Source organism: Pararge aegeria, chromosome 1 (genome assembly GCF_905163445.1).
Source record: "Pararge aegeria chromosome 1, ilParAegt1.1, whole genome shotgun sequence".
Taxonomy (NCBI): domain Eukaryota; kingdom Metazoa; phylum Arthropoda; class Insecta; order Lepidoptera; family Nymphalidae; genus Pararge; species Pararge aegeria.
This window is the reverse complement of record NC_053180.1, coordinates 165910-454267: the sequence shown is the minus strand read 5'-3', so window position 1 is coordinate 454267 and position 288358 is coordinate 165910. Positions and strand designations below refer to the sequence as shown.

The 288358-nt window shown below is 41.2% G+C and overlaps 9 protein-coding genes across 9 annotated transcripts; 4 read left to right on the top strand and 5 right to left on the bottom strand.

Moving 5' to 3' along the window:
• Positions 1-161: 161 nt before the first annotated feature.
• Positions 162-3267, bottom strand: LOC120626164 (telomerase reverse transcriptase-like). Its single transcript, XM_039893525.1, has 2 exons — positions 2635-3267; positions 162-1802 (listed from the first exon to the last, which is right to left on the bottom strand). The coding sequence occupies exons 1-2, from the start codon at positions 3238-3240 to the stop codon at positions 246-248; spliced, it is 2163 nt and encodes a 720-aa protein (XP_039749459.1). The 5' UTR covers positions 3241-3267; the 3' UTR covers positions 162-245.
• Positions 3268-12777: 9510 nt separating this feature from the next.
• On the bottom strand, positions 12778-27846 carry LOC120636981 (non-canonical poly(A) RNA polymerase protein Trf4-1-like). The gene is made up of 7 exons (XM_039908562.1): positions 27269-27846; positions 19480-19673; positions 16699-16838; positions 15921-15983; positions 13894-14181; positions 13284-13722; positions 12778-13079 (listed from the first exon to the last, which is right to left on the bottom strand). Exons 1-7 carry the CDS (start codon positions 27604-27606, stop codon positions 12877-12879), a joined length of 1665 nt encoding a protein of 554 aa, XP_039764496.1. The 5' UTR covers positions 27607-27846; the 3' UTR covers positions 12778-12876.
• Positions 27847-28167: 321 nt separating this feature from the next.
• LOC120637620 (DNA ligase 1) lies at positions 28168-59203 on the top strand. The gene is made up of 18 exons (XM_039909524.1): positions 28168-28209; positions 28301-28669; positions 29354-29416; positions 30841-30918; positions 31846-32221; positions 32385-32639; positions 34519-34722; positions 38500-38584; positions 39278-39422; positions 42132-42322; positions 44441-44572; positions 44643-44763; positions 44858-45020; positions 45184-45347; positions 56700-56941; positions 57347-57493; positions 57652-57838; positions 58904-59203. Exons 2-17 carry the CDS (start codon positions 28460-28462, stop codon positions 57788-57790), a joined length of 2715 nt encoding a protein of 904 aa, XP_039765458.1. The 5' UTR covers positions 28168-28209; positions 28301-28459; the 3' UTR covers positions 57791-57838; positions 58904-59203.
• A 1686-nt stretch (positions 59204-60889) lies between these two features.
• Positions 60890-146514, bottom strand: LOC120623940 (low-density lipoprotein receptor-related protein 1). The gene is made up of 61 exons (XM_039890266.1): positions 146284-146514; positions 146035-146176; positions 144926-145183; positions 144705-144851; positions 144136-144246; positions 143928-144056; positions 143729-143870; positions 143549-143664; positions 142771-143448; positions 142539-142710; positions 137353-137450; positions 137158-137287; positions 134325-134620; positions 134134-134265; positions 133468-133734; positions 131876-132050; positions 131725-131741; positions 130297-130471; positions 130062-130221; positions 129752-129983; positions 127762-128211; positions 127073-127656; positions 125278-125431; positions 124697-125197; positions 124259-124356; positions 116759-117041; positions 115966-116011; positions 115456-115682; positions 114569-115175; positions 114343-114482; positions 113538-113620; positions 111487-111637; positions 111312-111414; positions 111125-111255; positions 109294-110148; positions 107815-107956; positions 107353-107750; positions 107120-107292; positions 102086-102506; positions 101859-102021; positions 96302-96384; positions 94018-94701; positions 92679-93954; positions 92297-92622; positions 91641-91727; positions 91045-91111; positions 90244-90308; positions 88773-88875; positions 88380-88712; positions 83374-83630; positions 81931-82131; positions 81580-81683; positions 78133-78504; positions 77454-77697; positions 77279-77385; positions 76248-76371; positions 71190-71249; positions 64109-64294; positions 63743-64047; positions 63641-63709; positions 60890-62603 (listed from the first exon to the last, which is right to left on the bottom strand). The coding sequence occupies exons 2-61, from the start codon at positions 146120-146122 to the stop codon at positions 62568-62570; spliced, it is 14322 nt and encodes a 4773-aa protein (XP_039746200.1). The 5' UTR covers positions 146123-146176; positions 146284-146514; the 3' UTR covers positions 60890-62567.
• Positions 146515-147875: 1361 nt separating this feature from the next.
• Positions 147876-149443, top strand: LOC120624162 (NADH dehydrogenase [ubiquinone] 1 beta subcomplex subunit 3). Its single transcript, XM_039890540.1, has 3 exons — positions 147876-148036; positions 148153-148285; positions 149219-149443. Exons 2-3 carry the CDS (start codon positions 148155-148157, stop codon positions 149370-149372), a joined length of 285 nt encoding a protein of 94 aa, XP_039746474.1. The 5' UTR covers positions 147876-148036; positions 148153-148154; the 3' UTR covers positions 149373-149443.
• Positions 149444-151173: 1730 nt separating this feature from the next.
• On the bottom strand, positions 151174-154701 carry LOC120626001 (protein Rae1). Its single transcript, XM_039893284.1, has 6 exons — positions 154323-154701; positions 152556-152648; positions 152186-152263; positions 152003-152098; positions 151379-151933; positions 151174-151308 (listed from the first exon to the last, which is right to left on the bottom strand). Exons 1-6 carry the CDS (start codon positions 154467-154469, stop codon positions 151225-151227), a joined length of 1053 nt encoding a protein of 350 aa, XP_039749218.1. The 5' UTR covers positions 154470-154701; the 3' UTR covers positions 151174-151224.
• Positions 154702-155849: 1148 nt separating this feature from the next.
• LOC120623854 lies at positions 155850-188766 on the top strand. Its single transcript, XM_039890164.1, has 17 exons — positions 155850-156502; positions 164596-164750; positions 167958-168225; positions 168377-168455; positions 168976-169177; positions 170337-170639; positions 173717-174056; positions 174137-174236; positions 174622-174739; positions 175920-176061; positions 176220-176308; positions 177133-177262; positions 177358-177665; positions 177727-177850; positions 177918-178113; positions 188250-188347; positions 188526-188766. Exons 1-17 carry the CDS (start codon positions 156066-156068, stop codon positions 188764-188766), a joined length of 3330 nt encoding a protein of 1109 aa, XP_039746098.1. The 5' UTR covers positions 155850-156065.
• A 2519-nt stretch (positions 188767-191285) lies between these two features.
• On the top strand, positions 191286-207950 carry LOC120623777. Its single transcript, XM_039890043.1, has 17 exons — positions 191286-191346; positions 196813-196902; positions 196991-197041; positions 197106-197183; positions 197407-197571; positions 198811-199159; positions 199378-199477; positions 201361-201478; positions 201540-201669; positions 201727-201842; positions 203875-203986; positions 205935-206242; positions 206313-206439; positions 206503-206608; positions 207212-207295; positions 207407-207504; positions 207752-207950. The coding sequence occupies exons 1-17, from the start codon at positions 191286-191288 to the stop codon at positions 207948-207950; spliced, it is 2292 nt and encodes a 763-aa protein (XP_039745977.1).
• Positions 207951-249219: 41269 nt separating this feature from the next.
• LOC120623698 lies at positions 249220-253529 on the bottom strand. Its single transcript, XM_039889915.1, has 4 exons — positions 253258-253529; positions 252504-252623; positions 250753-252397; positions 249220-249666 (listed from the first exon to the last, which is right to left on the bottom strand). Exons 1-4 carry the CDS (start codon positions 253332-253334, stop codon positions 249220-249222), a joined length of 2289 nt encoding a protein of 762 aa, XP_039745849.1. The 5' UTR covers positions 253335-253529.
• Positions 253530-288358: the final 34829 nt, after the last annotated feature.

The window sequence follows — 288358 nt, the reverse complement described above, 5'->3', positions numbered from 1 at the left end:
GACTGATTGATACCAAATTTCCAAAGGCGGGCACCTTTCCATTTATTTTCTTGGGTCCCACTGCTATCGACAAATACACTAATGCCGCGGCTAAGCCAAATATTATTATTGCAGTCCTTATAGGTCATTCAAAGTATTTTGAATAAGGCAAAAGAAACCCATTTGTTATGGATGATCTGTAATGAGTTGAGCATATAAAAGGTGTGTAAGACAGTAAAATAAACATTTCATTTTGACGCTCGTTTCTACAATGATAGAAAAAACCTTTTATGATCATAGCATTGAAAATCATATGGCAATACATCAAAATTTTTAAAAAGTTGCCTCAAATCAGATTTTCTGCAAACATCTTTTAAAGCTTCAACCAGATTGAGGCCATTTTTTGAAACAGTTCTAGCATGTTCTTTCCATTTACCATATATACAATTCGATTTAGCCAATTCCACATTAACATACGGTACTAATATGCTACATCTGGATGTCTTCCGAGCGCATAACAACAAGGCTTTGAAGGACAGATATCGGAAATGGTTTATGCAATACACAAAAGCAAAATCTATGGGCGCATTTTTCTTCAATACCTCTATTATAGTGTTACAGAGTCTCACAGAAACTCTCCTTTTGTATAAAGATAAATACTTTGGCATCTCACTGTCATCGGAGAGTATGGATAAAATTGTACAGAACTTATTTGCTGACAAACATAATGTGATAAAAACATGATTCCATATTAACTGTTCGCTGTTGTGATAAAAGTTAAATATATGATAATTAATTTGAATACTTGATATACCAATCCTGTTTTCTAAAAACATTCCCAAGTTTACAGTTGCTGCAGAGAAACCAATTTTATAGCACATATCTCCAGCGAAAACTGAGCTTGCGCTACTCACTTGCAAGTTATCAGTATTGTAGCAGAACCCAAGAAAAGTTATGTCCCTGCTGGAACTTACATCAGCATGTGCAAAGTTAACTACGGTTTTTGAGTAATTTACATTTCTATAATTTGATAATGCCTTTAGAAACAAACGAGCATCTTCCAAAGAGTCTGTGACATATAAGTAGTCATCCACTACTCGAATAAATAACTGGAGATCATTATGATTTTTCAAAAGTTTTGAGAAGTATATTTCATCCATAAAGGAATAATATAGCTCAGATAACGCAGGTGAAAATTTGTAGCCTTGCACAAGCCCTTCCCTCCATTCATAAACTGTGGAACCAGCATGAATCAGCAAAGGCTTTCTGAGCTCCTCTACAAAGTCTTTATAATGTTGAGCATGTTTCTTCTTCATATACACAGATGTTTCCATCTTTTGCAACTCTTGATGCCTTTCATAAAGAATTTTCAAAAGCTTTGTTTTATTGATTGAACCAAAAGCATTACTGAGATCAGTTTTGACAAAGAAAAGTTTAGGTTTATTTCTTTCCACCCATTTAGTGAATAGTGTTAAAAATTGAATTTCAATTTTCTCATGTGGTTTTCCAGTGAGCTTTCTCAGAAAAAATAATCTTTCTTTAATTTTATATTTGTCCGCTGCATTGAGTTGTTCACTTTTATACCGTACAATTGGTCTGTAACCATAATTTGGTTTCAAAACTAAAACCAGTTTAGGTATAGCCTTTTTAAGCAACTTCAACTTTAGTTTTTCTTGCAATGTATACCTTTTCCTCACTTTTTTCCCTACACAGTTAATATGAAATTTAATGATTACTTTAGCTGTTATCATCTCTGATATTTTCCTGTTGTAGAAACTCTGCCACTGATTTTTCCAGAAATAATGAAGCAAATTCTCATCATTATAGTCGTAAAAATGTAATAGGCCCGTTTTGACACTTGTCATCGCGACGTAACTAGTTATGGAACCATAAGACTCTGTACTCGATACTCACGATAAATCAATTCAAGTTTGTATCAGTACTTGATAATATCATTATTATGTATTGTAAAGTGTTCGTTCGTTCAAAGTATTCCTTTAACTTCACAACCAATACGCGTGACTGGCTGTTGATTATACGTCCACTTTTCAACATGTTGAAACAGAGTTAGTACTATATAACAAAAAACACAAAAATCGAGTCAAATCACTATGTTTAAATTAATGTCCAAAATAGAAGAGCCATAGTTAACGTAATAGTAAACAATATATATCAAACTTAAACGAGCGCACAGTCAACTTTACAAGATGAGGAACGAAAAACTGCGCAGTGCGCACGGGGACGCTTCAGTCATGTGCCGCTTGGTCAGATACATCATCTCAGACTCATTATTTAGAACCCATTTTGAGAACCAAGCTCATTCTTTGCAGTAAAGATAACTACACAATATTTAATTTCGATATTCAGTAAAAAAATGGTTACAGCTCTATTATAATAAAAAAAAGACTGAGAACGTAACTGTTTTTTGAACGTTTCGCAACAATTATAAATTGCATGATACTATGAAGTAAGCGCAAAAAGAATAATCGCGATATATTCTTTCATATTATTTAACGTCCCAAAAAAATTTACGTATTTTTTAAAACACTGTATGTAATTGTTTTTAATTTTTTTGTTTCTTTCATTTTTGTTCTAAGTTACATTCTATGGTCTTGCACAAATGTCAAAACGGGCCTATTACATTTTTCCGACTATAGTTATTTGGCTTGGTGTAACATAGAAGTTCAATGATATAATTCCTGACAAAATAACTTTAAATATCCACTGAAGAATATTAGTTAAAACATTGATTAACTGTGATGCCGATAGATTATTCCAAAATGAAAAATTAAAATCCCATTTCTTTATAAATTTTCCAAAATATAGATGTTGACGCTTCATACTGTATATTATTATTTTGGTGCATTTCTTAAATATTTTGATGTTATTATTGTTACCAAAAAACTTTTTAGGAACTATTTCACTGAGCGCTTCCCAACATCCTTCATAAATTCTTTCTTTATTCACTGTAAATAAACTATGCTTTTCTTCTTTATACATGACGAAATAATTTTTGTAATCCTGTTTACTGCAATATTTAATGTTTTGTTGCATATCAAGTAATATTCTTCTTAATTCTAGTGAAATTTTTCTAATCAAACGTTCTTCTTTTATCATTGCTTGAAGAAAATCTTCAGCTTTCTCACTTTTTAACAATTTTGAATTAACAACATTATTGAGCGATCTCACATTTTGTTTAAATACGAAGTACTGTGCAAAATATATTGGTTCGATCATATCACAAAAGTTAAACCTGTACATATATTTTGTTTTAAAAACCTAGCTGTAGACACAAAACTGAAAAAATTAAATTCAAATTTTGGTGATTTTTCAACTTATTGATGACACTTGACAGAAACGTTTTGTTTTTGCATTTATAGAATAAAAACAGTCAGTGGTCCCAAAAGTTACAATTCAAAATAAAAACAAGAAAAAGATATTCTTAGTGCTTAATAAAAACCATGTGTACCATATTAAAGAAACTTATCGAAAAATTTGCCGAGTACTCTTGTATATTATCTGTGCCCCCATTAAGGTAATACTATTTAACGGGTAAAAAAGAGGCGCCAAATTTTAAATCGAGTTTTGCAGTATTAAAAGTTCAAAGTGCATTTGGGCGTACCTTAATGTTGGAATTAAAAGACTATTATTGTAAATAGTCATTATTTATTCAAACAAAAGTAAACTCGATTACAAAGACACTCCCAGTTTTTAACTGCTTCATCATCACCCAACCATTACACGGCAAGTCGGGTTCACTCTGACAGTGAGAAGCCTTTGGTCTTTGAGAAAATTAAGGAGAACTCTGTGGCATGCAGGTTTCCTCACGTTTTCCTTCGCACAGATGTTAATATTATTGTCATTCTGAATATTGACAATATTATTGACTGTATATTGGGAGCCTTAAAGCGAGTGATTGTATATTTTATTCGCTTAAATAAAAAAAAAAAACTAATTTTAAATGTATAGATGCCAGCCATGTGGTGTGATTCTTAAATATGGTTTTATTTTCTTTTAGGCCGCATTACTGTTCATTTATCTCCATGGCGCATTGGTGACCACTGTGATCATATAATTGGGAGGCTCCCGGTATGAACATCGTAGGGGCCGATTCATCACTTACCACCAGGTGTCGATTGCAGTTAAGGGCTATCTTGTAGTGTTTTATATAATAAGTCTTAAACCTATAACGTAGTTTCAGTGAAGATTGGCTGGCATAATAAAAATACAAACAACAAAACTATATCTTGTCCAACAATGCTAGAAAAATCCTGTAGGGCCAAAACAGGTACTACCACATTGTTATGGGTCTCGTCCACATTATCAGCCTCTCGTTAGGTATGAAGTGGGGAGTTCTGGCTGCCAGAAGCTACCTGTTCATGTTAGAAATAAAAGACATTGTTTGCTTTCCACTTCATACTCACTGTATGTCTTTATTTATTTATATTTTTTTGTATTTTCAATTTATTTTATTTTAAAACTTCTCTTTAAATCAAACTTTATATTTATATTAAATATATAATATATCTCGAGTGTATTTACATGCTATGTACAGGCGTATGTACATAATAAGGTTCACGTATGTATGTACATCAACGGCATATAATAGCTAACTATATACTAATCCAGCCACAACAATCCGTACATACCTATAGAACCCTATTCACTGAACACTGGCGGCAGCGAAATGATTAACTCTTCCGCATTCAAACATTTTATTTCTACTACACAAATTCCTGACACTCCATTTCATTTTGGAAAGCAGCCCTGATGCTATGAGAGAGAACAGTCAACAAGCGTCACGCAATCGGTACTGCTGGTAGCACAATGGGCCTCCACAATTTACGTGTAAGTTCAAAAACCGCGCAAACTGTGTGTGCGTTATAATATGCATTGCGCGGCGACATAGTCACCTGTCAAATAGCAATATTTATCTGTTATTTATCTGCAATATTCTTGAAACACTGAAATTGTAGAGACTCATAATTCTACATTAATATCATATTACATGTTTGTTTTTATAATTTCATAAAATACCACAAAACACAAGTATATTTTTCCATTTCTAACCTGTCTTATGATGTAAACAATATTTTCAATACTTAGAGTAATGTTAAACGGAAATAAAATAAAGAGAATTTATTTATCTATGTACTAAAAAGTAATAAAAATATTGTTCCATTATAAGACAGGTAAGAATAAATTTATTTTAAGTATAAATTAATCATTTTTGCCGCTCAATGCAGTATACTAACATATTTCTTTCGTACAGTAACTTTAGTTGCACTCGTTAGGTTAACTTTTTTCATGTTTTTATTTTTTCTTTAGCATTACAATACCTAATATTTATCAAAATTTAAGGCGAGTATACACGTTAGTCACGATATTTTTAGTTTGTATAAAGACGTCTTAATAAAGGGCTATATTATTAGACTAGACAAAAGGCAATGAAACCTCTCACAGTGACGTACAATTGTGTTACGGCGTTTTTTCAAAGCTAGATATACCCACATCTACGCGAATGTAATTATTTGAGTAAGAGCAGACACATTTCTATGTGCTATTGGTTAATCTTGCTAACCGCTGGGGCTATAGCCAATTGATTAGGGCTTCAGCCGCCCTTTCGGGGGTACCGAGTTCGACAGGGCTACTATTCCTTCCGCACATGACCTGCGTGGTGGACTTTATATAATCTTCAGCCGTAACATAATGAAGCGTTCAAACATGACACAGTATATACAATATCATAAACGAGTTATATCATTGTACATAATACTGCCGTGATGACGTACAGATCACTCGCCTTTTCATTTTACAGGAAATTATAACTGTCTGGCTTGAAGGTGGACCTTTCCCCTTACTACTGGAATAGTGAAAATGCTTACAATTACATTGTCAAATACGTTTACAATAAATTATGGTTTAATTTTATTCTAGCGCCTATACTTATTATTACATCAGATAAGTTTAGCCGTGGCAGTGTAATCAGTTGCATTTCCATCCAATATCATTGTTGCATATCACAAACCGCATATTAAAACTAAACTGAGGTACGCCATCCCAAAATTCCGCGATATCTAGCGGGTGTTTGAGCAAACAAGTATATAGCAAATTAACTGTCCGCGATCGCAACCTGGGAACATGAAGTGGTATCGGATTTTCCCAAGCTTCCCACTTCTTATAAACCACTCGGGTCCATCCACACATATTAGGTCAGGCATAATCCTTACTCCTAGCCACCCGGGACTATGTTACCTGACAGGGACATCACAAGTTATCTATTCTTTGGAATATCTATGCACAAGTGTACTCTATATTGTTTCTGATATTCAAGTATCCAAAAAGACGACATCTGTCAAAAAAGGTTTGTAAAAACATACCATGGTCAGGGATTGCCGGACTTCAGATCACCTTGAAATCCGTCAGAAACATTTCAACAGTTATGTTACTTTTGATAGCTGTAGCTTACATGTTGATAGGTAAAGTGTATTTTAGAAAGACTTAAATAGAGAAACTAATATTATAAATTTAAGTTTGTTTGTTCGCGTTCTTACTAAGGAACCAAAAGTTTTAATATGCCTGCCTGTATTTATATTTATATATGCGTGAATGTAGATGATAACCTTCATGGTTAATAACTGAAGTTATTAGTTCCATTGTGCTAAAAACTTGAAACCTCAAAAATAATTAAAACTCTGTACTACTTATATCCCAAAATAATAAAACTACTAAGAATATCATAACTTAAACTTCATCAGCGGTGAAAAACTTAACATTTTATATAAATTAAAAACTTGGGCTCTATATCTCATGAAACTGAAATCGTAACCGCGCGCTCACGCATTGTATGTCACACTTCACACTTCTTCATTTAACTATTCCCTAGTTTGACGTCACAATTTCACCTACGAGTCTTAACATTTAAATATATAATGTACACATTTATTTTTATACAAATGTAGAAACTGTATATTTGTGATTTCGAATAAACTGCCTCTTATTAAGCTAATACGATTTTATTTTAAATACCCAATATGCATTTTTAAAATTGCCTCTAGTTAATCCGCACGAATCCTTGGCACGTCTATACCGATTTTAATGGGACTTTTAAGGCCGGCAGAGGCCACTGCAGCTATATTGGCTACATTTTACAGCGCGGGATAGATTTAACTGATTTTGACGAAACTTTTTAGTAAGATAGATAAGAGGGCATTGGAATCAAGAGTGTCCGTATGAAACAGGACAACAGATCTCCTTCGCGGACAAAGACGGCAACTGATAGTAGCAAGCCAGACTTTAACGGCACCTAGCGAATACGAACTCTATTATAGACAGGATAGTAATGTACTAAGACGTACGGCGTATTTACACGCAGCACAGCGGCGCCGCGCACTGGCGACACATTTAAAACGAATTGAGATTAACTTCGTGGGACGCCGCCCAGACCGCACTTACCCTTAGTGACAGTTTTCAAGGGATGGTAAGCGGCAGAGCGCTATACCTGGGTCATGCACTAGGTCTCGGGAGATGCCTAACATCCCCTGGCATCTCCGATCTGGTCGTTACATTAGCCTCAGAGGAGACATGTCATGTCATGGGATGCCGAAGTTAACCTATGAAGCAAATCATTTGCGCCTGACTGCCCAGCGGCACTACGCTTTGCATGAGCAAAAGGGCAAAGAGATATGTCAGTTACATTGAAGCCATGCTCCTAATCGCTTTCGATGAGGCATAGTACCGGTACGCTAAATAGCACGTCTCTGTCGGTGGTAACTAGCCAGGTTATATAGAAAACAAACGTTTTTTGACTTGAAAACTTTCACCAGAGGCAAGACAGGTTACAATAGATTAAGTACTAAATCTAGTGATAGTTAGTAGATTAACGGCCATCAAAGCAGTCTTTAGGACTAAATGCATTTTTTTTACTTTTTCTAATAACAATTGTCGATGATACAGCACAGCTAGCACTGGCAGGAGACAAAGATGATAACCCCTGATGATATCCCTGACAAAGCGCGGCAACTGGGAATACAACTTTAACCCTGTTTATTATTACACGAATATTAGTTGAATATTATTTCGCGCCAATGTACAGGCGGTTGATATAATTATTGTCCTTTCCCCTGCATGCCAGCCATGCTGTGATAACCTCTCACGTTCGAAACCCTGCGCGATGTGATTTTATGTCCAGTTTTGGCTAACATGCTCAGCTCTAGGCCGGGCGCACCTCCATACAAACGTTATCGGCAATCCATTCTATATATTATACTATATCCTAAATCAAGCTCATATTTACTAGTTATATCTCAGCATTATCTAAACCTAAATAGAATGCATCATAATAATTTTGTTCAAAGACAATCACCGGGAGCATTCCGGCTTTTTTAACACTTTGTACTTTTTTTTACACATGCGCATTCCTTTGAGAACCAGACGATCTGTTGCGACCGCAATCAATTTTCTTCTGCAGCCTTAGTGTGTATTAAACTCTGGATCGTCAAAGAAATTTGGACCTAATGTCACTCGTTTTAGAGTTGTAAATCCTGTACTTCTGATTTTTGTTTTAGAAACTTTGTCTAAAGCCCGAGCTAAAGAAATGTAGGCAAATTTGAACTTTAACTCAATACAGATAAGATCCATTTCACTCCTACGTTAAAACCACTCTGAGCAAATTTTGTACTATTAGAGAACGACAACGAATGCTTGCATAAGTAATGTAATTTTCAGAGCGAATGCTCTGGTGAGTGCCGACCAAGGCATTTGTACCAACGTGGAGATAAAGCATTCTTATTAAGCTTATAATTTAGGTCCCAAACATAATTGCAATGAATAGTGCAAGGATCGGCCGGTGAGTTTTGTATAGAGATGCTGTCTAAGTGGCGCAACTGGCTGAGTGCCAGTGGCTTCCGGTGTGAGACGCATCGCATTGCGTTGCATCACAAAGCCCTCCTGCAGTATCGTTAGTATCGTAACGAATATTTTACAATGCTTTGCGATGCAGCATTCTCTGTGATGTTCAGTGCCGTGTTTCCACTGGACTGCAGCTGAGCCGAGACGTGCAGGATATTCCAATTTTCTAAGATGTAATATCCTGAAATTATCTAATTTTTGCACGTCTCTGCATTATCCTTCGATACGAATACTATACCGGACCGAGTTTTAACAGCTCACGAAAATTATCAAATTCTTCTAAAAGGCACATCTTTAGGAATACAAAAAAATATTATTGCTACATTCATTTCATTTTGAAATGTTTAGAAATATAAAATTACTAGAACACCTTCTATAATCAATTTAGTTTACTAAAGCCGTCAATGATCTTAGACATACTTAAGAGTTAGAATTCGATTAATGAAACTTCCAAATTCACTAATTACTACTAATTAATTTAGATATTACGTGGGCCATTACAATACGACACGCATGCGCCGGGCAAGCGGAGCTAAGACAAGCTGAAATACTATTTTAATTGATAGAGCGGCCGTGTGAATCGACGCAGTTGATAGGGAAATATTTATGTAGAACAGTGGATGAAAAATTCTATTTTTCCCATCATCGCGAGAAAAAGGTTATCTCACAATAATCTGCTTCGTGTTTTCACGCACGTCTTTGCTGCGCTCCAGTGGGCAGGCAACTTTAGCCGACTTGAAAAGCAGCAGTAAGTGATTGTATTCACCGTATAGATATTTATTTCTAGGCATTCCGGACTGAAATAAGTAATGCTCAAACGTTTGCATTGACACATACAATTAAAAACTCTTACACAGAAACTGCTAACTATGAGATGTTTTTCCTATCTAGGTAGTGATTTCATGTCAAATCATTTATATAATCATCTGCTCTTTAAGTCGACCTAAAAGTGTCCTCGAACTGCAGTTTAGTACCAGTAGTACAAATTAACACGTTGATGGTTTTCATGAGTAATGTTACGTGTAAAACTAGTTTCACCGAATGGCTATAATTGAATAAATATATAATTATATTATGGCAGCTATAATCCATACACTAGTGTGCCCTACCTTATTTACAACTATTTTGTATGAAACATTACAATTAAAAAACAGCACTGGTGTCATCAACGACTTTACGACTACTTGTAACAACTTGAATACATTTCAGAGTTTGGACCTATATAAGTTGCAGCTTAAAGCACGGGCGATATTACATATACACGACCTATTTCGCTCGATCGGTGATTTGCTCGACGTGGACTGCGGATGGAAATGCAGTGCAGGTCAATGCATCACAGATATTTCAACTCAATCACAATAATTGTTGATTGAGTTGAAAACACAATCCACGACTTTTTGATTCGTTGGAAACAGTTCAAACCGACTGATAGATGCACACAATGGTTTAACGTCACTAGCCAATGTCAATCACTCCACCGATTGTGCAGATGTAATAAAACCCTAATGTCAAGCACTGTGAGCAGATACAGTGTGAGTATCCTCTAACAATACCTGACCGCACCTCCCTGCCATATCACCCACATTTTCGAGGAAGAATTAATAAATAACAGCTTATTCTAGGAGGAACGGCGTGATACTGCTTCGCGTGTAAAAAAACATATGCTTCCACTATTGCGAATTTTGTCAAGATCTCTGTCAATCTAGTGAAATCGAATCAAATATGAATGTACAATAAGCCAGTAAGATATGACAATTGTGTGTTAATTCATAATCTAATTGGTTTACGTTTCACGGGAAACAACAGAGGTCTTCCGTATTGCGAGGGATGAGCAAGAATCCCACCAATCAGATCTTAGCGTCGCTTTGATGGATAGGCGTTCAAAGGAGCCAATCAATAATTATAACCCATAGTTTGAACTTGCATACATTGTGACACTGTTAAATGGGGATACCAACAAATGAAGAATACAAACATGATATATCCAGCTAAAGCTAAAATGAAATGGATCCTATTTAATTAGTATCGATCACAAGATATTGATAAACAATTACAGATCTCCTTCTTATATTTTTTTTTTGTTTGTATTTTTGTAGAAATTGTTGCAACAATAATGTTTTAATAGCTTTTGAATAAGCCCCATTAACAAATATTTCTTGTAATATGTGGTTTACGCAGTTGACGCCGCAGTGAGTAATTATTTGTACTATGTATACCATTGTGTAATGTGATACTGTGTTGTTGTTTGGGAACCCAAATAAATAAATAAATAAATAAACTATTGACTAATATTATTATGCCTGCAATACATATGGGTAAATGCTGATTTAAACAACACATCTCTGTATAAATTTGAGATATTATGTCTGCATATATTTTGTATTATTTCTTAGTTACGCTTATTTATCATTGTCATCTTACAACAACCGAAACATGGACAGTTTTTCCAAGTACCACTAAAGGTAGCCTTTATTAGAACAAAGAGTGATTTTAACTTTATTGATGACTTGAACTTATCCTCGCAAAGCACGCAAGCATGTTCTGTGGAAATGCACACACACACAGTTTACTTAGTTATATGCTCATACCCATTCATGCTGGCTGTCCATGCAACTACACCAGGTTCTTACAGTATGTTGGTAAGATAGAACCATTCATTTAGTACAGCTTTTCATTAAAACAAAGTCAGAAGAGCAATTTTCAAGGTAGCAGATGTGCCAAACACTGTAGTGATATGCCAAAAATTAGCAATGGTCAAATGACGACATACAAATAGACCATGAGATATCACCAACAATGGTGTGTAGTTTAATTTACTAGAAAAAGTGCACTAAAGGCACCCACGATATGACTTTACATTTTATACAAAATAGGTATATACTATCTCACTAATAAGTATTATTGTGGTATCATTATAAATATAAGGCTAAGCGTATGCTGGGAAGCGGCGTGGGGTGATGCAACTGGTGGCACGGTCCTCAACAGATTGACTCGACTCGGCCGCTGATCAAGAGCCGCGGGGCAGTATGACATTTGTTCAAGCGAATTTCAACACCCCTTCGTCAAATTCGGGATTTGAGAATTTCGAGCTACCAGAAGCACTCAATAAACATTTGTTGGACCGAAAATACCATAACTAAAGTGATGCTCGTGAATGGTGCTAGGGTAAGTAAAGATTCGCCCATAGACAATGTCACAATTAGAAACACCAACTCTTTAAACAATATTTGATAAAAGAGGTACAAGTGTGGGACACTTGTACAGTTTTCGACTTAAGATGGTTCGAACAGAATATAAATACGGTTATCTGTATTTGATTGATCAACGACCGTATCGCATATGATCGGAATGCAGAAACATATTACTCAAACACACTCTTTCGAAGCATCATTGTTCTGCCAGTTGTTTTTAAATCTACCCGAACGTGAGTATTTATTAGTTACAATAGTTGTGCGACCTGCCTGCCATTTCCATACCACACGGGACCTCCCAAAATTATAAAAAAAATATACGTTTCAATCAGATTATAGGATATATGCTTAGATCGAAGTTCCTTGCCTAGATTTTGATATACCTACAACCTAAAAACATTACCAAAAGTGTAAATTGTCATTTATACAACCATTATACATATTGCTGATTCGGGCAACAAAATTATACAATTTCACATTATGATAAGAGAGACCCCTGCTGATCTCCCGAACAGGTGCGAAATTCCGCGGGGGGCGTTGAGCGATAATACCAGTGAATATTGATTGGAAAGGTGCAATCGACGATCACTCCGCGCGGGATTTGGCACGTGCGTGGGCACGCGCGCGCAGGCGGCGACCGCGTCCACTGCGTGCACACGGCACTGATCACAGCCTGAAGCACACCGTCCGACCTCGGGCACTGTCCGCGAGCACTGCGCGGTCGGCAGCGGCGATGCCACTTCTGCGCGGGCCGCAGCCGCTAGTCGGGCGGCGGGCGGCGCCGCGGCGCGTCGTATCATCGCGGCTGCGCGAACTGGCGCCGCTTCTTGTGGCGCGCGCTGTCGCCGCGGTAGCGCTGCGGCGGGGAGCCGTTGTAGCGCCGCTGCTTGGACGTGAAGGAGCGCGGCGCGCGGCCCTTGTCGCTGCCGGCGCTGTTGTTGTTGCTGCTGCTGTTGCTGCTGTTGTTGTTCGGGTTGCCGTAGCGCTGCTGCATCACACCTGCAACCGACGTCCCCACTGATAACGATCAGCTAGCTCTATTAGCCTACCCGACAAATATATTTTTTCAGTTCTTCCGAAACTTTTTTAATTAGATTCTTTGGTTTAAAAAATATTTCAATAAACCTTAATGCATTTTTAAACTATGTCTGTTTAGTCCGTGTAGTTATTTTAATGTCGTTTCGCGGCGCGGCGCGGGCTCACCGGAGGGGATGTTGTTGAAGTCGGAGTTGCTGGTGATGTGGTGGATGATGAGGCTCTGGTGCGCCGACACGCGGCGCGGCGTGGGCGAGGAGCACTGCAGCGCCGACAGCGGCGGCGAGGCGCGCGCGTCGGCGTCGGGCTCGGCGTCGGACGGCTCGGGCTCGGGCGCGCGGCGCGGGAAGAAGAAGGGCTCGAAGGTGTCCCGCACCCAGCGCCGGTACTGCAGCACGTGGTCCGTGACGCGCAGCACGCGGCCCAGCACGCTGTGGCGCGCCAGCAGCGCGCACGGCGGCGCCGCGGCCTGCTGCAGGATGACGTAGCCGTAGTCGAAGGCCTGCTTCACCTGGATGGCGCCGTAGCTGCTGCGCCCGATGTCGTTGCCGGCCGTCAGCGGGTCCTCGATGCACAGCAGCGACGGCCGGTGCCCGTCGCTCATCTCCTGCGGGCCGCGGGAGAGCGCAACTTCAAATTATTATATTGAACTATTTCACGTGTACTTTACTTTAAAAATCAATGACCGACCGCGAACGACAATATTTTTTGAGTTAGTTCGATAAAAGTTTTGATAAATTATCTCTCGCTGAACTTTTGCCGATGCATGGAAGCTCACCTTCTGGATCTCGTCCTTGGACAGGTAGGAGCCGCCGTTCTTGACGCGGATGGCGGTCTTGACGTAGTTGAACTTGCGGCCGTACAGCTCGAAGAACTCGATGAGCAGCACGCCCAGGTTGTGCGGCTGGCGCAGGCGCTCGGGGCGCGGGTGCAGCTGCAGGAAGCTGATGCACATGAGGATGAGCGAGTAGGAGGAGATGCCGCCCGTGAACACCTCGTTGAGGTCCCGCTGCAGCAGGAACTGCTTCAGCACCATCACCAGGCGCGACAGCACCGGGTACTTGTCCTGCATCACGAGTTCACGATAACGTTAAGCGCTACACATATGCTATCGCGGACTTTCTTGTAGGCCGTACTATACCTACACCTCAATCGTATATCTCCCATTAAGGCAGCGTTCGTAAGAAACGATTTCTGTCGACCGTTTTTTCTCAGTAAACCCACTCCCACGAAAAGTTCTTTTCAGGTTTCTTTTTTTTTTTTTATTCATCTATTTTATTTGCCGCAACGTCATTCGGGTCTCAGCTGAAAATCAGCGTCATGTATGAACCTATAATGCTGAGCTGTATACACCTTTTAGTCTGGTGTTGCAGACAGAAATTCTGTTACTATTCTTATTATTATAAGATGTTTGTAACACTTAACATGAATAAATGTATTTTCTTTCTTTCTATAAGATTTGCTTAGTGAATATACATTGGTTGGGAAGCCGGGTAAAAATCTGCCACCTGATAACTAACTTTTCTTGCGGCTACATAAACCATTATAGTTGACGAAGACAATGTATGGTGAGCTTTAACAGTTCTAAAAACATTTCTCAATATTACAGATAATTCTTAACAAAGAAGAGTAATACATGGGAATATTTAATAGACATGTCGTGGCAGCTTATGTACATATTATTATTTCCACGAGACATACAACTGCCAATGACTGCCTTTTCTAATGGCAGCTGCTGGCTCCCCGATGCGGGCATAATAAAAACCATTCTACGATATAACAAACCGTGTGCTTTATAAACATTTTCCATTTTAGTCATTTTTGTAAATATCGGCACAAACGGATGTACCAACTTTTTTAAAATCAATCATAAAGACAAGGGTCGATTCACATGATGGTTAATTTTTATTTTTAAAAACTATCGAGTGGCAGCCCTAGGCGGACACTTCCTCGGCCTTGCCGGTTACACTTGAGCAAACACGTCTGTCTGCTCATCCCAGGAGCCCGCCCCGCACCACAGCGCTACCGAAAGATTTCTGCCCCTTTTTAGCCACCTTCACACTAACACTAACCTCTAATGCCTATTTTTTTAAACTTGTACATAAAAAAAAAACAATAAAAAAAAATATATACATATACATATATATATAGGTAAGTGGTCGGGGGCAACTACGATCCCCTAAGTCTAATTTTTAGAGCGTTTTTCCGGCAATTAAATATCCCTAGGAGCAAGTTTTCTTTTAGCTTCTGCTATCAATTATGAGGCTGCGTCGCCACCGGTGTCCCGGGAATTCGCTCACAAGTAATTGAATCCCGTTTTACGGCTTTCATGAATTAAACAAACGGAACACCAACGGAATAGCTATTTAGTTTAAATGCAATGATCGAAAAGTACCGAGACTGCAGACATTGTCCGCGTGCAACGCGTCATGAGTGAATAGCATTCGACTTTGCTGAAAAATTGGGCAATCAAATGCAAAAAGAAAACGATTTACAGTTTCAAAGAGCGTTAGTTCGTTTGTTTGTTCTCAGTGGTTCTCTATGGAATATCGGCCAGCGCAGTTCTTTCAATGGTGTAAGCAGCGTCTCGCAAAATCCCCAGTCGAATTGCCAACAAGACCTTACGGCTAACTAGTTATGAACTAGTGTCCGATGTTTTAGCTCGCTCTATTGTAATATTTTAACTCATTGCCACACCATTTAAGTAGCTATTTTATTTACAGGTTAGGCGAATTCTATAACCTGTGTTTTGAGTGCCATAATTTAACTGTGTTTATGTGTCTTTCAAATATGTGTGCGACTTACCTTGAACTGCTTGATGAGCTCCGCGCTCTTGACCCCGCTGCTCATGTTGAAGGAGATGTCCACCTGCCGACACAACACGCGGTTGAGTATGTGTCCTACGATTCATATTTCATACGAACATACAGAAATCAGAGCCATTCCAACACGAATTGGTAGCACGTTTGTGAAGTGGAGCCGGCGCCTAATCAATCTAATGGGCGTGTTTAGAAACGTGCCATGTCCCGTGCAAGACATTATACTGTCTGTGTGTCTGTGTGGCTAAATTAAACGATTTCGAATAAGACAAGAGATTCTCGATTTTAGCTAAGCTTCTTTTTCAGAACTCTAAACTTATCATTTTAATTCCAATATGGCAGCCAAATAATTTTTTTAAGCATTTCATGATATAGGCATAAAATGAAAATCGACGAGAAGAATTTCGACTCTTTTTATTCTCCTACACTTAAACTACAAGCGTGAAGGGCTTGTAGTTAAAGCATCTGGTGGTCGGAGATGGTGTACCTAAGCTTGTTAGACTACGGGTAAGGGGTTAACCTGTTAAGGGGCGGTTATGTTAATATCGGTTTCCCCGCGACATCATAACGGAACGCTAAATCGCTTGGAGGCTCGTCTTTGTCAGAAGGGTGTAGTGGTAATAGAGCTTTTTGCGCTTCGAAGAGTTGCTAATTTCCATCCAACCGTCCAGGTAGCCCGATGGCTTGATCCGTCAATGATTACTGTAAAGAAAAAAATGACCAAGGCCGAAGCCCAAGAATGATTTTTCCCTTTGACGTCATACCTTAACATCGGAGTACTTGTCGGTCATCTTGACGATGGGCACGGTGGCCTTCTCCAGCACCTTGATGCTCTCCTTCTCCGCGATGTCCTGCACCACCAGCTCGCGCTCCAGCGTCCATAGCGGCAGCTTCTCCCACTGGCCTGCAACGCAGCATTGTAAGACTCATTCAATAGACCTTTGGAGGACAAACGAAACTGCAACGTTTCTAGATAGCGCTTTATCGATTAGGCTGATAACATCTTACTAACCGACTTTCAGCTCCCTACAAAGGACCTATGTCACATGACATGATGATTACGATGATTCCATAAAACTCCTTCCAACCGATTTGGAGCAGCGTTGTTGCTCAGGTGAGCTGACCCCTGAAGTTTACCGAATGAGCTTGAAGGTGAATATTTTACTAATTTCATCGCCGCGTAAATTTTAATCATTTTAAGCCATGCGGTTTGTCAGTCCAGCGGCATAAGTATAATTGGGGTAATCTGATGGGGCATCCCCGCCCGGCTGAGTCACAAGGGCGCTGACGCCGCGCGGGCCGGCATCATTGCGTATTAATAGACGCGCGGACGCGTAAACAACATTCCGCGCCATTGTTGATTCGATGTTTAGCGCGTCGGTTATGTCACCGGCTCTGCAAACAAGGCACTATAGCTTTCGGGCTTCAGCATAGTGACTATTATCTACTCAGTTTAATAGGTATCCTGCTTAAACAGCGGAACATATGAAATTACGTGGAGCGGTACATATCCCATTTCTGAGGAAACAAAGTAGACCACCAGTTGTCAACAGATTTCTAAAATTTTCCATTATATGTGTATACCTAACATTTGTATTGCATTGGATACATGTGTTCGGTTCTGTTCGGGTGAATCTGACAAAATTTGGCACACAGTGACAAAATGAGAGAGGGCACGGCTAGTAATCATCATTATCTTATCTAATTACCGGCGTGCTACAGGGCTAATATAAAATTTAAATTCGACTTTTATTAGTCGTAGTCGGATCCCACTTCTGATATGTAGCATTCGTCATTAGATTCCCCATGGTAATCAATGAAAGACATAACGCCTAAACAAAGAATAAGCAATATATCGTTGCACGAACGTGCCCCGTGGGCGTGGTTCTTCCAAATAATAATTTCGCGCACATTTGAACAACTGTGGCATCTATTCAGCTAGTAACAAAACCACACGGCCGCGTTGACTATTTATTTCAGCGCTCAAAGACCTTCGTGTTACAAGCTTTTATTATGCATGGCAGGTCAATTCTTAAATGAATTTTAAAACAGTTATCCCAAACCGATTGAGCTGTTTGCATACGTTCACATTAGGCTTTAATGATAATGCATGGTAACAAGGTGCCATCTTTCTTCATCTAATATAGCGCCGGAGGTCTCTCAAAAATGATGGATATTACAAAAAACACCCAACATTATAGAGCGTAAGTATTGAATATGTAGTCATTGGCAATGGTAAAAATGTGGATCTCTGAATAGGCTTCCTTCGAATTTCTAAATTCACAACTAGGATTTTTACTTATAGCCATAAGTGAAGATTAAATTATATACGTACTCGGCAAGAGAATTCAAATGATGAAAATTATTTATGTGTATTTATATATATTAATGATATTATGTACGATGTATTTGTGTAAATTAGTTTATGTATTAGTACGTATTTATTCGCATGTATGAATTTTAACATTTTTGTACCACCTGCAGTCTTCTCCCCTCTTTTCTTTCCTAATTCTAAGGTTGCCTGGCAGAGATCGTTATTAAGCGGAAAGGCCGCCTTTTTTTCTACTACTTTATTTCATGTTTCTTGCATATATATTTTTTGATTTGGTGTAATAATAATGTCGCCCGTGACTTTCGTGTCGGGGCCCAGTGGCCAATACCGGCACGTGAATGGAGCCGCGGAGGACTCTGCGCTGGCGTCATTCCGTCTCTGTCCACTGGAGTCATTCGGATGGAATTAAATACATATACCTAACCTCCTACCTGCGGACTGGTAGACTTCATAGAAATACTTAATTCTTAACATTTCTCGATTCGGGACTTGAACCACACTACTACTTGAGCATCGAGGTTGCCATATATTGATATAAATATCTTTAGCGCGAAACGACCTAGTGATGTCGGCGCCTGCACCGAAATAGCGCGCCCAGCAGATAAGCGGCGTCGCCCACGCCGCGGCCCACTTCACTCGCTGCTGATACTAACTATTACTGACAAACGCAGCAGCTTGCCTTGCTTACGCGACAGCCAGAGCGCTCGGCGCACTCCACTGACTGGCCGGGTAATGTACAACGGAAGACTTTTTTATATTCCACTACAGACTTAGACTGCAAACTGACCTGCTGGTAAGTGAGTATGGTAGTCATACACCCTAAATTAAGACTGGCTTAGTCTAACAAAAGTTACACCTGCGATACATAGAGTAAATGAATCGCCTCTTCATCGTCGTCGTCGTCGTCGTCGTCGTCGTCGTCATCGTCGTCGTACGCCTGCCCAGCGTGGTCGTTATGGGCATACCCTCCTGTTGGGAGAGGCCTTTAGTCCAGCAATGGACGGGAGGTTATTGATGAACGCACAATGTCAAAAAGCTTAAAGCGAATTCAACGCATGGTATTTTTGATACATACAATTTTTACCATGGGAAAATTTTCTGAAAACGTATTTGAAATGCAACGCACAATTGCAAAGGCTCATTGTCATTGTGCGTTGCATATCATTAGTTGCTACACCAACAGTTCGGCACTGGGACGCGTCCGCGCACTCACCTATGACGACGAGGTCGATGTCGCTGGTGGGCAGGTAGAGGCCGGTGCGGAAGGAGCCGAACACCTCGACGCGCGCCTGCGGCCACAGCGACAGGATGGCGCCGCGGATGCGGTTCACCACCGTGGAGCGCACCAGGTGCTCCGTCTCCGTCGGCGACATGTACATGTAGAAGTGCTCGATCTCCTCGTGCAGCCTGCGACACACAACGCGTTAGCGACGGCTAGCATGGCCAGGAGGCTGCTCGCATGGGACCTGAACTATATCCCCTGACAACCTACCGAAGCGCGAGGACAGGGTATAGGAGTAGCTTACCCCCGTTTATTACAAGTACAAATGTTTGTTCCACAATGCACTCAGTAGGTAAAACTGTGGAAGAACATCAAATTTTGCCCTCTCAGCGCGGAGTAAAATGTCTCCTGCCCATGCTACTCATAAGCAATATTATAGACGTACAAAATAAGCACTTCAGCAGTTAGTTTGCACACTACTTTAGCATTTCAAACATATGGATGTGAGGGATAGGATATATATGTTTACCGACATCCAGGGAATATCGATACATCTCAAAAATATTGTAATCAGTAGAACATAAAAATAATCCTACCTACGTATCTACGGAGGTTAGACTGTAAACTTATTTCGGTTAAAAGTTTAGTGTATCATAAAGTTGTGAAGGTCGCAAGACGCTCAAATACGAATTTAACAGCAATATCGACGGACGCAATGTGAGAGTGATTTCATTTTGTTTTATAAAAACTTTCTAAAACTTTTTTATTTTAAGGCTAGCCAAAGGAGGCTGTTGTTTACGATGCGATTTTTATTTTACGACACTCGACTTCCATCGTAAATGAGGCAGCCTTTGACGGCAATCTCACCTGGTGGTAAGTGATGATTGAGTCTAAGATAATATCGAGCTATAATGTAAGGGGTAGGTATGTCAGTTATCTTCAACCCAAATACAAATCGGTTAGGTTAGGAAGCTAACCACGATCGAATCCTCACAAGCGTCAACCTAAACCAGGACCTTCCACTTTAGGACTACGCTACGGCAGGTAAATCTTTCAAGTTTAACTAAGCTAAGCCGGTACAAACAAAGTCTAGGTACATATATATAAAGAGCCTACATAGGCTGCCTGTGCGCGAGGCGGATCGCTGACCCCCAGTTGCCCTAGTTTATGTATGTTTTTAATGTATTTTTCATTTATACCAGACACGAACTATATACATCGTGTCACGGCTGGAGGCTCACTGTTGATTGTGGACGCACGACACTGCGGTGCCCGTGCTAACAAGCCCCAAATATCAACGATCATATCGGTTAACAACTCACTCCACCCTGTTAATATTTCATCCTTTCACAATATCTTAATTTGGGGTTTTTTTATTGTTATCGCTTGTTATTGATACCGACGTTAAATTTTCAATCATTTACATTCATAAAATTTTGGGAAATCTGATATTAATGCCTCCAAATTAACGTTTGAAAATAAGCAACAATTGCACACACGAAAGCACTGAACCAGTACAACACTCGCTAAAAGAAGCGTCTTTTTGGGTGGAGACAAGCCGAAAGCGATGCCAAATTTCGTTGGAGTTGAGCTTGGTCGAGCGTTGACTAGGTCGATTGACAGCTAGTGTTCGATCTCACAGAGCGCCGGGCAACCGATCCGTAACAAATTCCGATTGGTTGGGTGAAAGGTTTCCAGCGCCGCGCGCCGCGCTAAGGCCGCCCGCCGCCGCCACATTCCTTTGAAGGTAGTTTGGTTCTAGTCGAATGTGGCTTTGGAGAGCGACAAGAAACCTTCTAGTACTAAAATCTATTGTATAACTTATTGGTTGAGAGTGATTCTTAACAACAATGTCCGACCACAGATCAGGAGCTCCCGATTAGATACAAAATTGGTAGATTGTCAACTATAAAATTAAATTTTACTTATTTTTATCGACATTTTCGTCATCTGTGAATTCTGTCAGAGATCGTAGCAATTACGCGTTGTTGCTTGGTTTGCTATGAACGATCATCTATATGAATCATCGTTCGAGGTATCAGTTTATCCTGATGTTACATATGTTTAGAAAGTATGGCTTGTATTCCAATGGTCATAGTTGTTTCGTTTATATTTAGTGGCTGCTAAACCGTCTTAATCAACAAGGCCTAGTGTAGCTACTCGTCCTATTATTACATATTTAGCTATAATGCATTTAAATAGTCAAAATAATCACGTAGCTTGCGCCGGAGATGCTTCGCTTTTGGAGTGTCGAGGTCGCCAGGTCACGTCTAGGTAACAAATAGGATGACTGTTAAAAGACGGCCAGAAGTACTTCTCAAAGATTATAGCGTCGCACCTGCTTGTGAAGTCAGGTACCATTTTCCTCAGACAAACCCAATCTTAAATAGGTATATGTGTGTGCATGCATTCGTATTTTTTTAGACTACTTGATTTAGTATGTGCTAATACACGCTTTTGGCAAATTTTTCTAGGCGTCAATCCGGATCCAATGAGCTATCGCACATAATTAAAGGCAGTATCTCTATTTTGTACCATTTTCAACTTGTCGACTAGATTACACGTTGTTTTGTCACTCAGATGTTTCCCGCAGTTGTGTATACTTATAGTCCGATTCTTGATATCGTTAAAGAAGTATACAATCTTATACTAATATAAAGCTGAAAGTTGGTTTGCTTGTTTGTTTACTTGACCGCGATTGTCTCAGGAACTACTGGTCCGATTTGATAAATTATTTCAGTGTTGGATAGCCCATTTGCTGAGAACGGCTGTAGGCTATAATATATCATCACGCTCAGACCAATAGGAGCGTAGCACCAATAAAGAATGTTTCAAAATCGGGATTTTACCTGTTGAGAGCTTCCGCTGTGTGCGGTGCTCAAACGGTTAAAGTTTCGATAAAATCATGCATGACAAACTTGTTCCCCTTCAATAGTTCGAAAAAAATTCCGCGAATGCATAATATGTCTATCTTTTAAGGTTGACTTAGAAGCGGACGAAGTCGCGAGGGACCGCTAGTCTTAAGTATAATCAGCCCAGCATCCCAGATTGTTTTTATTAACGTATTTTTCTGTCGAGGTCTTTAATTTGGTGTAGCAATGTCTGCTTGTAAGTATTATAATATGTGCTTCTAGATTTATCCTTGTCATAGGAATTTCACAGCACTTTTTAGCTCGGTAAAAGACTAAAAGCGAACGAAGTCATGGACATCGACTAGTGCTATTTATTTGTGGGTGCTAGTGTGTTCCACAAATCCGGTTACCTACGCGACCTTATGGCCGCATGGCGCGCAATTCAGGCGCGCCTTGGTCCAGTTTATGACACAAATATAACTTGTGACCTTTTACGGTGTAATTTATAAATGATTCATTAAATACATTATTTATTTGGAAAATATTTAGTACCGGCATTTGCATTTGACTCCGACACGTCGATGCATCCACAATGCAACCCCACTTTCGCATGTATTTAATACCAATTGATTATTTGGGATTTTCTTTCTTTATTAATACCAATTGATTATTTGGGATTTTCTTTCTTCCTTTTTTGTTTTTGTTTCAATAAAGAAAAATATAAATATATTCGTGGAAAAATTGTAAATAACCGAATTGACTCCAGCCTGTTATCGACCCTGCTACTCAGCCACAGAACTCACCGCAGCGTCCGTCCGGAATAAGGATGAAAATGAATGATGAAAATAATTTTTTCCCATTTTTCCAACTTTCACGCAAAATTTGAGATACTTTCACTCACGTCGGAAGCGAGCCCGCGCTTGTTTGCCTGACGTAATGTTATGGGCAGCCGCCCGCCGCAGAGGGCACTGACTCGCAAGGCCGTCTGCGCCGCGACGCAACCTAGCTGCCTACTACTGGGTCAAACTCTGGCTATTTTAGAACTTCAAGCGTGTCGCACTTTCGAACGCATTAAGACAATTCTATATTTATAGACCTCGAGTAGTTCACTATCTGAGAGTAGATACGATGAAGTCATCACTTAAAGCATCCTACTCTTTCATAGATATACAGGGATGAAGAGCTTATATGTAACACGTTCGAATGCGAGATGGTGGCGGAAGTACCGGTTCATGCATCATCATTATTCTCACTCGTCAATTTCCGGAACTAAATAGATTAACCATGGTTTATGAAAATTAAGCTTAATTTTCTATACTTCGCGAAAAGCAGGAGAATCTGTATCGTGTAATTTATAATTTCTTCAATCCATATACTCCACACCAAACAGATCTTACAGAATCAGGCTTAATTTTCATAATATATCATGGATTCCCGAAAAGTAACGCCTGTTTCTATCCAATAAATAATCATGTTTTGTGCAAAACCACATGATCAAAAATTTAAAGCATTTAGAAATGAAAACTGATAAAGAAGAAATACGAATAAAGCGAGGATGTTAAGTGGATGCGCAACCCGCCTGTACGACTGCTGCAAAATAAGTCCGGCGGCCCGACCCACCGGGTAAAGCCGCCGGGCTGGCTTGTTTACTGTGAGATTAGAGAGGATGGAAATAGACTTAAAAAAATATTATTTGGCATATTAAAAGGAGAAATGCTCTCAATCAAGGGCAGTGGGCAGCAACCCTGTTTTATGCGTCCAAGGTCGTGGGTTCGATTCCTACAGCTGGAAAATATTTGTGTGGTGAACATGAATGTTTTTCATTGGCTGGGTGTTTATCTGTATATTATAAGTATTTATGTTGTAGTATATTTATTTGATATTAATTATTTTTTGTTTTACTCAACTGCTGACACATCTCAACGAATCCACTCAAGTTAACACTGATTATGGAATACCACAAAATAAAAGTAGTGTAAATATATAGTATGTTATAAATTTCTTTTATACTTATAGTAAAATTTCTCCATAAACAATAAGGCTACTCAGCCTGTGTTGGGAGTCAGGGCTTCTCAGGCTGAGCAACCAGGGCTTGGTTGCTGGTGAAAGTTTCAGATCTGTATCTGCTATTCACCCAGGTTTCAGAATCTTTTATATAGCATTCTAATTTAACTTTCTATCTATGTATCTTTTTAATGTATCACTTATGATCTCTCTTAAACTATATGATAAGATAATATATTTATAACAATTATAACAAAGTTTTGATGGCAATAACTACTGTTTTAATGAGTTAAATGAGCACTCCAATTCTTTCTCAATTACATATGCTCACTTGATCCATCTAGTTCAAATTTCATTAAAAATTATTTACTTAAATAGGCCTATCATAGGTGCATATCAAACATATTACCAAAATACATTTTTTTTATGTTATTGTAAACTTGTCTATAGAATTACCTTTATTATTTGCCCTACTCTAGATCCAGCAGTGATGCAAGCATAAGCTATATGATTCAATTACTGATTACATAGTGTTTGATGTTAAATCCAGTCGGCAAACTATTTTATTTCTTCAGGGAAAAATGAGGATGTCCTATTACTGACCAACTACTGAAAGTAATTGGGATGGAGTTAATGTGATTTGAACTAAATCCAATAATTAATCTATGGATGGAAATGTCTGAAATAAATTATTATTATTATTATTAATGGTTTAGTTACCTTCGACAATTGGTTTATTTTAGTGTTTCTCAAAAATATACATTATAAAAATATAGCTTAATTTGCTATAGTCTGCGAAAAGCAGGAGAATCTGTATGGTGTAATTTATAATTTCTTCATTCCTTATACTCAACACCAAACAGATCTTCGGTAATGTACCCTCTATGCACGTTTTTCTCCAAAACCAGAATCCTCAGGAGATGTTGACTTTGCAATAAGCTATTTTTAATTATAATTGTATTGTTAATAAGCTCAACAATTATTCATTGTAAAGTCAACAGTTCCTGAGAATGCTCTGGTTTCGGAGCGAAACATGCGTAGAGGCTACATTGCCTAAGATAGGTTCGGTGTGAAGTTGATTGAAGAAATTAAAAATTACACCATACAGATTCTACTGCTTTTCACGGACTATAGCAAATTAAGTTTAATTTTCATAATATATCATGGATTTCCACAAAGTAACGCCTGCTTCTATCCAATATTCAAATATGTACAATATTTTAGTATGCAGGATATAAAACTTTTTAAACTAACTTATTAAACATGCTACTGTTAAGTAGGAAAAGATTGAATTAAGTTTAAATTTGTATACATATTGTCTACATATTGGAACTAAAATTACTACTTACATGATTTCTTTTGTTGTTTTTAAAGAAGAAGGAAATAAAACCAAGTGTGAATAAGTAAAAACAAAAAGAAAAGAGGTTTACTTTATGTTTTTATTAATTTCCTTGTTAACTATTTTCATATGATTTATAAGTTTATACTCATCAAATTACAGATCTCTAGTACTGGTCTCTGAACAAAGCTGTGGATGGACATATGGACAGATGACTTCATAGGTTAGTTGTTGACAACGGAACCCTAAAACAGCTGATTAAATACTTCTTAGTGAATTTACCTAGCAGAAAGCACCCAGTTAATGTAAATGAATGATAAACAGATAACCATGTGACACAGTGATATAATATTATTACAACTGATATAATGAGGCTACTATCTCTAGGTATGTGACATTTATTATAACTTCAACAATGATATCCATGTATTGAATTAAAGACTAATTTTGTTAATAAACTTCAAAAAGAAAATCTCCACTCAATGTTTGATCTATTTGTATATTAATAGATTTTATTGGTGATCACCATCAATATAGAATAAATTGTAAATTTGGGCAGTGAGAGGTATAATTGCAAACTCTCTAAAACCTTCTTGACCTTGGATTGCAGTAAGTTACACTAAGTAAATCTCCACTAACAGATTCCTATCAAATTTAGCGAAGCAGGGAGGTGAGAACTAACATACTTCATAAGAGGGCCCTTAAAACCTACACCTGGGTGGCAAGGCAAGGCTCAAATGGACTGGGCATTAGCATGATGAATAGAATACTAGATAGTTCATCTCAAATTTTTTTATTGTTAACACAAGGGTAAGATTAAAAAAAGTTTTATTTCAGAAAATTGGTTGTAATCATTTGAGCCTCTTTTATAAGGAGATTTTAGTTTTCATACTGTTGTTATCACATTACTGAAAGTCAGCTTATTTCACTAACATGTCTTGTGATAACAACTAAGACACTAGGAGGTATCTATGCAACATCTGAGTCTCTCACATGACTGAGGTATCCAAAATGCGTCTGTATTTATATCAAAATACCAACAACTCAATATGACATTGAGTCCATTGGCTATGGTTCAAATGTAATTTTAATTATTTCTTGAAAAGTATTAATTAATTATATTATAATTATTATCACATTTGTTTAAATGCCAATAAATTAAATAACTGGCACTCAAATCACAGATATTAAAAATTTAATTATTTACCCACTTTACAATATTACTAATATTATTTTAAAAACAAGCATACAGCTTTTTGGAATTTGTTATAAATTTGTTTTAAATGATTTTCAAACGCTACTAATAATATAATAATGTATATTTTATTTTCGATGGAAAGTTTAGTTTAGATAAACATTAGGTAACATAACTACATAAATTATAACCAAAAAATCGTGTACGATTAGATAGAGTGCAAGGCTGCAATGGGTTGCAAGTGAACATGAACTTGGACTGTGCAATGGGCCGCGCCGCCAATGTCAGCCGGGCGGCGCCCGCGCTGTCAGCTGCACCAGCAGCGAGGCCCTCGCTGGCCATTGTCATGTCAGCACTGACAGCACATCATCGCACGTAAATCAAACTCACCCAAGTATCCCGGGCTTGTAGTTATAGTTGGGCACCCGCCAAGGGCAGCCCCCGTATTCACCTATGAGCGCATCGTGGTTTTGATTCAGGTTAAACGTAGATGCGCGGTTATCGTTCGCTTTCCTTCGCGTTGGATTGAAATAGTTATTATTCCTACTTTCACCGTTCACTTCGCTTAAGGGTATAAAGTCCGGTGCTTTATTCACGTTAGGGTTAGCGTTCTCTAAGTTTTTGAGGTTCATTTTGTCCGTTTCACTTTGGGTTTCCCAGATACGAAGCCATAAGCGCTTCGCGGGTCCTTCCTGCTCGGGCTGGTACCACCCCACGTAGGGATCCATTCAGCCGAAGCGACTATACACTATATCGTATAACACATCTTGTATTATTTCACATTTATAATTACTATATTGAAAATTAATACAAAACAAAAATAAGTCACACCACATTCGGAACATGGACGACACGCGGTTAGTTGACACTTCATGAACTAGAGGGCGCCATCTTAGCAAAATAAATTCCAGACATATCATATTTTAGACATTTGTACAGTAGACACACTTTTTTCACATAAATATTGGTTTCTCGACTTTCACATTAAAATTAAATAAAATTAACGACTTTTTAATATATTTATAAGCTAATATTTGACAATATCGTCATTTTTACTGCAAATAATTAATATAAATATTGTACATATCAGGAAGTATCAACATCACAGAATTGATTTACTCCGTCAGTGATCTCGGGGCTCAGATCCACCAAAATCACAACTGTTACAGATTGCAAAACCGCAGAACCAGCAGTGTTTGTATCCTCATTGACAGAATCGGCATTCAGTATAGCGTTGTTGAATCGTATAATCGCAGCACTGTCACTGTGAATGATGTGTCAAATGTCAATCAAAGCACGAAATTTTCGCGCCTTGTTTACTTCGTACTTTTGTAGGTTGAATTAGATAAATAGTGATTTTAATTTGTATTTAAAAAGAATAAACAAATTTGTAATTGATATTATCCGTTACTATATTTACAGAAATATTTCTGAAGCCCTATGTAGTTGGTGTCATGAGTATTTGTATTACTTGCATTAACTCATGTTTGACTCCCAATCGCTATCGGTAAAAAGTAAATTATAAGGGCAGTATATGCAGCATTCACTCCCCCTTGTAAAATAGTGTATAATAAATGTCACATGAATACAATCAAACTATTTGTTAATCGTAGAATAGTACTTTATTGCAATCGCTCAGTGGCAACAGTATTCATTCAGCACTTTGAGTCTTTTATTAGAACAAATCCTGCTAATGTGCCAGTGAACACCAGAAGTATGTCACAGAGAAGCATCACATCATTCTTTAACATAACACCTAAGGCTAAAGAAAAAAAGGAAATCAAAGATGAAGTAAGTTCTGTGTTCTGATTACTTTAACTTTATTTTAAATTCCTTGGTGCAGCACTGAGTGCCATGCACTTTAGGTCCTGGGTTCAGCAACAATGCTGTGATCACTTTGAATGGGTGGTGGGTTGTAAAACTGCCAGCTACTGCTCACAGGTCAATTCATCAGGGAAGGTTACTGACTAGCCATTACTTGTCCTAGCATAAAAAGAAAATTAGAGCCAAACTCTGTTATTGTAAAGCTTTATTAAATTTGGTATTACATATGTATGTTATACATTAATATAACACTTAGTTAAACTTAAAACTTTTAAATTTTCTGTAATTAAATTGGCCCTGGCCTTGAATTATGAAACATGTTTGATGTTTTATACAAATTTGTCTACTGCAGTGGGATCATGACCATCAAGTGATTATAACTATATTCATAAACTTAAAGTTACAAGGGTTAATTGTGGCAGTGCAGGTTCCAGTGAGTACTACCTCAATGCTTATTTCAGATTTTGTCAGTAGTTTTAAACTAAACCTTTTTCTGTTGGATTTTATATATGATTGCATGTCTGTCTTGTACATTACTGATCCAAGACAAGAGATAGTTATAAAAAGAAACATTCTGTCAAAACAAATCCACTCAGTCTCAAGAAAGATCTAGTATACATACTAATAATTATTTATTGAATGTAATTGCAGGTCACACCATCACCAGATACTTCTACAAGCAATGAGAGCACACCTGTTAATGGTAATGCTAAGGTATGAAATTAAAACATTTGTATATCAAGTGTTAATGGACTAAATAATACAGATATTAACACATATAGACACACTGCACTGCATTGCATTGCTGAGGATCTGTTTGGTGTGGAGTATACAGATTGAAGTAATTATAAATACAGATTCTCCTGTTGTTCGCGGAGTATAGCAAATTAAGCTTAATTTTCATAACACTGCAGTGTGTCAAACCAAAAGAAATAACTGATACAGAAGCTATGTGTTACCCAAACCATTTGTATTTTTGCTCAAAATCTGTTTAACATAAACACATGTGTTTATTTATTTAAACTCCTTAGGTTAAGAGAACCCCTAAAATCATAGATATAATATTGAAATATCGAATGTTGAAGAAAATTTAGAAAATAGCACAAAAAAGAACTATACAGAATAAATGCAGTAAAGAAAAGATTCATTAAACAATCGGTTTGAATTATAAACACATAGTTTTTTTTCTTTAAAAAAAAACTATGTTATTGCAAATTAGTGCCAAGTCTGTGGATAATCCTGAAATTTAGTTATAATAACACACAAAATTCTAAAATGTTCAAAAATGTTAACAATCTGGAACTTTGATTAAATCTATGTTTTAATTATTTACACACAGCTCATAAGATTGTGTAAATAATTCAACTTTTCAAATTAAAAAAATTATTGGTAAATATAGTTATAATTAGACTACTGACTGGCGCAGTGGGCAGTGACCCTGCTTTCTGAGGCCATGGCTGTGGGTTCGATTCCCACAACTGGAACATGTATGTGTGATGAACATGAATGTTTTTCAGTGTCTTGGTGTTTATCTGTATATTATAAGTATTCATGTATATTATTCATAAAAATATTCATCAGTCATCTTAGTACCCATAACACAAGCTACGCTTACTTTGATGGCAATGTGTGTATTGTCGCAGTGTATTTATTATTTATTTATTTATAGTGTTCTTTGTGTTCATTCTTAAGCAACCAAAATGATTCATAACTTTCCAACAACCTGGGTTAAATGGTTAGTATCGCGATTAAAAATAAATGTGTTACTTTCTGTATTTAACCAGAAAAGAAGATTTTATTTTGTTTTAAGTTTGTTTTTTACCATACCTCCTTTATTATTCCACAACTGGCAAGTGTCCTGCCATGGCAGAGGCCAGGCTAATGGTTGACTAACGCTAGACCGTGTCGGATTCGGCTGTAGCACGGTCAACTAAATATTAGTATTCTAGACATATTATTTTATAAAAGCTATACGGTATACCCGATCGGAATAGTGTGAGGGTCTCAAGTGTAGTATTGATGACTGTTAGCTCAGACTCTACAAAGTCTAATGTAAGCCTTCCGTTTTACACAGCAGTGTGGCCTTGGCCTAAATAATTGTTACTCTGTCTGAGAAATAGGAAATAATTGGTTTTCAGAGAGTTAAAAGATCAAGATCTAGTAGTAGTGAAACTGAGGTGAAGCGTGAGGAACCGTCGCCGCCTACTCCTGAAAAGGTAACATATTGCGAAATCACCAACTAGCTAATAAATCTTATTCTGACAAATATGCTATTCTACTGTTACATATCCTCAGTTTATTTATTAGATGAGTTTTTCACTATTATTAAGTGTGTTACAAATGTAACCCGTTTTAGTATCAATCGGCGATCTAATAAAATTTTAGAGCACTAAAGCTGCTATTGTGACTTAACTATGATAGTTAGATATACTTCTTCCCTAGTAATTAGTCCTTTAATCATGTGGTACATAATTTTTATCTATACCTATGTTTTCTCATAATGTTGTCTTAAGTGAGGGGTTTGCTACAGTCCGCTGACGAGTTTTTCTCCCAACAATAATATTTATTGAAATTTTGGCAAAATTAAACTAATAATATAAACTTTTCGTTGAAAGAAGAATTGGTGAAAATTGGTTAAGGTAAAGAGTTATGAAGTAAAATCTACAAAAACTTTCATCGCATATCCAGAACAAACCCTATTGTTATTCGATATGAAATATTTTTTTTATTTTAATCCCAAGTATCAGGAATTGAATTCAAATTCGTTCTGTAGTTTTTGCGTGCTGCGCGCACAAACCCACAGACACACAGACAAACAGTCAAAAATTAAATTTTTACGTACCATTGCTTTTTTGCAAAAATCACAGAAATTACTTGAACGCAGGTGTTGATTTGGTTTTATATTTTATGTTTTTTCTATTTACTTTGTAACCTTTTTTTTCTAAAATACTAGAATTTCAAGCTAGTGTCACAATAAATATATAGGCTTAAGATATTTATTGGATTATGAGGTCTATTCTGATTTAGAGTTATAGTTATTTAAAACATCAAGAATTTTCAAGATAACGTGATACCTGATAATAATTGTCACTATGTCAATACTGGTTTATAATAACTTCTCTGTAAGTCATATTCTCTTGTAGAAAAAGAAAGTCAAGCGGCAACGTATTGAAAGCTCAGACAGTGAAGCCGAGCAACCGTCTTGTTCTGAAGATAAACCAACTGAAATAAAATTAGAAAAGAGTGAACAGCCTAAAACATATGACTCACCTAAAAACAAAAAGTCCAAAGCTAAGCCTGATAGAAAAATAAAAGTTGACAAGAGCGACGTGGAAAAGAAAGTTAAAGTAGAAAAGAAATCTCCTTCTCCAAAGATAAGCCCTAAAAACGATGTTAAGAAAAGTCCTGCTAGTTACTTTACAGTCAAAGCGGGCAAAACAGACGAAAATAGCAAGAGTAATGGTGCTAAGACAGACAATATTGAAGATGGTGAGAAAGATAATGTTAAAAAAGTTGCGGGTAAGTCGCATAGTCTTATATCGAAATACTATTTCAGTCTAATCATTGCTTGAAATCGCAGCTATTTATTTAAGATTTAAGATATGACTCAGACACGTGCAGTCGCTTAATTCATTAAATTGTTGTGTTAAGAAATTCAAAACCCTAAACCTTACATTTACAGAAGTTGACTACAACCCAGCTAAAGCTAAATACCACCCAATACATGACGCGTGCTGGTCCAAAGGCCAGGAGATCCCGTATCTAGCACTGTCCAAGACTCTGGAAGCCATCGAGGCGACATCGGCCCGTCTGAAGATGATAGAAATTTTGAGTAACTACTTCAGATCAGTGATTGTTCTAACGCCGGAGGATTTGTTGCCCAGCATATATTTGTGTTTGAATCAACTCGCTCCAGCATATCATAGCTTGGAGTTAGGTGAGTGTTTCTTTGTGACTGTGACAATGCGAATATGATTTACAATTTGTTGGTTCGTTGGGAGAATATGACAAAGAGAGTACTAAAAAATAATGGTTCAGCCAAAGCCGTAAAGTTCAATGGTCGAATATTTAATTTTCTGGGATAAAATAAAGCCATTATAACATAACAACATTCAGAGTATAAACTATTTTCATTCAAAATTATAGCCAAATCATCAATTGTAAAGGGTAATAAATACCCAAATATTTTTTCCATTTATAGTACAATATAGTATACATATAGAATTATGTAAACTCGTCCTATTCCGAGAGGTGCCCTGTAGTGGGCAGTTAATAGAGGTACTCAATAGTTACACAATATGTGTATGAGTACCTTTTCGTGCAAAGTTATAACCTAACATATGCGTCCTTTAATTACATCTTTAGATCCAGCCGCACCTCATAGAAACGCAAGGCCTTTTTTTATTGTTTATTTATTCTTAATTAACAGCGTTACAGTAAAAAAATATTTTAAAATGGATTCACTTAAATTTAAGGCCACAAAGAATTCATAAATATTATACAAATATCAACAATACCTTTAAAACCAAAGAATATGTTTGTGCATGTAGGTGGGCGTTATAACACATTATATAACAGTATATTTTTTTAACAGTGTAACACGTTATAAAAAATGCTATGCTATCCCATGCTGCTATAATATAAATTATTTTCTGTGGTTATGTTATAATTATTTCTTTGTCAATTATTTTGGGTAGCGCAGCACATTTAATATTACATATTTGTTATTACAGTTGATAACATATTAACAGTTTCGAGTTCAATGGGTGGCAGTGGGCACGCAGTGTTCGTTGGTGCTGTCTATTGCACAACGTATTTTTTTTTTGGAAATTGCACATATAATAATTAATTATTACAACCTTGTGGTAATAAATAACTATTACCACAAGGTTGTAGTATCTTTTGTTTGGAACTAAATAAATAGTGCGAATAAAAAAATAAGTATAAACAGCCAGTGGAATTTATTCATTTGTCTTTTAAAAATCAGAGTTGGCGACTTAAAGTTTTAATGTAAATAAGCAGTTGCAGCAGGCTATGTAGGTACTGTTTATTGCCATATATTAACAAAGTAATTCAAAAATAGATGGAATAGATTTATTTGGTATAATGCGTTCAAAATATCCTAAAATTGCAATGATAAACTCGTCAACAGCGAGCAGTATCATCTGCATTTTCTAGGATCAGAATCGCATCAATTGCTATTTCGGACAATGGGCCGCTTTAATTAAAACAAGTTCCAAATTTTTTAATTTTTTTTTATCTCATAAAAACCATCCCACCAACCATCACACCTCAGACCATTCCTCAGTAATAATTCATTTTTCCGAGGTTTGCACAGTTAAGAAACAGAGCCAATTGTACAGATAATATAACTTATATCTAGCCAATAGACCAGTAAACTTTAGTCTAGGCAATTGAGTTCTAAATAAAAAATTCGCGGTTTATACATTAAGTATTTTTTTTTAATTGGTTATTAATTATTTCCACTAATTTTGATTTATCGATGGTTTGGAAGTACATAAATGTTGCGAATAATAAAATAGATATACGTCTTGAGATAAAGTCTTTCTGACTTATACATATAACTGCAACAACAACAAAAAACAAGCAATATTATTTTGATTTAAATTCATATCATTTAAGCGTAGCCGTTTACAATAACATTTATATAAAATTAGCATAACAGTATAATTCGTTAAAATAAAGCACCTATATTTGTGCAAGGCACACAGCCTGCGAGCGTGTGCGTTTGTTCGTGAGTGCGCGCCCGTGTGGCAGCACAGTGGTCAGATGATGATGAAAGGAACGCTGCGCAGGAATCGCGGAGACGTACTTGATGAAGGCGGTGGGGCAGTGCACGGGGCGCTCGCTGGCGCAGATGCGCGCAGCGGCGCAGCGCTGCGGTGACCTGGGCGCGGCGGCGCAGCAGGCACGCGCGGCGCAGCGCACCATGTTCGCGCCGCCGCCGCTCACTGTGCGCCGCGTGCTGGCCGCGCTGCGCGACGTGGCCGCCATGACGGGTGAGTGGTGGGGGGGGGCGCCCTAGGCTCCCGGGCGCGGCGCAGCAGGCACGCGCGGCGCAGCGCACCATGTTCGCGCCGCCGCCGCTCACTGTGCGCCGCGTGCTGGCCGCGCTGCGCGACGTGGCCGCCATGACGGGTGAGTGGTGGGGGGGGGCGCCCTAGGCTCCCGGGCGCGGCGCAGCAGGCACGCGCGGCGCAGCGCACCATGTTCGCGCCGCCGCCGCTCACTGTGCGCCGCGTGCTGGCCGCGCTGCGCGACGTGGCCGCCATGACGGGTGAGTGGTGGGGGGGGGCGCCCTAGGCTCCCGGGCGCGGCGCAGCAGGCACGCGCGGCGCAGCGCACCATGTTCGCGCCGCCGCCGCTCACTGTGCGCCGCGTGCTGGCCGCGCTGCGCGACGTGGCCGCCATGACGGGTGAGTGGGGGGGGCGCGGCGGCGCAGCAGGCACGCGCGGCGCAGCGCACCATGTTCGCGCCGCCGCCGCTCACTGTGCGCCGCGTGCTGGCCGCGCTGCGCGACGTGGCCGCCATGACGGGTGAGTGGTGGGGGGGGGCGCCCTAGGCTCCCGGGCGCGGCGCAGCAGGCACGCGCGGCGCAGCGCACCATGTTCGCGCCGCCGCCGCTCACTGTGCGCCGCGTGCTGGCCGCGCTGCGCGACGTGGCCGCCATGACGGGTGAGTGGTGGGGGGGGGCGCCCTAGGCTCCCGGGCGCGGCGCAGCAGGCACGCGCGGCGCAGCGCACCATGTTCGCGCCGCCGCCGCTCACTGTGCGCCGCGTGCTGGCCGCGCTGCGCGACGTGGCCGCCATGACGGGTGAGTGGTGGGGGGGGGCGCCCTAGGCTCCCGGGCGCGGCGCAGCAGGCACGCGCGGCGCAGCGCACCATGTTCGCGCCGCCGCCGCTCACTGTGCGCCGCGTGCTGGCCGCGCTGCGCGACGTGGCCGCCATGACGGGTGAGTGGTGGGGGGGGGCGCCCTAGGCTCCCGGGCGCGGCGCAGCAGGCACGCGCGGCGCAGCGCACCATGTTCGCGCCGCCGCCGCTCACTGTGCGCCGCGTGCTGGCCGCGCTGCGCGACGTGGCCGCCATGACGGGTGAGTGGTGGGGGGGGGCGCCCTAGGCTCCCGGGCGCGGCGCAGCAGGCACGCGCGGCGCAGCGCACCATGTTCGCGCCGCCGCCGCTCACTGTGCGCCGCGTGCTGGCCGCGCTGCGCGACGTGGCCGCCATGACGGGTGAGTGGTGGGGGGGGGCGCCCTAGGCTCCCGGGCGCGGCGCAGCAGGCACGCGCGGCGCAGCGCACCATGTTCGCGCCGCCGCCGCTCACTGTGCGCCGCGTGCTGGCCGCGCTGCGCGACGTGGCCGCCATGACGGGTGAGTGGTGGGGGGGGGCGCCCTAGGCTCCCGGGCGCGGCGCAGCAGGCACGCGCGGCGCAGCGCACCATGTTCGCGCCGCCGCCGCTCACTGTGCGCCGCGTGCTGGCCGCGCTGCGCGACGTGGCCGCCATGACGGGTGAGTGGGGGGGGGCGCGGCGGCGCAGCAGGCACGCGCGGCGCAGCGCACCATGTTCGCGCCGCCGCCGCTCACTGTGCGCCGCGTGCTGGCCGCGCTGCGCGACGTGGCCGCCATGACGGGTGAGTGGTGGGGGGGGGCGCCCTAGGCTCCCGGGCGCGGCGCAGCAGGCACGCGCGGCGCAGCGCACCATGTTCGCGCCGCCGCCGCTCACTGTGCGCCGCGTGCTGGCCGCGCTGCGCGACGTGGCCGCCATGACGGGTGAGTGGGGGGGGGGGGGCGCCCTAGGCTCCCGGGCGCGGCGCAGCAGGCACGCGCGGCGCAGCGCACCATGTTCGCGCCGCCGCCGCTCACTGTGCGCCGCGTGCTGGCCGCGCTGCGCGACGTGGCCGCCATGACGGGTGAGTGGTGGGGGGGGGCGCCCTAGGCTCCCGGGCGCGGCGCAGCAGGCACGCGCGGCGCAGCGCACCATGTTCGCGCCGCCGCCGCTCACTGTGCGCCGCGTGCTGGCCGCGCTGCGCGACGTGGCCGCCATGACGGGTGAGTGGGGGGGGGGGCGGCGGCGCAGCAGGCACGCGCGGCGCAGCGCACCATGTTCGCGCCGCCGCCGCTCACTGTGCGCCGCGTGCTGGCCGCGCTGCGCGACGTGGCCGCCATGACGGGTGAGTGGTGGGGGGGGGGCGCCCTAGGCTCCCGGGCGCGGCGCAGCAGGCACGCGCGGCGCAGCGCACCATGTTCGCGCCGCCGCCGCTCACTGTGCGCCGCGTGCTGGCCGCGCTGCGCGACGTGGCCGCCATGACGGGTGAGTGGGGGGGGGCGCGGCGGCGCAGCAGGCACGCGCGGCGCAGCGCACCATGTTCGCGCCGCCGCCGCTCACTGTGCGCCGCGTGCTGGCCGCGCTGCGCGACGTGGCCGCCATGACGGGGGGGGGGTGGGGGGGGGCGCCCTAGGCTCCCGGGCGCGGCGCAGCAGGCACGCGCGGCGCAGCGCACCATGTTCGCGCCGCCGCCGCTCACTGTGCGCCGCGTGCTGGCCGCGCTGCGCGACGTGGCCGCCATGACGGGTGAGTGGGGGGGGGGGGCGCCCTAGGCTCCCGGGCGCGGCGCAGCAGGCACGCGCGGCGCAGCGCACCATGTTCGCGCCGCCGCCGCTCACTGTGCGCCGCGTGCTGGCCGCGCTGCGCGACGTGGCCGCCATGACGGGTGAGTGGTGGGGGGGGGCGCCCTAGGCTCCCGGGCGCGGCGCAGCAGGCACGCGCGGCGCAGCGCACCATGTTCGCGCCGCCGCCGCTCACTGTGCGCCGCGTGCTGGCCGCGCTGCGCGACGTGGCCGCCATGACGGGTGAGTGGGGGGGGGGGGCGCCCTAGGCTCCCGGGCGCGGCGCAGCAGGCACGCGCGGCGCAGCGCACCATGTTCGCGCCGCCGCCGCTCACTGTGCGCCGCGTGCTGGCCGCGCTGCGCGACGTGGCCGCCATGACGGGTGAGTGGGGGGGGGGGGCGCCCTAGGCTCCCGGGCGCGGCGCAGCAGGCACGCGCGGCGCAGCGCACCATGTTCGCGCCGCCGCCGCTCACTGTGCGCCGCGTGCTGGCCGCACTGCGCGACGTGGCCGCCATGACGGGTGAGTGGGGGGGGGGGGGCGCCCTAGGCTCCCGGGCGCGGCGCAGCAGGCACGCGCGGCGCAGCGCACCATGTTCGCGCCGCCGCCGCTCACTGTGCGCCGCGTGCTGGCCGCGCTGCGCGACGTGGCCGCCATGACGGGTGAGTGGGGGGGGGGGGCGCCCTAGGCTCCCGGGCGCGGCGCAGCAGGCACGCGCGGCGCAGCGCACCATGTTCGCGCCGCCGCCGCTCACTGTGCGCCGCGTGCTGGCCGCGCTGCGCGACGTGGCCGCCATGACGGGTGAGTGGTGGGGGGGGGCGCCCCAGGCTCCCGGGCGCGGCGGCGCAGTAGTTATGGGTATCGTAGGAATGGGCGTCGAAATTTATATTACCGATAGTCAACATCTCCTGAGGATGCTCCGGTTTTTAAGCGAAACGTGCGTTGAGATTACATGGCCGATTATCTGTTTGGCATAACGATTATAAATTACACCATAAAGATTCTCCTGTTTTTCGCGGAGTTTTACAAATTAAGCTTTATTAGTATAATATACACTATTAGTGTTATGAAGACGTACTTTCTCTTTAGTGAAGGATTTTTGCAAGGCATTCTCGAGCGAGTAGTGGAAAATAAGTATAGATAATTATTTCTCTCGCTCTTTTATACAGGCCAAGCATCGGTGAACAAGAAAATTAGCAAAATCCAGTCCCTCTTCGTGGCGTGCACGCACTCTCAAGCGCGGTACTTGATAAGGTAATCCGGCTCTCCATAAGCAGGTGTCTATCGTCACGTCTCATTCATTCAATTATTATAATTTTTGCTGCAAAAGGGAAACGTTAACAGGTCGTACGAATATTCAAGTCACAAGTAATTATCGATGGTGCGATTTTACATAAAATCCGGTGAAAATTTAAATGGTGCGCGACGACTTCGTGTAACCTCTGAATTCAGTGGCAGGTGGATAGGACGCGGTGGTCCTGTGAACTGGCCAGCAAAGTCAATCAATTTAACAACGTGGGTTTTATTTGTGGGCTGAATTAAAGGGTTCAGTGGATACCGAAGAAGCTCGTAGTGTTACTCAGTTAAAGCATAATAGACGCATTAAATGTTGTAAAAAGTGATCGAGAGAAACATTAAGTTTAAAAAACAACAATCAGGAACGTGCCCGATTGCGCATACAGAAACAATTTGAACAATTTAAGATATCATTCGATATTAAGATATATATCGTTCAAACGCAGGTATTTTCACTCGTAAATGCCGCGACGTCGCCGGCGTCGTAGTGTGTCTTACGAATATGTAGTTTTTTATTATGCAGGTCTACACACAAACGATATTAGGAAAATACTACGGTACTCAACCTATATTTAACTTGCCCGTTTCTCCGAGACGATTGCAAAGTGCAGCCAGTGTGTCAGCTGCCGGCCCTCCCGACGGGTGTTGCAGGAGCCTGGAAGGCAAGCTGCGCGTCGGGCTGGCCGAGCAGTCGCTGCTGCAGGCGCTGGCGCTGGCGAGCGCCGCCACGCCGCCGGCGGGCGAGCGCGCGGGCGAGCTGGACGTTGCCGCCGACATCAGTGCCGACGAGTTCAAGGTCAGGGAGGATTACGCTTTTGACACCACTCATGTTTTGATTTTTCTCCAATATCAACTTCTAGCTGTTGCGTAAGTTCCTATTCCGCACTCGTTACGGTTTTCTACAAATCCTGCGTGAACTACTTTTTTTCCCGAGACAAAAAGTAGCCTATGCTATTCTCCGCTCTTTCAAGTAATAAAATAAACTTCTAAGTTCTACTAGTCCGGTACGTTGATACCCATATGGACAGAGTTGTGAAAAATTACGTCCCACCTATATAAGTATAGAAAACACTGTGTTAGAGATGTGAAGATGATAGACCGGTTTACAGCTGCCCAAAAAACTAGCTGCCCAATACAGCTGTTGCTAATTTGCAGTGGGCAGACCAGTGTCATATATATTTTCTATAATTCCATCAAATACTATTTCGGACTATGGGCCCCTTTAATTAAAACGAGTGCCATATTTTCTAAATAATTGGCACATTCAACACTTGGAACCATAAAGAATATCTTTAAAAAAAATCTGATATAGGGACCCTTTATTTCTATAACTAGATAACTTCGTTAAAATATAAAAAACTTAAATTAAAATCATTATTATTCAGCTCAGTTATGCAGATTAAGAATCAAAATACATTTATAGATAGTCAGTTAGAATCTTTGACTATAAAAATAAAATTTAATAATAATTTTTCATTTTAAAAATAATATTTTTTTCAAAAGAACACGTTGATATTCAAAATCAAAAATCATCGCTTTATTACAATCAACACAGAAAAGCCTTCTAGTAAAAGTAAAACAAGGTATAAAGTGCATTTAAAGAAACCGCCACATAATGGTTTGATATCAATTTAAAACTCGGTCCTGCACCACGTTCTTACACAGTTACAACTCCAGACGGTGAATTTCGTAGAAAAAGAGAACACATTATTTCACCCAAGTAAACAAATTCCTTCACAGCCATTCTTCACAGCGTCCATTTTTTGTAAATCATAATTAATTCAAATATCTACATACCTGAAGCGTATGACAGCAATTACAAACTAATGAAATGTATACGCGACGCGTGTTCGAATTGGCGGGCAATTATTATGAAACTAATTTCAATTTCAATATTTCTTTGCGATCGAAATATAAAGCATTGCTTACTTAACTCGGTCATAAAATCAATATTATTGGTTAAGTTTATCTTAATATTATCGTTAATCGAACAGCTCAAAAAAAAAAAGCTATATTTAGCATGGAGTTTGATAAACAGCAGAATTATGAATTCATAATATTTCTATATTTATAAAAACTACAATTCATGGGGGTTAAAATAACATTCAAAGATTTATGTGTTTTCATTTTTGATGTTTATATACTCTCTCGTTTTGTTTTACGAAAAAAAATCATGAGCTACTACTAGTATTAAAATATAAAAACAATCTGCATTTTCATATTAATCAGTTAGATAAAATTATTTTCATTTGGCAAACCACTTCAATTTGAACTTTGAGTAGATGGCATTCTTGCAACTCAGAACATTTTTTTTTTCTTTCCCGTTATGAAAAAGCCAAGGTATATTACCACAGGCTAGTAAATGAATAGTTGGATAAGTCACCGTAGAGCCATCACACCTCAGAGCATTTCCTCAGTAATAATTCATTTTCTATATTTTGCACAGTTCAAAACATGTATCGACACAGATTATATATCTTTAGTCCATAGACCAGTAAACTTTAGTTCAGTCAATTGAGTTCTAAATAAAAAATAGTTTCGCTTCCAGACTTACACAAGCCTTAAGCATTATTTGAAAATTATTTGAAAATAAATTATCTAAATAACAATTTTTTATAAAATTTATACCTACAATAAATGCTATAGCAGTTTACAATAACAGTTATAAAAATTGAGCACAGCAGTATATATAATTCGTTGAGTAAAAATAGCAGTTACGCCACAATTACGTCCATTATAATTGACACACACACACACTCACAATCACACACTAACGGACAATCACGCTCACGTACACACACGTTATACTTATTGCACCCGCCGTTTTTGCGTCGCGGGGGTTAGAAAGGCGTGAAGAAAGGACTAATCGAAGCGTCGAAGAAATGAAACGAAAAATATTAAGTAAGGATTCAGATTTGTAGAGCCCCTAATATATAAATGGTTTACATGTGCCCTAGAATTTTGACAGTGTGCCGCGGGCACCTTTCTACAACTCAAATTTGAGAGTATTTATTTATATACAGTATTATAGGTTCATCTCTGCACAGGAAAATGCAAAAGTTGTTATGGAATAATTTGAAAGAGCAATTCTGTTATTACTGATAAAATAGTTTATAGATTTTAATTTAAAAAAAAATAAGTATTGTACATAGGATACTTTGTATTCCAAATACCTTCTAATATTATGAAAGCGATAGTGAATTCTTTAGTAAGTCCATTCACATGTCCATAAATAATACTTGATATTTTCATAGAGATTTTTTTGCAGGAGAGTGTCCTACGCAAATGTTAAGTTATACATATCAAGTTAGTTCATGGTTTTATCGTTGCATGAACGGACTAACGAATAACCTTTACCACTTTACCTTCATCTTTACCAATGTAAACGCTACTTCTGCCATAACCTCACCAAGCTTGAAACATATTTGTGGCCACTGTATAATTTATTTATTTTAGTCAAACTCATAATTGGAGAAACTCAAAATGGTTCTTTGCTCTCCGCCAGGCGCGAGTGGACGAGTTCGCACTACTCATCAAGACCACCTACTGCGAGTGCCCCAACTACGACTTGATCGTGCCCGTGCTGTTGCGGCTGGGCGTGCGGGCGCTGCCGGAGCACTGCCACCTCACGCCCGGCATCCCGCTCAAGCCCATGCTGGCGCACCCCACGAAGGGCGTGCACGAGGTGTTCAACCGGTGAGTGGCCACACGCGCACGCGGACACGCGGGCACTGCCGCCTCACGCCCGGCATCCCGCTCAAGCCCATGCTGGCGCACCCCACGAAGGGCGTGCACGAGGTGTTCAACCGGTGAGTGGCCACACGCGCACGCGGACACGCGGGCACTGCCGCCTCACGCCCGGCATCCCGCTCAAGCCCATGCTGGCGCACCCCACGAAGGGCGTGCACGAGGTGTTCAACCGGTGAGTGGCCACACGCGCACGCGGACACGCGGGCACTGCCGCCTCACGCCCGGCATCCCGCTCAAGCCCATGCTGGCGCACCCCACGAAGGGCGTGCACGAGGTGTTCAACCGGTGAGTGGCCACACGCGCACGCGGACACGCGGGCACTGCCGCCTCACGCCCGGCATCCCGCTCAAGCCCATGCTGGCGCACCCCACGAAGGGCGTGCACGAGGTGTTCAACCGGTGAGTGGCCACACGCGCACGCGGACACGCGGGCACTGCCGCCTCACGCCCGGCATCCCGCTCAAGCCCATGCTGGCGCACCCCACGAAGGGCGTGCACGAGGTGTTCAACCGGTGAGTGGCCACACGCGCACGCGGACACGCGGGCACTGCCGCCTCACGCCCGGCATCCCGCTCAAGCCCATGCTGGCGCACCCCACGAAGGGCGTGCACGAGGTGTTCAACCGGTGAGTGGCCACACGCGCACGCGGACACGCGGGCACTGCCGCCTCACGCCCGGCATCCCGCTCAAGCCCATGCTGGCGCACCCCACGAAGGGCGTGCACGAGGTGTTCAACCGGTGAGTGGCCACACGCGCACGCGGACACGCGGGCACTGCCGCCTCACGCCCGGCATCCCGCTCAAGCCCATGCTGGCGCACCCCACGAAGGGCGTGCACGAGGTGTTCAACCGGTGAGTGGCCACACGCGCACGCGGACACGCGGGCACTGCCGCCTCACGCCCGGCATCCCGCTCAAGCCCATGCTGGCGCACCCCACGAAGGGCGTGCACGAGGTGTTCAACCGGTGAGTGGCCACACGCGCACGCGGACACGCGGGCACTGCCGCCTCACGCCCGGCATCCCGCTCAAGCCCATGCTGGCGCACCCCACGAAGGGCGTGCACGAGGTGTTCAACCGGTGAGTGGCCACACGCGCACGCGGACACGCGGGCACTGCCGCCTCACGCCCGGCATCCCGCTCAAGCCCATGCTGGCGCACCCCACGAAGGGCGTGCACGAGGTGTTCAACCGGTGAGTGGCCACACGCGCACGCGGACACGCGGGCACTGCCGCCTCACGCCCGGCATCCCGCTCAAGCCCATGCTGGCGCACCCCACGAAGGGCGTGCACGAGGTGTTCAACCGGTGAGTGGCCACACGCGCACGCGGATACGCGGGCACTGCCGCCTCACGCCCGGCATCCCGCTCAAGCCCATGCTGGCGCACCCCACGAAGGGCGTGCACGAGGTGTTCAACCGGTGAGTGGCCACACGCGCACGCGGACACGCGGGCACTGCCGCCTCACGCCCGGCATCCCGCTCAAGCCCATGCTGGCGCACCCCACGAAGGGCGTGCACGAGGTGTTCAACCGGTGAGTGGCCACACGCGCACGCGGACACGCGGGCACTGCCGCCTCACGCCCGGCATCCCGCTCAAGCCCATGCTGGCGCACCCCACGAAGGGCGTGCACGAGGTGTTCAACCGGTGAGTGGCCACACGCGCACGCGGACACGCGGGCACTGCCGCCTCACGCCCGGCATCCCGCTCAAGCCCATGCTGGCGCACCCCACGAAGGGCGTGCACGAGGTGTTCAACAGGTGAGTGGCCACACGCGCACGCGGACACGCGGGCACTGCCGCCTCACGCCCGGCATCCCGCTCAAGCCCATGCTGGCGCACCCCACGAAGGGCGTGCACGAGGTGTTCAACCGGTGAGTGGCCACACGCGCACGCGGACACGCGCGCACTCCCGCCTGCGAGCGACATGCTCGAGTCACAAAAAAAATTAAAATGTATGTATCTAAAATACATTTAAGCTTCCGGTCGACGCTCAGCGAACCGGTGAAGAGAGAAGTACCGAAACGTCCATAAAATAAATGTTTATCTAACTGCAAGTTTGCGTCGACAGATTCGAAAACGAGGAGTTCACTTGCGAGTGGAAGTACGACGGAGAGCGCGCGCAGATACACGTGCCCGGGGACGACGCGCCGCGGCTGGGCGAGGCGGCCATATTCAGCCGCAACCAGGAGAACAACACCAGGTGAGCCGCCCCACCGGGCGCGGCCTCTTCGTGTTCCGTTCGCATAACATGATACGACTGTCGTGTGCAGCAAGTACCCGGACGTGCTGAAACGGCTGCCGGCGCTGCTCAAAGACTCGGTGAAGAGTTGCGTGCTGGACTGCGAGGCCGTGGCCTACGACCCGGCGACCGAGCAGATCCTGCCCTTCCAGGTGCGCCGACGACCGCCCGCCGGCCGGTCCGACGCCCGCCGGCCGGCCGGTCCGACACGCCTCCCGACTCCCGGACCCGTCCGCTCGCCCGCAGGTGCTGGCGACGCGCAAGCGCAAGGACGCGGCGGAGCGGGACATCGCGGTGCAGGTGTGCGTGTTCGTGTTCGACCTGCTGTTCCTCAACGGCCGCGCGCTCGTGCGCCGGCCGCTGGTCGAGCGCCGCGCGCTGCTGCGGGAACACTTCCGGGAAGTTGCGGGTGAGCCGCATGCAAATGAGATGTTTATCGAGTTTCTTGCATTTGTGTGCTCGTTTGGGCGGACGTGTCGAAGTGAATTGACGCGCGCCCGAAACGAGTTCGAATATTGTATCGGGAGCGGGTCTGCCCTCTCCGGATACCGCAGTGCGCGTGCTGTGCGCAGGCGCGTGGCGGCTGGCGGAGGCGCGCGACTGCGGCTCGGAGGAGGAGGTGCAGCAGTTCCTGGAGGAGTCGGTGCGCGGCTCGTGCGAGGGGCTCATGGTCAAGGCGCTGCGCGGCGAGCACTCGCGCTACGACATCGCGCGCCGCTCGCACAACTGGCTCAAGGTACGCGCGGCCCGGCGCGACGCGGGCCCTCCGTGTTAGATATATAGATGTTATAAAAGACAGAGTTATAGGGTTCGACTTTTTTGATGGGTGTCCGACGGGGCTTCATTTTTGGTCTCATTCTATTTTTGGCGTATATAAATGATCTGCCAGACCATCTCGGTGCCACTGTTGACATTTTACCGTTTGAAAATTCTGAGATTAACCGTGCTATGTCACACTGCTATGCTGTATACATAATAACTTACTTTAAAAAAAATATAAGGGAAAGGATTTATTTAATTATTTTAAATTCCGCACAAAGCCAGAGGAATAGTACAGGAGCTTGGTAGTTCAATAAGAGTGACAACTTAAATTGCTGAAGAACTACAGACCCATCTCGCTGCTGAGCCAAGTCCACAAGCTGCTCTCGAGAGTCATTACAAATCGTCTCGCTAATAGGTTCGACGACTTCCAGCCGACTTCTAGCCAGTTTCCGAAAGGGCTCTAGTACCATGGACCATTTAGATTATACAGAACACAGAAGAGTAATCGGCCACTTTGTTTAGTTTTTGTGGTCTATGGGAAAGCCTTTGATTCGGTGAGCTGTGTTAAGGTCACTGCAGAGTTGAATGAATGTTTTTACGAAAACGCCACCATTTTAGCCCTTTTACAGGAACTAGATAATTCGGGGTGTAGCTCTTGACTTGATGAGTTACTATTTGCGCGATAGAATTCAAATAGTAGACCTGACTGGAAAGCGGTCAAAATGGGTCGATTGTGAAAATTGGTGTTTCCAAATATATCAAGACCTATTTATATTAATGACCTTCCTTTTCCTACTAAGGACAATCAAAGTATAGTATTGTTTGCTGATAATTTAGATTTTGACGATGTAAACCACTCTTTAGTCTGAAGTACAGTTACAGTTGTAAAATAAAATGGTAAAAAAAATACGAAGTGCATAAAATTAACATTACCAAGTGTTAAACATGTGAAAACCACTATTCTTATTAATAATGAATAATTTAATCAGTAAAGTAATAAAATCATGTGACAGTATTTCTACGAATAACGCTAAATGCTAATATTCAATGGGGCCCTCAAGTAAATAATTTATCAAATATGCTTAGTTCTGCTGCCTATGCAGTAAAGAAGATACGCCATATGCTACCTGACGGACATAGAAACTGCTAGTCTATTTTAGTTACTTTCACAGCTTTATGTCATATGGAATATTACTATGAGGTAATGCTGCTAATATTGGCACTATAAAATGGAGAGAGTCATTGAGAGATCAATTTAAATATGTTAAGATAATGATAGTGCTTAGCCAATACAAATTTGAAAATATTAAACATCCATTAAATGTTCACAAAAATATATTTACTAAATTTAAGAGAAAATGTGACTGCAATAATTTGATCATTAGAAGCAAAGATAATTTTGCAGTGTAATAAAATAAGTAATTCATTTAAAGAAAATTGTATGCAATTTTATGATAAACTACCAGTTGACATCTTGGAGATGTCTCTTAAAAAGTTTTAAGTAAGGTATTAAGCGTAAGGTTATAGAAAATTCCTATTATCGTTTTAAAGACCACGCCAACCAGGGCCCCAAGTCTGCTATTTTACAAGATTTGTCATTATGACACCATTCCATTGCAATCCAATTATCATTGTGCCCAAAGTCGCTAGTCTACTAAATTCACAATGGTCTTACAATTGGATTGTAATTGGATGATAATTGCATTGTGGTAGAAAGAGAATCAGTGTTGCCATTTGGTCAAACTGTGTTTGAGAAGTAAAATTAAAAAAACTACCATTAATTAATAATGTCCAATTAAGCGAATTTTTGATTAGAAATATTTTTAAATGTTATTGATTTGTGTTCTAAAGACGAACTTTGTATCACATTTGGTAAAACAATCGAAGGAACCCAAAAAACAAATATTTTGTGTGCCAAATTTTGTCAAAAATAATTATTTTTAATCTGTAACTGTCGAATTGACATTAAATTTCATTGACGTTATTTTGTGCTAGTGAAAATATATAAATTATAATCAAAACAAACAAAATGCTCCTCATCGAGCAAACTTCGTCGCTGCTTTTGGAGAGTTAGACAGATCAGCCTGGACACTGCAGCTGTACCAATAACGGACGTTGCCAGGCGAAGCGACATTGGGTTGCGTACCTACGCTCAAATTTTATAAATAAATTCCCACTGAAGAGCGAAAGTAAGTAATGCAATCTTGTACTGTTTAAGCATGATATGAAGTCTAAGTAGGTATCAAATTGGTGTGTTTCCAACAGTATCTCTGGTAATTTAATTAAAAAAAACAAATATGGGGAGTAATCAAAAATTTAATAAAATTCTTATTCTTTATTCATGTACGCTTATCACAGGTGCTAATGAACTTGTACTTATCATGGTGGTGCTAACTACATTTTTTAACTTAAAACTAAAGCTAGGAGGTTTTCATTCCATTCTATTTTCTTTTAAAATTTTTATCTTTTATTAACTTGTGGACCCATTTAAGGTATTGCACAAATTGTGACCAGCATCCCTGTAACAGAGTAAAAAATTGTTGTAGAATATTTAAAAACAATAGATTAATAGGACAAAACACTATGTTTAACCCTTGGAACACATATACTCATAATATATGCCTTTGTCCACAGTCTTTTGACAAGAGCTGGTACAATGCAGAATGCGCCCAAGCTGAAGCTCGTAAGAACATGGCTTTTGCTGCATGGGCTGACGCGCGTGCCCAAAAAGCTCCGGACATCAGTACGAAAAAACGAGCCTTTAATTATGCCGCCAAGTCTTACAAGAAGGTTCTTAAGAAGGCTCGTTTCAACCGCACTAATCGAATTGGGGCCAAATTAGCGTCATATCCGCGTGGAAGTAAAGCCTTTTGGTCTCTTTCGAGGTCGGTGGAAACGAACTTCTGCCGTCCTTCGCTGCCACCTCTGCTAAAACCGGATGGGGCGCTGGCTTTTACTGCAACAGAAAAAGCTAACATCTTAGCGACTCTGTTTGCTGAAAACTCACGTCTCGATTCTGGAAGCGCCTCTCCACCTACCCTTTCACCCTGCGACTCCGTCATGGCAGAGATAAAAATTCGCCAAGGTGAGGTTTTAAAAGTGCTGCGTAATCTAGACGTGAATAAGGCCAGCGGCCCAGACGGGATACCAGCAATAGTGCTCAGAACCTGTGCTGCCGAGCTGTCTCCAGTACTAACACGTTTGTTTCGCCTCTCGTTCAAAAATGCCCGAATCCCGAAAGCTTGGAAGGTTGCCAACGTACAACCGGTACCTAAGAAGGGTAGTCGTGCAGACCCGGCCAACTACAGGCCTATTGCAATCACCTCCGTACTTTGCAAAAGTATGGAGCGTGTATTGAACCACCGGCTCCTGGCATACCTCGAGAAAAATGACCTTCTGTCGGATCAACAGTACGGCTTTCGTCGAAATAGATCGACGGGGGATCTTTTAGTGTATGCCACTCACATCTGGGGCGAGGCCATTGACAAACATGGTGAAGCGCTAGCCGTTTCCCTTGACGTGTCAAAGGCTTTTGACCGGGTCTGGCATGAAGGCCTTTTAAATAGGTTACCTAGCTACGGGATACCCACTAGTCTCATCAACTGGATATCTGATTTCCTGAGTGGTCGATCTTTTCGAGTTGTCTTAGATGGCTCCTCGTCAGATCAAATGGCAATCAATGCCGGTGTCCCTCAGGGGTCTGTTCTCTCCGCTACACTTTTTCTGCTTCACATTAATGATCTGTTGAAACCCGGTATCTTTGGGTACGCAGATGATAGCACTGTAACGGAGAGATATATGCCCGGTCCCCGTGCTAGTGGTGCTGAAATTTTAGGACACAGAGAGGCTTTGGTGGAACGCATTAATCTGACCTTAAATGAGGTGTCTGATTGGGGAGACGCCAATTTGGTCAAATTTAATGCTACCAAAACGCAAGCGTGTTTATTTACTACCAAACGGAGTCCATTTCCCCTGACTCCGACTTTCCGAGGTATATCTTTGCCTATTACCGACAGTCTAGAGCTTCTAGGTGTCAATATTTCATCCAACCTCAACTTTGGACAATACATCGAATCCAGGGCAAAAACAGCTGGCAAGAAACTTGGCATCCTCAATAAGGTCAAGCGGTACTTCACGCCTGAACAGCTTCTTACCTTGTACCAAGCTCAAGTTCGATCGTGCATGGAGTACTGTTCCCATTTATGGGATGGCTCTGCCAAGTATCAGCTTGATGCCCTGGATTCGGTTGATCGCCGTGCTAGAAGGCTCATCGGTGACCTAGCCAATAAAAAACTTAAGAGTTTGGAACATCGTCGCAAGGTTGCCTGCCTTTCGGTATTCTATAGGATATATTTCGGAGAGTGTGCTCAAGAACTATTTGATCTAGTTCCCCCCTCGCCTTTTTACCATCGAACCGCGAGGCACCGGAAGGATCTGCATCCCTACGTGGTCGATATACCGCGGACGCGTACGAAGCGCTTCGCATCTTCGTTTCTAATTCGCACCGCTAGGATCTGGAATGCTCTTCCAGCTTCCATTTTCCCCAGTTCTTTCAACATTAGTACCTTCAAATCAAGAGTGAATAGGCATCTTCTAGGCAAGCGCGCTCCACCTTAGGCTGCATCATCGCTTACCATCAGGTGTGATTGCAGTCAAGCGCTCGTCTATAAATATAAAAAAAAAAAAAAAAAAAAAAAGAGCCTGCTGCAGTGCCCAACCTTCAAGCAGACCCTGGTTTACTAGTTGAAGTCTCTGTGAACCAAGTCCTTATGAGATAGAGCTTTCCAACTCGGCTTTAGTTGCGAACAAAGTGATTTGCTGTTATCTGTTGAAGAATTCTGTCCTCTATCTATAAGGAACTTCATCAGATAAAATAAATAATTCTTGCAATGAATATAAAAAGGGTAACAATAAAGGTTTGGATTTCAAAATGAAATTATATCCTCCTGCTTTTATTGGAAGCCAGCTGAAGAGTCTTCATTTTTTACATGTATTCATTTGTAAACTAAATTACTGTAAATAAAAATCATTGTTCAGTGTCTTATCTTTATTAACTCGTATTATTTGTCTCCTCATAGATTTATAAAAATAATTTTAATAACACACAAAAGTTAAATGCCTCTTGCAGAAGAATTGCTTTAATTGTGTTGTGGCTTTTATATTGTGCCAAACACAACATGCATCTGCAATCTTGCCAGCAGTGCAATTGTTTAGAGCAAGTATGCATTATAATGCATACTTGCTCTAAACAATTACCAGAAAAAGATATTTGGAAATAAAACTCTTGACCATCAAACTATGTACATGATTTACTACAGTTTTCAATCTAGGAGACCCTAACATGCTATCTATAGCATTTTATTTACTTTACCTGAAACATTCTTCCAATATACTTTTACAGCGCTCTACTGTATTGCATACAGTCACAAGTTTCATGCATAGAGTAGTGTGGTGTATCTCCCCTCTATAGTATTTAAGTTGTGGTCATCATAGTTTTCCACAGAGGAAAAACTCACCTGAAAATCCAACCAATATTAACCTTGACGATTAAAAATCTATATTGGAATTAATTAAAAAAACCTAAAATAAGTAATACCTAATAAAAACCTCATGCCCCATTATCATTTAATGGAGTTAAGTGTTGGCTGAGTGGGTGACTCTGCCACACATTGGTGTTAAGAGCAGAGCCTGGGTTGCAGGCACAATATATTTAAATCTGCGTCACAGATTGTTAAATAAATTGAAGATTATTGGCTAGATATATCACATAATATTAAAATATGAGTTCAATATTAAAGTTACTAATATAACAGTTAGGGAATGGAATACCTTAGTGTTATAATATTGCCTTTCATGAACATTTGGCCTTATTATTGCCACATGTGTCCCATCTATGATATCTGAAGTAATTTTTTTTCATAGAAGCTGAAAAAGCATTCTTCTTGGTAAAGTACTCAGCATATAACTAGTAAAATATAATTTCTTCCTTCATCCATCACTCCACTTCAGCATCCTTATCACTCTGGACATTTAACACTTTTTATTAAATTTGGTGTTAAGCACCTCCGTTATTTGTCCCACAGCTCTTGAGGCAGTGATCTGAGAAACATTGTGGGGGGCTCTCTGCCCAATCGTTAATCGTTTTTTAGAGCCAGATGCATAAAATGCTAGTGCTACCAGTAACTGCAACAGAAATATTAGCATTACAGCCATGCCATCATAACTTATTCTGAGATATAGGTACTATACTTAATTAAAAAGCAACGAAAATTAAAGTTGTTTTCTTACAGTGGTTTAGGAATGCCTAAGTGGAGCGAGCTCCCACACTTGACTCATTACAGTCTGCTTCCCAAGCAACTCCTTTTTTTATAAATTCCGCATCGGGAATATCCTAAAGTAGTCTACATTGTTTCTTAGCAAGCTGCGGGCTCGACGGCGCCTGCTACGCTTAATCAAATGGTATTGAAGAACATCAATAGTCTTAGCCAACTTAAAAATATTCCACCTTAATCTGAATATTATGATCTCACACTTCACAATTTAATTGTAATCAACAATAATATTGCTAAAAGGCAATGACTGCAGAATTGCGTCTCAATGGTCTCACAATGATCAATAGAACTGTCAAAATATTAGCAGACTACCAATTCGTGCGATCATTGAATTGTCATTGTGCAGCAGACTAGCAAATGTTCATTGAAGTGTCAGTGGTTTTCCATCGGAAAATCATAATGACACCATAATGACACCATTGTGTTAGCAGACTACCAAATATGCCAAAATTGACAATTATGAAGTAACTGATCGATCACTGACACACAATTGTAATAGCAGACTTGGGGCCCAGGTTGCTTCTTAAATATTTTTAAATGACAATGTGAGATGGTGATAAAAAAACGTGTGGAATCCTCGTAGCTTTAGTTTTACGTCGACGAATAAAGTTATCGCCATCAACTCACTTTTCTGTCATATTTAACATGTACGCATCAAAAGTTCAATCTATGTGTGTGGGGTGTAGTCCTTTGTGGAATGATGATAAATGATAGAGATTGCTAGAGATTGATAAGTGGACTGTATTTCCAATGATATACTTGATAATGATATGTAAATGATATAATGATATTGATAATGAGTACGCGTCGAGTGGCGGCCCGAAGTGCACTGTCCTAGTTATGGCCACGAGGCTCGACGATTGCGTAAACTGCTGACGGTGCAGTGTTCGGTACACGCAGTGGCCCGAACATGCTCCCGACCGCGAGATGAGAGGTGCAATGATAACAAATGATCACAATAAAATTGAAATGACAATGATAATGATTAAGCAATTAACAAAAGGCATGAACTGATGATTAATACATTTTATGATTCTTAACTAAACCTTAGAATGTTCTTCATAGTCAAAAAACCGAACGCACTTTTTTGGCAGTGGCGACGTGGCCATATCTACCATTTCTACACTGACACTGATTTAAATTTTCACTACACTTCACTTTATTTTTAGATTTATTCACGCACACACTCACTTCACTAAAATCACTTTGTTTCGCCTCTGGAGCGGGGGCGGGGGAGGGAGGCACGACCCGTACGTGCCTTCACCTCCTCCACAAGATGAGTCCTCCCAGGGCCGCTGCTGCAGCTATCAATCCGTAACTGAGGATATACTGGTGTATATCATGTCCTGATAGGTCGAGTTCAGCTGACTCGGCATTCTTCTTCATCACCTGAATTTGCTCCTTGATTTTGTTTAAGCTGTTATTGATACTCGTTTCGTCTGATAAATCAGTAGTTATGTAAGGCAATGACAAATTTAGGACATTATTTATTGCTGGAATATCTGGAATAACGCTTTCAGGGTTGATATGTAAGGTATTTCTAGGTGCTAGTTGATGTGAAAATATTGAAAAATCTTCTCCCTTCACCATGCATTGTTCACTCAAGTGTATGATACCTGCTCCGTTAATTTTTATGTTTGATACACCATCTCCACAAATGATTCTCCAAGAGTAGGTATTACAATAAAAATATAAGTAATTATAAATATTTGTCAGCTTAATTAATTGATTCTGACAGTCTCTCTTCTGAAATTTACAGTTCTTAAATGTATCAAATTCACACAACCTTTCATTTGATGATAAAAGTCGGACAGGGTTTCTCAGTTGACATAAATACCTTTCTTCATGGTTTAGGCAATCGCGAAGCTCATTGTAAGTTGTAGTTATAAATGAATCTCTTTGCAAGTTGAGTGCTACGTAGTCAGATATTTGAATGATACTAACCATATTATTTTCTACTTGATGCGGAATAGATATAAGGTTGTAAAGTTGATAGTTGTCTCTGCTAATTAATGGAAATTTAATTTCAAATATAAAATAATCTTTAGTCATTCTTGCCCTCACTTTCAAAAGATGGTAAATTCCTTGAAGTTTACCGTAGATATTTTCGATAGGTATTGTTAAGTCCTTTGATAAGTGACTAGAAATTATCTGTAGTTCTAATCGTAATTGTTCAGGGGTTATCAAATGAATGTTTAATTTTCCATGATAAATATCTGTCAATGTATCCATACCAGTAGTGTGTCTTGCGACCTTTTTAAATTGTTAACAATGTTTGTTGCAGTAATCGCTGACAATGTAAAGTCCTCTACACTAGATAACTTTTGTATTTGTTCTTTCATGTAGATTGTGGATTGATCCAAAATATTCAAATGTTTATTGATAATTTTATATTTCTCCATAATGCTGCCAAATGATTTTGATTGGTTCTTACTTGTTGTATGTCTTTCTTATAATTTTCTGCGAATCGCTCGTCCAATACGCCGAACAAAGTATTCGCGACGTATCCTATTCCATTGATAAGGCCGCGACGCTGTCTAGCGTGCGCGTTGAATTCCTGATTCAGCAAAAGCTCACTATAATACTCGAGTTTATTGTAATCGTATTGTAATTGTTGTAGAATCATATGACATTGTGTTTGCTCCTGGAATGTCTCGCAGGTTTTTTCTAAATAACTATTAAATTTTTTGACTGTTATCATCCCTTCCCAATATGGTGACATATTATAATAGACGATCACAGTCCATTCATCCCGAATTATTTGTAAATCAGAGATGTAATCTAAGTATACCGACTGATTGTTTTTAAAGTGAGTTATGTTATATGATGCGTTCGTCGGTGATATGAAAGTTATGAACAAAATAAATGATATGGCCATTGATATAAAATTGATGACTTTTGATGAGCTGCGATATTTTTTGTTAGACTGATATTTGTCTTCTTTTCTTTCTTTTTCTTGTTGATATACCGATCCTTCTTTTTGGGGTTGTAAAGGTAGTATTGATAATTTAGCTACTGGTCTTTTCATAAGCCCATTTTTCGTCTTCAAGGTCACTACTCTAATAAGTCCGTCATGTCCTGGATGTACTTCCGTAACGCGACCCATTGCCCATTTCCCTGCTGGTAAATTATCGTCTTTTATTACTACGACGTCTCCTATTTTAATATTTTCCTGCTGTTTGAGCCATTTACTCCGAGCTGACAATTGACTCTAGAGCTGTAAATTTGCTTTCTAGATAACTCATGAAGTCCTCCAAAATCGGCAGCTCTCGTGAGTTCTTTAAAGAATCGAGATATTCTGAGTATGATTCGGCATCTAGTTTTTGAGATAAAATATGAACTATGATCGGATCCCACGTGCTGATGTCTACTTCTAAGTTTTTGATGGCATTTAAAGTTTCTAAAGTCACATCATGCATCTTTCTGATATGTACAAGCGACTGGTAGTTGGATGTTGGAATATTTAATAAAATATTAATATGCGATGTAAAAATAAGTTTTTTGTTCTCATACCGGTGATTTAAAATCTCCCAGCATGTATCATAATTAATGGAGCTTATTGGCAAATGTTGGATAAGTCTTTCAGCCTCACCTTTTACTTTACTCTTTAGAAATTGCATTTTTTGCGCTTTTGATAACGCTGGATTTGAATGTATTGCTTCCTTGAATAAATCCTTAAAGGATACCCATTGGTGATAATTGCCCGTGAATATGGGTATATCTACTTTTGGCGTTGATTTTTCCCTATGGCTTACTGACCAGAGCTTTGAGTTGATATTTTTCTTGATGCGGTTATACATGTTTTCGTGATATGTAAATTTATTTTCATATTCAATGTTTTCCTCACCTTGTTCTGCCTGAATCTTCCAATGTTGAGTGTCTATAACTTTCCACCTTTCTTGCAACTGAGATAAAACATCTTCAAACTCCCATTTTTCCGATATCTCCTCTAAATTAATGCCCTTGATAGTGCGCATGAAAGCTTTGAAATTGATATTTTGCATGTGCAGCATGTCATCTGACTTGCTTGTTGATCCGCGTGATTGAAATGATGTTACTGTTGGTACTTTTCCCTTTTCCCTAACGAGTTTTTGGTTTTCACCTGATATATCCACCGCTTTTTGTAAGGGTTCGTGAGGCTGCTCATCTTTTGAGCTTGGTGGTCGGTACTCCTTACTTGTACCGGGAGTTGATCTTGATCGAATTTATTGATTGATTGAATGATATAGTCTTTGATTTTTTGATAAAGTGTGCCTGCGTTTTCCCAGAGTTTTTCTTGGAAATATGGTAAACTTTGATCCTCCAATGCTATTAATTGTTCATGATTACCCTGATATTCCGACCAATAGCTTTCAAGAATTTCTAGTTTGCGTGTAAAATAATTAATGATGGCTTTTCGTTCTTTTCCGTCCTTCTTCATATTCGTATACAGTGTCTCCATCGCTGCATACAGTTCAACTTGTGATTCATATAAGTATGCCATTGTTGATAGTATTTATTGATATAGGTATGATATAAAAAAATATAAGAAACGCCTTACTTGATATAACTGCTTACTGATACTCCAATGATATAAATCCAATGTTCTGGTTGATAAAATGGCAATCCAAATGTTGCTGATATGCTCCACAAATAAACTACCACTTCACAAGAGTTCCGTCACTGATTCAATCACTTATAAGTTCGAGGTCCTGCCAAAAACCGTAGGCTCGAAGGACCAAAAGGATGTGGGGTGTGATGATAAATGATAGAGATTGCTAGAGATTGATAAGTGGACTGTATTTCCAATGATATACTTGATAATGATATTTAAATGATATAATGATATTGATAATGAGTACGCGTCGAGTGGCGGCCCGAAGTGCACTGTCCTAGTTATGACCACGAGGCTCGACGATTGCGTAAACTGCTGACGGTGCAGTGTTCGGTACACGCAGTGGCCCGAACAATGTGTCTATTCGAATAAAGAAATATTTGACTCGGAGTTTGCTCAGCTCAAGAAGGACTACCTGGCCGGCGTGGGCGACACCATCGACGCGGTGATCATCGGCGCGTACCACGGCCGCGGCAAGCGCGCCGGCGTGTTCGGCGGCTTCCTGCTGGCGTGCTACGACCCCGACACCGAGCAGTTCCAGAGCCTGTGCAAGGTCGGCACCGGCTTCTCCGCCGAGGACCTGCGCCTCCTCAGCGACCGCCTGCGGGAGCACGTGCTCGACGCGCCCAGGAACTACTACATGTGAGTCGCCGCTCGCGGCGGTCGGCCCGCGCTATTCTAGATCGTTCGTCAGTTTCGACAGAAGGCCCGGGAGACGAGAGTTTTCACGGTCAAAGAAGACTTATTAGAATAGAATTATAATCATTGCGTAACTTTTTGGCGAGGTGTATCAATAAAGCATATTCGGTGCATGTAAATATTTATACTGTCTGTCTCAACTATTTGTTCATTTTAATCTTCTGATCAATTAATATTGGCCACTCCGCTGGACGCATTTAGGAGTATCGTGATAAAGGTATGGTAACTGTTAACCGACAGCGTGGGAAACTGATATAGTTTAGTATTTACAACCTTGTGAAAATACCATACCGTTATGATAATATAATTAGAATAACTAATAGTATCGCTAAGCCCCCGCCGCGGCAGGTGCTGTGCGGCGCTGGCGCCCGACGTGTGGCTGCGCGCGGCGCTGGTGTGCGAGCTGCGCTGCGCCGACCTGTCGCTGTCGCCCGCGCACCGCGCCGCGCTCGGCCTGCTGCACCCCGACAAGGGCGTGTCGCTGCGCTTCCCCAGGTGCGTACTCGCGCCTGCGCGCCGGCGCCGTGCGGCCCCGCCTCACCGCGGCCCCGCCTCACCGCGGCCCCGCCTCACCGCGGCCCCGCCTCACCGCGGCCCCGCCTCACCGCGGCCCCGCCTCACCGCGGCCCCGCCTCACCGAGCCGTGTGCGCAGGTTCGTGCGCGTGCGCGACGACAAGGCGCCCGAGCAGGCCACGTCGGCGCAGCAGGTGGCGCGCCTGTACGCGGCGCAGGACCAGGTCAAGAACAGCGGCGCCGCGGCCAAGCCTCGCGACGCGGACGACTTCTACTAGCCGCGGGCACTTCTCATATCTTCCTGTAGAACGACGACCTCTGACGAAGTTCGTATTTTTTCTCCTCCTTTTGTTTAATTTCAATGTTTAAATGGTTCCATTGTTCTATTCCAATTATATCATATCAGCTTCTTTCGCATGATTGTTAGTCTTAATTTGATACAAAAATATGAATCCCAAGACGAGACTAAAAAAGCGTATCACTCTGCCGACTGCAAACATACAGAAGTTTTTTGCACGCCTCATAAGCGAAGCGTTGAGGTTGTGCTCTACTCTCGACATTTCAAAAAAAGCAGTTTTCTCGAAACTGAAATTGATTTTTTGTTATTTATATTGCACTTACAGGTTAATTTGAGTACACTAATATCAAGTCAAATAATTTGTGAGGCTCATAAAATACATTTCAATAACAATTTTTTTGTTTAACATAGTAAATAATAACATTAAACATAATCTTTTCTGGACGTCCGTGTATGGACGGGTGTATGTGGCATCAAAATTGGTCGAAAAAATGATCGTATCGGAATAATTTTTTTTTAATTATCTAAAGTAACACACGACATAATTTCTTAGTTAATATGAGCGTTCAATTCACTGTCGTTAAATTTCCATGTAATTATTCTAGCTAATATTAATTGTAACTTTCAATGTGCAATCATTATGACATTCCCGTGTCTTGTTTACAAAAAATGAATAATAATTAATATGAAAAAAATAATTTGTAATGAGCATTGAAAGTTTCAGTTAAAAAAAAAAACAATTTTATTGTGAAAAAAATGAGATTATGAGGCGTGCACTTTTGGATTTTCCAAATTTTTTATTTTTATTAAAATCATAAAATATCGGTCAGCTCAAACTCGACAAGTCGGTTTGTGCATCAATATGAAATTTTGTTTCTCGAAATTTTTAATAAAGTAACGATCAATAGTTATTTATTATGCGCAAGCATCGAGGTAACAAACCAACAGACATTTTCGGATTTATGGTATGGGTTCCAATTCTAAAAAATTACCACCGTGCAGTCCTCGCGACCGTGCCTGCGTATTCAATTTGTCAAACGGGCTAAAGTTGGGCCGAAGTGATGTTTGAAACTTAATGTTTTGCTACTTTCAGACTGCGGTCCGATGATAGTGCGCAAGTTTATGGAATTATGTTAGTTGAATGTGGTTGGACATTCGAGGCAGAGTCACTTAACAGATATTCTCGGATATAAGTTGCTATTTTTATCAAAGGTGTTGTAAATTGTAATTACGAGAGAACAGTGTATAGTTGAACAGCTGCGGATACTGCAACTTCTGTGACACAACACCAACTCAGCAGATGTTACAAAAGCTGCGGCCGTTGCCAGTGCTGTGCCGGTCACACCGGCGGTCGTAAAGGTGGAAGGTGTACAAATAAACATGTTTTCAAGATTGTATTTGTTTTATTAAATTTGAATTGTACCTCAAATTTCACAATTTATTCACTTTAACTTAAATCTATTATTACATTTTAGTTAACATAAATTGATAATCAAATTCGTAGGATCTTTTTGATTTAGACACAGACAGATTCACTTGAGAGTAGTATATTTCTTCTTAAAATAAAAATGACTCTTATCGAAAAAAAATTAATATAAAGGCGAAACAACCTCGCTTAGTAGATAGTTTTATAATCAAACTATCTTTACATTTATAATTTTGTCATAGATGTCATATCAAAAATATCAAAACTGGAACCATAATGAAGCTATTGCCTATTCCCCCTAAGTATTTTATTCTTGGGATGCGACAGGCACCTGCCTCCCGTGGCCTCGTGGAGTAACACAATAATAAGCTCAAGCCTCATTAGGATAAGCGCATACCGACACACTGCTCGCATGCTTCTCACGGATGTTACGTATTATTGAAGGATCTTCGTTCTCAAATACACTATAATTTGAAAGAAATTCCCGTTTTGGCTTCAATGAATGTTTAATTGAATCATTTTATAAAATGTCCATTAAAGAATCCTCGGACACGCGAACGAAAAGTGTCTCGGCCTACACTGACCCTGTTTTATTCAATTTTAATAAAGGCTTAAGACATTATAGAAACCCATACGTTTGATTCACAGGATTTTAAATATTAAAAAGCTACTAATTTACTAAAGGTAATATTATAATAAAGGGAACTAAGTCACGAATTGTACTGTATATAATAGTCTAAACTGGCCGTGAGGAAAATCACTACTGATATTCACATCAAGGTATCTAAAGACATCACTCAAACCAGATTCTTTTTCGGTTTACAAAAAATCTATATTATAAATTGTATTTTTATTATTAAATCATAGTTCTATTCCAACATGTTCTCGCTATTCTCTGATATGATATTCAACCTCGTATGCTAATTTATGCTAACATCATCGTCGTTTCAGGTTTTTAAAGTTGTTTGTTTTCGTTTATACATGGTATGCATGTATAAAGTATAAACTAGCTCGAAACGTGTTTTTTACAGTATATCGATTTTTTTTATACAAGAAAATTGCCGGTTACTTGGTGAGATCGACAGATATTACTAGAATACAATGATCTATGGTCTAAGATAGTCTTCTACTCTGTGAGATGTGGAGAAACGTTACCATAGTTATTGAATCTCATTTTACATATTTTCTCTAACCGGCAATTATAGCGCTATTTTACAATTTTTTTTCGACGTTAGAACGCAACTCTCAATATCGTATCATCGTTCTACTTAAAGTACACAGTGTAATAGTTATAATAGAAAAATTGTACTAAGTCATAGTTGCAATTACAAAATCTAGAACTAATTACTTAGCTACCTATTTAGGACATCACATTTTATTCATTAATATTCGATTTATATCTTAGAAATAGAATGAATAAACACACAAACATGCACCGAGCATTACACAAAAAAATGTCATTATCAGATAAAAGTTTCAAATTAAAACCCACGTTGGATGCCGTATAGATTTTAAATGGACATAAAAGGGGGAAAAAGGTGTTAGAAACCTACGAACACACATTCATTACCACAACGCCATGATGGGATGTTAATATGCCAAGAGAAGTCTGGCACAAAATATATTAAACAAATGCGTTTTTGTTACCCACAAGTTACCCTCGAAACAAATTATATGTTCATCAAAATTAAACAACTTTTTCTGTGTTGTGTTAATAAAAGTAAGTGTAACGTGGGCGCTACCCATAAGACAGTAGTTTGAGTTCACAAGTAAGCTAACATGGCATTTGCCAGCAGTGGGACGTTAATAACTGTAGGCTCCACTGGCCTTATCAGCGCAAGCCATGGGGAGTTTTTCAGTTGTTTTTGTGAATTGTCGACCTAAGGGCATGTCCCAATGCAATGTGCCCGAACTTCTGCTTTTGCAACGATGGAATAACTGGTAAGTTTGCTTTTCTCTGAGATTTTGGGGTAACGTAAAAACCATAGTTGTAGTAGTATAAATTTATATATATGTATATATTGAGTGAAGTTGGCCTTCAAATATAAATTAGATCGATATTGGGAGAAAACTACATATATACTTGCTGCATAGGTACATACTTAGCGAGGGAGGGTGGTTGTGTTTCTGTGGCTTGGCTTGGGAAATCACTTACAGTATAATGTCTGGTCTCACAAGATAGCTACATTGGATACCTATGTTAACTATGTGCTAAGTTAACGAAACGTTTAATGCTGCGCGACCAACGCTGACCTTTTCGGGCCGAAACCAGTTTCGTGGGGAACCCGACAAGCGGAGAGTTTAGACTTGGTCATGCATTTCTTAGATTGATTGTAGTAATCGTTTCAAAGGCGCAGCGATTACTAGCCGAGCAACTATTTGTCTAAAGAAAGCGTCCACCGCTCGCTCGGTTCCATATACTGTTCCATATACCGAACGAGATACTATTATATAGTTTTCGGAAGTTCATTAAAAGTTACGATATAACATTATTACTTAGCGCGGAAACATCTCTGCTGCTACACTTATTACTACATCTGCAGAACATATTTTAATATCTATTTGGCACTCGAACCATTCTTAATGGATGAGAAGTAATGATTGTTACAAATGAATGAGAAATGACAGTTAGTCTTTAGTGTTAATGTGAAAATGTTTTCTACGAAAATACACTGATTTGTGCGACTAACTGGAGCTATATGCGCTATAAAACTGAACGGAAAAGTGGAATGGATTATTGGCACAACTAGAGTTACAAAATTGAGCAGAATATAGGGTAATTAAATTATTACACTGAATCTGAAGTGGCCCTGACTCTCTGTGGCATTGTTATTAAACACGCTGCTATCTGCATTTTGTAATAACAATGGACAGCTCTTGTGGGAAAGAAAATGTAAGTCACGTGAAATTTCAAGGTCCCAAAGAAACAGGCCCGGTGTTTAGAAGATTTCCCAAGAATTATAGGTATCGTTACATTTATTGTACTCGTACCAGCCCCGAGCCAACTAGGCGGCTGGCTGACGTGACGTCACTCTCACTAGTGCCGGAAGTAAGTGGCAAGAAGATAACACTAATGGTGAATGCCCACTCGCCTCTACATACATTTTAGAATTTTAACTGGATGGTAATTATTTTTATTCCCTGGTTTATGTAATTACATACTTATCACGCGCACAAAACGCTGACCGGGGCGATTCCCTCACTCAGTTGGCCCAGTCCAGGTGGCTCGGTGCAGTGACACATAAATAACAAATATAGCGTATGGCACATGTCAGTTTGAGCACACAATGTCGTGGCCGCGTCGCAGCCGTGTCGCGCCCGCGTCGGCGGCTCACGGCGCGGCGCGGTGCAGCAGCGCCGCCTGCTCCTGCAAGCACGCTCGCTACACCTCGCGCCGCGACACGCATACTGCGCCGCGCGCAAGCTCGCTGACAACCGCAGAGCCTTCGGCTGTGCGCCGTCAGCTCCAGATTACCATCGGCAGACCTACTGCTTACGAGTATTGCAATTTTTGCTCACACTTTAATCTAAAGTTCCGCATTGTAGTAGTACTATTTGTTTTACTGATATTCATTTAACAAACGGTTCGCGCGGCTCGGGTCGTTTAAGCTAAGTAGAACGATCTAAACTTTAAAACAGACTCTAAAGTTCAACGTCTCGTCTCTGTTAAATATGTGATTGCATTTCGCTCCTAACTTCGACTGCAACGCTTTGTTGCAATTATTAAAGCGGGCGATCCGTCAGCCGTCGTCCAACCCGGAATGTACACTATGCCTGCTGTACGGGGCTTCGGAACCAGTATACTATTTGTAGAATATTTAAACAAAGTTATAACAGCTGCGCTTTGACCAGTTTATATTCGAAATCGGTATTAGGGGATGAAGGAAACCGGTTAAAGAGTTGTTTGATGTAGCTTTTCCTCAATGGCGCAACTGATTTCACGACTCATTAGTACGCGAGCGATACATGTTAAGGTCAACAAATCCGCATAACTACTTACTCGTATCGTGGCTTGTAATTAAATCAAGTGCCGTAACGAATGAATGAACTACTGCGCGAATGATACCAATGGAATGAATGACGCTGGTTGCGGGCGCCCCGTGGCCGCACACTGCGACTATCGCGGTGCCTTATGGAGCCCTGGAGGGCCCCCAAATGTAAACTGTATTAATTCTCTTCGTTACCTATCCGAGTACCTGTACCGGGAACTCTGTGTGCGTACTTGCGCACACAGAGTTCCCAGTCAATGCAAAATCACGGAAAATCGTCAGTTCGCATTGTAGGTTACAGTAATAAGGAACGAGGCTGTAACGGCAACTGCTATGATCGCAGTGTGGTGATCACGGTGGCGGTGGGGCCCGCGGGTGGCGGCTACATGTCGGTGCTGAGCTTGTGATAGATTACCTCGGTGGGGTTCTCCTGCGGCGCGTACATGCTGTCGTAGATGGGGTTCGCGAAGTGGCTCCCGCCGTTCTGGAAAATATAACTCATTAGCGGTGCAACCGCGCGCACGCCGCGGGCGGCCCCCGCGGGAGGCGGACTCACCGTGCGGCGCTCGGGCCCGTCGTCGCCGGCCAGGTACATGGGGTTGCTGATCTCCAGCGCCTCGGCCGCGCCCTCGGCCAGCCGCGCGTGCGCGAAGCCGCGCCGGCGCCGCCGCACGCCCAGCAGCGCGCCCAGCAGCGCCGCCAGCAGCACCAGCAGCGCCAGCAGCCCCGCGCCCCACGCCGCGCCCGCGCCGCCCGGCGCCGGCGCCGCGCACGCGCCCGCGCCGCACGCGCAGTACGGCGTGCCCGGCGCGCTGGGCTCGGCTGCAAGCACACACGTCAGCAGCGCCCCGGCGGCCCGAGCGGCCCGCGCGGCGGCACTCACCGGCGGGGCGCCACACGCAGACGGCGGGCGCGCGGCAGTCGAGCGCGCGGCACGCGTGGTCGTGGCCCAGGTAGTGCGCGCAGCGCGGCCCGCCCCAGCCGCCCGCGCACGCGCACGCGCCGCCCGCGCCCGCGCGCGCCACGCAGCGCCCGCCGTGCGCGCACGACTCGGCGCACGAGCCCCACTCTGCGGACACACGGCTGCTGCTCACACGACGCTGAAACTCTCTTATGTATATATGTTTTATGTAGACTCGGGTCGAGAGTTGCTCCCTCGAGGAGTCGATTTCAGGTATGAAACTCTGTATCGTCGAAATATACTGGACCAATTTTAGAGTCGCAAATCCTGTACTTCCGATTATTGTTTTAAAACGTTCTGTCAAAAGCCCGAGCTGAATAATTGAAGGCAATTGAACGCAAAATTTGAGCAAAACACTGCAAATAAATCCATTTTACTCCGATGTTCAACTATTTCCGTACTCGAAATAGACTCCTCAAATCTTGTGCAAAGGCTACTGGAAAAGGTTCTGATCGCGCAAGAAGCGACAACTAGCACGACGGGGTATGACATACGTAAGATTTCGCAATTGCGATAGATGGATCTGTGTCTTTTTATATCGCACTAGCGTTAGATTAATGGTGATACATAATACAACCCTCAAAGTCTTGTTACACTTGTCAACTCATATCAGTTCAGTGTATTAAAGAATAAAGGTGCGAGTGCCAGAAGTTGTTTTATTCCGAGTCCCTTTGTAAGACTAAGTATTGTAAGTGAAATTTAAAACCCATTAACCATTAACTTAGTTAAAGTCATGATTTTTCTATAAGCTGTTATTTATTCATGAGATATTTACATTAATTTATTTTAAAACTTTATAAGAAAAGGGTATAGGCCAGTAGTCCGCCACGCTGGTCGAGGGCCGACTACGAGTCCTTAACGCAACTTCACACGTCTTTGAGAACAATATAAAGGCATCCAGGTTTCCTCATTAACACGGGGATTGTAGGTAAAGTGTGGCAGCAATAAGAGACCATCGACATAACTATAAGCGTTCGATCGGCGCCGCTTTCGACTACAATCCTACAGCCCGCCTCGCCGTTGAGTTGCGGGCTGCCGAAGAAGCCTTCATTCATACATGCAATGCGATAGTAAAACGTAGCCGCCGGGCGCCGCCGCGCGAGCCGGTAACCGTTACACGACTCTAGCTTCGGCTTTGCCCTTCCCTCGTGCCTTGGAGAGCGCGCTGTGACACTCGATAATGATAATCGTTATCCAACCCGCGGCGTTGTGAGAGACAACCGGTCGGCATTAGGCCAGCGTTCAGTTGGTTTTTATTAAGTATACAAAGTTGCTTGGACACTACTAGGTAAGGAGATACGTTAGGACACCAGCCACAAAAAGGATCGCTAATGCTCAATGCAGAGAGTCAGATAATCTATTCCGATAACCCAAAATTTAAAATATATTATATGTTCTGAAAGTATTGATATCATTAAAAATTTTACTATGATGATATATCATTCCATGGACATAGCTTAGGTACTTACAGCTAGCCTTGCATAGACTCGCTCTCGGCTACTGACACCGTATAGTAAAGTGTGAGGCAGTCAAAGGTGGTGCGCTCTTAATAAAGTGTTAATTTTCTGTTATTAAATAAAAAATAATTGATAACAATTTTTACATACAGACTACAACACTTTGGTTCAAATAACAGCGGACGTCAGTTGGAATGGGAATAGTTCACAGTGGAACTTTTTTTATAAATTAGTATGGATTCGCTATTGTCTAGGTTACGGAAAACTAATAAAATATTTCTAAAGACGCAAGGACGAAAGCAAGCTAGCTTAACGCTTACTCGTGACCGCGGCTCCGTGCAAGTTATCTAAACATAGTTTGCGGAGCCCAATACCCAATACCCTGAAAACAGCTAACCCGGTGGAGCAGATACCCGATGCCTAATCATGAATCGCAGCTTCGAGCCCGAACCATCACGAGTAAGCACCGTCGAATAAAAAACCGCATCCAACCCGTTCCGTCCGCGGCGCTATCGACAAAGCGATTACACTTATCACAGCCCTCTGGGCCGCGGTGATCGCGGGGAAAATGCAGGTCAGAGCCGACGGGGCCGCGTCGCCGCCGCAGACACTTCATGTGCACTGAACTGGGCCGCGCCGCAGAGCGCCATCCAAACAAATGCCTTATAATTTAGTTTCCAACATTCCTTTGTGCCAAGTTGTGACCCTGCTGGCACAACAGTGCGGTGCAATGCCATCCTAATCCTAACTTCCTAATGTTATAGATGCGACAGTGAGTTTGTTTGCGAGTCACGCACTAAATAAGTAACCAATCAACTTGATTTTAGGGATAGCCATGGGCTCCTTTTTATTCCAGGAAAACAGACGGTTTCCACGGGAGTCTAATAAACGCGGAAGAAGAAAGCGGGTAACAGTTAGTAGGTATATGCCTGTACTAATATTACAAAGAGAAAAAAACACTACTCTCAGAAGTTAACCATTCCTGTGCCAAAAGAAATTTAAACTATCACGATCTGCAATCTGCAATTTATTTTCAGACAAATTGGAGATCCTTAAGAAAATTTGCGTATAAAATTCATAACTAACAAATAATATTATCATCAAGGGTATTTATATAGAAGAAATTTATAAGTAAAATACATAAAATTAACTTTAGGTGTACCTAGTCCTAAAACCTAAAAAAACTGTTATTTTTAAATATACATATACTTAAGGGTAAAAGTTCTTCTCACAAACTACAACCAATTTAATAATAAGAACTTGGAAATATCTCTAGAACTACACCTGAATTGAATGCCATACATCTGCCAAATAAACTGTTCCTACGGTATGCTTTAAAAACAAAAACAAACGCGGACAACAGCAAGGTGTTATAAACAAACAAACTGCCCACTCTTCCCGGCAGTCGCGCGCTGACCGCTGAAATCATCGTAACGTAATTGAGCAGGCGCTTATGCTCGGTGATCAGTTGCACCGGTATGGCTTCTTATCACGAACGCTTATTGGTAACCCTTTCAAGTGTTCCTGCAGGCGCGGAGTTACGTTGTGTGATTGCGTATTTACGCGATAGAAGCAATCACGATTCATTTCATTTTCCGAAACTCAATATCAGATTTAAATGATATATAGGAATAAACCCCTCGAAACTAAAAGAATCACCTTTACGCGCGATTGAATACTTTTATTATTATTTATTGATGAGAGTAAAATGTTCCTGGGACTCCGCCATTTCATTTTATATTCTATTTAAAATTCATTAAATCACTTTCACATTTTATAAATATTTTCATTTCTTAAATAGAATAATTATTGTGAGTAGAAAATTGAAGGTTAGATCAGCACATGTATTTAAAGTGTGTGATAGCCGAATTGGTAAGACGCAGCACATGTACCTTGTCATTGAATATTATAGAATGTCGCAATCGTCAGAAAATTTATTAATAATTAATTTATCACAAAAGTAATAAATAAACCAGTATATTTAGAGATTTTCAAAAAACTTCAATTTTAACTATATTCTTTTAAAAAGTTGAATTTTTATTCACTTTGGTGAATAACCATTGATCCGTTTGAAAATATTGGAAATAAATAATCCTAATTGATTATGATACTTGCCACCAGCTGGCGATTAAGTCAAGCAACTTGGAGTATATGACATAGGTATACTTACGACAAATCCAAATTATTATTTTTAATTAGCGGAAACTACACATACGTCTGACGTAAGCGTTACTTCCCCCAAAAAAACAGATCTGAGTTACTCCTTAGTCGCGCCTAAAGAAGTTTTCCTTTATGAAGTCGGTTAATAACGTACACAACTCAGGGTTTAATGTTAAGGATATACCAGTAGTACTTAAGCCTTAGCAGCTAAGGCTATTGTTTACGGACTATCTTATGCATTTTCCTCGTAGCGGCTTTTCCGCCAAGTCTTTTTTCTCGAGGGAGCTCTGAAGTTTTGTAATGCAGTGCGATGCACGGGTTTTTCTATTATACGTTGTGGCCTACGGTAGAACACATATTTCGTTCAGTTCAGTTTTTATCGCTTTATAGAAATGTTTTGTACCTCTTACACAATACAGTTTTGTAATTTGTACTTGTGTACCCAGTTTCAGCCGACTTAAAAAATAAGGATGTTAACAATTCTTTTGTTTTTTTTTGTATGGCATAACTCCGCCAGCCATAGACCGATTAGCAAATTTCTTTACTTTTTTTAAAGGTTTTGTGTACAAAAATGGTCCTATTTTCATATACAGATCTGATGATAAATTTTAATAGACAAACAGCGGAACTTGACAAAAAATTACAGCAAATCAACCGTGACCGCATAAATATGCATTGTTTACGCAATCACACAACATAACATGGCGCCTAGCCTGCACACTCGATAGGGTTACGCAGATGCAATTCGTATATCGGGAACACATTTATAATTCATGTTAGCAGTTGTTGCATAAATATTCGCGACTGGAAGCTGGTTGTAGCACATATTGTTCAAGCTACATTTATTAGTAGTTTTGTCAATTGTTTTTCATTTGAACAGATTTTGATCGCATTCGCCGGCATAGAAAGCGTGGGAGCGGAAGAAGCGGGAGCAGCGAGCGGAAACTCCGCAGCGACACTAGCTAGACAGAGCGACACCGCGCCGCGCCGAGCTTTCACCGTAGTCACCGCTACACGAGTGTCTGTCGTATGCTTGCTTGACAGCAAAACTCAACGCACGCATTTAATTTGTTCTCTGCTCCGCCCGCTTGTCCTGACTACTCTTCGGAACGGCCAATTTTAATGAGACTTTCACAAGATAACAAGATTAATTAGTGAGTAATCTAGGTTCGTTTGTTACCGCAATCACCAAACTGATAAGTGAAAAGAGTTAGGAACGTTTTGAAACGTTCGCTGCAGCGGCAGAGTCCGTCCGTCGCAAGGCCAAAATACAGTCTATAATCTTTAAAGTAAAAAAACTTTAGTTTCAACAGGTATTTCGAGAACGAATGATGGATGAATGATCGTCTAGACTATAACTGTAAGGTCTGTTTGTTTTTGTTTTGCAGGAACTGGCCTCCTATACGCAAATTGAACACTGCTCGGCCTTTGTGGCAGCTCTTACCAACCGATTGCTGCTGATAAGCAACACAACCGCATTGGTCTCAATCCCGTTCGTTCTGATTATCATCCATAGCATGTAATAGAGCTAATCGGAAACTGCATTAGAGTAGCATGGCGGGGCACGCTCGAATGCCTTGGTTCCTATTGGGGAAGGGGCCTGTACGCAGTACTGTCAGTGTCAAAGCCTCACGCCGTACTCTGGCCGCACCGACGCGCGCTGCCCGCAGACCTTGACATATACGAGACCGCCGGCAACACTCACGAAACTCCGCGTGGCGTCACTTCACTACATGAATTAATTAATTGAACTGTCTGTCATTTCGTCATCACTGCCTCTTACAATTACTTATTTGATATGCCATGACCCAGCTGCGATAACCTACGCTTTACACTTTACCTCAGCCCGCAGCTTAGTATACCTAGTTCCATGTTGCAAAAAGATGTGACATTGTTTATAGTTACTTATTATATATATAGGTACACCTTTCCAAATAAAGAAGCTTGAATCTCGGAGGCAGACAAGATACTTTTAGTCCAAGGTAATAAACGGTTCCCACAGGATTTAAAAACACAAAAAAGTTGCGAACGAAATTGCAGGCATCAGCAAGTTTAAGTAAAATATCTCTAAAAGAGTTTTTTCTAAGACAACCCTCAAGGGTATAAAATAGGAGATAAAGCTTGTATGGGAAAAATTTAAGTATAACTACGGACTAAGACGCGGGTCGATACTAATTGAAATGCATTCAAGGGTAATGACTATCTTTGGCAATAACAAGGGACTTAAATATTTAAAGGGTCGCGACACGCGCTTTAAAGCTAATTTGGAAATTATATAAAAAAACTGCATTTTTCATTTTATTTGATTCCGCTACAAGTTAGCCCAGAGTGCAAAATCACCTGCTGGTACAAAATTATTCAGGAATATGGTAACGGGCATGTTAGGGACACGGCAGTTGTATTAAACCATCTTACTAATGAAAAAAAAATTATAAAGTTTCAAATCTCTCTTGCTGGGGATCGAATCCGGGTCTTAAAAGATCACAGCGCTCACCAATACGCCGCCGAGATAGAAGTTTCGACTTTTAATACCCGAAAAAGGGGGTAGGTATTACAATTGGCCTCTGCCTCTGTCTGTCAGTGTGTGTAATCGGCCTACCCGCAGCGCTGATGGATGAACCGATTTAGAGGCGATTATTTTGCTCTAAGCTACATTTAATAATATCTACTCAACCGTACGAGGATCAAACAGGATAGCTCTTTTGTTCTCTCAGCTGGGCCGCGGCGTCCAGAGGTTACAATGACTGGGTTATCCTCAGTATATTGCGCCAGTGTGGCGACCTTGACCTGATGCTGCGGCCGGGAAGCTTTGGATCTCCGCAGGTAATGTCGGTACATTATAAGCATCTGCAGTTTTGTTTTAAAATGTTGCAAACGGAAACCGGAGCGTGCACCGCTCAGTGTATGCAGCGGCGACAGGGCATTATGTAAGATTTTAGTTCATCACAAAAGCCTCTCCACCGAAAAGCTCGCCGGAAATAGCGCTCGCTAGCCACGAGATGCTGCCTAAGTTATCTGCGCCACCCCTCAACCTCGCTGCGGTTTACTTTTGTTAAGCCCGATAATAAGCTTCTGATATTTTTAGGCTCGCTCCGAAAACTGAGCGATAAGACCGCCTTTGTGCATATGTATAGTTTTTATTTTTTATTTTTTTGTTAACCTGATTTTATATTTGTATGTGCAATAAAGACTTTTTCTTTTTCTTCTTCTTCTGAGAAAAGCTCGCTACCCGCCGCGCGCATAGGAAGGAACCCGCTAAATTCGAACTAATTCTGTGCCCTACGGAACCCTCTGAACGTTGAATCGTATTCAAAAAGGACGGAATAATCTTTGAATTTAGGTAGTCACTCGACAAATGAATGTTACGAGGAGGCAGTTAAACTCACGGTGATCTCTTCGCCTTCGTCGGCCCATTTCTATGTCACAAAGCACTGAACACTTCACCGCTAATTATTCCGCTCGGCACGGTCGGAGCGCCACGAGTTTCAACCCGAGTGTGGAATATTCATTTCGAGCGCGATGTCCGCGCTACGCGCCGCTCTGCTCGGCGGCCACGCGCGAGTGCGGGCCGGCCGCGCGGCGCACTGCCGTGACGTAACGTGCGGCCGTGACGCCGTCGCCACGGCCCGCGTCACAGCGTTGCTAGGCCGCGTAAACACAAAAGTCGAACAGCGAGCGAGTACCCGGCGGCGGCTAGGTTTCAGGAGGAGCTAACTTTTATTGATACGAACTCCCCTAAAACTTACACTAATCATTTACTAATAAATTAAATTGAGTCTGTCTGTAATTTCCAATTCCTGCCTCTGCCTTCAGATCAGATGATTATATGAACGATACCACAGCCTGTTTGTTGTTCTTGAAATGAAAACTTCTTTAGGAACATTGAGCCATTATTGGGAGGAGGATATCCACCACGACATGCTCACTTATTGCGCTAGGCTAGCGACGCGTTTTATAGCGGCCTTTGTGCCTACATTCCCATGTTTTGACTATAAAACAAAACTCAACTGTAGATTTTGGGGTGAAAGTTTGCTATTAATTGCCGCTATTATTCAACACGGTCATCGTATATTAATATCGTAAGGTTATTTATCACTTACGCGATTTAGAGAAATGAGGTCAACGTATTTTCATTTTTGATATAAAACGATTTGTAACTATAAGTACAAACTCTTAATACTAATTTCATACTTCTGCAAGTGGGTACGTTTGTTCGCGTATGTGAATTTATTTTTTATTTTGTCAAGACTGTCGTCTTATTTCTGTTGCCATGTTTATGCGTGACCACACATGACCTTATAAAATAAACCGGGCCTCATGGTTGTCACCGCGTATTGAAAAAATAAGTGCAGTTCTTTCTAGAAGTATTTGATCCCGGGAAAAAGATACAGGTAATATGATTTATTTTTAGTTAAGTAGTTAAACATAGTTTTAAAATAAATAAAATTCCAAATCGAATTAAACATTCTATCGGGTAGATAAAATCCCGTTTAACAACATCAGTTACGCGTTGTTTCACAAACGTGTGACTAAAGTACGCGATACAACTGCAAACGTCGATTTATGATTAATGGCGAGTTAACGATTAAAAGAAGAATGTAGTCTGCAGATTGTATGTAGGATACAATGCACATAAATCGAGATATTTAAAGGCACGTTATGTTGTGAAATAAGACAATACATGCTTGGTAGTACACACTTTTAAATAAAAAAATAATAATTAAAATCTCTGAGAACTTTGAGAACTTAGAACCGCAAAACTTTGTATTTACTATGGCTAAGTTAAGCATTGGCTTAGTATTAGGTCGACTTTCAACAAAAGTAGATGCTAGAGCACCGAATATTTTCTACGAATAACGTTAGATGCTAAGCTTCAATGGGCCCTCATGTAAATAATTTATCGAGCAGGCTTAGTTCTGCCGCCTATGCAGAGAAGAAGATACGCCACATGACGGACATAGAAACGGTTAGGCTAGTCTATTTTAGTTACTTTCATAGCATTATGTCATATGGATGAGATGCTAAGCACTACCTCGGTTTAAGACATCGCTTAGCAACGACTATTTATCTGGGCCCAGGAGTCGTAGCACACTGACATCACTCTCGCGGCAAACATTACATCATACACCTTCAAATCAAGATATATGTTTCACGAAGACAGGGAAAAACTTAACAAAACTTCAAACAAGGTCGTATTGTTTAGGAGTTCCTATAGATAGACGGACAAATCAATGTTTTCTATCTCCAAATCGGACAGTACAACATACATTTTTATAAAAAATATAAAACTCTATTTTTATAAAAATAAAGTGCTCTTTGAAACTAGGTGTTCAACTGTGATCGGTTGTGAACGCCGCGATCTACTGTGTGTGCGCATGTTGTGTGTGCGCATGTGTTTGTGAGCATGTGTGTGTGTCCGGCTTAGCTCAGAAACCAGGAAAGTAGAACGCTGTCATTTGGAACGCCGACGAAGTAGTAAAAATTTAATGGAAAAGGGAGGTATTCCCTACACATAAATTGGTTACGAACATAAATTGTATATGATGACCTGTTCTTTGATTCAGTGATCCGCTTGCTTAATGTGGTATAAGTTTCAATCAGAAATCAAATTAATTAATTTGTTAGTTCTTTAAGTAGCTAGTAAAGTCTATGACCCATGTAGGAAGATGGGAAAATAAAATCATGACATAATCACAATAAGCCCAAAGTTCACGTTCGAAACGTTTTAAATAACCTTGGGAATAGGTTGGAGAGGGCATGTGGCATGGTGGCAAAGTCTCATTCTAAGTCTGCATACAGTTAGAGGCAACTACAGAACCCTACACTGCGCGTCGTCGTTTGAGCGCTGACCTCTGGAACGACCAGTCGAATTTGAATATCTTCTTCCCGCTACAACAGATCGGCGCGGGGGCAAGTTCCTAAGCTGGCTGAAATACAAGGCTTTAGTGCCATATATCCATAATTCTAAATTTTTCTACAGTAATAACTGACAGACCAAGCCGATGGGCCACCAGATAATAAGTGAAAACCATCCCCTTTAAACAGCCCCACACTTCACTTCGCCCTGTGTCCGTCACTTTGACTAATTCTTCTTCTTCTTACAACTATCGACGATTCGAGAAGGTCTATTTCGTTTCGCGCCGATAATTGTTATCGGTTTTCCTTCCAAGAAATTATAATTGGTCCGTTAAATTATTTTTATTTTTTTATTCGCAATTCGCAATCAGTCAGTCCGCTATACAATACAATATATTCGTGGTTATAATATAATATTTAGATTGTGATTTTTATTGACCTTGTACGGATGCTATTAAATATTTAATAACGCATTAAGCTAGAGTCTGATCCTTACGTGAGGTTCCGCAGGCTGTGACGAGCGAACATTGCAAACTATGTAATTAATACATCACGATACAAAGTGCTAAAAGTGGAAAAGAGTGCCAACTTATACCTACTATATACACTTTAGCTCAAACGAACTTCCTCCATAAGAATATAGCACAAAAACTCGTCAATATTAAAATGGAATATGTACGAGAGTGGTTCAATACAAAAAAATTGTGTGTACATAATATAATTACGAACCTGTAAGAAAGAAAGAAAGAAATAATGTATTTTCTTCATTCATGCTACAAACAGTACATCTTATATTAATATAGTACTGTTCTCACTGTACAGCTCAGCGTTTGCCATGGTACATGCATGACGCTGATTTTCAACTGAAACCCGGTTAACGTTAGAGCCAGTGAAATAGAAAAATAAAACGTAACGTAAGTACATTTCATGTGGACATTTCGCTTAGCACCGCTGAGATGAAGTACCTACCTCTTAATTGGAAGCCTGTCCGGCTGCATCTTACGATAAGGCATTATGCTCGGACACAGGCCATACAAGGAAAATATTTCCCACACGCTTCCGAGAACAGAGCGGTGACGTCGCGCGAAGGTTTTGGGTTTTTTTTATGGCGGATATTCGCTTATGATTAGTTTGCATAGTAATAATAGGATAAAAATAGACAACCGTCTGCCATGCTACACGACACCAGTCGCTGGCACGCGTCGGATGGGGGCGAGTTTGCATGGACCGCTATTGCATGCTGTACAATGGCCGCGCAACAAACAGGCGACTACTCTTAGGTTACAAATCGGCTAAACTAAACGTCAGTTAGTCAACATAAAACATAAACTTCTATCTGTACTAATATGGCTCTTTCGCTTTACAAGCAATCGAGGTAAAGTGGAAAAAGAGTTGTGTATTTCTTTATTAATAGAACAACAATCTAGCTAGATGGGATTTAAAAACTTCAAATCGAGTTTCATATCCCATTATATTTCACTTGGCCTAGTGCTTACACTTTAAAAAAAAATATGTAGTGTACCGTCATTACCAGATACTGTCATTTCATTTATTTATATATAGATTAAAGATGTAGGTATAGATAAATATTATGCTACTTGCGCTCTGTCCAGAGTGAAACAGGAAAAATATATTATTAAGTAGGTACATGTAAAAATTGACCTTCACACTGACACCTGTTGATATTAATCAATTTGTTGCGAAAATCCTCTCGCGAAAACGAGTTTTGTGTGCATTATCTTTGAAGTCGCGGAGCTCGGAAAACAATGCGAGGTGACCTTCGTCGGCAGTGCTCCAGAACCAAGGCGGAATATTAGTCATAGCTGGGCATTCTACCTGTATTTTTGACTTTTGTTTGTAAGGAGTTGCAGTTCCTAAATTTAGTACGAAATGAAATGAAATGAAATTTGTAAGAATATGTGATAAAATATTCTTAAAAAAATAAAAAGCCGCAACAAGTTAAAGTTATGTTTGCGCTCGTATTAGAAGAGAGGAAGCAAACTGCTTCGTGCGTGTGAGTGCGCCATCAGTGACGGTGCAGGGCTCATCCCGGACCAGTGCGGGCAGAGAGACCCGCAGCATATTTCTATTACAAGTATCTGATTAAAAAACAATTGACATAAAACCTTGTTGAAGCTATCACTCTTCGTAATGCATGGCTACATCTATCGGTAAAAACTATTTATTTTGAGTTTATCGCGTTTAGACAGACATCATTATAATATCACATTCAAGTTTGTGGCTTCAATTATGTTTAAAGTACTAACACATACCGGCAATGTTTATTATTCTACAATCACACAATGTAAGTGGGTAGGTTAATCGATAATAATATACGAACGACGATAAAGTTAGGTTCCTAAATCACAGTGAAAAAAGAGAAGAGAAATCAGCTCAGCAGGCTGGGGTTGCTTCTGTCCTCCTATTCAACGGGGGTAAGTGGATGGCCAATATGGATGAGTTCCCCGCTTCAGAGCACGTCAAGTAGTCGGGCCCGGCCACTCGCATTAGCCTTTGCGTGCTCCCCAGCCGGGCTGCAGGTAGCGGGGCAAGCTGCAAAGAGGGCGCAACAGTCCTCGGGCACTCACCGCTAGGCCGCTGCTCGTCCGGCGGCGCGACGGGCGCCTCGGGCGCGGCGTGCTCGCAGCGCGGCCCGCGCCAGGCCGCCGGGCACGCGCACTGCGGCTCGCCGTTCTCCTCGGAGCACGTGCCCTGCAGCAGCGCACGTTACTGCTTGCATGCCCACCGCTAACTTATCTACTGCTATTAAAAAACTGCTCCTGACTGTCCACCTGATACACCTGATACACCTTTATCCGAAATGATCCACGGTTTTGTTTGAAAGACATACTTGGACATCGCTGATGGAACTTATCGAATCGGTCACGTAGATACACACCGGGAAGCCAATTAATGATGGGCACGACATAATAACACTCAACTACATAAGAGGCATCTGTGGAGATGATTCTCAGCACATCCTAAGTGTAAAATAGATCAAAGTAGCAATAATTAGAGATTATACTTCATGCGGTCGTCGTATTCCCTCAGATCTGCCTGGAGTCAAACAAAGTAATTTAAATTTTCATTCAGGATACATTTTCATGCAGTGGCTCCTGTTTTCAAAATATCTACTTTTATCGTATATGCAAAATTTTAAGTCCACATACTAAATTCTACATTCATTTATTTCAAGTAGGTAGGCCTAATATGAGCACTTTTGAAACGTCAAGTGTAACTGTTTGTAATCACTACACTCCCACCGGTTCGGTACAAAATTTTTAAACCAAGATTTTAACCACGTATCCAATATGTATGATCTAGAATTTTTTATTGCCAATGAACTTCTTAAATGTCATGTCATTTACTAGCGCATGGCTTGAAATGCTTCCAATATCTACTATACTGATCTATTAGAAAAAAAAATAAATTATTGAATTAAAAAACTTAGATGCAATGCAGCCATAATATATCACCGGTGGCAACGCCAATTATTTGAATTAGTTGAAAGTAGATATAACTTTATAATGTGAATATTCCTACAATTCTACTTGAAACTACAGGGTTTCGCACGCAAATGTTATCATTCTTTCTATGTAAAGTGTATTTTGTAATTCACGCAGTGCGCAGTGTAGCCGCCGCGCGCACTCACGTCGTTGAGACAGCGGCCCCGGCAGCGGCACGCCGCGCCCTCCGGCCCCGCCGCGCACTCCGCGCACGCCGCGCCTGCGCACAGCGACCCGTCAGCGCCGCCGGGCTGCGCGAGACCGGCGCAGCCCGGCGGCCGCACTCACCCGCGTAGCCCGGCGCGCACGCGCACGAAGCCGGCGAGCCGCGGAGCCCGGCTCTGCACGTGGCGCCGTTGGCGCAATGCGCGCAGCCGCCGAGCGCCTCGCTCGCCGTTTCGCTCGTTGTTTCGCTTTTCGTCCCGCTCGTCGTCTCGCTCGTCGTCTCGCTCGCCGGGTCGGTCGTCGTCTCGCTCTCCTGGCGTAGTTTCAGCTGGCAGCGCTGGCCGGCGTAGCCCGCGTAGCACTCGCACTACGACACTGACTAGTGAGCCGGCGCGACTATTCGCGTATGCCGCGCCGGCAGATCATACATTATCAATGGCCTAACTGTACTGTTATTGTGTGAATTAACAGTCTGATGGCGACCTGATTACGGCGGAGCGACTTGCGAATCATATATAAACGTGAAGCGAAAATTATTATTTTACAATAGAAGCAATATTCTTTGGACAATTAATCAGAAGCAATGCGTTTTTTTCTCATGGGCTATATCGTACGGGGCGACGGGTGGTATGAACCGCAAATTTATTATTAATAAAAATACATTTCTGCAGTCTCTTGAGACATTTAAATGAGGTCTTAACTCCTATAGCTCCATACAAATTGAGTGTTCGATATTAAATCCTGACCGACTATACCCTCGAGTATCTGCCAATAATTTGAAAGCAACGCAGTGAGCGGTCACCTCGAGCGGCGGCAGCGCGCCGGCCGCGACGTCAGCCGCGAGGGTGGCGTTTTCAAAGGCGGGAGTTGTGGTTTCGGCGGCCGAGGTGGTGGTTTCGGCGGCCGGGGTGGTGGTGCCGGCGGCGGGAGTGGTGGTGGTGCCGGCGACGCGGGTGGTGGTGCCGGCGGCGGGGGTGGTGGTGGCGAAGCAGCGGCCGCGGCGGTGGCAGTGCGCGGCGCAGCGGTAGTGCTGGCAGCGCGCGCCCGCGAACTCCGCGGGGCACGCGCACGCGGCGGCGCCCGCGCGGCGCACGCACGTGCCCGGCCCGCAGTCCGGCGCGCACGCCGCGCCAGTGCTGCCGCTCGCGGTTGCAATTTCACACTCGCTGTTTTCCTGATTACAGACATGAAATCGATTTTTTCTAAAGCCATTTGCTTCGAAAAATAATCATAAACTTACTATAATATTGCTTGTCATGAAGTGCTGTGTTTCAAAACTTATACCAACTACTCACATTATTAATCGTTACCAATTCCTAAATTCTAATAACACATAATAGTTACAAACACATAATAATTCTTAATTTTTCATTTACTTTTTATAGTACAAAAATTACATTCTATCCTGGAAACAACTCGGGTAGCTCTCCCAGAGAATTTAGCCCTAGTTATCCGAAAGACCCGGAGAAAGATGCCCGCTGCTTTTCACTGTTTTGTCGTTGTGTTTAATATATTCAATTCATACCTCATAATTGTATTTGTCAATTAAATTGTTATTATTGTCAGTAATAATCAACGATCATCACTACGCTAATTACAAAAAAAGCATTGAAGATCATATTTGTAAAAATAACATGAAGATACTGTGGTCATTTTTAAAATCAAAAAGGAAATGCCAGGGAACGATTCCAAATGTTATGACATTTAACGGCAAAAAAATATCATCTCCTTCAACGATTTGTGGCGCTTTCGCTGAACATTTTTCGGCCGTTTACACACAGCCTGTCTATACTGATGATAGAGCAAGAACAAGTGCTGCCCTCACAACAATCTCATGCCCAGTCACAAATAAAAATTCCTTACTTACAATATCTTTGGGTCTCAAGGCAGTAGAAAAAGCCTTGAAGAAATTGGATAAGAATAAAGGAGCAGGTCCTGATGAATTACCATTTTCATTAAAAATTGCGCCGCAACTCTGGCTTATCCACTTTACCTTATTTTTAATCGCTCTCTTGTCACTGGGATATTTCCAGACAAATGGAAATTTGCTAATGTTGTACCAATTCCTAAAAGTGGGCAAGCGGATGATATACTTAATTATAGACCAATTTCCCTGTTGTCTCATGTAAGCAAAGTCTTCGAATCTTTAATATGTCCGTATCTTTCGTTTCAATTGCAGTCCATCCTAATTGCTCAACAACATGGTTTTCGAAATAAAATGTCAACAGTATCAAATTTGACTGAATACACGACTCAAATAATAGATAACATTGATAAGGGATATCAAGTCGATGCTATTTATATGGACGTAAGTAAGGCATTCGATCGGGTCGACCATATGATTTTAATATCCAAATTGTATGATGCTGGTATTCAGGGAACTTTGCTCTCTTGGCTCTCATCTTATTTGTCGTGCAGGCAGCAGAAGGTTGTAGTTTGTGGCTACGAATCAGATCCGTTCAGGGTTCCATCTGGCGTCCCACAAGGGTCCCACCTTGGCCCTATTTTGTTTTTAGTGTATATTAACGATGTGTGCGATAACATTAAATCTTCCAATTTCACCTTATTTGCTGATGATTTGAAAATTTTTAAAGCTATAAAAACTCCTTTAGACTCTGATTATCTTCAAAATGACTTAAATAGCATATCAAACTGGTCTGTTAAAAATAAATTGCCTCTTAATATTAAAAAATGCCAACATATTAAATTTACAAAAAAACGCATGCCTCTTCAAACTTCTTATTATCTTAATAATCTGTTGCTTGACGAGGTGTATACTGTTAGAGACCTAGGTGTTATTTTGGATAAAAAATTGTCATTCAATACACACATAAATCAATTAATCAGTAAATGCTACAAATTACTGGGGTTTCTTTGGCGAAATTGTAAAACATTCAATTCTTGTCTGGCTCTCAAAACCGTCTACTTTGCATTAATTCGGGGTCTCTTAGAGTATTGCTCCAGCATTTGGAATCCACTATATAAGGATCCTATTCTAAGGATTGAAAGAATCCAAAAACGTTTTCTGTTCTTGTTGTCAGTTCATCAAAAAAAACAATTCGTTTTAACCTCATATAGCGAAAGATTAAACTTCTTTAAATTAACTTCATTAGAAAGTCGTCGTTGGGTATCCGATCAAGTATTTCTCTACAAAATTTTAAATAATAAAATCAACTGTCCAAATATTTTGACCAAAATTAAATTTACTGTTCCGCGTCAAAATGCGCGCCTCGGTAACTTCAAACCGTTCGTTGGCAAGTTGTATAGAACTAATTTGGGCGCTCACAGTATCCTGGCTAGGATTTGCCGAGAGCACAACAAGCTATTCCAAGCTACTCGTGCCGACATCCACTCATGTTCTCTTCAGCAATACAAAACAATTCTGCAACAACTTATTAGTACAGCTAGTAGATAATTGCCTCGTACATTTCTGTTTTGTTTTAATTTAAGTTATGTTCTTGTTTCCTGTTTTTTTTAACTTCATCTTACAGTGTTTCCTTCGTTACAACAATAATATTATTGTAAACTTGCGAACCCGCACTTGTCTGTTTGTTTTTTCAGATACGCATGCCGGTTTGCCAGTAATTGGGTTTACACTACAACTTTATGTTTCTCAATTTTGTAGTCCCTAAGCTTGTTTCAGTGTATAATCTGTTGGTGAACCTAATAAATAAATAAATAATAATTATTTTGACAATTATTAGGATATCATTGTAAGGTTAGTGTGTGTAGTTTTTGTGCTAATATCGTAAGTTAAAAAACATTTTAAACATTAATAATTATGTTCTGCCGTGCACACAATAATATTTATTTTTCTTTTATTGAGAATCATTAAAGTTAAAAATGTTTTGTTATCATTGCACAATATCTTCATAAATTATAGCGTGTTGTTTGTGTTATTCCGATGTCCCCATATTATTGTCAAATTTTATCGAAATCCGTTCAGGAGTTTAGTAATCTGTCCTAACTTAAAACTTAAACTTGTGTTTTTTTTCCAGATACGCGTGCCGATTTGCCAGTAATTGGGTTTACACAACAATTTTATGTTTCTCAATTTTGTAGAAGGAAGCCATGTACGCTAGGATGACTGAATTTGCATCTAAAGGAGTCCCTGTTAGATGTGAACGGAAATTGACGGTTTAGTTGACAAGGAACTTAAGTGTGGTGGGTGTGACTTGTGTGATAGGTGCGGTAGGTGATGTAGGTGCGGTAGGTGATGTAGGTGGCAGGTGCGGTATGTGCCACTCACGTGCGCCGCCAGCCCGTCGGGGCACACGCAGCTGTGCGCCGCGCCCGCGCCGCGGACGCACAGCGCACCGCGCGGGCACGTGGCGCCCGGCGCCGCGCACGGGTCTGCGGGCACACGGGGCGTCACGTCAGAGTACTCGGGCCGCTGCCGTTGCGGTCAACGAGCACTCTGCAGAACTAATTTATCGTCGGAAACTAATTACATTTGCGATGCAACGTGAACTACAATTTACGTTCCTTTATAATAAACACGGTGTAAATAAGAGGCGAATCGATTTGTCGCACTCCAAACTGCACTTCAAAGTACTCATGTTGCCTACAGACAAGGAAATACTCATTCTTGGCCACTCACCGGGCGGCAGGTCCAGGAACAGCGCGGGGTGCAGCACGGCCACGGCGGACGCGGGCGCGCGGAAGGGCGGCGGCGCGGGCGCGGGCGCGGCGCGCCAGGCCACGGCCTGCAGCCCGCGCGCGCTGGCGCACCACACCCAGTCGCCCCACACGGCCATGCGCACGCACGCGCGCCCGCGCACGCGCTGCCACGCCTCGCCCTCTGCGCACGCGACACACTCAGCGACTGCCCAGCGGGTAACAGCTCTGGCCATTGACCCGCGTGAACAGCCACTGCGGTGTATTATCTTACTCTTTCTCTCGCACACCACTTCGAGTAAAGGATATATATATATATACATCTTTATATATATATTTCTTGTGTGCGTGTGTATGTCACTGAACTCCTCCTAAACGGCTGGACTGATTTGAATAAATCTTTTGGAATGCCTTTGGGGGACACCCTGGATGGTTTAGATTCACAAATCAGCCCGACAGATGGCGCTGGGGTCCGCTAGTATATATATAATAAATAGTAGTGTAAAAAAACTAAAAAACACGCTTTCTATAGAAAACCGGACTAAAAATTAGAAAAGAAAATTTTAATAAATTTAAATTAAGAATAGTGTTAAAAATTTCAATAAATATAAATTTATAATAGTGTGAATAAAAAAAAATATTTTATTGTAAAAGAAGCGTGGGGTGCATGGTGTCAACAGTTATAAATATTTTATTAACAGATATGAGTAGAGTGATTATCATTTTGATAATATCTTAAAAAGCACCCCACTTTTTTATCTTATTTAATCTTATTTAATTTAATGAGTGTATTGTCATCGGTCCTCGATATGTCTACAAAGTTTGAACGAAATCTGATCGTTCAAAGTAGGACGAAATCGAGCTCAAACGGGTCGGTTACATACATACATACAGGTGAAGCTAATACAAAGCGTGTAAAAAGGGAACAGACTACAGGTGGGTGTACACACAATCGTATAACTAAATACTAACACATAAATTGAGTTACACAAATAAATCTTACGTATAGAACCATTGAAAAAAAATGTATATATACACGGCTATAACGAAGATACAGGAATCCAGCCAAGAAGTATTAAAAAACTTGAAAAGTCAACATAGGATGTTATACTGATGAATTCTATTGTGTTGATGCAGCAGAAGCTTGGACTTTCGCGGAAGCTTCGAGCTTAAAGCTGAATGCGTTTGAGAAAACAAAATAATTTTAAGGATTTCCCTCAGGATATGAAACAGTATTGCAGCGCGTTGGGAAAAAACGGGACTCTTTCAACTGTAAAACAGAGTTGGAGTATCTGGGTTATATTCTCCGCGGCACGAAGTATGACCTTCCGCAACCGATTTTCCAAGGTAAGATAAATTTGCTGAAGAATCTGAAAGTGGTTTAATAAAAGCACTCGGTCAGTTTCCAAAGCCATTCCAAGCCTACCTCGGTCCGCGCGGAGGTGCGGCGGGAGCGGCGCGGCGCCGAACAGCGCGTGCGTGGCGCGGCGCGAGCCGTCCAGCGCCGCGCTGTGCAGCTCGGCGTAGTACGCGTCCAGCACGAACACGCGCCGCGCCGCGCCCCACAGCGCCAGCGCCCCGCTGCGCCGCGCGCGCCGCCGCACGGCCCAGCGCACGCCGCCGCCGTCCAGCCGCGCCGCCAGCACGCCGCCCAGCGCGCCGCGCTCCGACCAGAACACCTCGCTGCGCACGCGCACACAACACCGATGCTCCATATTCAAATTACTATTTAATAGTCTGCATTTTTTATTTATGTATGGGATACTGTCTATCCTCCATACGACACACATGGAGGATAGGCAGTATCCCAAGTTTTTGAAAACAGGGTTTGAATGAATTTAGAAGAAGTCGGCCGGCAATCAAAAGCTCAAATCAAAAAATTAACGCTGCTTCGATTTTTTGACTTGATTATCAACAATTAGTTTTGCCCAAATGCAAGAACAAGACGAGACTTAGCCAGTCTTGGTCTTGGTCTTGCGCCAATACACCTGGTCTTGGTCTTGGTTTTGGTCTTGCGCTCCCAGTCTTGGTTTTGGTCTTGGTCTTGCAGCAAGAGTCTTGCAAGTCTTGCAATTACCTATTAGTCTATTACTATTTATTAAAGTTTACTTTAAATCTTAGAAAAACGTATTAGAATTGGAATATTGTGAGCTTGAATTAACATAGCCATAGTAAAGATCAAGCAGATTAATAAATAACTGAAGATTTGATAAGAAATTCGAAAAATCAACTGACCTATATGTCGTTTTCCATGGAAGTAACTGTTTCTTAATAAACATTTATGATTTATAAGCTTACATTTGCTAAAACATGTAAAAAAACAAATTAATTACAATAACTTGACTGTATTTTAAAGAACAATACTTATCTGTCTAGAAAGAGATTGAACCCTCAACTTATAAGAAATTTAATAAAAGAGTTTTACGATTTATCATTTATTTGAATAAAAAATAAAATACAACACAAATCAACAGCTTTATCATTAGGTTATGATACTTTATATCAATTCTTTTGACCAAGAATTAATACAAAGTAACCATCTGGCTGACTCATCACTTAACCTATTTCTATGTTTTCTAATTACTAATGATGCTTTAGAAAATAACCTCTCAGCAGGTACTGAAGTTGCAGGTATTGAGAGAAAATCACGGGCCATTTTCGATAAAATCGGATACTCTGTCTCATGCGTCCTCCACCAATCTAAAATGTCTTCCGAGCTGGCAGTTCTTGGTTTTCTCAGGTACTCCTCCAACTCGTCTATCACTAAGCCTTGAAGACAAGATCCAGATGACGTCGAGGGACATTCATAGAGTTTATCAAAGTCTATTACGTCTTCATCTTCATCACATACTTTATTGTCTTTTTCTGGTAATTCCAGAGATTTGTTCAGTGAGTGTAGACTTTTATATTCTTCATAAAGTTCATTGAACTTGCGCAGACTTTCTGTTTTAAGTTGCTTCCCCCACATTGTCAAGTCAAAAGTCTGAGCCTTATGCCTTGGGTCTAAAATTAAAGAAGTACAATAAATCCAGTTGCTCTTCTTGTAATGTTTAAGCATTTTGTCTCGAGCTGCTTGGAAAGCTAGAATGAGCCTTTCATCCACTTCAGATCGATTAGGTTTCTCATCTAACTGTTTTACCATGGATTCAATTTTATCTAGCAAGAGATTAAATGATACAATGACTAGCGGTAACGTAACATATTTGTCTCCACCAAGTTTTGTACTTAAAAGTTTAAAGTTTATTAGAAATTTATGTAATTTTTCGAGTACCTGCCATTCATTAGCTGTGATTTGAAAATCATTCAATTCGGTGACAGAACTGCACAATATGTCAATGCCCGCTCTCACTTTTAAACCAAATCCAATCATATCATGTGTGGAATTCCATCTCGTTGGACAGTCAAGAATGGCATTTAGATTTGATGGCACGCCAGCTGCTTCACAAGCAGACTGAAACTTCTTCTTCACTATCTCACTTGTTTTTATTTTACTGGAAATACTGCGTAACTTTGTTACAGATGTACGCGAGTCAGCAATATTTGGTGCAGATTCTTCATCTTCCTCATCCTCAGTTTCGTCTGCATAGTCTTCGTACTGCTGATCTTGCGCGTTAGTGTCAGACTCACAGTGTAATGCTAAGGTCTTTAATAAATCTTGTACACCAAGGTTTAAAATGTGAGCAAAGCACCGGAAATGTTGATTGTCTGAATCAAAGTGTGGCGGCAGCTGTTTGCCCAGTTCATACATAAATTTGGTATTTGCAGTTGCGTTGTCGACCGTGATACCTTGTATTTTATCAATTATGCCATATTCCAATAAACATTCATGGAAAATCGTTGCAATATCTTCCCCAGTATGTCGACCGCGTGATGGTATAAAATCAAGAACTACATATCGATACTTCCATTCGTTGTCTATATAATGAATAGTAACCCCGTAGTAACTCCTACCAGCAATTGACGTCCACCCATCAATGGTAAACGACATTTTAGATGATAATGGTTGAAGTCGTTCCTTGAGATTCAATTGGAGCTCTTCAAATCGCTCTTTGACTTTCCTTCTAAGTGTAGACCTTTTAGGAAACACCATATTAGGGCAAATACGTCGAAAATATACTTGTGTAGCTTCGTCATCGAAAAATGAGAAGGGAAGATATTTTTTCACCACCCAATCAACTGTAGCTGTCGTGATGTTGTCACTGCTGTTTTCCGACTGAAACAAAACAATAAATCTTGTGTTATTATTTAAAACATACTAGGTTTGAGCGTATAAGAGGAGGAGGTTTGTTGTTGTTAAATCGAGAAAATCGTTAAATTGATATTTGTTATATTAAGGTTGCACTGTACTGTAATTTACCAAAATAAAGTACTTAGTTGTTACTGGCCGATTAAATGAAAATATGGGTGTTTATAAAAAATATTTAAGACGATAATTACATACTTAATATGTCGCACCCCTAGATGAAAACACCACTAACTCAAAAATACTTACGTAAGTTAATGGCGTTTTTGAAAGTATCGCATGAATAGCTACGCGGAGTTAAAATTCTTTTAACTGTTAAAAAAATATTCTTACCTGTCCACTTCTTCCAGCGGTTACTAAAAAGCTTGTGATATCTCCACTTAATTTTGGTTTAACAGGAAGAAATATTTCTGATTCCTTTTTGTGGAAAGACATTAGATGTTTCCTTAAGCCTGAAGTGTTTCTGTTTTTCATTTTTATTTCAATCTTTTTATGTTGGCACAATTTACACAAGGCAGTTTGGGATGCATGAATTATTTCGAAAAACTCCTCAAATTTGCTTTTGGGTCTTTTAGATCTGTGACTCAAACTCTCGTTACTCGGACTAGAATAATTTGAATCTTCGTCACTCATATTAAATTGTACACGTGATACGTTTTTAGAAAACAACGAGAATTAGTAAAAACAATTATTAAGTTAGAATCGAAGCACAGCTCAATTGGAAATGACTGGAATTAAAATAATTCCTTCATTTATAGTACGTTTCCTTGCTTTTTACCGCGCCGCCTCGCCACGTGCCGGCTCTATGAAAAGGATGCCGCCGCAAATCGAACGATGCCGCGTGCGGCGTACAAACACACACTAAATATTACCTACTTGTACAGACGCGACCCGTGAATAAAATATATGTAAAGAATTAGTGCCAATCACTATTCTTTACATATAAGTGAATGTTTTGGCGTGCATCTATACTAATATTATAAAGCTGAAGAGTTCGTTTGTATGTTTGATGACAGAAGTTTTAAAATAAATAAATAAATCCTGAACGTCACTATACCTCCAAAGTTACTATTCCTCGTGGACGAAGTCGCGGGCACAGCTAGTAAATACTTACTCTCATCATCTCTCTCAGAGATATTCGAACACTTTTTTGCTATTTTTTCTTGTAAAAACTTAAGAAATATAATGACTAAATGTACAATAATAGTACCTAAGTAATTAGTTTAAAACCATATAAGTAATCAATATTATAATTACTTACTAGAATGAATTATTATGACATCTACTACCTATCCTCACCATTTTATCCTAATCATAATACTACTTGCGTGATCAGTATAATGTATTCATTTTCATTCTAAGCACTCTGAAACTTATTTATTCTTTGGAACACCTGTAGGTACTCTTAAAATTCGAAATTATTTTGCATGAATAGTGTCAAATGTTATGATTTCGGCGCGGCGGCAACGATTGTTTTAGATTTCAAAAGAAGCCGCCGGCGCGTGTATCATAACCATGTACTTCCGAAAAGCGGCAAATTTCTTTGAGAAGTAAGTACAAAACCTTTGATGCCGCATTATCAAAGTGCCGATGGTTAAAACATAACTATGCATGCACTCAGTTTGATTTTAATAGATATTTTTTTATTCGCTATGTTTATGGTATTAGTCGTAATGCGCATAGGTCCAGTTTTTCATATTCTTTGATATAGTTTTTTGCGTCTCAAAGAATTCCTAAGCGTACCTACCTACCTATACACCGAACTGTTACACCTAACTACTCCGTGAAATAGCGCTAAGTCCTAGCTGCAAGACGCAAGAGTCTTGCAGGCTATGTCTTGTTCTTGCTCAAGTCTTGCACGGTCAGTCTTGGTCTTGGTCTTGCTAAAAATACGCGGTCTTGTTCTTGGTCTTGGTCTTGCAAAAACGCAAGAACAAGACCAAGACTGCAAGACCAAGACTGAATTTGGGCAACACTATCAACAATACGTTTTACTAAATCAAAACTGCCACAATTGTTGATTTGTCTCTTTGAAAACTGTATCGTTCATCTGTGATTATTTTATTTTTGTTTCAGTCGTCAGTTTAATCCCCCGCGCATTACAGTTACGAAAACTTTTACTTTACGTTTATTTTTAAAGTCAAATCAAGTCGTTACAGTAGTCGATAGTGGCTAGGCCGCATACGCACCCGGTGGCGACGGACACGACCACGTCGTCGGGCTCGGCGCCCGCCTGCGCCCACAGCGTGGCGCGGCGCCGGCCGTCCAGCGCGGCCACGTGCAGCGCGCCGAGCACGCCGCCCGCGCGCGCGCTCCGCACGCTGCTCCAGTACAGGCGGCGCGCCACCGGGTCCACGCCCACGCCGCGCACCTCCTGCGCCGTGGCCACGCCCTGCGCGCGCGCCATGCGCGGCGCCACGCCCCAAGCCAGTCGCAGGCGCCGCACGCGCCCCCACGCGTCGCCCCACCACGCCCACCACGCGCCGTCCACCGGCGCCGCGGCCAGGCACACGATCTCGGGCCTGCACACACAAGGCCGTCACGCGCCGCCCGCGCCCGCGCCCCCGCGCCCGCGCACTCACCCCTGCTCGTGCGGCGCGGCGGGCTCGTGCTCGCGCTCGCGCTTGTGCAGGTCGAGCAGGCGCAGCTCGCCGCGCGACGCCACCAGCAGCCGCGCCTCCTCCCCTGCGGCGCCCGCACGAGCACACCGACAGCATACAACGGGAGAACAGAGAAAAACAAATTTTTTTGGATTATGTTGCTTCATTGCGGTCACCGGGTCACCTACTCAGCTCTGCGCCAACTGCGCAACTTCAACAGTTTTCGGACGAATATCTTTAACTTTAAATCGGTAGAAATGTTCGCAACGTTCGTCCATCCGTTCGATATGATGGCTTATTATCATTACATAATCTAACAATAGTTTATGTATGCAATACTCAATACAGTTGTGGCTAAGATCTAAATCAGGTCATGTGTAGTTACGTGTTCTTTCTCAGAAGTACCTATTTATTTAATAAAATAGCCACATAAATGGAGAAAACGGGATTAGGAATATAGAATAACTAAAAAATTGTGGTTTTATAATAGTATGAGATTCGAATAGTAACGAAACTGGATAAATAATAAAGAACATTTTTATTAAGCTGCTCCACAGTTGTTTTATATGAAACTAAGAATAAATAAATCACATTAATGTAAAGAAAAATGTAAAAAGTTAATATTGTCTGCGGCTTTTAATTACAATTTTACACAAGTCTATGTCACGACTTCACAGATGTTTGACATTTGGCAAGAGAAATAAAGTTTTCAGAAAAATTCTTCTAAGAAAACTTTATACAGCTCTCTTAAATCCAGATCACTGATTGCGACGTCAGAAATTCTTTTAAGGTGCGTGCAGTATGTCCAAATGAGCGGTAACACGTTGTGGGGTGTAAACCTTTGTGGAGTGATGATAGATAATAGAGATTTGCTAGTGCCTTCGAATAGTGCGTCAACTTGAAGTAGTTTGATAAGTGGCAAAAATAAGTAGAAACCATAGTTTTTGGGCATATCAGATGCAAGGTTTTATTATAACTTCCCTTCTAGACCTATCTCAACCTTTTTTCCCCCGTGGTTTTCATATAAACCCTATTGTGACCTCTACAGCACTAACGTGCGCCGCGTACGATTCATAGATTGTTCTTTATTTAAATGTAAACTACGTGTCAATCATACGTATCAACGAATATACCGCTAGTAGCGAAAAGTTTTGCGATACCGAGAGAAATACAAAAAGAATAGATGCAATTAGTTATACTTGTTAGTTTGGAAAAATGTTCCGTTCTCAATTATATGACCTCCACTGTACCTATATGGTACAATTTTATGAAGGCTTAATTTTAATCATCGAAATAAAACAATTGGGGTAGGTATAATACACCAAGTTAATTTCTGTTTAGATTAGACATCCAGTTTTTTTTCTTTTTAATAAATTTGGATATCTTCCGACCAACAGTCATTACAACATTTGGCCGCTGAACTGGAAGCTAACGGCGTCGGCTCCGCACTCACCGGCCGGCTCGCAGGCCAGCGTGCGCCCCGGCGGCCGCACGCGCCGCCGGAAGCCCGCGCCGCACCTGCAACACGCGCCACTGCGTCTCCGACATCGATTTCTTTGAACGTAACCCAAGCATTTCTGTGTTTGGTTGCAAATAAACCAAAAAGTATACTATTCAAATAGAAACGAATCAATCAATCAATCAATCAATTTTTATTTTTGCTTGAATATGGTACACGCAACATGTTAACATAGGTGTTAATTAATTTTTATAAGTGTCAAATATCCTGCCAAGATTGGCGTGCAAAAATTTTTCGTTAATCATTATATTAATTTTCCACATTAAATAAGTTACATTTAAATAAATTAATTAAAAGTAAAAACACAAAAAAAAACAGGAAATGAAAATAACAGATTAAATAAAAAATAATACTTAATAAATAAAATGAATTCATGAATGTATATAATTATAATAATTTTCCATTTAGGTAGTCATTGATATGATAATAAAGTCTATCCAAAAGTTTGTCAAATAACACTGATTTGAAACATGCAACAGGTAAAAGTTTCAGCGCATCTGGCAAGTGTTTGTAAATAAGTACAGCCATACAGTGTGCACTTTTACTGGTCACGGTAAGCTTTTGCATCGGTACACATAACTTAAGTTTATTCCTGTTATTCGGATTTCTTATGTTACTAAAGCTTTTAAATAGATGTGGGTTTTTCTTTACAAAAATACACATTTCATATATATATAGGCTAGGTAAAGGCAACACTTTCAGTGATTTTTGAACGAATTGTAAACTCGCGCTCACTTGCAGGTGTGGTTGTGGTGCTTGGGCAGGCACAGGTGCGGGCACGAGCGCCAGTCGCAGTCGCCGTCTGCAACACGCGCGCGGTGCACACATTCAGAATCATTTCCAAAAACCTGTGACTTTTAAAATCCGACAAAAACATTACAGAATAGTCAATTGAAGTATGTCTGTTTGATTATTTTTGATTGCATTTCAGTTCTTAAATATCAGCATATTCATCTGCTGAATAAAAGAATTTAATTTTAATCATGTTTTACCATAATTTTAAAATATTATAAAATTGGTCAAGCCAAAGGTTCTGTTTGTCAAGGTGTTTTAATTAATTATTTGATGCAGCCAATTCATTTTCCATTGCATTAAGAATGTCTTTTTCAAAAGTAATTTTCCTTTCACTCGTGAAAATTACTGTGCCAGCAGCCCCAAACAGAACGAAGCTGCAATACTATGATTACTATACGTTATAAATAGTAAAGGTCCCGATGCCCTTCCCTGGGGCACACCGGCATTTATTTATTACCATCATAGGAATACGTATGTTTAAGCTTTGTCATGTAAAAAATATAAAATACGGTATGCGTCGTTTCCGTGAGTCGTACCCGGCTCGCAGTCCGCGCCGCGCGGCTCGCAGCGCCCGGAGCCGCACAGCTGCTCGTCGTCCGCGCACGGCGCCGCGCCGCGCCCGCCTGCAACACGCGCGGTCAGCGACGCCTCGCTACTGCCACCCTACTCCGCGCCTGTAGGAGGCCACCTATGCCCGTATGCACTGACTACGGACAGGGCGATGGCTAAGTAACGCCTTATCGAAGATAAGTTCCAGGCAAATACTTACCTTTAACCAATCGATTTCACTAGGCAACTCATATAACCTAACTTGTCTACGATTCGTGCCACGAGGTGTGGTGCTTCGTGTCTCTAATTTTATATTTTTAATTATTTCTATGGATTTAAGGTTATTTTTTTTAAATTTATTTACATAAAATTATAGTTTCTTATCTGTGTTTGCAATTTATTTATTTATTAAATAATAAATAGAAATATTATTTATTAAATAAATAAATAGAAATCAGGCATCCGATTCGGGCGATTCCTAGGTTTGGTGAAAACGGGCATTAGTATACTTCATTGCAGTTTATTTTGTTTCTGATGCTTATAAATAAATAAATAAAAAAAATGCATAAATTATTTACTGCTATAATTTATTTATATATAGCTATAACTCTTATGAAATAATATTATACTGATAGATGCTCACACAGCAGCGGGTTCTCGTCGCTGCCGTCGGCGCAGTCGGCGTAGCCGTCGCACAGCGCCTGCTGCGGCGCGCACGTGTTGTCGCCGCAGCGCAGCATGGGCGGCGGGCAGGCCGCGCGCGCGCACTGCGCCGCCCCCTCGTCCGCGCCGTCCGCGCAGTCGCGCCGCGCGTCGCAGCGCCACGCGCCCGGCACGCACGCGCCGTCGCAGCGCAGCCGCGCGCCGCACTCCGCGCCCGCCGCGCCCGCCGCGCCCGGCGCGACCGTCGCGCACTGCGACTCGTCAGAGCCGTCGTCGCAGTCGGGCTCGCCGTCGCACCACCACTCGCTGCAAGACACGGGCGTCACCAACCGCGCGCGCGGCGCCGCGCGGCGCGGGCCTACCTGCGCACGCACTGCTCGGCCGAGGCGCAGGCGCGCGCCGCGGGCCCGCACGCGCCGCAGCCGCGCTCGTCCTCCCCGCCCGCGCAGTCGGCCGCGCCCGAGCAGCGCAGCGCGCCGCGGATGCACTCGCCGCTGAGGCAGCGGAACTCGGACTCGGAGCAGTTGCGCGGCTGGCAGCCGCGCTCGTCGCCGCCGTCGGCGCAGTCCTCCTCGTAGTCGCAGCGCCAGCGGCCCGGCACGCAGCGCGCGTCGCCGCAGCGGAAGTACGTGGGGTCGCAGGGCGCGCGCGCGCCGCAGTCCGCCTCGTCCTCGCGCGCCGGGCAGTCGGCGTCGCCGTCGCACAGCCAGTCGCGCGGCACGCAGCGGCCCGACGCGCAGCGGAACTCGCCGCGCCGGCACTCGCGCGCCGCGCACCACGCGCCCTCGTCCGAGCCGTCGGCGCAGTCGGCGTCCGCGTCGCACGCCCACACGCCCGGCACGCAGCCGCCCGAGGCGCACCGGAAGTGCCCCGGCGGGCAGACGGGCGCGCAGTCGCGCTCGTCCTCCCCGCCCGGGCAGTCGGGCTCGCCGTCGCAGCGCAGCGAGGCCGCCACGCAGCGCGCGGGCACGCTGGCGTTGCCGGCGCACTTCCACCGTTCGGCCGGGCACGCGAAGCGCTCGCAGTCGCGCTCGTCGTCGCCGCCCGGGCAGTCGGGCTCGCCGTCGCACAGCCGCGCGGGCGGCAGGCAGCGCCCGCCGCCGCACTGGAACTGGCCGGGCGCGCAGCGGAAGGGCGGGCACGAGGCGGGCTCGTCGCTGGCGTCGCCGCAGTCGTCCCGCGCGTCGCAGCGCCGCCAGAAGGGGATGCACTTGAGCTCGTCGCGGCACTGGAAGTGCGCGGCCGAGCAGTTGGCGCGGCACGCGGCGCCGTCGGGCAGCCAGTGCTCGGGGCAGGCGCACCGCGCGCCCGCGCCGGCGCCCGGGCGCGCCTCGGCCGTGAGCAGGCACAGCCCGCGGCACGCCAGGCGCGCGCACAGCGCCGCCAGCGCGGGCTCGGCCGGCTGCGCGGCGGGGTGCAGCACGCGCAGCGCCATGGGGCGGTGCACGGTGCGCGCCTCGGTGCGGCAGCGCAGCGCGCCGCCCGCCGCCGGCTCGCCCGGCGCCGCCGCGTCGAAGCGCGCGTCGGGCACCCGGCGGCACGACTCCAGCGAGCGCGTCTCCCAGTCCGTCCAGTACACGCGGCCCGCCCACACGCCCAGCCCGAACGCGTGGTGCAGGCGCAGCCACGGCATGCGATCTGCGGGCGAGCGAGCCGTCAGCGCCGCACGCCCGCGCCGCGGCGGCCGCGGCCGAGACGCACCTCTCGACAGCAGCACGCGCACGTCGGAGCCGTCCAGCGCGGCCACGGCGATGTAGTCCTCGCGCGCGTCGGCGAAGAACAGCTCGCGCGTGGCGGGCACCAGCGTGAGCGCGTTGGGCCAGCCCAGGCCGGCCGTGAGCACGGGCGCGGCGCCGGCGCCGTCCATGCCGGCGCGGCCGATGAGCGGGCGCGCGCCCCAGTCGCTCCAGAACAGCAGGCCGGCGGCGGGCAGCAGCGCCAGCGCGCGCGGCTCGGGCAGCGCGCGCAGCAGCACGCGGCGGTGGCGGCCGTCCAGGCGCGCCACCTCCAGCGAGTGCGCGCCGCGGTCGCACCAGTACACGTTGCCCGCCACCCAGTCGGCGGCCAGCCCGTCGGGGCTGCGCAGCGACTCGTCGGCCAGCAGCGTGGCGGGCGGCGGCGCCAGCGGCGCGGGCGGGCGGGCCGGCGGGCTCGCGGGCGGCGCCGTGCGCAGGCTCGGGCCGCACGCGCTGCGGATGGCGGAGCCGGCGCGCGCCACGTCGCTCCACAGCAGGCAGCCGCGCGCCCACAGCGCGTCCAGCGCCACCGCGTTGGTCAGGTTGTGCACGAGCAGCGCGGCGGGCGCCGGGCCGCGCTCGCGCTCGCCGCGCACGGCCGTGCGGCGGATGTAGTAGCGGTTCGTGAAGATGAGCGACGCTCGCACGGCTGTCGGACAAGCGCTCACTGAACACCTTCCTTCATTCCAGGATTCGATAAAACAAATTGAGACTTTGTAAAAAGATTTGAAAACTTACTCCGACGGCTTACGGCCGATTGTTTATCTATATTTATTTAAGTCGGAAGGAAGTGTCAAACTATAGACCGATATCTCTGCTGAGTGTGCTTAGCAAGATTTTAGAAAAAGTTGAGGTCGTTGCTAGTTTCAAATCAATTCGGATTCAAAACTAATAGCTCTACTAAAGACGCAGAAATGACTAATTATATCACAAAAAGTCTTGACAGTGGAAAGAAATGTATTGGTATAATATTTTTGGACCAACAAAAAGCCTTTGATACAGTCTCAATTCCAATATTACTTATCCGACCCTTTAGTCTATAAGTTCGATGAATTGATTTGGGCTGGTTTGTAAATTTCCGTAATGGAAGGAAACAGGCTGTTAGAATAGGCAATACAACCTGTGATTTTGCAGATACCACCTATGGCGTTCCCCAAGGAAGTGTTTTTGCCCTACACTTTTTCTAGCTTACATAAACCCTCTCTGTAATATTTTACTAGTCTTTTGTTTTGCAGATGACATTGTAGTTCTGTTTGAAGGCTGTGATTGGGGAGTAGGAAAAGAGTCTGCCGAAATGAAGCCCTGATACAGATTTTACTCTTCCTATATAAGATTTGATGGATTTTGATTTTTCCATCCACTTTCCCTTGTAATCGGAATAATAGCCACCTTAGTTATAACTGTAACATTTTAGGCATAGATAAAAGGAAGAAATATATTGGTATCACACTAGACAAGCATCTCAACTGGTCAACCCATATATACAATACCTATGCTATGATATTTATGCTTACGGGAGCTATTTATGGCTCGAGTATTTGGAATCCACACATCCACTTCGAGTGCGTCTGACCGGGTGTCCGACGGCAACCTGTTTCGGGAATGTATTTGCTGGTGGAATAACCATCACACTCGGTTCATTCTAGTATAAATACTTGCTCTCTCTGCTGCTCTCTCTTGCTTGCTCGTAATATTTATTAAAATACGTGGTAAGCTTGGTACGATAACAAATCACACCTTGATTGCCCACTAGTTACCTATATTTAGTGGGTTTTCGTACTTAAAAAATCAAAGTCTGATGTGACCATTGCTTCGAAGTGAGCTGCTAATATCTGGCTAAGCGCAACCAAGTTTTAAAAGGGTTGTGACCATTGCTTCGAAGTGAGCTGCTAATATCTGGCTAAGCGCAACCAAGTGTTAAAAGGGTTATGTGAAAAGTTGTAACTACAAACTTTTTTCTTGATTTTTATAATGCAATTACACCAAATAACAATGACACAGTAATAACAATGTGTCGTAGGGCAAAATAAACTTAAATGTCTTACACATATTTGATCGAATTAACTTACGGATAAAAAACTAAGTGTTTCTGTACATTGGCGCAACACAATAAAAGGTTAAAATTTTAACCATTTAACCCCAAGTAAAAAACTTAGATACGCTCCGATATTTATATGCTGGGTGTAGTGTATACTGCAGTGCTCTCGTCTGCATTGTCAGTGCTGTGTTGTTGTGTAAGTGTTGCTCACATGAAATCGGCTCGCAGCTAGAGCTATCTTCCATCAGCCGATACCCCTCCGCGCAGGAGCACACGTAGCTGCCTACAGTGTTTCTGGAAGCAGACGTTTTACTGGTCAAACATAAGCTCGTTAGAAAATACAGCACTTTATCTATAACTAGCTTTTGCATGCGACTTCTTCCGCGTTTATTTTTGTTTTCAAAACATCCCACAGGAACAGTTCATTTAAGAGATGTGAGGCAGTAGTAGCAGCAAAAAAAAGTCTATTGCGTAAGCAATGCAATTCAAATAATATGTTAATTGAATGAACTTGCATTATACAATATATTTATTTATGCAACTGTTGTATGCTATGAGGTATTAAGACATTAATGGTTTAATACATGTTAGCAAATCTGCCTTTGTAAAAAAGGTATCTTCGTTCAGACTGGTCAAAATTGTGCATAATCTGTGGTCGGTAAAAGTTGGAATTTCAAATGGCAGGAACCCAGATCAAAAAGGAAGGTTATATAAAATGGCGGAAAAAATTAGAGGCACGAAGAGTAACAGTGTACAGACAGAAGTGTCAAGGGAACGATGTAAGATATCTATATGTATATGGGTTTTGTTTATATGTAATTATCAACACTTGCATTCAAGACTAATATGGAATATATATGGAAAACTAGGTACTGTTTTTACTAGTTTATCTGTATTTCCGAGAGTTTCCGTATTGCAAGTCAAAATATGAAATGTGTATTATCTTGTAAAGGTCTACGCACCTACCAAAAGCTGCAACGACGAAATAATCAACTATTATGGCGACCTTGAAAAAGCTATGCGGAATTAACTATTTTCATGGAAGACATGAATCCATAAATTGGGAAACCTGAACCAAATGAACATCTGGTTATGGGTTATAGGCCAAATGTTCCTAAACGTTTGCATGCAATTTAAACGAAATATAGCAAACACAATATTTACAAAATCGGTTAATCAGAATCATTTTAAAAATTATTCTACACTTGACCATATCCATATGATAAAGAAGCTTCTACTTCCTTAAATCATAATAGCATTTGGCAATCGAAAAACGAACATGGAACATAAATTCGAAATTATTAATTATAATTATAAAAAATGTTATATCCGAATCGACGATGATGGATCGAGGATACCCATTATCTCCAAAATTATTCATTACTGTTCTAGAGAGCATCTTTAGGAAACTAAACTGTGAAGACAAAGACATTAAGGTTTGCTGATGATTTGGTATTACTTTCGGTGGATCCAAAAGAAAGTGAGACTGTGGAACTAGTAATGAATAAAGGCAAAATTAAAGTTGACTTAAAAATTACTTTTTTTTAAAGTTATATTTCTTTTGACGCGTTATGGAAAAATTATAACAGCTATTTTTTAAGATGCGCGCAATCTTCACAAAAAACCCTTTCAATTGTCAAAATCTGCTGGCTCATTCCGGTGATTTAATTGATTCAATTGTACATATTTCTCAAATTTTAATGTTGAATCAAATTTGGTTATCCGATAATGAGTCTATTAGTATCCCCAATCTAATGATGTTTATTATATCCATTTCTTTAATTATGTAGTAATATTGGAGTTTACTCCTTAAGAATCGATTTTCATATATAAGGCGCCCGGTATGAGAAAAATGTGAGAAGTAAAATCTACTGATGAATGACCTCGTTACGTTTTCGCTTTGCGACGTTGCATGCCCGGCAACTGTGATGCAACATGCAACGTCGCTTTCTTTTAATTAACTTATTTTTCCTATTTAAGTTACCAAGTAAACCGAATAATATCTTGATAAAAAAACAAACACATAAATGTATAGGACATAGTGGGATAGAAAACATTTTACATTTTTTTACCTATTCTAGTTACTATAACTAAATAATAAACCTTACATTTATCCCAATAGTTCTGATACTCTACATCTACCTGAATATGAATTATCAAGCGCATCCACGTAAAATAGACAATTTCTAACCTAACCAAAAATTATTTTTTGTTTTCGATGTCTATAAAGTCCTCCAGGTTATTATCATTTATTTTATGAATAATTTTTAAATATTAATAATTCAAGTCAATAATTCGTTAATATTATCTGAAAAATCAACAATAATTATTTTATTATTATTTTTTTTTTATTTTTTATTATTGGATCATTAAACTGGTAACAACCAATGACGTTATCATGAGAATAACATAAATACAAGAGAAAGACAGAGATTGAAACCTTCTAGAAATGACCACAGCATGCTTAATTTAGATAATCTAAAAGCTAATCAAATATAGCAAAATTTAAAACTGAATACCTGCAATACTATACAATGAATAGTGATGATATAAAATTAAAACGGAAAATAAATTAATTTAAGTTATGTAAGTAAATGTTTGACATGTTTTTTGAATGAGGTCAAAGAAGTACTAAAAATGTCACAGTTATTTCTGTAAGCATTTAAAATTGAGCAAATTCGAAAGACAGGCGCATGTTGTCCTGCCTTGGTCCGACAAAAAGGTTAATGAAACGGTCTCCGATTTTGCAGGCGACTACCCGAACGCGGTACACAAAACTTCAACCTCTCCAATATTTCCGTTGACTCAATGTCTCCATTGATGACTTTGAAAAAAAAAATCATGTCTAGCATTTTACGTCTGTTCTTTAGTGACATTATATTGTACGAACGTAAGCGTGATTCGTACGAGTCCAACTCACGAGATTTGTTATCGTTATACGCTAGGTGGTAGATAAACCGTTTTTGAACGCGTTTCAATCGGACACTATGTACGTTATATGTGGGGCACCAAACTGGACTGCAGTATTCTAGTATACTACGTACCAAAGAATAATAGATAGTAATTGATAAAAAATGGTCTCGGAACAATTTCATCTGACGGGATATAAAACCTGACAATTTTGAAGCTTTTTTCACGATTGAGTCAAAATGGTATCGAAAAGATAGTGAAAAGTACGCCCAAATCACGGACAACTTCTACTTCCCGTAACGGAATGTCGTTATACGCATAATATACTGTATTATTTGTTATTTTTTTTCTAGTGAATTTAATGTGTAGGCATTTATCGGAGTTTAATGCCATTAAATTATTATTACACCAGTTAACAATATTATTAATATCTCGTTGAAGTAATTCAGAATCATTTTTATTTCTAACGGCGCGATAAATTTTTAGATCATCTGCGTAGAAACGAAAATTTGATGTGAGTGTAAGACTAAGGTCATTAATAAATATCAAGAAGAGAAGTGGACCCAAATGAGACCCTTGTGGAACTCCGGATGGAATTGATTTAATGTCAGACTTGTGACCGAAAAGAGACACCAGTTGAGATCGGTTTTTTAAATATGATTCGCACCACCTTAATAGGGAGCCATGTATACCCATATGATTAAGTTTAAGTAATAATAAATCATGATTAACCAAATCAAAGGCTTTTTTAAAATCAGTATAAACTGCATGAACTTCCATTTTATTATCCAATGCTTCAGCGATATCAGCTACATACCCAATGAGGTTAGTAGTCGTAGATCTACGCGGCAGGAAGCCGTGTTGATTGGTATTAATATATTTTCTCAGAAGAAAAATAAGTTTTTTTTGTATAAGCGCTTCGAAAACTTTGGCACAGGATGACAATATTGAAATCGGCCTATAATTACCAACGTTATCAATCGCGCCAGATTTGAGTATTGGAGTGACATGAGCAGTTTTCCATTTAGTTGGAAATACACCAGATCTTAATGACAGGTTAAATATGAAAGTTAAGGGATACACAAGATATTTAGCACATTTCTTAATTAAAATCGGAGGAACCATATCGGGACCACTGCCCTTATTAACTTCAATAGTAAGCAAATATTTATAAACCTCATCTATGTTCACTCTAACATGAGACGTTGTAATTGTTTCTCTGTAGTATAGGTTGCAATCGTACATAAGAGAGTTTTGAGAAGTAAGAGTGCGTTCATCATAAACTGATTGAAAATATTTAGAAAATAAATCACATATTTCCTGACCGCCTTTAGCAGATTCATTTTAAAAAACATTTTATTTGGAATTGGAGTAGAATTGGTCTTATGATGATTACAAAATCGCCAGAAATATTTAGGATTACTACGTAAATGATTTGCAGCAGATTTTTTAAACTTTGTATAACATTGGTTGATTAATAAATCACAACGGTCTCTAATTATTTCAAATGAAAGTTTATCTCTATTGTTTTTATATTTTTTGTATCTAGAGTGATACTTCGCTTTCTCTTTAAGACATCTAATCAAGCTGCGCGAAAACCAAAAAGGATAGTTATTAGTTTTACTTTTCGACATCAGTGTATGCAAATAGATAATTGGCATCAGTAAACCATAGAATGTATCTACTGCAGCATCTACGGACTCAACCGAATTGAGTATCACTTTCCAATTAATCTGAGCCAAGTCATAATTAATGGCCTCAAAATCACACAAATTGAAGTTAAGGGAAGAAGCAGAATTACTTTTAAGCAATCTTTCAGTGATATTTTTAAAATCGATAACTAAGGCAGGGTGATGCGAATCTATGGGGAGCAATGGTGAAAGAGACTGGGTTACAGTGAACGATGAATAATTAGATATAACTAAGTCAAGCATTCGACTATTGTATTATTATAATAATGTTTTTATAAAATTTTCTTTGGAAAAGTTTTATTTTGTGACATAATTATTAAAAGATTTTGTGACATAATTATCTTTTTACAACCATATTTTGTTAGTTATTTTCATTAATTTGTTAATTTACTCTTTCATATGGTATTCATCTTTTTTCATTCTCTTTTTGCGTATGTTTAGACAATCGTTATTAAGGAGTAAACTCCAGTCGTGCGTCGGAGCTGATACACATTTTTTTTTTTGTAATATTTAAATATAATTTATTTAACTAGACAATTCAGTATAATAAAACTTTCAATGTTTATCCCTTTTTTATATTGTTAGTGTTATCAAAATTAAGCTTAATTTGCTATACTCCGCGAAAAGTAGGAGAATCTTTGTGGTGTAACTTATAATTTCTTCAATTCTTATACTCCACACCAAACAGATCTTCGGCAATATACCCTCTACACACGTTTCGCTCCGAAACCGTAGCATCCTCAGGAGATGTTGACTTTACAATGAAAAATGACTTTACAATTATGAGTTTTGAACAGATAAGGAAATAGATAAAAAATATCTTAAAACTTTTTTTTTACTTCTTGCGGCTTTTACTCTCTGAACGTTAATATTGTTTTTGATATAAATGAGTATTATTTTTTTGATATCCATACAGGTACCACGCATCGAGCATTAAGAACGTGGTTGTCTGTTGAGAAACCCTTTGCGCAGAAGGGTTCGAAGACCGAAAGCAAAGGAGTTTTAATAGGAAATTGAGTACATCATTTTATCATACGTTTGGATGATATAATGGTTATGAGCATACTTCGTTTTTTAATATCGGCAATAAGCTAACTGTTTCAGAATCTTCATTGGAGGATATATAGCATGGGAGTAGATAAATAAAAATAAACTAGACATTAGCACCTGCAGTGGTGCTCGCACGGCGCGTCCTCGGCGCACTCGTCGGCGTCGCGGCACGCGCGGCCGTCGCGCCGCCAGCCCGCGCGGCACCAGCACGCGTGGCCCACGGGCAGGTCGCTGCAGTTGTGCGCGCAGCCGCCGTTCGCGCTCCGGCACTCGTCCACATCTGCGGCAGGGGGCGTAGGGCAGAGCGCGCGCGCGGGGCGCGGGGCGCGGGCCGCGATACGCACTGCAGTGCTGCTCGTCCGAGAAGTCCCCGCAGTCGTCCTGGCCGTCGCACAGCGCGCCCGGCGGCACGCACGCGCCGTTGCCGCAGCGCCACTGGCCGCGACCGCACGCCGCGCCCGCTGTAACAGCACTCACTCGACAGCGCCCTCGCGCGCCGCCGCGGCCGGCGCGCCACTCACCGCACGCGAGCGGGTCCTCGTCCGAGCCCGCGCCGCCGCCGCCGCCGTCGGCGCAGTGGTCGCGGCCGTCGCACGCCAGCGCGGCGGGCACGCAGCGACCCGCGCAGTACACGGCGCCGGGCGCGCCGGCGCACAGCTGCGAGGCGAAGTCGGGCTCGGCCGGCGCGGCGGCGGCGCGCGCGGTGCAGCCCGGCGGCTCGTCGGAGCCGTCGTCGCAGTCGGCGTCGCCGTCGCAGTACAGAGTCTGCGCGAGGAAGAAGTGCCGCTGACGAGGTTGCTACTTTGTTTAGTGTTACCCTTGGATACATAGTTACCTGATTGCTTATAGTGTTCTACTTCCTATTAATGTTCTTCTTCTATATATCTATACTAATATTATAAAGAGCTAAGAGTTTGAGAAATGCAACCAGTGTTTTACTTATCATTGTGTAGTACCGGTGGCCATCCGTGGTTTTCATCATCTTCTGAAGTATATATACTAATATGGGGAGATTCCCCGAATAAAAATAGAGTATTCATTGCTCCAAAAAAGTGCATACGCGCAATGGTGGGAGAGGTCCCATTCGATTCGTGTAGACCAATATTTAAAATTTTGGAATCCTCACACTTCATACCATATATATTTTAGAATTAGCAACATTTGTTAAAGCTTACCAAATCTGAGCAATGCATATACAATATTCAATTGATGAATTTTTGCAATTTAAGCCTCTATTAGGTCTAATGTTTTTTTTAAACTAAAATAGTGAAGTTCAGTGGTTGATTACATTAAAATACATAATATACAATAAATTTCACAAATATTAAAACCGGCAATTAAAAATGTATATAGATCGCGTCGTACTCACTTATTATCCATCAGACACTGATGGATAATAAGTGAGTACTTCACTCTTCATCATCTATCGCGATTCTAGAACAAGATACTTTGATACTTGGGGACTTAAATATACCCGCTGTAAATTGGCAACTGTTGCAAAATATTCTTGTGCCGCAAAACTACTGAAAACAATTATTTACAATTTAATATAACTTGGAATATCTATAACAATACATTAGATTTAGTCCTTGGTAACATTTCTAATATAAATGTAAATCAAAGTTATTTTTGTCTAGGTGAATTAGACAATTATCATCCTCGATGTCGTGATCAAAGAACTTGCGGAAATCCCTTGGTGCCAAGTTTTGATGATTTCTCTTTTTTAGACTGCTATTAAAGACGTCATTAACAAACGTATACCGGTAGGTATCGACATTTGGTACTATAAATTTAATACGGATAGTATTAATGAAAAACGTAAACAAGAAAGGTGTGAGATTCTTATTGCTTTCTGCTATATGATTGGGTAGAAAATAGTATTTTGAAGAATTCCAAGTATTTTTTGGTCTTTCTTGAAGCAGCGTCGCAACAATAAGTGTGATATTCCTTCCTCAATGGTTTATAAAGATCAGATATATTCAGATGGTATTATTATCTGTGATCAATTGAAAGAAGGTCAGTATCTATTGTATCTTATAATTCAACATTGCTGAATACTGAAATAAATGGTTTCTGTGATTCAGGAGTCTTTCTAGATATTTATATTTTTCCATCGAAGATGTTAAACAAAAGCTTATGTCTACTAATGTTAATAAAGGTACAAGTAATGACGAGGTTCCGTTTATTTTTATTAAGAATTGTGCAAGGAGTTTAGCGGTCCCAAAAACCAATATTTTTAATTGATCTATACAGGATGGTATTTTCCCCCATATAATTGGAAAAATGCTCTTATTGTTCCTCTCTACAAAGATGGAGAGAGAAGGGATATGACAAAGTACCGGCCAATTTCAAAGTTATCAGTGTTGTCAAAGATTTTTGAGTCTTTAGTGTGTACTTACATAAAAATATACATATCAAATCAACTTCTGATCAACTTGGCTTCTATAAACACAGATCTAGTCTATCTAGTCTAGTAACCTTTGTGGCCTTTTTGGCATCACATGTTGAAGAAACTTACAAATGGATGAGATCTATACTGATTTTTCTAAAGCTTTCTATTTTGGGGCCCGTGCTTTTCAGTATCTTTATCAACGACGTCATAAACTGCTTCAATAATTCTGAAGTGCTTCTCTATGCTGACGACCTAAAGGCTTCTAGCCTTCTAGGGTAATTAACAATTCTTCTGACTCCAGGTTATTGCAGGAGGTCCTAGACAGGCTAACTAGGTGGTGTAGTTCGATCAATATTATACTGAATGATAAAAAATGTTATAATATTTCATTTCATTGGAAAGTAAATCTTGTTTCATTTGTTTATAGCATAAACAGAAAAAACTGCGACAGGTTAGATTCAATTAAATACTCTAGTTACCATGTTAGGTTGCTTCAATATAAGATGTTAACCCTATGGGATCGTAGAAAGTTGTTGGAATTATGTTTCTTACATAATTCCAATGACTCTTTCGATGCGTCTCACTTGCTTTTTAGCACGTTCTGGTTTAAGATATTTATTGTTCCATAAAGGAATTTCCGCTTAAATTGAACTTACAGGCTAATTTACAATAAGAGGGTAATTATATAAAGAGCATCTTCGAGCGCACAATAAATAAATTGTAATTTGTAAGTGGGTAGTTTTGAAGCACCATCGCATCAAAATGATTATTGTTAAAGTCAAAGTCAAAAATATCTGTATTCAAGTAGGCCTTTTATATTATAGGTGGCACTTTTGATGCGAACATTACATGAGTATTACACGGTAGTGAGATGATGGCGATAATCATATTCGTAAACTTAAAACTAAAGCTACGAGGATTCAAAACGAGTCCTAGTCCTAGAATTGTATGCAATTTCTTTTAAACGAATTATGAATTTTATGTAAAATAGTATATTGCACTGTAAGTTTATTCTCACTGTTTGTTGTAAGTTTAAATTATTGCAGTCACATTTTTTCTTAATTTTAAAAATGTTTTAATGTTTAATGTAATTTGACTATGGGGTATTGCTGCTGATATTAGCGTATAGTCAGTACATATTTGAAAATTGGATGTAACTTAAAATTTTTGTGCTGTGAAAGTAACTAAAATAGACTAGCCTAGCAGTTTCTACGTCGGTCATGTGGCGTATCTTCCTTACTGCATAGGCAGCAGAACTAAACTTGTTCGCTAAATTATTTACATGAAGTATAGAAACTAATGTTATTCCTAGAAAAACTGTCGTATCCTCCAGTTTTAGTTCCTCATTATTAAGTAGTACAGTGGTATTCATGTGTTTAACATTTGGTAAAGTGAATTTTATACACTTGGTTTTTTTTCCGTTAAGAACCAAATTATTAGCTTCAAACGAATGTACCACCTTATCGAGACAGTGGTTTACGGCGTCAAAAGCTAACTCACGTCGATTTATTTTAAAAGTTAGTGATGTATCATCGGCAAACAGAACTATCCCGTGTTTGTCCTTGGCAAGGTAAGGAAGGTCATTAATTTAAATAAGGAACAGAAATGGTCCTAATATAGTACCCTGTAGGACACCTATTTTCATATCTGATCCATTAGACAGTTTTCCATTCACGTCCACTTTCTGAATTCTATCGCGCAAATAGTAACTCAATATGTCCAGAGCTACACCCTGAATTCCATAGTGGTGTAGTTTCCTAACTAACGTTTCGTGTTGAACACCATCAAACGCCTTGGACAAATCACAGAACACGCCTAGTGCGTCACGTGACTTCTCCTAGGCCTCATATATTATTACTTTTGTATTAGCTCAACACCTGCGTTGATTGTTGAGCGTGAAATCAAATAGCTTAATATGAAGTAAATTATACTTGGTAAAGTAATTGATTTAAAATGAGTTTTTCAAAGATTTTACTGAAAGCGGGTAGTACGGATATTGGTCTAAAGTAAGTGGGGTCAGATGTACTACCCGATTAAAAAAATGGATCTATTTTATTCTATACAATTAATAAATATTAATGCTAAATCGGATGCAACAATATCAGTTAATAATTTGACAACGTTTACTCCAACGAAATGCCCCACAGATTATTTGTTTTTTATTAATTAATAATTTAAAGGCTTTAATAATATGACTGAATTCAAAATAATGGTTTATCTCAGGCACGTTTTCCTTTAGTAGAGAGAGCAATATCTGATGAAGAGTTCAATGATTCTGTTGTGGAGACCGGAATGTTGGTAAAGAAGGTTTCAAAAGCAGAGGCCATCTCGAAATCTGTTGTAAAGGCTTTATTATCTACATTAAGTTTAAAGTTATTATTTCGTGGTGTTACTCTTTCCGCCTCCTCATTAATTATGTGCCAAGTAGTTTTGATTGCATTGCTGCTAGTTTTAATTTTATTTTGGATGTATCGCGTCTTTTCTAAGTGGCAAGCGCGTTAAAAAATCACGGAACAATATGTCTATCATTTATAATTTGTAATTTTGATTAAATTTTTGAACAGATTTGATTTTTGACTTTATTAAGTTTGGGCCTTGTGTTTACTTTTAATTTGTTATCAACAGTAGTTTTTCGACGGTGCTCTTTTCTGCCCAACACAGCATTCCGAACTGGTAGTGGAGTCGTTTCATGGTAACTAGGAAAAGCTTTTTTAGCTTTAGTTTTAAGTATAAGAATATTGTTATCGCCATCTCTACTCACTACATTTTGTATGTAATCAACGAATCAAAAGTGACCTTGACTTGAATTTGACTTCGACGTGTCGTTTTTCATCACATGAACTTGACACGGAAAATAAATTTTATTTTATGATTTATAGAACAATTGATAAATGCTAGAACATGTTACCGTCCAAATAAATAAGAGAAAAGCCAGGATAGAAATTCAGTTGAGTAAAGTGTAACGGTACGGCGGCAAAATGCTCACGTCTTGCAGGCACAGCGCGTCGGAGGCGCAGCGGAAGGCGCCCGGCGCGCACGCGCAGTTCGCCTCGTCCTCGCCGCGCGGGCAGTCGGCCGAGCCGTTGCAGCGCGCCGCCGCCGGCACGCACGCGCCCGCGCCGCACGCGAACGCGCCCGCCGCGCATGCGTCGCGGTGCCCTGCAACAGCGGCGCTCAGTGCGGGCTCGCGCGCGCGCCTCGCGCTCGAAGGCCGCTCACCGCAGGGCTCCGCCTCGTCGCTGCCGTCGGCGCAGTCGGCGCGGCCGTCGCAGCGCCACGCAAGCGGGATGCACTCCGTGCCGCCGGCGCCGCCACATCGGAACTGCTCCGGCGCGCAACCCAGCGCCGGCAGCGCCTCGAAAGCGTCGGGCGCGGACGAGGCGGGTGGCGCAGTGGACGGCGCGCAGTCAGCCTCGTCGCTGGCGTCGGCGCAGTCGGCGTGGCCGTCGCATCGCGCCTCGGCAGCGTAGCACTGGTCGCCGGCGGCGCAGCGGCGCGCCGCGTCTCCCAAAGCCGAGCACGTGTCGCGCGGGCAGTTGCGCTCGTCGGACGCGTCGGGACAGTGCGCGGCGCCGTCGCAGCGCGCAGCCACGCCAACGCACGTGCCGTCGTCGCACCTGCGGGGTGAGGCGGGGTGAGGCGGGGCGAGGCGGTGAGCGGCGTGCGCGCGCGCGTACTCACTTGTAGTGCGCGGGCGGGCAGTCGCAGTCGGCCTCGTCGTCGCCGTCGTCGCAGTCCACGACGCCGTCGCAGCGCGCGGCCTGGCGCACGCAGCGGCCGCCCGTGCCGCACGCCAGCGTGTCGGCGGGGCACTCGCGCGACGCTGCAACGGGGACATCATTAGTGCCTTTTGTGAGGAAAACTTACAGTTACTCCAAATAATCCAGCTGTCATTTTAGCATTCTAGTGAAAGAAAAAAATGGATAAGCACCTTACCTGGTTGACTCATATTCATAATACAACAACAAATAAAAAGGCCATATTCCTCTGTTCAGAGACCTGAGAGAAGTTGCTCCAAATGAGACCACATTGTTGTACAAATCCGTGTCTTCCTATCATGACCTACTGCATCAGTGCATGGGTTAGTGCAGGTAAAACCGTGCTGTAACTTAATCCCGCGCACAGAACACCGTACAGATACCCTATGCGGTCGTTATATATTGACAATAATCCAACGCCACCACCCTCATGCGACTGGTACCGATACTAAATCAATCAATCAATCAATTTTTTATTTTACTTGAATATGGTACATGCAACATGTTTACTTGGTGTTAATTAAATTTTATAAGTATCACATATCATGCCAAGATTGGCGTGCAAAAATTATTCGTTAATTATTATATACATTTTCTACATTACACAACACACACTACAAGTCACATTTAAATAATTAATTAAAAGTAAAAACATAAAAACAGGAAATGAAAATAACAGATTAAATAAAAAATAATACTTAATAAATAAAATGAATTCATGAATGTATATAATTATAATAATTTTCCATTTAGGTAGTCATTGATATGATAATAAAGTCTATCCAAAAGTTTGTCAAATAAAACTGATTTGAAACGTGCATAAGGTACAGCCACACAGTGTGAGTGGTCACGGTTAGCTTTTGCATCGGTACACATAACTGAAGTTTATTCCTGTTATTCGGATTTCTTATGTTACTAAAGCTTTTAAATAGATTTTGTTTTTTTTTTACAAAAATACACATTTCATATATATACATAGGCTAGGCTAGGTAAAGTTAGTAGTTATGAAATTTAGTAGCACAGTTTGAATTGAGATCGGCACATTTATAATCGTTAAAGAGGTTTTCTTTACATGTATATTATAGATTTATAAAAGTAAACAAGAACCTAATCAATGCTAGTAAATATAACCTTGCAAAAAAGGTGAAAGCCTAACAACACCGAAGATATCTTAAAGATTATCATATAAACACAAGGTTTTATGTTCAATGCAATCCAATGCTTGGGGTAGATCACAAAAGTCATCAATAACATTCTCTGTGAATGTTACCAGGCATCGTAAGCGTGTTTGGCAACTTCATCGGTTGTGCTACGTACGACTTTTAGTTCCGCTATTCTAATCTGGGTGAAGAAAGTCTTGGTGTCGTAGAGTCTTGTCTTAAATGTTAAAGCGTATACTGACTGCAGTAGTACAGATCCTCGTCGCTGGCGCCCGCGTCCGCGCTGCAGTGCGGCACGCCATCGCACACCAGCGCCTGCGGCACGCACGGGCCCTCCGCGCACGCGAACCAGCCCGCAGCGCACGTCTCACCGGCGGGCTCGCACGCGCGCCCGTCGCGCGCCAGCACGCGCCCGGCGACGCACGCGCACGCCGCGTGGCCCGCCACCGCGGCGCAGCGCTCGGCGCAGCCGCCGTTGCTCAGCGCGCACGGGTCGGCGGAGCACGCCTGCAGGCCGCGCGCCACGCGCACGAGGCCACTCGCGCGCACCACGTCGCGCCGCAGCGCGCGCACGGGCCCGCCGCGCTCGGCGCCGAACACGCCGCGCGCCACCCAGTCCGTCCACGCCACCCAGCCGCCGCCCACGGCCAGCGCGAACGGGTGCTCGGCGTTCGCGCGCGCCACCAGGCGGCGGTGCGAGCCGTCGTAGCGCATGCACTCGATCTTGTCGAGGCGCGCGTCGGCCCAGTACAGCAGGCGCGCGGCGTGATCCAGCGCGAGGCCGTTGGGCATGAGCACGTCGCGCGTGACCAGCGCCTGGCGCCGGCGCCCGTCCGCCAGCGCGCGCTCGATGCGCGGGCGCGCGGCGCTCCAGTCGCTCCAGTACACGCGGCGCTCGCACGGCTCGAAGTCGAGCCCGCGCGGCCGCGCGCCCGCGTGCAGGCGCAGCACGGTGCGCACGCGCGGCGCGCGCGAGCCCGGCGCCGCGCGCTCAGGCGCCGGCACGTGCGCGGCGCGCAGCGCGGGCTCGGACGCGCACGTCCAGTACAGCGTGCGCTCGGCCGCCGCGAACACCATGCCCTCCACCGAGCCCGCCTCTGCGACACCGCCGAGCGCGTTAGCGTGTGCTTCCAAAGCGCAAGTGTGAAAGTGGGGCAAAGTTAAATATTTACATTATATGTTATTGGTGACTTCGCCAACAAAAAAATGAGGTCTAAATGAGTACCAACTGCGATACAAAGGAACCAATGATGAACATCACTCCACCATACGGAAGTAACGACTTCCTTGGGACTTCACATAAGTTTGCATCTATATGCAAACTTAACTTGGAATCGTCACATTGAATATGTATGCAAACGAGTAAATTAGGAATTGCCTGCAGATGTTATCCAAAAAAGTTAATTGTGACGTCTTAATGACTGTTTACCACGGTCACATTGCACCTATCATCAGATACGGCATAATATTTTGGGGCAACGGTACCAACAATAAAAATATATTTTAGCCCAAAAAAGATGTGTGACAGTTATTTGTAATTTGTGCAAGCGAGATAGTTGTAAGCCATATTTTAAAAAGCTTAACATATTAACATTTCCATCATTATATATTTATGAGGTAGTTTTATTACGGAATTTGAAAATAAACTTCATACAAATAGATTAAGATTCCCCGCACATAAAACCGCTATCTATAGCAATAGTTTTTATATTATGGCGATAAAAATATTCAATAAATTACCTGACGAAATGAAGCCACTAATAAATAACATGAAATGTTTAAAAGATAAGTTATTTCAATATTTAAAGAGACATTATTTTTATATTATTGATGAATATTTAAAATGACATTCGTTAGAAATTATTAATTTATTTGTATCATTTGACATGTGCCCATATAAACTTAATTGTAATGTATTATTTTTTTATTTGTATTGTATTATCATAAACATTGTTTTTTCCTGTAATATCTATTTACCTGTATCAGCAAATAAATAAAATTGAATTGAATTGAATTGAATCAGGAAGGCATGGAGGTGGATATGTCAGTATGAGTGTTCTTCCCCGCACTCACGCTCGAGCAGCACGCGGTGCGCGGAGCCGTTGAAGTGCACGGCGAGCAGCGCGCCGCGCTGGATGTCGGAGTAGAACAGCGTGCGGCTCTCGTACTCGTAGGCCAGCGCCACGGCGTTGCGCAGCAGGGTCCTGCGCAGGCGGACGGTCAGCGCGGGCGGTCGGGCGGGGGGCGCGCGGCGGCTTACTTGTTGCGGATGGGCGGGTAGGGCGCGTTGAGGTCATCGCCGCCGTCGAGGCGCACGCTCTCGATCGCCGTGCCGCTCGAGTACATCAGGAAGTCCGTGTGCGCTGCGGAGCAGAGCGGCGGTTACAATTCCGACGATGAGTCGCCGCCGCCGAGTCGGGCGCCGCCGCACTCACGCGCACAGTTCTTGCCGCCGGGCGCCAGCGCGCCGTGCGGGCAGGCGCACCTAGCGGCGCTGCCGTCCCACAGGCACAGCGCCTCGCAGCCGCCGTTGGCGCGCGCACACGGGCTGAGCGCGCGCTGGCCGCGCTGCGCCGACGACCAGACCTGCGGACCGACGCCGAGTCAGTCGGTGCCACGTCTTGCAAGCGATGCCGCGATTGACACCGACGCATTGGCGCGCATATTTGATTGCATAGCTATTGCAAACGCCTTTAAAAAGATTGACTAAACCTCAACTAAGCTTAAAAAATGTAAAATGCCTTATAAAGATGTAGAGGTGAAACGTGCCCACGTTATACTTTATCAAATTAAAACGGTTATTCATTTAGCCAAATAAAATATTAATTAATTTTCCATGAAATAAGAAAAAAAAATAGCGAAAAAATATCTGCAACATCTGCAAACATTAATCAGCCCTATCGTACGGTAGGCATAATTCTTATACAACTTATGAATAACTACTTCTATAAAGATCATATGAATATCATTTTGGCTTCCGCAGAAGTTGCGAAAGACAAGGTGGTATGAAACACCTACATTGCAGGCACATTGGATCAACAAATAGTGTACTTCTGCCATCAGCCCACATACTTTACAATTTTGTATGAAAAATGTATTGGAAGAACGTGCCCGGAACGCAACCTAAGCGCTATCTTGATCATAGACCTATTAAATTTAACTACTTCGAGGATGACTCTGTATGGTTCGATACCTTCCCCTTAATCCCCTTTCCACGTACCATAGGTTTAACTTTTATATTTCACGATTATCTCTGAATAATTGGTCATTACAAAAACTTAACTTCCTTCCAAAAATGCAGTTTTTGGTCAGCCTACTGCAAGGCACTATATATTACAATATTTTTATCACCATGCTTCCGCGTATGACATGCCTCTGAGATTGCAAATAATTAAAATATTATTATAATATCACCATATTTGCTATTCAATTCCTGTACAAAACCATTTCTTAACGAATTTACTTCATGAAACCTTTTAGTCTATTGAATACTATCAGAGTCTGTACTTATGACATTTACAGAGCACTGGTCTACTCTCAGTAAGGTGGCTTTGGGCTGTTGCCCACCACGCTCTACTGTAGGACAGGCGCAATAAGTATTTTCTAAAGAATTACAGATATGCGCCCTCACTATGCATTTATCAATAGGAGGTTGAGTGGTTGTGGACGAAGAAAAGGGAAGGCATTCAGTTTTAATAACGTTTAGGCTAAGTAAGTTTGCAGTTAACAAATCGGAAACCACTTTGAGTGCATTCTCGGCATTTTTATAAGTATTTTCCCACGTATCTCCTGTAATAAGCAGAACGATGTCATCTGCGTAAGCTATTATTTTGCAATGAGGAATTGGAAGGCAGCAAAGATTATTTATATATATAAGGAATAGCGTGGAGCCTAAAATGCTGCCCTGCGGGACACCATACGAAAGAGGCATATCATCGCTTCGATGTTCAATTACCTTAACTTGCTGGGTACTATTATTTAAGTAATCGCTGAAAATATTCAGTGCTATAGCTCTTACTCCTATTTTATAAAGCATGGTCATTATTATGGGTACAGAAACATTATCGAAGGTCTTAGATAAATATAATAAATATGATATAATACATTTTCCTTTTCTAAAGCCGTACTGGTTTGGTAACAACAGTTTATGTGTTTCTAAATAATTAACAAGTCTATTATTCAAGACCTTTTCTAAGATTTTAGGCAGAGAGGTTAGCATAGTCTATAACTGTTTACACCAGTGTATAGACTAACTAACCTTCTAACACCATTTTTAGAGATTTAAATAACTAAAGCCTTCTTATAGCAGTCCGGAAAAATACCCGTGACGAGAGAAAGATTACAAATTTTAGTGATAATAGGAGCCAACGAAACAGCCTTTAAGACTTTTGATGGAATCCCGTCCCATCATACCGCACTATTTAATTTAAGGTTCATAATAATGGTTTCTATTTCTGTTAAATTTACTTGTGGTTAAAGAATTTACAGGAGAGAGGGTCACATCTATGCAGTTTTCTGGGGAGTAGTTAGGTTGTAAGAGAATTTGAGTTGCTAATCTGCTTCCTATTTCTGCAAAAAAACTATTTACATGGTTAAGAGAAGTTTTATAATCAGTTTTTAAATGTCATAATTCTAAAGCAGGAGAGGATGAAGGATTAATATTTCTAACCTTCTTAATAACATGCCAGGTTCCTTTCGTGTTCTTCATTTTTTTCGTATTCAATTTTTCGTAATTTCGTTTAAGTCGCTTTAAAAGATTATTACAAATTTTTTTGTCTCGGTGGTATGTGATTTTAACTGTTTCATTCTCAGATGGAGCCCACAGGTAAGTATAGTTTTTTTTCCGTGATGTACGCTTTTTTTTTTGTATTTGTCTCAATAATGCCGCCGAGGATGTTAACTACCTGATTTACAGCGATGTTTGACTTTAGCGAAATCAATAAAAATACGGTCGATTGTACCATGAATTTTTGGAAATTAAAAGTCCAGGTCACTGTTGGATTTAATACCAGTGTGGTACTTTTATATCGTCTTTTGAGTAGAACGTGGTCGATACAGGTTTTGTCATGCGTTAAAAAGAATACGAAGGCAAAAGGCCATGGCTACAAATTAGTTTTAAATACTCGTCCGATCGATTTTCATTGCTCGATTGAGAAATGTGTATATTTACACAACCCATCACAACCGGCGAGTTACAATGATTTACATTAGCAAGAACCGCATTGGGAGCGTTTAGAAAATCATCTAATCCATAGATGTTATAGAAATTTCTAAACGGTTACCGAGTTAACGGAAAATAAATTGGAGATTTGAAATAATGTGTGAACTCGCCTTCAAGTCCTTGAGACTAGTGCCCAAGTTGTCCGCCAGCACGCGGTAGTCGCTCAGGTTGGCCAGCGGCGCCGTCGCCACGCTGCCGCGCCGCAGCGACCTGCGGGCACAGGGCGTCAGCGCGCGCCGGGCGGCACGGGTCCGGCCAGGAGAGCCGCTCCCCGAGCACTGGCGCCGCGCGCTTACGTGTCCAGCCAGTAGAGCCGCTCCCCGTGCACGGCCAGCGCCACCGGGTGCCGCAGCGCCGCGCCGCCCACGCGCTGCGCCGCGCCCGGCGCCGCGTAGCGCGCGCGCCACACGCCCGCGCCGTCCGCCCAGTACGCCCAGCGCGCGCGCGCGTCCAGCGCCAGCGCCCGCAGCGCGCCGCCCGAGCGCAGCGCCGCGCCGCCCGACCCGTCCAGCCGCGCGCTGCGCACGCTGCCGCCGCCCGCCAGCACCAGGTAGCCCGCCCAGCCGTCCACCGCCAGCGCTGCAACGGGCGCGCTGTAGGCCGCCGGTGCGCGCGGGCGCCCGGGGCGCTCGCCGGCGCACTCACCCGAGACGGCCAGCGGCGCCGTGTCGCGCAGCACGTAGCGCTGCGAGCCGTCCAGGCGCGCCACCAGCAGCAGCGCGCGCGCCGCGTCGGCCCAGTACAGGTTGCGCGCCACCGGGTCCAGCGCCAGCGCCGCCAGCGCGTCGCGCGCCGCGCCCTCCAGCGGCGCCTGCGCCAGCACGCGCTCGCGCGCCTCGCCGCTGCGCCGCACGCGCCACGCCTCGCCCGCCTCGGGGTCGGCCCAGTACAGCCACTCCTCCTCTGCGGGGAGCGACCGCCGCTCTTTATTCGAACGAGTAGGAATGGACGAGTGGCACGCTCGCGTGGGGACAGCAGTTACGGGTTATATAAATGGTAAACGTTGACCTTTAAATTTCCTGAAATTTAAAATTCGTTCGGTTCAAGTTTTCACATAGGCCTACCTTATAAGCACTTTTTCGGAAAGGGTCGCGAAGGTTTTTTCCGCTCCACGACAAGCCCGCATACATGTATTACAACTAGAATGACAGTTGAAAGAAGCAAGGAATGCGGTGTTGGTTACCCGCGTCGTAGTCGATGGTCGCCGCGCAAGACACCTGCGGGATCGGCGGCAGCGCGTCCGGCGGGCGCGGGTCGTGCGGGCGCGCGGGCGCCAGCCGCAAGCCGCGCAGCTCCCAGCCCCGCGAGTACACCAGCACGTCGTCCTCCGCTGCGACGGCCACGGGAGCGGCGCGCAGTGAAAAATGGTAGAAAAACGGCAAATTATAAATCGATTTATGAGTGTCACAACTGGCACATTTCTTTTATTTCATTTATTCAAACTGAACTATCATCTGGAAATTTTTCACTACTTATGTATTTTTTTGCAAGGCCACAATATTTTATTTATTTTTTGAACGTCTTGGTTAGTCTGTTCACTTCGTCACTTTTAAAGTGATTTTCAAGTTAAACTTTGTTGTCTAGGTATATGAAGCAGTTTACACTTCCAAAAGTAGTTATTTCTAAGAAACATAAAATAAAAATTATTAAATTAATCTTTGAAATGGTTAAATGTGTAACGGAAAACCGCTACCTATTGCGGCTTAGGTGTTGCGGTTGCGCTAAAGTGACTGCTAGGCCTGACAATGAAGATTCTTATCAATATAGTTCATATTGTGTACATGCCTGGATTCGTTGTATGGAATATATATTGTATATTTTTTACAACCTTACTTTCAAAACAAGGTCAGTCGCAAGCCAAGTAAAGAAACGACTAAAGCATGAGAAGAAACACCCTGGTACAAAAACGTTTTTGTAATGAGCTAGGATTACAAATAATGGCAACACTGACAGAAGATTCTTTTACAATGCAATGTGCTCTGCTGTAATTACAGGAGTTGATCGAAATTGAATTACGCAAGTTCCTTCATCTGTTGTAAAGACAAATGCTGAAAAATTTGGCAGCTATGCCATGGAAACTGCCAGGATCTATGTGAGCAATTATGAATGGTACTTTATACCATCTTTGGTTTACAAAGACTTGCACTACTACACTTTCCATCGGTTAACTTTTGGAAGATGCACAAGAATCCCGTAACAAGGATAAGGTATAAAAATGTCACCCACATCATGCTCTTTTTACTCCTCATTTCATACTCTTCTTTATACTTCAGATTCGTAAATAACTATCATAAGAAAACCGAATCCAAAAAACGCAAACGAATTAATATCAGATCCCGAAGATCACCAAATATAGTATAGCATTTTACAATTATTTCTTTCAGGTAGTTGTTGAAACATGGGTTTGTATTTTGGCGTTAAAAGTAATTCAAAAAGACTTACAGAATATTGTTTCAAAATTCAATCGGAAAAGGTATCGGGCGTACCTCGGCAGGCGGCGCCGTGCGGCTCGTAGCCGTGCGCGCAGCGGCAGGCCTGGCGCACGCACAGGTGCTGGCAGGCGGGGCGGCAGGCGGCGCGCGCGGCGGGCTGGCGCGCGGCGTCGTACTGCAGCAGCGCCAGCGCGCCGGGCGCGTGCGCGCGCGCGGCGGGCGCGGCGCAGTGCGGCGGCGCGCACGCCAGCACGGCGCCGCGCGCGCGGTCGGCCCACAGCAGCTCGCCCGCGGACACGTCCAGCGCCGCGGGCCGCGCGCCCGCCGGCAGCGACACCTGCGCCGCGAATTCCAATACTTTCATTTAAAATTTTAAAAGAAATCTGGCCTTATGTTAAATCTAAATATATCTGGGTAGAGATCTATGAGGGTGAAACTTTAACGCGGGGCGATGATATCTGTTAAGCATTTATTTACAAGTATTTTTATACACAAAAATATCAACTCCACCGCTTTCAGTAAAGTTTCGATGTATTGTGAGTCGTGACTGTGGTCCCGTTGTAGACATTAATTCTATTACGAAATTATATTAAAAGTTAAGATGCAGGCCATGATAATATTCACCCTATTTTAATCTCTAGGCGTGCTACTGAACTATTAACACCTATAGCTATAGGTGTAATATTTTTCGTTTATCTATCGAATCGGATATATTTCCTAGTCATGTATCATGTATTAAAAATCGTGGTCGAGCCGTTTGCCTCGGAGATTGTCGTTCTAAATATTTATCTGTCCCTCCTGGCGTTCCACAAGGCAAAGTACTTTTTTGATTATATCTAAATTATATACTGTATCGTTAATAGTAATTATTTTTAATTATAACATGAAACTATACAGAGTCGTCAAGTCTTTTGATTATTGTCTAAAATTACAACTGGACCTCGAAAATCTATCAGGTTTCTCGCGCTATGAGACTATATCACGATTAATTTTTGGCTAGGACCTGTTTTTTAGCTCGTTGAAGAAAACTAAAACTGCATCTTTTAAAAAATACCTATGATGTACCTCCATACTTATCTTCTTTTTTTTTTTTAATCTATTTTTTTTAAGGGACTTTTATAGGTTACCTATATGTCAGCCCCATCGTTACACACAATATGAATCCTAAATAAACATAAATCTTAAACTACAACAATTTGAGAGAATCACCAACGAATCTATAAAGTTTCATTGCCGAAGTGCTCAACGGTTCGCTAATAATAGAATTAAAAATGCCAATGTTCATAAAATTAATATTCAGTTCGTAGGTTAGTGTTTCTCTCAAGCTGTGATTCCGAACACACGCCATTAGTAGGTGTAAAACATCATCTACCTCACCACATAAATCACAATTGGGAGAATCAACTTTCCTCATTAGGTATTGGAACTTGCCTAAAGGCATGTGCCCAGATCTAAGTCTAAATGCTAGAATTAAATTATTCCTACTAATATTACTTTTCATAAACCAGGGTATATGAGGAGGCTCAGATTGAATGGTCCTGTACCATATACCTTTATCGAGCGATCTCTCATTAAAATATTCATTCCAATGTTCGAAACAAATACTCTTGTATTTGGGCAACATTTCGGTATAGTGAGGTTTAATCTTAAAATCTTTTCCGTTTGTGTGCGCCAAGTTTGCCAGTCTATCCGCCTCCTCATTACCTTTCAGACCGATATGGGATGGAATCCACTGAAACTTTAAAGAAATTCCTTTTTCTTGATAATCTTTGATTATTCTCAAAATAGAATATGCTACAGATACCCCATTACAACCCGTAGTGCATCTTATAATATGTTGAAGAGCACTCTTACTGTCTGTTAATATAACTACTTTTCTGACGGAAATACCTAAAATATATTTTAAGGCTTCTAAAATTGCTATTAATTCAGCTGTCAATATTGAGATATGCTCATTACTAACTTTAAATATTTTATGATTATTAAGATTTGGATCGTATATAGCGGCACCCACACCAGATTTACACTTTGATCCATCGGTATAAATCTTGTAAAAATCATAATAGTTGTTGAGAATTTCCAATATAATTTCATTTTTTAAATTATTTACCTCGTACAATTTTTTTGATTTATTCATACACTTTAAGTTAGTCATAATGATATCATCATATTTAATGTGACTTATCCACGAACTTAAAGTAAACATTTCCAACACTTCCGAAGAATTAATAGTTTCTACTCTAGTCTCACTATATGTAATAGCAAGTAAAGGTTTTTTTTTATTGATCCAATATCTTGACCCCCCTGTATTACTTAGACTATTTATACTACTAACGGTGGCATTATTACTCCATGACTGTGCCTTAATACAATATTTATATGCGAGATATTTTCTTCTAATACACAATGGCAGAATATTCATTTCACTTTCCATAACATGTATTGGCGTGCTACGAATAAATCCTCCAATAATTCTAAGAGCTTGATTTTGAATTCTATCTATTTTTACGAGGTGGGTTTTAGCAGCATTGTCATATAAATAACAACCAAAATCAATCCTGCTTCTTATCAACGAAATATATAGTCTGCGCAAATGTTTAGGATGAATACCCCAGCCGGATCCAGCCAACATTTTAAGAATATTGAGATATTTGGTTGTTCTTTCTCTTATTTCATAAATGTGTTTCGTCCACCTTAAAGATTTGTCTAACCATACGCCTAAATATTTAATGGTATCCACAACTTGTACAGCTCGATCATCAATACTAATATTAATTTGTTCGGTTTTTCGCTTTCTAGTAAACAAACATATTTTAGTCTTGTTAGGAGATGGTTCCAATCCAATTAGTCTAAATTTTGTAACTACTACATTAATAGCACTTTGCATCATCAACATACAGTCCTGCAAATTAATTCCATTAACGTAAATAACAAAGTCGTCTGCATACTGCGTCATCATGACACCCGGGATACTTAAAGTAATTTTCCGCGTTACAATATTAAATATTAATGGTGAAATTGGGTCCCCTTGGGCTAAGCCTATATTTGCCCATCTTATCATATCTGAATCTCCCTGGCGATCAGCTACAATCTTTAAATGTCTTTCACTTAAATAGCACCACAAATATCTACATATTAGAGCACCAATACCAATCTGGTCAAGAGATTTAATAGCCTCGTCAACAACGACATTATTATACGCCCCATCTACATCTAGAAAGCATGCCAAAGTAGATACGGTTCTCGAAAATCCTTCCTGAATATACGAAGTCACGCGAGTTAGACAATCTAAACAAGACTGACCTCTTCTAAAACCGGAAGTATTTTGAGGTAACAATTGATTTTTCTCAACAAACCACTCAATGCGCTTAGTTAACATGGTATGAAATATTTTGCAAACGCACGAAATAAGCGAAATAGGTCTTAAATTTCCAGCTACAGAGCCATTTATACCTAGCTTTGGGATAAGAACAATTTTAATATCTAGCCATTGTTCTGGTATTTGACCCGAGACCAGAATGGAATTATATAGATTAAGTAACTCTCTTTTAGCATTTAATGGTAGATTGTAAATCATCGAATATGTGATTGCATCATCACCATGTGCGGTGTCTTTTTTTTTTAAACAAACTAGTAATTCTTGTAACACAAAAGCTGATTCTAGAAAAGTATTACTAGATTTTAGATCAGGCATGGAGGTTAATGCATAGTCTGGTGTGAGCTTACATAAAATATCTTGCTTTTGTAAGTTAGATGCATAAAATTCACGTCTTTTGTACCCCTTTACCCAACGCATTTTGTCCCACATAACAGATGCTGACGTTTGTTCACAGATACTGTCACACATATTTTGCCAGTCAAGTGATTTATAGCGTGAAATTATATTCTTGCTTTCTTGAATCTTTTCTTCTAATTTATTTAAGTTATCCGGTGTTGGATTCCGATGAAATTTACCTAAGGCTAACCTACGCTTAGCTACAGACTCGGATATGGATGTACACCAATATGATTGTGGTTTAAATTTAGAACTTGGACTGGAACATATTTTAATCATCGGTATATGTTTATTAGCACTATCATTTATTTTGTTGGTAAATGAATTATACCTTTCTTGTACATTCTGAAAACTTAGAGAAGAAGAGAACAAATCTTTAAGTGTTTCGTGATAAGAACTCCAATCAGCTTTTTTAAAATTACGCTTATTAACTAACTGTAACTTTTCTGTGTAATTAATTGTGTATTTAATTATTAAATGATCACTACCTAAATTTTCTTTCGTAACTTCCCATTTAAAATTAATCCCTATGTCCGACGAGACAAATGTGACATCTGGTGAGGTTTCCTGCAAATAATTTTGATTTAATTTGATCCTTGTAGATTCACCATTATTTATTGAAATTAAACCAAATTCAAGACAAGCGTCTTGTAGCTGGTTTCCTCTAACATCAGACTTATTAGTCCAATTTGTGTGGTGACCATTGAAATCTCCAGCAACTATACTATTTTTACCAAAATTTGAGAAAATACCATCCCAATCAGTCTGAGTAGTACGAACAGATGTTGGACAATAAATAGAAACAATATTCTCTAAATTATTACAGTTGAGCACCTTAATATAAACTATTTCTATGCCTAAATTACTAACAGCAATATTACAGATTCGTGCTTTTACACTTTTATGGGCAATAATAGCGACACCTCCATAACCATCCATTCTGTCTTTCCTAAATATATTATAGCCGCTTACATTAAAATCTCTCTCCTCACTAAGCCATGTTTCACTTAAAATTGCAATATGTATATTTTCTTGGCCCAGAAATGCTTTAAATAAAGCTAACTTTGATTTTAAACTCTGACAGTTCCATTGAATTATATTTAACGTGTGCTTTTTACTTTGACTATCCATTATAGAATATATTAAATAGGTTTTTGAAAATATCACCGTCCTTAATTAGTTCAACTACTAACATTTTAATTTCCTCTAAAATAACTCTCAAAATTAATATAATTTTATTCTCTATACCTGTTTGCGAAAAGCACACTGCTTTGATTTTTAATAAGAGTCCTACAAAGTCAAACTTGTTACGTTTTTCCTTCTTTTCCTTGTTACTACCTTGCCATTCTCCTCTTCCTATATTTTCGGTAATATACTCCATATCAACAGTACTTTCTACTTTATTGCCTTTTTTCTTCCTTTTTTTTACTTTTTGTGACCCAGTTGGTATAGTCTCAATGATTTCTTCTTCTTTTTCACTATTTGAAGATGTTTCCATGTGCTCATTGTGAATCTCAGTCTCAGATACTAAAACATCTCTATATGTTCGATTGCCATTGCCCTTAATATGTTCGTTTTCACGGTGTTCAACTGTCACCCCGGTCATTTTACGCTGAAGTCTATCACTTACTTTTCTTTTATTGTGATACACAAACAAAGCCTTTCGATATTTACAATTCTCCTCGCACATAATCTTCCGAATTTCTTTCTCTTTATAAAACACAGGGCAGGTCTTGTCAAGGGCCATGTGACTTCCTTTACAATTAATGCAAGTATATAATTTTGTTTCACAATTAGGGTGTTGCTTTCCGCATTTTGGGCAAATAATTCTTTTAGTTGGGCAAAATTTCCTAGAGTGTCCATAATTCCAGCACCCAGAACACTGCGTGACAGGAAATGTGAATGTTTCCACCTTAAATCTGCACCCGTATATAAGTATATACGAGGGTAAGGTAGAACTTTTGAAACACACTCTAACTGATTCACTCTCAATCCATTCACGCTTTTCATTAAATCTCCTTAATCTTTTAATAGACAATATTTCGTACTCGCTTTCAAAGATTCCTATCATTTCACTTTCTTGAACTTCCATATCGATATTTCTCACTACACCGAATGACAATTGAATTTCTTGTGTTAACTGACATCTATAATCTGAATCTGCAAACTTTTTATTAGTAAGCAATTTTTCTGCATTTCTTGTATCACTAAACTCAACTAAAATCTTATAAGGACTTTTATATTTGACACTCAAGATATTTCCTATATTTTCTGCACGTAATAGTTTAGCTAACGCCATTTGTTTAGGTAAAATTTCCTTTGACGTAATAATAACCTCTATCTTTTCATTTTCTTGATTTTCTTTATAAATTTCGTCTTCATCCATGTTATCACTACTACTAGACTTACGAACAGCTATACGTTTCGGACGGTTCCGCATTACGGTCGTAAATCCATCTTCATCAATACTTGCGCCACTGCTATCACGCAATCTCTTCTCCCGCTGTATATTCTCACACACTACACTTTCGTCAAATTCATTTACAATCAAAATATTAGACTGACACTCGATACTTTTGCTTATTTCGCTCATGTTTACATTTTTGTTTTTGTGGGTAGGCAAAAAACTTTTAACAATTATTGATGTGCTTGCGCACGAATGATACTTATCTTTATCATTCTCTTTTTCTTGCTTGCTGTTTATAATAATTAGTTAGCCATTTTTTTCCTTCCCACTTACCACTCACTGCCTCACTGCTCAACTCAATGCTTTTGAAATTTCTTCTATTGTAAATTCATTTTTACTTTTTAGACAATGTACTCGTTTATAGTAAAATTGTCATTAGGTTAATGACAGTTTGTGCCAAAAAAACTACGGGGCCGACTTGAGAACTAAACATTGTTATGTACCGATTATAGAATTTCCAGTGCTTCATCGGTGGTCGGACGACAATATCAGCGCTTGCGCAATAACCTAATATTCTAAGGGTTATTATATAGTACACATAACTATTTTACAAAGATATGACTTTCCTGCCTTTAACTTCGAATCTTTCACTGAATGTGATGTTAAGAAGAGTCCATCGCCTCGAATGCTGTCGGTAGGTACTGATTGCATAAGCCGTAATATGATCATTCCTATCCTTGATGTTATTTGTTAGAATGGGTTCTAACCCATATCTTTAATTATTCAATCCGCTGTAGTAAATTTCCTGATGCATGGTAAAATGCAGAGATTATTCCTCTTCCTCGATTTGTGGAATGCGCTCCCACTAAATATACGTGAGGCAAAATCGCTTGTAACATTTAAAAACGCGGTGATATTATATTGCTCATTAATGACGTTTTTTTACCTTGTTTATGTTTATTTTTATTATCTATATGTTCCTAAGTTTTTATGTATGATTGAGTATATACAACATAGTTTATTATTTTATATGTATATATTATATTTTTCTTATTTGTACAATTTTCATTATGTATTTGTATTTAGCTATTAGAATTTAGGTTTATAATAATTTTACACCACCTGTTCGCTCTCGCTCATCTTGTCCTAATCCACAGGTAATCTGGCAGAGATCGCTACTAAGCGATAAGGCCGCCTTTTTTATTCTACTTCTGTTTTATTCTACTTGTATTTCTATTGTTATTTTATTTTTCTAACTTCATAGTGGTGTACAAATAAAGAGTTAAATAAATAAATAAATATGAAGATTGCGAAACAGAAAGTGCATTTAGGTGTATAGTTTCTTTACAGCTGAAGGCGTGCGTTTACTCACGGTGGCGGCCTTCTCGGTGCGCAGGTCGAGATACTGGATGGTGGCGGAGCCCAGGTTGACCCAGAACAGCCGCTCACCCTCCGCGTCCACGCACATGCCTGCAACGCGCGGCGAAATTAATTAAATTTGTACAAGAATAAACTTATTCACTAAGAAGTATCTGTACAACTACACCCAATTTAATGGTTTTTAGAGAATACGTATTTTCTCTCGTAATCTATCAGTTGGATTCTATTCGCATTTGATCACAAATTTATCAAAGAAATTGCCCCTACCGGATGCTTTAATAAACAAAAACAAACGAAGTCGCGGGCAATAGCAAGTAAACAATATAACGTTTTCGATTTCCGACAATCGTTCGTGTTTTACGTGTGTTTGTGTTGACGAGTACACAACGGGCGAGTAGGGGGCGAGTAGGGGGCGAGTAGGTGGGCGTACTGGTGGGCTGGGCCAGCGCGGGCGCGTCGGCTCGGCGCAGCAGCACGCGGCGCTCGGAGCCGTCGGCCGCCGCCGTCTCCACGCAGTCGTCGCCGCGCGCCGCCAGCGCCCAGTACAGGCGGCCGCGCGCCGGGTGCACGGCCAGCGCCGACAGCCCCTCGAAGCCGGCCAGCAGCGGCGCCACCGGCCCGCCGCGCAGCGCGCTGGCCACCAGCCAGCCGCGCCACACGAAGAACAGCAGGCGCGCCGCGGGGTCCAGCGCCAGCGCGCGCGGGTCGCCGCCGCCGTCCGCCAGCACCTGCACGGCGCCGCCGCGCACGTCGGCGCGCAGCACCTCGCCGGCCGCGCCGTCGGCCCAGAACAGCGCGCGCTCGGCCGCCAGGAAGGCCAGCGCGCCCGGCGCCGCCACGTGCGCGCCCCCCAGCGCGGGGCCCGCCGCGCCCTCCGCGCCCAGGCCGCGCACGGCGCCGGGCAGGCCCGCCAGCAGCACGCGCTCGTGCGCTGCAACACGCGGACGTGAGCGGCGCGGGGTGGCGGGTGGCGGGTGGCGGGTGGCGGGTGGCGGGTGGCGCGGGCCGTACCCTCGCAGGTGCGCTCGTCGGCGGCCAGGCGCATGAGCAGCGGGCAGGCGCACACACGCTCCGAGGCCGAGTCGATGAGGCACAGATGCGAGCAGTTGCCGTTGGCGGCGCACGGGTTGGTGGCGCTGGGCGGCTGCAGGCTCGAGTGGATTATCTGCGTTCGACACCAGACGGATGAATTTTCCGATCGAGCGTAGCAGGCAGCAGTTATTGCGCGTATAACATACAGGAAAAAAAACACAGTAAGGCGTATACGGTACACAAAGTAGGCATGCAAAGGCGGCCTTATTGCTGCAAGTAATCTTTTACAGGCAGCCTTCGTAGATAGGACTTATAGCAAGAGAACGGGATGGTGGCAAGAGTGTTGATAGATATACATAAATACCAAAATGTAAAGTTAAAATACACAGATAATTTAAATAAATATACATAATATATTTAAATAGATAAAAACATAATATATATATTAGTAGATTAGAAGAGAGGAATTACACAACACAAATTACATAAACATAGTTTGCATTCTGGAGTTGCATAGCTTGCACCATTCACGTACATACTATTATGATTCTTTTGATCCTCAAAATACTAGGAGGAAGTCGTAGGACCCAGCTTGAGGCTTATATATTACCTGAGTAAGAAGTGGTTGTAACATGTGTGCAGCAAAATAAATCGCTCGTCGGCGCCATATCCAGCCAGACTCGTGTCCGACAAACTCACAACACATTTTGTTGTTATGATATTTAAGACTTGGAAGAACTTGAAACCACTGGTTTTAGTTTCAAATGAATTTAGTAATAAGGTTTAAGTTTTACAGCCGACTCTTAAATTTCGGAAGGGAACTACTTCCACGGATTTCGGCATAGATTGTTCCAGAGCATAATTGCCTTAAAGGTGAAAGAATTACCAAAGAACTTCGTTTTATAAACGGGAGTACCAGACGATTACTAAGGCGGGATCGAAGGTTGGAATGAGAAGATTCAGAAATAAAGAGAAATGATTTCAAGATAGCAAGAAGGATATCAAAATCTACAGTGTTGAAAGCGTTACTGGGACAAGTTGATTGTCCATCAAAAATCTCAAGGTTGATATCAAAAGAAAACGTCAAAGGAATAAAATGTAGTCTTAGTAATGTTGTCAAAGAGGAAATCTTGGTGACTGTAGCAATTGACGCGGTATTGCCTATATCTTCCCATACTCTATTTCAGATTATACTTGATCGCGTGTCAAAGGCGTTAGAACGCATGTTTCAAGTTTCGGAAAATCTTTTGATACGCTACATTGGTCATCTTTTTGGAATCGCTTGGAAAGTGTAAGTCGCTAAGCTCATTAATTTGATGAAGTTTTTATACCAAAACTATTCAAGACATCTCCTATCTGACGAAATAGTGGTGCTCACACGTTTTGGAAAACTCCAAAACGATGCGACCAAAGTAGGTTTTAAAATAAATGCACAGAAGTTTGTCTTCTGTGTTAAAACCTACATGAGACGGGCATGAGAACTGGGGTTCTTGATAAAATCCCACTGTACACTGATGACAAAGCAGGAGAGAAGACATCTCATTTATCTCATCTAGAAAGCATCGCGGCAATGAATTCCCGGGTAGCAAAAGCCAATGCCGCTTTTTTTCGTCCTCATAAAATTTGGCAGTCAGAAATTACTTATTTTAATTATCGGGCGTACAATCCGTACCGCTTTGTTAACCTAGCGGCGCACTACCAAACATCGTAAGGCTAAACGCGTGGCCACAGACGGGCCCGAGAATGAGTCGTGACGTGTGCGAGGGGAGCAGACCTGCACGTCGAGCGGCTGAGCCAGCGCGCGTTGCACGGGCGCCGCGTGGTCGCCGTGCCACTTGTTGGCGCGCTGCACGCTGCTGCTGCGCCAGTCGCTCCAGTACACGTGCGCCTCGAACACGGCCGCCGCGAACGGGTGCGCCAGGCGCGCGTGGCCCGCCAGCACGTCGCGCCGGTCGCCGCCCGCGTAGTCCGCCGTGCGCACGGCGCGCGCGCGCGCGTCCACCCAGTACACGCGGCGCGCCGGCGCGTCCAGCGCCAGCCCGTTGGGCACCGCGCCCGGCTCCAGCGCCACGGCCACGGCGCGGCGCCGGCCGGCCAGCGACGCGCGCTCGATGCGCGGCGCCGCGGCGTCCCAGTCGCTCCAGAACAGCAGGCCGGCGGCCGGGTCCAGCGCCAGCGCGCGCGGGCTGCCCATGCCGCCGGCCAGCAGCACGCGCCGGTGCCGCCCGTCCAGGCGCGCCACCTCCAGCAGCCGCAGGCCGCCCTGCGCCCAGTACAGGTTGCCGCCCAGCCAGTCGGCCGCCAGCCCCTCGGCGCCCGCCAGCCCCCGCCGCGCCACGGCCCGCACGTCGCCCACGCCTGCGCCGAAGGGTGATATGTGTAATCCGATTCATAGCAATGCTTTATGCTACATGCAATAATCATTCACTGAATTGTTTTACAAGCAAAGTTGGGCGCACTCACCGTCGTCGCGCAGCGTGCCGCGGTAGATGGCGTCGTCGGCCACGTCGGCCCAGTACAGGCGGCGCGCGGCCGGCCCGCCCGCCCACGCCAGCGCGCGCGCGCCGCGCAGCCCGCCCAGCAGCAGGCGCGAGCCGCGCGCCGGCAGCCGCACGCCGCGCAGCTCGTGGCGGCTGCTGAACACCAGCAGCGCGCGCTCGGCGCTCTCGCTCTTGCACGACACGCCGTCCGCCGCCAGCCGGTAGCCCGCGCGGCACGAGCAGCGCGCGCGCCCGCGCACGGAGCGGCACAGCTGGGCGCACGCGCCCCAGCGCGCGCACGGCGCCTCGGCGGGCGGCGCGCACGAGAGCGCGTCGGCGCGCAGGCGCAGCGGCGCGGGGCACGCGCACACGGGCCCGCGCGGCGACGCGTGGCACGCGTGCGAGCACGGCGACACCGCGCACATGGGCTCGCCTGCGAGAGAATCTCGTGACATCGGACCGCGAGTTCCCGACCGCGCTCGACAACGCTAATACCTACGAGCCTACGACGCGATAAAGTATGCGATGACACTCATAAACATGAAATAAATGGTAAGAAAGCTGGTAACTTCGCGGTCGTCTGGTCTGAGAGCGAAACGAAGCAATTTCCAAGTGAAATAAGATAACTCGATGCGGTAAAAGTTATTGTTGTTCGTAGTCTTTGATTTTGGCAAGTTATTGTATTTGACAAAGTGAGTTCAGTGACGACATGTTTGAAAAAAGTACCAAGTCTTGGCCACGACTAGACATTATTGAACTCTCGTAACTGTCGAGGGTTACAAAAAACCTTTGGAACCCACGATATGTCTGTCACGTAGATATGATAGAGGGCGTCCAGCGCAAATTTCTAAAGTGCGTCAATAAAAATTATTATTATTTTAGTTTATTAATATAGTAAATAAGATAATTTTTATTCTTGTAGCTATGAATTTTTATCTGAATTTATTATTATTATTATAATTAATCAAGGATTTTGTTCCTCGAATTACAGCTTAACTTCTTTATAACTAAGACGCGAACATAAAGATTCACAAATCTTTTGTATAAGTGGGTTGATGGTATGATCGATAGTCCTTATTTATTAAATACAATCAAATATATACCAAATCAAAACCGTTAATCGTAACAACTGTAGAAATAGATTTCTCAAAATAATACAAACATATTGATAAATTCTATTATAAGTACGACGACGAGTACGGTTTGCATCTGTCATCAGGAAATGTGTGCAAGTCGTGTCCTGCTTGCGGCCGCAAACCTTACCTAGCTGTTGAACGCGAGCCAAAATAAGCGGTCTATTTTGTTCGCGGTTCGGGTCCTTTTTAACCGGTCCGATACGGTTTACAATATTCGTAGTGTTCTCGTCTCAAAGGAGTGATAACGAATAATGAATTTAAACATGTTTAAAACCTTGAGTGTGGTGAGACAGACAATATTATATTGCGCGGAATCGGAGTGTAGTAAGCGGCAAATACATTTTATTTTAATGGCTCGCCACATATAATTTATTTTTTGAAAGCTCACGTGGGCACTGTATAATATTCGTCTCTGAACTATGCAACAGATTGAAAACAAATTGACAATACCTACAAATTTGAGTGAGATTATACGTAATTTTTTCTATCGATAAAATTTAATATTTTTATGTTTTCGCTCAATCACGGCCCTTGGAAATATGATGTAGTTTTGATATGATTTTTTTGGGTAAATAAAAGTTAATTGAAGATGAACTACTTTTTGCTTTATACCCCCTCTTTTTCGCTAAACTGACAATCTAGTTTTTATTCGCGAGTTGTGGCAGTCTCTGAGTTGGTCTACTAATATATTTTTCATTTTTTGATCAGTTTTATAAGAGTTATTGGAACCTGTCGATTGACCATTAAATAAATAAACTATGTAAAATGTATAGCTGTTATATATAAGAAATAACTCGGCCTCGGGCCACAGGAGCCGGGCCCGCCGCGAGTACGCACCGCAGCGGTCGGCCTCGTCGGCGCCGTCGGCACAATCCTGCCGCTCGTCGCACTGCTGCTGCAGCGGCACGCAGCGCGTGCCGTTGTCGCAGCGCAGCGCGGGCGCGGGGCAGGCCGCGCCGGCCAGCGCGCCGCCGGCGGTGCTGGTGCCGGTGCTGTCGGTGGTGCTGCTGGCGCAGGAGTCTTCGTCGGAGCCGTCGAGGCAGTCCACGCGCGCGTCGCAGCGGAGCTCCTGAGGACACGCGGTGTCATCATCGCGCCCGGCACCGACCCGCCGGCGGGACCGACCGAGGCGCGCGGCGCGGCGTACCTGGCGGATGCACTCGCCGTCGCCGCACCGGAAGTCGCGCGGCTCGCAGGCGGCGCAGGCGCGCTCGTCGCTGGCGTCGGCGCAGTCGGCGCGGCCGTCGCAGCGCGCCTCGGGCGGCACGCAGGCGCCGCCGCCGCAGCGGAAGGCGCCGCGCTCGCAGGCGGCGGGCGCGCATTCAGCGTCGTCGGACGCGTCGGCGGTCGCGCAGTCCGCCTCGTCGGACGCGTCGGACGCGTCGGCGGGCGGGCAGTCGGCCTCGTCGGACGCGTCGGCGGGCCCGCAGTCGCGCGCGCCGTCGCAGCGCCAGGCGCCGGGCAGACAGCGGCGCGAGCGCGCGCAGCGGAAGTGCGGCGCGCCGCACGCCGTGCGCTCGCACTCGTGCGGCTCCTCGTCCGCGCCGTCCGCGCAGTCTGCGGGCCGGCCGGGCGCTTAGCGCAGGCTTTAGACTCTAAAGCTCTCTCTTGAAAATGACGGAATGCGGCGTGAATTGCCGTTTAACGTCTATTCGAGATTCAGCATAGCTTGAATTAACATGCGTTTGTTAGGAAATAGGGAATTACAGCACTTTATCTATGATAAACCCGATGATTATATTAAATATATCAGCAAATCATAGTTTGTATACTCATTGATAATGTATTGAAAATAGAATAATGGACTTTAGTAGACTGTCAAATAAAAGTATAGGATCTATGGCGGGAGACGCGAGTTTGACAAGTTAGATTGGCGGCAAAGAAAAGTGAGGACGGATTTAAATTAATGAATTGAGAATAGAAGATTAAGTAAAGTATTGTGGATAGAACGTTACAAATTGGGAATAGATGATTTATAATGGAAACGACATACTTAACGAAATATTGTTGTGGCAAAACAAGAGTCGTATATACTGGTGATGGAGTTGAGATAAGTTGTTAAAAGTTGTTGGTACTATGGTTGTACCTGATGTAGCATCAGATAAGTATATCTCTTATATCCTTTGGGTTATTCAGGTATCATATATGGAGCCCTAGCATTATTTCATACAGATAGCTTATGTAGCATACGTTGCTCTATACAAACAATTTGTTTCAAAAGTCCTGATGTTATTAGTGATAATAGTAGTTATGTTTGACCTGTCTTATATGTCTTGTATCAAAGGGCCTAGCGTTATAATATATGATAATGTTGTAATTGTGTTTATAAGTCTTGTTTTAATTGATTGAATAAAAGAGCAACGGTAGAGTTTCTTGCCAGTGGTCTTCTCTGCCGAAGACAGCATTCCGAACTGGTAGTAGAGTCATTTGAAGGTAACAAGTAATATGAATTATAGAGAAGCTTAATATACAGTATTAGAGTCAGTCCAGTTGTTTTATTTCACTCCTTGGGAAGTCAGGTTTATAGAGTACAGACCCACAACACTGCTCTAAAGCAGGTTGGTGGGCTTTAAAGATTTCTTTTATAAAATGAATACTTTAATAGGAAGGAAGAATAATAGTTATGAGAATAAATGATTACTGATAAGAAACTAGGTATTTAGCTTCAATAATACTGTTAATTAATGAAAGATCTAAGTGCCATCCTGAACATTGTGGGTATTGCAGTGAATATCTGAATACCTGGGCCTTCCATTTTTTATATTTTTTTAGCACGTTCAGCAAGCTTGACCTATCTTTGAGAACTGCACCTGCATGCATGTGAAGTCTGTCAATCCGCAATTGCCCAGCATGGAACACTGCGGCCTGACCCTTCTCATTGTGAGAAGAACCCGTGCCCTGTAGTGGGCCGGTAATGGGTTGATGATGTTGACGATTGGAACTGATGAAATGACTATTCACTCGGTGAGGTAAATCATTGACAAAATTCGATAGAATAGGAGTAATCGCGGCGTGTTCGCAGATGGAGTGGCGACAAGGCGCGGCTCACCGGGCTGGCCGTCGCACAGCCAGCTCCGCGGCACGCAGCGCACGCCGTCGCACTGCAGGTACTGCCGCTCGTCGCACGTCACGTTCGCTGCCGACACAGTACATCGTGTCAGCAGAGGGCAACATTTTGGCCCAAACGGTCTACCTCCCAAAATACATTCAAACGAGAATTGCTTAGGAAAAAATCTCACGGTGCATCATGTTTTACGAAATAAGCTATCAAAGATGAAGAACAGATCTTTCTTCACTACAGATAATAGCAATAATATAAAAAAATAAATTCAAACAACAAATTGAATGAAGTAGCGCTATACGTTCCGTTTCCCTGCCGATTAGGATAGCACTACGATATAGTATCAATCTGCCCTCTGAAGATTTTCAATTACTTTATTTGTATCACACTTTAATATTTGGTTTTATTTGGACTGAACACCAACAGTTTAACCTAGATAGCATTTAACTCGGAAACTTGACCATTTTTATGAGATTTTGACAAATAGTTTAATAATTACTTATAGCGGTGCTATTAATTAATACAGGTTTTATATATTATCTGGGCCATCGGTAAAGAAGCCAGCCTTGAAATTCTGTACTAAAATATTGAACATCTTCCATGTTTAATGTTGTACATTGATTCAAACTAACAAGGTAAAAAAACTCGCTAGGTGTAACACCCGCAGCTATATATTAGGGGAGCCCACGATGCTAAATGGGGATTTACTCGAGCTTCGGAGAGACCTATTGGGAAGGTTAGATGATAAGAAGAAAAAAATGCGCCTCAGATATTGATAGCATGAATGCCCTACGTCATTTTAATAATGTACGTATGTTAATCTGATCGTTTGCATGATGCGGGTGGTTGTATTAAAGGGTTGAAAATGAAAAAAAAATAATTTAATCGAGCGCGTCAGATTTTCTAAGGGAGTGTTAAGTGCACCAAAAAAAAAGCTCTCAAAAAAAAGTTAAATGTGCCTTTAATTTATATCAATTAATTAGTTTCATTTGTTTTTTTTTTTTCATTTTTTGTCGTCATTTTCCTCCAGAAATTATCGTCAGATCTATATAAAATTTAAATGGAAACCTTTCGGAATGAATACTGGAATTGATATTGTTTTTTTTGTTTTATTGATTGTGTTTTTTTTTTTTTCAGATACGCATGCCGGTTTGCCAGTAATTGGGTTTATACTACAACTTTATATTTCTCAATTTTGTAGTTCCTAAGCTTGTTTCATTGTATAATCTGTTGGTGAACCTAATAAAATAAATAAATAACCTCCTCCTTTTCAAAGTCGGTTGAAGAACTGATAGTTACATTTTCCGTTGAAAAGGAACTCGATTGTTTGATGTAGCATCACTAGCATTAGAGTCTTTGCACCATTACACCATGTCAAAGTTAAATGGCTTCAACATGGAGATGTTTACTACCAGTTCAGCGTAGTATAACGGAGTCAGTGCATGCGATTCCGCTCGTTGCCCGACGCGGGCAGGGCTACCGGCGCGCTCACCGCAGGGTCCGCGCGGCGACGCGTCCTCGTCGGCGCCGCCGGGGCAGTCCGCGTCGCCGTCGCACGCCAGCTCGGCGCGCACGCACAGGCCGCCGCCGCAGGAGAAGTGCCCGGCGGCGCAGGCGGGCGCGTCGACGGCCGCGCCGCACGTGCGCCCGTCGGGTCGCAGCGCGCGCCCCTCGCCGCACTCGCAGCGCCGCGCGCCCGCACCCGTGGCCAGGCACAGCTCGGCACAGCCGCCGTTGTCGCGCGAGCACGCGTTGCTGCCTGCGGGCGAGGTTCCGAAAGACGTTTGGTCGAGCACTCTCTACCCGTCTTCGATAGCTTAAGGGCTACATCGGTGTCCGAATTTTTCATACAAAACTTTTCAAGAGCAGCTACGTGTATATATATGTTAAGAACTCTTTTCTCGAGTTCATATATCGAACCTTTTCTTAAAGTCGCCAATGTTTTTTCAATGATAAGTGACATTTAAAAAAGTTATTTAAGAGTTTATTTTAAGAAGAAATTTTTTGATGTTAAAGACCCGCTTCAAATGTTGTTTCTTGTATTTTCACAGAAACGCAATTTCGTCTTTACTTCAACTACCCATTGAAGGGAATATTATAAACATTATTATATAGATCGAAAACGTGCAATAACAAACGATCAAAACGCGGCACGCACCCGTCCTGGCCGTCGCCTCCACCAGGCGCACGTCGTAGAGCGGCGGCGGGAAGCTGCGCAGCGTGTCGACCGAGCCGTTGGCGAACAGCCGCCGCAGCGCGCCCGAGCCGTGCTCGCTCCACAGCAGCCAGTCTGCGACAGGGCGAGGGTGAGCGGCGGGCGCGGCGGCGCGCGGGGGCCGGCGCACGTACCGTCGTGCAGCGCGAGGCCGTAGGGGCGCGCGGGCGCGGGCACGCCGGCGCGCGGCGCCAGCAGCTCGCGCGCGGCGCCGGGCGCCAGCCGGCCGGCGCGCGTGACGCGCACGCGCTCGAGGCGCGCCAGCTGCGTGTCGCACCAGTAGAGCAGCAGGCGCGCGCGGTCCAGCGCCAGGCCGCCGGGCCAGTGCAGCTGCGCGCGCAGCAGCACGCGGCGCCGCGACGCGTCCATGGCGCCCGACTCGATGCGCGCGCGCGCCGCGCCGCCCGCCCACGCCGACCAGTACATGACCCTGCGCGCCACACGACCACACTGACGGCAGGCTTCCAACGAACTGCATCGATGATAGGTAAAGAGCCTTTTCATTTATAACGTCACTGCAAGAGTTTCTTTTTTTAATGTTAATAGTATCCAAACGAGCAAGTGGGTCTCCTGATGTTAAGTGATAGTTACCACCTGCAGCACATAAACATCTGCAGCACCAGGGTAGCCACCGATGCGTTGCCGGATTTAAGCGGCGGTTAAAATGGTTTCCAATATATTATGTCTAAAATAAGTTATCGCTCAACGAATTACATAAGAGGATGGCACAGTATTAACCTCGCACCTGGTGATTCTTGGACGAATAGAGCTAATAAACTGAAAAAAATAGATAAGAATATAAGCTTTTCCAAATTTGTTACGTTAAATTTTTTTTTGCCAAATTGAGTTATGAAACCAAGGCCCCAAGGTTGTGGGTAAAGGCGTCCTCCATTTTCTGTCACTCAGCTCTGTTCAGCGATCTTTCAAGTTCAGTTGTCACCAGTTCTCACCAGCCAAATCTTCAATTTCATCTGCCTACCGTTCTTTTGGTCGACCCCGTTTTCTAATGCCCTTCGGACCTCTCCATAGAGATGTGCGTTTTGTCCATTTATTATTAGGGGCACGTGCGACGTGACCTGCCCATTTCCATTTCTGAATTCTGCTATAGGTTAAGGCATCTATGACTTTGGTTTTATTCCTGCTGGAGTTTAATATTTAGAATTCTCCTTTAGCTATTAGCACGTTAGCTATTATAGATCCAAGTCTGGCAACCGTATGTAAGGCAGGTATATAGCCTGTCTACTGGCAAAAATCGAAATCTTTCTCTATAAGTGCTAGGTAGGCTGGATTTTAAAACTTCTTTATGGCTCCTGAATTTATTCCACGTTATATTATATATATCTTCTCGCGACCTGGTCTTCATGTCTAGATTTGATAGGTGATATTTCTTTTTCTATGTAGATGTATTTGTTGACGTACTCTATGTCAGATCCTGTACTGAAGTAGGATTTCTATTATTATTTGTGATCTTAGTATTAATTGTATTGAGTTGGAGCCCTATACTACTGCTAACATCATTAAATCTTCAGATCATCTCTTCAAGTTGATCAAAAAATTACCTTTTTTTTTTTAATCCCATAATATGAAAATAAAGCTTAATTTGCTATACTCCGGGAACAGCAGTAAACCTTTAAGTCCCAGTAAGTTTTTCATAATATTATATTGTAGAACGCCAATAAGGGCTTTGGAGATAAAGGGTCTCCTTACATTACACCCCTACAGATTTTAATTTAGGGACCCACTCTATCCAATTTGATTTTACTTTTGCTGATGCAAAAGTATCATTCTCCTGGCGCTTTCCCTATTTGGGGTCGGCCCTCCTGATTCTTATCCGCCATTTAATACGGTCTTGTGTCATTTCTGGCGCTAGGCCCAGAGTTTTCATGTCATTGAAAACGGTTCTAGTTATGCTGTATTTCCGAAACTTTAAAAGAGCCTCGCATGAACTCATTCCGAATTTTGTCCAATGCCCCTAGCCCATGCAGTATGTATTCTCTGTTTGTTATACTTTTGCGTATTTTTATATATGCCTCCGGATTCGAAGTATGAATGAATGAATGAATACACTTTTATTGTACACCAAAAAAAAAAATAGTTACAGAGATATAAATACATATCAAGAGAGTACAATTTGGTGCCCTTATCGCTACATAGCGATTTCTTCCAGGCAACCAATGGCGTAAAAGGAAAAAAGTAGGTGGTGCAATAAATACAATTTAAAATTATACAAATATATAAATAAAATATATAAATATATATAAATATAACTATAATATATATATATATATATATATATAACTATAATATATATATATAAATATATTACATATAAATACAAATAAAATATTAACAAGCGAAATATAAGTATAAAATATAAGTATGCGAGAGCGTTCCAAATACAAACCTCGGCCTAGGCCTAGACAAATTTGTGTACGTACTCAAGCGACTAAAACAAACAACTATCAATGAAGCCGCGCTGATGGCATACCATGGATATGGGTCTTCAATATCAATATGGGATAATATTATGGGGTAACTCAGTGGATTGGGAAAGGGCATTTAAGAGTACAAAAGAAAAGCTGTAGACCGCTGTTCAAAGCACTGAAAGTGTTGCCTTTACCTAGCCTATATATCTTATATCTCTAAACAAGCAATTCTTGTGTACATATATATATATATATATACACACAAGAATTGCTCGTATATATATATATATATGTATATATAATTGGAATCTTGGAATCGGCTCCAACGATTTTCATGAAATTTAGTATACAGGAGGTTTCGGGGGCGATAAATCGATCTAGCTAGGATTCATTTATATTGGAATTTCGGAATCAGTCGTATGTCCACGACTATTTTTTTAGGGCGACTCATTCGCGGACGAAGTCGCGCGGGTCCGCTAGTGTATATATGAAATGTGTATTTTTGTAAAATGTGTTGTCGTTTATGTTTTGTGGGGCTCACCCGTTGGCGGGGTCGAGCGCCAGCGCGCGCGGGTGGAAGCGCTCTCGCAGCAGCGCGCGGCGCGGCGCGGCGTCCAGGCGCGCCACGCTCAGCGAGCCGCGCGCCTCGTCCGTCCAGTACACGTTGCGGCCTGCGGGGGGAGCCCACTCAATGCACGGTAGCCGACGGCTGCAGGTTACGTGTGACAACATTTACCCATCCAGTCGATGGCGAGGCCCTCGCAATTGTCCACGTCATCCGCCACGAACACCTCGCGGCCGCCGCCCGCCAGCCGCTGGCGCACGATCTCGTACCTGCGGCGGAAGAGCGAATGAGTGTGAGAGGGATTTCTTGGTGTGGCAACACTACGTTTAACAGCTGTTCAAACGATCTCTTCAATTTTTTTTCTGTTTTTAATTTATTTTGTGTGTATTTATCGCCCACATCCAATTTAATCGCCTTATTGAAACAATAAAAGTAAATTATATTTATAGTTAAGTGTTTAAAGTGGTTCAGTTTTCGTCGATGTAAACAAAGTGACAGTTAGGTTAGTAAAATTTAAATTTTAAACTTCTGTTTTGGTATTTTATTGGACGCTAATAGTTTTTGTTTTGGCTTTAAGCGTTCGAAACATAAATAACGCTTCAATTGTTACAAACATACCAGTACTTATCTGTCATCTTGCATTAGTTGGGTCATTACTCCTTGTTATAAATATTTCAAGATCAAAATGATGACCCGCAGAGCCTTAGCGCGCCAGGAGCAATCAAAATTACAGTTGGCTTTGAAATAATTGAAGGCTAGCAAGGAGTTACTCAATTGAATAGTGAAAGGGATGAAAACGAAAGGGAATTATTAGAAGTCATTAGAAATATTAATAGGTTGAAATCTGAATTATCGGCTTTGCACCTAAACTATGTAAACATGGTAGAAGAGCGAGATAGACTTCAGTTGTTGGTAGATAGGTTTGATGAGTGCCGTGTTTAGTACGAGGAGGCCCTAAGCCAGATCACAAATCTGCAGCGGGAGCTATCTGTAGCCCACAACCATATAACTGAACTGGAAGAAGCTGCTCATAACACAACAGCACTACACACTCAGAGCCTATACGAAGAATTAGTTGATAGGGCCCCGCAGTTGGTTACTGCTGCTACGGACATGCCTACTGACAATACTAATAATAATAATAATAATAAGCTGTATTTAAATCCATTCAAACTGATTAGAGATCATTAAAACTAACAATAATAAGAATCTATAGAAATTATTATGATTAAAGATAAAATTGTTTCATGTATTATAATTGTAAATTGTTATTCTTGTATGGACCACGTTCGGGTAAAAGCCTCCTTCAAGGCATTCCACTGGTCTCTATTCGTAGCTGTGGCTAGCCATCTCCGACCCGCTATCGATACTATTTCATCTACCCATCTCCCACATGGCCGGCCTCTCGCTCTTGTACCTCTTAGACCGGACCAAGTAACTAATCGTATTGTCCATCTATCATCGTTATATCTAGCCACGTGTCCTGCCCATTTCCATTTCCTTTGTAGCGAAAAAGTTAGTGCGTCTGTTACCTTTGTTTGCTAAGTGATCGCTATTTGCCGGTCTACTTCTCTTGTATTATTTTCTTTGCCTAGATAAATATACCTTTCCATAAACTCTAGAGGCATGGTGTTTACTAAAATGAGTGTTATAAGGTAATTAGTCATTATTTTCGTTTTTTCGAGGTTCATTTCTAGTCCGACTTTAATGCTAGCATGATGTAGGTCATTTATCATATTATTTAACTGGTTTGCGGTTTCTGAGAAAAGGATAATGTCGTCGGCAAACCTGAGGTGGCTTAGAAACTTCCCATCTCTGTTGATGCCCAGCTTAGACCATGATAGAGTTTCAATTATATTTTGTAGAACGGCTATGAACAGTTTTGGGGAGATCGGGTCACCCTGCCTCACGCATCTATTTATGTTGATCTTTGGGCCTGTTCTGTCAATTCTGACTCTACTCGTGCTGTTGGCATAGATGTTCTTCAAAATGTTAATGTATTCCTCTTTTATATTTTGTTTGTGTAAAGCTTCCCAAATGCTGTGGTGTAATATTGAATCGAAAGCTTTTTTTGTAATCAATAAAGGCCAAATATAATGGTCTGCGGAATTCCAAATATTACTTCACCATTTTCATAAGTATAATTTACTTCATATTAAGCAATTTGATCGCTCAACAATTGACGCAGGTATTGAGCTAATACAAAATATATATGAGGCCTGGGAGGAGTCACGTGATGCACTAGTCGTGTTCTGTGATTTTTCCAAGGCGTTTGATTGAGTTCAACACGAAACGTTAGTTAGGAAACTACACCACTATGGAATTCAGGGTGTAGCTCTACACATAATGAATTCAGAAAATGGACGTGAATGGAAAACGGTTTAATGGATCTGTTGTGAGCAAAGGTGTCCCACAAGGGTCTATATTAGGACCATTTCTGTTCCTTATTTACATTAATGACCTTCCTTACCTTGCCAAGGACAAACACGGGGTAGTTCTGTTTGCCGATGATACACCACTAACTTTTAAAATAAATCGACGTGAATAAGCTTTTCACGACGTAAACAACTGTCTCGCTAAGGTGGTACAGTGGTTTGAAGCTAATAATTTGGTTCTAAACGGGAAAAAAACCAAGTGTATAAAATTCACTTTACCAAATGTTAAACACATGAATACCACTGTACTACTTAATAATGAGGAACTGAAACTGGAGGATACAACAGTTTTTCTAGGAATAACGTTAGATTCTAAACTGCAATGGGGCCCTCAAGTAAATAATTTATCGAACAGGCTTAGTTCTGCTGCCTATGCGTTAAGAAGATACGCAATAGATACGCAATAGGCAGAGGTATGTCAATTAAAGTATTTGGTAATTTGTTATAAATTGTAATTGCCATACAATAAACATTTCTTTTATATATAGTGAGGTTAACTTTGGGCCATACTAATTTATTACCCCGCCTACAATCCTTCGCCTGCTGTACTTTTTTATTTATAAAGTAATGTCCATACTTTTTTACAAATAGGCACATTTCCTTAATATACATGCAGGGTAAGGGTAAAATATTGAGTCTTTAAAAGATTGGTTTTGCACTTTCCGAAAAATGTGCCCCAGTTAATGCCCTGACACATTTTTTTGAGCTCTGAATGCTCTCTCGAAATCTGGTGAGTTACCCCACAATATAATACCTGACTGACTAAGGATAGGTGATACATACCCCTGGTAGGCACTCAAGGAAGCCTGTATGGTGGAAATTTGACTTATTCTTCGTAAAGGGAATACAAATTTGTTTATTTTTTTGCAAGTAGTGTCTACGTGAGATTTCCAATTAAATTTTTTATCTATACCTAAGAATTTTGTAGTTTCTACGTTTTCTATTGGTTCTGTGTCATAATGTATGTTTAGTAACGGATGATATGAATTAGTTGTTTCAAATTGAAAAAATTTGGTTTTGTCAATATTAATATTTAAATTATTTTCATCTAGCCATTGAATTATATTATAAATTGAATTATTAATGTCATTTCCAAAGTCAGTTTCGTCATTGCACTTAATTGTAATAGTTGTATCGTCAGCGAATAATATGCAATTGTCATTTATTTTCATTTATTTATTCAGAATATTGGTAAGGGTACAGAATTGACACAATAAACATGGTGCAACGATAACTGTTGCAGTAGTATAAACTGTGTCGCAACAATTAACGCCCACCTCCAAGTTTAATTAAATTAAATTGTGAGATATAATGCTTGTTATGTCATTTATATATAACAAAAAGAGCAACGGACCTAATATACTTCCTTGCGGAACACCACTATTGATAATACTCCACGACGATCTAAAGATACGTTTTTCAAAGTTTAGTATTTTTGTGACTTCTGTGCATAGTTTTCTGTTGCACAAATAACTTGACAACCAGTCAAAGACTTTACCCCTCATGCCATATCTTTCGAGTTTTGCTAGAAGTCTCTCATGATGCACGAAGTCGAAAGCCTTGCTCATGTTTAAAACGACAGATACTACTCGTTTTTTTTTATTAAGACATTCTGTCACATCTTTAATTAGGTTAAAGCAAGCTAACGAAGTAGAACTCCCTTTTCTAAAACCAAACTGTTCTTTGCATAAAATGTCATGTGTAGTTATACAATTTAGGATTCTTGATTGCATTGCTTTTTAAATATTTTATCAAATACAGGAACTAATGTAATTGGTCTATGATTAGTTAGTAACGCTCTGTCCCCTTTCTTGTATAGAGGCTTAACAATTGACATTTTTAATTTACTTGGAAACAAGCCTTGCATGAACGATAAATTCATAATATTTAACCTAATTAAAGATGTCCGATATATATGGAGCTACTCTTTTTATTATCTTAGTAGTAACATAACCTGCTGAGTACGTATTATTAAGTGTCATGATTATTTTATAAATCTCATAAGGTTGCTGATAAAAACATAGAATGCGTGTTATTTAAAAAAAAATTACAGCCGTTTTTTGTTTCTTTCCTGTTTTTACTTTGGGGTAATGCTGCAGAAGAGGGCTGCTCGTTCGATCTACAAAATGAGTCCGAGAGAGTCAATGAGAGATAAATTTAAAGATTTTAAAATAATGACAGTGTATATAGTCAGTACATATTTGAAAATTTAATGTATGTTCACAAAAATGTATCAAAGTTTAAAAGAAAATGTGACTGCAATAATTTGAACGTTAGAAGCAAAAATAAACTTGCAGTGCAGTACACTAGACTAGACAAAATAAGCAATTCATTTAGTAACTAAAATAGACTAGCCTAGCAGTTTCTATGTCTGTCAGGTGGTGTATCTTCTTTACTGCATAGGCAGCAAAACTAAGCCTGTTCGATAAATTATTTACATGAGGGCCCCATTGAAGTTTAGCATCATCAGTACATATTTGAAAATGTGACTGCAATAATTTAAACATTAGAAGTAACAATAAACTTACAGTGCAATATACTAGGTTACATGAAATTCATAATTCGTTTAAAGGAAATTGCATACAATTTTACAATAAACTACCCATTGAAATCTTGGAGATGTCTCTTAAAAAGTTTATATTAAACGTAAGCTTAAAGAAAAGTCCTATTATAGTATAAAGGACTACGTGATCGATAAAAAAGCTTGGGTGTGAATTATTGTTCTAACGAGGTTGCTCTTTTAATAATTTTAAATTACATTGTGAGATGGTGATAACAAATAAAAAAACATCCGGCTAAGTTTGTTGTGGGCTTCTTAGACCAGGACGCGTTTGGAACCCTCGGCCTACTTGAATAAAGATATTGTTGACTTTTGACTTTGACTTTGAGCGTGTCGGCGCGAGGGCCCCGCTTCGCGCTCACCTGTGCACGTCGCAGTAGTACAGCATGCCCGTCGCCACGTCCACGTCGGCGGCGCTGGGCCGCGCGGCGTGCGTGGCGGGCACGAACGCGTCGTCGCCGTGCGCCAGCGCCAGGCCCTGCACCATCGGCGGGGTGCCGCGCGACAGCACCAGGTAGCTCTCGGCCGCCGACACTGCGGGGACGAGCGGGTGAGCGGGCGCCGCGCGGGCGCCGCCGGCCGGGCGCTACTCACGCTCGCAGTCGCCGTGGCCCGCGCGCCGGAAGCCGGCGCGGCACAGGCAGTCGGCGTGCGGCGCGCCGGCGCGGTAGGCCGTGACGCAGATGTGCGCGCAGCCGCCGTTGCGCGCGGCGCACGGGTGCGGGCGGCGCGGCTGCCGCTGGCGGTGGTAGGCCAGCGCGGCCGTGGGGCGCGCGCGCAGCGGCAGCCGGCGGCGCTCCCGCGGGCCGCGCTCGGCCGCCACGGCGCGCTCGGCCCACAGCGGCAGGAACAGCGTCTCGTCCAGCAGCGACAGCGCGCGCAGGCGCGTGCCCGCGTAGCCGCGCCGCACGGTGAGCCGGCGCGCGCCCTCGTAGTCGGCGCGCTCCACGCTCTCCAGGTAGGCGTCGGCCCAGTACAGCAGGCGCGCGGCCGGCTCGGCGCACAGCGCGCCCGGGTACACCAGCCGCGCGGCCGCCAGCGCGCGCGCCTCGCGCCCCGCCAGCGACGCGCGCCGCACGGCCGGCGGCCCCGCGCCCCACTCGCTCCAGAACAGCAGGCCGGCGCCGGGGTCCAGCGCCAGGCCGCGCGGCTTGGCCTGCAGCAGCACGCGGCAGTGGCGCAGCGCGGGCTCGCACGCGTACACCACCTCGCGCGCCTCGTCCGCGAAGTACCAGTTGCCGGCCAGCCAGTCCACGGCCAGGTGCGACACGGCTGCAACACGGGCGCGTTAGCGGGCGGCGGCCGGGCGCCGGCGGCGGCGGCCGGGCGCCGGCGGCGGCGGCCGGGCGCCGGCGGCGGCGGCGGCACGTACAGCTCAGGTCGGCGAACAGCTCGGGCGCGGGCAGCTCGGTGCGCGCCGCGAAGTCGTCGGCGCGCACGCACACCAGCGCGGCGCGGCTCACGTTGTTGTGCACGTAGCACACCGACCTGCGAGCGAGCGTTCGTAACGTCCGGCGGCGCCGGGCGCGCGGGCGGCGGCGCGGGGGCTCACCCGTTGCTGTAGTGGAAGTCGAGCGCGCGCACGTCCAGCGCCCGCAGCGAGTAGTTGCCGGCGGGCGCGGGCGCGGCGGGCCACTCGCGCGACACGCCGCTCTGCGTCACCACCAGCAGCGACAGCGGCGCGCCGGGCGGCTCTGCAACACGCGTCGCTGTAGCGGCGGCGGCCGACGGGCGGCGCGGCGGGGGCGTACCGTTGAGGGGCTGGCAGCTGCGCCGGTCGGCGCGCAGCACGTAGCCTTCGGCGCACGCGCACGCGAACGAGCCCGGCGAGTTGCTGCAGCGCTGCGCGCAGGCGCCCTCCCACGAGCACTCGTCGCTGTCTGCAACAGAGGGCGCTGTAGGGCGCGGGCGGGCGGGGCGGGCGGGGCGGGCGGGGCGGGCGGGGCGGGGCGCACTCACCGACGCAGCGGGCGTCGCGCGGCTCGTAGCCCGGCGCGCAGTAGCACGCCACGCCGTCGTGCGTGGGCCGGCACGCGCCGCAGCTGTGGCTCGCGCACTGCGCCTCCGTGACTGCAACACCCGGGAACTCACCGCTTGCCTCGGTTCGAGCGATTTGTTTAGCTTCCCCTCGATTCAACCCCATATCGATTAAACCGTTAGTTAGACTTGCACGGACGCCGGCATTGAGACCGGAAACGATTAATTCCATTTTAAATTGAATTTTTTCCAAGTAGTACTTTTCGAATGTTCAATCTGTCGGTTCGATACTCTACCGATAGTTCGGAAGGAATTGCCCAGAAGAAAACTTGCGGTAGAATTCCTTCCGAACTGGCGTCGGGTGCTCTAGGGACTTCGATGTCGAGAATTCGTAGAGATTATCAATAAGTCGAAGGAACCAGAACGTACATGCGCGAAGCTTAGCTAATTTACCCATGTGTACCGACTGAGCGCTCATTATATTAGGTTCTTTCGAATGATTGACACTCGGAATCCCGACGTCTCAGGCGCGGGTCGGGCGCGCGGCTCACAGTTGTCGCAGATGTCCCACTCGTCGCTGCCGTCGAGGCAGTGCCGCTCGCCGTCGCAGAAGTTGTAGACGGGCACACAGCTGAACCGGCCGTCCTCCGGCGTGGCGCAGCGCGCCCAGGCGCCGCGGCACTTGAAGTCCTTCTCGCCTGCGGAGCGACACGCCCGTTACCGACGCCGCGGGCCGCAGGCGGGGCGCGGGGTCGGTGGGCGAGGGGATTACACATGTGGGGGTCCTCGTCGGACGCGTCGTGCGGGCCGCAGTCGGCGTCGCCGTCGCAGCGCCAGCCGGCCGCCACGCACAGGCCGCTGCGCGCGCAGCGGAACCGCCCCGCGCCGCACGAGGCGTCGGCGCCGCGCGGGCAGTGCAGCTCGTCGGACGCGTCGGCGCAGTGCGCGCGCGCGTCGCAGCGCCAGGCGCCGGGCACGCAGCGCGAGCCGTCGGCGCACGCGAACTGCTCGGCGCCGCAGCTCAGCGTGCCTGCAACGTGGCCGGTGTGAGACTATTTAAAACATAATATCTTGAAATGGAAAAAAAACAGGTGCCTGTAAAGTACTTAGATGCTGTTTTTATTTTTAAAAAAAACCTTATAAAATCAACAAATAACTGATGAACTTGTGGATTTGGTACTTTTGAATATTCACCCTCATTTTATCCCATAAGCAGGGCCTGAGAAGTGACAAGTATGTGTGTGTGTCTAATATAATTAAATGTAGCAATGTGTATGAGCAATCACATGCTCCCTGCCCCACAGTGAGTTGAATGATTGCACTGCAATTGAATAATTGATCGCAATCACATTAAGTCCCACTAGACATCATTACTAGTCATCAACCAGCTTTATTGATGTGGGAGTGGCTCGGGAGTTAATTTGCTTTTCAAATCTGGTAAAGCTAAATACTATATATACTAATAGTTATTAATGATTAGTTATGAAAATTACATATCTATAAACATTTGTAAAGATGTCTGTTTTTTTACATATTTAATATCAGACAATTGGATCCAACTGTCTGTTCATCTAGCGTATCCTCAAAAGCTACTTTAATGGGATTTTCAATTTCAGGCATCCAAGGCTGTGGGTTCGATTCCCACAACTGGGAAATGCTTGTGTGATAAGCATGAATGTTTTTCAGTGTTGGGTGTTTATATGTATATTCTAATTATTTAAAAAGAAAACATGTTCATCATACAAATATTTTCCAGTTGTGAGAATCAAACCCACAGCTTGGACTCAGAAAGCAGGGTCGCTGCCCACTGCGCCAGTCTGCCGTCTAAAACAACTCTTTTATTTGAAACGTGTAGAGATTATAAACGGAAATCGTACTTACCTGGCTGCAAATCAGAATGGTCGGCCTGCGCTGCGGACGTTACCGCCAGCGCCAGCGCGACTGCCAGCAGCTCCAGCATCGCGAACATGCCGCTACTGGCGCCCAACGCCGCTCCACATTCCGACGCGGATTCTTGTCCCGACTGCACACAAAGAAGCACTATCGTAACAAGTTCACGAATGGTTTACGTTTGATGTCCACGGCGCACCGTAACGAAGCATATTTCTTATATATCAACGACGCTACAACCTGTGCGGCAGCACAGCGAGGCACTTGACTCCCGGTTTCTTTAAATTCTGCCGGCGCACACACTTAACGTTCAACTCTTAATAATAAGCGATCTGGCGAACCAAAATTTAGATCGGTTTTCCCAATTGACTACAGTTCGTAGAAGAATACATTTGGACAGATTCGAGTTCGTTGTTTAAGTGATTATGTTTGTTTGAAGCAATAACAATAACTTCAGCCGACAATCAGACAATCAAGCGAATCTACTATTTATTTACTGGTCTGTTGAAACTTCAAACCACATTCTTTTTTTTCCGTAGGGAAAAGGCAAAGGTATATTCACCGTACAGCCATGTCTTCAGTGTTTAATAATCATGTCTTATTTGATTGTAAGGCATTAAACCATGACTTTAGTGTTCAATATTCTCGATCTCATAGTAAGACTTAGAGCCCTGTCTTTATCCCTAAATATTCATATCAAATTTCATACTCAGACATAAAGCCATGTCTTCAGTGCTAAATACAAGTAAAATATTCCAAGCAGAGTAAATTTTGCCTGATTAGGGTAGGTAATTCCGGTCTTCAATAATTGTTGATGTAATATATTCATATAAAATCTTGTAAGCTTCCGTGTTTTTTGAGAGTTCTTGAGTTGTGCACGGGATAATCTTTGGTAGTTTATAAATCTTTGATAATTTATCAATTAATAGTAGGCGTTCCATATCAAACATAGGACAAACAAAAAAATTAGATCAGCACATGTCAATATAACTTTGTCATTGAATATTATAGAATGTCCCAATCTTCATTTTAATAATTTATTTATTACAAAAGTTTAAATAAACAAGTATATTTAGAGATTTTCAAATAACTTTGCAATTTAAAATATTTTTTTTAAAATGATGAATTTTTATTCACTTTCCTATTCACAATTGATCCGTTTACAAATATTGGAAATAAAATATAATATTTGTAAATAAAATATAAGTAATCCTAATTGATTATGATCTTTGCCACTAGCTGGAGTATAAGTCAAGAAGCGTGGAGTGGGTATATGACATATACTTACTACCAATCGAAATTATTATTTTTAAATAGCAGAAACTACAGTCGTCTGGCGTAAGCGTTACTTCCGTCAGAAAAAAATTGAGTTGCTCCCTAGTCGCGCCTAAAGAAATTTTACTTCAAAAGTTCTCTTGGCTATCAACCTATTGAAACGTATTGAGTATTGAATTGTATTTTTACTAAGAACCCATAGCAGATCAAGGGCTCTTTGAAATAATTTGCTACGGGCCCCGCGCTTGCTTAATCCGGCACTGGGACAAATCATTACACATACATAATATAGAATATTAATATTTTTGCTGTCTTATGTTAAGTACTAATAAGCTACTCAAAACTATTTCTTTCTAGGTAGGTACATATTCAAAATTAAGTGTTCATTATTTTCACCGACCAAACTCCTTCGTGCCTTCTCCATCTACAAAACATTAGCGAAGTTCTGCAAAGTACCTTAAGCCCAGTTAGCACAGATAAAAGCCATAAACAAAATTGAATTCAATAGAGGTGAGAGCGTAGTACTCTGTGGCGCGTTTCGGAAAAAAAGCAAAACCAGAAAGTCATTTGTCAAATGAAAATTAAGAAGGGACGGATTACAGATACTAATATTTATTTATTCTCAGATTCTAAGCGTTTTAGAATTTTGGATTTTTTTAAATTAAAGCTGTTTTAGAATTTAGACTAGACGTCTTAATTAATTTGGAATTAAGTTTCAGTAAGTAAACTATTGATTATTTTTAAAAATTTATCTCTCATTTAGAACTGAAAATTATGTAACCAGGTATGGTTATATTAGCAATGCAAATAAAGATTTGTTATTGTATTGTTTAGAAATGGGCGGCCACGGACACGGACCGCCGTACACAATCCCGAAGCACACAGATTTCCAAATAAAAGGAATTCCACAACTAGAAGAGCTAGAAAAAGCGCTGGCACAGAAAGGCCTTAAAGATCCGTGGATCAGGTATGAACCTTTGTTAGATGACTTAGCAGTATAGATGACGACTACATTGGAATAGTACTGGTACTTAGTTATTGCAGCCTCATATCAATGACTACCCCGTAGCAGATATGTCAAGTGTTCATAACTACTGATTTATCTAAAAGTAATATGAATTAGCATCTTTCATTTGTCTCATAAATAATAGCAGCCTGAGTGCTTAACATCCTCATAATTTGGAACGTTTGCCAAATTGTATACATTGTTTTATTATACTTATCTTTTTTTATGTACTTTTTGTGGTGTGCAATAAAAGTATATTCATTCATTCATTCAATGTTGTAATACTTGTTTAGTATTTTAAATTTGTTTCAATGACATCACCTATATCTAGGATGCTGAGATTAAGGTTGTAACTTTTTGCAGAAACATTTTCCCCTGTTCTCTTTTTTATCTTATCAAATTCACCATAAAGCTTATGCTAACAATGTGTTTTAATCACAACAATTTTAAGAAGCCTTTTAACAAATCAAATTCAACTAATAGATTTAAATAAATAAAAATGGTACAAAAATGCTCAGTTGGGGTCACTAAGCTAAAAAATGTAAAAACTGATATTAAACTGGACTAGTGCTTGTTAAAATGTAGTTGTTAGAATTTATTTAAGAGAATTTTGTGGAATCTGCTCAAATGCCTAATTGCTGTAAGTACTCATTCATGTGAGGACTTTGTTTTTTGGCACTTGCGTTTGAGATATTGGGACTAGTGTAACCAGACCTCATCATTTCATCTACTTTTATCAATCATCATCTTTTAAATTGTGTTGTTTAGTGACACACAATTAAAAGTAATGCTTATTAATAAGCTTTGCAGTGTCTGGGAACTTGTCTGACAGTGCAAACTAGTTTAGGTTATAGGCGAAAGCTGCCAGACTATATTTCTGCCTGTTTGTTACAGGAATGAAGCGTGGCGGTACCACCCTGGGTTCGGCACCAAGTGGCTACGCGCCAGGAAGCTGTTCTTCCGAGGCTTCGGCTTGGGGCTGGCGCTGACCGTGGCCACGGTGGCGGTCGAGCGCGCGGCTGGCGGCGGCCACGGCGCCCACCACTAGTGCCGCCGCCTCTCGCTTAGCGCAATAAACAGATGTTAGTTCTTTCGATAATATATCATATTACTTCTCAATGTGTTTAGTATTACTAGATGACCTGGTGTACTCCTTACCACCCTCATTTTATTTGATGGAAACTATTTATAAGATATTGTAGTGGTTCCTTTGTCAGGCAGTGCGTAAGAGCACAGTGGTGTTTGACGGTAAGAGTCTGAATTAGCCTCTGCGAATCCCGACGTCGAGTGTCGCAACGGCTGCCATGAGGATTTCCCCACGATACAAGAACAGAACACAAACATAAGAGTACCTGGTTTGTGGCCTACATTGCCTACATAAATTCTATGTTATGTCTCATTTAGGATGATAACTTTGACAGCTTGCAGGAACGTCAATGAACCTATTCGACCATTGATTATTATTTTCACAGAATTTGTAATTGATGTTTGCTTGTCAATTTTGTATGGTTAGAATAATAATGTGCTTATTCTGTCGCCCCAGCGCCCACATAACACAAGGGAGGTGTTATGTTCCGCGCGGTACATATATGTGTTTATGTAATTTATATTTAAGTTAGACATAGACATAAATAATCTCTATGTATCTAAGTAAGATTATTAATATTATGTACGACGCTCTGTATACATACATTTATGTGATAACGGGTGTGAAAGTATAGAGTACGATAATAATAATAATTTAATAGATAAAAAAAATTTACAAAAGAAGTATAAAAGTAAATTAATAAACATTCATAAAAAATATAATAAATATTATATTATGAATGGAGAATTATTTTCTATTTGTATCTATTAGGACCATGCATGTCCTGTCCCACTGACTGGAAAAAGGATGCTGTGTGTATGTACACCACAGAGAAAATACAAATACAAAAGAGCATTAAGCTAGAAGGACCCACTTAGAGATGCAGAGTTATGTAATCTTGCCCAAAAGGATGATATACGCGCCCTGGTGCAGCTAAGCAATCGGGTAACCCCGTCTCGGCGAACGTGCCCGAATGACTTGCCACCATCCATGCGTGATATACAAACTTTTCGGCTATCGAAAGAAAAACTCAAAGCACATTTGTTGGTGCAACCAAGTTCTTAAATCTATTCTATTCTAATCTAGATATGTGTTTGGGCGTGTAAAACATTATAGTAGCAGGGTCGTACTTTATTTGTGGTTTATACAGAGGGCGTATCTAGCGTTACCATGGACACTGGCCGGGAGTTTTATTTTAATTATGTATAGACTAAGGCTTTGGCATTGATAAAGCAGTCGCAAGCACGTCTGCGAGCACACAGGGCCGCAGCTCGCTGCGGCTTCGTGTAGAGTTCCGTATTTGTCCACATGCTTTGTGATTTTTTCTTTTTGTTAGATATATTTTTGTATACAATTGTAAGCAATTACGTGAACAAACAAAAAAAACAAACTTTTTTTCTTTCTTGCTAATCATTACGGTTGAGAGTGAACCTGCCGAAATGTTGATTTTAATTTTCATGGTATATCATGAATTCCGCGAAGTACAGCTGCTTCGATATTTCTTTGACTTTTCGGAAAACAAATTCTGCAGTGGGTAGCCAATTAAACCCGTGTTGATTCTTTGTCTAGCTTAAAATGCTATGCCATTCATAAATGATAGTATATCTAGGGCAATTTCGCAAAGAAGATTTGATTCTCGTTGAGGCGCTATACGACTGCAATAGTTCAGAAAGATGTATATATAATATATATATTGATATTTCAAAAAACTTAACACTTGCTTCAAGAGGGAACTGGTGCAAATATGAGTTAAAATGCAAGGAATGTGTAAAAAATATAATTTTAGGAGTCGCGCAGAGTTGTAAACGATATATTAGGTAGATCGTGGCTTGAGGTCTTCGAAGCAGGGCCGCAGGTAAATGAAGTTCTTCTTCGCCGGATTGAAGTTCTCGTGCCCCTGCCAACGGAACAGAGGTTATAGCGAGGGCGCTCTCGGGCGCTCGGAGCGCGAGGCGCCGCGGGCTCACCTTGGACCAGTCGTAGCCGACGGCGTACGCGAACACCTGGCCGCTGTGGTTGAAGGCGCACTTGGTGAGCGGCTGGTCCAGCAGCTCGGAGCTCTTGAGCTTGGTGCGCGCGTCCTTGTCCCAGAACGAGAAGGAGCCGTCGGAGCCCACGGTGGCCAGCGTGCCGTGCGTCGGGTGGAAGGCCACGTCGTTGACGGCGAAGATGTCCTGGTAGCCGCCCGCCGCGCCCTGCGAGCGGTGGCACTTGAACGTGAAGTTGTCCTTGGGGTTGCTGGGGTTCACGTACTGGATGGCCACGCGGCCCTCCACGCTGCCCAGCGCGAAGCCCGTGGGCTGCTTGCTGTTCTTGTCGCGGAAGATGGCGATGCAGCGGTGCTGGTACTTGAGCGGCGACTCCACGCGCTTCACCTCGCTGGGCTTGCCCTCCAGCGAGTACAGCGCCACGCCGCGGTCCGCCGTGCCCACGGCCGCCAGCGGGTAGTCCACGGCCGCGCAGTAGCAGCGCTCCGACAGCGCCATGCTCATGATGGCGGCCGCGCTGCGCGTGTCCCAGAACTGCAACCGGCCTCACACTGAGCGTCGCGCACCGAGCACCGGCACGCGGGTGCCCGGCTGGTAACTGACCTTAAGTGTTTTGTCCCACGAGGCCGTCATCAGACAAGTGTAGTTGGGGGCCTTGATCCAGTGACATGTTTTGACGGGAGCGTCGTGTGCTGCGACCTGCATTTGCGAGGACACTGTTTAGATTACACAGGCGCAGCATTTAAAATCTAAGAAGTATTATTTGAATCCGATTAATATAGTTACCTGCATAGTCTGATTGCTGGCGAGATCCCAACATTTCACGCTTTTATCTGTAGAGGCCATAAACACTTTTGTCCCATCCTGCAATTATACATGCCCCAAAAATTGGTATACATTAAGAATTTAAAGTGATTAATTTTGTTTTATATGGTGTTATGTTAAGATAATAATAATAATAATTAGCTTTATTGACCATAACAAATTAAAACTACAAATAAAAAATAAATTAAAAAGTATATTGCGTCATTGTGGCCAATGGGTAACCAATTCAGCTCTGTGATGCAGTACCATGGCAAGTAGGCACCTTGCCAAGGAACACTGCTGATTTTCAGTAGAGATCCAAGATAATGATATTTATTAGTAATGCACTTACATCATGCCACGCCACATCCAGGACAGGTCCGTCCATGCCCTGCTCTGCTTTGGGCACAGTCTTCCCGGAAGCTTCTACTTCCCAGCATCGTACCTAAAAATTGTATTATTTTTTTTATGTGAACAACATATAACATTAGAACTCTTATAAATGAAACTAATTATAGATAGGTCTGATTTAAGATTACTTGTTATAGTGTGTGGCAATGTCTCCACATTATCTTACTACTTACTAGGTGGCTCCGCAAAGGTCCTGCATGTGTTCACAAATAATGATCATATATACAAAGTTGAATGGTCAGACCTCAGTGCCCAAAGCATGAACACCTGCTCGGAGGAAGATCTTCCTATTATTGCAGTGGAGCGAATCACCTTAGCTCCTGTACATAGTGTAATGTCACACAGGACCTTTTTATGGGACAGAGCTGCTGATATATAAACTGTTTATACTAAAAAAAAAACTATACAATCAATATATAAACTTAGATCATGCATTTTCAACAAAAGGGAGCATCTTAAGTAAAAGAGATACTAAAATACCAACAGGTGCCTCTGCAGCCCTTTGGTTAGGTTATTAACTGTCACATATCTGGTTTATTTTATACACTATGACAATACACACATAACATAACACTGCCATCTACTAGTACTAAGATGACTGATGAATATTTTAATGAATAATATACAGATATATTCTTATAAACACTCAGACACTGAAAAACAGTCATGTTCATCACACCAACATTTTCAATCTCTTATTTTATTCACATAACTACCAGACATCCCTCTTTCACAGCTTTCTTAAGCTTATGATATGCACATAAAATATGTACTTGTAATTTAGCCTGTTTTGCAGGCCAGATAAATGTAGTTTCAATTGGAGTCCACATGGCAAGGGTGTAGTTAACTAAGCATTGCTACAAAAGAGACAGAATGATCAAAAAAACCCAACTATTCATTCCAGTGAATACAGTGTGTGGAACTACTTTAGGCTAGTGGGTACATCAGTCAGCAAATGCAGGTTAAAAATAAAACAAAGTATTACTACCAAATGGCATATTGGAGATATTGTGTTAAATTGTTAAAGATTTAATAAAAATCTTAATAAACACTAGTTCCAATTAGAAAAAGTGCCTGGCAAAAATCTTTCAGTTGTAGCGGCATGGTTAGTTACTTTCAAAGATAGGGCCAAAAGCCCTAGTAGGATGGAAAATAATTAATAACATTAATAATTTTGCAAATATAAATGACTCCACATTATTTCAGAGCAGTTTTATAGGTTATTTTAATTAAATTATTTTGTACTATGTAAACATTCAGATTTTGGTTGTTCATCATCATCATCACAATCACATATAGCTTATACACTAGTCACCAATCATTTCTAGGCTAAATAACCAAAAATATGTGATTCCTTCTAGTTACACTAGTGCTATTTTGGGGGTTTGAGTTGTAATTTGCTGCAAACAAAGTTCTCATGAGAATAGCATGTTTGAGGCAAAGTCAACCTAGTTTAGTAAAATTTACATTCAGCAGAATAGGCACCAATAGATTACAATGACGGAAAGCTTGAGAATTAAGTACTATTTTGGTTATTACCTTGGGATATTAATAACCTAAATGAATGGCTACAACATGTCATAGAATGGCATATTCATGTAGCATGGAACATGATATCTTATAATATAAGATCAAATTGTTTCCTGCAATGACGCTTATAAAGATTTCAAAGAATCTTAGTTTTACCACACCTTCTGCGGCACCCTACCTTGCTGTCCCAACTGCCGGCTGCGAGAAAGGTCTGCGGCACGGAGGCCGGCGAGAACTCCAGGGCGGACACGGTGTCTTCTGGCGGGGAGGTCACCTCCACGTCCTTGTTGGGGTTGCCGGGGGCGGGGGCCAGTTGAGGAAACATCTTGCTCAATTTATTATTTCTTAACACCTATCTATTATCTTTGGAATTATAACTACGATAAAGACCGTAATTTTAATAAATCTTCTATTACTAGTCGCTACGTAGAAAAGTGTTTATGATAAATTAAAAACACAATTGAAATGGAAATTTCAAATACCTATCTACTTCCCTTGAGAATTTTTATTTGTAAACAATGTCAAATACTGGTCTTCCGTCTCTGGTCAAAAAGAGCATTGCCTCAGCACAGATTGATGATTAGAAGCACGTTCCAAACCACAGATTAGTAAAAATAAAAACTAAAGCAGGCGACAGGCCACAGAACAAAGGGGCATATAACTATCATCAATCCTGCCTCTGACCATACTCTGAGCTAACATTGAACCTCAATATTTAATGTACTGGACGTAGTAGCCCTGCTGACTATTGCAAAAATAGTCGATACTATCGATAGTTTTGCTCTATCAACTTATACTGGTTATGCTAAATGATTCAATGTGACATGATTTACATTTTAATACTGCATAGTATTATTTCATATTGCATCTTGGTACGGAACCCTTAGTGAGCGATTCGACCTAAGCCAGGTTTTATTATAAGAAATACCGTAGAATACAATACAATACGGGCACAACACTCCATCAAAACTGTCAATAAAATAAAAAAAAAATTATTCTTCTAAGGTATGGAGGGTAGAGGTAAGGAGAGTCATCTTATATGGGAGAAAAGTTGAAAAAGTGTCCAGTGTATGCGCTAAATAACAGTTCAAAAATCCTCCACAATGGCGCTGGTGGATGCACAGGGTATGGTATGAATGTATCAATCGTAGATGCATTGAAGTATGCCGAGTTAAAAAATTTAATGTCATTATCGACTAAAGTAGTTAATTAAAGTCAAAGTCAAAGTCAAAAATATCTTTATTCAAGTAGGCCCACAGGTGGCACTTTTGATGCGTACATAAGAACCACACGGTAGTGAGATGATGGCGATAACCACATTCGTAAACTTAAAACTAAAGCTACGAGGGTTCCAAACGCGTCCTGGTCTAAGAAGAAGCCCACAACAAACTTAGCCGGGTGTATTTTTTTTTTTTTGTTATCACCATCTCACAATGTCATTTTAAATTATTAGAAGAGCAACAATTATTGAGAATTTCAACAACTTACGTTGTACAAAATATTGTGGTAAATATAACCTTACTTCCTTGTATCTCCATACTTCCTTGTTTATTTTTCAAGCCTACTTTAACATTATTTATATTTGGCGCTTCTTTTAAGAGTTACCCTGATGCAAATGTTGCGCCATCCTAATTTAATACATTTTGACGACACTTTTTCATATACACAGATGACTCTCCTTACCTCTACCCTCCATATTCTAAGGCACAACAGCTGTTAGATGACAAACTAAGTGTCACCTGTCAATAAAACTTAATTGTCTTTTTTAAAATTTTCGGAAATGATTCTGTTTTGAGTCTTTATTATTAATAATATTAAAAAGTTTCCCATGATCCCTGCCACCGTTGCAAATGAAACTTCTCGCATTGATCTCACAGGAATTAGAACAGTATAAGCTCGGCCGCCGTCACACGGAGGCGCCATGGGCAGCGCGGAGTATGTGCAGATCAAGGAGCTGAAGGCGGGCATGAAGAACATCAACGCCGTGTTCATCGTGCTCGAGGTGGGCCCGCCCACGCTGACCAAGGAGGCGCGCGAGGTGCGCACGCTGCGCGTGGCGGACGCGTCGGGCGCCGTGCACCTGTCGGTGTGGGACGAGGCGGGCGCGCTGCTGCAGCCCGGCGACATCGTGCGCCTCACGCGCGGCTACGCGGCGCTGTGGCGCGCCGCGCTCACGCTGTACTCGGGCAAGGCGGGCGACATCCAGAAGGTGGGCGAGTTCTGCATGCTGTTCAACGAGCAGGTCAACATGAGCGAGCCGCAGGCCGCGCCGCCGCCGCCCGCGCCGCCCGCGCTCGATGCGCCGCTCAAGGGATACGCACGCGGCCGCGCGCCGCCGCGCGCCACCAGCCGCCGCTAGTGCCCCCGCAGCCTGTTGACCCATAAACATTCAACCCTACAATACAATTATTGTTAAGAATCCGAATTTGCTTACTATATATAACACTAACAAAGTATTGAGAAACACAGAGCTTTGAATTGTGTGTAACATTAAAATTAACATAACATTAAATAACATTAAAATAAAATATGTTGCCTCATAGTTAAGCTCTAGGCAGTGTGCCGCTCTTGTAATGAGGTGCTGCTTCTGTTTCTTTCAACTGTTTCCCTAAAGCAGGTGGACCTGTGTACCTTCCTGACTGTGCAATAAGAAGCTTTTCTTCTACAGGGTTTCTAAATCTGACTTTGATGTAATTTTGTGTTGATAATGTTTGGATTTTTCATGAAACATTTATATAAATGAAATACTATTTCATGTTACTATCTATCAAAATGGGTGTGATAGTGATAGTGTTAAAGGTGTTGCACTGTAAAGGGAGGGTACCTCTTTCCATAAAAAGTTGTACAGCACCAGCAGTCTGAAGGCAAGCATTGGTCCACATGAAAAGCTATGCATAAAATGTAGTGCACAGGGGAATTATATATCATTGGAGTAAATAGAGTTGGATAGAGTGAGGCAGTTGAATTGTATGCTTGATGTGAGTTATAAATGACTTCACACAACAAGAATGCATTAGGTAACTCAACAATTATCCTGTTAGTTTAGTGGTTTGACAACAAAGTGCTGCACAACCATAATTAATTTAAAACAAAATCCATTAATTAATTCAATTTGGGGAACTAACTTATCTTTGCATGGCTTGTGAGGCTTCAGAAATATTATGGATTTTCGTATTAGAATTTGTTTTAAGCTTGTACTTGTACGAATAAGTCTCAATCGTCGCAATAAAGCAGTCTGTCATAATATATCGCACCCAACAACCTCGAATTGAAATAAGTGTATTTTTTATTCATCCATCATAATCAAATCCATATGTAATATTACAATTTGATATTTAATAAAGTATAGACTAATTCTGTCCTTTTTATTTTATCTATAAAAGTCATAGTATGAAATAAATGTTCCCCTGGGTTCTCAATCTCAGAGGTATCTAACCTAGCCGGCATGCCTGTTTCACGGCTCCCTCGGACTACAACTGCGTCACTGAACAGCGTCTACGGCCACGGCGTGTTTCCGTGGAACCGCGAAGAAGCGAGCTGTTCCACTTGTCCCTACCAAGGTATTCCCCCTGCAGGGCTTGCAGGCAGGAAACAAAAGTTATATTCCCCGCCAAGGGATATTATTAACGTGTCCAGCTGCTTGTTTATTACATATATTATTTGGCTATTATTTCCACTTGTGCGCCAGTGCATTGAGAGTTGATAAAGCTGTAGGAGAAGACAAATTTTTATTCTTTGCCTGGGGATAAAATTGTTTCCTGCCCATGCTAGCCGTGCGGTAGTAGGGATGAGAATACAATTATTTAAACATCCCGACTTATGACCGACTCACCACTCGGGTGTTATGTTACACCTGAGTGGGGGGCCGTTTTTGTTAACAAGTACATTAATTCTAAACACAAGTATTTAATCTCTGCGTTTCCAGTGCCGCAGTGTAATAGCAATAGTAAATAAATAAGTATTTTTTTAAATGCGTATGATTTTCACGCGCGGCAGTGTTACGCGGCACATTCTCAAGCCGCTGGCTTTGCTCGCGTAAAAAGGGTATATCTGTTTGTTTGTTTATTATTATGTTGGTACCAATGACATCTAGCCGGTCGCCCGATGTTGCTAGGGCACGGGCTGCATCGTGGAGACCAAACAAGAACTCGTTTTATCGCGGGCACTCAAAACATTTCTATACATATTTTTGTTGTTATACGATTTCGGTTTGCATTTGATCTTTTCGGTTGATGGAAAGCAATGTTGAGTTCTAGGGTTGGGCGAGTTTCCTTACAAAATGCCGATTCAAGGTACCTTGAAGGTACCCTGAATTTTTACCCCCCGAAAAGCGTTTCACACTTAACGGTTCGTTTCAGTAACATGCATAAAAAACGCTTCGTACGAGTTGACTGGATGTTAACCAAATGCCATCGCTCACGCCGCACCGTTTCCCTTTTCTGTAGCAGAATGGTACTTTTGGTGCGTTGATTATAAACAAAATGAGTAAATAGTAGTGACTAGTTATGGCGCTAACTACATTCGTGAACTTAAAACTAAAGCTACGAGGGTTCCAAACGCGCCCTGGTCTAAGAAGAAACCCACAACAAACTTAGCCGGGTGATCGTTTTGTTATCACCATCTCACATTGTCATTTGAAATATTTAAGGAGCAACCTGGTTAGACACACCCAAGCTTTTTTATTGTTTACGTAATCCTTTATACTATAATAGGTATTTTCTATAAGCTTTCGCTTAATACAAACTTAGAACTTTTCAATCAACTGGTAATTTAATGTAAAATTGTAAACCTTTAAATGATTAGCTTATTTTGTGTATTCTAGTGTATTGCACTGCAAGTTTATTTTAGCTTCTAATGTTCTAATTATTTTCTCTTAAATTTACATAGTTATATTTTTGTCAACATTCATTAAATTTTCATATATGTGTTGGCTATAGTCTGTCTTTATTTTAACATCTTTATATTCATCTCTCAATGACCCATTTTATAGACCGCACAAAAAGCCCTCTTCTGCAGCGCGAAAATTTAAAAAAAAAAAGTAGTGTAGTTCCTGAGCTCACACTTACCGACGTATATCGTGTTAAACAACCAATTAAAATTACGTCGGTAAACCTGAACGGACCTGTGTGAATGATACGTCTCCTATGATTTTTCTGCGCGACTATCCACCGAGTTTAGAGTTGGCATTATGTACGTGGGCACTTGTGCCCGGTAGGTAGACAATACGGAGCCTGTGTGTGCCCTGGCGTGTTATACAGCTTAACCTTCTGTTTCTGCGCCTGTCTCCGTACTTGGTTGGCCCAAATCGCCCGTTGTGCGTCAGCTTAGCCTTGTTAAGGGTACCAATACAGTGATTGGAGGAAATTTCAATAGAGCTAATGTCGCTAATCGGAAGCGAAGATCATGGACCGGAAAATAGGAACCCAGGAGGAAGGGCTATTTTAAGCTGCGAATAAGTAAGCTTGTGATGTGACGCCGCTGAACTTACCCAAATGGATCCGTTTCATCGCCGTCTTGCGACGGAGAGGCAGCGACATGACCAGTGCAAGAGAGCCAGTGGTAAGAGTTACTCTCAAGACCAGCACTTATTAACATCGCTTCCTGTTACAAATTAAACACCGTAAGTAGTAAGTAGCTCTTACTTATTTAAGACAAGCTGTTGTTCTCGATTATTTCAGTTTATTAAAAAAACCGTGGGAACCTGTAAACGATAGCATATCACAAACCAAAGATTTTTTAGTTTCATTCAACTACAAGTTAGCCCTAGACTGCAATCTCTACTAGTGGTAAGTGATGATGCAGTCTGTTAGGTGTACCTACAGCAGTTATATTAAACCCATAGCGCTAATTTATTGCTTTCTGTCTTTCGTGTCATCGTACCGGAACGCTGAATCGCTTGGCGGCTACAAGCCATGGGTGAATGCTTAATGGTTCTAAAGATTTGAATTCGTGTATTATTCCTGTTAAGCTAACGCTAGTTATGAATCCATACTATTATTATAAATGCGAAAGTGTGTCGGATTTCCTGCTCGGATATTGATAAAATGGGCACATAATATTGAGGTAAATATAACTTGTAACCTGGAGATGTAAATTCGATACTTATAATTCCTCAAATGCACCAGGATTACATACTCGGGGGATGTTTAACACCAGCCTGTGTTATAATATGATCTATACAAAAGCCTGCTATTATACAAAGCGAGGAGACGCGCGCGCGTTGAACTCTTTGATAGAGGCATCGATACTCCATACGTTAGTGTACAGTGCACAGTGCGACCATACGAAATAAATAAATCTTTCAAATTAAAATTCTAAATTCTTTATTCATGTAGGCCTATCACAGGCACTTATGAACCGTTCATACATATATGTTTCCATAATTGTAAGGGGATGGTGATAACTTCGTTTGCCAACTTAAACCTTAAGCTACGAGGGTTTTAAACGCGCCCTGCTCTAAGAAGAGCCCACAACAAACTTAGCCAGGTAAATTTTTGCGATTTTGTAGATCGAACGAACAGCCCTCTTCTGCAGTACGAAAATAGAGCAGTTTCTACGACGGTCATATGGCGTACCTTTTTTACCGCACAGGCAGCAGAACTAAGCCTGTTCGATAAATTATTTACATGACGGCCCCATTAAAGTTTAGAATCTAACGTTATTCCTAGAAAAACTGACGTATCCTCCAGTTTCAGATCCTCATTATTAAGTAGTACAGTGGTTTTCACGTGTTTAACATTAGGTAAACTGAATTTTATACACTTGGTTTTTTTCCGTTAAGAACCAAATTATTATCCTCAAACCACTGTACCACTTTAGCGAGAGAGTTGTTTACGTCGTCAAAAGCTAATTCACGTCCATTTATTTTAAAAGTTAGTAATGTATCATCGGCAAACAGTTTGTCCTTGGCAAGGTAAGGAAGGTCATTAATGTAAATAACGAACAGAAATGGTCGTAATATAGACCTCTGTGGGACACCTTTTTTCACAACTGATCCATTCGACCGTTTTCCATTCACGTCCACTTTCTGAATTTTATCGCGTAAATAGTAACTCATTATGTCTAGAGCTACACCCTGGATTCCATAATGGTGTAGTTTCCTAACTAACGTTTCGTGTTGAACTCAATCAAACGCCTTGGACAAATCACAGAACACGCCTAGTGCGTCACGTGACTCCTCCCAGGCCTCATATATGTATTAGCTCAACACCTGCGTCGATTGTTGAGCGACCCCGTGTGAAACCAAATTGCTCTATATGAAGTAAATTATACTTATGAAAATGTTTAAGTAATTCATTTAAAATGAATTTTTCAAAGATTTTACTGAAAGTGGGTATTACGGATATTGGTCTAAATTTAGTGGGGTCAGATGTACTACCCGATTTAAAAAATGGAACTATTTTACTAAGTACCACAATCTTTACAATTATTAAATATTAATGCTTAATCGGATGCAACAATATCAGTTAATGATTTGACAACGTTTACGGAAATGCCCCACAGATCATTTGTTTTTTTATTAATGAATAATTATAAGGCTTTAATAACGTCAGAGCTACTAACATGACTGAATTTAAAAGAATGGATACACTCAGGCACGTTTTCCTTTAGTAGAGAGAGAGCAATATCTGGTGAAGAGTTCAATGATTCGGTTGTGGAGACCGGAATGTTGGTAAAAAAGGTTTCGAAAGCAGTAGCCACCTCGAAATCTGTTGTTAAGGCTTTATTATCTACATTAAGTTTAAAGTTATTATTTCGTGGTATATGTATATTCGTGTATATGTGCCATACGTTTGCTTGGTATAAATACGCTCCGCCACGCTGACACCATTGCGGAATAAAAAAAATGGAGCCCTAGCATCGGGTGGCTCCCCACAGTTGAGATCTTGTATGGAAAATATGCTATAACTTAGTGAGTATAGGGTAACAAAAGAATGGTTAAAAGTATAATTTACTGAGCTGAACTTACTCATGAAATATCACCGACAGTAGCTGTCACCTAGTGTTTGCAACCAAGCGCTGTTCTATGGATTTAAATCAGCAATAGTGTCTTGTTGACTGGAATCGCGGCACTCACCTTTACAAGACGCGTCGCGGCGGGAGTGCGTATCTCAAGGCGGCTCTCAGCAACAAATCCGCGTATTCATGTCGTTACGTAACAACGCGCCACTAATTTGTAACATTGACATTTTACGCTTTTGGTTTCCTCTTAACCGTGACTCAAGTGGCCGCAATCGGAGCCTACATTCCAATTCTAAGAATCCGCATTGACCAGTGCGCAAGGTGCTATCGGCCTGTGAGATGTTGTTGTGTTGAGGTGTAAGCCCAAGGTCAAACACAAACGAAGGATTATTATAAGGACGAATAATACAAAATTTATTATTATTTTACTATCATTTACTATTATTATTATTATTATTACTACCTATATTCTTTTACATCTTCATTTCCTTTACTCGTGCTGCATAAGTAACTGCTTTATTCATCATCAGCATCATGAATCATCTGTCTATTAACGTCCAGTCTAACGATAGCAGAGTATTTTAGAGCATACACATTGTACTTTGATGGGCCTTAGCGATCATAAGCCCAACCCTGGACTTCTTCTTACACCAGGGCGCTCTTGGAATCCTCGTCGCTTTAGTTTTAAGTTTACGAATATGGTTATCGCTATCACCTCACTACCGTGTACATATTTCTCATGGTATGTAAGTACACCGGGGGCCTGGAAATTGAGAGATTTTTAACAGAAAAACCGTGGTAACCGTGATAACAGGTACGTGAGTGCGATTCAAAGGTGGTGGCGGTGCGCGGCGTGTCGGCGGGGCGTGTTGTGTAACGAAAGTTTCCACGTTACACTAATTGAGTAATCACCTAACGATATAGAAATGGCCATAAAAACACCATCAAATTGCTTCATTGGTTTGCAACATTAGATGGTAACGTGCTGCCTTGCCGGTACGTGAGCCTCCGGCGTCGCGCGCCGGTAGGTATAGGTATTATTGCGGGTTCAGTTAAGAAACCCTCAGCATTAGCCTGGAGTATGGAAGAAAGCGTTGTCCACCCCTGTGCTTCGGAGAGCACGCTAAGCCCATGCGGTTTTAAGCGTGAAAGTTACTTATAATTTTAGAAACACCTACTACAATCCAGCCATGCCTGCTGCGTGTGCTCTTGATGTTTTTTTCCTTCCTCAATCATCATCATCATCATCATATCAACCGACAGACGTCCACCGCTGGACATAGGTCTTTTGTAGGGAGTTCCAAATTCCACGGTTTTGTGCCGCTTGAATCCAGCGGCTACCTGCGACGCGCCTTATGTCGTCCGTCCACCTCGTCGGGCGTCGACCAACGCTGCGTTTACCAGTGCGGGGCTGCCAATTCAGCACCTTGGGGCCCCAACGTCCATCCCTCCTCCGAACTGTGTCCGGCCATTATGACCTAACGCCATGGGCTTGGCGGCATGGCTTCAGATTTCACTTCTGAGGTAAGTTCGTACAGCCAAAGGATTTGGGGTTATCAAATTTTCATGTCAACCTGCTTGACGCAGTGGTGCGCGTGTGTGTTTTTGAGTGCGTGATTCCAGGTTCGATCTCCAATAGAATTCCTGACTCTTAGTTATATCCAATAATAAGAAATAAATTCCACCCTCATCATCTGGATGCCTGGTATTCTTCTACTGTTCGAAATACCAGATCATTTCTACCGCGCACTTGCAAATTATGGAACAATCTCCCATCTGATGTGTTTCCTCAAAAATACAATCTAGGGTTATTCAAGGGGCGGATAAAAAAACTCCTTAAAAGCCGGCATGAGATGTTTATGGGCGGCGGTGATCACTTACCATCAGGTGACCCACTTGCTCGTTTGCCCGCTATTAATATAAAAAAAAAAAAAGTAAAATTTTCATTGCTCCGATCCGGTGGAAAGTTCCAGTCGCAGCTAGTGACCACTCTACCGACAAACACGTTCCGCCCAGTGATTAAGCGTTTCGGCACGATATATGTATCCATGGGTTAATTAAAACTGCCATACCTCTAACAGGTTAGCCCGCCACAATTCCAGACGGCATCGTCACCAGGTGCAGTCACACACGTCAACGGAGGTAGAAGAAACTTGGAGTGAAATTAAAAAAAGATATTTATGATTTTAAATTCCTGTGTAAAAGCGATGAAATTAAATTGTGTCATGGGTTGCTGTTACTTTTACGTTGAGACAAAGGAGGGGTCTCGAGTGTCGCTCTCCGCTTGCTACGACGACTAATATAATGGAATCGGAGTGTACAGGTAAAGCTCGGCGGATATTTGGGAAGGTTAAAGTTCACCGCTTGCTCAGTGGGGAGCTTTGAAGATGGCAAAAGACTTGTAACTTATTACGCATCGACCGTGACGCGCGCCAACACGTTTGGGCGCTGCTGACTCGCGAGTGACAGCCCGAGTGCGATCCACCCAGCACCATCCCAACACATTCCCAGCACGGAGCAGAATGCGGTTTGGAGCGCCTCTCGCGCTCCTGTGCGTCGGTGAGTGAGGCGTGCGGCTCGCTGCCCCCCGGCGTCGGACAGCCCGGGGTCTGCTCCGCTGCCGGAACTCGGAAGCGAGCGCCGAGTGACGCCGGCCACATTTCCTTATTGCATTAATTACAGCTGTCGCGACGGATTAGGCCGATGTAGCGAGTGATTAGGAAGTGTCGTACCTATAGATAATTCAACTAATAAAGATATAAGTTAATCAGTTAACTTATTTCGGCGATAGATATTACATTTCAACGCCTAGTTTTTCTTTTTTACTGGCTGTACTCGGTCACGCCTACGGATTTCCCACAGGAACGGGGATGTTCCTGTGGATTAGGAAAAGTTTAAACAAAGGCTTATGGAGAAAAACAATTTCGGGCTTATCGACTTCTTTGCGCTAATGTTCCTAATGTGCGGAAGCGGCATTTTTATTTTTAGCATTGTAACACCTGTCGTAACTTGTAAGCGAAAGGTCTGATTAGAATAATGAAAAGCTGATGTGACGTCATGGAATAAATGTTGATTATGAAACAATCATTTGGATGAGGATTAATATCTCAATGCGCATGTCGCGGCGCTTCGATTGACTAATTGGAAAAGCGGTTCTTGTGACTTCATTAATATAGTTAGACCTAGTATAGCCTCGCACTTTTTTTTCAAATAGCATTTATTTCTGATATAATAAAGTTTTCTAGCATTAGGAAGCAAGTTTCGCATTACAAATCATTTAAGGTTTTTAATCAAAATTTTTCAAATGTCGTGATATTACCTTTTTGCTTTTTAACTTGTTGCCTGGAAGAGATCGCTATGTAGCGATAAGGCCGCCAAATTGTATACCTTTTGTTAAATTTTTACTTTTAATTTGTTATGTTTATGTGGTGTACAATAAAAGTGTATTCATTCATTCATTCATTCATATTACTATGTGCTTTATGTGTAGGTATGTATAATATGTTGTGTTACATTGGGGACACTTTATTTGTTTCAGACAGACAGAATAGCCAATTCCCTAACTACTTACCTTGTTGTTCTTAAGAAATAAGCAATAACTCTTTTGAGTTCAAAGATGTTTATTTTTCTCAAAATAAAAAAATATTGTCAACTTATTTTTATAAAGTTAATATTAATATTACCTTATAATAATAGGAGCAAGTAACAAAACATTCTAAAACGACATAAAAAATTTGAAGTATAAAATATTTTACACATACTTTAAAAAAAACTTATCTAAGCGGTGCATTGTTTATTTATACGCTTTCTTCCAAAGTGCGCAATCCTCGGTGCGTGAGTCCGACTCGCTCGTGCATTTTTTTTGTCTAACAACGCGGCGCGGTCCGCCTCCTGCTAATCGTCTCGACCATAGAGTAAGCTTCCTGTTCAGCACCGACGACAGCGCGGCTCAGAACAGTGCACCACTGTAAGGCTCTCAAGCCAAGGTTACAATTGTGTGTTTTCTTGTGGGAAACTCATCATCGTCAGCCTATTAAATACCCCCTGCTTTTTCAAAAGCATCAAACCACTACGCTCCTTCAATGTGGGCTGGTGGTACAATAATAGCAGTTAATTCGCAACGCCCACGATGTGAGCGTAGCGACGCAATGCGCGGTCTTCAATCTATTCCTCTTCAACACGATTGTGGCCTCGCTTTCAGAGTGGATGGGAAGTCAACGGGTCATGGAACATGTCTCAAGACATACAATTAAGCTCTTTTCATTCAATATTACTATGAAAGTCTATTGGGCTCCGAATTTGTTGCAGCACTGTATAATTTTTTGTTGTGCTTCAGAGAAGCATTTCACGGACCTTAGCATGTATTAAGCAACGTCGCAATAGTCTAGTCGGCCAGCCGGTCCGGCGCTCGCTCCGCCTCACCTTCGGACTACCAGATTAATTAGCTATTAATATTGATGAATGTATTAAATAATTTAAACGAGTCAAAGTATCAAATAAATGGAAACGTATCATAATTAAGAGTCAAAATATGAGTTTTATTAACGACTAGCTGTTGCGGGTGTCTTGCAGCTGAGGCCGCGTTTGAATGTTTGTTATATTATTAGAAATGTTTACTTTTAAGTTTACGCATTTGGGTACACATTTGTCATATTATCTACTTGATTAAAGATAATTTTGACGACGTAAACCGTGCTTTGTCGCATGTGTCAAACTGGTTTACTGTTAATAACTTACTTTTAAATGCAAAAAAAACCGAGTGTTTGGAATTTGTTTTGCCTAACGTAAAAAAAAATGATAAAAACATCATAATAAATGGAGAAACACTTAAAATAGAAAACTCCACTGTTTTTCTAGGAGTGACCTTAGATTGTAAGCTACAGTGGGGTACCCATATGGAAAGCCTAGCGAGTAAACTCAGCTCAGCTGCATATGCAATCAGGAAAATTAGACAGCTTACCGATTTTGAAACAGCTAGGCTTGTTTATTTCGCATACTTTCACAGTATTATGTCCTATGGGATCTTGCTGTGGGGAAAAGCTGCAGATATTGAAACTTGAAAGTATAGTACAGTATAAGTATACTACAGAAAAGAGCCGTACGATCAATATATAAACTTGGATCACGCGAATCGCTTCGGGAAAAATTTAAACAAATAGGTATTCTTACAGTAGCTTCGCAATATATCTATAATAATATAGTCTTTGTGAGACAAAATATTGCTCTTTATAAATAAAAAGCTGAAATTAACAATCGACTTACCAGAAACGGACATAAATTAGTAATATTTGCATATCTTCTGCGAAAGGTGCAGAACTCCTTTGTGGGGTTGAGTATACGCTTTTACAACATGATTCCTAAGAAAATACTTGACCTACCAATGCATACATTTAAAAAATGTGTAAAAACGCATCTAGTACAGCGAGGTTATTATACATTTGATGAATTTCTCAATGACAAGGTAGATTGGAAGCAGCCAGCCTCGCTCTCATCTCCCGCAAGATAGTAAAATGATTGTAAATGTTAATGTTGGAAAAGAGCATCTACTAAGTTTCTTGCCGGCTCTTCTCGGTAGAATCTGCTTTCCGAACCGGTGGTAGAGTCACTACAAACATACATACTTGACGTTTCAAAAGTGCTTATAAAGTACTAAATAGGCCTACTTGAAATAAATGAGTTTGAATTTGAATTTGAAAGATATATTTTACTTTGATTTCTTCAATGTTTATTTAATTCTAATGGAAACCGTTGACTTCCCCCCACATCAGCGACGCCTCCAGAGGCTCTCGAATTTTGTTCTTCGCATCCATTTCTTGCCACGTCTAATTAATCCGCTCTTTTGCGGCTGCAGGCGCGGTGCTACACGGCGCGGCGTCCGAGCCGCAGCCGGCGCGCTCCCCCGGCGCGCAGTGGCTGCGCCTGCTGGCAGGTGAGCCGCGCCCGCTAGTGCCGCTAGTGCCGCTAGTGCCCCTGGTGCCGCTGGTGCCGCTGGTGCCGCTGGTGCCGCCCGCTGCCGCTCAGCCCCGCTTCTTTTGCAGATTACGTGCAGGACGCCGAGCAGCTGGAGCGGCGAGGCGCACGGCCCGATCTGCGCCGGCCCGCTTCGCTGCGCTACCTAGGTATTGGCTACGAATTTTGACAAGGACGCGCGTTTCTTAATGATTTATTTCCGTTCGAATAACAATTCTCTCGATTTGCTTACAGTTTGACCTTTATATTAATAATTCTGCTCATTTCCATTTCAGATAATAATTTACTTCCTTTGTTTAGATATGTAGAGGAACACTTTGAAAAAGAAAGCAAAAAGCTCGATCGCCCAGGGGCACCTTTTCTTACGTTCCCGGCTGGGGTAGATTAGCGACGCGCTAAAAAAGCGATTCTTTTTGATTTTAAAAACCAATAGGTTACGAAAAATAATATAGTTAACTCACATAGAGGTCAGTATGACATACCTGTTATTACAGCGAACGAGTTGAGCAAAAATCCATCTAAATTAAAAATTATACAGAAACTCTAATAAAGAACAAACATAACTTTCTTATTTTTATAAGTTTTAACATAGTAGGTATGTACTATACTAGGTCAAAATATATTATAATTTATTTTGAAACATCCGAACACTTGCCCGTTATATCGACATCGACGGTTAGTATTATTATTTATAAGATATAATTTGTTAACATTCTCTTAGTAGGCAGATACTTATATAGTATGTGGACATCAGACATTCGCGCTCGGTTCATGCCGGAAGTCGGCGAATCCAACAATCGAGAACAACAATTAGTACATGCAACATTCAAATACTTAGATGTATTAAAGAAATATACAATAGTACACATATAGTTTAGATACAGAAATATATGCCAAAGAGCGTGGCAGCTCACAAAGAGAGGCGGCAGCGGACGCCGCTCTTTGCCGGTTCGTTGGAACTGCGGCCGCATGACTGCTGGCAACGCACTGTACCGCTCGCCTGCGCAGGTGCGGTGCCCGGCACGCCCGTGCTTCTGCTGCCGCTGAGTGCGCCCGGCGCCGTTGCTGCCGCTGCCGCTACCGCGTCGCGGCACCGGACGGGTAAAATACACTTGCTACTTTGAGGTCTACATTCTTCTAAAATTCACTTTGTAGTATAGTGGAATTATTATGTATTATCTTCGTGGAATCTGCCTTACGAACCGGTGATAGAGTCGCTACAACCAGTCTGACTTGACGTTTCAAAAGTGCTTATAAACTGGGACTATTTTAACTTTGAAATTTTTAATGAAAATCATACGATTCGAACGAATTTCGGTTTCGTGGGATCAAACCCTCGCTATGACTGGAGTGCCATTTTGAGACCTTGACATTTGAAAGCAGTCTGATGAGCAGAAAGTGGCAAATGGACTAAGTAAGAAACATTCAGAACATAATTTTTTTCTTAATTGCTATTACTACTAGTAAGGTTATGTGACGAGTAAAGGCCTGCCTAGTCTTAAACTACCCTCACTAGTAGTAGAACGAGAACATCCGTTTTATGGCGATAATACAATTTTGTAATATCTGTGTGCACCGTGCAATCTATCGCCCAATCCGATAACGATAGCAAACCAAGACTAAAAAACAATCTTGACCAAAACTGAGTTTCGGATTGCCTGTTGGCAAAGGCCTCCTAGCTCTCGCCACTGCTTCCTGTCGTGCGCTACTCTGCGCCAGTTAGGTCCCGCGGTCTGTTTAATGTCGTCTTCCCACCTCCTAAATGGTCGGCCTCTATTTCTCTTTCCATCTCGTGGGTACCAGTTTGTGACATGTTTGTAAGTTAGTTCATTCTATATGATTTGATCAGAGAAAGTCGTTTTTGGAAATTGCTTAATAACTTCCCTTAAATATTGCAATCTATATACATGCGTTTGAAGACAGCGAAGAGTCCATTATTTTAGAGATAAAATCTCTATTCCTAATTATATGTACTGACGCTAGCCAGTAATGAACGTATAGCCTTAACTAAATCAATGAGATTACTGTTTGAGATAGCTACACTTAGAACTGCAACGCATGCTACAGTGTCTCGTGCTGGAATCTTGTATATAAATCCACAAAATTTAGGATGGAATCCGTAAGTGTTTACGTTTGCTTTAAAGAAAAAATTAGTAAATCTTTAAAAATTAGATGTTAGATATTTAAGCATGTTTATTTTAGTTTATTGATGTAAAACATCAATAAACTAAAATAACTCCTTGAATCGATATGTTTACAGAATACAACCTATTCTTCGGTGATGGCAAGTACGATGATGTACATGAAGAAGATGACTACGATGACGTGAAGGGCTACGCCCCTCCTCGGGCCATGGCGCGCCGCCCGCATGCGCCTGCGCAGGTCACGGACTACGGTCCGCCGCCGCCAGCCGCAGCGCAGGACGCGGACAGCGACGCACGCACGCCGCCGGCTCGGCCGCGCCCGTCGCAGCGTGGCCGGCTGGAGCAGCCGCGCTACCCCTCGTACGTGAGCGTCGACTTGCTCGACGAAGCGCCGTCCAGCCCGCACGTCGGTTCCGCAGGTACGTGAGGCGCACCGGCTGCCGTGGTGAAAGATCAACAATTGATCAAAATAGGTGTCCCTCAGGGTTTTCATTAGGGCCGTCGCTGTTCCTCAATTACATGAATGACCTTCCTTACCTTCCTAAGGACAATCTTATCTTCTAAATCTTACCTTCCTAAGGACTATCAATGCACAAATTTTTCTACTTTAACATGATTATAGATACTATTAGAATAGCCTGTTTACAGCTACCTATTAAACTCAATTTTATTAAAAATAATTAACTAAGTACTTAATTAGGCTCCTCCTTAGGCACAAGTAATTCGCCTTATATTCAACCCCGTTGAAAGTATTTTAACAACCGATATTGATCTGCATACCCCTGTGTCTTGTACACATTCCATAGATAGTCATTATTTATTTCGCAACCGATCTGCAGTTGAAGTTTCAATCTCAGAGGCGAACTGCCTTGTTATAGCTTATAGAGACATTAAAATATTCCATTTTTAATTCTTTCAGTAGATTTTTGGAGAATGCAAACTATAAGCGGATTATTTTAACAGGTCACTTTAATCTTAATTGCCTTCCGGGGAGCCAATGTACTTATTGCCAGGAATATCAAAATATTCTCGCGCTGAACTCTCTTATTCCAGCTATTCATTGCCCGACACGGGAATTACGCTGACTCGATCAATTTGCAATCAAAAACTTAGCAAGTTTACGCACGTATGTCTTTGAGCCCACCATTACAGATCATGCACCTATATAAAAAAACTAAATAAACATTTAATTATGATACCATGCAGGAAAGTCTTATGATACAAATTTTAAGGCATTTTACAATTTTTAACTATCTTAGTAATAATATCAATGAAATAATTAAAAACAATACGCCTACCAAAAAATCTCGATAAAATTAAGACCTATTAAGCCTTGGATTAATCAGTCGATATTGAAGTGAATGAGGAAAAGAGATCGCTTTTAAAAAGTTTTAAAAGTCGACCTCGGATCATAATAAAATAACATATAATAGATATAGGAATATTTGTAACAAATTACTAAAGTGGCGAGTACTTACGAGGAAAGCTGAAGCAGAGCTGTGGCAATTCCAAAGGATACTATTAAAGACATTTGTAACTCGCCTACCGCCAATGAACCGCCTGCTGACTTACTATAAATAAAGCACCTGCAGAATCTTTATAATCTTTATAAGTGTGAATAGGTATTTTACAAGTATAGGTCGTGAACTTGCTACCGCGATCATTAACACGTTGGCTGCTGTAACGCGTGTGCGGCTGTAACGCGTGTGCGGCTCGAACACGCTAGACGTGTTAAAATAAATGTACCTACCAGGATGCGGCCGAACACACTGGGCGTGTTTTTCCGGCGTTCTGCGAGTGCGGCAAACACAAACGCTGTGTTGTTTTTAATATACTGCTAGAGCAGCATTTACGCAACAAGTGTGTTAACAAGCTCGGCGAGCACCCAATCCTCTCAGCAGATACGGTGCCCCTTTGGCTCACTCATGTTCTATCCAACTGACGTTATTGAAGTCATAGTATATAGCTCAGCTTTTATTAAAAGATTTGAAAACTTACTCGCGGAGCTTTCTGTAACCGAAGAAGCAGTCAACTCGGCTGTAATTTTAGCATTCTAGTGGAAGAAAAAACTGGAAAATACCTAGGTGTTACAATTGATGAACACCTCAACTGGTCGACCCATATTTAAAATACCACCAACAAAATAAAAAGGCTAATTCCCCTATTCCGAAACCTGAAAGATGTTGCTCCAAATGTGACCACATTGTTTGTGTACAAATCCCTGTGTCTTCCGATCATGACATACTGCATCAGTGCATGGGGATTTGCCCGTGAAACATTGATGCTGCAACTAGAGCGAGCGCACAGAACACTGCTTAAAACGATTCTTAGCAGGTACCCTACGGTCAAATTATATAATGAAGTCAGTGACCTTTTCAATGTTCGGCAGCATTACCTTTGGGCAGTAATCCTACGCCACCACCCTCATACGGCTGGTAATGTTGGTAACGTTGCTAAAATTAGTATTACTGGGGATACCAAATTTCCAGTACCGAAGAGTAGCACTCGCATTGCACAAGCACAATTTGAATTTAGATCGGCTTTAGTTACAGTTTAATTTTTATTTTATTTTCTAGCTTTTAAATTATTATAATATGTAGATTTCATAAAACATAGGTTTAAAATAAACAAGCACCCTTTGTAACATCAGGAAGGACAGGGTGGTCCTCCTAGGTTGCCTGTCAGGTTTTCCTTCCGCAGAGGCTAGGGCATTCATGTAATTATTGTATCCATTATTTTTAGCCAGAATAAAGGATTATTAATATTATTATTATTATAATCACGACATAGTATTGTTTGCCGATGGTATCACCGGTGCTTAAAATTAAACGTCGTGAAACACATCTTGACGATGTAAACCAATGTCTGGTAAATGTAAAGTAAAGTACCATGGTTTGAGGCTAGTTATTTAGCTCTTAACGGAATAAATGCAAAGTGTACGTGTGTATATGCACGTTACCGAATGATACACACAAGTAAAAATTTTTGTACAACTTAATAAAGCGGAATTGGATCTGTTGGATACGACAATCTTTCTAGGAATAACGTTAGATACTTAACTTCAATGGGGCCCGCATATAAATAGTTAATCGAATAGACGTAGTTCTGCAGCATACGCGGTTGAAAAGATGCGCCATATGACATATACAAACTGCCAGACTTGTCTATTTTAGTTACTATCACAGCATTATGTCCTACGGCTGATTATTATGGGGTAATGCTGCTGATATTGGTTCCATTTTTGTAACGTTTAAGAGAGTTCTTCGTGCAATATTTAAAATGGGCCCAAGAGAGCATTCAAGAGATAAATTTAAAGGACTTAAAATGATAACAATGCATACTAAATATATATTTGTAAATATAATTCATGGACATAAAAATAAAACTAAAATTAAAAACAAAGTGTACTCTTAACAATTTAAATTGAATGCCACGACACATCTGTTGATATGATAATGAAGACGGTCTGGTTAATAAGGATTACGTTTTCTCGCAGCGTCTTCCGGGGAGCTTTTGGAAAAGTTCCGCGCTCAAGCGCCGGCCGCGCCGCACTTGCCGCCTGTTGTGCTGTCCGCGCACGACTCCAGCGAGCGCGCTCCGCCTGCCGTCGACGCCGCCGATGCCGCTGATGCCCCCGACGCAGGCTTCAGCGACCCCGCGCCAACATGCTCGGGCCCCGCCACTGCGCCGGGCCGCAGCTACCTGCCGCTGCCGCGCACCACTTCGCCGCCCAGCGGCATCTCGGTGCCGCCGCGGCCGCGCTTCGAGCGGTCGCTGCTGCTGCGCGGACAACTGACAGTGCCGCGCGCGGACTACACCGAGCCGTACACGGTGTGGTAGGTGGCGTCTCTACTCAGAAGCGAATCGCTCCCAATTTTCTGCACATTGAGTATTCAGTGTTTATGTGCTTGTCAAGGTGGGACGCGGGGAGCGGTGCAGCGAGGGTCGACTTCTACGGCGGGTCGACTTCTACGTTTTACACTATCCAGCCTGGCGGAAGCACACAACGCTTAGAAGTAAGATTCAAACGCGGCCGAGGGATGTAGTAGGGATAGTTCTTTTTTTATTTTTTATTCCACTACAAGTTAGCCCCTGACATGTAATCTCAACTGAGTGTGAGTAAGATGGTAGCGGACTATTCTGTTAGAGAGTACGGCAGTTATATTAAACCCATGTGCCTTATCAGATTCTACATATAACTCGTACCGGAACGCTAAATCGCTTAGCGGCACGTCTTTGTCGGTCACCTAAATATAGGCGTGATGCTATAGTACCGTGCCTGCCACTCAATGACACGAAACGACATCTTCATGCTACCCGGTCCCGATGGGATCTGCAGAGGATCATGCCATTGAATGAGTGTGAGCTCCCGGGGCCCGTAGCAGTGCGCTGTGCCCGCAGGTGCGTGCGGACCGCTCGGGCGAGGCAGCGCTGCGCCGCTGCGCCCGCGCCGCCGCGCCCGCGCCCGCCGCCCGCGCGCCGCCCGCGCTCCCCGACTTGGACCTCTTCTCCTTCGCCGGTGAGCGAACAAACTCCGACAATATTCATTAATCTATTTACTTAACAAGAACACCGACAAATAATTTTTATATTTATAGGTATAAAAAACAAAAATCTTTTTTTATTCATACAAGCTGAAAAAATAATAAAATATGTTATAATGTAAGCAAATAAGATGGAGGAAAAAAAACAAAACAAAAACGAAAACACTGCCTACGAATTTATGAACAGTAAGTAAGTATATCAATTTGATGATGAGACAATGAGATGTCATAGTTTTTAAATAACCGCTACAAAATAATAATAAAGCAGCACCGCCCGCGTTTTGCCACCGCCGATATGTCTTGCGGTCATGTTGGCGGCGGTCTTGAGGGCAAAGTGTTCATTTGCTCATCCCGTAGTGCCTAACTAGTCATAAATCCTAATAGTAGTAGTAATGTAAGGTGTTCTTGGAGGATTTTTCTCAAAATAACGCGTGTGAAACCGCGGGGCGCAGTTAGCATTTAATAGAATGCACACTCTCGTGAGAAACGCCAATCATAATATATCAGTTGTTAATCGACCTAAATTGATTTTCAACACATGCCCAAAAGCCATTATAATATGTTTTCAGTATCCTTTATAAAAATTTATGTGATATTGTATCGAAAGCTTTGGCTAAATCAACAAAAATAGCAACAGTTTTATTCTTGTAGATGATGTGTTGAATACTAACGATATTGGTACAAATGACAACAAATCCACAGTCAGTATATGTAGCGGAACTTATTCTTGTGAACCTGACCTCGGCTACCATTCTGGACTACGCCAGCCTGCAACTGAAACTGAGTTCTGGAACATTGCAGTAAACTGAAGATATTCTAAATGTCGAAAATATAAACTATGATTTTCTACTGTCAAATTAGTAATGGCCTAGGGAGCTTCCTAGGCCATTAACAATTTGACAGTAGAAAGATCGCATTTACTCACATGAGCACGCACGCTGTGGAGAGGACCAAGTTTTATTTTTTTGTTGTTGTACTTGTTCTGTTTTGCTTGTTGAATATGGTTTATTCAACAAGCAAAATTACAGCCTTGCTCCTCATTGTGAAAAGTTTTATAATAATTTAACGTTAAAAGTGTTGTTGTTTCAGATGATGAGTATAGCCAATAGGAACTATTCGAAATGGGCATGAATCTGAGTTGTGTTGTCTGTGCAGGCTACGCCGGCGACGTGGAGCGCTGGCGGCACACGCGCTCCGGCCGCGCCGGCGAGCTGGGCGCGGCGCCCGGGGAGGTGCTCTCCTTCCGGCACGAGCTGCTGCTGCGCCGCGCGGCGGGCGACAGCGCCATCCCGCTCAGGTAGCTGCGGGAGTGGGAAATTGTTGTTTGTTTAATTTTAATATTTGCTATTGAATGGGCATAGGAACTAGAGCACACCTAATAAAATCAAACTTTTCCAAAGGAAGATTACTGTGTATCCAGCTATGCAGAATGGTACAGAAACTTTCCCTGCGCAGGTACACGGTGGACGTGGACAGCTCCGTGCTGGGCGCCGCCTGCGATGGCTACGAGCACCGGTACATGGCCGTGCGCGAGCAAACCCACGACCCCGAACTCTTCACTCCTAATATTGGTAAGGCGTGCCACGTTATGTTAGGTCCCTCGGCCGACATATATTTAAAACATGACTGTTAATATTTGTATTATTGATTTTATAATGTCAGTAAACTAGGATCTTGTAACAATATTTTCCGTTACACCCTCCGCAGAATAGGGGATATAGCTTATTGGTTCTATCGTGGAACAATATTCTGTTGACCTGCAGAGGGCCTAGATGTAGCTACACCTTTTCTGACTACACAGTCAATACTTTGCATCGTTAGTCGAGCTGAAGTTTTACAATTTGCAAAAGAGTGTGGCGGCAAGTCTGACATGAGTGGCGCTTAGTCGTAGCACGTATCAATTCCCGACTCGGTCAATCAATAATTTCGCATGTGGGTTTAATGTTCCGCGAGTCGCACACCACAATCAGTAAATGACCGCTTTGGCTATCAGAAATCACCGCTTCTAGAATCCTTTTCAACAACTATATATCAAATATAGTTGTTGAAAAGGATTCTAGAAGCGGCCCTCTTGCACAGGTAAAACTTAAGTGATGATTAAGAAAGTTACAGGGTTTGTTTACTTCTGAAACAGCTCGAGTTTAAGACGTAAAAACGCTGGATACATGGAGTTCGGTCGGTTTTGTCACTCTTGTAGCTCTGTAGTAAGTACGAATGATTTTGTCATTCACGACAGACATCCCTTTTAAGCCCACAGGATGGCAGGGGGTGGCAACTATAAAATTTAGCTATTATTATTTCAGATACGTACATAAGGTATGCATTCGTAGTTGTATTTAGAAACTTCCATGTAACAGACTTGTTCGATTTCCAGATGATTTATGTGATACCGTGGAACAACTGAACAGTTCCTCGGCCGCACACACTGCGCGCCTGGATCCACTGAAGGAGTTCACCCTGCCCCACCGCGACCTGCGGTACGACGAGGCTATAGAAATGTAAGAAGCCTCATTCGCTAGGAGTAAATTTAGATTTAGAGACTAGACCTGAAACTTGAGCTGCGTACCCCGGCATATACGGAATGCTGTTGCAGGTTCAAGACGGAGTACAACCGGCAGTACGCGGACGGCGCGGAGGAAGCGTTGCGCAAGAACCTGCTGTTGCAGCACATGCGCTTCACGAGCGCCGGGAACCGCGAGGGCGCCACCTTCGAGCTGGCCGTCAACTTCCTCGGCGACCGCCTCGACGCCGAGCTGGCCGAGCTGATGGGCGTGCGCGCCGAGCCCGAGCGCCAGCGCGCCGAGCCGTTCCCGCACGCGCGCGCCGCGCTGCGCGCAGAGTTGCCGCGCCTGCCGCCGCGCTTCGACTGGCGCCCGCGCGGCGCCGTGTCGCCCGTGCGATGTGAGTAGCGCGCCCGACCGCCCGCGCCGCGCGGCCGCGCCTGACCGCAGTGTTGTTACAGACCAGGGCTCGTGCGCGTCGTGCTGGGCCTTCGCGGTGGCGGGCGCCGTGGAGGGCGCGTTGTTCGTGCGCACGCGCCGTCTCACGCCGCTCTCCGAGAAGTGCCTCGTCGACTGTGCCCAACCGTGAGCATCCCTCGGGCTTCCCGCCGCGAGCCGAGCGCATTCCACGACGAGAGTTCCGTATGCGCAGGTTCGGCGGCAACGGCTGCGGCGGCACGTGGCCCAGCCACGCCTACGACTACGTGCAGAGCCGCGGGCTGCCGGCGCGCGCGCTGTACCCGCCTTACGAGGAGCGCGCGGGCGCGTGTGCGCCGCAGAGCCAGGCGCCCGTGACGCGAATCAGCGCGCACGTCAACGTCACGGCAAATAGCGTCGCAGCGCTCAAGGTATGCGGGCGACGCCCACCCGCGCCTGAAGCACGCGTGCTACCCGCGCCGTCGAGCGCCCTGAGTTATGAGTACAGTATTATAGATCGATTCCATGAAATATGTGATATGCACACTATTAATTTATTTGAATGTTATGGTCTATCTATGAAGAATTGTAATATCTCTACGTTTAAAAATCTAAGTTTAGATCTAAACACAGTCAACAAACACTTTTCCATGGTTGCACCACTTGATCAACCAACAAAACCCAGCACGTTGAACTCATTTTTAAATCGACCGTTGCCAAATTATGATTCTTTCCATTATTACACTGTTTCTACAGAAGAAGTCAAAAAACATATTATGGCTATAAAATCTGATGCAGTTGTCAGTGACGGAATTAGTCGCAAGATGATTATTATGGTACTTTACAACGTACTACCAATCTTAAATCATATCTTTAACTTTTCTCTTTCGTCCAATAGCTTCCATAATATCTGGCCGCTTGCATATGCTATTCCTCTACCAAAAACTTCTAATCCAAACTTACTTAGTCAATACCGTCTAATTTCTATACTAACTTTCTTATCCAAAGTTCTCGAGCGTATTGCTCACCATCAGCTCACTTTGCATCTCAATAAAAACAATATCCTTAGTCCATATCAATCAGGGTTTCGGCCCGGACATAGCACAATGATTGCACTTAATAAAGTTAGTGATGACATTATATATGGGGTTGATCATCAGGAGGTTACTGTTCTTGCTCTTTTGGATTTTTGTAACGCTTTTAACTCTGTTGACTTTGATATTCTTTTAGCTGTCCTCAGGTCTCTAAATATTTCACCTAACATCGTTGAATGGTTTCGATCCTACCTAGTTGGACGGGAACAATGCATTCGCTTAGACAATAAATACTCATCATACTGTTGACTTAGTGCTGGTGTTCCACAAGGTGGCGTGCTCTCGCCATTGCGTTTTTCTATATTTATAAATTCCGTCACTGAACAGCTCACAACATCTTTTCATCTATATGCCGACGACTTGCAGATTAATTCTACAGTACCCGTTATAATCGTTTTTAAGGCAATTGATCATATTAATTCCAATCTTAACACAATTACTGCCTGGAGTAAGTCAGTTGGCTGGTCCATAAATCCTAGCAAGTCACAGATTACTATTTTAGATAATTGTAGAATTGTATAAAATCTGTCAAGATTAAACATTTACCTGCGCCCTGGCATGATGAATTAAAAAATACAATTTTAAAGAAAAACTTAGCCAAGTCTAAATTTAAGAGCAAAAAATCTGCTGAAAATCAAAGAAAATATCATAAGATCAGGAATCGCTGCAATACATTATGTAGAGATGCACAGCGACGCCATATTCATACATCTGTCTTAAACGGCGACTCTTCCAGAGTTTGGAAGTTTCTTGAAACTGTTGGAATTGGTAAATCATCCAGAAATTCTTCACCTTATCATGTTGATGTTGAACTTTTAAATCAATATTTTTCCAACCCTTCTAACTCTTTTGATAGTTCAGATAAAATGCGTACTATTCTTTCTCTATCTACAATTCCAACCTCTAATTATCCTCCGTTTGAGTTTAGTCAGTTTACTGCATATGATATTAAGAAGAGCATTTTGTCCATTGCCTCAAATGCTGTCGGTAGCGATGATATTAGCCGTAATATGCTGGTACCTCTTCTTGATGTTATAGCTCCTGTCGTTACTTACTTATTAAATGAATGTGTATTCACTTCCAAATTTCCTGAGGCTTGGAATAGCGCTCATATACCACTTCCTAAGAAGGCTCTTCCAGCTAGCTTCTCTGATTTTCGTCCCATCTCTATTTTAACCTTTCTTTCCAAAGCCCTTGAAAAACTAATTTATCAACAGCTTAACCTTTTCATTAATCGAAATTCCTTGCATAATCCATTCCAATCCGGTTTCCGTCCTGGGCATAGTACGGCTACTGCTCTTATTAAAGTTACCGATGATATACGTTGGGGTATGGACAATAAACTGCTCACAGTTCAGGTATTGCTGGACTTCAGTAATGCTTTTAATACGGTAGATTTCGACATTCTGTTGAGTCAGTTGCATTCTCTTAACATATCTCCATCAGTGATTGACTGGTTTCATAGTTATCTTCATGGTCGTCGGCAGCGTATTCACACTGAGGAATCTCATTCATCATGGTGTGATACTACTGTTGGCGTACCTCAAGGCGGCGTGCTATCTCCATTAATCTTTTCTATTTTCATCAACTCCATTACTCGGAATATATCTTCTCTCTACCATATGTATGCTGACGATGTCCAAATTTACACCCAGTAAACCTTTGATAATCTTCCAATCGCAATAGCTAGCATTAACAAAGACTTGCACGTTATTTCAAATTGGAGTAAAGCGCATGGCCTTAACGTAAATCCAAAAAAAACTTAAGCTATTGTTATTGGCAGTCGAAGGCAGATTTCAAAGATAGACTGGATTTCCCTCCCCCCCGTTGAGTTTGATAGTGTCACAGTCCCATACTGTGAAAATGTAAAAAACTTGGGCATTGATCTTGACCGAACCTTAAGTTGGACGTACCATATTAATGAGATCAGCAGAAAGACATTTGCAGCTCTAGGTTCTTTGCGTCGTCTTCGGTATTTACTTCCTATACCTACCAAAATTATGCTCGCACAGACTCTACTCCTTCCCATTCTTGACTACGCTGACGCAAGCTATGAACTTAACTGAAGATCAGTTAAATAGACTTGAGAGACTCCAGAATTCTAGCATTCGTTTCATATTTGGGTTGCGCAAATATGATCATATTTCTCAATTTCGGTCTCGTCTCAAGTGGTTACCTATCAGACTTCGCTGGAATTTGCATATTGTTTCTATTCTGTACTGTGTTTTATTTCATCTTTCTACTCCTCTTTACCTGAAAGAGAGGTTTCAATTTGTAGATAGTGCCTGGTCACAAATCCTCCTTCTTCAACGGATCATTTACGGTTCAGGCTATTAAAATATGGAACGCCTTGCCGTTAGATATCCGTGAGGCACAATCGATTGGGACCTTCAAGAAACTAGTGAGGGATCATTATTTGTCTCTTTCAGCCGAACATCGGTGAAGCGGATCATTTTAAGTGTTTAATTTTAATTATTTATGTATTTCATATAAATTGAGGATGTTATATGTTATATATTTATATAGGTATTTATGTTATATATAAAAGCGCAGAAGGGCCTTCTTCTAAACTCATTTCTTAACTTATTGTAAATTAACAACTCTTCTTTTAAAATAACAACACAAGTCAGTACAAACACAAAATTATTATATTCCTCTAGTATGTATTATATCACAATAATAATTATTTCAATCTATATTACTAATTATCAGTATTTCAATAAAGACTATCATAAAATAATTTGTTTAAGTTAACAAACAGCGATTCGTCGCAAAAACGGCGCGCTGGTTCTTCCCGCCTCTCGAGAAAAACAAGATGGCGATCCTTTTCCCCGCTACCATAAACGCGACGCTCCGCTAGAGTGACTTTGACAGGCCGTATTCACTCTAAACTTTGACGCGCCGTCACGGCCGGACTGACATTCGACCGTCCCCGGGCGTTAAAATCTGCCTGGAACATAGAAATCACAATCACTAGGACACCCGCTCGTCCATCCCGCTAATAATTATCGACATCAACGCATTATCAACCGGACAAGTGCATCCCTTCAACCAAACCCACACGGGTTTGGCCCGGATGACACTGTCCCTTTTTTCGTTCAATAAACCACAACACAATCGGATTGAGCGTGTGCATCCCTTCAACCGACCCCTCTCGGTGCGGCCCGGATAACACACCTCATCCAGGATCAACTATGGAAACTTTTCATCTGGACCGAGCGAGTGCATCCCTTCAACCGACCCTTACGGGTACGGCCCGAACGACACAGCTCCACCAGGATCGACAATCGGAACTCTTCATCTGGACCGAGCGAATGCATCCCTTCAACCGACCCCTGAGGATACGGCCCGGACGACACACCTCGACCAGGATCGACACACAGATAAACACATTCGTAATATAAAATATGGCAAATGTCATACCTATGGTTACGGATTATCTTGTTCAGCGTAAATTTCTATTTCATTTTGTATATCCCAGGTCTCAGGATCAGAATATACACTAAGAGTGTCTGAATTGGCTGTGATAGTACGGGAATCGGTAGAAATAGCATCCGAGCATGCAGTCAAGGTGTCATCTCTATCAATTAAAGTTACATCATCAACATCTTCAGGCGCCGTCTCGGCCTCGTCATAATTCAAAAGGTTATACGTTATTTCAAGTAAACCGTCGTGACCTTGGGGCACTGGACGCAAATTCTCGTGGGCATACTTATACACTCGATGAGAACCACTTAAACTTTTCAATTCATACCGATCGTTTTCTAACACCGCAGTTATGATGAATGGGCCCTTAAACTTCCTATCCAATTTAGTTTTATTCCGTTCACTATTTTTAAGAAACACAAATGCACCTTTTCTAAACGGTTTTATTATTGCACGACCCCGATTAAATCGATCAACTTCGGACTTAGCTGCCTTTTGAATATTAGCTGACGCATCTTCCCGTATAGTGTCAAGTTCTAGCCTGTTGCGTTGACTATTAACCTCTGCGTTTAGTCTAGACATACCTAGCGATTGTGCACGAATCCCTAACATCAGTTCTGTGGGTGAGTATTTTGTTACGGTAGATTTGGTGCTGTTGAGAGCAAGTTGAATTTTTCCTAATTCATCGCGCCACGTTTTATTAGGGTCGTTTTCAACAATAGTCAACAAGCTTTTAAGAGTTCGCATAACCCTCTCAACTTGTCCATTTGCCCTGCTAGAGCCCGTTGCAATAAAGTGTAACTGTATCTTATGCTCAGTGCAAAAGCTCTTAAATTCAGAGCTAATATAACAACGACCTTGATCAGCAATTATTCGCTTAGGCGCTCCGAAAAGGTAAACTGCTTTTTGTAACGCGTGTATTGCACTACTAGCGTCGAGAGAAAAAGTATGCTCTAGTAAAACATATTTTGTAAAAGCATCAATTATTACGGAGCAATATTCTTTCCGATCGCTCTTTCCGCTAAGCTTTCCCGTAAAATCTGTGTGTATAGTATGCCATGGCACAGAGACTTTCGGGATTGGGTGAAGCTGGACAGGCTGAGCACCCGATGGACCTTTAGACGCTTTACAAATAATACAAGAGTCAATAAACTTACGCACGCATTTGGACATTTCAGGAAACCAATATTGCTCGTAAAGTTTATCTAAAGTTTTATCCTTGCCTAAATGCTGTATTTCATTGTGAATGTGGTTAATTAACGTCCAAATTAAAGACCGAGGAACTACAGGCAACCAAGAAACAGTCTTGTTTCGGTTAACTTTTTTGTAAAGAATACCCTCTCTTACATCATATGACTGAGCTACCGAATCAGGAAAACCATTAGTTTTGTGTTTTGTAATGAGATCCTGTATCTCACTATCGCGCCTTTGTTCAACGGAAAGCCAATCTTGATAAAGCTCGACATAATGAACTTCTTTCGTCCGTGAATCCTCTGAAGATGTAACATCAATATTCGGAAGAGGATTTCGCGAAAGGTAGTCCGCATGTTCCATTCCTCGTCCTTCTCGATAAACAATGTCAAAATCGTAAGCTTGTAGATAAGCCCACCAACGATGTACGCGAGGAGTGAGATCTTTCTTTGATTTTGAGGCCTTTAGAGAATTGCAATCGGTAAAAACTACAAAATGTCGCCCGTAAAGGTAATGCCGAAAGTGCTCCACCGCTCGTACGACTGCTAATGTCTCTAATTCGTACGAGTGGTAGCGTGACTCTACATCCGTTGTGCGTCGGCTAAAATACTCTACAACATGCGGTAAATTACTTTTCTTTTGAATGAGAATCGCTCCATATCCTTCGGAGCTTGCGTCGGTGTGTAACTCTACTGGTAGTTCTGGATCAAATATAGTTAGTACCGGTTCAGATGTTAATATACGTATTACAGCGTTACGTATTGCCTCGTGTGCTTGAGTCCAGTTAATAGGTCCTTTTAATTTCGTAAAGGGGTACAACGGTCCCACGATGCGAGTAAAATTAGCAATGAATTTCCGAAAGTATGAAGCGAGGCCCAGAAATTGCCGAACCTGAGTAGCCGTTTTTGGTTGGGGAGAGTCTATTAACGCTTGAATTTTTCGAGGATTCGGTCTTATTTCACCACATTGGAGTAAATATCCCAGATATTCTATCTTTTGCTTCATGAATTTACATTTTTTATGATTGAATGTAAAACCAGCTTCTATTAAAGCACCCAAAACATTGTCTAGGCGCTGCAAACCTTCAGTTATATTGTTAGAGTAGCATAAAACGTCGTCCATATAAATCAATGGCTTATCTTTAACATTATTCAGAGCCTTAGTAATGCACCTCTGATAAACTGATGGTGCATTTCGAAGTCCGAATGGCATAGCAAGGAATTCATATTGCCCCTCAGGTGTAACAAATGCTGTTTTTTCAACTGAATCAGGGTGCATAACTATTTGGTGAAAACCAGAAGCCATGTCTAATGATGAAAAATAATTAGCCCCAGCAAGCAAATCTATTTGCTCTTCAATACGTGGCAGGGGATAGTGTTCGGGTTGTGTATTAGAATTTAATTCACGATAATCTACGCACAATCTGTATGATTTATCCTTTTTATCAACTAAAAGCATAGGACTTGCAAATGGGGAGGAGCTTTCTTGAATTACCCCAGCATCTAGCAATTGTTGAACCTTTTCTCGAACTATCTGTTTTTCTACTGGTGCCAATCTATATGGACACCGTTGTACAATTTTATGTGGATCTACTAAGTTAATTTTACACTCTCCGGTTTTTACTCGCCGAGAAGGAATTCCTTCAGTGAAATAGTCGGAATATTTATTTAGTAATAATATTAGCGAATCCTTATCCCTTCCATGTAAATCTGTGTCAATTTCCTTAAAGTCAGGTTTGTTTAAATTTAAATTGCAAATATGAATTTTTTTCTTTGAGTGAAATATAAGATTGTCATTGTCAATTTGAACGCACAACCCTTGCTCAAATATATCCCTCCCGATTATGATAGGATCAGAGACACGACTATCAGGGACCACATGAAAAACTAAATTTACTGAAAATGCTTCTATTACCACATCACTTTGAATTTGGATGGTACATGGTATATCATCATCGCCTATACCACTAAGATAAACGAGACTCTCACGTACAGTACCCCCAAGTTTGTTAGAGAAGCTTTCTTTTACAAGAGAACAAGATGATCCGCTGTCAAAAAGAAAAGAGACTGTCTCACCGGAAGATGTCTTCAAAGTACCCCTGGAAGGGCGGTGCTCGCACTGATGAACTTCCTTAACTGTAGCTCCGCCACCTTTCTTTCCAACCGTACAAAAAGTCGCCACGTGACCTAGCTGGCCACAGGTGTAGCAGATTATAGCACCTTTCTTTTCCATAGTACGTGACGAACTCGAAGTTTCTAGGGATTTTGTTTCAAAATCATCACGCCGCTTCCTACATTCGACTAAACGATGCCCAGGCAATCCACAAAAGTGACACCTGCCAGGAAATTTCTCTAAGGTACGTGCTCGCTTAGCTTCAGGGTCTCTATTTTCCCCATCTAAACGACGCTTTAGAGATATTCCACCAAGTACACGGAATAATTGAGCCCGACTCGTAATCGTTTGTGCATATAATTCGCGACGGACCAAGTAGTCTTTCTGACACAGCACTGAAATAACGAATCCGGTTATGACTTCTTCAGACATCGTAGTTTTAGGTATTCTTTCAATGAGGTTCCATAACCGAAGAGCAGATTCGGACGGTATCTCTTTAACGCCTATTTGGAATCGTAGAATTTCATCAAAGTGGTCTTGCATAAGTTTTGGATTAGCAAATTTAGCTATTAAAATCTCTTTAACTGAACTCCATGTAATCTCGTTTAAATTTAGCTTAGTAAGACACGAAGCTGCACGACCTTTTAGGGCTCCCGTTAGAGCTACGAGTAAGTTGACTCCTTCTAGACGTTTATGTTGCACAATTACTTCCGTAACTTTACACCAATCTTCAATATTAGAATCTGATTCATCCGGATCAAACTTTAAAAGTTGTGTTTGATTAGTATTCGCTGTTGGAACTTGTTGCACTTCTAAAACTCGGGTAAGCAACGCTTCCATGTTACACAAAAGTTGCTCGGCATTTATTTTATTCGGCTGTGTTGCTTCATTTTGTTGTTTGTTACATCCCACTTCTGATAAAAGCGCAGAAGGGCCTTCTTCTAAACTCATTTCTTAACTTATTGTAAATTAACAACTCTTCTTTTAAAATAACAACACAAGTCAGTACAAACACAAAATTATTATATTCCTCTAGTATGTATTATATCACAATAATAATTATTTCAATCTATATTACTAATTATCAGTATTTCAATAAAGACTATCATAAAATAATTTGTTTAAGTTAACAAACAGCGATTCGTCGCAAAAACGGCGCGCTGGTTCTTCCCGCCTCTCGAGAAAAACAAGATGGCGATCCTTTTCCCCGCTACCATAAACGCGACGCTCCGCTAGAGTGACTTTGACAGGCCGTATTCACTCTAAACTTTGACGCGCCGTCATATATTTTATTTGTATTTATATGTAAAATATTTATATATATTATAGTTATATTTATATATATATATATTTTGTTAATTTATTTGTATAATTTTAAATCTTATTTATTGCACCACCTACCTCTTTTCTATGTTTTTTTCCTTTTACGCCATTGGTTGCCTGGAAGAAATCGCTATGTAGCGATAAGGCCTCCAAATTGTACTCTCTTTATATGTATTTATATCTTTGTAACTACTTTTTTTTCTTTGGTGTACAATAAAAGTGTTCATTCATTCATTCCCAACTTTCTAAAATAAATTTTACCTAGCTCCCAATTTGGTACCATGTTCGATGGTACCAAATTAGAATTCAGTAGTACTGTAAAAAATCTAGGTGTTACATTTGACAATACTTTGTCCTAGGCCCCTCAAATTTCTGATTTGAGCCGTAAGATTTTTGGTATTCTAGGTAAATTGAGGAAATGGAAAAATCTACTACCATTTAAAACTAAAATATCTCTTGCTCACACACTCATTTTACCAATCCTTGACTATGCCGATTCTTGTTACTCAGATTTGTCACAACAGTTACTTAACAAGCTTAAACGAATTCAAAACCTAATAATAAGATTTGTGTTTGGGCTCAGGAAGTTTGACCATATAACTCAACACCGAATTAAACTCCAGTGGCTCACTATTAGACACCGACGAAACTATCATATTTTAAGTTTTCTTTACACTATTCTGTTTCATCCACATACTCCGACTTATCTTAAAGATCGCATTCAAAGATTTCATTTCTTGGTGCTATTTCAATTCTTCCACTTACTCTCCGTTCTCAGAGTGACAATAAGCTGGAAGTGCCAATCAGCCGTACGCACTGTTACAATGAGTCATTTACTATCAAGGCAGTTAAATTGTGGAATGATCTTCCACGTGACATTCGTTACGCTAAATTACACAGTATTTTTAAGACTCGTCTAAAGAATTATTATTTAACACTGTAAGTATGATTATTATATACCACATTTACTTTATTTATTATTTATTTTATTTTATATATGTACTGTTTTTGTAATTATTAATACGCACTGCTATAAGGATTCATATGTGAGCCAATTCCTCATAATGGTTGCCTGGAAGAAATCACTATAAGTGATAAGGCCTTTGTGACACATATTTAATTGACTTGTACCTTTGTTCTCTTTTATTTATTTTTTCTTGTGTGCAATAAAGTATTTTTGATTTGATTTGATTTGATCTCTTTTGTAAAAACTTTCTTTCTAATAAATGATTATTTATTTATTTATGACGTTTGATGAGCGTATGAGGTACGATTTAGACCATATAATGTCCGAATCGGTTACATTTTTATATTTAAATTTTTCCATACTCCATGATGACATTAAATAAAATGTCTTCGTCACAAAACTGAGCGCAGGTTCGCGCAAGCAACACAGATGTCAACCGCGCGTCTGTCGGCAGGTGGCGATCCGCAAGCACGCGCCCACCGTGGTCATCATTGACGCGAAGGCCAAGAGCTTCGTGTTCTACAAGAAGGGCGTGTTGTACGACGACCGCTGGTGAGTAGTCCCACGCAGTACAAAGAAATAGATTAACAATGTTTCAGTTGAATCGTTCAACACGACGTATCAAGGTATCTGTATCATGCCAAACAATTACAATTTATAGTTATTTTGAATATTTAACAACCCCTCGGAGAGATGACGTGAGATTTTACTGGACCCTCTCCACCCGCAGCGGCAAGGCGGGCGCGCGGCTGAACCACGCCGTGCTGGCCGTGGGCTGGGGCGCGCGGCGCGGCGAGCCGCACTTCATCCTCAAGAACTCGTGGTCGGACGCGTGGGGCGAGCGCGGCTACGTGCGCGTGCAGGCGCGCGCCAACACGTGCGGCGTGCTCGCCAAGCCGTCCTACCCGCGCCTGGAGGACGCCGACGTGCTGCCGGCGCGCGGCGCCCGCGGGGCCGACTACGACTACTAGCGGCTCCGCCCTGTGCACCCCGCGTCGCACTCGACGTCGCATGGCGCGCGGGACTTTCTAGGAAACTTTCATAAATAAAAATATGTTAATGTAGAAACCGGAGCTGGCCTTTGTCGACAGTAAACTACTCGTTTCATAAATCCTAATACAAAATACTGCGACATAGAGATGCATATTAGATATTGTGTGCGATGAACATAATGAAAACACATGATTACTTATACTTAATGTTTAGTCGATAAATAGAAGGCTTTTTTGTTATTTAATACACGTACGGACTACTCGTGATAGTCATAGTTGCTATAAGTGTTACATTGTGATACTTTTTGCCTAAAAAAACAATAAAGTTAGCAAAGTTTATTAATTGGGATTTCTTATTTATTATCTTACTTTTCCATGAAGACCAAGAGTTCCAAACGAAAGCGTCAACTACTACCCCATCACGCGTCATACTCACGTTCACGACGCATCGTGCTTACCGCGTGCGCTGTATCGGAACGTTGATACCGCAACGTGCCACGCGCTGCGGGTGCACCGTGCTCTCTTCTGGCAGGACTCACCTACCCCTCGAGGGCCTGCAACGAAAACTTTGCCACGTGTCGCCTTTCTGGCGATCTCCACATTTTTAACATCAATTTTCAACTTAATATCTCTGTCATTTTTTAATAGTTTTACCTCTACTTATTATCAACACTACTGTATTGTATTAAAATTGCATGTTTTTTATTTTTTCTGTGCGTTAATTGCAATGAATGGTTTGTAATATTTGCACGCCAGCTAATGGCAATACATCGTGACTTCGTAATTGATATTTTGTGGCATCTATGTAAATGTATGTATTATGCAAATAAAGCCCTATTATATTCTAATATATACTATCATATTCTATCCCAAACTAGATGGCGCCACAAAGATCCTGCATCGCGCTAACAAAGTGTTCACAAAAATTAACTATAAATACAACTTCCAAAGATGAATGGTCGGACCTCGGTCCCCGAGCACGAGCACCCGCTCGGAGGAAGATCTTCCTATTGTTGCGGTCGAGCGTATCACCAGATCTACACATGACATAACATTGCTGACCCGACGTGCTCATCGCAGCACCGCAAAGCGCACCTAATGCACATTGACAGGCAAGCGGGCAGAAATTAAATAATCTTGTTTTGGTTCTCTCTGTATATTAAGCTCCCCTGATAAAAAAAATCAAAAAAATTACAGTTTATAATTATTTAGCAATTTCCTCCCGTTCCCCTATTTCACTAAATTTTAAGAGCCAAAGTACCAAGTTAGTGGATATTATTTGAAAAATTACAGACTTTCATACAAAGTGCCCCTTTTTAACCCACTTGGGGGTTGTTTTCCAAAAAATCCTTATTTAGTGTGCGGTTACTTCATTATGTAATTCGTGGTGTTATGCCACACGTATGTTCAAGCTAGCTCAGCATTGTGCTGCATGCGCCAGTGGGAGCTTACATCGCTGATTTTCAGTTGGCACCTTGTACCAGGTGACGCCACGGAAATGCTTATCCATCCACTGACCACGTTATTGATGTTTAAGAGAGGAGTAACATTGCTAGTGCAACAACAGTGCTAGGAGGTATGTCGAAACTAAACCTCGCACATGCACGCTGCACTGCCTGTTTTGCCTTCATCTATAGCCATTACTCGCTGTGCCATGTGGCTTTAACAGCGCAATCATCCTGCATCTTATGCTATACTTCTGCAACTTGTGTAGCCTCCACATTATATCATACTTGCTGACCCGCGCAACTTCGTCTGCACCAAATCGGTTAATACCGTTTTTAATCTTAGTTCGTTCTTTTAGGATTTTTATACTCGTAACTTCTAAAAGATAAGGCCAATTTGAATAATTTAAAAAGGAATTTGCAGGTACTTAGGTAACCAATCTTATCCCATCTCGCGGACTTTTTTGTAGATAATAATCATTAATTTAAACATGTACTGCATTATTTTTATGTATGATCAATCATTATCACGGTTTGAAAATGTTTCATGTTTTTCCTGGATGAAAAGTAGCCAATGCCACTTTTCTGCAAACATCTATTTCCTACGGGAAAACACGTTTAGAGCGTGATAACTGAATTACACGCGGATTAATTTAAATTATGTGCGTTAAACAAAAATAAAAAGTGCTAATTTTCTCTATTACAGCGCGAGCTATAATAAGAGTGTAACTTTTATTACTCACATTATTTATTTCAGTTTGGACCCAAATCTGAAGTCCCCCAGACGAAGACGAGAGACGAAGTCGCGCGCAGAAGCACTAGCTTCGCTTCCGCGACTTCGTCTTTACTAAAATAATAATGAAATGGGTGACTCAGGACAGGTTCTCAATCTTTGTCCTAATATTAAACGAGTGTATAAATATAATAAGGTATTTTGCTCGTTCAAATGAGATGTCAAAGCGGAACAAGTCGGCGCGGCGTATATAGCGCGCGCGGGGGCGCGGGCCGCACTCTGCCGCTAAGCGGCCCCGCCTGCGCCCGCACCGCACTGATATGTCGGCGACACGGCGCGCCTGCGCGCGCGCTCTGTTCGGCTGCGTTGTCGCTTTCATTGGTGAGAAGCTTTTCTGCTACTAGCGGTAGACCGCGGCTTTTTCCGTATTGTGTTCCCGTGACGGAAGTTTTATATTTCTAAACGTTTTTATTTTAAATAAATTTATTCAGTTTCGGAATGTAGTAAGGAATACATAAGATACTTATTTCGCTGCTAGGAACTAAGATTATGTTGAAGGCCGAGTGGCGCAGTGGGCAGAGACCCTGCTTTCTGAGTCCAAGGTCGTGGGTTCGATTCCCACAACTGGGTAGTGTTTGTGTGATGAACCTGAATGTTTTTCAGTGTCTGGGTGTTTATCTGTATATTAAAAGTATTTATGTTCATTCATTCATCATTTAAATATTCAACAGCTATCTCAGTACCCATGACACAAGCTACGCTTACTTTGGGGCTAGATGGCGATGTGTGTATTGTCGTAGTATATTTATTTATTTTATTTATTATTTCACGGATGTCAGTTGCAGCCCAAAATCTGTGCTCTGCGGGTACACTGATCTGTGTTAAATTTTGTGATTTTCCATACATACTATTGGTATTTCGGTATTATGACATTTTTATTTTAAATCAAAATTAAAAATTGTTATTTAAAAACTTGAATTTAACATTTTTAATAGATTGCGACTAAATTGATAAAAAAAAAAATTGTGACCTCAATTCAAACTTACGCTTCACTTACTTTACTCCATTGCGATGAATTTTCAAAAACCCCCCTTGAGAGCAATCAGTAGGCTAGGTGCCTACTGATTGCACTGCTGCATTGGCTTACGTTATAACGTTCGAAATTTCGTTTTTGCGTCGGGGGTTAAAAAAACCTTTTAAATGCATGTGAGTCAAGAAACATTCTGTAGCAGTGTTGCTTTCCCGCAATCGCCGGAACTCATCGAAGGTGCTTCCTAGAACATATTCTTGGTTATATCATTTTATTTCAAGTTTCTGAACAACGTGTTTCTAGTCGGAGGTCAGAGTCACGGCCAACGCTTACACATTTTACCTTTTACAGGTTTGTGCTATCTAATTACCTAATCAAAATAACAATAATTATATTATATCGATTCAAGGATTTCAAGTTCTCGTAAATGTTCACAAAATGATGTTGTTATACAGAGTTAACGTAGGTACTTACTAACTAATTAACACAGAACAACACTTTGAAGGTTTACATTTTTTTTTACAGAAACTTCTTTCAACTTTCTAACAATTTCATTTTTTTAAAAAGACTTAGTAACTTCAGTACCGGGGCTATTGCGAAGAAAATAGGGTCTTATTATTAGTAATTATTATTAGTATTTATTATCACCTGAAGTTTGTGACCAAAAGTAATTCAAAAATAACCGGGAAGGAAAATCTGTAATCATTAACACCGAACAGGTTCGGGGCTTGGATCACATTCTTTGTGAACGATGGGGCCTGATTGCTGCGGAAGGCTTCAAAAACAACTTAGGCTTGAACTAACATTGGAAAATCAGAAGCTTTTGCGGCGGATTTAAACTGACTCGGATAAGTTCGCGGGCAAAAGCTAGTTATTTTTTGTTTCTAATTTATATCAATTTTACTTCAAAAAGTCTCATCTTTAGCCTAATCTAACCTAACCTAACGACGCACAGTCCTCGACACGATACGAAATCTTTTTTTTTGATTAGATACCGAGATGTCAGTTCTTATATGTCAACGTTCTTTCTTTCTGTCACGTCATTTTGTTTCGGACGTCATCTTAGATTAGGATTTTTCCATAGTGTGTTGTATTCTACGACATAGTATAACCCTTTCTTTATTAATATTTGCATCCATTCCAATCCTAAAACTGAACCTATTATATTGGTATGTCCTGCCAGAGCTTCCTGACTATGTATTTATGCGCTTGAATGCATATAAACAAGAAATTGTAACACTCATCTGTACTGCGGGCATTCAAAACGCTAATAGCGTCTGCGGTTGCGGATTGCCGAGACTGCGGCCTCACCGCACCGCTCACGGATGCCCAACATCGTCTCAACCGGCCGCTAATAATTAGGTATAAAATATGTAAATTCATAACCTTTTGTGGAACGCGAATGAGGTGACGCCGACGAGTAGATCACGACCTCGCCCACTGTCGCCAGACTGCACGGCTAAATGCCACCGATAGAGTTCCAGATAGATTTTTTGTACCTTTTTTTGTAGATTTGGAAAACTTGTTTAAATACTTAGTGATAATAATATAATCCAAGCAATAAGAAAAGCGTAACAATAAACTACCTACCTACTACCAAGTTTAACTAATAATATTTTTTTTAAAGTAGGTAGTACCTACCGAGAAAAGGACGACCGGGCTATAATGGAACTCTATAACTTTAGTCTAGTTCCTGTGTCTTCTTGCTCCAACTTGAACTGTCTAAAAATATTTTCTTATTATTATATAATGCCATGACTTTATGCGCACCGCTACTACTCGCCCTTTGTTAGTTGATACAGAGTACCGACATAACTCGGTGAAACCATCGATCGCCAGAATTTATTTCGTCCTCGGGATTTTAAAGTGTTAGGTATATTTCGAAGTGTTCAATAATGTACTCATGCGATGGTGAATATAAACTGCCTTCGGAATCCCATAGTTTCGGAGATACAATCGACTACTAAAGTACTGATACAAATGACTTATTTGCCATATTATGTACCATATTTGTATAAACTTTCTAATTAAACTTGTCAAATTAGTATTTTCAAAAAGGTTTTATTCATGTAGACCTATCGCAGGCTACGAGTATATATGAATGAACGTTTCATACTTGTGAAGTATAAATGAATAAATGAATAAATATACTACGACAATTCACACATCGCCATCTAGCCCCAAAGTAAGCGTAGCTTGTGTTATGGGTACTGAGATAGCTGATGAATATTTTTTTATGAATATAATACACATAAATACTTATAATATACAGTTAAACACCCAGACACTGAAAAACATTCATGTTCATCACACAAATACTTTCCAGTTGTGGGAATCGAACCCACGACCTTGGGCTCAGAAAGCAGGGTCGCTGCCCACTGCGCCACTCGGCCGTCAAGTATGAAATGTTCATTCATATATTACCAATTGCCATTATTGGGAGGTGATGGTGACAACTACATTCGCTATCTTGGGGGGTTCCAAGTGAGCCCTGCTGTAAGAAGAACCAATAAATTTAGCCGGGGGTTTCATTTTTTTGTCTTCACCATCTCACAGTCAAATTAGAATTTAGCTATGAAGATATGCTCAATATCATTAAATGTAGAGGTATGCGCTGAATTCCATAGTGGTGTAATTTTCATAATCAAAAGCCTTGTACAGGTCACAGAAGACACCAAGTGTATCTCGTGACTCCTCTCAGGCTTCAAATATATTCAGTGTTAACTCTACAGCAGCGTCGGTCGTTGAGCGCCCCCGTGTAAAACCAAATTGCTTGGCGTGCAATAAATAGTTTTTATTAAAATAGTTAAATAACTGATTGAATAAGTATAAGTTTTTCAAAGATTTTACTTAGATTGGTCTATAGAGTTATTAAATATGAATATTTGAATGACAATAAGCATTTGCACACTTGCTAAAGTCAATATCCTTAACTTTTTTATATGTGGGTACATATGTTGTACAAGGTCATATTTAAAATATATCTGAAGGCATTTTCTTGGTATGGCTAATTTTTACAATATGGAAATGTATACATAAGAAAACTATTAGCATGCAAGGATTGTAAGAGAGTTTTAAAATTTCTGTTTATTAATTCTGTTTTGTTGATTTCCTATTTCCAATAAGTATCTAATATTAAATTAGTTACTACATCATATCATCACACATATCTCTATTAATTATAACAATAAATAGGCTCACGCTTTGTCAAAAATAATCGCTGTATATCGCTATAACTTGTATACGTATACCTTTAGGCCAAGTAATCCCCAGAGCGGGGATCACAGCCCCTTTACCGCAAATGGCGCCCAATCTCCAGGCTGAACCCTGAGTGTGCCCACCCCAGCCGCCACTTGTCTCCACCGCCAACAGTACGAAGAGTTAGCGTTTCAGAAGTTGACAATAGTTTTCTTTTTTTTTGTTGGGAGTGAATCGGCACCGGCCTCCCTCTCGGTCCGGCCAAGTTAAACAGCACAGCTAGTTTTATTTTATTAATACTAATAGTTAATAGTAATAATAGATGCGATATCACACCGGAAGTATACCGACTTTGTCTTTAAATATTTTCTGAACGAAATCTTAGCTTAAGCCCAATACGATGTTTCAGCCGGTATAGCCGACCCGCTGGCGTCTCTACGAGCGTGTTAGGAAATAGGGAATTACAGCACTTTATCTATGATAAACCCGATGATTATATTAAATATATCAACAAATCATAGTTTGTATACTCATTGATAATGTATTGAAAATAGAATAATGGACTTTAGTAGACTGTCAAATAAAAGTATAGGATCTATGGCGGGAGACGCGAGTTTGACAAGTTAGATTGGCGGCAAAGAAAAAGTGAGGACGGATTTAAATTAATGAATTGAGGATAGAAGATTTATAATGGAAACGATAAACGTAACGAAATACTGTTGTGGCGGAACAAGAGTTGTATATACTGGTGATGGAGTTGAGATAAGTTGTTAAAAGTTGTTGGTACTATGGTTGTACCTGATGTTGCATCAGATAAGTATATCTCATCCTTTGGGTTATTTATTGGTATCATATATGGAGCCCTAGCATTATTTTACACACACAGTTTATGTAGCAGAGGTTGCTCTATACAAACAACTTGTTCCAAAAGTCCTGATGTTATAAGTGATCATAGTAGTTATGTTTTAACTGTCTTAAAATATGTCTTGTATCAAAGGGCCTAGCGTTATTACATATAACAATGTTGTAATTGTGTTTATAAGTCTTTTTAATTGATTGAATAAAAGAGCAACGGTAGAGTTTCTTGCCAGTGGTCTTCTCTGCCGAAGACAGCATTCCGAACTGGTAGTAGAGTCATTTGAAGGTAACAAGTAATATGAATTATAGAGAAGCCTAATATACAGTATTAGAGTCAGTCCAGTTGTTTTATTTCACTCCTTGGGAAGTCAGGTTTATAGAGTACAGACCCACAACACTGCTCTAAAGCAGGTTGGTGGGATTTAATGATGTCTTTTATAAATTTAATACTTTAATAGGAAGGAAGAATAATAGTCATGAGAATAAATAAGTACTGCTAAGAAACTAGTATTTAGCTTCAATAATACTGTTAATTAATGAAAGATCTAAGTGCCATCCTGAACATTGTGGGTATTATTGAAAGGAATATCTAACTACCTGGGCTTTCCATTCTCTATATTTTTTTAGCAAGCGCGTCTCGCAGAGATGCAGGCACGTTCTGTGTTAAAGTACTGCGGTATTCCCCATTTTTATTACTTTCTTATGTATATGTTGTCTCGGCGATTAGTCGTGACGGGTTAACTTGTCGCCATGTGTTCCAGGGTCGACCTCGTGTGCGGCCGTCGGCAGCGATGTGATGGCGGAAGTTGCAGCGCCGTCAGCTCTACAAACGTTCCTGAAGCTCATCTCTGGTAAGCTTTACAATTAGTTATTTTATTAGCAGCGACGCAGTGCTCGTTGATACATATGCGTGATGTGTGTTGCGTGTTCTCTGTGCAGGCTACGACGCCGACGACGCCGATTATGCCTGGCCGCAACGCCTGCGCACTGGTGAGCATGACGCGATCCTCTCGTGTCGTTGCTGGGAGTTTTTCTGAGAGAGCTCTGTTTGCAGGTCGCAGGGAGCCCTACCGCGTGGCGAGTCTACCGCTTCTACTGCTGCCGGTGGCGCTGCAGGATTCGCGGGAGTTCGGTAAGCATCAATCGTTTCCTAAAAGCGGATAAAAAAAACATTTTTTTAAACCACAACCTTTGTGTCGGCGCCGCGAAGTCAGTCGAGACGGGTAATTTTGTTTTCACATATTCATTTTAAAGTTGCCCAAATTAAAATTAAATCCACCTAAGCTTCCACGATCCCCGGTTTCGTGCCGCTCGAGTCAGCGATGAAATCGTTATACCTTCTTTAATTTTTGCAGATCAGTATGAAGTAGGAGCCAATAGAAGACGACTGGCCGCAGAGTACGATGCCGACGAGGACAGTGGGCGCGCGGAGCGGGCGCCGCGCCGCCCCGCGCGCCCTGCGCCGCCTGGCGACGACGACGACCGCGCGGCCCCCCTCGCCGCGACTTTCCCTCCCGCCGGTACGTGCGCATATTTTGGAAAACAAACAGCTATACATTTTACACAGTCTAAACCTTAGATAAGATAATTCGACGAAGCCAGTAGTTTCTCAAATTTGTAGGTACATATTTACTAGGCACATTGCCCGATCGGATAGACCATGTGACATTATGCTGTGAAAATAGACCAGCCTAGCAGTTTCTACGTCGGTCATGCTTATCTTCTTTACCGCATAGGTAGCAGAACGATGCCTGTTCGATAAATTATTTACACGAGGGACCCATTGAAGTTTAGCATCTTACGTTATTCCTAGGTAGTACAGTTCTCACGTGTTTAACATTTGGTAAAGAAAATTTTATACACATGGTTTTTTTCCGTTAAGAACCAAATTATTAGCTTCAAACCACTGTATCACTTTAGCGAGAGAGATGTTTACGTCGTCAAAAGCAAATTTACGGCGATTTATTTTAAAAGTTAGATATCATCAGCAAACAGAACTATCTCGTGTTTGTCCTTGAAAAGGTAAGGAAGGTCATTCATGTAAATAAGGAGCATAAATGGTCCTAATATAGACCCCGGTGGGACACCAATTTTCAAAACTGATCCATTAGTCTTTTCCATTTACGCCCACTTTCTGAATTCTATCGTGTAAATAGTAATTGGTGTAATTTTCTGAATAACGTTTCGTGTTGAACACAATCAAACGCCTTGGGCAAATCTTAGAACACGCCTAGTGCGTGATGTGACTCCTCCCAGGCTTCATATATGTTTTGTATTAGCTGAACACCTGCCGCTATTGTTTTGCGACCTCGTGTAAAACCAAATTGCTTTGTATGAAGTTCATATTTATGAAAATGGTAAAGTAATTGATTTAAAATCATATCAATCATACTTTTGAAAATGGTAAAGTAATTGATTTAAAATGAGTTTTTCAAAGATTTCACTGAAAGTGGGTAGTACGGATATTGGTCTAAAGTTAGTGGGGTCAGAAGTAATCGTACTAGCCGATTTACTAACTACTACGTGGAACTATTTTACTAAGTTTCCTTAAGTCGGGAAACACACCACAACCTATACAGTTATTGAATGTTAATGCTATGTCGGGTGCAACAATATCAATTGATGATTTGTTCGTTTAATAATTAATAATTCAAAGGCTTTAATTACGTCAGTCACATGACTGAATTTAAAAGAATATTATATTAACGACTGGAATTAATGCAACGGGAGAGACCAATGCATAGTTTCGCATATTTAAGAGTCATCGCAGCGGCTCGTGGAACAGTTCCGTGCGCAAGTGCCGAGCGACCCGTCGCAGCCGCCCATCCTGCAGTCTGCGTTCGACGCCAGCGAGCGCCTGCTGCTTGTGGACGACGGCGAAGACGGTGACAACGGCGACGAGCGCGACGACAGTGGCGATGGCGACGCCGGCAATGAGGTGCGGGAGCCGACGCGACGCGCGCGCGCGCTTGTGCCGGGTGCGCGCGGCAATCCGCTGTCGCCGGGCGCACGCGGCAGTCCGCCGCCGCCGCGCTTCGAGAGGCCGCTAAAGCTGCGCGCACTGCTGACGGTGCCGCGCGCCGACTACTCAGAGACCTACACCGTGTGGTATGTTGTGCGGCGACAGCCCGTGTCGCAGAAGCGCGCGCGGTGAATGAGCATTAGTTATTAACTGCTTTCATGTTTTGGTGTCACTAAGAGGGGAGTAGGCTTTTGCAACATTTCTCATTGATGATTGTAGCTTGGTCGTGCTGGCTTTTGGTCGTAGCGCGATGTTATATAGTTTTAAAACACACTATTTAATGACTCAAAATATTACTACGCAGGTGGAATCCGGAAAACGGAGATTCCCGTATCCATTTCCAGGACGGCTCGGCGGGCGCGTTCCGCAAACTTCTGCCCAACGGGCTAGTGCAGAGGGTAGAGGTGAGACTCCAGCTTGCTACTCCTTGCAGGACCTACCGTCCACTGATAATTGTTATTCGTTTTAATCGAATAAATCAAAGAAACGAATTTTAAAGTATGATTACTTAAAAACACGCATGTGTTTATAACATTTTTGGCATTACCCGAAGAGAAGTGGTGGTTCCAGTTTTTGTGTATTTCGGAGTCGTTTCTAGATCACGTCAGGCTTTCCTTTATTTTGATTATTTAAAGCAGGTACTTATAATTTATCGTAGTACCTGCCGACTTAATAGGTTTGGATAGTTTTGACTCCCGTCAATAAAACTGGTTGTTCGTTTTACTTTCCTTTCTAGTAGTGTTGCCCAAATGCAAGAACAAGACGAGACTTAGCCAGTCTTGGTCTTGGTCTTGCGCCAATACACCTGGTCTTGGTCTTGGTCTTGGTCTTGCGCTCCCAGTCTTGGTCTTGGTCTTGGTCTTGCAGCAAGAGTCTTGCAAGTCTTGCAATTACCTATTAGTCTATTACTATTTATTAAAGTTTACTTTAAATCTTAGAAAAACGTATTAGAATTGGAACATTGTGAGCTTGAATTAACATAGCCATAGTAAAGATCAAGCAGATTAATAAATAACTGAAGATTTGATAAGAAATTCGAAAAATCAACTGACCTATATGTCGTTTTCCATGGAAGTAACTGTTTCTTAATAAACATTTATGATTTATAAGCTTACATTTGCTAAAACAACTTGTAAAAACTTAAGAAATATAATGACTAAATGTACAATAATAGTACCTAAGTAATTAGTTTAAAACCATATAAGTAATCAATATTATAATTACTTACTAGAATGAATTATTATGACATCTACTACCTATCCTCACCATTTTATCCTAATCATAATACTACTTGCGTGATCAGTATAATGTATTCATTTTCATTCTAAGCACTCTGAAACTTATTTATTCTTTGGAACACCTGTAGGTACTCTTAAAATTCTAAATTATTTTGCATGAATAGTGTCAAATGTTATGATTTCGGCGCGGCGGCAACGATTGTTTTAGATTTCAAAAGAAGCCGCCGGCGCGTGTATCATAACCATGTACTTCCGAAAAGCGGCAAATTTCTTTGAGAAGTAAGTACAAAACCTTTGATGCCGCATTATCAAAGTGCCGATGGTTAAAACATAACTATGCATGCACTCAGTTTGATTTTAATAGATATTTTTTTATTCGCTATGTTTATGGTATTAGTCGTAATGCGCATAGGTCCAGTTTTTCATATTCTTTGATATAGTTTTTTGCGTCTCATAGAATTCCTAAGCGTACCTACCTACCTATACACCGAACTGTTACACCTAACTACTCCGTGAAATAGCGCTAAGTCCTAGCTGCAAGACGCAAGAGTCTTGCAGGCTATGTCTTGTTCTTGCTCAAGTCTTGCACGGTCAGTCTTGGTCTTGGTCTTGCTAAAAATACGCGGTCTTGTTCTTGGTCTTGGTCTTGCAAAAACGCAAGAACAAGACCAAGACTGCAAGACCAAGACTGAATTTGGGCAACACTACTTTCTAGACAATTACTTCTTCCCAAAATTAGGTCTAACCTAGACATACACCTTTTAACTTTTTTCCTCTAGACCTTTTAACCTTCTACCAACTGTACTTATAAGTTCACTATCCTCGTTTTGCCCACCATCACCGATTAATTCCCCCTTATTCTTCCTACTGACATTGACATTCCTCCTACCAAGAAGTGTTCGTTCACAAATCGGGAATAATCAACAACTGGTGTCGTATCGATATAATTTTCTTGACTTATTATTAGTTCTGTTTATTACAATTTGTTTGTATGGATACCTTATTTATTTATTCTATTCCAAATGTTAGACCATATTATATTACTACAGATGCACGTGGACCGCTCGGGCGCGGGCGCGGTGCGGCGCTGCGGCGTCAGCACGGTGGCCGAGCCCGCGGCGCGCGCGCACCCCGCGCTGCCGGACCTGCAGCTGTTCGCGTTCGCGGGTGAGTGTGGCGGCGGGGCGGCGGGGTGGCGGGGCGGCGGACTGACGGGGGGTGTGCGCAGGCTACGACGAGCTGGGCGCCGAGCGCTGGCAGCACCGCGCGGCGGCGGGCGGCGCGCGCGGCGAGGCGCTGTCGGCGCTGCACGAGCTGCTGGTGCGGCGCGAGGCCGACGACTCCGTGCGGCCGCTGCGGTGAGTGTGCGCCGCGCCTGCGCGCCGCCCGCCGCCGCTGACGCCCGCTCTGCGCAGGTACCGCGTGGCAGTCAACAGCTCGGTGCTGGGCGCCGACTGCGACGGCTACCAGCACTTGTACTTGGACGCGCGCCATCACAACCGAGGACCGGAATTTTTTGAAGCCGACCTAGGTTCGTACCCCTCGAAGTTAGTATGATTTTGTTCACTCATTTATTTCAACGGTTTACATAGTCTATATTGTTTCCATTGAAGGTTGGAGGTTTGTTGATTATTGGTTGTTTTCGATGCATTAATTTACAACCCTACTTTGGAACCTTTTTGGTCAAGAGAGCGAATTATTTCCTGTAGTTCTTTCGGTTTTTTACTAGTAAAACAATATCGTAAGTTAAACTTGACTCGATAGGTGTAGATATTTAAACCTATAATAACCGTTAAGTGTAGATGAAGTTGCGTGGGTCAGCTAGTTACTATCGATCGACGTTAGATCAAATTGTAAAAGTTATACAATTTGACGCTCAAAGGGTAACCGCGATTGACGTCAGTGAATCCAGGTCACCTCCAATAGGTTTGTGGGTCGTTGCACGTCGCGATTTTCTGAGGATAGGATGGGTTCGTATGTAACAAATTCTCTAAGCATTATGCACCGCCATTGTCGTAACTTTAGATGGCTCCTTACGTCGTTAGTAATCATCAAAGAGTAGGTGAAACGTTTTATCTCTACGCATCACCCAAATCATTAGGCATCAAAACGGGCATAAGTCTTCTTAGAAAATAGACAAAACGATCAAGTTTGCTACACAATTTTTCAATATGTACTTTCCAATGATTATATTTATCATACATATGTTTAATATTAAGCTTTACTGGTTTGCTTTAATTTGTTTAAATTTTAGTTTAGTTTGTTTTAGACATATTCTCTAATAGGTTGATTGCCTTCATTCTTTCCCTTTAAATACCATTCTAATTTAGTCAATAGTATTTTATTTGACACTAAATCAAATAGACTCATATCTAGAAATACTGATACAATCGACTTTCCAGAGTCGAAACTCAGTGTTATAATTTCATTTAAATCAAAGCATACTAGAGTTGTGCTTTCGTTTTTTCTAAATCCAAATTGTTGTTCTTTTCGTATATTTTTAGATGTGATAAATTAATGTATTTTACTGTACATTGCCTTTCCGATATTTTGGACAGAATTAAGATAAGAGTCTTCGGGCGCTACTTATTTAAAGTGCGTTTATCTTATTTTTTATGCAAATGTTTCACTATTGAGTATTTTCAATTACTAGAAAGTATTGAATTAATAAAACAACAATTCATAATCTGGCGAATAGGTGGAGCTACTATATGTTTAACACATGGTTTTAACATTTCTGTTTTCAGATTTACATATTCTCTTGATTTTTAGTTGTTTAAATTTATTATTATTTTCTGATCATCGTTTACATATGCGGACTTAAAAAATTATATTGCTATTTTTTGGTATTGTTTAAGGAAAATAACATTATTTTTTTTAATTAGTGGAAGTACTATTAAGTCATTTGTTGGAACGAGTTGGTCTTCGATTTGAGATTTTAGGTGATTAATGTATTTTTTAATTTATCCTCTCACACAACATTTATTATAATAATAAAGAAATCGCAGTAAGGACCTTAGACTTGGCACGACTTTTTCTAGATTTCATTACTTTTTAGAGATAAACGAGCAGCTCTATCGCGACTTGGCTAGTTTTTTTACAGAATTTTTTTGGTGGTGGGATTATAATTATTGGCTAAAGAGTTCGCGTTTGAAATGTGATTGTAGTATTTTTGAATTATCGTTTGAGCGCTCGGTAAATCATAGATGCAAATGTCTGGATTAGTTTATTTAGCTTATACTGATTTATTACCTTGTTTACTATCTTTTGCCTGTTTGTCCATATTTTTTAACACTATTTTCGTTATTTTGACTATAGAAATGGGGCTTACCAGTGAGCTTACATATATAGTAACCTTTTTCAATCAATAGGGCTCTCAGTAACACTCATCTTTATTTTTGTCATACACTGTTCGTATGGGACATTACAACACAGTTCACAGTACAGTTACAATGGAAAAATGTAGGGCATATATATTTATAAATCTCGAATAGGGTGAAAGATGTGCGACCAGCGCGATATGTTTTGGCGTTAAGTGGCCGGTGTCCGGGTCGCTGTTGCAGCCGAGCTGTGCGACGAGGTGCGGCCGCTCGGCGCGTCGGAGCCGGCTCTGCAGCCCCTGCGGGAGTTCACGCGGCCGCACGACGCGCAGCACGACGCGGCGCGACTGCAGCGGTGAGGCGCGGGAGTACTCGGCGGGCAGTGCATGAATGATAGAGGATCGCTTGAGATCAGTCTCAAGCAGACAGTCGACTTTGATAGCTGATAATGATATAAAAATGACAAATTTTTTTCATATACCATTTACTAAATCCCATCTCGGAAAACAAGCGCCTATTATACGTATTTGTGCGAAATACAACGATTTATCTAAAAAGATACCTAGCATCGATATCTTCCATGACTCACCCACAGCTTTTAGAAAAAAACTCACCGAACATTTATCGGTGAGTTAAATTTTGTGTTAAATTTTTTTTATTTTTTGCAAATTAAGTTTATATGACGCTTTGTCAATGCTATGTGCACTTGTCATTGACGTGCATATCAGTCCATGTGTTCGTGTGTGTCCTATGTTTAAAAAACGTGTAATATGCATGTTGTTAGTGCTCTTAAATAAATAAATAAATAAATAAATAAAATGTTGGAAACCCAAAGTGCACGGTCCTAGTTACGGCCACGAGGTTATACCATTGCGTAAACTAGTGAGGGTGCAGTGATCGGTTCACGTTAGCTAGATTGTATTGTGTAACGAAATATAGTACTTTACTTGTGAAATTCTATCGAGAGCTGAGAATTAGTGTTGAGGCCAATATGACTCTAATCCAATCAGCCACCCGCAGGAGATGGTAAACTGTCTGAAGTCTGTTGTGATCCTGTTTAATGTAAAACTATTGCAAAAAAATGGAAATTTTCAAAGATCATAAAAGTTAAAAGCGATGTCAATAAAAAAAAAGAGGTTTAGTTCCTTCGCCTGATTCGTAAGTTTCAAATTTTTCTTCTTGATCTTCTTCTTGTTCTTATTTTCTTGCTTCTTCTTCGTCTTCATTTTGGATGCAAGAAAATTGCGTCAATAGCGATGTATCGCATGACACTTCGTCGGAATCAAAGGAAGCCTCCATTGTTTGTGATTCAACATAAGAGCACGACCGATTATGACGATAACAACTTTTATAACTTTGGAATCGTTATATCTCAGAAACGGTGGCCGAATGAAAAAAAATATTGATACATTTTTATAGATAATTTTATGATCTACAATTTTTGTCTAAGACACTTTTATGATAAAACTTATCGCTTTTGCTGAAAATCGCGAAAAACTATTTTTTTTTTACCTTTGACCTTGAATATTTTTTTTCCATACACGGGAATGATGGGGAACTTTCAAATATTATTTATAATTATGAACTCTCATTTTTTGGTCTAAATTGAACGGACTAAACAGTGTAAAATGCAAACATTATTTGGAATTTTAAGAAATAAAAAAATCACAAAAAAACTTATCTTAGGGATGCAGCAGACACATTATAACTATTTAGTGCGATTTAACATAGTGTCCACCATCGTGGTGGACACTATGTTAAATCGCATTTCACAAACAAAATCTCACACTACTATGGTGAATGCTTTCTCACTATTACATCACCAGATCAGAACATAACACTTTTCAAATAACGTTATTGAATTGGACTGAAGTAATTTATCCCAGTTGAAAATTTGCGTCCTCGGCCTTCCACTGCAGATGCAAGGGAGACGCACTTTTGACAGCCCGAGATGACAGTTCTCCGTTCTCCTCCGATATCCGTGGTCCGTACAACGGAATAACAAAACAAAAAAAATAATAATACAAATTTCCTAGACTAACAGAACAGTTTCAAATTTGTCCTGTAACAATATAAATACAACCATAGCTTTGAAGAAGAAATGCGTTTAAATTATAATATGTTCTATAATCTGACAATTATAAAAATAGTTTTAAACAGACCCTAGTGGTGGTATCTCTCGGTTTCCTCGTGCAACATTGAGGCATTTTATCGAAACACATAACAGAGGACACCGCGAGCTGATCGAAATTGAAAGCTATCGATAGATTTTGCAAAATGCAGTGTCACTCTTGCGTGTACAGGTTCAAACAGCAGCACGGGCGGCAGTACGCGGACGACGCGGAGGAGGCCGTCCGCCAGAACCTGCTGAGGCAGAGCGCGCGCTTCGTGGCGGCCGGCAACCGCGCCGGCGCCTCGTTCCGGCTCGGCCTCAACCTGCTGGCCGACCGCCTGCACGCCGAGGCGCGCGGCCTGCGCGGCGTGGCGCGCGACGGCGAGCGGCGCCGCGCCGAGCGCTTCCCGCACGCGCGCCGCGCGCTGCCCGCGCTGCAGCGCCGCCTGCCCGCGCGCTTCGACTGGCGCGCGCGCGGCGGCGTGTCGCCCGTGCGCTGTGAGTGTCCGCGCGCCGCCGGGCCCGCGCACTGCGTCGCGCCGCGCTCAACTAACTCGCGCGCCTTCAGTCCAGGGCGCGACGTGCGCTTCGTGCTGGGCCTTCGCGGCGGCGGGCGCGGTGGAGGGCGCGCTGTTCCGGCGCAGCGGCCGCCTCACGCCGCTCTCCGAGCAGCAGCTGGTGGACTGCGCGCACGAGTGAGTGCCGCGGGGGCCGAGGCGCGCGGGCCGCCGGCCGCTGACCGCCCGTCTGTTGCGCAGGTTCGGCGCGCGCGGCTGCGGCGGCACGTGGCCGAGCCGCGCCTACGACTACGTGCAGGAGCGCGGCCTGGCGGCGCTGGACGACTACGCGCCCTACGAGGGGGAGGTGGGCTCGCGATACACGATGCGATAACATGTAACATAACAACGTAACACGTAACATAACAACGTAACATGTAACATAACAACGTAACATCTATTGTACCTTGGAAGTAAAACCTTTGATGTGAAGATAAACGTCATGAAGCTCTCTTGTGCCGCTATGCCTCCTCTGCGTACCTGCATATTTATTTTGAGGACGTATTTGCAGTAGCTCTACAATATGGGAGTACCAGCTACTACTGCAAGCGGCAACTAAATTCGGTACGCTTTCTGATTAAATTAAACTAGATGAAATCTTGCTAAACATATCTACACAAAATTGGGTTCCTAACTGCAGGGTGTATTTATTACATTTGTTGACAATCATAATATTGAATGCTATATCAGCGATTCTCCGCCACATCTCCAAACAGAATTAACCATTTTGTGTTAAAATTGAGTTGGTGTAATTGTATAAACATCTGGTATACAAAACGTAATGATAATGGGAACCATTGGAAATGAAATTTAGGACAAAATAATTGTAAATATTAATTATTATTATGACAAATTAATATGTCAGTGTAATAATAAGTGTCTTCACAAGATTGGTCGTCCCGGTGCGCAGGTGCAGGCGTGCCGCGCCGCGCCGGCCGCCGCGCGCATCAGCGGCCACGTCAACGTCACCAAGCACAGCGTGCCGGCGCTGCAGGTGAGCCGCCGAGCACGCGCCGCCATGCGTATTGGTTCACTTTACAATTGTACTGCAACGGCCGGTTGCTCAAAGAAGTGGAGTTCACTAAAAGTCGTTTGCCACGCGCAGGTCGCCATCCAGCAGCACGGGCCGGCCGTCGTGATCGTGGACTCCAGTCCGAAGAGCTTCACTCTGTACAAGGCCGGGGTGCTCTATGACGAACGCTGGTAAGTGTCGCGTTATTTGTTACTGCGTGACGTAAGCGTTTGTTATTGTTTTAATTGTGTTTTCCAAAATAAAAAGTAAGATTGATTAATCGGTTCCGAGATTCAGCTCAGCCGAGGTTATCCTCTCCTCGCATACCGCAAAGTCGAGCGTCGGTAATCGGTATGTTGTAGAGACAGTCAACTTTTGAGTTCAGAATGTTCGCTCGGTTGCCATCTCACTGCTCAATGTTTCCATTATTGTTAACAGTTCTAAGAAGAGTGCAAAGCACGCCGTCCTCGCTGTGGGATGGGGCCAAGAGAAGGGCGAGCCGCACTTCATCCTCAAGAACTCGTGGTCGGACGCGTGGGGCGAGCGCGGCTACGTGCGCGTGCAGGCGCGCGCCAACACGTGCGGCGTGCTCACGCACCCGTCTTACCCGCGCCTAGAAGACGACGACGTGCTGTAGTGCGATATGCGAAATGTCAAATTAGCAACAAAGATTCTTCCTTTTCTAATAAACCCCAAGAAAGTCAAGAATTGTTGTTTCCTTATCCATTTCATCGCGATCCTCGTAAGTAGAAGAAAAACAAACAAACAAAACACATTGTGGTGTGTTTCCTGACCTAATGAAACTTAGTAAAGTAGTTCCATTGTTTAAATCGGGTATTACTTTTAACTCCACTTACTTAAGACCAATATCCGTACTACCCACTTTCAGTAAAATCTTTGAAAAACTTGGTTTTTGCAATTTGTAAATCAAACGCTTGACAACTTCTTGTGTCCTTGTTGTTCCTTGTAGGAACAGAGTTCTCAATTATTATTCTTAGTGCGCAAGTAAATAATGTTACTAAAAAAAGTAAGTTAAAATGTAAGTAACAAGTGCACTTAATTAAAAAGTAAGTAAATTAAATAATGTTAAAACGTAAATGGAACTAAGTAAATAAAGCGAGTAGTTATAAATATTAACAATAAATAACGTTAGTAAATAAAGATGATATGAATGTCTATAGTTTGGGCCGGTTTTAAAAATCTGTTGAAGTTGGAAGCATCTTTTTATTATTTTTTTTACATAACTGTAGAATAGATTCCTAAGCCGCTGTATTATAGCACTTCTTCAGTTATGACAGTTAAAGGATATATTTAAAATAAAGTTAACTTTGTTATATAGGGTACAGCTAGCATTCTGAAATAGTCGTTTAGCAAGTAATGTGCTTGCTAAACGATGATTTATTTAAATAATTCCCACTAAGCTCTTGCAGATACCCCTCTCTTAGTAGCTATTTCTAGTTTCTGCAGAACCGTGCGTCAATGTCGTTGGCATACCAGGACATGAGTGTTGAAGAGGTTGATTTACTTGTTTCCCAAAAGCTCTTGTAGCTTTCTACTTTCCTAGTAGCTCATTCTTGTTTCTTAAGAACCATGATCTAAAGTTGTTGGGTTACCAGGACACAAGAAGTTGTCAAGAGGTTCATTTGCCCAATTCCTACTAAGCTCTTGCAGATACCCCTCTCTTAATAGCTATTTCTAGTTTCTACAGAACCGTGCCTCAATGTCGTTGGCATACCAGGACATGAGTGTTGAAGAGGTTGATTTACTTGTTTCCCAAAACCTCTTGTAGCTTTCTACTTTCCTAGTAGCTCATTTCATTTCCTAGTAGTTACCAGGACACAAGAAGTTGTCAAGAGGTTCATTTGCCCAATTCCTACTAAGCTCTTGCAGATACCTCTCTCCTAGTAGCTATTTCTAGTTTCTACAGAACCGTGCGTCAATGTCGTTGCCATACCAGGACATGAGTGTTGAAGAGGTTGATTTACTTGTTTCCCAAAACCTCTTGTAGCTTTCTATTTTCCTAGGCACCCGTCATATTCATTTTCTAACCTAACCTAATCTGAATATTAATTGCATTAATAAAAAATCATATATGAATTGTTATTATTGAATTTCATCTAATCGCTATTTTTCACAATATATATTTATAAGAAGTGCAAAATAGAAAATACTTTTGTTTTTTTTTTTTTAACGGAACTGAACCTAAGTCTGAAGAACCCGTCTACTACCTAGTACTCTTATTTATATTAGAAGATATTAATTACCTACCTACCATATCAAAGGAAGGCAGCAGGCGCGCAAATTATCCACTCCCTGCACGGGGGAGAAGGTACGGGTAGGTAGTGACGAAAAATAACGATACGGGACTATTACTAGGCCTCGTAATCGGAATGAGTACACTTTAAATATTTTAACGAGGTAAAATTTAAGGGCATTGAGGGTCTGGTGCCAGTGGTTGATTAGATGCACACACTATACTTTTTATAATTATCCTTTACAAGTACCAGTACAATTACCAGTACAATTACTGATAATGACATAGAGTTGAGTTTGAGAATTATAAATATTTCAAAAGTATCGAATAATCAATACACTTGTAAATATAGACGCGCAAGGTCGTTACACGAACCGCTTACCATTATAGTAAAGTACTATGCAAACACAATATATAACATATACGCAATAAGGGAACTTTAAATTGGAGATTTTACCCTACCACACCCGTCTGTCTCATTCTGAAAACTATTCAAAATAATTGCTATTTTTCATTCTCATTCAAATCTAAATAATAGTAAATAATATATAATTTTTGACTGAACTGAACTGAACTGATTATTAATTAACGTTGAGCATGTTTGATATTTTGGAATGGTTAGGGAATAATTTTGCACCAATTGCTTTATCAGTATAAAAGTACTATCATTTATGTGGTAGAATACAATATTCATTTATTGCGCTATCGTACACAAACATGACAATTTATATTACATTAAAAATGTAACACTTTAAAACTATTACAATTATTTTACATTAAAAAGTTTATCTCTCCGAAAAATCAACTTTCATTCATAATTTCAACGACTTTTTGACCATCATCATTACCAGAACTATCATCGCCAATCTCTAAAACTGATACGATAGGTTTATGGTAGCTGAAGTAAGAAACGAACAGTTTTGATTCGAACCTATTTAAATGTCTAATAAAGACCGCATCAATAGTAGTTTTGTATTTCGTTGTGCTAAGATTGCGATCATTCGACATAGTTAAACCAAATTCATTATTTAAAAATTCAAAAACACATTACAGAAAAAGTGCATCCATCCGTCTTACGCTTTTTCGATCAGGTCACGTGTCCTGACGCGAGTTTAAGATTTTATACCCATTACAGAAAAAGTGCTCAACGCCGCTAAAGAAGTTTTCACTTCAAAAAACTCATTACTATTTTAATACTAGTTATGCTGCTGTTGATGTACTGATGAAAGCCAGATAGCTAGATCAGTGTTTAGTTAGTCGTAGTTGCCGGTGGGCTTAGGTCTAAAGGAATCCAAACTAGTTTTAAAAGGTTTGGATAGGTTAGGTTAGGTTAGAACATGAATAAGACGGGTGCCCGGCCGCAGGCCGGGCACTTAGGTTCACTTCCGTTTAAAAAAAAATAAAAACAAAACGTACCACTACAAAGTACTCTTATTTATATTAGAAGATATTGTAAAATAACAATTAATTAAATTTTTTTTTTTTTTTCACTAACACATTAGGCCCGTCGCGCCGCGCCACTACTATATGGGGCGAAGGTGCGAAGGTGACGGTGAGGACGAAGTACCGAGTCTGATGGCGGCGCCACACAGTGGCGTTATGTCTCTATAAAAGTGGTGGTCTTTTATTATGTTATTTATTAATGGTATATTTTTAATATCATATCAATATTGTACCCCGCACGGGGGGAGGTAGGGGGGTAGGTAGTGACGAAAAATAACGATACCGGACTCTTACGAGGTCTCGTAATCGGAATGAGTTTCTGCGACTACCATTGTTTGTCGCGGGTAACGGGGAATCAGGGTTCGATTCCGGTGAGGGAGCCTGAGAAACTGCTACCACATCCAAGGAAGGCAGCAGGCGCGCAAATTACCCACTCCCTGCACGGGGGGGGGGGGAGGTACGGGAAGTAGTGACGAAAAATAACGATACGGGACTCTTACGAGGTCTCGTAATCGGAATGAGTACACTTTAAATATTTTAACGAGGTAAAATTTAAGGGCATTGAGGGTCTGGTGCCAGTGGTTGATTAGATGCACACACTATACTTTTTATAATTATCCTTTACAAGTACCAGTACAATTACTGGTAATGACATAGAGTTGAGTTTGAGAATTATAAATATTTCAAAAGTATCGAATAATCAATACACTTGTAAATATAGACGCGCAAGGTCGTTACACGAACCGCTTACCATTATAGTAAAGTACTATGCAAACACAATATATAACATATACGCAATAAGGGAACTTTAAATTGGAGATTTTACCCTACCACACCCGTCTGTCTCATTCTGAAAACTATTCAAAATAATTGCTATTTTTCATTCTCATTCAAATCTAAATAATAGTAAATAATATATTATAATTTTTGACTGAACTGAACTGAACTGATTATTAATTAACGTTGAGCATGTTTGATATTTTGGAATGGTTAGGGAATAATTTTGCACCAATTGCTTTATCAGTATAAAAGTACTATCATTTATGTGGTAGAATACAATATTCATTTATTGCGCTATCGTACACAAACATGACAATTTATATTACATTAAAAATTTAACACTTTAAAACTATTACAATTATTTTACATTAAAAAGTTTATCTCTCCGAAAAATCAACTTTCATCCATAATTTCAACGACTTTTTGACCATCATCATTACCAGAACTATCATCGCCAATCTCTAAAACTGATACGATAGGTTTATGGTAGCTGAAGTAAGAAACGAACAGTTTTGATTCGAACCTATTTAAATGTCTAATAAAGACCGCATCAATAGTAGTTTTGTATTTCGTTGTGCTAAGATTGCGATCATTCGACATAGTTAAACCAAATTCATTATTTAAAAATTCAAAAACACATTACAGAAAAAGTGCATCCATCCGTCTTACGCTTTTTCGATCAGGTCACGTGTCCTGACGCGAGTTTAAGATTTTATACCCATTACAGAAAAAGTGCTCAACGCCGCTAAAGAAGTTTTCACTTCAAAAAACTCATTACTATTTTAATACTAGTTATGCTGCTGTTGATGTACTGATGAAAGCCAGATAGCTAGATCAGTGTTTAGTTAGTCGTAGTTGCCGGTGGGCTTAGGTCTAAAGGAATCCAAACTTGTTTTAAAAGGTTTGGATAGGTTAGGTTAGGTTAGAACATGAATAAGACGGGTGCCCGGCCGCAGGCCGGGCACTTAGGTTCACTTCCGTTTAAAAAAAAATAAAAACAAAACGTACCACTACAAAGTACTCTTATTTATATTAGAAGATATTGTAAAATAACAATTAATTAAATTTTTTTTTTTTTTTCACTAACACATTAGGCCCGTCGCGCCGCGCCACTACTATATGGGGCGAAGGTGCGAAGGTGACGGTGAGGACGAAGTACCGAGTCTGATGGCGGCGCCACACAGTGGCGTTATGTCTCTATAAAAGTGGTGGTCTTTTATTATGTTATTTATTAATGGTATATTTTTAATATCATATCAATATTGTACCCCGCACGGGGGGAGGTAGGGGGGTAGGTAGTGACGAAAAATAACGATACCGGACTCTTACGAGGTCTCGTAATCGGAATGAGTTTCTGCGACTACCATTGTTTGTCGCGGGTAACGGGGAATCAGGGTTCGATTCCGGTGAGGGAGCCTGAGAAACTGCTACCACATCCAAGGAAGGCAGCAGGCGCGCAAATTACCCACTCCCTGCACGGGGGGGGGGGAGGTACGGGAAGTAGTGACGAAAAATAACGATACGGGACTCTTACGAGGTCTCGTAATCGGAATGAGTACACTTTAAATATTTTAACGAGGTAAAATTTAAGGGCATTGAGGGTCTGGTGCCAGTGGTTGATTAGATGCACACACTATACTTTTTATAATTATCCTTTACAAGTACCAGTACAATTACTGGTAATGACATAGAGTTGAGTTTGAGAATTATAAATATTTCAAAAGTATCGAATAATCAATACACTTGTAAATATAGACGCGCAAGGTCGTTACACGAACCGCTTACCATTATAGTAAAGTACTATGCAAACACAATATATAACATATACGCAATAAGGGAACTTTAAATTGGAGATTTTACCCTACCACACCCGTCTGTCTCATTCTGAAAACTATTCAAAATAATTGCTATTTTTCATTCTCATTCAAATCTAAATAATAGTAAATAATATATTATAATTTTTGACTGAACTGAACTGAACTGATTATTAATTAACGTTGAGCATGTTTGATATTTTGGAATGGTTAGGGAATAATTTTGCACCAATTGCTTTATCAGTATAAAAGTACTATCATTTATGTGGTAGAATACAATATTCATTTATTGCGCTATCGTACACAAACATGACAATTTATATTACATTAAAAATTTAACACTTTAAAACTATTACAATTATTTTACATTAAAAAGTTTATCTCTCCGAAAAATCAACTTTCATCCATAATTTCAACGACTTTTTGACCATCATCATTACCAGAACTATCATCGCCAATCTCTAAAACTGATACGATAGGTTTATGGTAGCTGAAGTAAGAAACGAACAGTTTTGATTCAAACCTATTTAAATGTCTAATAAAGACCGCATCAATAGTAGTTTTGTATTTCGTTGTGCTAAGATTGCGATCATTCGACATAGTTAAACCAAATTCATTATTTAAAAATTCAAAAACACATTACAGAAAAAGTGCATCCATCCGTCTTACGCTTTTTCGATCAGGTCACGTGTCCTGACGCGAGTTTAAGATTTTATACCCATTACAGAAAAAGTGCTCAACGCCGCTAAAGAAGTTTTCACTTCAAAAAACTCATTACTATTTTAATACTAGTTATGCTGCTGTTGATGCACTGATGAAAGCCAGATAGCTAGATCAGTGTTTAGTTAGTCGTAGTTGCCGGTGGGCTTAGGTCTAAAGGAATCCAAACTTGTTTTAAAAGGTTTGGATAGGTTAGGTTAGGTTAGAACATGAATAAGACGGGTGCCCGGCCGCAGGCCGGGCACTTAGGTTCACTTCCGTTTAAAAAAAAATAAAAACAAAACGTACCACTACAAAGTACTCTTATTTAAATTAGAAGATATTGTAAAATAACAATTAATTAAATTTTTTTTTTTTTTTCACTAACACATTAGGCCCGTCGCGCCGCGCCACTACTATATGGGGCGAAGGTGCGAAGGTGACGGTGAGGACGAAGTACCGAGTCTGATGGCGGCGCCACACAGTGGCGTTATGTCTCTATAAAAGTGGTGGTCTTTTATTATGTTATTTATGAATGGTATTTTTTTAATATCATATCAATATTGTACCCCGCACGGGGGGAGGTAGGGGGGTAGGTAGTGACGAAAAATAACGATACCGGACTCTTACGAGGTCTCGTAATCGGAATGAGTTTCTGCGACTACCATTGTTTGTCGCGGGTAACGGGGAATCAGGGTTCGATTCCGGTGAGGGAGCCTGAGAAACTGCTACCACATCCAAGGAAGGCAGCAGGCGCGCAAATTACCCACTCCCTGCACGGGGGGGGGGGAGGTACGGGAAGTAGTGACGAAAAATAACGATACGGGACTCTTACGAGGTCTCGTAATCGGAATGAGTACACTTTAAATATTTTAACGAGGTAAAATTTAAGGGCATTGAGGGTCTGGTGCCAGTGGTTGATTAGATGCACACACTATACTTTTTATAATTATCCTTTACAAGTACCAGTACAATTACTGGTAATGACATAGAGTTGAGTTTGAGAATTATAAATATTTCAAAAGTATCGAATAATCAATACACGAACTGCCCACACACTTGTAAATATAGACGCGCAAGGTCGTTACACGAACCGCTTACCATTATAGTAAAGTACTATGCAAACACAATATATAACATATACGCAATAAGGGAACTTTAAATTGGAGATTTTACCCTACCACACCCGTCTGTCTCATTCTGAAAACTATTCAAAATAATTGCTATTTTTCATTCTCATTCAAATCTAAATAATAGTAAATAATATATTATAATTTTTGACTGAACTGAACTGAACTGATTATTAATTAACGTTGAGCATGTTTGATATTTTGGAATGGTTAGGGAATAATTTTGCACCAATTGCTTTATCAGTATAAAAGTACTATCATTTATGTGGTAGAATACAATATTCATTTATTGCGCTATCGTACACAAACATGACAATTTATATTACATTAAAAATTTAACACTTTAAAACTATTACAATTATTTTACATTAAAAAGTTTATCTCTCCGAAAAATCAACTTTCATCCATAATTTCAACGACTTTTTGACCATCATCATTACCAGAACTATCATCGCCAATCTCTAAAACTGATACGATAGGTTTATGGTAGCTGAAGTAAGAAACGAACAGTTTTGATTCGAACCTATTTAAATGTCTAATAAAGACCGCATCAATAGTAGTTTTGTATTTCGTTGTGCTAAGATTGCGATCATTCGACATAGTTAAACCAAATTCATTATTTAAAAATTCAAAAACACATTACCGAAAAAGTGCATCCATCCGTCTTACGCTTTTTCGATCAGGTCACGTGTCCTGACGCGAGTTTAAGATTTTATACCCATTACAGAAAAAGTGCTCAACGCCGCTAAAGAAGTTTTCACTTCAAAAAACTCAATACTATTTTAATACTAGTTATGCTGCTGTTGATGCACTGATGAAAGCCAGATAGCTAGATCAGTGTTTAGTTAGTCGTAGTTGCCGGTGGGCTTAGGTCTAAAGGAATCCAAACTAGTTTTAAAAGGTTTGGATAGGTTAGGTTAGGTTAGAACATGAATAAGACGGGTGCCCGGCCGCAGGCCGGGCACTTAGGTTCACTTCCGTTTAAAAAAAAATAAAAACAAAACGTACCACTACAAAGTACTCTTATTTAAATTAGAAGATATTGTAAAATAACAATTAATTAAATTTTTTTTTTTTTTTTTTCACTAACACATTAGGCCCGTCGCGCCGCGCCACTACTATATAGTAGTGGCGCGGCGCGACGGGGCGAAGGTGCGAAGGTGACGGTGAGGACGAAGTACCGAGTCTGATGGCGGCGCCACACAGTGGCGTTATGTCTCTATAAAAGTGGTGGTCTTTTATTATGTTATTTATTAATGGTATTTTTTTAATATCATATCAATATTGTACCCCGCACGGGGGGAGGTAGGGGGGTAGGTAGTGACGAAAAATAACGATACCGGACTCTTACGAGGTCTCGTAATCGGAATGAGTTTCTGCGACTACCGTTGTTGGGCGCGGGTAACGGGGAATCAGGGTTCGATTCCGGTGAGGGAGCCTGAGAAACTGCTACCACATCCAAGGAAGGCAGCAGGCGCGCAAATTACCCACTCCCTGCACGGGGGGGGGAGGTACGGGAAGTAGTGACGAAAAATAACGATACGGGACTCTTACGAGGTCTCGTAATCGGAATGAGTACACTTTAAATATTTTAACGAGGTAAAATTTAAGGGCATTGAGGGTCTGGGGCCAGTGGTTGATTAGATGCACACACTATACTTTTTATAATTATCCTGTACAAGTACCAGTACAATTACTGGTAATGACATAGAGTTGAGTTTGAGAATTATAAATATTTCAAAAGTATCGAATAATCAATACACGAACTGCCCACACACTTGTAAATATAGACGCGCAAGGTCGTTACACGAACCGCTTACCATTATAGTAAAGTACTATGCAAACACAATATATAACATATACGTAATAAGGGAACTTTACATTGGAGATTTTACCCTACCACACCCTTCTGTCTCATTCTGAAAACTATTCAAAATAATTGCTATTTTTCATTCTCATTCAAATCTAAATAATAGTAAATAATATATAATTTTTGACTGAACTGAACTGAACTGATTATTAATTAACGTTGAGCATGTTTGATATTTTGGAATGGTTAGGGAATAATTTTGCACCAATTGCTTTATCAGTATAAAAGTACTATCATTTATGTGGTAGAATACAATATTCATTTATTGCGCTATCGTACACAAACATGACAATTTATATTACATTAAAAATGTAACACTTTAAAACTATTACAATTATTTTACATTAAAAAGTTTATCTCTCCGAAAAATCAACTTTCATTCATAATTTCAACGACTTTTTGACCATCATCATTATCAGAACTATCATCGCCAATCTCTAAAACTGATACGATAGGTTTATGGTAGCTGAAGTAAGAAACGAACAGTTTTGATTCGAACCTATTTAAATGTCTAATAAAGACCGCATCAATAGTAGTTTTGTATTTCGTTGTGCTAAGATTGCGATCATTCGACATAGTTAAACCAAATTCATTATTTAAAAATTCAAAAACACATTACAGAAAAAGTGCATCCATCCGTCTTACGCTTTTTCGATCAGGTCACGTGTCCTGACGCGAGTTTAAGATTTTATACCCATTACAGAAAAAGTGCTCAACGCCGCTAAAGAAGTTTTCACTTCAAAAAACTCAATACTATTTTAATACTAGTTATGCTGCTGTTGATGCACTGATGAAAGCCAGATAGCTAGATCAGTGTTTAGTTAGTCGTAGTTGCCGGTGGGCTTAGGTCTAAAGGAATCCAAACTAGTTTTAAAAGGTTTGGATAGGTTAGGTTAGGTTAGAACATGAATAAGACGGGTGCCCGGCCGCAGGCCGGTCACTTAGGTTCAGTTCCGTTTAAAAAAAAAAAAAAACAAAAAACAAAACGTACCAATACAAAGTACTCTTATTCATATTAGAAGATATTGTAAAATAACAATTAATTTCATTTTTTTTTTTTTTTTTCACTAACACATTAGGCCCGTCGCGCCGCGCCACTACTATATGGGGCGAAGGTGCGAAGTCGACGGCGACGACAAAGTACCGAGTCTCAGGAGACTGATGGCGGCGCCACACAGTGGCGTTATGTCTCTATAAAAGTGGTGGTCTTTTATTATGTTATTTATTAATGGTATTATTTTAATATCATATCAATATTGTACCCCGCACAGGGGGGAGGTACGGGTAGGTAGTGACGAAAAATAACGATACGGGACTCTTACGAGGTCTCGCAATCGGAATGAGTACACTTTAAATATTTTAACGAGGTAAAATTTAAGGGCATTGAGGGTCTGGTGCCAGTGGTGGTTGATTAGATCCACACACTATACTTTTTATAATTATGTGGCGTTATGTCTCTATAAAAGTGGTGGTCTTTTATTATGTTATTTATTAATGGTATTTTTTTAATATCATATCAATATTGTACCCCGCACGGGGGGAGGTAGGGGGGTAGGTAGTGACGAAAAATAACGATACGGGACTCTTACGAGGTCTCGTAATCGGAATGAGTTTCTGCGACTACCATTGTTTGTCGCGGGTAACGGGGAATCAGGGTTCGATTCCGGTGAGGGAGCCTGAGAAACTGCTACCACATCCAAGGAAGGCAGCAGGCGCGCAAATTACCCACTCCCTGCACGGGGGGGGAGGTACGGGTAGGTAGTGACGAAAAATAACGATACGGGACTCTTACGAGGGCTCGTCATCGAATAATCAATACACGAACTGCCCACACACTTGTAAATATAGACGCGCAAGATCGTTACACGAACCGCTTACCATTATAGTAAACTACTATGCAAACACACATAACATATACGCAATAAGGGAACTTTAAATTGGAGATTTTACCCTACCACACCCGTCTGTCTCATTCTGAAAACTATTCAAAATAATTGCTATTTTTCATTCTCATTCAAATATAAATAATAGTAAATAATATATAATTTTTGACTGAACTGAACCCAAGTGCCCCTCATATACATGTTCTAACCTAACCTAACCTAAATCTAGTTTTGATTCCTTTAGACTTTAGATTCAAGATTTAATGTGAATATATGCATTAATAAAAACTCATTACTATTTTAATACTAGTTATGCTGCTGTTGATGCACTGATGAAAGCCAGATAGCTAGATCAGTGATTAGTTAGTCGTAGTTGCCGGTGGGCTTAGGTCTAAAGTTATCCAAACTAGTTTTAAAAGGTTTGGATAGGTTAGGTTAGGTTAGAACATGAATAAGACGGGTGCCCGGCCGCAGGCCGGTCCCTTAGGTTCAGTTCCGTTTAAAAAAAAAAAAAAACAAAAAACAAAACGTACCAATACAAAGTACTCTTATTCATATTAGAAGATATTGTAAAATAACAATTAATTTCATTTTTTTTTTTTTTTTTCACTAACACATTAGGCCCGTCGCGCCGCGCCACTACTATATGGGGCGAAGGTGCGAAGGTGACGGCGACGACAAAGTACCGAGTCTAAGGAGTCTGATGGCGGCGCCACACAGTGGCGTTATGTCTCTATAAAAGTGGTGGTCTCTTATTATATTATTTATTAATGGTATTTTTTTAATATCATATCAATACTGTACCCCGCACGGGGGGGAGGTAGTGACGAAAAATAAGGATACGAGGTCTCGTAATCGCAATGAGTTTCTGCGACTACCATTGTTTGTCGCGGGTAACGGGGAATCAGGGTTCGATTCCGGTGAGGGAGCCTGAGAATCTGCTACCACATCCAAGGAAGGCAGCAGGCGCGCAAATTACCCCCTCCCGGCACGGGGAGGTAGGGGTAGGTAGTGACGAAAAATAATGATACGGGACTCTTACGAGGCCTCGTAATCGGAATGAGTACACTTCAAATATTTTAACGAGGTAAAATTTAAGGGCATTGAGGGTCTGGTGCCAGTGGTGGTTGATTAGATGCACACACTATACTTTTATAATTATCCTATACAAGTACCAGTACAATTATTAAATATAGACGCGCAAGGTCGTTACACGAACCGCTTACCATTATAGTAAAGTACTATGCAAACACACATAACATATACGCAATAAGGGAACTTTAAATTGGAGATTTTACCCTACCACACCCGTCTGTCTCATTTTGAAAACTATTCAAAATAATTGCTATTTTTCATTCTCATTCAAATATAAATAATAGTAAAAAATAATATATAATTTTTGACTGAACTGAACCCAAGTGCCCCTCATATACATGTTCTAACCTAACCTAACCTAAATCTAGTTTTGATTCCTTTAGACTTTAGATTCAAGATTTAATGTGAATATATGCATTAATAAAAACTCATTACTATTTTAATACTAGTTATGCTGCTGTTGATGCACTGATGAAAGCCAGATAGCTAGATCAGTGTTTAGTTAGTCGTAGTTGCCGGTGGGCTTAGGTCTAAAGGAATCCAAACTAGTTTTAAAAGGTTTGGATAGGTTAGGTTAGGTTAGAACATGAATAAGACGGGTGTCCGGCCTGCGGCCGGGCACTTAGGTTCCGTTTAAAAAAAATAAAAACAAAAAAAAAACGTACCACTACAAAGTACTCTTGTTTATATTAGAAGATATTGTAAAATAACAATAAGTTTAATTTTTTTTTTTTTTTCACTAACACATTAGGCCCGTCGCGCCGCGCCACTACTATATGGGGCGAAGGTGCGAAGGTGACGGCGACGACAAAGTACCGAGTCTAAGGAGTCTGATGGCGGCGCCACACAGTGGCGTTATGTCTCTATAAAAGTGGTGGTCTTTTATTATATTATTTATTAATGGTATTTTTTTAATATCATATCAATACTGTACCCCGCACGGGGGGGAGGTAGTGACGAAAAATAAGGATACGAGGTCTCGTAATCGCAATGAGTTTCTGCGACTACCATTGTTTGTCGCGGGTAACGGGGAATCAGGGTTCGATTCCGGTGAGGGAGCCTGAGAATCTGCTACCACATCCAAGGAAGGCAGCAGGCGCGCAAATTACCCCCTCCCGGCACGGGGAGGTAGGGGTAGGTAGTGACGAAAAATAATGATACGGGACTCTTACGAGGCCTCGTAATCGGAATGAGTACACTTCAAATATTTTAACGAGGTAAAATTTAAGGGCATTGAGGGTCTGGTGCCAGTGGTGGTTGATTAGATGCACACACTATACTTTTATAATTATCCTATACAAGTACCAGTACAATTATTAAATATAGACGCGCAAGGTCGTTACACGAACCGCTTACCATTATAGTAAAGTACTATGCAAACACACATAACATATACGCAATAAGGGAACTTTAAATTGGAGATTTTACCCTACCACACCCGTCTGTCTCATTTTGAAAACTATTCAAAATAATTGCTATTTTTCATTCTCATTCAAATATAAATAATAGTAAAAAATAATATATAATTTTTGACTGAACTGAACCCAAGTGCCCCTCATATACATGTTCTAACCTAACCTAACCTAAATCTAGTTTTGATTCCTTTAGACTTTAGATTCAAGATTTAATGTGAATATATGCATTAATAAAAACTCATTACTATTTTAATACTAGTTATGCTGCTGTTGATGCACTGATGAAAGCCAGATAGCTAGATCAGTGTTTAGTTAGTCGTAGTTGCCGGTGGGCTTAGGTCTAAAGGAATCCAAACTAGTTTTAAAAGGTTTGGATAGGTTAGGTTAGGTTAGAACATGAATAAGACGGGTGTCCGGCCTGCGGCCGGGCACTTAGGTTCCGTTTAAAAAAAATAAAAACAAAAAAAAAACGTACCACTACAAAGTACTCTTGTTTATATTAGAAGATATTGTAAAATAACAATAAGTTTAATTTTTTTTTTTTTTTCACTAACACATTAGGCCCGTCGCGCCGCGCCACTACTATATGGGGCGAAGGTGCGAAGGTGACGGCGACGACAAAGTACCGAGTCTAAGGAGTCTGATGGCGGCGCCACACAGTGGCGTTATGTCTCTATAAAAGTGGTGGTCTTTTATTATATTATTTATTAATGGTATTTTTTTAATATCATATCAATACTGTACCCCGCACGGGGGGGAGGTAGTGACGAAAAATAAGGATACGAGGTCTCGTAATCGCAATGAGTTTCTGCGACTACCATTGTTTGTCGCGGGTAACGGGGAATCAGGGTTCGATTCCGGTGAGGGAGCCTGAGAATCTGCTACCACATCCAAGGAAGGCAGCAGGCGCGCAAATTACCCCCTCCCGGCACGGGGAGGTAGGGGTAGGTAGTGACGAAAAATAATGATACGGGACTCTTACGAGGCCTCGTAATCGGAATGAGTACACTTCAAATATTTTAACGAGGTAAAATTTAAGGGCATTGAGGGTCTGGTGCCAGTGGTGGTTGATTAGATGCACACACTATACTTTTATAATTATCCTATACAAGTACCAGTACAATTATTAAATATAGACGCGCAAGGTCGTTACACGAACCGCTTACCATTATAGTAAAGTACTATGCAAACACACATAACATATACGCAATAAGGGAACTTTAAATTGGAGATTTTACCCTACCACACCCGTCTGTCTCATTTTGAAAACTATTCAAAATAATTGCTATTTTTCATTCTCATTCAAATATAAATAATAGTAAAAAATAATATATAATTTTTGACTGAACTGAACCCAAGTGCCCCTCATATACATGTTCTAACCTAACCTAACCTAAATCTAGTTTTGATTCCTTTAGACTTTAGATTCAAGATTTAATGTGAATATATGCATTAATAAAAACTCATTACTATTTTAATACTAGTTATGCTGCTGTTGATGCACTGATGAAAGCCAGATAGCTAGATCAGTGTTTAGTTAGTCGTAGTTGCCGGTGGGCTTAGGTCTAAAGGAATCCAAACTAGTTTTAAAAGGTTTGGATAGGTTAGGTTAGGTTAGAACATGAATAAGACGGGTGCCCGGCCTGCGGCCGGGGCACTTAGGTTCCGTTTAAAAAAAATAAAAACAAAAAAAAAACGTACCACTACAAAGTACTCTTGTTTATATTAGAAGATATTGTAAAATAACAATAAGTTTAATTTTTTTTTATTTTTTCACTAACACATTAGGCCCGTCGCGCCGCGCCACTACTATATGGGGCGAAGGTGCGAAGGTGACGGCGACGACAAAGTACCGAGTCTAAGGAGTCTGATGGCGGCGCCACACAGTGGCGTTATGTCTCTATAAAAGTGGTGGTCTTTTATTATATTATTTATTAATGGTATTTTTTTAATATCATATCAATACTGTACCCCGCACGGGGGGGAGGTAGTGACGAAAAATAAGGATACGAGGTCTCGTAATCGCAATGAGTTTCTGCGACTACCATTGTTTGTCGCGGGTAACGGGGAATCAGGGTTCGATTCCGGTGAGGGAGCCTGAGAATCTGCTACCACATCCAAGGAAGGCAGCAGGCGCGCAAATTACCCCCTCCCGGCACGGGGAGGTAGGGGTAGGTAGTGACGAAAAATAATGATACGGGACTCTTACGAGGCCTCGTAATCGGAATGAGTACACTTCAAATATTTTAACGAGGTAAAATTTAAGGGCATTGAGGGTCTGGTGCCAGTGGTGGTTGATTAGATGCACACACTATACTTTTATAATTATCCTATACAAGTACCAGTACAATTATTAAATATAGACGCGCAAGGTCGTTACAGGAACCGCTTACCATTATAGTAAAGTACTATGCAAACACACATAACATATACGCAATAAGGGAACTTTAAATTGGAGATTTTACCCTACCACACCCGTCTGTCTCATTTTGAAAACTATTCAAAATAATTGCTATTTTTCATTCTCATTCAAATATAAATAATAGTAAAAAATAATATATAATTTTTGACTGAACTGAACCCAAGTGCCCCTCATATACATGTTCTAACCTAACCTAACCTAAATCTAGTTTTGATTCCTTTAGACTTTAGATTCAAGATTTAATGTGAATATATGCATTAATAAAAACTCATTACTATTTTAATACTAGTTATGCTGCTGTTGATGCACTGATGAAAGCCAGATAGCTAGATCAGTGTTTAGTTAGTCGTAGTTGCCGGTGGGCTTAGGTCTAAAGGAATCCAAACTAGTTTTAAAAGGTTTGGATAGGTTAGGTTAGGTTAGAACATGAATAAGACGGGTGTCCGGCCTGCGGCCGGGCACTTAGGTTCCGTTTAAAAAAAATAAAAACAAAAAAAAAACGTACCACTACAAAGTACTCTTGTTTATATTAGAAGATATTGTAAAATAACAATAAGTTTAATTTTTTTTTTTTTTTCACTAACACATTAGGCCCGTCGCGCCGCGCCACTACTATATGGGGCGAAGGTGCGAAGGTGACGGCGACGACAAAGTACCGAGTCTAAGGAGTCTGATGGCGGCGCCACACAGTGGCGTTATGTCTCTATAAAAGTGGTGGTCTTTTATTATATTATTTATTAATGGTATTTTTTTAATATCATATCAATACTGTACCCCGCACGGGGGGGAGGTAGTGACGAAAAATAAGGATACGAGGTCTCGTAATCGCAATGAGTTTCTGCGACTACCATTGTTTGTCGCGGGTAACGGGGAATCAGGGTTCGATTCCGGTGAGGGAGCCTGAGAATCTGCTACCACATCCAAGGAAGGCAGCAGGCGCGCAAATTACCCCCTCCCGGCACGGGGAGGTAGGGGTAGGTAGTGACGAAAAATAATGATACGGGACTCTTACGAGGCCTCGTAATCGGAATGAGTACACTTCAAATATTTTAACGAGGTAAAATTTAAGGGCATTGAGGGTCTGGTGCCAGTGGTGGTTGATTAGATGCACACACTATACTTTTATAATTATCCTATACAAGTACCAGTACAATTATTAAATATAGACGCGCAAGGTCGTTACAGGAACCGCTTACCATTATAGTAAAGTACTATGCAAACACACATAACATATACGCAATAAGGGAACTTTAAATTGGAGATTTTACCCTACCACACCCGTCTGTCTCATTTTGAAAACTATTCAAAATAATTGCTATTTTTCATTCTCATTCAAATATAAATAATAGTAAAAAATAATATATAATTTTTGACTGAACTGAACCCAAGTGCCCCTCATATACATGTTCTAACCTAACCTAACCTAAATCTAGTTTTGATTCCTTTAGACTTTAGATTCAAGATTTAATGTGAATATATGCATTAATAAAAACTCATTACTATTTTAATACTAGTTATGCTGCTGTTGATGCACTGATGAAAGCCAGATAGCTAGATCAGTGTTTAGTTAGTCGTAGTTGCCGGTGGGCTTAGGTCTAAAGGAATCCAAACTAGTTTTAAAAGGTTTGGATAGGTTAGGTTAGGTTAGAACATGAATAAGACGGGTGCCCGGCCTGCGGCCGGGCACTTAGGTTCCGTTTAAAAAAAAAAAAAAACAAAAAAAAAACGTACCACTACAAAGTACTCTTGTTTATATTAGAAGATATTGTAAAATAACAATAAGTTTAATTTTTTTTTTTTTTTCACTAACACATTAGGCCCGTCGCGCCGCGCCACTACTATATGGGGCGAAGGTGCGAAGGTGACGGCGACGACAAAGTACCGAGTCTAAGGAGTCTGATGGCGGCGCCACACAGTGGCGTTATGTCTCTATAAAAGTGGTGGTCTTTTATTATATTATTTATTAATGGTATTTTTTTAATATCATATCAATACTGTACCCCGCACGGGGGGGAGGTAGTGACGAAAAATAAGGATACGAGGTCTCGTAATCGCAATGAGTTTCTGCGACTACCATTGTTTGTCGCGGGTAACGGGGAATCAGGGTTCGATTCCGGTGAGGGAGCCTGAGAATCTGCTACCACATCCAAGGAAGGCAGCAGGCGCGCAAATTACCCCCTCCCGGCACGGGGAGGTAGGGGTAGGTAGTGACGAAAAATAATGATACGGGACTCTTACGAGGCCTCGTAATCGGAATGAGTACACTTCAAATATTTTAACGAGGTAAAATTTAAGGGCATTGAGGGTCTGGTGCCAGTGGTGGTTGATTAGATGCACACACTATACTTTTATAATTATCCTATACAAGTACCAGTACAATTATTAAATATAGACGCGCAAGGTCGTTACACGAACCGCTTACCATTATAGTAAAGTACTATGCAAACACACATAACATATACGCAATAAGGGAACTTTAAATTGGAGATTTTACCCTACCACACCCGTCTGTCTCATTTTGAAAACTATTCAAAATAATTGCTATTTTTCATTCTCATTCAAATATAAATAATAGTAAAAAATAATATATAATTTTTGACTGAACTGAACCCAAGTGCCCCTCATATACATGTTCTAACCTAACCTAACCTAAATCTAGTTTTGATTCCTTTAGACTTTAGATTCAAGATTTAATGTGAATATATGCATTAATAAAAACTCATTACTATTTTAATACTAGTTATGCTGCTGTTGATGCACTGATGAAAGCCAGATAGCTAGATCAGTGTTTAGTTAGTCGTAGTTGCCGGTGGGCTTAGGTCTAAAGGAATCCAAACTAGTTTTAAAAGGTTTGGATAGGTTAGGTTAGGTTAGAACATGAATAAGACGGGTGTCCGGCCTGCGGCCGGGCACTTAGGTTCCGTTTAAAAAAAATAAAAACAAAAAAAAAACGTACCACTACAAAGTACTCTTGTTTATATTAGAAGATATTGTAAAATAACAATAAGTTTAATTTTTTTTTTTTTTTCACTAACACATTAGGCCCGTCGCGCCGCGCCACTACTATATGGGGCGAAGGTGCGAAGGTGACGGCGACGACAAAGTACCGAGTCTAAGGAGTCTGATGGCGGCGCCACACAGTGGCGTTATGTCTCTATAAAAGTGGTGGTCTTTTATTATATTATTTATTAATGGTATTTTTTTAATATCATATCAATACTGTACCCCGCACGGGGGGGAGGTAGTGACGAAAAATAAGGATACGAGGTCTCGTAATCGCAATGAGTTTCTGCGACTACCATTGTTTGTCGCGGGTAACGGGGAATCAGGGTTCGATTCCGGTGAGGGAGCCTGAGAATCTGCTACCACATCCAAGGAAGGCAGCAGGCGCGCAAATTACCCCCTCCCGGCACGGGGAGGTAGGGGTAGGTAGTGACGAAAAATAATGATACGGGACTCTTACGAGGCCTCGTAATCGGAATGAGTACACTTCAAATATTTTAACGAGGTAAAATTTAAGGGCATTGAGGGTCTGGTGCCAGTGGTGGTTGATTAGATGCACACACTATACTTTTATAATTATCCTATACAAGTACCAGTACAATTATTAAATATAGACGCGCAAGGTCGTTACACGAACCGCTTACCATTATAGTAAAGTACTATGCAAACACACATAACATATACGCAATAAGGGAACTTTAAATTGGAGATTTTACCCTACCACACCCGTCTGTCTCATTTTGAAAACTATTCAAAATAATTGCTATTTTTCATTCTCATTCAAATATAAATAATAGTAAAAAATAATATATAATTTTTGACTGAACTGAACCCAAGTGCCCCTCATATACATGTTCTAACCTAACCTAACCTAAATCTAGTTTTGATTCCTTTAGACTTTAGATTCAAGATTTAATGTGAATATATGCATTAATAAAAACTCATTACTATTTTAATACTAGTTATGCTGCTGTTGATGCACTGATGAAAGCCAGATAGCTAGATCAGTGTTTAGTTAGTCGTAGTTGCCGGTGGGCTTAGGTCTTAAGGAATCCAAACTAGTTTTAAAAGGTTTGGATAGGTTAGGTTAGGTTAGAACATGAATAAGACGGGTGTCCGGCCTGCGGCCGGGCACTTAGGTTCCGTTTAAAAAAAATAAAAACAAAAAAAAAACGTACCACTACAAAGTACTCTTGCTTATATATTAGAAGATATTGTAAAATAACAATAAGTTTAATTTTTTTTTTTTTTCACTAACACATTAGGCCCGTCGCGCCGCGCCACTACTATATGGGGCGAAAGTGCGAAGGTGACGGCGACGACAAAGTACCGAGTCTAAGGAGTCTGATGGCGGCGCCACACAGTGGCGTTATGTCTCTATAAAAGTGGTGGTCTTTTATTATATTATTTATTAATGGTATTTTTTTAATATCATATCAATACTGTACCCCGCACGGGGGGGAGGTAGTGACGAAAAATAAGGATACGAGGTCTCGTAATCGCAATGAGTTTCTGCGACTACCATTGTTTGTCGCGGGTAACGGGGAATCAGGGTTCGATTCCGGTGAGGGAGCCTGAGAATCTGCTACCACATCCAAGGAAGGCAGCAGGCGCGCAAATTACCCCCTCCCGGCACGGGGAGGTAGGGGTAGGTAGTGACGAAAAATAATGATACGGGACTCTTACGAGGCCTCGTAATCGGAATGAGTACACTTCAAATATTTTAACGAGGTAAAATTTAAGGGCATTGAGGGTCTGGTGCCAGTGGTGGTTGATTAGATGCACACACTATACTTTTATAATTATCCTATACAAGTACCAGTACAATTATTAAATATAGACGCGCAAGGTCGTTACACGAACCGCTTACCATTATAGTAAAGTACTATGCAAACACACATAACATATACGCAATAAGGGAACTTTAAATTGGAGATTTTACCCTACCACACCCGTCTGTCTCATTTTGAAAACTATTCAAAATAATTGCTATTTTTCATTCTCATTCAAATATAAATAATAGTAAAAAATAATATATAATTTTTGACTGAACTGAACCCAAGTGCCCCTCATATACATGTTCTAACCTAACCTAACCTAAATCTAGTTTTGATTCCTTTAGACTTTAGATTCAAGATTTAATGTGAATATATGCATTAATAAAAACTCATTACTATTTTAATACTAGTTATGCTGCTGTTGATGCACTGATGAAAGCCAGATAGCTAGATCAGTGTTTAGTTAGTCGTAGTTGCCGGTGGGCTTAGGTCTAAAGGAATCCAAACTAGTTTTAAAAGGTTTGGATAGGTTAGGTTAGGTTAGAACATGAATAAGACGGGTGTCCGGCCTGCGGCCGGGCACTTAGGTTCCGTTTAAAAAAAATAAAAACAAAAAAAAAACGTACCACTACAAAGTACTCTTGTTTATATTAGAAGATATTGTAAAATAACAATAAGTTTAATTTTTTTTTTTTTTTCACTAACACATTAGGCCCGTCGCGCCGCGCCACTACTATATGGGGCGAAGGTGCGAAGGTGACGGCGACGACAAAGTACCGAGTCTAAGGAGGCTGATGGCGGCGCCACACAGTGGCGTTATGTCTCTATAAAAGTGGTGGTCTTTTATTATATTATTTATTAATGGTATTTTTTTAATATCATATCAATACTGTACCCCGCACGGGGGGGAGGTAGTGACGAAAAATAAGGATACGAGGTCTCGTAATCGCAATGAGTTTCTGCGACTACCATTGTTTGTCGCGGGTAACGGGGAATCAGGGTGCGATTCCGGTGAGGGAGCCTGAGAATCTGCTACCACATCCAAGGAAGGCAGCAGGCGCGCAAATTACCCCCTCCCGGCACGGGGAGGTAGGGGTAGGTAGTGACGAAAAATAATGATACGGGACTCTTACGAGGCCTCGTAATCGGAATGAGTACACTTCAAATATTTTAACGAGGTAAAATTTAAGGGCATTGAGGGTCTGGTGCCAGTGGTGGTTGATTAGATGCACACACTATACTTTTATAATTATCCTATACAAGTACCAGTACAATTATTAAATATAGACGCGCAAGGTCGTTACACGAACCGCTTACCATTATAGTAAAGTACTATGCAAACACACATAACATATACGCAATAAGGGAACTTTAAATTGGAGATTTTACCCTACCACACCCGTCTGTCTCATTTTGAAAACTATTCAAAATAATTGCTATTTTTCATTCTCATTCAAATATAAATAATAGTAAAAAATAATATATAATTTTTGACTGAACTGAACCCAAGTGCCCCTCATATACATGTTCTAACCTAACCTAACCTAAATCTAGTTTTGATTCCTTTAGACTTTAGATTCAAGATTTAATGTGAATATATGCATTAATAAAAACTCATTACTATTTTAATACTAGTTATGCTGCTGTTGATGCACTGATGAAAGCCAGATAGCTAGATCAGTGTTTAGTTAGTCGTAGTTGCCGGTGGGCTTAGGTCTAAAGGAATCCAAACTAGTTTTAAAAGGTTTGGATAGGTTAGGTTAGGTTAGAACATGAATAAGACGGGTGTCCGGCCTGCGGCCGGGCACTTAGGTTCCGTTTAAAAAAAATAAAAACAAAAAAAAAACGTACCACTACAAAGTACTCTTGTTTATATTAGAAGATATTGTAAAATAACAATAAGTTTAATTTTTTTTTTTTTTCACTAACACATTAGGCCCGTCGCGCCGCGCCACTACTATATGGGGCGAAGGTGCGAAGGTGACGGCGACGACAAAGTACCGAGTCTAAGGAGTCTGATGGCGGCGCCACACAGTGGCGTTATGTCTCTATAAAAGTGGTGGTCTTTTATTATATTATTTATTAATGGTATTTTTTTAATATCATATCAATACTGTACCCCGCACGGGGGGGAGGTAGTGACGAAAAATAAGGATACGAGGTCTCGTAATCGCAATGAGTTTCTGCGACTACCATTGTTTGTCGCGGGTAACGGGGAATCAGGGTTCGATTCCGGTGAGGGAGCCTGAGAATCTGCTACCACATCCAAGGAAGGCAGCAGGCGCGCAAATTACCCCCTCCCGGCACGGGGAGGTAGGGGTAGGTAGTGACGAAAAATAATGATACGGGACTCTTACGAGGCCTCGTAATCGGAATGAGTACACTTCAAATATTTTAACGAGGTAAAATTTAAGGGCATTGAGGGTCTGGTGCCAGTGGTGGTTGATTAGATGCACACACTATACTTTTATAATTATCCTATACAAGTACCAGTACAATTATTAAATATAGACGCGCAAGGTCGTTACACGAACCGCTTACCATTATAGTAAAGTACTATGCAAACACACATAACATATACGCAATAAGGGAACTTTAAATTGGAGATTTTACCCTACCACACCCGTCTGTCTCATTTTGAAAACTATTCAAAATAATTGCTATTTTTCATTCTCATTCAAATATAAATAATAGTAAAAAATAATATATAATTTTTGACTGAACTGAACCCAAGTGCCCCTCATATACATGTTCTAACCTAACCTAACCTAAATCTAGTTTTGATTCCTTTAGACTTTAGATTCAAGATTTAATGTGAATATATGCATTAATAAAAACTCATTACTATTTTAATACTAGTTATGCTGCTGTTGATGCACTGATGAAAGCCAGATAGCTAGATCAGTGTTTAGTTAGTCGTAGTTGCCGGTGGGCTTAGGTCTAAAGGAATCCAAACTAGTTTTAAAAGGTTTGGATAGGTTAGGTTAGGTTAGAACATGAATAAGACGGGTGTCCGGCCTGCGGCCGGGCACTTAGGTTCCGTTTAAAAAAAATAAAAACAAAAAAAAAACGTACCACTACAAAGTACTCTTGTTTATATTAGAAGATATTGTAAAATAACAATAAGTTTAATTTTTTTTTTTTTTTTCACTAACACATTAGGCCCGTCGCGCCGCGCCACTACTATATGGGGCGAAGGTGCGAAGGTGACGGCGACGACAAAGTACCGAGTCTAAGGAGTCTGATGGCGGCGCCACACAGTGGCGTTATGTCTCTATAAAAGTGGTGGTCTTTTATTATATTATTTATTAATGGTATTTTTTTAATATCATATCAATACTGTACCCCGCACGGGGGGGAGGTAGTGACGAAAAATAAGGATACGAGGTCTCGTAATCGCAATGAGTTTCTGCGACTACCATTGTTTGTCGCGGGTAACGGGGAATCAGGGTTCGATTCCGGTGAGGGAGCCTGAGAATCTGCTACCACATCCAAGGAAGGCAGCAGGCGCGCAAATTACCCCCTCCCGGCACGGGGAGGTAGGGGTAGGTAGTGACGAAAAATAATGATACGGGACTCTTACGAGGCCTCGTAATCGGAATGAGTACACTTCAAATATTTTAACGAGGTAAAATTTAAGGGCATTGAGGGTCTGGTGCCAGTGGTGGTTGATTAGATGCACACACTATACTTTTATAATTATCCTATACAAGTACCAGTACAATTATTAAATATAGACGCGCAAGGTCGTTACACGAACCGCTTACCATTATAGTAAAGTACTATGCAAACACACATAACATATACGCAATAAGGGAACTTTAAATTGGAGATTTTACCCTACCACACCCGTCTGTCTCATTTTGAAAACTATTCAAAATAATTGCTATTTTTCATTCTCATTCAAATATAAATAATAGTAAAAAATAATATATAATTTTTGACTGAACTGAACCCAAGTGCCCCTCATATACATGTTCTAACCTAACCTAACCTAAATCTAGTTTTGATTCCTTTAGACTTTAGATTCAAGATTTAATGTGAATATATGCATTAATAAAAACTCATTACTATTTTAATACTAGTTATGCTGCTGTTGATGCACTGATGAAAGCCAGATAGCTAGATCAGTGTTTAGTTAGTCGTAGTTGCCGGTGGGCTTAGGTCTAAAGGAATCCAAACTAGTTTTAAAAGGTTTGGATAGGTTAGGTTAGGTTAGAACATGAATAAGACGGGTGTCCGGCCTGCGGCCGGGCACTTAGGTTCCGTTTAAAAAAAATAAAAACAAAAAAAAAACGTACCACTACAAAGTACTCTTGTTTATATTAGAAGATATTGTAAAATAACAATAAGTTTAATTTTTTTTTTTTTTTCACTAACACATTAGGCCCGTCGCGCCGCGCCACTACTATATGGGGCGAAGGTGCGAAGGTGACGGCGACGACAAAGTACCGAGTCTAAGGAGTCTGATGGCGGCGCCACACAGTGGCGTTATGTCTCTATAAAAGTGGTGGTCTTTTATTATATTATTTATTAATGGTATTTTTTTAATATCATATCAATACTGTACCCCGCACGGGGGGGAGGTAGTGACGAAAAATAAGGATACGAGGTCTCGTAATCGCAATGAGTTTCTGCGACTACCATTGTTTGTCGCGGGTAACGGGGAATCAGGGTTCGATTCCGGTGAGGGAGCCTGAGAATCTGCTACCACATCCAAGGAAGGCAGCAGGCGCGCAAATTACCCCCTCCCGGCACGGGGAGGTAGGGGTAGGTAGTGACGAAAAATAATGATACGGGACTCTTACGAGGCCTCGTAATCGGAATGAGTACACTTCAAATATTTTAACGAGGTAAAATTTAAGGGCATTGAGGGTCTGGTGCCAGTGGTGGTTGATTAGATGCACACACTATACTTTTATAATTATCCTATACAAGTACCAGTACAATTATTAAATATAGACGCGCAAGGTCGTTACACGAACCGCTTACCATTATAGTAAAGTACTATGCAAACACACATAACATATACGCAATAAGGGAACTTTAAATTGGAGATTTTACCCTACCACACCCGTCTGTCTCATTTTGAAAACTATTCAAAATAATTGCTATTTTTCATTCTCATTCAAATATAAATAATAGTAAAAAATAATATATAATTTTTGACTGAACTGAACCCAAGTGCCCCTCATATACATGTTCTAACCTAACCTAACCTAAATCTAGTTTTGATTCCTTTAGACTTTAGATTCAAGATTTAATGTGAATATATGCATTAATAAAAACTCATTACTATTTTAATACTAGTTATGCTGCTGTTGATGCACTGATGAAAGCCAGATAGCTAGATCAGTGTTTAGTTAGTCGTAGTTGCCGGTGGGCTTAGGTCTAAAGGAATCCAAACTAGTTTTAAAAGGTTTGGATAGGTTAGGTTAGGTTAGAACATGAATAAGACGGGTGTCCGGCCTGCGGCCGGGCACTTAGGTTCCGTTTAAAAAAAATAAAAACAAAAAAAAAACGTACCACTACAAAGTACTCTTGTTTATATTAGAAGATATTGTAAAATAACAATAAGTTTAATTTTTTTTTTTTTTTCACTAACACATTAGGCCCGTCGCGCCGCGCCACTACTATATGGGGCGAAGGTGCGAAGGTGACGGCGACGACAAAGTACCGAGTCTAAGGAGTCTGATGGCGGCGCCACACAGTGGCGTTATGTCTCTATAAAAGTGGTGGTCTTTTATTATATTATTTATTAATGGTATTTTTTTAATATCATATCAATACTGTACCCCGCACGGGGGGGAGGTAGTGACGAAAAATAAGGATACGAGGTCTCGTAATCGCAATGAGTTTCTGCGACTACCATTGTTTGTCGCGGGTAACGGGGAATCAGGGTTCGATTCCGGTGAGGGAGCCTGAGAATCTGCTACCACATCCAAGGAAGGCAGCAGGCGCGCAAATTACCCCCTCCCGGCACGGGGAGGTAGGGGTAGGTAGTGACGAAAAATAATGATACGGGACTCTTACGAGGCCTCGTAATCGGAATGAGTACACTTCAAATATTTTAACGAGGTAAAATTTAAGGGCATTGAGGGTCTGGTGCCAGTGGTGGTTGATTAGATGCACACACTATACTTTTATAATTATCCTATACAAGTACCAGTACAATTATTAAATATAGACGCGCAAGGTCGTTACACGAACCGCTTACCATTATAGTAAAGTACTATGCAAACACACATAACATATACGCAATAAGGGAACTTTAAATTGGAGATTTTACCCTACCACACCCGTCTGTCTCATTTTGAAAACTATTCAAAATAATTGCTATTTTTCATTCTCATTCAAATATAAATAATAGTAAAAAATAATATATAATTTTTGACTGAACTGAACCCAAGTGCCCCTCATATACATGTTCTAACCTAACCTAACCTAAATCTAGTTTTGATTCCTTTAGACTTTAGATTCAAGATTTAATGTGAATATATGCATTAATAAAAACTCATTACTATTTTAATACTAGTTATGCTGCTGTTGATGCACTGATGAAAGCCAGATAGCTAGATCAGTGTTTAGTTAGTCGTAGTTGCCGGTGGGCTTAGGTCTAAAGGAATCCAAACTAGTTTTAAAAGGTTTGGATAGGTTAGGTTAGGTTAGAACATGAATAAGACGGGTGTCCGGCCTGCGGCCGGGCACTTAGGTTCCGTTTAAAAAAAATAAAAACAAAAAAAAAACGTACCACTACAAAGTACTCTTGTTTATATTAGAAGATATTGTAAAATAACAATAAGTTTAATTTTTTTTTTTTTTTTACTAACACATTAGGCCCGTCGCGCCGCGCCACTACTATATGGGGCGAAGGTGCGAAGGTGACGGCGACGACAAAGTACCGAGTCTAAGGAGTCTGATGGCGGCGCCACACAGTGGCGTTATGTCTCTATAAAAGTGGTGGTCTTTTATTATATTATTTATTAATGGTATTTTTTTAATATCATATCAATACTGTACCCCGCACGGGGGGGAGGTAGTGACGAAAAATAAGGAAACGAGGTCTCGTAATCGCAATGAGTTTCTGCGACTACCATTGTTTGTCGCGGGTAACGGGGAATCAGGGTTCGATTCCGGTGAGGGAGCCTGAGAATCTGCTACCACATCCAAGGAAGGCAGCAGGCGCGCAAATTACCCCCTCCCGGCACGGGGAGGTAGGGGTAGGTAGTGACGAAAAATAATGATACGGGACTCTTACGAGGCCTCGTAATCGGAATGAGTACACTTCAAATATTTTAACGAGGTAAAATTTAAGGGCATTGAGGGTCTGGTGCCAGTGGTGGTTGATTAGATGCACACACTATACTTTTATAATTATCCTATACAAGTACCAGTACAATTATTAAATATAGACGCGCAAGGTCGTTACACGAACCGCTTACCATTATAGTAAAGTACTATGCAAACACACATAACATATACGCAATAAGGGAACTTTAAATTGGAGATTTTACCCTACCACACCCGTCTGTCTCATTTTGAAAACTATTCAAAATAATTGCTATTTTTCATTCTCATTCAAATATAAATAATAGTAAAAAATAATATATAATTTTTGACTGAACTGAACCCAAGTGCCCCTCATATACATGTTCTAACCTAACCTAACCTAAATCTAGTTTTGATTCCTTTAGACTTTAGATTCAAGATTTAATGTGAATATATGCATTAATAAAAACTCATTACTATTTTAATACTAGTTATGCTGCTGTTGATGCACTGATGAAAGCCAGATAGCTAGATCAGTGTTTAGTTAGTCGTAGTTGCCGGTGGGCTTAGGTCTAAAGGAATCCAAACTAGTTTTAAAAGGTTTGGATAGGTTAGGTTAGGTTAGAACATGAATAAGACGGGTGTCCGGCCTGCGGCCGGGCACTTAGGTTCCGTTTAAAAAAAATAAAAACAAAAAAAAAACGTACCACTACAAAGTACTCTTGTTTATATTAGAAGATATTGTAAAATAACAATAAGTTTAATTTTTTTTTTTTTTTCACTAACACATTAGGCCCGTCGCGCCGCGCCACTACTATATGGGGCGAAGGTGCGAAGGTGACGGCGACGACAAAGTACCGAGTCTAAGGAGTCTGATGGCGGCGCCACACAGTGGCGTTATGTCTCTATAAAAGTGGTGGTCTTTTATTATATTATTTATTAATGGTATTTTTTTAATATCATATCAATACTGTACCCCGCACGGGGGGGAGGTAGTGACGAAAAATAAGGAAACGAGGTCTCGTAATCGCAATGAGTTTCTGCGACTACCATTGTTTGTCGCGGGTAACGGGGAATCAGGGTTCGATTCCGGTGAGGGAGCCTGAGAATCTGCTACCACATCCAAGGAAGGCAGCAGGCGCGCAAATTACCCCCTCCCGGCACGGGGAGGTAGGGGTAGGTAGTGACGAAAAATAATGATACGGGACTCTTACGAGGCCTCGTAATCGGAATGAGTACACTTCAAATATTTTAACGAGGTAAAATTTAAGGGCATTGAGGGTCTGGTGCCAGTGGTGGTTGATTAGATGCACACACTATACTTTTATAATTATCCTATACAAGTACCAGTACAATTATTAAATATAGACGCGCAAGGTCGTTACACGAACCGCTTACCATTATAGTAAAGTACTATGCAAACACACATAACATATACGCAATAAGGGAACTTTAAATTGGAGATTTTACCCTACCACACCCGTCTGTCTCATTTTGAAAACTATTCAAAATAATTGCTATTTTTCATTCTCATTCAAATATAAATAATAGTAAAAAATAATATATAATTTTTGACTGAACTGAACCCAAGTGCCCCTCATATACATGTTCTAACCTAACCTAACCTAAATCTAGTTTTGATTCCTTTAGACTTTAGATTCAAGATTTAATGTGAATATATGCATTAATAAAAACTCATTACTATTTTAATACTAGTTATGCTGCTGTTGATGCACTGATGAAAGCCAGATAGCTAGATCAGTGTTTAGTTAGTCGTAGTTGCCGGTGGGCTTAGGTCTAAAGGAATCCAAACTAGTTTTAAAAGGTTTGGATAGGTTAGGTTAGGTTAGAACATGAATAAGACGGGTGTCCGGCCTGCGGCCGGGCACTTAGGTTCCGTTAAAAAAAAAAAAAAACAAAAAAAAAACGTACCACTACAAAGTACTCTTGTTTATATTAGAAGATATTGTAAAATAACAATAAGTTTAATTTTTTTTTTTTTTTCACTAACACATTAGGCCCGTCGCGCCGCGCCACTACTATATGGGGCGAAGGTGCGAAGGTGACGGCGACGACAAAGTACCGAGTCTAAGGAGTCTGATGGCGGCGCCACACAGTGGCGTTATGTCTCTATAAAAGTGGTGGTCTTTTATTATATTATTTATTAATGGTATTTTTTTAATATCATATCAATACTGTACCCCGCACGGGGGGGAGGTAGTGACGAAAAATAAGGATACGAGGTCTCGTAATCGCAATGAGTTTCTGCGACTACCATTGTTTGTCGCGGGTAACGGGGAATCAGGGTTCGATTCCGGTGAGGGAGCCTGAGAATCTGCTACCACATCCAAGGAAGGCAGCAGGCGCGCAAATTACCCCCTCCCGGCACGGGGAGGTAGGGGTAGGTAGTGACGAAAAATAATGATACGGGACTCTTACGAGGCCTCGTAATCGGAATGAGTACACTTCAAATATTTTAACGAGGTAAAATTTAAGGGCATTGAGGGTCTGGTGCCAGTGGTGGTTGATTAGATGCACACACTATACTTTTATAATGATCCTATACAAGTACCAGTACAATTATTAAATATAGACGCGCAAGGTCGTTACACGAACCGCTTACCATTATAGTAAAGTACTATGCAAACACACATAACATATACGCAATAAGGGAACTTTAAATTGGAGATTTTACCCTACCACACCCGTCTGTCTCATTTTGAAAACTATTCAAAATAATTGCTATTTTTCATTCTCATTCAAATATAAATAATAGTAAAAAATAATATATAATTTTTGACTGAACTGAACCCAAGTGCCCCTCATATACATGTTCTAACCTAACCTAACCTAAATCTAGTTTTGATTCCTTTAGACTTTAGATTCAAGATTTAATGTGAATATATGCATTAATAAAAACTCATTACTATTTTAATACTAGTTATGCTGCTGTTGATGCACTGATGAAAGCCAGATAGCTAGATCAGTGTTTAGTTAGTCGTAGTTGCCGGTGGGCTTAGGTCTAAAGGAATCCAAACTAGTTTTAAAAGGTTTGGATAGGTTAGGTTAGGTTAGAACATGAATAAGACGGGTGTCCGGCCTGCGGCCGGGCACTTAGGTTCCGTTTAAAAAAAATAAAAACAAAAAAAAAACGTACCACTACAAAGTAATCTTGTTTATATTAGAAGATATTGTAAAATAACAATAAGTTTAATTTTTTTTTTTTTTTCACTAACACATTAGGCCCGTCGCGCCGCGCCACTACTATATGGGGCGAAGGTGCGAAGGTGACGGCGACGACAAAGTACCGAGTCTAAGGAGTCTGATGGCGGCGCCACACAGTGGCGTTATGTCTCTATAAAAGTGGTGGTCTTTTATTATATTATTTATTAATGGTATTTTTTTAATATCATATCAATACTGTACCCCGCACGGGGGGGAGGTAGTGACGAAAAATAAGGATACGAGGTCTCGTAATCGCAATGAGTTTCTGCGACTACCATTGTTTGTCGCGGGTAACGGGGAATCAGGGTTCGATTCCGGTGAGGGAGCCTGAGAATCTGCTACCACATCCAAGGAAGGCAGCAGGCGCGCAAATTACCCCCTCCCGGCACGGGGAGGTAGGGGTAGGTAGTGACGAAAAATAATGATACGGGACTCTTACGAGGCCTCGTAATCGGAATGAGTACACTTCAAATATTTTAACGAGGTAAAATTTAAGGGCATTGAGGGTCTGGTGCCAGTGGTGGTTGATTAGATGCACACACTATACTTTTATAATTATCCTATACAAGTACCAGTACAATTATTAAATATAGACGCGCAAGGTCGTTACACGAACCGCTTACCATTATAGTAAAGTACTATGCAAACACACATAACATATACGCAATAAGGGAACTTTAAATTGGAGATTTTACCCTACCACACCCGTCTGTCTCATTTTGAAAACTATTCAAAATAATTGCTATTTTTCATTCTCATTCAAATATAAATAATAGTAAAAAATAATATATAATTTTTGACTGAACTGAACCCAAGTGCCCCTCATATACATGTTCTAACCTAACCTAACCTAAATCTAGTTTTGATTCCTTTAGACTTTAGATTCAAGATTTAATGTGAATATATGCATTAATAAAAACTCATTACTATTTTAATACTAGTTATGCTGCTGTTGATGCACTGATGAAAGCCAGATAGCTAGATCAGTGTTTAGTTAGTCGTAGTTGCCGGTGGGCTTAGGTCTAAAGGAATCCAAACTAGTTTTAAAAGGTTTGGATAGGTTAGGTTAGGTTAGAACATGAATAAGACGGGTGTCCGGCCTGCGGCCGGGCACTTAGGTTCCGTTTAAAAAAAATAAAAACAAAAAAAAAACGTACCACTACAAAGTACTCTTGTTTATATTAGAAGATATTGTAAAATAACAATAAGTTTAATTTTTTTTTTTTTTTCACTAACACATTAGGCCCGTCGCGCCGCGCCACTACTATATGGGGCGAAGGTGCGAAGGTGACGGCGACGACAAAGTACCGAGTCTAAGGAGTCTGATGGCGGCGCCACACAGTGGCGTTATGTCTCTATAAAAGTGGTGGTCTTTTATTATATTATTTATTAATGGTATTTTTTTAATATCATATCAATACTGTACCCCGCACGGGGGGGAGGTAGTGACGAAAAATAAGGATACGAGGTCTCGTAATCGCAATGAGTTTCTGCGACTACCATTGTTTGTCGCGGGTAACGGGGAATCAGGGTTCGATTCCGGTGAGGGAGCCTGAGAATCTGCTACCACATCCAAGGAAGGCAGCAGGCGCGCAAATTACCCCCTCCCGGCACGGGGAGGTAGGGGTAGGTAGTGACGAAAAATAATGATACGGGACTCTTACGAGGCCTCGTAATCGGAATGAGTACACTTCAAATATTTTAACGAGGTAAAATTTAAGGGCATTGAGGGTCTGGTGCCAGTGGTGGTTGATTAGATGCACACACTATACTTTTATAATTATCCTATACAAGTACCAGTACAATTATTAAATATAGACGCGCAAGGTCGTTACACGAACCGCTTACCATTATAGTAAAGTACTATGCAAACACACATAACATATACGCAATAAGGGAACTTTAAATTGGAGATTTTACCCTACCACACCCGTCTGTCTCATTTTGAAAACTATTCAAAATAATTGCTATTTTTCATTCTCATTCAAATATAAATAATAGTAAAAAATAATATATAATTTTTGACTGAACTGAACCCAAGTGCCCCTCATATACATGTTCTAACCTAACCTAACCTAAATCTAGTTTTGATTCCTTTAGACTTTAGATTCAAGATTTAATGTGAATATATGCATTAATAAAAACTCATTACTATTTTAATACTAGTTATGCTGCTGTTGATGCACTGATGAAAGCCAGATAGCTAGATCAGTGTTTAGTTAGTCGTAGTTGCCGGTGGGCTTAGGTCTAAAGGAATCCAAACTAGTTTTAAAAGGTTTGGATAGGTTAGGTTAGGTTAGAACATGAATAAAACGGGTGTCCGGCCTGCGGCCGGGCACTTAGGTTCCGTTTAAAAAAAATAAAAACAAAAAAAAAACGTACCACTACAAAGTACTCTTGTTTATATTAGAAGATATTGTAAAATAACAATAAGTTTAATTTTTTTTTTTTTTTCACTAACACATTAGGCCCGTCGCGCCGCGCCACTACTATATGGGGCGAAGGTGCGAAGGTGACGGCGACGACAAAGTACCGAGTCTAAGGAGTCTGATGGCGGCGCCACACAGTGGCGTTATGTCTCTATAAAAGTGGTGGTCTTTTATTATATTATTTATTAATGGTATTTTTTTAATATCATATCAATACTGTACCCCGCACGGGGGGGAGGTAGTGACGAAAAATAAGGATACGAGGTCTCGTAATCGCAATGAGTTTCTGCGACTACCATTGTTTGTCGCGGGTAACGGGGAATCAGGGTTCGATTCCGGTGAGGGAGCCTGAGAATCTGCTACCACATCCAAGGAAGGCAGCAGGCGCGCAAATTACCCCCTCCCGGCACGGGGAGGTAGGGGTAGGTAGTGACGAAAAATAATGATACGGGACTCTTACGAGGCCTCGTAATCGGAATGAGTACACTTCAAATATTTTAACGAGGTAAAATTTAAGGGCATTGAGGGTCTGGTGCCAGTGGTGGTTGATTAGATGCACACACTATACTTTTATAATTATCCTATACAAGTACCAGTACAATTATTAAATATAGACGCGCAAGGTCGTTACACGAACCGCTTACCATTATAGTAAAGTACTATGCAAACACACATAACATATACGCAATAAGGGAACTTTAAATTGGAGATTTTACCCTACCACACCCGTCTGTCTCATTTTGAAAACTATTCAAAATAATTGCTATTTTTCATTCTCATTCAAATATAAATAATAGTAAAAAATAATATATAATTTTTGACTGAACTGAACCCAAGTGCCCCTCATATACATGTTCTAACCTAACCTAACCTAAATCTAGTTTTGATTCCTTTAGACTTTAGATTCAAGATTTAATGTGAATATATGCATTAATAAAAACTCATTACTATTTTAATACTAGTTATGCTGCTGTTGATGCACTGATGAAAGCCAGATAGCTAGATCAGTGTTTAGTTAGTCGTAGTTGCCGGTGGGCTTAGGTCTAAAGGAATCCAAACTAGTTTTAAAAGGTTTGGATAGGTTAGGTTAGGTTAGAACATGAATAAGACGGGTGTCCGGCCTGCGGCCGGGCACTTAGGTTCCGTTTAAAAAAAATAAAAACAAAAAAAAAACGTACCACTACAAAGTACTCTTGTTTATATTAGAAGATATTGTAAAATAACAATAAGTTTAATTTTTTTTTTTTTTTCACTAACACATTAGGCCCGTCGCGCCGCGCCACTACTATATGGGGCGAAGGTGCGAAGGTGACGGCGACGACAAAGTACCGAGTCTAAGGAGTCTGATGGCGGCGCCACACAGTGGCGTTATGTCTCTATAAAAGTGGTGGTCTCTTATTATATTATTTATTAATGGTATTTTTTTAATATCATATCAATACTGTACCCCGCACGGGGGGGAGGTAGTGACGAAAAATAAGGATACGAGGTCTCGTAATCGCAATGAGTTTCTGCGACTACCATTGTTTGTCGCGGGTAACGGGGAATCAGGGTTCGATTCCGGTGAGGGAGCCTGAGAATCTGCTACCACATCCAAGGAAGGCAGCAGGCGCGCAAATTACCCCCTCCCGGCACGGGGAGGTAGGGGTAGGTAGTGACGAAAAATAATGATACGGGACTCTTACGAGGCCTCGTAATCGGAATGAGTACACTTCAAATATTTTAACGAGGTAAAATTTAAGGGCATTGAGGGTCTGGTGCCAGTGGTGGTTGATTAGATGCACACACTATACTTTTATAATTATCCTATACAAGTACCAGTACAATTATTAAATATAGACGCGCAAGGTCGTTACACGAACCGCTTACCATTATAGTAAAGTACTATGCAAACACACATAACATATACGCAATAAGGGAACTTTAAATTGGAGATTTTACCCTACCACACCCGTCTGTCTCATTTTGAAAACTATTCAAAATAATTGCTATTTTTCATCCTCATTCAAATATAAATAATAGTAAAAAATAATATATAATTTTTGACTGAACTGAACCCAAGTGCCCCTCATATACATGTTCTAACCTAACCTAACCTAAATCTAGTTTTGATTCCTTTAGACTTTAGATTCAAGATTTAATGTGAATATATGCATTAATAAAAACTCATTACTATTTTAATACTAGTTATGCTGCTGTTGATGCACTGATGAAAGCCAGATAGCTAGATCAGTGTTTAGTTAGTCGTAGTTGCCGGTGGGCTTAGGTCTAAAGGAATCCAAACTAGTTTTAAAAGGTTTGGATAGGTTAGGTTAGGTTAGAACATGAATAAGACGGGTGTCCGGCCTGCGGCCGGGCACTTAGGTTCCGTTTAAAAAAAATAAAAACAAAAAAAAAACGTACCACTACAAAGTACTCTTGTTTATATTAGAAGATATTGTAAAATAACAATAAGTTTAATTTTTTTTTTTTTTTTACTAACACATTAGGCCCGTCGCGCCGCGCCACTACTATATGGGGCGAAGGTGCGAAGGTGACGGCGACGACAAAGTACCGAGTCTAAGGAGTCTGATGGCGGCGCCACACAGTGGCGTTATGTCTCTATAAAAGTGGTGGTCTTTTATTATATTATTTATTAATGGTATTTTTTTAATATCATATCAATACTGTACCCCGCACGGGGGGGAGGTAGTGACGAAAAATAAGGATACGAGGTCTCGTAATCGCAATGAGTTTCTGCGACTACCATTGTTTGTCGCGGGTAACGGGGAATCAGGGTTCGATTCCGGTGAGGGAGCCTGAGAATCTGCTACCACATCCAAGGAAGGCAGCAGGCGCGCAAATTACCCCCTCCCGGCACGGGGAGGTAGGGGTAGGTAGTGACGAAAAATAATGATACGGGACTCTTACGAGGCCTCGTAATCGGAATGAGTACACTTCAAATATTTTAACGAGGTAAAATTTAAGGGCATTGAGGGTCTGGTGCCAGTGGTGGTTGATTAGATGCACACACTATACTTTTATAATTATCCTATACAAGTACCAGTACAATTATTAAATATAGACGCGCAAGGTCGTTACACGAACCGCTTAACATTATAGTAAAGTACTATGCAAACACACATAACATATACGCAATAAGGGAACTTTAAATTGGAGATTTTACCCTACCACACCCGTCTGTCTCATTTTGAAAACTATTCAAAATAATTGCTATTTTTCATTCTCATTCAAATATAAATAATAGTAAAAAATAATATATAATTTTTGACTGAACTGAACCCAAGTGCCCCTCATATACATGTTCTAACCTAACCTAACCTAAATCTAGTTTTGATTCCTTTAGACTTTAGATTCAAGATTTAATGTGAATATATGCATTAATAAAAACTCATTACTATTTTAATACTAGTTATGCTGCTGTTGATGCACTGATGAAAGCCAGATAGCTAGATCAGTGTTTAGTTAGTCGTAGTTGCCGGTGGGCTTAGGTCTAAAGGAATCCAAACTAGTTTTAAAAGGTTTGGATAGGTTAGGTTAGGTTAGAACATGAATAAGACGGGTGTCCGGCCTGCGGCCGGGCACTTAGGTTCCGTTTAAAAAAAATAAAAACAAAAAAAAAACGTACCACTACAAAGTACTCTTGTTTATATTAGAAGATATTGTAAAATAACAATAAGTTTAATTTTTTTTTTTTTTTCACTAACACATTAGGCCCGTCGCGCCGCGCCACTACTATATGGGGCGAAGGTGCGAAGGTGACGGCGACGACAAAGTACCGAGTCTAAGGAGTCTGATGGCGGCGCCACACAGTGGCGTTATGTCTCTATAAAAGTGGTGGTCTTTTATTATATTATTTATTAATGGTATTTTTTTAATATCATATCAATACTGTACCCCGCACGGGGGGGAGGTAGTGACGAAAAATAAGGATACGAGGTCTCGTAATCGCAATGAGTTTCTGCGACTACCATTGTTTGTCGCGGGTAACGGGGAATCAGGGTTCGATTCCGGTGAGGGAGCCTGAGAATCTGCTACCACATCCAAGGAAGGCAGCAGGCGCGCAAATTACCCCCTCCCGGCACGGGGAGGTAGGGGTAGGTAGTGACGAAAAATAATGATACGGGACTCTTACGAGGCGTCGTAATCGGAATGAGTACACTTCAAATATTTTAACGAGGTAAAATTTAAGGGCATTGAGGGTCTGGTGCCAGTGGTGGTTGATTAGATGCACACACTATACTTTTATAATTATCCTATACAAGTACCAGTACAATTATTAAATATAGACGCGCAAGGTCGTTACACGAACCGCTTACCATTATAGTAAAGTACTATGCAAACACACATAACATATACGCAATAAGGGAACTTTAAATTGGAGATTTTACCCTACCACACCCGTCTGTCTCATTTTGAAAACTATTCAAAATAATTGCTATTTTTCATTCTCATTCAAATATAAATAATAGTAAAAAATAATATATAATTTTTGACTGAACTGAACCCAAGTGCCCCTCATATACATGTTCTAACCTAACCTAACCTAAATCTAGTTTTGATTCCTTTAGACTTTAGATTCAAGATTTAATGTGAATATATGCATTAATAAAAACTCATTACTATTTTAATACTAGTTATGCTGCTGTTGATGCACTGATGAAAGCCAGATAGCTAGATCAGTGTTTAGTTAGTCGTAGTTGCCGGTGGGCTTAGGTCTAAAGGAATCCAAACTAGTTTTAAAAGGTTTGGATAGGTTAGGTTAGGTTAGAACATGAATAAGACGGGTGTCCGGCCTGCGGCCGGGCACTTAGGTTCCGTTTAAAAAAAATAAAAACAAAAAAAAAACGTACCACTACAAAGTACTCTTGTTTATATTAGAAGATATTGTAAAATAACAATAAGTTTAATTTTTTTTTTTTTTTCACTAACACATTAGGCCCGTCGCGCCGCGCCACTACTATATGGGGCGAAGGTGCGAAGGTGACGGCGACGACAAAGTACCGAGTCTAAGGAGTCTGATGGCGGCGCCACACAGTGGCGTTATGTCTCTATAAAAGTGGTGGTCTTTTATTATATTATTTATTAATGGTATTTTTTTAATATCATATCAATACTGTACCCCGCACGGGGGGGAGGTAGTGACGAAAAATAAGGAAACGAGGTCTCGTAATCGCAATGAGTTTCTGCGACTACCATTGTTTGTCGCGGGTAACGGGGAATCAGGGTTCGATTCCGGTGAGGGAGCCTGAGAATCTGCTACCACATCCAAGGAAGGCAGCAGGCGCGCAAATTACCCCCTCCCGGCACGGGGAGGTAGGGGTAGGTAGTGACGAAAAATAATGATACGGGACTCTTACGAGGCCTCGTAATCGGAATGAGTACACTTCAAATATTTTAACGAGGTAAAATTTAAGGGCATTGAGGGTCTGGTGCCAGTGGTGGTTGATTAGATGCACACACTATACTTTTATAATTATCCTATACAAGTACCAGTACAATTATTAAATATAGACGCGCAAGGTCGTTACACGAACCGCTTACCATTATAGTAAAGTACTATGCAAACACACATAACATATACGCAATAAGGGAACTTTAAATTGGAGATTTTACCCTACCACACCCGTCTGTCTCATTTTGAAAACTATTCAAAATAATTGCTATTTTTCATTCTCATTCAAATATAAATAATAGTAAAAAATAATATATAATTTTTGACTGAACTGAACCCAAGTGCCCCTCATATACATGTTCTAACCTAACCTAACCTAAATCTAGTTTTGATTCCTTTAGACTTTAGATTCAAGATTTAATGTGAATATATGCATTAATAAAAACTCATTACTATTTTAATACTAGTTATGCTGCTGTTGATGCACTGATGAAAGCCAGATAGCTAGATCAGTGTTTAGTTAGTCGTAGTTGCCGGTGGGCTTAGGTCTAAAGGAATCCAAACTAGTTTTAAAAGGTTTGGATAGGTTAGGTTAGGTTAGAACATGAATAAGACGGGTGTCCGGCCTGCGGCCGGGCACTTAGGTTCCGTTTAAAAAAAATAAAAACAAAAAAAAAACGTACCACTACAAAGTACTCTTGTTTATATTAGAAGATATTGTAAAATAACAATAAGTTTAATTTTTTTTTTTTTTTCACTAACACATTAGGCCCGTCGCGCCGCGCCACTACTATATGGGGCGAAGGTGCGAAGGTGACGGCGACGACAAAGTACCGAGTCTAAGGAGTCTGATGGCGGCGCCACACAGTGGCGTTATGTCTCTATAAAAGTGGTGGTCTTTTATTATATTATTTATTAATGGTATTTTTTTAATATCATATCAATACTGTACCCCGCACGGGGGGGAGGTAGTGACGAAAAATAAGGATACGAGGTCTCGTAATCGCAATGAGTTTCTGCGACTACCATTGTTTGTCGCGGGTAACGGGGAATCAGGGTTCGATTCCGGTGAGGGAGCCTGAGAATCTGCTACCACATCCAAGGAAGGCAGCAGGCGCGCAAATTACCCCCTCCCGGCACGGGGAGGTAGGGGTAGGTAGTGACGAAAAATAATGATACGGGACTCTTACGAGGCCTCGTAATCGGAATGAGTACACTTCAAATATTTTAACGAGGTAAAATTTAAGGGCATTGAGGGTCTGGTGCCAGTGGTGGTTGATTAGATGCACACACTATACTTTTATAATTATCCTATACAAGTACCAGTACAATTATTAAATATAGACGCGCAAGGTCGTTACACGAACCGCTTACCATTATAGTAAAGTACTATGCAAACACACATAACATATCGCTACCTGCAGGTTCAATTGGGGTAACTGACAAAACACAATGTTGCAGGAGAAGCATTTAATGTTTTTTTTCGTCTTTAATCGATCATAACTTTTTTTCTATACTACCTTTTTTTCATTTTCTTTTATAAAAATGCTTAGAATACGGTGAATTTCTGGCTAAAATGTAAATAATATCCAAAGAAACTCTATAATAGAAAATAAATTTCAGTTACACCAATTTTTTTTTATACTATTGACAGTTACGCTACATTCAGCATAAAAACTTTAAAACAATTCAGGTCAAAATGATGTAAAGACAGTTGTAAATCAAAATATGATTTAATCGTTTTAATGTAAGAGCCTATATGTGTAACAGGTTACTGTCTATTTTAGTTAAATTGTCTATTTTAAAGTTTATAAAAATGTAGAGAAGAACAAAATAAAAACCTGTTGCTTTTTACACTAATTTTTCTTAGATCCTAATAATGTTAATTTTGTAATAAGAATTAAGATTTATAATGAAATAAAAACCTCTTTTAATCAACACTATATTTATTGCGAAACATCAACAAAAATCTAAAAAAATAGTAACCAAAGTAATCAACTGGCTAGACAGAGTCAACAGAGGAGTCATCTTCGTCCGTTTGATTGAGTGTGTCTTGTATTTTCTTAGCATAGGGTAGATTAGTAAAATCCCCATGATATCTGCTAGGGATAACACCATCATTGCATAGCTTTGTCAAATCTTTATATTTGATTTCTGATATGGCCAATCTTTTTTTATAAAGGGGTTTCAATTGTTGGAATTCCTTTTTTAATTTTATTTCTAACGTCTCATTAGAAGCTGATGGTGCAGTATCCTTTTCCTTCAATTTTCCTTTCCCTTTTCCTTTACCCTTTCCTTTTATTACACCCTTTCCTTTTGGCTTAAAATAATTATCAAATAATTTAATTTCATGAGTGGTCGCATCAGGTTTCATAGAATGTTTAGTTGTAAACGTGTTTACATCCTTTTTCTTCATTGTAGCAATTCTAATTTTCGATGTATTTAATTCCTTTGTACAATTAGAAAAGCATTCCTGCGTCACTGTGTCCCAGTCGATAAAATCAGTAAATTCAAGAACGTTTACATTGTAAGGACGAGGATTTTTCCGGGCCGATTCTATATAACTTGACCATTGTGTAGGGCTCCAAACAATTATTTTTCTTACTTCACGTTCTATTACAGAGTGCATGCTATCTACAGGCATATAGCTATGTCCCGGTAGCAGGTAATTAATTTGAATGACTTCAATATTTTTAGATACCGTCAAAAAACCTTTAAAAATCGAAAGTATGGTTTTATTACGATTTTGTCCGCTACAACAATCGCAATAAAAGATAACTTTTTTTATTCCTCTTTCGTCAACATTTTGCAGATACTTATAAATACAAGAACCTATCTCTTTTGCGCCTCGTTTCCCATCACATTCACCCCATGTGTAACAAAAACCATTTTGAGTGGAGCTTTCATAAATCGTAAAGTTGAAAACTGTAAATTTTCGCGTGTAGTAAAGTAAGATGTTATCACCATGGGGTGTATTCAAAACCTTCTGTAAATCAAAGCTTGATACTATAGTCTCCTTGTCTATCAGATGCAAACTTTGATGACATTTGAATCGTTCGTATGTTGCTTCTTTTTCTTCGATGTGAGCCTTAATAATTTCGGAATCCATATTGACTTTATTTTCATTATGATCGTTTTCGTATTTGGTACAAATTTTGCATTTATCTTTCTTTGGTACGTGGACAGTAACATTGTTGTATTCCGTTTTGAAAAAATCTTTGAATTTTCGCTCACCTAGATAGTTTTCCTGATTTTCTTCGCATTTTTTTTTGTATAAACGATAAAGGTTAGTTGTATTCTTATACTCTTGTGGTAAATATAATTTGCTTGATTTTTTCCGACAATAATGTGAAGGAAGATATGGAAGAGATTCAATGTAGTGCTTTGCTGAAGCTATCACAGACTCATCATACTTTGGATTGCTCGATTTCTTTCGACTTTCTGCTTGAGAAAGTCCTTCTTGAACATTACCTATAGTATAAAGTAAATAATTTTGTCCAATATCTAAGGTTTTTAGTATAAATTTTTGACACACCTGTCTTCTGCCCTCGCCTTCATTTATGTAGTATTCGTAAGTAAACTTTCTTTTGCTGTCGATCACGCCTTTTTTTGGTCTATTAACCGGAACTCGTAAGGCACATTGTACCAGCCAATCTTTTTTTCTTTGAGAATTCAAATTCCAAAAATAATCAAAAATACTTTGTCTCCTTTCCTCGGTGATTTCAAAACAATTCCTGGGACATTTTGTAGGCTCGCAGGGATTTGCCTTTAATGTTTTTTTCTCTACAAGCTTTCCAGACGAAGTCTCATAACTGTCACCTTTTTCTCGTTTCATTCTCCTAATCTTCCTTTTATTTTCCACTTTTCTTTTCTTAAATTGTACAGTTCCTTCCAATGGTTTGTCAATATTTCTTTTCTTTTGTAATTTCTTTCTCTTATTTGTAGGTTTAGTATGTTTTGGGTCATTTTCAGAGTTAGATGACGACATGTTATCGCTTTCTTTGCCGGACCATAGATCTGAGCTTCCAGAGGAAAAATCTTCGCCTTGAGCAACATTAAGTTTGTCATAACATTCATCGTCTGATATAAAATCAATGTGTTCTTTTTTTAACTTAGGGAGTTCCTGTATACATTTTCTTTTGCGAGATTTTTTAATATCAGGCATTCGATTTTTATTTGTATTGCTACTAGAAGGAGTAGGTAAGTTCAATGTTCCTAATTTTTTTAAGGAAGATGAGTCCGATATTTCATCACAGGCAGTTTCAGGTACTATAACCTGTACTGGGATATCTGCAGCAAGAGATACAGGTGAGTCCACATTCATACCATCTGTACAGGAAGTTGCAGGGACTATATCCAGCACTGAAATATCTGGAGAGTGAGCTTTAGGTATGTCCATGTACATAATGTCTGCACAAGAAGTTGTCGGTACAAAGTCTAACAATGAGGGAGATGAATGAAGACCCAAAGCTTTGTTATCACCGCGAGGAGTTGCATGGTCTGTGCACAAAGTCTCAATCTCAATGGCAGTGCAAGAAGACACAGGTAGAGCCAAAGCCTTAATATCAGTGTAAGAGGTTGGAGATACTGTATCTAAAGGTGCAATATCTGTGGACTGAGATGTAGGTAAATCAAAAGCCATAACGGGGGCGCAGGCAGATTTAGAGATATCCAAACCAAGTTTGCAGAATGATGTATTAGGTATGTTCGAACATTCATTAAAGGTCACTATTTGATTAACATTTTGTGAATATTTTTTTGTTTCTTTTAAGGGCAACACATCGTTTTTGTTACAACGTTTTACACTGTCATTTGAATAAAGTTCACAGTATTTCTTTTCATTGAGTTTAGCAGTCAAAATATTATCAACGTTTTCAACAGAAACAATGTTAATTTTCTTTTCTGTTTCAGATGACTCGGGTATATTATTACTCTTAACGAGATCACTATTATTAGAATCATTAAAAAATGAGTGAGACATTTCTAGACATAGAGTTGACGTGTTAAGAATATTGCTGCTGTCACTACTACTATAATTCACAACTGCTTCCTTTTGTTTTTTAATTTCCACAGTATCATATGACTGAAATGTTGAAATATCTGATTCATTGATATCTACAATAATATCTGTAGCTGACGAGTTCAAATTGCTCTCAATTGAGTCACGAGAATTATGGGATCTGAAAGCGAAAAAACATTTGAGTTAATCAAATAAGGACCACGTATTTTTTAATATTAATGTGTTGGGAGCCATTAGCTTATTGAATTTGAAGCAAGTATACTTACTTTTTTGCTAAAAATGACTGCACGTCGAGTTTTATACATTCTGTATCACTTTGATCAATTATATCAGCTGACGAGTTTTGGGAGTACGAGTATTCCTTATGGTTTTTTACAGATTCGGATCTGAAAATAAGGGAAATAAATAATGTAATTTATTTTGGCATAGCGAGCTCTTTTTTCATGTTCTAAATACGAGTACCTTCAAATATTATTTAAAAATAATTATTGATTACCGGAAACTTGTTGATCGCTCTTCGTACCTATTTTTATTAGTTAGACAACAAACAATATCGATTACTCTCAGAGAACAGTCCTTACAACTTCTAGCAGTACTGGATAAAAATTACTGTAATGTTAACGTATTAAAAATACCCAGATAGGTAGGATTTCGGAGTCAATAATCAGATTCCAGGGACTGATTTTGGAAGCGACTGATTAGGTTTGTATTTTAAAATATTATTTCTAAATAAAATCGTGTGAAAATATTTAATAACGGTACTCTGATGTTTTTTATAATCTACCATTAATTTAAATGGTCTGCATAAGTGTAAAGTCTTCCAGATTTGAATCCCGGCCGGGGTAAGTAAGTAACTATGTTTGATGGATATTAATAGGGATTTACCAATTTAACTATCATTAATTATCTATGTCCATAATACGGATACCTAGATAATTGTTGTACCCAACCCTTACAAGAACACACGACGTTAATAATTACAATATTAATAGTTTCAATCTTGAAATATTAAGAACTTACCTTTCTATTTCTGCCTTTATTCTTATCAATTCCTGTTTACGCTGCAGTAATTGTTTTAAATTATTAAATTTTTCCATTTTGCACACCGGTAACAAACAACTACACCGAAAAACAAGTCAGCGCCAACTAATCGCGCCACTAACACCAAAAAGCGTGCGCGCCTGTTGTAAATAATGTCATTTGTCTCCTTCACACTCATTGCGTGTGAGGGAGACAAATGCCGAAGTGCCGCTTGGCTCGTGTGGCGCTTTACTTACAACCAGCCATCATTGGTGTAGGTAGGTATTCTGAACAGATATATTTAGTAAAACAGGGTAAAGGGCAAACTTATTAACTTACTTACCTGCAAATTGGTGTAACTGTCACTATAGTTTGGGCCCAATTGGTGTAACGTTGGAAGTAATGAATTAATAGTAAGGTAAAATAAGTTTAGTGACATTTAATCGGATAGTGCAGATAATATTTTGGTGTATCCGTAGGGAATTTCTTTATTCATCTTAAATAAAAATGTAAAAGCAATGTTTTTTCGGTTACATGCATTTGTAAATACTTTATTTACTACCATTATAAAAATACACGAATTTAACCGGCAAAAATGAATCAAATGTTTATTACCTCAAAATTTTAATAGAAATGTGAAAAGTACATATCCAAAAAAAGTAAGGTATCTGCATATTTTTAAAAGATCGAGTTTTTTTAAATATAACATTCGAAAGAGCAGAAAAATCTTAAAAAAACTGTATACTTAACTCATTTTACGTGTTTTGTCGGTTACCCCAATTGAACCTGCAGGTGACGATATACGCAATAAGGGAACTTTAAATTGGAGATTTTACCCTACCACACCCGTCTGTCTCATTTTGAAAACTATTCAAAATAATTGCTATTTTTCATTCTCATTCAAATATAAATAATAGTAAAAAATAATATATAATTTTTGACTGAACTGAACCCAAGTGCCCCTCATATACATGTTCTAACCTAACCTAACCTAAATCTAGTTTTGATTCCTTTAGACTTTAGATTCAAGATTTAATGTGAATATATGCATTAATAAAAACTCATTACTATTTTAATACTAGTTATGCTGCTGTTGATGCACTGATGAAAGCCAGATAGCTAGATCAGTGTTTAGTTAGTCGTAGTTGCCGGTGGGCTTAGGTCTAAAGGAATCCAAACTAGTTTTAAAAGGTTTGGATAGGTTAGGTTAGGTTAGAACATGAATAAGACGGGTGTCCGGCCTGCGGCCGGGCACTTAGGTTCCGTTTAAAAAAAATAAAAACAAAAAAAAAACGTACCACTACAAAGTACTCTTGTTTATATTAGAAGATATTGTAAAATAACAATAAGTTTAATTTTTTTTTTTTTTTCACTAACACATTAGGCCCGTCGCGCCGCGCCACTACTATATGGGGCGAAGGTGCGAAGGTGACGGCGACGACAAAGTACCGAGTCTAAGGAGTCTGATGGCGGCGCCACACAGTGGCGTTATGTCTCTATAAAAGTGGTGGTCTCTTATTATATTATTTATTAATGGTATTTTTTTAATATCATATCAATACTGTACCCCGCACGGGGGGGAGGTAGTGACGAAAAATAAGGATACGAGGTCTCGTAATCGCAATGAGTTTCTGCGACTACCATTGTTTGTCGCGGGTAACGGGGAATCAGGGTTCGATTCCGGTGAGGGAGCCTGAGAATCTGCTACCACATCCAAGGAAGGCAGCAGGCGCGCAAATTACCCCCTCCCGGCACGGGGAGGTAGGGGTAGGTAGTGACGAAAAATAATGATACGGGACTCTTACGAGGCCTCGTAATCGGAATGAGTACACTTCAAATATTTTAACGAGGTAAAATTTAAGGGCATTGAGGGTCTGGTGCCAGTGGTGGTTGATTAGATGCACACACTATACTTTTATAATTATCCTATACAAGTACCAGTACAATTATTATATATAGACGCGCAAGGTCGTTACACGAACCGCTTACCATTATAGTAAAGTACTATGCAAACACACATAACATATACGCAATAAGGGAACTTTAAATTGGAGATTTTACCCTACCACACCCGTCTGTCTCATTTTGAAAACTATTCAAAATAATTGCTATTTTTCATTCTCATTCAAATATAAATAATAGTAAAAAATAATATATAATTTTTGACTGAACTGAACCCAAGTGCCCCTCATATACATGTTCTAACCTAACCTAACCTAAATCTAGTTTTGATTCCTTTAGACTTTAGATTCAAGATTTAATGTGAATATATGCATTAATAAAAACTCATTACTATTTTAATACTAGTTATGCTGCTGTTGATGCACTGATGAAAGCCAGATAGCTAGATCAGTGTTTAGTTAGTCGTAGTTGCCGGTGGGCTTAGGTCTAAAGGAATCCAAACTAGTTTTAAAAGGTTTGGATAGGTTAGGTTAGGTTAGAACATGAATAAGACGGGTGTCCGGCCTGCGGCCGGGCACTTAGGTTCCGTTTAAAAAAAATAAAAACAAAAAAAAAACGTACCACTACAAAAGTACTCTTGTTTATATTAGAAGATATTGTAAAATAACAATAAGTTTAATTTTTTTTTTTTTTTCACTAACACATTAGGCCCGTCGCGCCGCGCCACTACTATATGGGGCGAAGGTGCGAAGGTGACGGCGACGACAAAGTACCGAGTCTAAGGAGTCTGATGGCGGCGCCACACAGTGGCGTTATGTCTCTATAAAAGTGGTGGTCTTTTATTATATTATTTATTAATGGTATTTTTTTAATATCATATCAATACTGTACCCCGCACGGGGGGGAGGTAGTGACGAAAAATAAGGATACGAGGTCTCGTAATCGCAATGAGTTTCTGCGACTACCATTGTTTGTCGCGGGTAACGGGGAATCAGGGTTCGATTCCGGTGAGGGAGCCTGAGAATCTGCTACCACATCCAAGGAAGGCAGCAGGCGCGCAAATTACCCCCTCCCGGCACGGGGAGGTAGGGGTAGGTAGTGACGAAAAATAATGATACGGGACTCTTACGAGGCCTCGTAATCGGAATGAGTACACTTCAAATATTTTAACGAGGTAAAATTTAAGGGCATTGAGGGTCTGGTGCCAGTGGTGGTTGATTAGATGCACACACTATACTTTTATAATTATCCTATACAAGTACCAGTACAATTATTAAATATAGACGCGCAAGGTCGTTACACGAACCGCTTACCATTATAGTAAAGTACTATGCAAACACACATAACATATACGCAATAAGGGAACTTTAAATTGGAGATTTTACCCTACCACACCCGTCTGTCTCATTTTGAAAACTATTCAAAATAATTGCTATTTTTCATTCTCATTCAAATATAAATAATAGTAAAAAATAATATATAATTTTTGACTGAACTGAACCCAAGTGCCCCTCATATACATGTTCTAACCTAACCTAACCTAAATCTAGTTTTGATTCCTTTAGACTTTAGATTCAAGATTTAATGTGAATATATGCATTAATAAAAACTCATTACTATTTTAATACTAGTTATGCTGCTGTTGATGCACTGATGAAAGCCAGATAGCTAGATCAGTGTTTAGTTAGTCGTAGTTGCCGGTGGGCTTAGGTCTAAAGGAATCCAAACTAGTTTTAAAAGGTTTGGATAGGTTAGGTTAGGTTAGAACATGAATAAGACGGGTGTCCGGCCTGCGGCCGGGCACTTAGGTTCCGTTTAAAAAAAATAAAAACAAAAAAAAAACGTACCACTACAAAGTACTCTTGTTTATATTAGAAGATATTGTAAAATAACAATAAGTTTAATTTTTTTTTTTTTTTCACTAACACATTAGGCCCGTCGCGCCGCGCCACTACTATATGGGGCGAAGGTGCGAAGGTGACGGCGACGACAAAGTACCGAGTCTAAGGAGTCTGATGGCGGCGCCACACAGTGGCGTTATGTCTCTATAAAAGTGGTGGTCTTTTATTATATTATTTATTAATGGTATTTTTTTAATATCATATCAATACTGTACCCCGCACGGGGGGGAGGTAGTGACGAAAAATAAGGATACGAGGTCTCGTAATCGCAATGAGTTTCTGCGACTACCATTGTTTGTCGCGGGTAACGGGGAATCAGGGTTCGATTCCGGTGAGGGAGCCTGAGAATCTGCTACCACATCCAAGGAAGGCAGCAGGCGCGCAAATTACCCCCTCCCGGCACGGGGAGGTAGGGGTAGGTAGTGACGAAAAATAATGATACGGGACTCTTACGAGGCCTCGTAATCGGAATGAGTACACTTCAAATATTTTAACGAGGTAAAATTTAAGGGCATTGAGGGTCTGGTGCCAGTGGATTAGATGCACACACTATACTTTTATAATTATCCTATACAAGTACCAGTACAATTATTAAATATAGACGCGCAAGGTCGTTACACGAACCGCTTACCATTATAGTAAAGTACTATGCAAACACACATAACATATACGCAATAAGGGAACTTTAAATTGGAGATTTTACCCTACCACACCCGTCTGTCTCATTTTGAAAACTATTCAAAATAATTGCTATTTTTCATTCTCATTCAAATATAAATAATAGTAAAAAATAATATATAATTTTTGACTGAACTGAACCCAAGTGCCCCTCATATACATGTTCTAACCTAACCTAACCTAAATCTAGTTTTGATTCCTTTAGACTTTAGATTCAAGATTTAATGTGAATATATGCATTAATAAAAACTCATTACTATTTTAATACTAGTTATGCTGCTGTTGATGCACTGATGAAAGCCAGATAGCTAGATCAGTGTTTAGTATTAAACTATCGAGAATTTGGTATAAAAGTAAAAGAAATACCAAAGTGAACTTGAAGTAATATATTTTCACTAACACGTGTTACCAATTCGAGGGTAGGAATAGGAATGAATTGAGTCGTCGAATGTACTACCATGAACAAAGATCAACATTCTACTCCCACTTCAATCCTAGACCTACTTACAAAACACAGACAAATTAGCAAAATATGGAATAGGTACACTTTGTAGGTAATGAGCATACGATCACTTTCCTCATAAGCATACATTAACATATTTGTTTAAATAATGTATACCTATAAATCATTATATATTTACATAATAATTATGATGTCTAACATTCGGCCATCCTTACTACACTAAGTTTGTCCTCAAACTTATTAAACAACACTATTATATTTACTTTGACATTTAATTTACCATAGTGTCACCAAATCGGCTTTAAATATAAGTTTATGATCTAGTATATATGATGACTAAATAATATTCATTTTTACTGTTGGCACTTTTTACCCCTCATTTCACTACATTATTGCATAATGAAATCGTGCAAAACTGCCCAACATACTGGATTGCATCGAGGACTTCACCCAATCCGGGCCACCCCCGCCTTCCAATCCCAGTATTCATTTTACTGTTGGCACTTCACCCCTCATTTCATTACACTACATAATGAAATCGTGTGAAACTTCCCAACATATTGGATTGCATCGAGGACTTCACCCAATCCGGGCCACCCTCGCCTTCCAATCCCATTCATCATATCTGCACCGGACCCCTCACCGCCAAGTCAAAAGCTTATCTTGCTACTAGACTTCGCGGCCGTGCCCGACTTCCAGATAAATGTGACAAATCATTTTATAACACATCTGCAGCGGATCCCTCATCGCAAGATAGCGATCGTATCACGCCTTCCAGATTATTTCACTGTTCTCATAATATCAACTGTCAAAATACTCACTAATTAATATTATCAAAGTAATCACTACCCAGAGTAACAAAACAAAATATATTAACACAAAAACCAAGTCAATTTATCATTGTATAATATCCTAACAAAATAATAGAATCACAGTAAGTAACAACAAATATTATCATAGTCCGATATACAAAAATAATAAAATGTTGCATAATCTCATTATAATATGAAATATACAAAAAAAAATAGCCAATTTCAGTTATCAAATCACTTAACAATTAATACTTGTTAACTTTGATCGACTTCTGACTTTATTATAACAGACACAAAAATAAAAAAAAAAATCCTATAATAACAGAATAATATGTAGTAATAAATAAAATAGACACTAAACTATCGATAGCACCTACGTAAAAGACGTTAATTATTCATCATAATCTCTAATATTATCAAACCAGCAATATAGTAATTAATATCATCAATCTTTTATTGAGCCCGTATCATCATCTGAATTATCACTTTGATCACTAAAGAGTGTGATCCACGGTTGTATACGATCAGCAGACCAAACATTAGAATATTTTCCCCTAGTAATATTTGAGCCGGGAATACTAGATATCTCGTACCTATCATTCCCTAAAATACTACTTATTCTAAAAGGCCCCGTATATTTTGGCAAAAGTTTTCGACTTTTACCTTCATTAGACGGTATATTTTTCAAAATTTTAACAAGATCTCCAATTCTATATACTTTAGCTGCTTTTCGATTCTGATCAAACCTCTGTTTTTGTTGACTCTGATCTTTATCTATATGCTCATTAATTTCCTGTCTTATATCCTCAATACTTTTGTCATTCTGTCTAGTTTCAGCTATTGTGTCGCCTAACATGCCTTCACCTTTACTTAACGGTCGTTTACAAAATAGGGCTTCAGCCGGGGTTTTACCTATGCCCTTATTGAGTGTGTTATTAAGACCCCATTGTATTTTTCCTACGTTCAGGTCCCATTTGTTCTCACCCATCTCATTATTATAAGCTCTGAGACTATCTAAAACAGTTCGATTGTATCTCTCAACCTGACCATTGGCGCGAGGTGCAGAAACCGCATTAAGAATATGTTGAATTTCAAATTCCAAACAAAAGCGTTTGAATTCTTGCGACGTAAAACAAGTTCCGCGGTCGGATACCAATCTACAAGGATTTCCAAATGTACAAAATATTTCTTTTAGAACCCTGATCGCAGGGGTGGACTTCGTATTACGCAGTGGTTTAATTAAACAAAATTTAGTATATGCATCGACTATCAATAAAATGTATTGATTACCATGAGAACTTTTTACAAAGGGGCCTAAATGATCAATGTGTATTGTATGGAACGGGATATCAATTTTTGGTATACTGTGTAGGTAGCCTTCTTTAGGACCAGCAGGCTCTTTTCCAAATGCACAATGCAAGCATGATTTAACATACTTGGTAACAAATTTATTCATTTTAGAGAACCAAAAATCTTTTTTAATTTTTTCAAGTGTTTTGTCAACTGAAAAATGACCGATGTCATCATGATTGCGCTGGCAAATCTGCCATCTAGCACCTTTAGGGATTACTAATTTGAGAGCATCTCCTACTTTACGATATAAGCGGTTATTTTTCACAACGAAATTTTGTTTTATATCGACTATTTCTTTATATTGAGGATCTTCAAGGGCTGATCGGATGTGACAAATTTTTGGATCAATTAATTGTAAGCTGAGCAGCCAGTCATCTTGAGAAATTTGAAGTATACGAGCAAAATGCTCATTTTTATCATTATCATTGGCACATGGAAGTGGGTTTCTACTTAGTGCATCCACATGCTGCATAGCCTGTCCTGGCTTATACTCTATCGAGCAGTCGTACTCCTGTAGTGCTATCCACCAGCGGGCTACGCGAGGTAGTATATCTCTTTTTGTAAAAGTGGACCGCAGAGCGTTGCAGTCAGTGATAATGGTAAAAGGTCTTCCTAACAAATATACTCTAAATCGACTTAATGAGGCAACCACAGCGAGAGTTTCTAATTCATATGCATGCAATTTTTCTTCATCTATAGTGGTTTTTCTACTAAAATATGCTACAGGTTTCAAACATGAATTAGGGGATTCTTTTTGAAAAAGGATGCCACCTAATCCAACTTTAGAGGCATCACAATGTAGTTCTGTAATATATGCGGTATTATATATAGCAAGAATAGGTCGTTGAGTTAATTTTTCCTTTAATGTTATAAATGCAGCACGCTGTGGTTGTTCCCATTTCCAAGGATTGTTTTGTTTTGTAAGGTCAGTCAACGGCCTAGCTATTGTTGCAAAATGCTCGATAAATTTTCTAAAGTAGCTTGCCAGACCCATAAATTGACGAATCTCATGGACGTTTTTCGGTTCAGGGAAAGAAATAACCGCATTAATTTTCGTTTGACCAGGTCTGACCCCTTCAGCAGAAATTTCAAACCCTAAATAATTAATAGTAGTGTCGAAAAAACGGCACTTTTTGATATTTAATGTGAGAGCAGCCTTTTTTAATAATATAAAAGTTTGTTCGAGTTTCCTTAAACACTCATCAAAATTTTTACCAGAAATGAGTAGATCGTCCATATATGCTATGGCACACTTTTCACGTGAGTTCCCTAGCATTTTATTAACTGTTCTTTGAAAAACAGCAGGGCAATTAGCTAGACCAAACGGAGCACGTCTAAACTGATATAGACCATCAGGAGTTATAAACGCAGTTAAATGTTTGCAGTCTTCTTTAATAGGTATTTGGTAGTAGCCGCTAGACATGTCAAGACTAATAAAATATGAATTGCCGCTGAGTAGGTCTATTTGATCGTCTATCCGGGGTAACGGGTAAAGATCCCTAATAGTTTTTCGATTAAGTGCCCTGTAGTCGACACATAACCGATAACCACCCGTCTTTTTGGAAACTAAAAGTATCGGACTGGCATAAGCAGAATCTGACTCTTCAATTATCTTATTTTCTTCTAATTCTTTTACCATGTCACGGACTATTTCTTTTTCGGAGTGACTTAATCGATAAGGACGGTAAGCAACAGGGTTATCGTCTGTCAATTTAATATCTAATTCTGAAATATTAGTACATCTTAACTCGGACAAGTTTTGGGCAAAGCATTCGCGATATTCATTTATTAGATTATAGACTGTTTCTTTTTGTTTATCAGAAATATCCGGGTTAATAAGTATATCATTCCGATCAAGTGGGTTCAAAGTGTGTGTGGTAAGACATTGCAAGTGTTCTTCAGGACATTTTAACGAGGAACTATCGTTATCAATTGCAACAGCACGAGCAATCAATAAATCTTTGATAAAATAAAGAGGTTGTGGATCTTCAGTATTATCCATATTAAATATTAACAAATCACATTTACCATGCTTTATCTGATACACACCACCTTGAATACAATAATCTTGTCCGTTTACATTTCTGTAATTACTTGGGACATAAATATTAGCATCTCTTAAATCCGTACTATAACAGTGCAGTAAATCTACTGTTCTTATTTTGGTATCGGATAGGACAATTAATTTAATTTTTCTGCTATTAAAACAATCTTCATTAATATTAGGGAGCTCAGGTATTGAATTGCGTGATAAAATATTAAATGAATTCTCAGTTTTTGTAATAACAATGTCGGGTAGTTCGGTAAAATTTTGACCAACGAGTAAGGGTACGTGTAAATGCCGGTTATCAATTACGTAAGCGGTAATATTTGCTTCAACTGAATCAATGCGCAAAGAAAAGGAAGTTTTTCCTAATATTGGAATAACCACATCAGCTACGCCTCGTATAGAGGGTATACATTCTTTTGACAACTGTAAACCAAATTTCTCTACTGTTTCCTTAGTAATGAGTGTGCAATCACTCCCTAAATCAACAAAACATTGAATAAAACTACAGTTATTGACTACAGCTTGTTTGTAATATTTCAGGTTATTAGATTTTTTACTGTCAACAAACAAAACACGCTTTTCATTATTTTTTGCATTGTTTTTTAAATAGCAATCGTCACTTTTATGCCCAAAACGGTGACACCCCTCGCACTTAATGATAGGTTTTGGGCACTGCTGTATTCTGTGCCCTCTATCCCTGCAGTTGAAGCAGGTAACGACCGTGGTCTGATTAAGTTGAGGGTTAATGGCTCGGCACAGGGCCGCCCGGTGCCCAGGCTCATTACACCGGTTACAATTAATAATTTGTCTAGTTTTATTTAGGTTAGAATTTCTTATAATATCTTTTTGCTCCTTACAAACATCTTTCAAAAATTTAAACAAATCTTCCGGTTCAGTAAAGCGTCCGGACGACGCACCCGCGCGAACCATTCGGTCATCTATACCATGTATAATACAATCTACAGCTCTTTTGCCAGAAATCTCGCACGCGTTTAATAACATAATTTTTTCGTAATAGTATTCGTCCAAATTTTCACCAAATTTTAGTCGTCGCTCGAGCATTTCTGACAAAAGTACACCATAGTTGGTTTCAGTCGGAAAAGCTTTGCGTAAAAGCACCTGCCATTCTTTCCACTCACGCAGTACAGACGTCTGGCCCTGATACCATTTTTTCGCATTACCCACAAGTTTAGGTAACGCATAGTGCATAATATGCGCTTCGTCCCACCGATATATTTTTGCGCATTCGTTCACCTTAGATAACCATAAATCGATTCGATGATTTTTAATCGATGGATCGAATTCAGGAATCATATTAATGACGTTCGTATTAATCGATGATGATAAACCAGGCTTTACAAAAGATTGTAACAATTGAGCAAAATCACTACTACTTAAGAAAGAATTAGGTATTGTGGTGGTATTACACTGACCTGATGTACCACTATGTGGTACCTGCGCTTGATGTCCAGCGAATATACCCTTGGCCACAGCAGCCGCGTCGGTAGCGTCGTCTGTAATAGCCGCGGATGCTGCAGGATCTGTAGCCACTTCGGGCAGACAGCCTGGCGCCTGTGCAGCAGCGCCGTCGCTCGTCTGCTCAAGAGGCATTTGAAGGGTATCTCGTCCGGTCGCAGAATTTCTTGACCGTACTATATTTCTTCCTTCGCCATCAGTACAAGTTCCAACTCGTCCGGTCGCAGAAACAACGTCGCATAACTCTGGTGTAGCAGCGGTACGCTTACTTGTGCTGCGCTGATTACGAGATCTATAAACAGTCAAACGATCTCTGCTATTTCTTCTTGGACTTCGATCCCTCGGGCCGGAGCTGTCCGATGACTCACTCGTCGTATCATCTTGCCGTCGTCTTCGTTTGCCGGAATTGTGATGTGAGCGTTTAGATCGCTTTCGGCGACCCATTTAACCAATTTTTGGTTGGGACGTGCCACTTCTGATATTAAACTATCGAGAATTTGGTATAAAAGTAAAAGAAATACCAAAGTGAACTTGAAGTAATATATTTTCACTAACACGTGTTACCAATTCGAGGGTAGGAATAGGAATGAATTGAGTCGTCGAATGTACTACCATGAACAAAGATCAACATTCTACTCCCACTTCAATCCTAGACCTACTTACAAAACACAGACAAATTAGCAAAATATGGAATAGGTACACTTTGTAGGTAATGAGCATACGATCACTTTCCTCATAAGCATACATTAACATATTTGTTTAAATAATGTATACCTATAAATCATTATATATTTACATAATAATTATGATGTCTAACATTAGTTAGTCGTAGTTGCCGGTGGGCTTAGGTCTAAAGGAATCCAAACTAGTTTTAAAAGGTTTGGATAGGTTAGGTTAGGTTAGAACATGAATAAGACGGGTGTCCGGCCTGCGGCCGGGCACTTAGGTTCCGTTTAAAAAAAATAAAAACAAAAAAAAAACGTACCACTACAAAGTACTCTTGTTTATATTAGAAGATATTGTAAAATAACAATAAGTTTAATTTTTTTTTTTTTTTCACTAACACATTAGGCCCGTCGCGCCGCGCCACTACTATATGGGGCGAAGGTGCGAAGGTGACGGCGACGACAAAGTACCGAGTCTAAGGAGTCTGATGGCGGCGCCACACAGTGGCGTTATGTCTCTATAAAAGTGGTGGTCTTTTATTATATTATTTATTAATGGTATTTTTTTAATATCATATCAATACTGTACCCCGCACGGGGGGGAGGTAGTGACGAAAAATAAGGATACGAGGTCTCGTAATCGCAATGAGTTTCTGCGACTACCATTGTTTGTCGCGGGTAACGGGGAATCAGGGTTCGATTCCGGTGAGGGAGCCTGAGAATCTGCTACCACATCCAAGGAAGGCAGCAGGCGCGCAAATTACCCCCTCCCGGCACGGGGAGGTAGGGGTAGGTAGTGACGAAAAATAATGATACGGGACTCTTACGAGGCCTCGTAATCGGAATGAGTACACTTCAAATATTTTAACGAGGTAAAATTTAAGGGCATTGAGGGTCTGGTGCCAGTGGTGGTTGATTAGATGCACACACTATACTTTTATAATTATCCTATACAAGTACCAGTACAATTATTAAATATAGACGCGCAAGGTCGTTACACGAACCGCTTACCATTATAGTAAAGTACTATGCAAACACACATAACATATACGCAATAAGGGAACTTTAAATTGGAGATTTTACCCTACCACACCCGTCTGTCTCATTTTGAAAACTATTCAAAATAATTGCTATTTTTCATTCTCATTCAAATATAAATAATAGTAAAAAATAATATATAATTTTTGACTGAACTGAACCCAAGTGCCCCTCATATACATGTTCTAACCTAACCTAACCTAAATCTAGTTTTGATTCCTTTAGACTTTAGATTCAAGATTTAATGTGAATATATGCATTAATAAAAACTCATTACTATTTTAATACTAGTTATGCTGCTGTTGATGCACTGATGAAAGCCAGATAGCTAGATCAGTGTTTAGTTAGTCGTAGTTGCCGGTGGGCTTAGGTCTAAAGGAATCCAAACTAGTTTTAAAAGGTTTGGATAGGTTAGGTTAGGTTAGAACATGAACAAGACGGGTGTCCGGCCTGCGGCCGGGCACTTAGGTTCCGTTTAAAAAAAATAAAAACAAAAAAAAAACGTACCACTACAAAGTACTCTTGTTTATATTAGAAGATATTGTAAAATAACAATAAGTTTAATTTTTTTTTTTTTTTCACTAACACATTAGGCCCGTCGCGCCGCGCCACTACTATATGGGGCGAAGGTGCGAAGGTGACGGCGACGACAAAGTACCGAGTCTAAGGAGTCTGATGGCGGCGCCACACAGTGGCGTTATGTCTCTATAAAAGTGGTGGTCTTTTATTATATTATTTATTAATGGTATTTTTTTAATATCATATCAATACTGTACCCCGCACGGGGGGGAGGTAGTGACGAAAAATAAGGATACGAGGTCTCGTAATCGCAATGAGTTTCTGCGACTACCATTGTTTGTCGCGGGTAACGGGGAATCAGGGTTCGATTCCGGTGAGGGAGCCTGAGAATCTGCTACCACATCCAAGGAAGGCAGCAGGCGCGCAAATTACCCCCTCCCGGCACGGGGAGGTAGGGGTAGGTAGTGACGAAAAATAATGATACGGGACTCTTACGAGGCCTCGTAATCGGAATGAGTACACTTCAAATATTTTAACGAGGTAAAATTTAAGGGCATTGAGGGTCTGGTGCCAGTGGTGGTTGATTAGATGCACACACTATACTTTTATAATTATCCTATACAAGTACCAGTACAATTATTAAATATAGACGCGCAAGGTCGTTACACGAACCGCTTACCATTATAGTAAAGTACTATGCAAACACACATAACATATACGCAATAAGGGAACTTTAAATTGGAGATTTTACCCTACCACACCCGTCTGTCTCATTTTGAAAACTATTCAAAATAATTGCTATTTTTCATTCTCATTCAAATATAAATAATAGTAAAAAATAATATATAATTTTTGACTGAACTGAACCCAAGTGCCCCTCATATACATGTTCTAACCTAACCTAACCTAAATCTAGTTTTGATTCCTTTAGACTTTAGATTCAAGATTTAATGTGAATATATGCATTAATAAAAACTCATTACTATTTTAATACTAGTTATGCTGCTGTTGATGCACTGATGAAAGCCAGATAGCTAGATCAGTGTTTAGTTAGTCGTAGTTGCCGGTGGGCTTAGGTCTAAAGGAATCCAAACTAGTTTTAAAAGGTTTGGATAGGTTAGGTTAGGTTAGAACATGAATAAGACGGGTGTCCGGCCTGCGGCCGGGCACTTAGGTTCCGTTTAAAAAAAATAAAAACAAAAAAAAAACGTACCACTACAAAGTACTCTTGTTTATATTAGAAGATATTGTAAAATAACAATAAGTTTAATTTTTTTTTTTTTTTCACTAACACATTAGGCCCGTCGCGCCGCGCCACTACTATATGGGGCGAAGGTGCGAAGGTGACGGCGACGACAAAGTACCGAGTCTAAGGAGTCTGATGGCGGCGCCACACAGTGGCGTTATGTCTCTATAAAAGTGGTGGTCTTTTATTATATTATTTATTAATGGTATTTTTTTAATATCATATCAATACTGTACCCCGCACGGGGGGGAGGTAGTGACGAAAAATAAGGATACGAGGTCTCGTAATCGCAATGAGTTTCTGCGACTACCATTGTTTGTCGCGGGTAACGGGGAATCAGGGTTCGATTCCGGTGAGGGAGCCTGAGAATCTGCTACCACATCCTACGACGAAAAATAATGATACGGGACTCTTACGAGGCCTCGTAATCGGAATGAGTACACTTCAAATATTTTAACGAGGTAAAATTTAAGGGCATTGAGGGTCTGGTGCCAGTGGTGGTTGATTAGATGCACACACTATACTTTTATAATTATCCTATACAAGTACCAGTACAATTATTAAATATAGACGCGCAAGGTCGTTACACGAACCGCTTACCATTATAGTAAAGTACTATGCAAACACACATAACATATACGCAATAAGGGAACTTTAAATTGGAGATTTTACCCTACCACACCCGTCTGTCTCATTTTGAAAACTATTCAAAATAATTGCTATTTTTCATTCTCATTCAAATATAAATAATAGTAAAAAATAATATATAATTTTTGACTGAACTGAACCCAAGTGCCCCTCATATACATGTTCTAACCTAACCTAACCTAAATCTAGTTTTGATTCCTTTAGACTTTAGATTCAAGATTTAATGTGAATATATGCATTAATAAAAACTCATTACTATTTTAATACTAGTTATGCTGCTGTTGATGCACTGATGAAAGCCAGATAGCTAGATCAGTGTTTAGTTAGTCGTAGTTGCCGGTGGGCTTAGGTCTAAAGGAATCCAAACTAGTTTTAAAAGGTTTGGATAGGTTAGGTTAGGTTAGAACATGAATAAGACGGGTGTCCGGCCTGCGGCCGGGCACTTAGGTTCCGTTTAAAAAAAATAAAAACAAAAAAAAAACGTACCACTACAAAGTACTCTTGTTTATATTAGAAGATATTGTAAAATAACAATAAGTTTAATTTTTTTTTTTTTTTTACTAACACATTAGGCCCGTCGCGCCGCGCCACTACTATATGGGGCGAAGGTGCGAAGGTGACGGCGACGACAAAGTACCGAGTCTAAGGAGTCTGATGGCGGCGCCACACAGTGGCGTTATGTCTCTATAAAAGTGGTGGTCTTTTATTATATTATTTATTAATGGTATTTTTTTAATATCATATCAATACTGTACCCCGCACGGGGGGGAGGTAGTGACGAAAAATAAGGATACGAGGTCTCGTAATCGCAATGAGTTTCTGCGACTACCATTGTTTGTCGCGGGTAACGGGGAATCAGGGTTCGATTCCGGTGAGGGAGCCTGAGAATCTGCTACCACATCCAAGGAAGGCAGCAGGCGCGCAAATTACCCCCTCCCGGCACGGGGAGGTAGGGGTAGGTAGTGACGAAAAATAATGATACGGGACTCTTACGAGGCCTCGTAATCGGAATGAGTACACTTCAAATATTTTAACGAGGTAAAATTTAAGGGCATTGAGGGTCTGGTGCCAGTGGTGGTTGATTAGATGCACACACTATACTTTTATAATTATCCTATACAAGTACCAGTACAATTATTAAATATAGACGCGCAAGGTCGTTACACGAACCGCTTACCATTATAGTAAAGTACTATGCAAACACACATAACATATACGCAATAAGGGAACTTTAAATTGGAGATTTTACCCTACCACACCCGTCTGTCTCATTTTGAAAACTATTCAAAATAATTGCTATTTTTCATTCTCATTCAAATATAAATAATAGTAAAAAATAATATATAATTTTTGACTGAACTGAACCCAAGTGCCCCTCATATACATGTTCTAACCTAACCTAACCTAAATCTAGTTTTGATTCCTTTAGACTTTAGATTCAAGATTTAATGTGAATATATGCATTAATAAAAACTCATTACTATTTTAATACTAGTTATGCTGCTGTTGATGCACTGATGAAAGCCAGATAGCTAGATCAGTGTTTAGTTAGTCGTAGTTGCCGGTGGGCTTAGGTCTAAAGGAATCCAAACTAGTTTTAAAAGGTTTGGATAGGTTAGGTTAGGTTAGAACATGAATAAGACGGGTGTCCGGCCTGCGGTTGGGCACTTAGGTTCCGTTTAAAAAAAATAAAAACAAAAAAAAAACGTACCACTACAAAGTACTCTTGTTTATATTAGAAGATATTGTAAAATAACAATAAGTTTAATTTTTTTTTTTTTTTCACTAACACATTAGGCCCGTCGCGCCGCGCCACTACTATATGGGGCGAAGGTGCGAAGGTGACGGCGACGACAAAGTACCGAGTCTAAGGAGTCTGATGGCGGCGCCACACAGTGGCGTTATGTCTCTATAAAAGTGGTGGTCTTTTATTATATTATTTATTAATGGTATTTTTTTAATATCATATCAATACTGTACCCCGCACGGGGGGGAGGTAGTGACGAAAAATAAGGATACGAGGTCTCGTAATCGCAATGAGTTTCTGCGACTACCATTGTTTGTCGCGGGTAACGGGGAATCAGGGTTCGATTCCGGTGAGGGAGCCTGAGAATCTGCTACCACATCCAAGGAAGGCAGCAGGCGCGCAAATTACCCCCTCCCGGCACGGGGAGGTAGGGGTAGGTAGTGACGAAAAATAATGATACGGGACTCTTACGAGGCCTCGTAATCGGAATGAGTACACTTCAAATATTTTAACGAGGTAAAATTTAAGGGCATTGAGGGTCTGGTGCCAGTGGTGGTTGATTAGATGCACACACTATACTTTTATAATTATCCTATACAAGTACCAGTACAATTATTAAATATAGACGCGCAAGGTCGTTACACGAACCGCTTACCATTATAGTAAAGTACTATGCAAACACACATAACATATACGCAATAAGGGAACTTTAAATTGGAGATTTTACCCTACCACACCCGTCTGTCTCATTTTGAAAACTATTCAAAATAATTGCTATTTTTCATTCTCATTCAAATATAAATAATAGTAAAAAATAATATATAATTTTTGACTGAACTGAACCCAAGTGCCCCTCATATACATGTTCTAACCTAACCTAACCTAAATCTAGTTTTGATTCCTTTAGACTTTAGATTCAAGATTTAATGTGAATATATGCATTAATAAAAACTCATTACTATTTTAATACTAGTTATGCTGCTGTTGATGCACTGATGAAAGCCAGATAGCTAGATCAGTGTTTAGTTAGTCGTAGTTGCCGGTGGGCTTAGGTCTAAAGGAATCCAAACTAGTTTTAAAAGGTTTGGATAGGTTAGGTTAGGTTAGAACATGAATAAGACGGGTGTCCGGCCTGCGGCCGGGCACTTAGGTTCCGTTTAAAAAAAATAAAAACAAAAAAAAAACGTACCACTACAAAGTACTCTTGTTTATATTAGAAGATATTGTAAAATAACAATAAGTTTAATTTTTTTTTTTTTTTCACTAACACATTTGGCCCGTCGCGCCGCGCCACTACTATATGGGGCGAAGGTGCGAAGGTGACGGCGACGACAAAGTACCGAGTCTAAGGAGTCTGATGGCGGCGCCACACAGTGGCGTTATGTCTCTATAAAAGTGGTGGTCTTTTATTATATTATTTATTAATGGTATTTTTTTAATATCATATCAATACTGTACCCCGCACGGGGGGGAGGTAGTGACGAAAAATAAGGATACGAGGTCTCGTAATCGCAATGAGTTTCTGCGACTACCATTGTTTGTCGCGGGTAACGGGGAATCAGGGTTCGATTCCGGTGAGGGAGCCTGAGAATCTGCTACCACATCCAAGGAAGGCAGCAGGCGCGCAAATTACCCCCTCCCGGCACGGGGAGGTAGGGGTAGGTAGTGACGAAAAATAATGATACGGGACTCTTACGAGGCCTCGTAATCGGAATGAGTACACTTCAAATATTTTAACGAGGTAAAATTTAAGGGCATTGAGGGTCTGGTGCCAGTGGTGGTTGATTAGATGCACACACTATACTTTTATAATTATCCTATACAAGTACCAGTACAATTATTAAATATAGACGCGCAAGGTCGTTACACGAACCGCTTACCATTATAGTAAAGTACTATGCAAACACACATAACATATACGCAATAAGGGAACTTTAAATTGGAGATTTTACCCTACCACACCCGTCTGTCTCATTTTGAAAACTATTCAAAATAATTGCTATTTTTCATTCTCATTCAAATATAAATAATAGTAAAAAATAATATATAATTTTTGACTGAACTGAACCCAAGTGCCCCTCATATACATGTTCTAACCTAACCTAACCTAAATCTAGTTTTGATTCCTTTAGACTTTAGATTCAAGATTTAATGTGAATATATGCATTAATAAAAACTCATTACTATTTTAATACTAGTTATGCTGCTGTTGATGCACTGATGAAAGCCAGATAGCTAGATCAGTGTTTAGTTAGTCGTAGTTGCCGGTGGGCTTAGGTCTAAAGGAATCCAAACTAGTTTTAAAAGGTTTGGATAGGTTAGGTTAGGTTAGAACATGAATAAGACGGGTGTCCGGCCTGCGGCCGGGCACTTAGGTTCCGTTTAAAAAAAATAAAAACAAAAAAAAAACGTACCACTACAAAGTACTCTTGTTTATATTAGAAGATATTGTAAAATAACAATAAGTTTAATTTTTTTTTTTTTTTCACTAACACATTAGGCCCGTCGCGCCGCGCCACTACTATATGGGGCGAAGGTGCGAAGGTGACGGCGACGACAAAGTACCGAGTCTAAGGAGTCTGATGGCGGCGCCACACAGTGGCGTTATGTCTCTATAAAAGTGGTGGTCTTTTATTATATTATTTATTAATGGTATTTTTTTAATATCATATCAATACTGTACCCCGCACGGGGGGGAGGTAGTGACGAAAAATAAGGATACGAGGTCTCGTAATCGCAATGAGTTTCTGCGACTACCATTGTTTGTCGCGGGTAACGGGGAATCAGGGTTCGATTCCGGTGAGGGAGCCTGAGAATCTGCTACCACATCCAAGGAAGGCAGCAGGCGCGCAAATTACCCCCTCCCGGCACGGGGAGGTAGGGGTAGGTAGTGACGAAAAATAATGATACGGGACTCTTACGAGGCCTCGTAATCGGAATGAGTACACTTCAAATATTTTAACGAGGTAAAATTTAAGGGCATTGAGGGTCTGGTGCCAGTGGTGGTTGATTAGATGCACACACTATACTTTTATAATTATCCTATACAAGTACCAGTACAATTATTAAATATAGACGCGCAAGGTCGTTACACGAACCGCTTACCATTATAGTAAAGTACTATGCAAACACACATAACATATACGCAATAAGGGAACTTTAAATTGGAGATTTTACCCTACCACACCCGTCTGTCTCATTTTGAAAACTATTCAAAATAATTGCTATTTTTCATTCTCATTCAAATATAAATAATAGTAAAAAATAATATATAATTTTTGACTGAACTGAACCCAAGTGCCCCTCATATACATGTTCTAACCTAACCTAACCTAAATCTAGTTTTGATTCCTTTAGACTTTAGATTCAAGATTTAATGTGAATATATGCATTAATAAAAACTCATTACTATTTTAATACTAGTTATGCTGCTGTTGATGCACTGATGAAAGCCAGATAGCTAGATCAGTGTTTAGTTAGTCGTAGTTGCCGGTGGGCTTAGGTCTAAAGGAATCCAAACTAGTTTTAAAAGGTTTGGATAGGTTAGGTTAGGTTAGAACATGAATAAGACGGGTGTCCGGCCTGCGGCCGGGCACTTAGGTTCCGTTTAAAAAAAATAAAAACAAAAAAAAAACGTACCACTACAAAGTACTCTTGTTTATATTAGAAGATATTGTAAAATAACAATAAGTTTAATTTTTTTTTTTTTTTCACTAACACATTAGGCCCGTCGCGCCGCGCCACTACTATATGGGGCGAAGGTGCGAAGGTGACGGCGACGACAAAGTACCGAGTCTAAGGAGTCTGATGGCGGCGCCACACAGTGGCGTTATGTCTCTATAAAAGTGGTGGTCTTTTATTATATTATTTATTAATGGTATTTTTTTAATATCATATCAATACTGTACCCCGCACGGGGGGGAGGTAGTGACGAAAAATAAGGATACGAGGTCTCGTAATCGCAATGAGTTTCTGCGACTACCATTGTTTGTCGCGGGTAACGGGGAATCAGGGTTCGATTCCGGTGAGGGAGCCTGAGAATCTGCTACCACATCCAAGGAAGGCAGCAGGCGCGCAAATTACCCCCTCCCGGCACGGGGAGGTAGGGGTAGGTAGTGACGAAAAATAATGATACGGGACTCTTACGAGGCCTCGTAATCGGAATGAGTACACTTCAAATATTTTAACGAGGTAAAATTTAAGGGCATTGAGGGTCTGGTGCCAGTGGTGGTTGATTAGATGCACACACTATACTTTTATAATTATCCTATACAAGTACCAGTACAATTATTAAATATAGACGCGCAAGGTCGTTACACGAACCGCTTACCATTATAGTAAAGTACTATGCAAACACACATAACATATACGCAATAAGGGAACTTTAAATTGGAGATTTTACCCTACCACACCCGTCTGTCTCATTTTGAAAACTATTCAAAATAATTGCTATTTTTCATTCTCATTCAAATATAAATAATAGTAAAAAATAATATATAATTTTTGACTGAACTGAACCCAAGTGCCCCTCATATACATGTTCTAACCTAACCTAACCTAAATCTAGTTTTGATTCCTTTAGACTTTAGATTCAAGATTTAATGTGAATATATGCATTAATAAAAACTCATTACTATTTTAATACTAGTTATGCTGCTGTTGATGCACTGATGAAAGCCAGATAGCTAGATCAGTGTTTAGTTAGTCGTAGTTGCCGGTGGGCTTAGGTCTAAAGGAATCCAAACTAGTTTTAAAAGGTTTGGATAGGTTAGGTTAGGTTAGAACATGAATAAGACGGGTGTCCGGCCTGCGGCCGGGCATTTAGGTTCCGTTTAAAAAAAATAAAAACAAAAAAAAAACGTACCACTACAAAGTACTCTTGTTTATATTAGAAGATATTGTAAAATAACAATAAGTTTAATTTTTTTTTTTTTTTCACTAACACATTAGGCCCGTCGCGCCGCGCCACTACTATATGGGGCGAAGGTGCGAAGGTGACGGCGACGACAAAGTACCGAGTCTAAGGAGTCTGATGGCGGCGCCACACAGTGGCGTTATGTCTCTATAAAAGTGGTGGTCTTTTATTATATTATTTATTAATGGTATTTTTTTAATATCATATCAATACTGTACCCCGCACGGGGGGGAGGTAGTGACGAAAAATAAGGATACGAGGTCTCGTAATCGCAATGAGTTTCTGCGACTTCCATTGTTTATCGCGGGTAACGGGGAATCAGGGTTCGATTCCGGTGAGGGAGCCTGAGAATCTGCTACCACATCCAAGGAAGGCAGCAGGCGCGCAAATTACCCCCTCCCGGCACGGGGAGGTAGGGGTAGGTAGTGACGAAAAATAATGATACGGGACTCTTACGAGGCCTCGTAATCGGAATGAGTACACTTCAAATATTTTAACGAGGTAAAATTTAAGGGCATTGAGGGTCTGGTGCCAGTGGTGGTTGATTAGATGCACACACTATACTTTTATAATTATCCTATACAAGTACCAGTACAATTATTAAATATAGACGCGCAAGGTCGTTACACGAACCGCTTACCATTATAGTAAAGTACTATGCAAACACACATAACATATACGCAATAAGGGAACTTTAAATTGGAGATTTTACCCTACCACACCCGTCTGTCTCATTTTGAAAACTATTCAAAATAATTGCTATTTTTCATTCTCATTCAAATATAAATAATAGTAAAAAATAATATATAATTTTTGACTGAACTGAACCCAAGTGCCCCTCATATACATGTTCTAACCTAACCTAACCTAAATCTAGTTTTGATTCCTTTAGACTTTAGATTCAAGATTTAATGTGAATATATGCATTAATAAAAACTCATTACTATTTTAATACTAGTTATGCTGCTGTTGATGCACTGATGAAAGCCAGATAGCTAGATCAGTGTTTAGTTAGTCGTAGTTGCCGGTGGGCTTAGGTCTAAAGGAATCCAAACTAGTTTTAAAAGGTTTGGATAGGTTAGGTTAGGTTAGAACATGAATAAGACGGGTGTCCGGCCTGCGGCCGGGCACTTAGGTTCCGTTTAAAAAAAATAAAAACAAAAAAAAAACGTACCACTACAAAGTACTCTTGTTTATATTAGAAGATATTGTAAAATAACAATAAGTTTAATTTTTTTTTTTTTTTCACTAACACATTAGGCCCGTCGCGCCGCGCCACTACTATATGGGGCGAAGGTGCGAAGGTGACGGCGACGACAAAGTACCGAGTCTAAGGAGTCTGATGGCGGCGCCACACAGTGGCGTTATGTCTCTATAAAAGTGGTGGTCTTTTATTATATTATTTATTAATGGTATTTTTTTAATATCATATCAATACTGTACCCCGCACGGGGGGGAGGTAGTGACGAAAAATAAGGATACGAGGTCTCGTAATCGCAATGAGTTTCTGCGACTACCATTGTTTGTCGCGGGTAACGGGGAATCAGGGTTCGATTCCGGTGAGGGAGCCTGAGAATCTGCTACCACATCCAAGGAAGGCAGCAGGCGCGCAAATTACCCCCTCCCGGCACGGGGAGGTAGGGGTAGGTAGTGACGAAAAATAATGATACGGGACTCTTACGAGGCCTCGTAATCGGAATGAGTACACTTCAAATATTTTAACGAGGTAAAATTTAAGGGCATTGAGGGTCTGGTGCCAGTGGTGGTTGATTAGATGCACACACTATACTTTTATAATTATCCTATACAAGTACCAGTACAATTATTAAATATAGACGCGCAAGGTCGTTACACGAACCGCTTACCATTATAGTAAAGTACTATGCAAACACACATAACATATACGCAATAAGGGAACTTTAAATTGGAGATTTTACCCTACCACACCCGTCTGTCTCATTTTGAAAACTATTCAAAATAATTGCTATTTTTCATTCTCATTCAAATATAAATAATAGTAAAAAATAATATATAATTTTTGACTGAAACTGAACCCAAGTGCCCCTCATATACATGTTCTAACCTAACCTAACCTAAATCTAGTTTTGATTCCTTTAGACTTTAGATTCAAGATTTAATGTGAATATATGCATTAATAAAAACTCATTACTATTTTAATACTAGTTATGCTGCTGTTGATGCACTGATGAAAGCCAGATAGCTAGATCAGTGTTTAGTTAGTCGTAGTTGCCGGTGGGCTTAGGTCTAAAGGAATCCAAACTAGTTTTAAAAGGTTTGGATAGGTTAGGTTAGGTTAGAACATGAATAAGACGGGTGTCCGGCCTGCGGCCGGGCACTTAGGTTCCGTTTAAAAAAAATAAAAACAAAAAAAAAACGTACCACTACAAAGTACTCTTGTTTATATTAGAAGATATTGTAAAATAACAATAAGTTTAATTTTTTTTTTTTTCACTAACACATTAGGCCCGTCGCGCCGCGCCACTACTATATGGGGCGAAGGTGCGAAGGTGACGGCGACGACAAAGTACCGAGTCTAAGGAGTCTGATGGCGGCGCCACACAGTGCGTTATGTCTCTATAAAAGTGGTGGTCTTTTATTATATTATTTATTAATGGTATTTTTTTAATATCATATCAATACTGTACCCCGCACGGGGGGGAGGTAGTGACGAAAAATAAGGATACGAGGTCTCGTAATCGCAATGAGTTTCTGCGACTACCATTGTTTGTCGCGGGTAACGGGGAATCAGGGTTCGATTCCGGTGAGGGAGCCTGAGAATCTGCTACCACATCCAAGGAAGGCAGCAGGCGCGCAAATTACCCCCTCCCGGCACGGGGAGGTAGGGGTAGGTAGTGACGAAAAATAATGATACGGGACTCTTACGAGGCCTCGTAATCGGAATGAGTACACTTCAAATATTTTAACGAGGTAAAATTTAAGGGCATTGAGGGTCTGGTGCCAGTGGTGGTTGATTAGATGCACACACTATACTTTTATAATTATCCTATACAAGTACCAGTACAATTATTAAATATAGACGCGCAAGGTCGTTACACGAACCGCTTACCATTATAGTAAAGTACTATGCAAACACACATAACATATACGCAATAAGGGAACTTTAAATTGGAGATTTTACCCTACCACACCCGTCTGTCTCATTTGAAAACTATTCAAAATAATTGCTATTTTTCATTCTCATTCAAATATAAATAATAGTAAAAAAATAATATATAATTTTTGACTGAACTGAACCCAAGTGCCCCTCATATACATGTTCTAACCTAACCTAACCTAAATCTAGTTTTGATTCCTTTAGACTTTAGATTCAAGATTTAATGTGAATATATGCATTAATAAAAACTCATTACTATTTTAATACTAGTTATGCTGCTGTTGATGCACTGATGAAAGCCAGATAGCTAGATCAGTGTTTAGTTAGTCGTAGTTGCCGGTGGGCTTAGGTCTAAAGGAATCCAAACTAGTTTTAAAAGGTTTGGATAGGTTAGGTTAGGTTAGAACATGAATAAGACGGGTGTCCGGCCTGCGGCCGGGCACTTAGGTTCCGTTTAAAAAAAATAAAAACAAAAAAAAAACGTACCACTACAAAGTACTCTTGTTTATATTAGAAGATATTGTAAAATAACAATAAGTTTAATTTTTTTTTTTTTTCACTAACACATTAGGCCCGTCGCGCCGCGCCACTACTATATGGGGCGAAGGTGCGAAGGTGACGGCGACGACAAAGTACCGAGTCTAAGGAGTCTGATGGCGGCGCCACACAGTGGCGTTATGTCTCTATAAAAGTGGTGGTCTTTTATTATATTATTTATTAATGGTATTTTTTTAATATCATATCAATACTGTACCCCGCACGGGGGGGAGGTAGTGACGAAAAATAAGGATACGAGGTCTCGTAATCGCAATGAGTTTCTGCGACTACCATTGTTTGTCGCGGGTAACGGGGAATCAGGGTTCGATTCCGGTGAGGGAGCCTGAGAATCTGCTACCACATCCAAGGAAGGCAGCAGGCGCGCAAATTACCCCCTCCCGGCACGGGGAGGTAGGGGTAGGTAGTGACGAAAAATAATGATACGGGACTCTTACGAGGCCTCGTAATCGGAATGAGTACACTTCAAATATTTTAACGAGGTAAAATTTAAGGGCATTGAGGGTCTGGTGCCAGTGGTGGTTGATTAGATGCACACACTATACTTTTATAATTATCCTATACAAGTACCAGTACAATTATTAAATATAGACGCGCAAGGTCGTTACACGAACCGCTTACCATTATAGTAAAGTACTATGCAAACACACATAACATATACGCAATAGGGAACTTTAAATTGGAGATTTTACCCTACCACACCCGTCTGTCTCATTTTGAAAACTATTCAAAATAATTGCTATTTTTCATTCTCATTCAAATATAAATAATAGTAAAAAATAATATATAATTTTTGACTGAACTGAACCCAAGTGCCCCTCATATACATGTTCTAACCTAACCTAACCTAAATCTAGTTTTGATTCCTTTAGACTTTAGATTCAAGATTTAATGTGAATATATGCATTAATAAAAACTCATTACTATTTTAATACTAGTTATGCTGCTGTTGATGCACTGATGAAAGCCAGATAGCTAGATCAGTGTTTAGTTAGTCGTAGTTGCCGGTGGGCTTAGGTCTAAAGGAATCCAAACTAGTTTTAAAAGGTTTGGATAGGTTAGGTTAGGTTAGAACATGAATAAGACGGGTGTCCGGCCTGCGGCCGGGCACTTAGGTTCCGTTTAAAAAAAATAAAAACAAAAAAAAAACGTACCACTACAAAGTACTCTTGCTTATATATTAGAAGATATTGTAAAATAACAATAAGTTTAATTTTTTTTTTTTTTTCACTAACACATTAGGCCCGTCGCGCCGCGCCACTACTATATGGGGCGAAGGTGCGAAGGTGACGGCGACGACAAAGTACCGAGTCTAAGGAGTCTGATGGCGGCGCCACACAGTGGCGTTATGTCGTCTCTATAAAAGTGGTGGTCTTTTATTATATTATTTATTAATGGTATTTTTTTAATATCATATCAATACTGTACCCCGCACGGGGGGGAGGTAGTGACGAAAAATAAGGATACGAGGTCTCGTAATCGCAATGAGTTTCTGCGACTACCATTGTTTGTCGCGGGTAACGGGGAATCAGGGTTCGATTCCGGTGAGGGAGCCTGAGAATCTGCTACCACATCCAAGGAAGGCAGCAGGCGCGCAAATTACCCCCTCCCGGCACGGGGAGGTAGGGGTAGGTAGTGACGAAAAATAATGATACGGGACTCTTACGAGGCCTCGTAATCGGAATGAGTACACTTCAAATATTTTAACGAGGTAAAATTTAAGGGCATTGAGGGTCTGGTGCCAGTGGTGGTTGATTAGATGCACACACTATACTTTTATAATTATCCTATACAAGTACCAGTACAATTATTAAATATAGACGCGCAAGGTCGTTACACGAACCGCTTACCATTATAGTAAAGTACTATGCAAACACACATAACATATACGCAATAAGGGAACTTTAAATTGGAGATTTTACCCTACCACACCCGTCTGTCTCATTTTGAAAACTATTCAAAATAATTGCTATTTTTCATTCTCATTCAAATATAAATAATAGTAAAATTTAATATATAATTTTTGACTGAACTGAACCCAAGTGCCCCTCATATACATGTTCTAACCTAACCTAACCTAAATCTAGTTTTGATTCCTTTAGACTTTAGATTCAAGATTTAATGTGAATATATGCATTAATAAAAACTCATTACTATTTTAATACTAGTTATGCTGCTGTTGATGCACTGATGAAAGCCAGATAGCTAGATCAGTGTTTAGTTAGTCGTAGTTGCCGGTGGGCTTAGGTCTAAAGGAATCCAAACTAGTTTTAAAAGGTTTGGATAGGTTAGGTTAGGTTAGAACATGAATAAGACGGGTGTCCGGCCTGCGGCCGGGCACTTAGGTTCCGTTTAAAAAAAATAAAAACAAAAAAAAAACGTACCACTACAAAGTACTCTTGCTTATATATTAGAAGATATTGTAAAATAACAATAAGTTTAATTTTTTTTTTTTTTTCACTAACACATTAGGCCCGTCGCGCCGCGCCACTACTATATGGGGCGAAGGTGCGAAGGTGACGGCGACGACAAAGTACCGAGTCTAAGGAGTCTGATGGCGGCGCCACACAGTGGCGTTATGTCTCTATAAAAGTGGTGGTCTTTTATTATATTATTTATTAATGGTATTTTTTTAATATCATATCAATACTGTACCCCGCACGGGGGGGAGGTAGTGACGAAAAATAAGGATACGAGGTCTCGTAATCGCAATGAGTTTCTGCGACTACCATTGTTTGTCGCGGGTAACGGGGAATCAGGGTTCGATTCCGGTGAGGGAGCCTGAGAATCTGCTACCACATCCAAGGAAGGCAGCAGGCGCGCAAATTACCCCCTCCCGGCACGGGGAGGTAGGGGTAGGTAGTGACGAAAAATAATGATACGGGACTCTTACGAGGCCTCGTAATCGGAATGAGTACACTTCAAATATTTTAACGAGGTAAAATTTAAGGGCATTGAGGGTCTGGTGCCAGTGGTGGTTGATTAGATGCACACACTATACTTTTATAATTATCCTATACAAGTACCAGTACAATTATTAAATATAGACGCGCAAGGTCGTTACACGAACCGCTTACCATTATAGTAAAGTACTATGCAAACACACATAACATATACGCAATAAGGGAACTTTAAATTGGAGATTTTACCCTACCACACCCGTCTGTCTCATTTTGAAAACTATTCAAAATAATTGCTATTTTTCATTCTCATTCAAATATAAATAATAGTAAAATTTAATATATAATTTTTGACTGAACTGAACCCAAGTGCCCCTCATATACATGTTCTAACCTAACCTAACCTAAATCTAGTTTTGATTCCTTTAGACTTTAGATTCAAGATTTAATGTGAATATATGCATTAATAAAAACTCATTACTATTTTAATACTAGTTATGCTGCTGTTGATGCACTGATGAAAGCCAGATAGCTAGATCAGTGTTTAGTTAGTCGTAGTTGCCGGTGGGCTTAGGTCTAAAGGAATCCAAACTAGTTTTAAAAGGTTTGGATAGGTTAGGTTAGGTTAGAACATGAATAAGACGGGTGTCCGGCCTGCGGCCGGGCACTTAGGTTCCGTTTAAAAAAAATAAAAACAAAAAAAAAACGTACCACTACAAAGTACTCTTGCTTATATATTAGAAGATATTGTAAAATAACAATAAGTTTAATTTTTTTTTTTTTTTCACTAACACATTAGGCCCGTCGCGCCGCGCCACTACTATATGGGGCGAAGGTGCGAAGGTGACGGCGACGACAAAGTACCGAGTCTAAGGAGTCTGATGGCGGCGCCACACAGTGGCGTTATGTCTCTATAAAAGTGGTGGTCTTTTATTATATTATTTATTAATGGTATTTTTTTAATATCATATCAATACTGTACCCCGCACGGGGGGGAGGTAGTGACGAAAAATAAGGATACGAGGTCTCGTAATCGCAATGAGTTTCTGCGACTACCATTGTTTGTCGCGGGTAACGGGGAATCAGGGTTCGATTCCGGTGAGGGAGCCTGAGAATCTGCTACCACATCCAAGGAAGGCAGCAGGCGCGCAAATTACCCCCTCCCGGCACGGGGAGGTAGGGGTAGGTAGTGACGAAAAATAATGATACGGGACTCTTACGAGGCCTCGTAATCGGAATGAGTACACTTCAAATATTTTAACGAGGTAAAATTTAAGGGCATTGAGGGTCTGGTGCCAGTGGTGGTTGATTAGATGCACACACTATACTTTTATAATTATCCTATACAAGTACCAGTACAATTATTAAATATAGACGCGCAAGGTCGTTACACGAACCGCTTACCATTATAGTAAAGTACTATGCAAACACACATAACATATACGCAATAAGGGAACTTTAAATTGGAGATTTTACCCTACCACACCCGTCTGTCTCATTTTGAAAACTATTCAAAATAATTGCTATTTTTCATTCTCATTCAAATATAAATAATAGTAAAAAATAATATATAATTTTTGACTGAACTGAACCCAAGTGCCCCTCATATACATGTTCTAACCTAACCTAACCTAAATCTAGTTTTGATTCCTTTAGACTTTAGATTCAAGATTTAATGTGAATATATGCATTAATAAAAACTCATTACTATTTTAATACTAGTTATGCTGCTGTTGATGCACTGATGAAAGCCAGATAGCTAGATCAGTGTTTAGTTAGTCGTAGTTGCCGGTGGGCTTAGGTCTAAAGGAATCCAAACTAGTTTTAAAAGGTTTGGATAGGTTAGGTTAGGTTAGAACATGAATAAGACGGGTGTCCGGCCTGCGGTTGGGCACTTAGGTTCCGTTTAAAAAAAATAAAAACAAAAAAAAAACGTACCACTACAAAGTACTCTTGCTTATATATTAGAAGATATTGTAAAATAACAATAAGTTTAATTTTTTTTTTTTTTTCACTAACACATTAGGCCCGTCGCGCCGCGCCACTACTATATGGGGCGAAGGTGCGAAGGTGACGGCGACGACAAAGTACCGAGTCTAAGGAGTCTGATGGCGGCGCCACACAGTGGCGTTATGTCTCTATAAAAGTTGTGGTCTTTTATTATATTATTTATTAATGGTATTTTTTTAATATCATATCAATACTGTACCCCGCACGGGGGGGAGGTAGTGACGAAAAATAAGGATACCAGGTCTCGTAATCGCAATGAGTTTCTGCGACTACCATTGTTTGTCGCGGGTAACGGGGAATCAGGGTTCGATTCCGGTGAGGGAGCCTGAGAATCTGCTACCACATCCAAGGAAGGCAGCAGGCGCGCAAATTACCCCCTCCCGGCACGGGGAGGTAGGGGTAGGTAGTGACGAAAAATAATGATACGGGACTCTTACGAGGCCTCGTAATCGGAATGAGTACACTTCAAATATTTTAACGAGGTAAAATTTAAGGGCATTGAGGGTCTGGTGCCAGTGGTGGTTGATTAGATGCACACACTATACTTTTATAATTATCCTATACAAGTACCAGTACAATTATTAAATATAGACGCGCAAGGTCGTTACACGAACCGCTTACCATTATAGTAAAGTACTATGCAAACACACATAACATATACGCAATAAGGGAACTTTAAATTGGAGATTTTACCCTACCACACCCGTCTGTCTCATTTTGAAAACTATTCAAAATAATTGCTATTTTTCATTCTCATTCAAATATAAATAATAGTAAAAAATAATATATAATTTTTGACTGAACTGAACCCAAGTGCCCCTCATATACATGTTCTAACCTAACCTAACCTAAATCTAGTTTTGATTCCTTTAGACTTTAGATTCAAGATTTAATGTGAATATATGCATTAATAAAAACTCATTACTATTTTAATACTAGTTATGCTGCTGTTGATGCACTGATGAAAGCCAGATAGCTAGATCAGTGTTTAGTTAGTCGTAGTTGCCGGTGGGCTTAGGTCTAAAGGAATCCAAACTAGTTTTAAAAGGTTTGGATAGGTTAGGTTAGGTTAGAACATGAATAAGACGGGTGTCCGGCCTGCGGCCGGGCACTTAGGTTCCGTTTAAAAAAAATAAAAACAAAAAAAAAACGTACCACTACAAAGTACTCTTGTTTATATTAGAAGATATTGTAAAATAACAATAAGTTTAATTTTTTTTTTTTTTTCACTAACACATTAGGCCCGTCGCGCCGCGCCACTACTATATGGGGCGAAGGTGCGAAGGTGACGGCGACGACAAAGTACCGAGTCTAAGGAGTCTGATGGCGGCGCCACACAGTGGCGTTATGTCTCTATAAAAGTGGTGGTCTTTTATTATATTATTTATTAATGGTATTTTTTTAATATCATATCAATACTGTACCCCGCACGGGGGGGAGGTAGTGACGAAAAATAAGGATACGAGGTCTCGTAATCGCAATGAGTTTCTGCGACTACCATTGTTTGTCGCGGGTAACGGGGAATCAGGGTTCGATTCCGGTGAGGGAGCCTGAGAATCTGCTACCACATCCAAGGAAGGCAGCAGGCGCGCAAATTACCCCCTCCCGGCACGGGGAGGCAGGGGTAGGTAGTGACGAAAAATAATGATACGGGACTCTTACGAGGCCTCGTAATCGGAATGAGTACACTTCAAATATTTTAACGAGGTAAAATTTAAGGGCATTGAGGGTCTGGTGCCAGTGGTGGTTGATTAGATGCACACACTATACTTTTATAATTATCCTATACAAGTACCAGTACAATTATTAAATATAGACGCGCAAGGTCGTTACACGAACCGCTTACCATTATAGTAAAGTACTATGCAAACACACATAACATATACGCAATAAGGGAACTTTAAATTGGAGATTTTACCCTACCACACCCGTCTGTCTCATTTTGAAAACTATTCAAAATAATTGCTATTTTTCATTCTCATTCAAATATAAATAATAGTAAAAAATAATATATAATTTTTGACTGAACTGAACCCAAGTGCCCCTCATATACATGTTCTAACCTAACCTAACCTAAATCTAGTTTTGATTCCTTTAGACTTTAGATTCAAGATTTAATGTGAATATATGCATTAATAAAAACTCATTACTATTTTAATACTAGTTATGCTGCTGTTGATGCACTGATGAAAGCCAGATAGCTAGATCAGTGTTTAGTTAGTCGTAGTTGCCGGTGGGCTTAGGTCTAAAGGAATCCAAACTAGTTTTAAAAGGTTTGGATAGGTTAGGTTAGGTTAGAACATGAATAAGACGGGTGTCCGGCCTGCGGCCGGGCACTTAGGTTCCGTTTAAAAAAAATAAAAACAAAAAAAAAACGTACCACTACAAAGTACTCTTGTTTATATTAGAAGATATTGTAAAATAACAATAAGTTTAATTTTTTTTTTTTTTTCACTAACACATTAGGCCCGTCGCGCCGCGCCACTACTATATGGGGCGAAGGTGCGAAGGTGACGGCGACGACAAAGTACCGAGTCTAAGGAGTCTGATGGCGGCGCCACACAGTGGCGTTATGTCTCTATAAAAGTGGTGGTCTTTTATTATATTATTTATTAATGGTATTTTTTTAATATCATATCAATACTGTACCCCGCACGGGGGGGAGGTAGTGACGAAAAATAAGGATACGAGGTCTCGTAATCGCAATGAGTTTCTGCGACTACCATTGTTTGTCGCGGGTAACGGGGAATCAGGGTTCGATTCCGGTGAGGGAGCCTGAGAATCTGCTACCACATCCAAGGAAGGCAGCAGGCGCGCAAATTACCCCCTCCCGGCACGGGGAGGTAGGGGTAGGTAGTGACGAAAAATAATGATACGGGACTCTTACGAGGCCTCGTAATCGGAATGAGTACACTTCAAATATTTTAACGAGGTAAAATTTAAGGGCATTGAGGGTCTGGTGCCAGTGGTGGTTGATTAGATGCACACACTATACTTTTATAATTATCCTATACAAGTACCAGTACAATTATTAAATATAGACGCGCAAGGTCGTTACACGAACCGCTTACCATTATAGTAAAGTACTATGCAAACACACATAACATATACGCAATAAGGGAACTTTAAATTGGAGATTTTACCCTACCACACCCGTCTGTCTCATTTTGAAAACTATTCAAAATAATTGCTATTTTTCATTCTCATTCAAATATAAATAATAGTAAAAAATAATATATAATTTTTGACTGAACTGAACCCAAGTGCCCCTCATATACATGTTCTAACCTAACCTAACCTAAATCTAGTTTTGATTCCTTTAGACTTTAGATTCAAGATTTAATGTGAATATATGCATTAATAAAAACTCATTACTATTTTAATACTAGTTATGCTGCTGTTGATGCACTGATGAAAGCCAGATAGCTAGATCAGTGTTTAGTTAGTCGTAGTTGCCGGTGGGCTTAGGTCTAAAGGAATCCAAACTAGTTTTAAAAGGTTTGGATAGGTTAGGTTAGGTTAGAACATGAATAAGACGGGTGTCCGGCCTGCGGCCGGGCACTTAGGTTCCGTTTAAAAAAAATAAAAACAAAAAAAAAACGTACCACTACAAAGTACTCTTGTTTATATTAGAAGATATTGTAAAATAACAATAAGTTTAATTTTTTTTTTTTTTTCACTAACACATTAGGCCCGTCGCGCCGCGCCACTACTATATGGGGCGAAGGTGCGAAGGTGACGGCGACGACAAAGTACCGAGTCTAAGGAGTCTGATGGCGGCGCCACACAGTGGCGTTATGTCTCTATAAAAGTGGTGGTCTTTTATTATATTATTTATTAATGGTATTTTTTTAATATCATATCAATACTGTACCCCGCACGGGGGGGAGGTAGTGACGAAAAATAAGGATACGAGGTCTCGTAATCGCAATGAGTTTCTGCGACTACCATTGTTTGTCGCGGGTAACGGGGAATCAGGGTTCGATTCCGGTGAGGGAGCCTGAGAATCTGCTACCACATCCAAGGAAGGCAGCAGGCGCGCAAATTACCCCCTCCCGGCACGGGGAGGTAGGGGTAGGTAGTGACGAAAAATAATGATACGGGACTCTTACGAGGCCTCGTAATCGGAATGAGTACACTTCAAATATTTTAACGAGGTAAAATTTAAGGGCATTGAGGGTCTGGTGCCAGTGGTGGTTGATTAGATGCACACACTATACTTTTATAATTATCCTATACAAGTACCAGTACAATTATTAAATATAGACGCGCAAGGTCGTTACACGAACCGCTTACCATTATAGTAAAGTACTATGCAAACACACATAACATATACGCAATAAGGGAACTTTAAATTGGAGATTTTACCCTACCACACCCGTCTGTCTCATTTTGAAAACTATTCAAAATAATTGCTATTTTTCATTCTCATTCAAATATAAATAATAGTAAAAAATAATATATAATTTTTGACTGAACTGAACCCAAGTGCCCCTCATATACATGTTCTAACCTAACCTAACCTAAATCTAGTTTTGATTCCTTTAGACTTTAGATTCAAGATTTAATGTGAATATATGCATTAATAAAAACTCATTACTATTTTAATACTAGTTATGCTGCTGTTGATGCACTGATGAAAGCCAGATAGCTAGATCAGTGTTTAGTTAGTCGTAGTTGCCGGTGGGCTTAGGTCTAAAGGAATCCAAACTAGTTTTAAAAGGTTTGGATAGGTTAGGTTAGGTTAGAACATGAATAAGACGGGTGTCCGGCCTGCGGCCGGGCACTTAGGTTCCGTTTAAAAAAAATAAAAACAAAAAAAAAACGTACCACTACAAAGTACTCTTGTTTATATTAGAAGATATTGTAAAATAACAATAAGTTTAATTTTTTTTTTTTTTTTACTAACACATTAGGCCCGTCGCGCCGCGCCACTACTATATGGGGCGAAGGTGCGAAGGTGACGGCGACGACAAAGTACCGAGTCTAAGGAGTCTGATGGCGGCGCCACACAGTGGCGTTATGTCTCTATAAAAGTGGTGGTCTTTTATTATATTATTTATTAATGGTATTTTTTTAATATCATA

Excerpts from the sequence above, each read along its gene's own strand:
- LOC120626001 (XM_039893284.1), bottom strand. The coding sequence starts at position 154,469 with ATGTTTCCTCAACTGGCCCCCGCCCCCGGCAACCCCAACAAGGACGTG. Across the intron at positions 152,264-152,555 it reads TGGATGTGGCGTGGCATGAT|GATGGGACAAAAGTGTTTAT; the intron begins GTAAGTGCATTA and ends GTATAATTGCAG. Across the intron at positions 151,934-152,002 it reads CGTGGGACAAAACACTTAAG|TTCTGGGACACGCGCAGCGC; the intron begins GTCAGTTACCAG and ends GGCCGGTTGCAG.
- LOC120623940 (XM_039890266.1), bottom strand. The coding sequence starts at position 146,122 with ATGTTCGCGATGCTGGAGCTGCTGGCAGTCGCGCTGGCGCTGGCGGTA. Across the intron at positions 144,247-144,704 it reads GTGGGACATCTGCGACAACT|TCACGGAGGCGCAGTGCGCG; the intron begins GTGAGCCGCGCG and ends CGGGTGTTGCAG. Across the intron at positions 90,309-91,044 it reads CACCACAACCACACCTGCAA|GTGCGGCGCGGGCTTCCGGC; the intron begins GTGAGCGCGAGT and ends CGCGTGTTGCAG.
- LOC120623698 (XM_039889915.1), bottom strand. The coding sequence starts at position 253,334 with ATGGAAAAATTTAATAATTTAAAACAATTACTGCAGCGTAAACAGGAA. Across the intron at positions 252,624-253,257 it reads ATAAAGGCAGAAATAGAAAG|ATCCGAATCTGTAAAAAACC; the intron begins GTAAGTTCTTAA and ends CCTTATTTTCAG. Across the intron at positions 252,398-252,503 it reads CAGTCATTTTTAGCAAAAAA|ATCCCATAATTCTCGTGACT; the intron begins GTAAGTATACTT and ends TTTCGCTTTCAG.
- LOC120623777 (XM_039890043.1), top strand. The coding sequence starts at position 191,286 with ATGTCGGCGACACGGCGCGCCTGCGCGCGCGCTCTGTTCGGCTGCGTT. Across the intron at positions 191,347-196,812 it reads CTGCGTTGTCGCTTTCATTG|GGTCGACCTCGTGTGCGGCC; the intron begins GTGAGAAGCTTT and ends CATGTGTTCCAG. Across the intron at positions 207,505-207,751 it reads GTGCTCTATGACGAACGCTG|TTCTAAGAAGAGTGCAAAGC; the intron begins GTAAGTGTCGCG and ends TATTGTTAACAG.
- LOC120626164 (XM_039893525.1), bottom strand. The coding sequence starts at position 3,240 with ATGTACAGGTTTAACTTTTGTGATATGATCGAACCAATATATTTTGCA. Across the intron at positions 1,803-2,634 it reads TTACACCAAGCCAAATAACT|AATGATGAGAATTTGCTTCA; the intron begins ATAGTCGGAAAA and ends TTTTACGACTAT.
- LOC120636981 (XM_039908562.1), bottom strand. The coding sequence starts at position 27,606 with ATGGATCCCTACGTGGGGTGGTACCAGCCCGAGCAGGAAGGACCCGCG. Across the intron at positions 19,674-27,268 it reads TACAAGCCCGGGATACTTGG|GCTGCACGAGGAGATCGAGC; the intron begins GTGAGTTTGATT and ends TGTGTGTCGCAG. Across the intron at positions 13,080-13,283 it reads CTTCAACAACATCCCCTCCG|GTGTGATGCAGCAGCGCTAC; the intron begins GTGAGCCCGCGC and ends CGTCGGTTGCAG.
- LOC120624162 (XM_039890540.1), top strand. The coding sequence starts at position 148,155 with ATGGGCGGCCACGGACACGGACCGCCGTACACAATCCCGAAGCACACA. Across the intron at positions 148,286-149,218 it reads CTTAAAGATCCGTGGATCAG|GAATGAAGCGTGGCGGTACC; the intron begins GTATGAACCTTT and ends TGTTTGTTACAG.
- LOC120623854 (XM_039890164.1), top strand. The coding sequence starts at position 156,066 with ATGGGCAGCGCGGAGTATGTGCAGATCAAGGAGCTGAAGGCGGGCATG. Across the intron at positions 174,740-175,919 it reads GGACCTCTTCTCCTTCGCCG|GCTACGCCGGCGACGTGGAG; the intron begins GTGAGCGAACAA and ends TTGTCTGTGCAG. Across the intron at positions 178,114-188,249 it reads ATAGCGTCGCAGCGCTCAAG|GTGGCGATCCGCAAGCACGC; the intron begins GTATGCGGGCGA and ends GTCTGTCGGCAG.
- LOC120637620 (XM_039909524.1), top strand. The coding sequence starts at position 28,460 with ATGAATACAATCAAACTATTTGTTAATCGTAGAATAGTACTTTATTGC. Across the intron at positions 30,919-31,845 it reads CGCCGCCTACTCCTGAAAAG|AAAAAGAAAGTCAAGCGGCA; the intron begins GTAACATATTGC and ends ATTCTCTTGTAG. Across the intron at positions 44,573-44,642 it reads AACCAGGAGAACAACACCAG|CAAGTACCCGGACGTGCTGA; the intron begins GTGAGCCGCCCC and ends TGTCGTGTGCAG.